This window comes from Uloborus diversus, chromosome 5, assembly GCF_026930045.1.
Source record: "Uloborus diversus isolate 005 chromosome 5, Udiv.v.3.1, whole genome shotgun sequence".
NCBI classification, from domain to species: Eukaryota; Metazoa; Arthropoda; class Arachnida; order Araneae; family Uloboridae; genus Uloborus; species Uloborus diversus.
In genome coordinates this window covers 67037233-67245500 of record NC_072735.1, presented here as the reverse complement: position 1 = coordinate 67245500, position 208268 = coordinate 67037233, and the positions used below count along the sequence as shown (strand labels likewise).

Below are 208268 nucleotides of genomic sequence, written 5' to 3'. Positions count from 1 at the left end.
CAGTTTTGCAACGTGGTGCCCCCCCCCCAGGGGTGAATTGTCGATTGATTAAATTAAAAATAAATGATCACTTTCGTGGAGGGAATTTTACAGAGTATACATTTAATTGCAAAACAAAATATCTCCTCCCCAGCAATTATAAGTCTACTAGCTGCATTGCCAGGCGTTGCACGGTCTACCTCAAAAATGTACGTGTATTCGGCGTTCCAAGCATTTTATACAATTATATAAATTTTCTCGCTTTCATTACATTTCTTATTGCTGCTCCACTCCTATTAGTCAAAGCGCAATGTTATATAGCCTATAGCCTTCTCAATAAATGGACTATTCAACACAAAATGAATTTTTCAGTTCGAACCCGTCGTCCCTGTAGACCAAGAGCTGAGCCCCCAAAACACGGTTTATCTGTTTTATGGCGGGTGGCCGGTTAAAATAATAAAAAAATGTGATTAAAAATTTTGGCTCTAATCCCCTCCCCCCTCCGCCCACTATTTTCGGGTCACACGCTGCATGGGTGGATGAAAGGTCAAAATAAAAGAAAAATATTAACATAAGTGAAATGGCTAAAAATTATATGATAACATTAAATTAATTAAAAAAAACCACGTAGCAAATCTCCCCTCCAGCTATGTTGGGGCGAATGTGGGAACCCCCCCCCCCCCAGAAGTGAATATCGATTGTTAAAATTAAAAAAAAAATCACTTTCGTGGGGTTGGGGATGGGGAACTTTACAGGGTATTTGTTTCATTATTTTGATTTCCAAAAAATCTCCCCCCCCCCAGTAACTATGGGTAAAATTTGTCAAAAAAAAAAAAGTTTTTTGTTTCTCTTTATTTGGTCCGAGTCCTGTACTATTCGAACTTTCCCATGACCTCTTAAATTGTAAAAAACAATTGCAATTATTTATTCGGTAAAAAAACACGTAGAAACCCCCCCCCCCCCAGCTATGTTAGGGCGAACTTGTTGCCCCCAGGAGTGAATTATCGATTGATTAAATTAAAAAAAAAAGATTACTTTCGTAGAGAGAAGGGATTTTCTCAGAGTTTACATTTGATTGTAGCAGGAAAAAAAATCCCCCCCCCCCCAAAAAAAATGTTTTTAATTTAAATTAGAAATTTTGAAATATTTTTCAAAATGAAAGGAAGCAATACAGCGTCCGTACATCTGCTTCTACCATTGTGTGCTCAGCATGAAAAGAATGAAGGGGAAAGTATACGCCTGTGATGATTTCTTCTTGCTGTTTCGAGGGCAGTTTCGTCAGTGATCAACTGTAGCCAACACAGTGAAGTCGTTATAGGTGTTGGTTTTTCTTTTCGGAGCACACTGTACCGCATGCTTAAACTGAAAACGTAAAAAAATCCTTTTTTCAAAAATATATTTTGATGTTTTTATATTATGAGTGTTTTTAAAGGGTAATTTTTAAGTGTAGCCAGCCACCAGATAAAAGATAATTTAGTATATTATCTCTAGAGTATACATTTAATTGTTTTAATTGCAAAAAAAAAAAAAAAAAAATCTCCCCCTACCCCAGTAATTATGAGTTTATTTCACTAACAAAAGTGATTTTATGTTAAAATTGCAATAACGACTTTTTTACTTGTAAATGTTAATGCGTTAATCCGATGCGTTAAATGAATTTTTAAAATAATAATTTGAAAATTCATATAGATTTATTTACCTTCAGCTTATTGGTTGTGATAGTGTCTATCTAGTTTGATAAAAATGTTCCTGCAATCTCGATGATATAAATCTGCTTCTGTTAAGAACTCGGAAAAATCTAAATCACGGAATTTCAGTTTTCAGTGTTTTCGAATCTTTGAAACTTTTATTCCTTCAAATAAAGTTTCTGTCAAAACATTATCTTTTAACTGAATTGCTTCCTTTCATTTTGAAAAATATTTCGAAATTTCTAATTTAAATTAAAAACATTTTTTTTTGGGGGGGGGGGATTTTTTTTCCTGCTACAATCAAATGTAAACTCTGAGAAAATCCCTCCTCTCTACGAAAGTAATCTTTTTTTTTTATTTAATCAATCGATAATTCTCTCCTGGGGGGCAACAAGTTCGCCCTAACATAGCTGGGGGGGGGGGATTTTCTACGTGTTTTTTTTACCGAATAAATAATCGCAATTGTTTTTTACAATTTAAGAGGTCATGGGAAAGTTCGAATAGTACTGGACTCGGATCAAATAAAGAGAAACAAAAAACTTTTTTTTTTGACAAATTTACCCAGTTACTGGGGGGGGGGGGGGAGATTTTTTGGAAATCAAAATAATGAAACAAATACCCTGTAAAGTTCCCCATCCCCAACCCCACGAAAGTGATTTTTTTTTTTTAATTTTAACAATCGATATTCACTTCTCGGGGGGGGGGGCTCCCACATTCGGGGCCCCAACATAGCTGGAGGGGAGATTTGCTACGTGGTTTTTTTTAAATTAATTTAATGTTATTATATAATTTTTAGCCATTTCACTTATGTTAATATTTTTCTTTTATTTTGACCTTTCATCCACCCATGCAGCGAGTGACCCGAAAATAGTGGGCGGAGGGGGGGGGGGGGATTAGAGCCAAAATTTTTAATCACATTTTTTTATTATTTTAACTGGCCACCCGCCATAAAACAGATAAACCGTGTTTTGGGGGCTCAGCTCTTGGTCTACAGGGACGACGAGTTCGAACTGAAAAATTCATTTTGTGTTGAATAGTCCATTTATTGAGAAGGCTATAGGGCTATATAACATTGCGCTTTGACTAATAGGAGTGGAGCAGCAATAAGAAATGTAATGAAAGCGAGAAAATTGATATAATTGTATAAAATGCTTGGAACGCCGAATACACGTACATTTTTGAGGTAGACCGTGCAACGCCTGGCAATGCAGCTAGTAGACTTATAATTGCTGGGGAGGAGATATTTTGTTTTGCAATTAAATGTATACTCTGTAAAATTCCCTCCACGAAAGTGATCATTTATTTTTAATTTAATCAATTGACAATTCACCCCTGGGGGGGGGGGGTGGCACCACGTTGTAAAACTGCGCACCGCGTAGCAACCCCCTCCATAGGTGGGGGGGGGGGGATTGCTACGAGTTTTTTTTTTTAATGAAAAAACGTTCAAACTTTGGGTTTTTTTTTTTTTTTTTTTTTTTTTTTTTGCAACTTAAACAGTCATGCTTAAGTTCGAATAAAACTCGACTTGAACCAAATAAAGAGGAACAAAAAAAATTTTTTTTTGACAAATTGACCCATAGTTACTGGGGGGGGGGATTTTTTTTTTGGCAATCAAAATAATGAAACTAATACCCTGTAAAATTCCCCCCCACGAAAGTGATCATTTTTTTTTAAGTTTAATAATCGATACTTTACCCCTGGGGGGCACCACGTTCGCCCCAACATAGCTGGGGGGGAAATTCGCTACGGGTTTTTTCTTATTAATTTAATGCTATTATATGGTTTTTAGCCATTTAACTCATCACTTTGATATTTTTTCATTTTTTTGACCTTTCATCCACCCCCGCAGCCGTGTGACCCAAAATTAGTGGGGGGGATTCGAGCCAAAGTTTTAAATTGCATTTTTTTATTATTTTAACCGGCCACAAGCCATAAAAGAGATAAATCGCGTTTTCGGGGGGTCAGCTCTTGGTCTATTAGTCTTTACTAATAATAAAGCAGAAAGTCTCTCTGTCCGGAGGATGTCTGTAGGATGTCCGTAGGATGTCTGTGACGCGCATAGCGCTTAAACTGTTCGGCCGATTTTCATGAAATTTGGCACAAAGTTAGTATGTAGCATGGGGGTGTGCACCTCGAAGCGATTTTTCGAAAATTCGATGTGGTTCTTTTTCTATTCCAATTTTAAGAAAAAAAGTATCATAAATTACGAAATTATCGTAACGTGGAACCGTAACATGGGCACAAGCCAATTGGCGAGATACGAAATGATCATAACGTGGAACCGTAATGTCGGTACAAGCCAACTGGCGAGAAAATTCACTATACATTATTTGTAAATATACAGGCGAACCAAAAGACCTTTTGATTTTTCTATTGCGGGCAAAGCCGTGCGGGTAACACTAGTAAATTAATAAAAAGATTGAATTCTAATTATATATATATATATATATATATATATATATATATATTTAATTAATAACAGAATATTTACTTGAATATTGAAAAATGTCAACTTTTCCTCACTAAAGAAATAATGCATTTTTTTCTCACTTACTGGGAAAATGGATAGCCAAGAGAAGAATTTAAAAAGAAGAAAAAAAAAGCTGATCAATATGTGCATTCTATATTCACTCTAATTTTTGATAATACTAGCTCACTCTACAGAAAATGGCAAAGCCTTTTATCAAAATCTTTTCATGCTTTTACTGTTATGTAAAAGGAAAAAAACTGTCCATAAGTTATTAACACAAAATCTATTTTTGCCACTTTGGCAAAAACCTATTTTTGCCGGGCGGTAAAAACCGTGGTTTTTTCCATGGTTTTTTCCGCCCCCGGCGAAAACTTGCCAACCCTGCCCCTTCCCATAAAACTTGATGAATTCATGCGACTTCGATCCCGAGCCAGGCCCCCTCGGCGGTCGGGCCCTCAATTTCTGACTAGACTGACATGACCTATCGTTGGCCCTGAGACTTATTTTCGTGTGTCATGGTAAATTTGAAAAATCAAAGGAACATCAACTAAGCTCAAGCGAGGATAATAAGGGGACATTCATTAATTACGTAAGGGTCTTGAGGGGTAGGGGGATGGAAAATTCTCTACATACCCTTACTTTTTTTTGGGGGGAGGAGGCAACCAAATCCATTCTTAATATTTTCCAAGTCGACATTTTACACTAGAAATCGCGCGGTCAAGTGGTTTGACGTCGATCATATTTCATTTACATCTGGAATGTAAACGAGCTGATGTGTGCATCACATGACTTCCTTTTACTCCAATTTAGTGTCATTTTCCCATTATTTGCAATTTTAATGTGATTCAATAGTTATAGCCTATTTAATTGTTGATAATGATTGTTTTTGTTTTGAAATAACTTCTCTTGAAATACAAATTTAGTTTATTACTCTTTTACTGAAAAGGATTTTTTTTTTGCATTTAAAAGAAGTTTTGTTTATTTCATGTAACATAAAATAAAAGCAGTAATTGCTTTGATAAACTATCCGTAAGCCATATATTTTTACATCAGGTAATAGTAAGCCTTTGCTTTACTTATTTAATAGTCTCAATATAATCTATTTCTCTAGTTGATTTTAATTACATCCTTAAACTTCTGTAGGCTTAATTATTTGATTGAATTAGCTGTATTGGCACAGGAACCTTAATAACTGAATCTACACCAGGATTAATTAGCATATAAGGCTGGTTTAAGAAATGCCGACCCTACTAGTATACTTATGAATTATGTTTTTTGCATTTGCATATAATAGAATTTCAAGTTTAGAAAACTATCCATTTTTCTTGAGAAGTTAACTTTAAAAAAGATTTTATTTTGTACTATGTACTACGTATATATATATATATATATATATATATATATATATATATATATATAGTATATATATATATATATATATATATATATATCCAATCAATAAGTTGCACATTGAATAAACTTCAGAGAACCTTAAGTATGTTGATGCTCGCTTCAGAACATACAAATTACAAGTAAAGAAAAATACTTGGTTATTAACCCCCAGTGTAAAACAAAATATAGTACAGTAAAACCTGTGAAGTTGACCACCTGTCCAAGTTGACCGCTTTTTTCGGGCACGGGAATTAGCCCTTATCATATAAATCAATCTTTGTAAGTTGACCACCTGTTTAAGATGACCACTAAAGTAGTGCACCGCAAGTGGTCCACTTACACAGGTTTCACTGTATCGCTCTACTAATTCTGAAATATTCCTGTTGTTATTACGTTTTCATTTATTAAATTGATTTTTCAACGAATTTTTTATTAATTTAATAATGTATTATTTTCTTCAATGATTTATTTATTTTATTACTTAGCAATTTATTTTAGTATTTGTTTCTCTACTAACTATTTATTTTATAATCTTTCCATCGCTTAATTTATTGCTGCTCTTATCATTCACTTTGTCTTGAGTAAACAAAAAGTTGAAAAAGAAATGTAATTTTCATACACTCTGCTTTAAATTCTAAAAAAGAACTTAAATAAGTGTTTGAAAATAGGACCAGTGAGATAATGAGGCGGTATTTTTCGATTTCTGTGTATTAAACGCAAATGAGCATGAAACTCAGTCAATCTCTTGCAGACTAAACAAACATTTTTTTAAAGAAGATATTTTCATTTGGGGATACACACATAATTTGAATGAAAGAAGACAAAAAAAAATGGAGAATTGCCGTCTCAAACTTTTGCAAAACATGTAATTCTGTTTCTAGCAAATCGCAGTTATTTTAGATTTGAAGAAATTTATCGCTTTCGTAGTATGGTTTTTACTCTGGTAATTGGGCCGTTTTTGTAGACCTTGAGATCTTTATGTTAAATATAAAGCCAAGAGAGTAGTTTAAATAATTTTTGGCTCCAATTCTTGAAATGTTTACAGTTTTTGGAAAATACTCACTGAGTGAAAAGCTTTAGTGATTGTCGACGTCCATTAAATTTGTTTTTATTTATACTTGAAATCTCGAGGCGAAAAGTTATAACATTAACAATATCAGAATATATAATTTACTATCCTTTTTGAATGAGGAATTCAGATTATGGGATTGCAGGTTTTTTTTTCTTGTCTCAAATAAGGATTTTGTTTAATGAATTTGAAAAAGTTGAAACACTAACAAATTAAATCATCAGGTCACGAGTTACGCTTGTGGCAACTAAGAAGTTATAGAACTTCATTAATTAAGTTTTTGTGATTAAAATAGTTTTAAGATTGTTTCGTTTAATGTTTAATTAAAACAGAGCCGAGACATGATGCATCAAAATAATATTGAGGTGCAAGTTTTCTTTATGACAGGAAGAAATCAAAGAAGCGTTCAGATTGGATGATGAAGACTACAATATTTTCAGGGTCTTGCTGTTAATTGAAATGTATGTTCGTAATTACATTTGAGGAAATACCATAACCATCCATGGTAATGGCTTCTGAAATTTTAAATTCTAAAAATCCAGGCTTGGGGAAAATCCTTGTATTGTGGCGAATATATTAGTATGATATTATCAGATTTAAATTTTTGATAAAATTATTTTTTCATTCATTCTTGAATGAGGCTTTAATTGTGCTTGTGAATATTTGCAAAATGCTCCATTCACTTGGGATTTTTTCAGTAATAAATGATTATTTTTTGGCTTTCATTTTGTAATCACTTTCTTATTTTAGTGTTACCGTAACGCATGTAAAATTTCGTTTTAGTTTAAAAACTTCTTTGTGCGTCGAGGTTTTTTTTTTGTTATACAGGATGTATCTGTACAGCGTTTATATACTTTCAGGGTAGATAGAATACATCTAGAACAACGGTTCTCTACCGGTGGTTCGCGAGCCCCTGGGGGTTCGCGAGAGGTTTTCAGAGGGTTAGCGAAAAAAATATTATAATGGCGGTGTTTTAACATTCCTGTTTCTGATAAAGTCTCATGCTCAAGCGGTTTCAAGCAAATTTTGATCCTTTTTTATTTATTTGTCTCTCCCACATCCGATATTCTCATCATTAAAATATTTGCGTACTTCCTGACATATTTTACCTTTAAATAAGTTAGTCCGTGAAAAGCGCCGGTTTTACTGCTTCCATTGAGAATGATAGCCCTGAAGCCATGCGGAAACACCTCTACTTATGAATAATTTGAAAGCAAATATTGATGAAATAATTTGAAAGCGTTCGTTTCCTCAGAAGCTTTTGATCGGAAAGATTGATTTAACTTGATGAAAACATTACATCGAGCATGTGCGAAAGTCTAAAATATTTTTAACCGACTTCAAAAAGGAGGCGGTTATCAGTTCATACCGTATGTATGTTTTTTTTTTGTTTGTTTGTCCACTCACAGCGTCTCATCTAGTGAACTGATTTTGATGATTCTTCTTTTAATGGATAGGGGATGACTCAACTTAGATCCCATTACTTTGTTTGACCATATTTGTTCTTTAGAAAAAAAGTTATGGTCAAAAAACAGTAAATTTCATGCAATTTCCCTATGAAATGATTAAATTTAAAGCCCATTGTTTAAAAAATTTGGTGCCATACAACAATAATATTAATAGTAATTGTGGTGATAGTTTTGAATGAAGGCTTCTCTGAAGCAAGCATCAAGTTTCTTCAGTTTCATTGCTCTATAGTGGGAGTAAACCTAACGTGGAAGCGAGGTTTAGGCAGTGATTAGGATATGCTTAGCCTTCACAATGCTACTAAGTTAGGTTTGCTTCAACTATAGTAGTATTTTTATCGTTATCATGTATGCTAATAACAGATGATTTGGGCTAAGTAAGGAGATACAGGATTTTCATAAAAAGGAACTATGCTGTGAAATGTAAATTAGTTAGGGAAAACGTAATATTTAAATGGTTATAATTAAATTAACACACAAATGAATTCCAGGGAGGAACAAAGATAAATTTTTAGTTTCAATCGCTTAAAGTTTAAAGCGTGTTTTTAGTTTTTTTAAAATTTTTTTTTTATTTTATTTATAGCATGGAGCATTTTTTTTTAAATAATAAGGTAAAGTTTTGTTATAGTAACTTCTTAATATTTCAGAAATACATTTACACTAAAAAGAATAAAATAAAAAAAATTTGAAAAAAATAAAAAAATAGAACCGACTTCAAAACTGCTCTAAAAAGTGGAAAATAATTTTATTCTTTAAACACCATCGATAATACTTTTAAACATAACTTTTGAATTTGGCGCAAAAACGATCGATAAAATCATTCACAGCCATAACTCAACTACAAGTATAAATTTAACCAGGCCCAGTTTCTTCACTACCACATGCATTACGCATTGATGACAGCATATTTGAGTAACGATATAAATGTTTCGTTCCTAACTTTGGATGATTTTTTGATAAAAATATGAACGAAACATGGTTACAATGGATTTTACTTTTTGTTTTTGCGCCAACTTCAAAAACTATGTTTAAAATTATTATAAATGGTGTTTAAAGAATAAAATTATTTTTCACTTTTTAGAACAATTTTGAAGTCGGTTCTATTTTTTTTTCAAAATTTTTTTATGATGTTTAGTTTCTTGACCAATTGAGTCCGACGAAGAGCTATCGCTCTTCTCTTGTGTTGAGTCAAAAATGGATAGAAGTAAGATCACGATGTTGTTTGTTGCTGTAATTTTCACACTACATATTCTACAATTTATTTTGAGATTTATTGTCGAAAAAGGGAAATAATAGCTAGCAACCCAAACATACCACAGGAAGCATCAAAAATTAATTACTATAAAAAGTTTTCGTGGGTGAAAGTTTCGCAGTGTGAAATTTACGCTGTAAAAAAATAAATAAATTAAAAAAAAAATTAGAGTAAATGCGGATTTTGAACTTAGACGCTTCTATTATTTTCTTCCGAGTGACGTATTTCATACTTTAACGATCAAGTAATCGTTATTAGAATACCCAGTCAAATTGTATAATTGAATAATTTTATATACTGTCATTTAACGAGCTTGTCTAGTTATTTCATGTCATTTATAGTCATGTCATTCATAGTCATACTTTAACGATTACATACAATCCTTCAAATGTCAAATTTCAGAGAAAATTTGCTATTTAAAGATACAAGAGCTAATGTGGTGACTGGAGTTTTTTTAACATTATAAAATAATTCCAACCATCAAAAAATAAATGTGTAAAAACAATAGCAAGTCTAATCAAGGCCTGTACTGCCGTGGTACAGTAAAGTGCAGTTTCTTCAAATGTGAGGAGTACGTCATTTAATCTATTGTTTTTGCGCCGACATCAAAGCTTATGTTTAAAATTAGTCTGAATGGTGATCAAAAATTAAAATACTACAAGTCACGGAACTGTACTTAATGCAGTCTTTTTGCAAGATTTTTATATAACATACAATGCAGGAATTTCGTTGCTTATTATAGCTACCATAACCCAATTGCTACTTTCATAGGATTAAATAATGATAATAATTTAATCCTATGAAAGTTCTCACTTCTGCCGAGCGTCCCGAGACGTACATTTTTTCTTAATTTTTTGTTCTACTAAGGATAATAAACATGTTTTCTTCTCTTATTCGTGTCTTGTCTTTTTGGTGATTTGCGTCGTCACTACAGCGCCAGGAAAGCGTTTCCGACCATGCAGTGCTATGTGGTTTCCCATCGTTTAGGTGTACTCGATCTGCCCTGAAAGTCTGTAAACGCTATACTGATACACCCTGTAGAATTTATTATAAGAGACCTTGGGTGAGGATATCAACTCAAAATCGAATGGTTTTGGGTTCGGAACCCCACCCGCCCATCGAGTACATGCACAGCACGTGTTTGTCCAATCCATGGGTCTGAAAGTGCTGTGATCAGTTTCTAGTTGTTACTTTAGGTGCAAAATTTCTGAGTCTTTCTCTCCCCTTTATAACTATGCCTAAATTGTGGAGGTGATGTTGCCATTTATCGAGGCCAAACTCGGACTTCTCCCATGTGTGAGCCTCTATTTTTGAAAAATCGCTCCCTTCTACCTTAATTCCGTACTCGTTACGCGAATGTGACTTGGATGTCCAGGTCCACCCAAGGGGCATTAGTAAAAACAAAACTTCGCGTTTTTAGAAACTAGTCCGTTTTGAGCATAGCATCATCATTTGTATTTCTTCGACTTTGCATTATTTTCTTTATTTTTAGAATCAGTGCATTTTAATTTCAGCAGTCAAAAGTGAAACACCACTAATTAGTTAAAAAATCAAACTTCTTTCTTTTAAATAGTCTAAAAGTCGTACAATTTCAGAAAAGAATTCAACAAATCAAAATCGACAGTATTCGAAATTTCTGGGCAATTCACTACTGTGATAGGAACAGGGGACCCTCGGGAGTGAAGTCAGTATTCGAAATTGAAGCAATTTATTTTGTATGTTTTATTTTTATCTAAATACTTTTTTCATAATAATTGCTGCCTAACGTGGAAACAAATTCTATTCTCAATGAACGTATAATTTTAAATTAGATTCACGTGTCCTATTCCTGTTTGCGTGAAATACTTGAGAGGAGGAAATAGTCTTTAATTTCAGATCTCATCTACCGACACGTTTTATTCTTCATCCATGATTATTAACATAAAACTGTTTTCCATTCCTGGGAGTTCCGGGTATGAGTGAATTTTGATCATTAAGCTTACTATTAAAGCCTGGACAATCATTTCTCGGAGAAATCTTTTACCCGAATGCATCTTTCTGTCGTATAGAGTACGTTGAACTTAAAAAATTTTCTGTTTGCCTTATTCACCTGAGTGGTCAAAAGAAAAAGTATAAATTCATGAACGGAGTAATGTGACTGGACATTAAAATTAATCACCTTAAAGGCAAGGATGTATTACTGTATAGCAAAAATACTGTAAAAGCATTTTCCCCCTCGAAGCATGAGTTTTCGAAATTTTCAGGGGACCGTTGTAACTGCGAAAATTGGAAGCGCGCGAAATGTTTAAACTTTTTTTCATACAGTGTTAACAGAAAAGAATATCTGGGTTTTAAAGATTTTTATTTCATAAACTATTAAACTTACCACTATAAATCTTAATATATAAAAATCAATGTCCTGAGATAATATATATATATATATATATATATATATATCAACGCACAGCCAATACCGCTGAAGTCTCAGACTTGAAATTTGGCAGGCATGTCCACATGATTACGAAAGTATCCACTAAGAAAGGATTTTTAGAAATATCAATTAGTTCAGGAGAAATTAATTAAAACCCCTTAATTTCTGTGAAATTAAAACCTGTCATTGAAATTTAAATCCCTTATTTTCAGAGGCTTTCCACCATTCAAATCATTATTCAGTACTTCATCTCAACTTTTGCTCGAAAGCGAATTTTAAATTTGATATTGTTTTTGTTTCTCACGTGATTCTCGAGGCTTTTCTCAAGTCAAATTATAATGTTTCTGTCTTTTGCTTTCATTTTTTCAAAACTAGAAACGACGTTTTTAAGAACATCATCACAGGTGGACTATCCTTTTGAATTTATAAGAGTGCAGTTTCCTGTAAAAATTTGCTTTGCAATAACCGTTAATAAGTCACAAGGACAGACATTAAAAGTAGCAGGGATCGATTTAAGAGAAGACCTTTTTTCACACTGCCAATTTTATGTAGCTTGCTCCAAAGTCAGTCCCATCAAGCAGCTTAATAATTTTAGCACCAGAAAAAAAAAAAAAAAAAAAAAAAAAAACTAGAACTGTTGTATACAAAGAAGTTCTTGCTTAAACATAGATATAACAATAAAATGTGGATGGCCTGTGTTTGCAAAGAAAATCAATACTTTAAAAGAATCGTTAATAACAGTTAAAGATCGGTTAGGAGAAGGGCATTTATATAAGGAGTCCAGGAGCCCCGGGATCCTCCCAAAATTAGAAAAAAATAGGTTATAAGAAATTAAAGTCGAAACTAGGTGCACCAAGCACTGTTAACCCTGCTAATTCCATTACCCGAGCAATGCCAGGTACGGGAATGCTAGTAGTACATAAAAATAAAGATGAACTGTCAAAGTTTTATTGAACGTACGTACACTGTTAAAACTACAGGTTGCATTTGGCACTTTTCGAGGGTGAAAAGCTTGTTCACCAGCGGCACTCTTTACGGTGCCGAAATTGCACCCTTAACACGGGGGAAAAACCGGCACCCTTCACCCAGCGTGCACCGCGGTGAAAAACGGAACCCTATGGCAGAACATTGGCACCCTCTGTTTTCTGTTGCTGAGCACCCCCCCCCCCTCGGTTTTGTGTGCATTTCCGTAAACAATTGTATACATTATTATATATTGTTTTGAGTTATAAAAAGCTAAGTCTTGGTACATTTTCCACATTGAATAGTTCTGAAAATGATTAAAACTTGTACTTTAAGGCATTTGATCACATTTCAACTTTCGAACATAGTTTAGAAGTGTTCATGACTTAAATTTGTCTGCCGTGCACTAATTTTCGTACATCCACTTGGATTGCTCAGTAATTTTAATATGTTATTGACATTTACTGCAGCACGATCGTACCGAAAATGAAGAACGTAGGTACTATTTGTAAATCATTTACACGAACAATAAATATTCAATTATGTTGCAATCATGGAAAAATAAAACCTTTCATCACGTTCGAAATTTTAATCAAAGAGCACCATATTAGTACGTACGTATATATGATTCGACATTTGAATATCCGTAAAGAATATAAAAGAACAAAAGTCTTTCGATAAATTAAAAGCCAAAACAAATTCTAACGAGTTATTCATTCTTACTATTACTAGAGTGACGAAAAAAAGTTCTGTCATTCGCTTTAAGCAATAACGCCGAGGAAAGCTAGTTAACTTAGACACGAGATAATAAATAAAAAAAAAAAAAAAATCGAGACGGAGAAGAAATTTCTTTTTCTCAATCCGCTTTCCTTTTTTTTTCGTGCTTTTATGTTTTTGCTATCATCGTAATTAGAGTTTCGGTTCACTTGCTGAGTGCATCACATTGCTAACAATGAATCTCTTAGTTAAAAATCCACAAGATTGTTGATAATACAAGCAAGTAAAACGACATAGTCAAAATTAATAGTTGAAATAACTTTTCAAATATCATCTAATTCAAGCGTTTTGATAATTAAATGTTACTTATCCGGTGCTGATAGCTATTTTTAGGTAAAATTTATGCATGATAGGAATAGCAAATGTATATAACGGCCAACTGAAGAATCAACGTACCTTTGAAACAATTTTAAATATGTTCGAAAGCCTTAAAAGCTACACTATGATCAAATGCATGTACTTACGCGAAACTTTGAAGAGTAAATCACAGAAACTTATAAGTTTTAATCCAATTTCGTACTTCATTCAATGGGAAAGTGCATGTGCGTAGTTATTCTTGCGTCCGCCATTGATTGTGGTTGAATGATGTCAGAGCGGAGAGCGCATGCGCCAGCGTTTCACCCATGCATTTAGGAGGTCCGTTTTCACGTTTATTAGCGTCATTCACCTTGATCACACTTCCTAGCCTCTACTGCACCCTGAGGCCCGGTGTTTTCACCCCAGGGAGCCAAATAGTTAGTCAAAGGCACCCGTAGTTTTGACAGTGTAACAACTTAAATATACAGGTTAAGCACTAGCGCCGGCAGAAATTCCTTCCAGAAGGGTTTTTTCAAACACAACAGTCCTTACACGTGTACTAACTACTGTATTAGGATTGGCAACAATGTTAAAACCAACTTTGGGGGTATTTTTATCCCCCTCCCCTCGCTGCGCCGCGGAAGTTCCACAACGCAGAATTGTCTGTGCAGGTAATGATGACCTTTTATGCGTTGGCCAGCCAGATCCCCAAACCTAACCCCAAATGATTTTTTTTAATGATGTTTCGTCAAAGACAGTGTTAATACACCACCATTGCCTACAACATTGCAAGAACTGAATGATCGCATATGTGTATCATTACGAAACATTGACAGTGAAGCACTCCAAAATGCATGTTATAGATGTGTGTCACGTTACGAAAGGCGCCCACATCGAACTTTTGTAAGTGAAAAAAACTTTCACTGTTTCTCTTTATTTTTTTGTGTCATTTATAGTGCTAAATGTAATAGTTTATGAAATATAAATTTTTAAAACCGGGATATTCTTTCATGCTATCCCTGTATTACCAACTTCCGGTTCTATAGAGATAATATTCGAGAACTTTGCATCTTACGAAATCATGGATAATTTTAGTGAAAATTACGATTTGAGTTCAAATGGCAGTTGCATGCGTAAAAATTTACACAAAACTACTTTTTATAACTCCCACAGTTATTACAGAGCCCCTTTGTTAAGCTCACGTCATGGACCTACTTTCGGTTTTGCCAAACTTTGAAATAATATGTAGTAAAATATGTTTTAATTTCGCCCTTATTTGCACGGAGCCCATTGGTTTGGAGTCCATGGCCTCCTCCCTGTGGGGGCCATGTTATTTTTTATGGTGGAAAATCTAAGGAGTAAATCTATTTTGACAAATCCTATAAACGTTGGTTTATTTTTTCCATTATCTTTAATTATGATTGATGCCAAAATCGGACCTGATCATAAGTTATCAGGAAACCTTTGTGACATACCGACTTAAAAAAAAATCACGTCAAAATATTACAACGGAAAAATCACTCTAAAAAACGAAAACGTTGCCAAACAAAATGTTTTATAAAGTAAAATTGTCATATTTCTTAACTTTGTCTGGGACAAAGGCTAATTGAAACGTGGGAAGGATGGGAAAGGGAGCAATAAGCACACATTTTTGTGAACAAAGAGTTGGCAACAGCAGCACGATAAATACATGATGAGCGTTAATGCGCCAAATGTTGCACGCATTCGATGCTTCAGTGATTACAAGAAATAGAATTGTTAATGGTGGAATTTATGCTATTCAGTGAGCCCGTGATTTGTTTCATTAAGACGCACTAATAGCTAAAGTTTAATCAGCAATCAAAGTCTTCGACATTTCCACCAATCATGTAAGTCTGAAATTTTGGTATCAAAAGATCCCAACCCAACATGGAAAAGTTTTTCCAACCTTCTCTAGCTTTTGCGGAACTTTTATCATTAATATAGTTGACTCTATATAAAAAAAAAATAAAATAAAATCAAACGGAAAAGAAAATAGAAGGCTCAGTGCTGAACGCTGCTGGCAAGGTTATGAAATAAGTTTTCTAATCTGCATCTTAACGAAATAAATAAAAATAAATACATAAAATAAAATTTAATTTAAAAAGAATAGAAGGCACTGTGCTGTAGCCTACTGGCGAGGTTATGAAATATGTTTATGCTATTCATTTTACAAAATAAATAAATGAACGAAGTAATGAATCATTCAATAATTCTGAAACTACTTTTTAAAAGGTATTTTTGAAGTTGTTGTAAGTGCTCTTCCTACACTGTAATACTAAGTACAAATTTATAAATGATAGAAATCTTGTGATGTTCCGAAGTACAGGGTACTTTTATTAAAATAATTAATTTTACACTCCATTTCTGACGTGTTTCAGATTGACCCTAAATGGAAAATTAGCTTTGAGCCCCGATAGCAATTTATTTTAAATAGATTTAACAATTATTGTTTCTTAATTTCAGATAACCATTCAAAATTTTAGGAGCGTTGATTCTGTTTTACAAGTATATCAACAAATTCAATAACATAATTAGAAAATGAGTGGGACAGTTTAAAACAGAGATATTGTGATTCAAAGTTACGCCGAATAATTGTGCAATAGAACCTCGTTTATCCGACCCTCGTATATCTGGCTGTCCGGATAATCCGGATCAAATCTAATAATTCTAATAAAAATTTAGTAGACTCTAGTAATCATCTAATAAAAATTTTAAGTTCAGGTAAACATTTTTTTTTTTTTTTGCGCGACTGAGATACATTTAAATGCCACGCATGTTTAAAACAGAAGACAATGGAACAATTCTTTGTAAAAAAAAATAATGTGTTAAATTTGAGTACTTTTTCATGTCTTGTAAACAATCCTCATCTAAATGACAGCCGGTGATAGAGTAACCCGTGTGTTTCAACAGTGAAACTCGCGCCACGGCATGATAATTTGATAATATGTTTTGGTAATATTTGACATACAGGGAAAGGCTTTATTGTGACAAGGCTGAACTCGATCCGGCAGCTTTTTTACTGGTAAGACTGTCATTTCAGGGCAGTGAAGAAACGAAAAAATGATCAGCAATGAACGTTATCTACTGGAACTCAGGGTTAATCCACTGCAGTTAGGATTACAATTTCGATTACCAAAAAATCATCAAACAGGCAATGGCTTCGTTCAAATGTAGAAGCAATTTTCACCAGTCATACCTTGACGGGTGATTTTCTAGTTTTTCTAGATCTTTTAGATCTTTGAAAAACATGTTTTTTCTTTTTCTTTCTTTCTTTTTTTTGTTGTTGAAACAAACAGTTACCCTGGTTATTTAAGGATTTGTTTTACTTATTACCCAACTATCCGAATTATTCGGGTTTTCAATCATCCAGGATGTTTATGGTTGTAGTTAGTCCGGATAAACTAGGTTGTACTCTGCTTCTTTTCAATTATGTTTAAAGGATTTTTCTGACATAAAACAGTATTAAAAGTAATTTTTATGCGAGTAGTGAATAAGTGTTTTTATATAATTACCTTAAAGTTCGTTCTGTCTTAGTAAACATTTTGTAATCAATGACCAATCAAAGCAATTTTTCAAACATATAATGCTATCCTGAAAATGAGCATGTAATCGCCCACCATTTGAGACCTCTCTCCTTTTACTCTTGTTGTCACTTTCCTATATATATATATTAATAAGGTGATTTCCAAGGAACTTTCTTAAATCAAGTGGTAGCTTTCATCATATAACGAAAGGTTGTAAAATTTATTGTTTCCTCCGCAATAGTTGACCTTAATATTAAAAGAAAGAAAAACATGGTCCCTTGACTTAAAACTATCACCTCTCTCAGTCTGTCTTCAGACGAAGGAAGAGAAAATGCAAACAATAGGGCTGAGATGTCCGCAAGCAAAGCAAATGTTTTGCATTAGAGTAATTTTATTATCACAGTCGTACCAAAACCTTACAATTCTAACACGTTTTTTGAGCATTCACGATTGCTTATTGTTCTCATTTGACCGTTTTTGGTATCCGTGCCTTTTTCAACTTGGATCAGAAGCCTTTGCAGCACCACCACCCACCGTCCTCTGCTGGCGGCGCGGCACGGCTGCTCCGGTTTTGAGCTATCCGATCTCCTGGTCGGAGGCGTCCATGTCCTACACACACGCACGTTCACACACATACACACACACGACTTCACACACATACACTCACACACGCCTACGTGCATACACACAGGTCTACGCACACACACAACTATGCACACGTAACCGCCCAGGAGGAGAGGCAGGCTTGGGGGGGGGGGGGGCAGGAGCCGTTTCTAGAAACAATAACTCCAATGAGTAGGGTCCTGTCTCAGTTCGTGATTGCGAAAAACATAATCTGGATTCAAAATTTCAGAATTCAAATTAATTTTATTTATTTATTTATTTTTTCTTTTTTTCTTTTTTGCCTCCAGTAATAGATCAAAAACATGATTTCCTTATTGGGAAAAAGCGTTAATTTTTTTCGCATCATAAGTACGAAATTGCCGCCCCCCAAAAAGTGCTGCCCGAGGCAGACCGCCCCCTCCGCCCGTTCCCAGCTACGCCACTGCCTCTTGCGTTTTTAAACGTCATTAATATGATGTAATGCCAATGGTTAAAAAAGGTTTCACTTTGATTAATCGATGTTCACATGAAAAAAATGTTTAATTTTTTCCAATTCGTGGCGGAACCCTTACTTTCCTTTGGCGGAACCTTGGGGTTCCGCGGAGCACACTTTGGGAAACGCTGGTATATAGATACCCGAAATTTCCAAAATGTTTGTCAGTTCCAGGAATTACCCCGTTGCCCATCCTGTGTACCGCGTAAGAGATCGCTTCAGGGGAAGATTCATTAATAAGTCTATCATTAAAATCGGACCAACAACACCACGATTTAACCTCGTTTGACTTCTTTTAGTTGTAGCCTTAGAAATCATTTTTCGTTTCTTGAACTGCGGTCTGAATGTAATAGCAGCAGTCCTATTTGCCATCACATTTCTTATCCGTTATTAATCAAGGAACTTTTTTTCTAACATTCGTCTTACATAATGAATTCAGCAACTGCGTTTGGTTTTCAGCATTTTTTCCTTTGATTAATAAGTTTCGGAACACCGAGATATTTTATATGCATCATGTGGTTTTGTAACAATCAGACTTCCTAGTATATCAATTAAGGCAGCGAGAGTCTAGGGGATGTTAATCTCTCTTCTGAAGTGTTGAGTAAAACGCGTGCAAAGAATGTATGCATTGATCTTATGGTATACGTAGACCTTCTTTGAAAAATGTTTCTAAATCCTTTTGTTCATAAGAAATTTTACCACACAACAGATGAGGTTCTCCTACCATTATGTTGTACTAGTGATCTAAATGGTGATTTCTAGCACGTACACCCCTTTGCTTTTAGATGCTTAGAATTAAAACATTCATTCGAAGGAAAACTGGAGTTTTCACTAGGTTTTTTTATACACTAGTGGTACCCGCACGGCTTTGCCCGTAATCGAAAAATTAAAAGGTCTTTTGGTTTGAATGTATATTTACAAATAATGTATGGTGAATTTTCTCAAGAATTGGCTTGTATCCATGTTACGGTTCCACGTTATGATAATTTCGTAATTTACTCGTCCATCTTATGATAATTGTGTTCTTAAAATTGGAATAGAAAAAAAACCACATCGAATTTTCGAAAAATCGCTTCGAGGTGCACACCCCCATGCTACAAACTTTGTGCCAAATTTCATGAAAATCGGCCGAACGGTCTAGGCGCTATGCGCGTCACAGAGATCCAGACATTCAGACATCCTCCGGACATCCAGACAGAGAGACTTTATTACTAGTAAAGATAACTCATCAATATTAGGACTAAATATAAATATAGTGCCCCTGAATCGGAAGGAGGGGTAGGCAGTTATTTTATTTTTATTAGAAGCAATTATTAAGCGCTAAGTGTTCTACGCCAGCCGTTCTTGAGAACTAAAAATCAATTGACTAGAGCATGCATGTATCCTTTTTTAATTTTTTTTTTCTCTCTCATTTGCATCATTCTATAGTCTTTCAAATGTCAAAAATATACACTCCTCGCTGCACTAGACAGTTCGAATTCAATATTGCAAAATTGTTTAAATGCAAATATTTTTTTTAAATTAAAGGTATTTTATTAAAAATTATGTAGTTTGACTCAGATAACTTAAACTCCAATGGAGAACGGATTAAACGATCTCAGTTGTTCAAATAGGGGTGAGGATTTCCAGTTTGCTTTGACGATAACGATTGTTGGCATTGTCTTACGAAATGGGTTTGCTCTCTTTTCTACGCTCCCCAAACAGAAATAAATTCGTCCAAGAACAGAAATCTTGTTATCAGCGAACTATTTATAAACAGGCAGGTTGAGAAATCTGTAGTTCTGATTTTTTAGCTGAATTATCCGTCTCAAAATTTGAGCTGCTCTCTTCAGATGCAACATGAGCACAGGCTACACTTTTAAAAGAGCTCTAATAAAAAGCAATCTATCCTTAAGTAATACGAAGAATACAGAAATTTATAACTAACTTTGAACCATGACTTTGCATCACTTCATATTTTTCAGTACATTTGTCCTCAAAAGCATTTGTAGAGAAAGGTCTCATAGTGCACCCTGCTTGCAAGGTCATAATCTCTGTTTCTGCTTTTTCTTTTACAAATTAAGTTGGCATCACTGAATGCACTGAACTAAGTTTTCAACCCAAAGGGTCGGAGGTGACTGTTTAGAAGCTACTCTTGAATCTCTTGTCCTCTTCATTTTCATATTCTATGGCTGCAGTGTAATAAACCGTAGAAATATTGTGATGCAACGAAATAAAAACGAGAACTTTTAAACATTTAGAAATTCTATTCTTCTGGTTCAATTTTCACTACATGAATTGAAATAATTATTTTATATCTCACTTTCTGCGTTGCACGTTTTACCTCGAAAATAAAATTTGTGTCGAGTAAGGCAATGTTGAATGACGAGCATTTAATAATCAGCTTTAAATAAAAGAAAAAAAAAGTGTACAATTTCTCGTCAGCATGCAGGGAAAAAGCAATTTTATGACTCAACATTTAAATTTAGATCTCTTTGGATTTTTTTTAATTCTGTAAATTCAGTCATTTTGTTATTAATAAGGGTAAACATTCCGTTTCAAGGATTATTTTATGTTAATTCCTGGTCATAAAAAGAGTTCTATGCCAAATTTAGCAAAAATTTAGCACAAACTGGATTTGTATAAGGAACACACACACATCCACGTATAGCCATTTTTATATGTATCAGAATGTGGGGCGAAGTATAAGATAACATACTTTCTTTAGAATGAACATGTTAGAAATTTGTTCTGAAAATTTCGGTAGATAAAAAAGTAACAATATATTTCATAGTAAAACTTGTATTGAAACATTATTATTTATTTTTGGCAATAAACTTGTACCTCTAAAAAAAGGTTGAAAATTTGCACTTTTTTTTTCATGGGGCAAAATAAGATATTTTTTTGGATTATTAAAGATATTTTTGATCAAGTAAATTAGTAAATAAAAGAATGAATGAAGAAATGAAAAGTAAATTAAACAATAAACGAATATATAAATAAATAAACTAATAAGGGAGAAAAAAATCAGTTAATGAAATAGTGAATGAATAAGATAATAAGTGATTGAATGAACAAGAAAATAAGTGAATGAATAAATGAATAAGGGAATTATTAAATGAAGGAATGACGTAAGTGATTTTATAAAAGATTGAATTAGTAAATGAAATGAACTATTTCATATTGCCCCATCCGCTTTGCCCCAAATGCACTTGACTAACTGTAAAATGCGTTTAAAATGTATATAGGATTAATAAAGAAATAGTAAATACTACAATGAATATTAGTAGTTCTCAATTAATATTTAAAATGTTAATAACAATTACTTTACCTTTTAATAATAACAAAAATACTGTTCGACTTGCGACAAAATGTTACAATACGAATGTCAATTTTTGAAAATTGCTCGTATATTATCATATTCTTTGATTTTCAGAGGTAAGTTTTTCTTTACTGGAATCGGCTACATGTGTTACTACTTAGTTGAAATGGTACTAGACAGGTGGCGCTAAAAGCAGAGTAAATATTTCACCATTTCTTTTTGTCCCACATTCCCCCATATATTCCTCCCCGAGTTCAAACTTACTTTAAGTGGTAAAGATAAACATGAACCAGGTTAATGATTCATTTTCATGTTTTTAATTTTTTGTTAAAAAAAACACTATTTATGATTTAGATTTTTTTTTTTAATCCTTATCTCATCAAGTGCGCCCCCCTCCCCCTTTAGTACAGTATTAGCTAAAGGTATTGTAAGGGGCGCTAACATCGAAAACTGAGAATGGCATCTGTGAAAGAAAAAACGGTCGCGTTCTCCTGGAGTTTTGAGGACCCCCCAACCCCATCCCGCGGCGTTTTGAGGGTCATTCCATCCAAGAATCTTTGGTTTTACGCATAATATAGAAAATCTAAATATTCCATTAATAATTACTTTCATCGTAATTACCTTTAAGCACATTTCTGACACGGTTCAATGTTATACTATACTAAGTGGCTGGATAACTTTGAACAAGGTTAATAATTCATTTTACAAACAGTTTTTATAATTACTATTTATCAATTTATGGTAACCATAGCCTCCTTCAAGATATTTTTGTCATTATTATGATAATGCATTCTGTAATACTGTTAAATATTTGTGGGGCATTAAAAAAAAAAAAAGTAAAAAAAAAAAATAATAATAATAATTTAAAAAAAAACGGATCGAAATTGCCCCAACTCATAGTTTGATGAATATTTTTGGACAACAGTCAGTTATCAGAGCATTAAAAGTAAAAGAACTATACACCGAACCGAAGGAAAATTTTCTTTTGTTCCAAAAGCTTTATTCATACGTGTATAATTATGCAAAAAAGCTTCCGCAATAGAAAACTAATCAGTAAAAATATGTGCATAAATGTTAACAAAATTGATGCACTCCATCAGAAATACGAAAACTTAAACTAAATCATTTATTTTCTGGAAGCTGGGTTGTAAGATATACATGCTTATAAATAAAAGAGTCTTGTAAAGCATTTTTAATATGATGCATGATTTTCTTTTCGAAAACAAGCTGAAAATGATATTCCAAGCAAAAAGATGTCTTATCATTCATGGGATAAGGAGAGATTTTAGTAGTAATTTATATCAATTAATAATGCTGCTTTTCAAAAACATGTTGTCTATGGAAATTAAGTTATTTTTTTTTTGTTCTCATAACATTAATTATGCTATTCTAAATAAGTTCTTTCTCGATACGCGAAACTTTTCTTCCTAAATGTACACATACCAAGTAAAATATTGTGTTAAAAAAATTTTATACAAAAAGGAGTGGCATCAGGATTATAATATTAGGTACTTTACAATTTAAGAAAATGTTCACATTCGATCTTTTTAGCTTGAGCTATTTCTGTATGTATTTATGGTGTTTTCCAAATTAGAATTCCTTTCAAGTGTGTTTATACAGGCTTTCTCTGTGAGTGTTTATTTTCGCTAAACTGGTACATATTCATTAGGACGTACGAAACATGGACATGCTTCTTTGTTTACTAATATAACCCGATGTAAAAATGCTTTTATAATTCATTGCGATGATTTTTTTTCTGCTTAATGATCTGATTAAAACAATCTCAAATTTTTTTAGCTTATTTAGCATCTAAAGATATTATACTTCATATATACACTTTTGCTGAAATTGAATCTACGATAAAGTGCTTCAGTAATTTTGGATTTCAGATGCATAATGATCTCACTAGTCAGTTTCAACATTTTCAAAATTCCTAACAACAATTTCTCAAAAGTATTTTTTATTTTTTTTAAATGTCTTTTGAATTTTGTTCTTAATCTGTAACTTATACTAAAAACTTTCGACCAGCGAAGTTCATCAGTCAGGTTGGCCGCTAGTGTTAGAGAAATTTTATGAGATAGAAACTTCATGACTACTTAACTCCTTCAGTACCATACACGGTTAAAACTACAGATTGCACATGGCACCTTTTAGAGGGAAACATTGTAGCACCAACGGCAATTCCTTAAGGGTACCATTTGGCACTTTATTGCACCCCCAATAGCGCCCTTAAAGGTGCCATTTGGTTCCGTATAGCGCCCTATGGCACCTCTAAGGGTGCCATTTGGCTTCTTCTGGTACCCTTTAAGGTGGCAGTAGTGCTTTAGTGCTACAACGTTCCACCCTAAAAGGTGTAATGTCTTCTTTGTTACCTAGTGATCACTTTTAAATATTTTAGTTTCAAAAATTACCACAAGTTTGGTATTGTCCGTTTTTCACAAGAAGGCACTTGACTCCTCCTTCGTCACGTGGTATCCTATGATTCTATTTCGCTGTTTTCGGCAGAAGGTATATTCGGATCATAGCATTTTGTTGGAAATGCAGTAGTTTTTAAAATGTAAGAATAACTAAAATGACAACAGATCAGTGAAGCAAGTGATGTGAAGGACACTAAGACTTTTTTGCACTTTAAAATGTACGCACAAATTAAGGCTGTCTGGTTGTTCATTTAGAAGCTCGTGGATTGCTTACCGATCACCCCCGCGTAAAATGGAACTCCGCGTTCGAGGAAGCGGGGCGAAGTGCTTTCTCATGAAAAACTGACAATAATAGAGTTTGTTTTTACCCCATGTTTCCTTCACCCCAATCGACTCTACTTGTTGATAAGTATCAGTTCATTCTGACATTCTTTTTTCTTTCATTCCAGGCATCGCCGAATGTCGTGGTGGCCGTTATGCGCTCCCCATGGCCCAGCTCTACCCGGGTAAGGGCTCTGGCCGCAATGCTTCGGAGGACGGTCGCCTCAGCCCGGGCAGGGACCTCGGGTACCACACGCTGCTGACCAGCCCGGGCATTGCTGACGTCTCGGGGGAGGCAAAGTTGCGCGAAGCGAGGCTGGACTCGCCCCCGCCCGAAGACACTGAGAGGCTGGTGGCTACCTTTAAGGTGAGACCCCAAACCCAAGGATTTTGTCGCCTTTAAAGGACACCTGAGCACAATTTCATTTTCAGAATTTTATGACATTAAAAACTATAGTTGGAGCAAATCTAACCTGGCAGCTTTGTAATATTTCAATGCTTTGATTAGGATCTGCGTCGCCTTCATAATGCTTCCCCAGCTTAAGTTTGTCCCAACTATAGTATTTGATACATGACCTTAAAAACATTTTTATTGTTAAGTGTAACTATTGAGAAAAAATTGAGAAGACTTTCATGACTCTGCTTCGGGTTCTTTTAGAGTATTTAAAAGAAGTAAAGAGCTCCAAACCTGTAAATGACCAACCAAAAATCTGTGTACGACTCAACATTTTCTGGTTACATTTATGGACTAATAATAAGTAGGCCTAGCCTTGCTTTACTTGCTGACGAGAAAAATTGTTTCACATATTTATATCATGCGACTTGTGGGTGGTTTGGCAAAAACAACTGAAGCATGGCTGCTAGATGGCGGTTTTATTTATAGGTTTGGCCCTCGACATGTATTTTAAGACGGGATCGATTGTCATTGGTTTTTTTTCCCATACTTAAAAGTTTGAACTGTTTTTTCTTCAGTTATGTATTATTTTGACATTAGTCATTAGTTTTAGATAATTTTTTTCTGTTACTTTTATTTCATTTGAAACTAATCATTTCAACAAAACTTGGACATTCTTTTGAAATGAATGTGCTGAACGACCGTCCGTACAGAAAAATATATAACAAATGCACTGCTCAAAACAATTAGGGGAGCAAGCAAAAAAGTGAAGAAAACCGTGCGAGACAGCCACGTATTGGCATACAATGGATAGCACACACGTATCAATGCTGTATACAGAAAAAATGCGTAAAATTTTTTAATAAGGCTTTAATTCTTTGAAAATATTTAAAAAAAACATGAAAAGATGATTTAGAGCAACAATTTGGTTACATAAAAAAGTTCTGTTTAGGCATGATGTATGAGTTTTAATAGGGTGTGTGTTCACCTCGAACAACTAAGACTGCTGCACACCAGTTTGTCATAGATGCAAAGAGGTTATTGATCTGACTTTGGGGAATACTGTTCCACTTCTCAAGAAGTGCAATCTCCAAGTCTCAAACAGGCAGCCTTGGTCTCGCAGCAATGCGTCGTCCGAGCAAGTCCCAAACGCTGGCCACTCCATACGCTGTATTGTTTCAGCTTCAAGCATGTTCTCCACCAGACGGTCTGTATGCGGTCGGCCATTATCATCCCAGAAAACAAAGAAATCTCCAATGATTTCAACGCAAGGGATGGCATGAAGTCGCAGTATCTCGTTTGCATACCTTCGGCCTGTCAAAGTGCATTTCCGAACGGTATGCAGGCCCGTACGTCCGCCTATGCCAACCAGCTCGTCTGTATTGTGAACTTTCACGAACGAATGCGGGGTTATTTCGAGTGCCCCTGTTTCTCCACGCCAGAACACGTCGGGTGTCACACTCCAGACTGAATCAGGTTTCATCTGTAAACAGCACTTGGCTCCAATCATGTTGCTCCCAATCTCGATGTTCAACAGCCCATCTTCTTCGGGCGGCACGGTGGCTTAGGGTCAACGGAATGCAGACCATTGGCCTGCGTGCATAGAGCCCTCTCTCGTGAAGCCGATTACGTACTGTTTGGCTGGACACCCTTCGTCCTGTTGCCAAGAACAACTGTCTTTACAGCTACGAAGCATTCTCTGTTCTGTTTCGACGGGCTGTTAACCGTATATACCGGTCATCAAATTCTGTAGTAGCGAGTGGCCGATCTTGCCCTGGTCGACGTCTAACATTTCCTCCTTCTTTGAATTGATTCCACAGCCTTGCAACAACACTTCTTGCGACTCCAACGGCGTCCGCGACACTACGTTGCGTTGTTGTCCGGATTTCAGTCTGCCTATTCCACGCCATGCCATGAATTCCCGTAAATCATGTTTTGAGACATTCTCAAGTAACCTTGTCTCGAAAAAAAAAAAGAATACTGCGCAATCGAATTTTACAGTTACGGCAATAAGACAGACGTTTCTGCAACATCCCGATTTCTGCCCTTACCTTTCCTTTTGCTGGTTTTTGACATCATGAACTTTGATTTGCGTTTTAAGTTCTCTTCTTCCGTTTCCTGGTAGACTTTGAATTATGGATGATTAATTTTATGTTACTTATTGGTATACATCCCTGCGTAATTTGGTTAAAACCACGTGCTCCCCTAATTGTTTTGAGCAGTGTATATATGATGTTTTTTTTTTTTTTTTTTTAAATCTACAGTTGGCGTTTTTCGTGTTTTTTTCGTTAGGTTTGAATGTTACTAGAGCCTTTTTTTTCTTTATTCTCCATTGAACAAATTAAATTTCTTTTTTCAGTAGTTAATTATTTTGACGTTAATCTTTAGTTTTGTAAAAGGTTTTCAATTACTTTATTCAACATGTAGATAATTACTTTAACCAAAATGAAATGTTCAAGAGTCTTATTATTAGTTTATTAGTCTGTGATTACATTCTTCTTTTTAATTATACAGGAGAAAATTACTGTTGTCAATTCATCAAAAAAAAAAAAAAAAACTTTTGAGACCTTACCTTTTAAAACAATTTATGGTCTGTTCAATCACAGGGGAATATTAATTCATTGATAGGTCTACCTTACCTACTGCAATGACATTTGACTACACGTGTTGTGCTGTCATTTATGATGACTCTTAACCAGGGGTGTTAACTTTGCACCACACCATACTTTTTATAGTTGGGGCAAACCTAACCTGGCAGCATTGTGAAGGCTGCGCAAATAGTAATCACAGCATTACGATGCTGCCAGCTTAGGTTTCCCTAATCATATTTACTGCAAAAGAAACTGTAAGGATCAATGCTGTATTTTGCTGGCAAGATTATCATGCCAATTTTTATTTTGCAAAATAAGTTGGCAACATAATGGACAGCTCACTGTATCATTCAATAACTCTGAAGTAAATGTTTGGACGCTATTCTTGAATGCTTATGTATAGAGTTGTTGAATTTTCCTTTCGCTTACATTGCAATATTCTATGCAATTTAATAAGTTGCTTGCTGCGTCGCTCGGCTTTGCATGATGAGCTACCACAAAAATGAAAAAGATGTTGATTTGCAAAACACCAGGAAAACATATTTTTAGAAAAAAATCTCATCAATGTTAATAATAGTCGTCAATGATGCAAATTATGAATTCTTTCAATTAGCACAAACGATAAACGTATTTGCCATTAGAAAGAAATAAAAATTTCTCAGTAATTTATCGTTAATTGACGTTTTAATTTCTCTGCTTGTTAAAGTCGTACACTTTCGAGATAGGTCATATTATTTTCTTTGGAAAATTTCAAATCGATTGATACCTCGTTCCACTTTTCACTCACAGCGATTCTCGAGAACACCAAACTTCAGACAGACAGACAAATGCGCACAAATTTTAATAGTATAGATGTAGAAATTTCGTGATTTTATGAAAAAAAAAGAGGTATTTAAACATTTAGAATATTTAGTACATATTCCTGTTCAGAGTTTCACTACTTGTATGAAAATATTTTGTTCTACATCACCTATCTTGACTCAAACTACCCTAAAACAACTGTATAACTTTGAACCAGGTTCAAAGTCCGTTTCAAATAGTTTTTGCCAAAATGTAGTTTGCTCCAAGAAGAAATCTCTTGTCAGTAGATGCATAAAGTAAACAGTTTGTCAGAAAGGAGAATATCTTTAACCTTGCCCAACAATGTCCAGGAAAATCGGCTAATGCAACTTCCTATCCCTGTTCAATTGTTTGGAGCAAGTTTTTAATGGCAAAGTGAAGGAGAATCGTTATCTAAATAAATGATGTATTGTCTCAACAAAAATCTACAGATTTCACACAGGGCGCAATATTCGTGACTTTTCCGAAAGGTATTTCAAAAGCTCGGGTTTGATGGGTAAATTTTCATGTCCTTATAAATAACATATTGTTTCAAGTAAATTACTAGAATACAAATTGTTTTCCTTTTAATTTTCTTTTGTCTTTTAATTTTTAACGCATTGAGCTATAAGTAAATCACACAATCCTTACATCCGTGGTAAATCGGGGGGGGGGGGAATCTGAATGTATTTTAAGTATTATGCGATTTGTCCACAAACAGAAAAAGAAATTTATTAAACAGATAATCGTTTTCTCACGGTAAGTGAAACTCTGTGTAATACAATGAAATAAATACAAATTATGCGAGACAGCAATGTACAATGCCAAATTAATTTTGAAATTAACAAACAATAAAGTAAGGCAAAACCACTAGTAGTTGACATTTACAAACAAAGAAAAAAGGAGTGAACAAAAGAATCACGGGAACCAAAAGGTCAGCTATGGATAAGCTGAAAAGCATTGCAAATTCAGACACCATTTTTCATTTTTGTAATTATCAATTCTCTTTGCTAATTTATTTCTATTTGCAAGTGTCAACTATATCTGGTCTGTCCCATTGTACATTCATCAAAAATGACTCATAAAAAATTGAAAAAAAATCATTCCATGTGAAAGTTTAAGTTTCATTTATGTTTGTGAGCAGTTTAACAAAAAATAGTGAACTGGCCTTATTAGGAAAATGGGTCACGAAGATGGCAAACTGTGCCCCCCCTCCCCCCCAAAAAAAAGACTATCAAACTAAAACAAAGTGAAAAAATCTTTATTGTCATCCTTCTTATCAGCAACATATACCTGTTTTATTTTCTAATCCAGATTTTTAAAAATCAATAATTCTTTTATTTAACCCTCCAAAGTCACCTTTTATAAGTATCGTCCAATATTTCTGTGACCAATTGTTCGTATTACAATTACTTAATCAAAATCTAAAGTTTTAAGCATAATCTAAATGAGTTGAAAATTACGAGGCAATGTCAGTATATACAAAAACTATTGAAATAGAAGATTTCACTAGATAAAATAGTAAAATGAAAAATATGAACTGCAGCGTACCATCTTTCTTAGATTAAGAATAACTACTTGAAATAGTTTGAATAATTATTTTTAATTAGAGAAGAGCTTTGTTTATTCGGCAACCGTTTATCTGGTTCTCCGATTTATTCGGATAAAATTTGAATTTAAAAAATTCACTTAAATCATAATTTTAAATTACTGTAATAAGAACGGAACCAGAAGTACGCTGCATGTTTGCTCATTATTTTGATTAAATCTACAATTACTGCAAAAATCGTATTATAAATTATAGTAATTTAATAGACATCACAGCGTACTCAGGCCTACACCACTGCAGCTGAACTATTAATGATAAAGAGCTAGCGCGAAACAATCCTACGTGATTTTGTTAAAAAGATTGTTTCTGCTTTAATAAAAGATGCGTTGGTTTATTTAAGGATTTGTTTTTAGTATTACCCGCATTACCCGGATCATCTGGATTTTCGTTGATCCAGTTTGTATTTGGTCCCAACTAGTCCGGATGAACGAGGTTGTACTCAGGGACAGATACAGATTAACATTTTAGGGGGGGGGGGGTTCGGTTGCAAAACCGAGCCTACCAGAACCTACGGCTCTGATTGCAAAAAATTTCTGTAACTGCCTGGGTGTCAATAAAAAGCACCAAATCGGTCAGTAAAAATGCTCTTAATAGGACATAAACGTTACTAATTAATTTCATTAGCAATAAGAACAAGTAGTACATATGAGGTACTTGCTATTGAGTCCCTTATGGTCTTTCTGCAGTCCTGTCTTGAGTCACATAAAATCCTTCTTATGTATTTTGTCATATGAGGCAGTACGAAGCAAAGGGATGTAAGTGGTAAAATTAAAAATTCGGAGATAACCAGTACAAATGGTAGGTGAACACCTCCTCTGTCTTGGGGCAAGGGATAGTACTAGTAGCCCTAGTAGATGCTGCTGTACAGCATGATTTAGAAACAAAATTCAATGAAAGCATACCTAGGACGTAATATTTATACGCGTTTTACTCGAAACTTGAAAATGTCCACTTACATCCCTTTGCTTCTCACTGTCTCATATATCAAATGCTTACTTTCAATTTTTTTAAATGAATTAAAAAGATTACTGCAACAGTTTACATTTTATTCATAAATTGTTTGAACACAATGTGGATGCGTAATAGTGTCAGTGGTTTAGGAGATCATGACCCCCATGACCCTGTCCCTGTGTCCATCTCTGGTTTTATTGTACAAAAAAACTTTTTAGAAAGTTCATTCTACATATTGATGCTTAATGGTTCCTCATATATTCGAATACATCACAATTAAAAGCCACAGTTTGAAATTCCGTGAATAAACTGCAAATTTATGCGTAGAAATATTTAATTTCTGCTAATTGGGCAATGTACAACTTTTGGTTCTGTCAAGGTTAATCCATGGGCACCCCGATGGGAAGTCACTTGGATCTCCCAAAAAATTTCCTCTTCAAACTTTGCCTGACGATTCGGAAAAATTGGAGACTATGTGCACTATTGCAATTTTTAAAGGTCCGACTGTCCCTTTTCATTAGTTGTGTGCATACCCGTATTTTATCATTCGGCAAAATTTAGGGAATTTCCGCTTTTCCAAAAATGTAAGTTCGGGTCAGGGCCTGATTGCAGAAAAGGCTCAGGAAACTTGAGCTTCCCCACAGAATATTTAGGGGGTCCAAATATGACTGTAAAATTGATTAACAATTTGAGTTTCTCATTTTGACTGTTTTTTTTTTAAGAAAATGATTACAGAAAGTGAGGGCACATTTTGTAGAATGTAGCCACAAGCTAGATTTTTAAATGTGGGTTCTTATTCAACTCTGTTACAATGTACTTTCATGACATTTAATTTCCTTTATAAAGTGTAAAGTATGATTCAACATGTTAATACCCATATTGCTGAGAATTCAAGTGCAACAGATGTAATAAAAAAAAATTCTGTCTGTCGGTAAGGTGGAATAAACTTAAATCTGAATTCTGCTAAGCCGCTTACCATTAGTCAGTGTTGTATCAATGTGCATAGAATGTTTAGAAAAATTTCCTCAAGCAAAAGTGGGGGGCCCCAAAATGAGACCGAGCTTCTTCTAATATCAGAGGTAAATCGGGCTCTGGTTCGGGTTAATCACTCACTTAATCAAATGTTTCGCTTCCTGCTTACAATCGTGATCTCATTTCAGGGCAAAAAGATCCCCAAGAGGCCATCCCCTTTCGACAAACTTTCGGACAACCTCATCCTGAAGATCTTCTCGTTCCTGTCGAGCAACGAATTGTGCGTCAGCGCCCGCGTCTGCCGGCGCTGGTACTTCTTGGTCTGGGAGCCCGAACTCTGGACCTCGGTGACTCTCAGCGGGAGCCGGATCCAGGTGGACCGGGGCCTCAAGACCCTCTTCCGGCTCCTGTGCCGGGACTCTCCGACGCTGTGCCTGGCCGTGGAGAGGATTCACCTGAACGGTTGCGTCAAACTCACGGATAAAGGTCTCAATACGATCGCTGCCAAATGCCCGGAGTTGAAGGTTATAGAACTGAGAGGGTGTGTTAGCATTAGTAACCGAGGAGTTTCGGATATTGTGACTCGCTGTCTTGCTTTGGAAAGGCTTGATGTGACAGGTAAGGAGTCATTTTTGTTTCTGTTTTAGAAACTGGATTGTGGGAATGACAAACTGTGCAAATTAGAAACTAGATTTTGGGAGTATAGCATAACTGGAATTTACTGCAATCAACTCTGTGTTAACATAAGCGGCTGTTGCGCAAAAAGTAGGAGGTCAAAAGAGATGTTGGTGACGGGGGGCTTTTTTTTCTTTCTGTGTAAAATTGTGCTTTATTATTATACTTGAAAATTGTTGAAAAAATTTACCTCTAAAAAAGGTGAAACGTGGCTTTAAAAACCGGGACGAATGATCAACGCAGATTCCACCTCCTTTTCCAATTCGAATTTCTCTTTCAATTCTTATGAAATGATGACATTTAAAATTCCTATTTATTTGGAATTGCAAAAATTTAGTTTTTACTTTCGCGAAATAAATCAATCCACTATGTAAAAAACTATTTTTGGACCGATCGTTAATTTTTAACCTTTTATATGTGAGAGGAGCAGGCCCCTTACTTTTGGATATGAGGGTGCACTTGCCCCCGTGCCGCCACCTGCACTAGCCACCTATCTGTGTTAACATTAGAATCTGTTGGATTTTAGAAACTGGATTGTGGGAATAATATTGAACTGTGCAAATGAGAAACTGAAATGTAAGTTTGTTTCAGCTGAATAATGCCTAATTATATGTTTCCGAAATTTCAAAATCATGGCTTAGTGCTAATTTCTTGAAATTACTAGAGTGGCGGGCCAAAACACCCAAAAAGTTCAATGAAAACTATGAGGTATTCTGGCACATGAAGCATACAAAAATGGTATTCAATATCGGATAACTCATTTTCACCATCTAAAAGGCCAGGATAAAAAAATCAGAGAATGTTGCCCTAGACTGACGAAATTGATTGAGAAATAATGTTAGCACGTTTCAGGGGAAAAAATTCGATATCCTTGACTTTTTCCAGTTTTTAAAATGTCAATTTTCTACTAATTATGAAAAAATATTTATATTAAGAATTTTCAGTTACTCTGCATTTAATAGTGATTTCTGGCATAAAGAGAGCATTTAAGTGCATACGTTCTCTCAGAAAAATATGTGCAGTTTTCTGTTGTTCTTATAATTTTGACCACCTTTGTTTTTTTATTTTCATAGATATTTATGTTCGGTAGATCGATCACACATAACTCGTCACACATACAAATTTTATAAACCATTTCTTTGTAATGGAGAATTTGCATAAAATTATGTCTTCACTTTCGGAATAGAGCGCACACTAATTGAAAACAACGAAAACTACACTTTTTCTATGAATATAATTGAACTATATCATTCCTTCGGAAGTTAAATCCTAACATGAAAATTTAGCAATACAGCAATCCTTCGTTACATCCCGCCATATTAAATCGCTCATTCGGATTTATTGCGCTTTTCCCACGTCTCACTAAACATTAAAAGTGAATTAAATCTTGCTTTCTACTTGAGACCACCGTAGTAAAAATATTGCATTTCACAGGAAAAGTCGTTTTTTCCTTTTTTAAACAAATGAAAGAAACTGGTACTTTGTATTCATCTAAATTCGCTGCTGTTTAAACGCAATGTTAGATTCTTATTTCATCAAAATCCAAAAGACAACAGACAGACATCTTTTGTTTTAACTAAAAAACATTTTCTTTTAATTAAATTTATTACACATTTGCTATAATTTAAGTGGAGAAAAGTTACCCCTCTGTTAACACTCATTCAAAATTAAAAAAAAAATCTTTTTGAACCATACATATATATTAAACAGCAGTAGATACGTGATAATAAATCTCTCCTCCCCCCCAAAAAAAGGTTAAATTTATAAATTTCAATTACTGTGTACTGTTTCTGTAGCAAAAGAAATCTACTCTATTCTTTAACTATGGTACATAGTAGATCGAAGGGGTCCTGGTCAGTTTCCTCCCAAAATTAATTTTTGCTCACTCATTGTGAATAAAGATTTAATATTTAAAAACTTAAAATTGGAAATTTCTCATAATATTTGATTTGAGACCCTCCCGAAAATTTTCATATGCGCTTCTGTAGCCAGACAGGTAACAGAATGGATAAAAGCTCTTACCTTTGTATTTACCCATTCTGTTTATTCTATTTAGGTTTATGTATTTGTGGACTGCTGTCTAGGGACGTACCGAATAGCACTTTGGCCGAGTACTGAGTTACTCGGTCTTTCACTACTCGGCCGAGTACCGATTTACCGAGTAGCGAGTTCCAATTATGTTTTAAGAAATACCATCGACACACACGTGACGAATTATGAACTCATCGGAATAGTAGTATAGACCTCCATGTCCAAATAATAGTTTTAAAACAAAATTGCAGCTGAAATTTAATTACGCATTATATAAAAGATTTTGTTTATAAGTCAATAATTTTACAAATAAGTTATTTTTAAAGTAAAAATAAACAAATACATAAAAGGTAGGATTAATCAAGTTGGAATGAAAACAAATCATATCAATCTACACTTCTAGTCTGGCAAACTTAAATATTTTTTAAAAGCAAATAAAACAACGTTAAAAGCACAAATGTGCCAGAGCACTGCAGACAAGTGTTTCTGTATTACAAGGAACATCTTTTTCAGTGCATAAAATGTGAGCTAATGAAGGTAAAAAACTCAGATATTTATCGAATGTCTTTAAATCTGTAAGCTCACATTTTGTGCATTGAAAAAAGCATTCCTTGTAATGCCAAAACACGAGTCTGCAGTGTTCCTGCACATTTGTGCTTTTGACGTTGTTTTATTTTTTAAGAAAAGGTATTTTTATGCTTCTTATAAATAATTTTGGAAGTGGCAAAAATCCATTCAATAATACAAACATTTCATATTTTCTGTACTTAACTTTTTGTCCTATTTTTAATAAATAAGTTTCATCAACTTTGGAGCATTTAAATATAAGAATTACTCCATTAAAGCATAACAAACTTCAATATCCTTAAAATGTGAATATTACTTGTTAATGATTGCAGTATATTATATGCTTGCTCTTTTTTATTAATTGTAAAATCTGCTTTGAACAATATTCAATTTTTTACAACTACTCGGTATTGGCCGAGTACCTGATCAAAATTTGGCCGAGTACCTAGTACTCGGCAAATTGGCCGAGTAGGTCGAGTCTCTACTACTGTCATATCCTATAGGGCTTTAAATTGCTAACTGACTTTAGTCATGTTTAACAACATTCAAGTGTGCTAACTTTGTGTCACGTTTCGATGATTTTTAAACACAACTTCCATACTATTTAAGATAACGGGATGGGATTTTTATTCAATACCAGCTGCCGGTGTTGCTCGGTCTACTTCGAAAATAGAAGTAGCGTAAAGTAGCGTAAAAGTAACAGTGGACGCTTAACAATGAAAGAAAGTTAATAGTTTCGCTAGTCAAAAATATCTTCTAACTTTTTTTAGTGAATTTAGGTTATTGGACTTTCGGCGCTTCTAGAAAAACTTCGTTTGGTATATTTTTTTAAGTGCTCTCCAACTGTGTCAAACTCAAACGACCCATTTGCGTAGAAACAGCCAATTATGTGTCGAAAATGCGTTTTTTATTAATATCTCCATTAATTAACGTCTGTTCCCAAAAAAGAATTTTTTTTGATGACATTAAAACTTGGCAATAGCAACTGAACTGAAAAATATTGAAGAAAATCGGTTGTCAGACAGAGAGCTAAATTTCTGAACTACATTCATCATCTCATGAAAGATAGAAGTATCGAAAATCAATGTCAGCAATTCTCCTTCTTCCTTCACAATTTAAATCATTTTGAAGAATACAATGAAAAATGGGTACTTGAAACTAAATTACCGAACTAAAGTCATCATCTTATGAGATCTTGAAGTATCGAGAATCATTGTAATTCACCTTCATTCTTCAAAATTCAAAACATTGCGAAGAATACAATGAAAAATTAATAGTTGAATATAAACTCGCGAACTACGTTCATCATCACATGAGAGTTTGAAGTATCAAAAATCAATGCCAACAAATCATCCCTCTTTTTTCTCAATTCAAAACATTTTGAAAAGTATACAATGAAAAATGAATTGTTGAATCTAAATTCCCCAACTACGCTCATCCTCTCATGAGAGCTTGAAGTATCGAAAATCATTGTTCCAACAACAATTATCCTTCTTTTTTTCTCAATTCAAAACATTTTGAAATGCAATGTAAAATGAATACTTAAAACTAAATTTGTGAACTACGTTCATCATCTCTTGAGAGCTGGGTACGTGCAAAATTAATATCCATAATGTCCTCCTTTCTTCATAATTCAAAACAATTTGAAGTGTGCAATGAAAAATGAATACCAACTACGTTCATCATCTCATGAGAGCTTGAAGCATCGAAAACCAATGTCAAGGTCAATGGATCACTTACAGAGGTTCGTCTTTAAAAGCAATACCAAACAAACTGGACCCATTAATTGAGCTTAATAAGGAACAAGCTCTATCAATTGCTTGATCTAAACGAATCATTAATTATCAGATTAATTAGCTGATTGTTAAAGCACGATTTTCAAAATAATAGCAATTGGGTTATTTGAAACTTCCGATAAGAAACTAATAGACATAAAATAAGGAGGAAGAACCTACGGCATGAGCAATAGTTTCAAATAAAGCCATCCTGGGAAAAGTATCAAGAGGCATTTTTTTCAACTCTGTTCTAAAATTTTACTATTTTAATTTTCATCATCGATTGTGTTATCGTTAAAGGATATTTATAGATATAGTTTAATTCCTTAGTAGCAGAGATTAAAATAGTTTCCATCGACGTTAAACATACAAAGCAATCGAAGATCAATATGAAAATTAATTTTACTACATTAAAAAGAAATATAAATATAGGTGGATCATTAAATACAGAAATGAGCTTTAATACACTAAAATGAAAAAGATGGCTTAATATTTTAATACGCTGTAAAATGCACAAAGAAGAATATTATTGTGATCACGAAAATCATTTTCCGGATTTCTTCAAAGATACAATTACTTTAACATTGAAAGCATTATAGTAATTAAGACCTCTATTTTATTATAACGTAGTTTAATTTTACGTAAAATGCAGGAGCATTCGAAGCTAAATTTTTAGTTTTGATGAGAAAATTATGATTCTTCCAAACGTTTCTTCGTGATGGTCGTACTTTCATCTTCAAATTACATTGAGATGAGTTTTCCATTTAAACAGATTTGTAAAAATGTTCCTTCCAGGATTTTTAAAAAAAAATCTTAGAGTTTATCTGACGCAATACGTTTATATCATTTCTAACACTCAGTAGATTTACGACGACAAGCTTAGCGAGGCTCTTTTTTGTCTAAATGCGGCGATGCCATTTAAAGCTTTGGATATACTTTTCGAAACAGTGTTTAGAAGCTTCTCTCTCACTGAATCGAAAAGAAATTTTCTTGTAGTAAATAGTATCAACGGAAGCCCTTATCTGACTGATTGATCTATTTCGCAATGCTTTTCAAAGTAATTTAAGTGCTTCAAAGTTAACCTTAATCCTATTCCTATTCCAATACGTTTTATTTGTTAAAACTTCGAATAATTGAATTTATTTGCAACACTAACATGAGCTTACTCCTAAATGTTACTGAAGTAAAACGGGATTAACAATTATTTCATTTAACTCTTTTACTGCTACTCTTAAGTGCTATGTTTTTATGTTCGTCAAAGTCGTCTTCTGACCAAGTGATTAGACACATTTTATAGTGGTTATTAGCATATTGCTCACCAAAAATAAAAGTAGCGTATCACGAAAATTTGAAAATAATATTGAATTAAGTTTCGATTTATAGATATAGGGTAACACCCCCAGTAATTTGCAGGTCACCAGTGATTGGCACTTCCAACTAAAATGTCTCAAAATAAGATTCGTATCCAATCTTCTAAAAGTAGTAGGCTTATATACCAACTGAATGCACATTTACTTTAAAGATTATAACTTCAATTCATGTTATTAAATGGTAGCAGTGCATATGAAAGAGAAACAATTGTGGCTTGTGTCAAATCAGCCATTTTTGTTGCAAAAGCTTCTTCTCTGGCTTAAGGGAAGCATGCGCACATCAATCTATTAAAATCTGACTTTAATATATTTTAAATTTTCGTTGTCGATTTTAGTCCCTTTTTGGATTTTTGAAATAATAAATGGGTGCCATTTAGTGGTGCTTCAGTTTTGCTGATTGGCACATGTGCCTATAAACACTAATGTGTTGTGCAATATGTCACTAGTTTGATTTCTGATACTTTTGCAGCAACTCTATTATATGGGTTCTGCTATTGATTTGAATACTACAGAATATACTGTTAAAATTTTAAGAGAAACAATAAAATAAAAAACAAATATGTTTGCCCGTCAGTAAGATATTGCGGCTGTAGAGAATCGGTTCATTTTTTATGGTTCCTTAGATTGATCGAGTCAATGTTCCTTTTTCTGAGGAAATAGCTATAATTCGTAAAATTGAAACTGCATACCAAATAATGAAACAGCAATAGTCTCGATATTTTTTTCCATCAAACACTCCAAAGTTATTTTTATGATTCTTCCTTCTCTAAATTTTTCTAATTGATTTCTCTGAATACTTTTTCAACGTGAAGGTGTGCGATTTAACATTAATTTATGTAAAATTACCTAGTTTAAGTTAACATTAATTATGTTTCTTATGATGATAAAATTTGTATGTAATCTAAAAGTGAAAAATAAAGTGATTTTCCAGTTCTGTGAACATATGCCAATTACTGGATCACAAGGTGTCATACACTGGGATATCAGGTGCCATTAATGGTGATTTTGGTAACTTCTATATATATATATATATATATATATATATATATATATATATATATATATATATATATATATATATATATATATCAATTCAAATGTTTTTGCTTTTAGTGAACTAAATAGATGCACAGATGTGCATTTTTCATACAAAAATAGTTGCAAATGAATATTTTTTCCTTAGTAATGAAAACAGAGATAAGTTTATGGACAAACTCTTAAAGTGCCAATTACTGGGGGGGGGGGGTTGTTATTCTAGTAAACGCCGGTTAATTAAATTAGTGCTTAATTGAATGAACCGCTCTAATGAATCAAATTACCAAAAACAGAACAAAATCCAGCTTTATTAAATTAGCCGCTTTATTGAATCAGCCGCTTTATGGAATCAAAACTGTTTAGAACAAAAGTGATTCATTTTAACGGTGACCACTGTATAAAATTAGATTTATTTTTGATTTCTTTTTAATTTATTTTTTGATTAAAGTTTTCTGTTGCATATCAATCTAGTTGCATCCAAGTTCTATCGAACATTTTTTTTTTCTATAAAATTTAAGATAGTTTTACTAATACCAAATTGTCTTTTTAAATAAACCTTCTGTGGTAAATCCACATGATCTGAATCAATTATTAAATCGATCATTCTTTTAAAATAAATATTGAAGTATTTCTACTAAAATTATTTTTTAATTAACTTTCTATTACATTTTTATTAAGATTTTTAAAAATATTGCGTAAAGTTGATATGTTTTTACCTAATGAATTTCGATATGACTTATTGTAGAAATTCCCAAAGAACATTTTAACGTAAACTCCAAAAGAATTGAAACTTCTGGCTTTTTTCTTTTGCGAAGTTGAATGTTGCAAAAGTCACGCAGTCTCGGCGTGGATTGATACCACTGGACAGATGGTCCTTGAATACGTGGACTATTACACTCCATTACCAAGAAAGAAACACTCAAACCTTCCATTATCTGCAATATACCTTCTTTAAATTGCCATCTTTATAAATCTTACGTGGGAACGGTTAAAAATATTACGTAATATAAAAAGAGGCCCAGAAGGTTTTTAATGGTTTGGAGATGGAGTAATGATAAGGTCGTTAAGGTCTGGGTGGTATTTTTAGGATGTTCGTCACTTAGTAACATCCGTACCTTGTTAATAAGGACTTGATTATGGTCATAAATACATATTTCATGGCTGGAAGCTAGCTGGGGAATTTGTTAGTAATTTTGGCTTTACTGATAAGACACATTTGTATTGATTCAGAGTAAACTTAACCTGTCACACTAACGAAATGCTTTGAGTGAAGTCTTCATTTGATAGAACAGATGGTCATTGTTGGAGTATCGTTAACCAGATTTTTATTGCCTTAAACTAAAAATCTGTGTCATGCGGACATCTAGCTAGTCTTTTTTTTCCCCAAGGTGCGAAAGTACTCCCTGATTTTTTTTCTTTCCATTTTTTTTTGGGGGGGGGGGGTGAAACCTGTGTAAAATTCGGAACCAGCGAAGACAGAATGGGGTAAAACAGATATAATAGTGATGACCTGTATTGATTCAGGATAAACTTAACCTGTCACATTAACGAAATGCTTTGAGTGAAGTCTGCAGTTGAAAAAACAGATGGTCATTGTTGGAATATCGTTAACCGGATTTTTATTGCCTTATACTAAAAATTTTTGTCGTGCAGATATATGGCTAGGCTTTTCTTAAATGTTTATTCAAGATGTGAAAGTACTTTTTGACTTTTTTTATGGGAGTGAAACTCATTTTGCAGAAGTGATGTATTCGGAAGACAGAATAGAGATAACACAGATATACTAGTGATCAATTCCATAAAACAGATAACTTTCTAAGGATGAAATGGAAGTCGGCTAGAGAAGGGAAGATGTGTACTGTTTTGATTTTTAACACTTTAAACTCTCGATAGTTCGTATATTAAAAAACAAAATATTAACATTTAATGTTTCAAAACCTTCAATTGCGTTATTTCCGCGTTTTCCTTGATGCAAAATTTTCATCTGAAATCGAAAGCGTGAAAATACGCTCATTAGATGATCTAGGCCTATTTCAGGCACAATTCTCAGGCATAGATTCTTTCAAGGGGGATTCAAACTAAAAAAGACTACCGTAAAACCTGTAAAGTTGACCACCTTTGTAAGTTGACCACCTGTCTAAGTTGACTTCTTTTGTCAGGAACGGAATTAGTCCTATCTTATATAATAAAGAATAACCTCTGTAACTTGACCACCTCTCTATCTTGACCACTAATATACACCAGCTTTGGTTTGGAGTATTGTAAAAAAAAACCACTAGGCAAAAGCATTAGATTGTACTAAAAGTTTCATCAGTTATGCCTCAAATAAGTAACCAGACATTTTAGAAAAACCTATGAATATTTATGTTTCCATCGAAAAACATTGGGCTAATGTTAAGTCCCAGAAAATGAGTCAAACTACAATAAGGAGTTATTTTGTTGAAAAGTAGATTACCAAGGTTACAAATTTACAAGAAAAAATCAAATGAAGAATTTGAGTCACTTTTGACTTGTTATGAATTTTTAGGAATTGTTAATATCAAGTAAGTAGTTTTTTTTATAAGCAATGAAACTTTTTTTTTTGATCGATTCACAGAAATTTTCAATTTGTATGATACTTTACGAGAAATTCTGGTAAATAATCTCTAAAAATATTTAAACAACATTTTTTCTTATTGTTTTAAAGTAATGTTAAGCAATGAAAGTGAGTTTAAAGTATTCCAACCAGTTAAAAAATGAATGCATGGGGCAAGAAATGAAGAAAAAAAAAGAAAAAAAAAGATCATTACTACCCTCTATAAGTTGACCACCTGTCTAAGTTGACCACCAAAGTACTGCACCGCAAGTGGTCAACTTACACAGGTTTCACTGTATCCCACAAATTTGTCGTTCGTTTTCATAAAGGGAGACTCAAGATGCTCTGTCATCTAAAACAATTTGCCTTAATTATCGAGTTTCTCATTGTAAGAAATGAAAGACAGCATAAACTTTCGGCTGTCGGGAAACTTGCAACGCTTGACTCTATCCCAGCAGTTCCACAAAGCACCTCAAATACTCCGAATTCCAGTTTGCTTGATAAACAAACCCGAGAGCGGCCGTGAAATATGTGATTAACATCAATCAATTTTTTATCGGTGTTGGAGGTGCCTCGGGCCACGAGAGAGAGCTTTCAAGTGTGTGAATTCCTGTTCGGTTAATTCAAATTGATTGCTATCTATTGACGCGGCTTTTCTGGTTTAGTTCTCTTAATTCGCATGTACCGGCCTAAGCACCGAATTGATTAGGTATTTCTTTCGAGAGATATGCTTTGTGAGTTGTCATGTTATGCAATTCATGAATGGAATTGATATAATGCTATAGGTGTGGGAATACCGGATAATTCATAGACGAGTGTAACCCATTAATAATACAATGAATCGCATTATCAGCGTCCAAACTTAACGATATTATATTTCAGTATTGCTTTGATGAAATATTAGCATTATATTACAATACATATATGCGTGCATCAAATTGTAATTTTAACCATTCGGAGAATTAATGAAGAAAGGTACCAACTAAAGCCAATTTTTTGCTATTTGCACGCATTTGAAACGGTTTTTTCTAGATCATAGAGCCAGGAAACTGTGACATGGCAAGTTTTTCAAAACAATAAATTATCATCTGGCAAATGAAAGTTTCGTTTCTACAAAAAGTGTCACTTTTAGAGAATCGATAAATGGAAAGTATTTTTGTTTTTGGCGTGACAATAATCCGCTTAACTCACTAAAAAATGCTGTGAAAAGGCAGTTTTTTATGTCTAAAATCACAACGCGTATCTGTAAGGCTGGAAGTAGACATGAACGCTTGTCTTCATGATAGAAGGAAGTCGTTCAAATGTATAATGAGGGACGAAAGAGACTTCTTCAAATATTGCAAATGCAAATTCTTCTATTGGAGAAAAACCCCTACAAGTCAAAGGTTTTCTATTAAATCGCTTTTCTTTTTTACTTCGAGGATTGACTTGCGCTCACCATTTCCAAATTACTTTTGATATAAAGCACAAACTGTCTAGTGTTTAAAATTCACTGTCTCTCCAGAAAAACTAGAAGATAGTAAGGAATGTCTTTTTCAACAATCCGGTGGAAATATTTCCAAAGAGAATCATGTCCATCTACAAATCTGAAGTTGGTTGTAAAAACCCATCAGTGGATCCCGGAACAGATCGATTGGAACAGATTTGCTTAGAAAATTTTGCCAGATTTTACCCATGCACCCATCTTTTTGAGTTTTCCTATGTTGTTTCGCGTTGATCTTTCAGTAAAATGAAAAAGCTTGGCTGTAACCTAAATCAATAAGATGTTGTGGAAGGCTTCAACTATCCGAATATGCTCAATCTCATTACTAGGAAATCACAATTGCTTGGAATCCACTGGAAGAGACCAGTTTTCATAAATTAGTTAATACGCTTTCTTTACTTTTGCCGAATTCAAGTTGTTGAAAGAGCAGATAATTGCTAAGAGTAGATCAACAAGAAAACAGCGTGCCTGTGAGGAGAAGTTAAGTAAAATGAACAAGAGGTTATTTTATTGATGTCTTTAATTTCGACCTGAAAGCTTGTAGCATTAAGCACATAAAACTTCAAAAAGCCATCTTTTGGCTATTTGGTTGCAATGGTTTCCAAAACATAAGGATTTCAAATAGCAAGAAGGGCATCACTGTTTTAATTAATGGTTGGATGGTGGAAAACTAAAAAGAGATGAAGAAATCATGAAAACACAAGAAATATTTTGTAAATCGTTTTTAATATTGCGTTGAATCAATAAGCCCTTGGATTTAGAAACGAAATATTGATCTCTTTTTAGCGGGGATCAATTTTCATGAGTGGTTGAGGAGGAAATCTGTTACAAATTGTTTGAGGAGTTTTTTCTTTCTTCGGACTTACATAGTATTCAAACCAGTCTAGAAGTAATTAAATAAAACGAGTACCACTGAATGTGTGAATACGATTTCATCTTTAAGATGATATCACCTGCATTTTGAGGAATAATGTTTTTTTTTTCCTGGAAAAAAATAAATCAATTGCTAAATAATATTGTTAAAATTTCTAAGAGAATTTTGAAAAATATTTAATGTTTAATAATGTAACCTTCAATGGGTATGTTTACTGTAGTTGAGAGAGAAAGCTATCCTCGCAGCATTGCAGTGATGTGATTAGGATCTGCCTAACCTTCACATTGCTGCCAGTTTCGGTTTGTTCCAACTATACTTATTTTCAAGAAGTTTGCGAGAAAAAAACCGTCTCAAAAGTCTTAGTTTCTAGATCAGCGTTTCTTAATTTTTTGATCAGTGGAATCCTTTTAAATGTTCACTTTTTTCGTGTTTTTTTTTTTGTCAATATGCAGAAGCGTAGCCAAGGTTCTGTTTGAGAGGGAGCCCGGGTTCTTATCTCAAAGAGAATATTACATTAACTATTTGTCATTAAATTGATAATTAAATAGACTTCATTATAGAGCATGGTAATTATTGCTAACTGCTAGTTATTATTATCATAAAGCACCAAAATACTCCTAGTTGCATAGGCGGCTGGTGCGCCGAAAAGGGAGGGGGGTCTAAGGAGGTGCGAGGGGGACACACACCCCTTAAGCTAATTTTTTTCTTCAAATATTGGGCAATTGAATTTTTACGTCATTATTAATGAATTGACCTTCTTCCAAAAATTTGAAAAACGGACTCAAAAAGCGAGACTACATGGCCACAGAAGATTCCCTCCAAACAAAATCAAAGTTCCATTTTAATTTTTAAGGAATGATAGCATAAAAAAGCATAAAACAAGCACTTAATTAAGTCAGTTCTTTTTTTTAAACGCGTGAATAGATCATCACTTTACTTTTCCATTCGACCCTTAGTTTTGAACTTAGAAAAGTGGAGTGGCATAGTAACTTTACTGTTGAAAGTGAGACGGCAATTGCCCCCCTTTCCCCCTCGAACGAGCCACCTATACCTATTTGTGATTCCGAGTATTTTTAAAAGGGATGTATAACCTCAGAATTTATGCATGATTTATATGATTGAAATGTTTTCTTAGTTAGGAAAAGAAATACTGATGTGTTTTACCTACAATAGTGTTAATAATTCACTAAAATTTACAAAGATAAAGTTTTTCGAACTTAAAAACTATGTCTTTTATTTTACAACAATTTTAAAAGTTATTTATAAATCAGAGACTTTGATGTCACAGTGTGTTATGTTGACTTAAATTGGTCCTCACTCGTTAAATGTTAAAATTGTGCTTTTAGCTCTGCTGCCATAGATACTGGAAGAGTGGATAGTATTAATACAAGTAAAATATTTGAAATTTAAGTCAAAAATCGTAATTTTAAGCATTATTTGGTATTGACACAGGAAAAGGAATTTGAGGTGTCCTTACATCAGTTTTTCAACATTGAAGTCACTTTTTAACTATCTTTGGTGATATTATGGGATCAGTAGCTTCTTCCGGATTTTTTTCGAAATTGAAGTTTTTAAAAGCGAGAAAGAGGTGCTTAATGACTGATCTTGGAAACATTTCGAAGTTGAATCTTAAAGCTCAGATTAGTTTACGAAAGTACAAGTAAATTTATTTTTAATTTTGGGAAAGCGTTTTTATCGATTTTTTTAATTGACAAATTTGAAAGATGTGGAATGAAAACTTGCAAGTCTCATGGAACCCATGAGAGAGCTTCGTGGAACCCTGGGGTTCCGCGGATTACAGTTTAAGAAACGCTGTTCTAGATTACGATAAAAAGAAGAAAGAAACTAAAAAACATTTGCTTCCGTCTCTTAGAAAAGTCCTTTAATGTAAATAAAGATATCAATTCCCTCAAAACTATTTTCGAAAAGAAATTTTTAACTTATACAGTTTTATTTGAAAACTAGGTAAATAATGCAATTCAAAACGAAATTTTCATAGTCAACGTAGGATACCATCAAAATATTTGAGAATTTGATAATGAAGCGAATACCAATGATTGGAATGTTCACATTTTTCTTATGAAAGCTCAAGAATGTGGCGTCGAATAAACTTTTAAAAATCAAAAGACTTTTGCAGAAAATAGCAATCAAGATTAAAAAAAAAAATGCTTAGCAATACAAATAGCTGTTTAACTAAACGTAGAAAGCGAGAGAGGGAGAGAACCTCTTAACGTTTACATACGGAGGCTACTGTATTTCCTAAAGTCATTGTCCTTTTTCCTCAACTAAGATTCTATGGAAGAGTTTTTTCCTTATTTCAAGTGAGGCAGTTGAATTTTCATTGAGAAAATTTTAAAATAACATTTTCATCAACTCGGTAAATTATGGCTTCATTGTTGACATCGAATGACTAATGATCGTTGAAATGGAAGGACTGCTTCGGCGAAGGAGTAAAGATCCGGTTTACCACCTGTGTCTGTTGATATTCTCTAGGTTCTTTTCAAATCCGAAGAGGCAAATTTCCAACTACATTTTCACAGATTCACATTGAGCATCGGAGGTCATTGACGTAGTTTTTAGCGTTGCGTAAGTCAAATATGAGACTGAATGTTCTGTTTGATGTGCATTTTGTTTAAACTTGCTCGCATGTGAAATTTTAATATATTTCTCTAGATTCTTGATTTTCTCTTGGTTTTTTTTATCAGATCCAAACAGGCAAATTTCCAATAAAAGTTCAGACTCATATTTAGTATCGAAGGTGATTGACGTAGTTTTTGGTGTTGCGTTAGTCAAATATGAGACTGAATTTTTTATTTGATGAGTATTTCATTAAACTTGCTCAAATGTGAAATTTTAATATTCTCTAGATTCTTAACTTTCTCTCGACTTTTATTCAAATTCAAACAAGCAAATTTCAAACTAAGTGTTTAGATTCATATTGAGCATAGGAGGTCATTACCGTAGTTTTTAGTGTTACGTGAATCAAATATGATACTGAATGTTCTGTTTGATGTGCATTTTGTTTAGACTTGCTTACATGTGAAATTTTAAATATCTTCTCGAGATTCCCGATTTTCTCTAGATTTTTTTCAAATCCAAACAAGCGAATTTCTAACTAAATTTTTAGATTCACAATGAGCATTTGAAGTTATTGGCATCGGTTTTTCAGTGATGTGTAGGTCAAATATGGGCCGGAATGTGCTATCCAATATGTAGAATGCTTACGTGATACATTGATGTTCTCTGTTCTTGATTTTCTCTAGATTTTTACTCTAAAATATTGATTTTCTCTAATTTTTTTTCGAATACAAGGAAGCTGACTTTTAACTAAATTTTCAGATTTACTTGGAGCATCGGAGGTCATTGACGTTGTTTCTACTGTTGCGTAAGTCAAATATGAGACTGAATTCTCTATTTGATGCACATTTTGTTTAAACTTGCTCACATGAAATTTTAATATACAGTGAAACCTGTGTAAGTTGACCACATGCGGTTCACTAATTTGGTGGTCAACTTAAACAGGTAGTCAACTTATAGAGGTTGAATTATATGATAGGGATCTAATTCTGTGCCTGAGAATAGCGGTTAACTTAGACAGGAAGTCAACTTACAAGGGTGGTCAACTTTACAGGTTTTACTGTATTCTCAAGAATTATGATTTTGTTGAGATTATTTTCAAATGTAAACTGGCAAACTTTCAGCAAAATTTTTAGATTTACATTGAGCATCGGAGGTCACTGTCGTAATTTATTTTACAATGCGTGGGTCAAATATGGGCCCGAATGCGCTATCCAATGTGTCGAATTCTTACATGAAACTTATATTTTTTAGACTCTTGATTTTTCTTTAGATTTACTATAAAATCAAATTTCAAACTATATTTAGAAACACACATTCGGCGTCGGAGGTCAATGACGTAGTTTTTAGTGATGTATAAGTCAAATGTGAGGTTACATCTGCTACATAAAGCAGATAGCACTTAAACTTGCTTAGAATATGTTTTGATATTATCCAGATTCTAAATTTTCTTCCAATTTTTCTCTAAAATGTTGATATTCTGTAGATTCTTGATATTACGCATAGACTTGACGCGTTATTTCCTTTGAAATCCTTTGAAATCCAAAAAGGAAAATTTTAAACTATTTTTCACAGATTCATACTGAGCATTGGAGGTAATTGACGCAGTTTTTAGTGCTGCATAGGTCGAATATGAAACTGAATGTTCTGTTTGATGTGCATTTTGTTTGAACTTCTTGTTCATATGTGAAATTTTAATCTTTTCTCTAGATTTTTTTTCAAATTCAAACAAGCGAATTTCCAACTAAATTTTAAGATTCACATTGAATATCGGTGGTCGTTGACGTAGTTCTTTTTAGTGATGTGTGGGTCAAATATGAGCCTCAACGTGCTTCAATGCGTGGGATACTTGTATGAAATTTTGATATTCTTTAGACATAATTTTCTTTAAATTTTATTATAAAGTCTGATTTTTTACATACTTGATAATCTGAAGATTATTTTCAAATCTAGAGAGAAAAGTTTCCAACTATATTTTTATACATTTACATCAAGCATAGAAGGTCACTGACGTAGATCTTTGAGTTCGGTTGAGTTAAATATGAAGCTGAAGGGTTTAATGTGCATTGTGCTTTAAATCGCTCATTTGTGAAATTTTGAATAATATTCTTTATTGTCAGTTTTCTTTATTTTTCTTTAAATATATTGATTTTCTCTAGTGTTTGTGTCAAATACAAAAAAGCACATTTCTAACTATATTTTTAAACACACATTTATCATTGGAGGTCATTGACGTAGCTTTTAGTGTTACATAAGTCAAATGTGAAGCTAAATCCGCTATTAATACGGAGAGTGTTGAAACATAAATAAAATTTTAGTATTATCCAAATTATAAATTTTTTTAGTTTTTTCCTTTAAATTTTGGTTTTCTCTAGGTTTTTGATATTGCGTATAGACTCCAAATAATTTTTTGTTCGTGTCCAAAAAAGGGAAATTTCCAACTACATTTTCATTGGTTCATACTCAGCACCGGAGGTCATTTACGTAGTTTTTAGTGTTACATAAGTGAAATGTGAAGCTAATAAATCCTCTTTTTATACGGAGAATGTTTTAACTTAGATAATTTTAATATTTTCCAGATTATAAATTTTTTTTAGTTTTTTCCTTAAACTTTTGGTATTCTCTAGGATCTTGATATTTCGTATAGACTTCAAATTTCTTTTTTTCTTTTTTTTTTTGAGGACGAAAAAGAGAAACTTCCAACTGCATTTTCATTGATTCACACTGAGCATCGGAGGTCCGTGACGTATTTTCTAGTGTTACATAAGTCAAAGGGAAGCTAAATCCGCTTTTTATACGGAGAATGTTTAAACTTTAATGAAATTTTAGCATATTTTCCAGATTATAAACTGGTTAGTTTTTTCTCTAAAATTTTGGCATTCCCTAGGTTCTTGATATTGCGTATAGACTTCACATTATTTCTTTTCGAGTCCAAAAAAAGGGAAACTTCCAACTACATTTTCATTGATTCACTTTGAACACTGGAGGTCATTTACGTAGTTTTTAGTGTTACATAAGTCAAATGTGAAGATAAATCCTCTTTCTATACGAAGATTGTTTAAACTTAGATGAAATTTTAATATTTTCCAGATTATCAAGTCTGTTTAGTCTTTTCTCTAAAATTTTGATATCCTCTAGGTTCTTGATATTACTTATAGATTTCAAATTATTTCTTTTCAAGTCCGAAAAAGGGAAACTTCCAATTACATTTTCATTGATTCACACTGAGCATCGGAGGTCATTGGCATAGTCTTTAGTGTTACATAAGTCAAATGTAAAGCTAATTCCGCTTTTTATGCGGAGAGTGTTTAAACTTAAATAAAATTTTAGTATATTTTCCAGATTATAAACTCGTTAGTTTTTTCTCTAAAATTTTGATAGTCTCTAGGTTCTTGATATTGCGTATAGACTTCAAATTATTTCTTTTCAAGTACGAAAAAGGAAAACTTTCTATTACATTTTCATTGATTCTCACTGAGCATCGGAGGTTCTTGACGTAGTTTTTAGTGTTGTGTACGTCAAAAATGCGACTGAATGTTTCATTTAAAGGGAATTATTTTTAAAGTTGCTCACACATGAAATTTTAATATTTTATAGAGTCTTGATTTTCCCTAACATTTTTGATTTTCTCTAGATATTTCTTAAACCAAAGAGAAAAATGTCTACCTACATTTTCAGATTCATATTGAACATTGGAGGTCATTGATATAGTTTTTAGTGTGACATAATGTCAAATATGAGGATAAATGTGCTACAAAATGTGTAGAGTACTTAAACTTGCTTGCATGAAATTTCGATATTTTCTATTCGTAATTTTTTCGACATTTTGCTCCCTTGAATTCTAGTATAAAGTATTTGATCAGGATTGAACTGGGCTTCTACTTGAAAGTTAAGGTTAATAGGATTGGATATTTTAGGATCGGAGTTCGATTTGCTCTGACACTTTTATCTGAAAATCTTCAAAAAATTATTAATAACAGTAGTTTTTGATGCTTGCGCATATTTGTTGACATTGCTTCATTTTTAATCTCTCTCAAAAATCAGTTTAGTTTAGAAAATTTGGCTTAAAATAATCAAAAACAATTATAATTAAGACTTCGCGTATTCACCCCGTGTGTATTGTTGCATCATCGAAAATGCCGTCCTTGATAGATAAACGGTAATAAAATACCGTTTATTACCGTTTATCTAATGAAAGTATGAAACACTTAACGATCAATTCATTCGTGTAAAGTCACTGATCACCGCAAATCGCATTATAATTTTCCGCATTATAAATTAATAATATAGCATTGTAATTAATAGTGCCCCATTGAAATTAATGATACAGCACATTATAATTAATACTATGGCTTTATAATTAATAATAGTGCTTTTATGTGTGTTATAAGGGATTGTGTGTGGTGCTCAGTTTTTAGGTCATGTGAATGTAAGACTCGGTAATGATCTTGTTCCGGTATGACTTTCTGTGAATGTATGACGCAAATTAGGCTGAATAAGGCAATATTGAATATTCAAGTATTTTTCGATTGAATATAAAGTTATCCTTCCTCCTATTATGTTAAAAGATCTTTTTTTCGCTTAAATGGTGGATCTGATATTTTATCAGACTATATTGACATGTCCGAAAATCTACCTTCTGGGATTAAAGAGCTAGATCCTGGGATACTTGAAGTTCGGATAGAATTTGCCATCAAACAGATACTTTTTTATGTTAGAAAAGTTTTAATGGTAACTGATAACGATGGAGACTTTTACAATTTTTTTTTTGTGCAAAAGTAAAACCATTTTGACTGTTTTTATTTGAACATCTGTATACCAGATATTGCATCCGTTCCGGATAAAAATTTTAAATTGTTTGTAAAAGCTCCTACGAAAAGAAATGATACAAAGCGAAATCAATCTTTTCTGTGGTCTGACAATTAAATTTTTATTTAAATGTGCAATGAAACTTGATTTTTTTTCCATTAGAATTTAATTTTGATTTTGAACGTTGAAAATATTATGTTTTACTCAGCACGATATGCTGTCTCTCTGTGCTTTGTGTGCTGTCACACTGTGCCCCATAAGTGAGGTACAGTGGGACAAAATTTTACGTTTTATTTTTTTTATATATTCTCCAAAACTTTAATTATCAATGATATTGCTTGCGTATCAAAAGTTTGTATACTAAAGCAACATTACGAATACATCTTAAAATTTTTCTTATAAAATCCAAGTTTCGAAATTTCTTGAACTTTAAATTTTTCGTCTCCCTGTACTTCACCCTCCCCTACTATACAGGTGACGCTAAAAACAGAGTAAATATTTCACCATTTCACTTTGCTCCACATTTCCCTACCATTATCTTTTCCAAATAATCAATGAACCAGAAAATCATTCACGCATTTTATAAATGGGATCTGAAATGCGGAGATGATTTATTGAAAATATGTTTCGCGTCATCTTATAAGCAATACTTTGCATTTCAATCATCCCCGTATTTAGTTTTTATGCTTAATAATAACTGCAGCACAACATATCACGGCAAAGTTGCAGGGACGTCACTGAGAGCCACAATAGTCATAGTCACTAAGTGATAAAAGTTGCAAGGATGTCACCGAGAGTGCCGAAATGTATATCGGATATGTTGACTCACTTTTGATTGATACTACAGATGTTTTGCTTCATGTAAACACTTTTTTTGATACAATCTTTCAAGTTAGTCTCACTAGTATGTATCTCCTTTAATGTATCTCCTAAAAAACACGTTCTCTAAATTCATCGAAGCTAATTTATCCAATTGAAAAAACTAGTGCAAATATCCTGACATTTTTTCAGACTAGGTAATTAATTTGTCCTTTAAATGAGATAGACTAGAATTAACTAATGTGAGAAATATAGAAAAATCTTCTTGTTCATACATCTAATTTTCAGTAAATTTTCATCATTTCATAATAAAGCCTTTACCTGCATGTTAAACATTACCAGAACACATTATCAAATTATCATGCCGTGGCGCGAGTTTCATTGCTGAAACTCGCGGGGTACTCGATCATTGGCTATTTTTATTGGCTATTATATATTTTATATGAGGATATAAGTCAAGATAAGTAGTAATAAGTAGGGCTGTGCTTGAAGGTTTATTCGAGCTGAGCACTTCAAACATAATGTCAAAACATAGATAATAAAATGTTTCTTCTATTTGTATTTCATTGGTTTTGAATCAACACAAATAATGTTAATGATAACAATAATAATAATAATAAAAAAATGCCTAAAAACAAAACTATCAAAAATTAGAAGTTTGTGTAACTTAGCTGAAAAGTTTCTTCAGGAAACGGACTTCATTATAAGCGAAAAAAAAAAAAAAGATTTTTGTTAACTTCTTATTTTTTGCTAAATATCTTCCAAGCCCTATCAAGTTGAAGGCTGGAAACAAATCGTCCTTTTTTAAACAACATTTATACTGTGCTGATATAATCAATTTAGACAATCAAATTAGGAATCATAAGTAATGCCGATCGATCTTATACCTATTTCCTAGATGCCATAGCGTGTTCCAAACTACAGTTCTCCGTGTACGTGTACCACTTCCTAAAGCACCATTCATGAAACCGTCCACATTCTTTACGAGTGATATAATTAAAACTAAATCCAAGCCCAGTTTAGCTTTTATCTGGTGAAATACCTCATTTTTATTTGAACAACAGTATCGTCAACCAGCGCAGCTTTACCAAGTGGGACATCTTTGCCAGTTTTTGAAAACGATAGTGTTCGGTGCTATACTAAGTTCTAATATTAGCTAATAGATGTAATAGTTCTTTTTTGCAATGAAAATACTACCGTATGTTTTTAAGCTGTTTTTTGGAATTTACCAGCAGACGGTAAAAACTTGATTTTTGCAGACCAATATTTGAAAAATGGTCTTTATGTATATTGAGGGTGCTGAATCCGATGACGTGGAGTCAATTTTTCACAACTTTCCCGTTTTTGAAACACAGGGGCGGTTGAAATGTAGCATATATAAAGTATAATGCTATATTTCAATCGAACAGGATCCGTAAAATTTCAATGCACCCTTCAAATATTAGAAGTAAATTGGGACTAATTCATACATCATGAACACCAAACTTGATAAACTAATAGAAAACTTATAAGGTATTTAGGAGAGTGACTAATTCTACCGGAAAGTTTCATCAGCATTGCATAGCTAACTACTGAGACGTACGCCATTGAAATATAGCATTCTATGAAATATTTCAGTCGAGTATTCCTCACCTGAAAAGCGGGATAGTTGCAAAAAATTAAACTTCACCATCGGAACCAGCATCTTCGAAATGTATAAGAACTGTGCTTCATTTTTTTTTAAAGAAAAAATAAGTTGATTCTGTCCCCTCGTTTATTGAAGGTAAATTACCATCGTTTTCAAAAACTGGCAAAGATGTCCCACTTGCCAAAGTTCTCCCAGTTAACGTTTCATCTTTCATCTTAGTTTAACATCAACTCCGCGTTAGTAACATTTTTTAGGCTCAAATCACCCGTACCTTCATTTACTTATTTCAGCTCTTGATTTTAATACAAATATCTTTATGTTTGCGAATTTCTTTAATTATAATTACAAGACTCTAATTTTATTTATCACAAGCGTACCCGCACGGATTTGCCCGTAGTAGAAAATTAAAAGGTCATTTGGTTCCCTTGTATATTTACAAATAATGGATGATGAATTTCTCGCCAATATGCTATGTTAATTTGCTCGTCCATGTTATGGTAATTTGCTCGTCCTTGTTATGGTAATTTGATCACCCATGTTATGGTAATTTACTCATCCATGTTATGGTAATTCGCTCGGTATTGCTGCAGAGGAATTAAATCCACAAATGGTGGCTTAAAATTGGAATAGAAAAAGAACAAAATTGAATTTTCGAAAAAATCGCTTCAAGGTACTCACCCCTATGCTACGAACTAAATCTGCCAAATTTCATGAAAATCGGCAGAACGGTCTAGGAGTTATGCGCGTAACAGACATCCAGACACCCAGAGACACAGGCTTTCAGCTTTATTATCAGTAAAGATAATCATTTGATCTATCGTAATAACTAATGACCCAGGAGCGGATCCAGACAGAATTCTCGGAGGAGGCCATTTGGAAAAATATGATGTTTCGGAAAATTTTGAATATTACAAGTATCAATATAGCCCACCATTTATTATAGCCCACCCAACCAGAGCATTTTTTAAGGAATTTTCACTAGGTGACAATCGTCACCTCCAAGTGGTATTCCTGTAAATCAGTTTATTCTGAGGCGACTGTATATAGGACTTATGATTTAAGAGGAAGCCGATATGAACCAACCGTAAATATTAACTCCGAAGTAAAGGGGGTCCGGGGGAGAAATTTCAAAATTTTCTCCCCCTGCAAATTTTGGAATGTGTAGTCTTAAAAACGCATTTTTAACCATCTTTTCAAATGTTAAGGGATATGAGATTTGGTGGCGCTCCCCTGTCTATTTTTCGAAATTGTAGCTCTAATAATGCAGTTTTAGACGACCTTTGATGATGTTAGAGGGAGGAGAGATTTGAGTGCCTTTTGTAACATTAAGGACCCGGGTACGACTCCATCCCCCTGTCCATTTTTCGAAATTGAAGCTTTAAAAATGCAAACTTTATTTCCAATAACGTTAAGAAGAGGGAGGGGGGTCACAAAGAAATGTGAGCTTCTGGATGAAAAGTCATCCGAGAAAAGCAACACGGTGGAACAGGAGATAGTATAAATATCAAAAAATAGAAATTAAACAAAACAAAAAAAGATAAAATGACACCTGGAGGCAAAATTTATTATATGATTCCATCAGGAAAAAACCGTTAAGTAATAAATTTTCCAAGAAAACCATAAACAATGCAAAAAGTCCAAAAATGAAACCAATCTGAATAAATTAGCAATAAATTTACCAGCGGGAAAAACTATGTATGGAAGCAATGTATCAAATGGATAAGTGCAGGAAAAAACAGAGTGAAGGATAAACATATTGGAATTAGTTAATCAGCAAAACGAAATAAGAAAGCAAAAAATGAAAAAAATAAAAGTAAGACATGTACGACGTTTACATAAAAATAATAAAAAATTAAAAAAAAAAAAAACCTAAAACAATTTTAACAAAGGAGTCCACACAGAAGAAAAATAGGGAATTGGAGTAAGATCGTTAACTAAATTAGAACGGTTCCTCAGGATGTGGAAAGATTCCCAAAAATCAAGATCCAACGAATTGGGGCATTTTTGGATAATTTGATAAGAGTTACATCGGACAGACCCGCCGTTCTTTGAAATTTCGGTTAAAAGAACATCAAAGCTATGTGAGACTTCAATTTCGTCAACTTATCAACTTTCAACTTATCAAATTATCCAAAAATGCCCCAATTCGTTGGATCTTGATTTTTAGGAATCTTTCCACATCCTGAGGAACCGTTCTAATTTAGTTAACAATCTTACTGTAATTCCCTATTTTTCTTCTGTGTGGACTCATTTGTTAAAATTGTTTTAGTTTTTTTTTTTTAATTTTTTATTATTTTTATGTAAACGTCGTACATGTCTTACTTTTATTTTTTCATTTTTTGCTTTCTTATTTCGTTTTGTTGATTAACTAATTCCAATATGTTTATCCTTCACTCTGTTTTTTCCTGCACTTCTCCATTTGATACATTGCTTCCATACATAGTTTTTCCCGCTGGTAAATTTATTGCTATTTATTCAGATTGGTTTCATTTTTGGACTTTTTGCATTGTTTATGGTTTTCTTGGAAAATTTATTATTTAACGGTTTTTTCCTGATGGAATCATATAATAAATTTTGCCTCCAGGTGTCATTTTATCTTTTTGTTTTGTTTAATTTCTATTTTTTGATATTTATACTATGTCCTGTTCCACCGTGTTGCTTTTCTCGGATGACTTTTCATCCAGAAGCTCACATTTCTTTGCATTGAAAAAGGTGTTCCTTGTAACACCGAAACACGTGTCTGCAATAATTTGCAATTTTTGTGCTACTTAAGGGAACAAGGGACTTTTGAATTTTACTTTTCAATTTTATAATTTTACACCATGTATTTGAAGTAATAGAACAAAAATAATATTTTCATATCAATATTAGACATTTTAAATGTTAATTTAAAAATTTTAGGGTTAAAAAAGGTGTTTTGTGAGGCATATGGAACGCAACATGGACAGAATTGAAAACACTCCAGGCGCAATTCATGTAAACGAAAACCAACAATATTTTTTTCCCAGATGTAGTTTATCCGTATGAACATAAATGGGCATTGAATTCAATCTATGTGCGTATATAAACTAGAAAAAAAAAAAAAGCAAATTATGAATAGAATTTTACGTTTTTTTAATACGTATGCTACTTTGCTAACAGCGGATAAATAGTAAATTTTTGTATTTGGGTAAAGTAATGCCCAGTTTTATGAAGTATAAGACTGTTAATGTGCTCAAAAAATTTTGAAGCGATACAGTGAAAAATAATGCGGTGGGAGCATTTCGAGCCAAAAATGATGATTAAAAACGTGTAAACAAAAATCAGCTGATACTTTTATCCCTTTAAATACCACGCCCCCTTTTTTAAAAATGTAAATAAAATGCGTAAAAATCATAATATCGCAAAAATGAAAATGGATTATCAAAGCTGGTACTAAGCTCTATTTTTTTGGCCCAAAAACAATTTTTGTGAAATTTGGTTGATTTTCCGAATGTATAAGGTCCCTTGTCCCCTTTTAACGTTGGATTACTGATTATTTCAAAAGATTGAATGTTATTTCACCAAAGTTCGTTTTAATTTCAAATTTTCGTTGAAAATGATGATATGGGCGTTGTATTGGGATTTGACCTTTCTACCACTCGCAACTGAAGATATTACAACTTGAGATATCAGTCTTAAGAGCTTAATAGCTGATCCTGAAATATAACAATCGGATAATCATGAATATTAATTAAGCATCAACACAGCTTTGCGTTTTACTTGTCAACAATTACCTTTTCTCAAGGACGAATTTCATTTGAAAAGGGTTCTGCAGCGATTCCAAGTAGTGTTCTATGTTAAAAGCAGTATTTTTGCAATTCTCACGTGCGAGAAAAAGCAAAAACGTGGCTTTTTGCACCAAAGAGGTTGGATGAGGTTAAACGAGGGTAATTTCATTCGTTCTTTTGTATCATCATCATCTGCACGAGAAGCAAAACAGGCAGGCGTCTCGGAATGTGGGTCAGTTTTTTGGTGACTAAAAAACCGGTTGCCAATTTTAACTTTGTCATTTGCTGGCCATTCCCTGCAGGCATTTTTTTTTTGTCGTTCATAAAACTCTCAAAGTGCGTTGACAGTCGTCGCGGTTCAACAATATCACAGCATGTCGCAATGAAGGAGACTCGTAATATTTCCCAGCCCAGTTGGACAACTGAGATACTTTGCATCCAAAAAGGAGGAACAAGATTGGAATAGAAATGACCAGTTTTGTTTTTAACTTAGTGTGATGTCATGGGATTTTCTGAATAATGTTTCCTTTGAGAATAAGTTCCTGTGACCTCGAGACAATTAACTCGTTAAATTTACTGCAATTAAAGAAAGATCTTGTTAAGATGCTCTTCTTTCAGTTCTAAGTTCACCACGATGGAGAACCTGCATTGTATTGCATCGAATGAAACACTGGATTTGGGACATCTGAGCACCAACATTCAAGAAAAATTTTTTTTCGAAATTAGAAGCGTTCTGAACTTTCATGATGGAACAAGAAATTTCTGAATTTTATCCAAGCTCTCTTATAAGGCTGCATTTTGATGTTCCAACATTATCAGACATCGCAGGTCTTTTTTAGCTCCTTACTTAAAGGCTTTGATAAAAATAAGGTTATTGGCTCAAGAGCTTTAAAGACACCGTGCCAAACTTATTTATTTCATGAAGCTTTTCGTTGTAGAGAGTACCTTATAAAAATATCTGCCTTCTTGAGGAGGTTCTAACAGTTACAACGGTTGTATGGAAGAAAACCATAAAAGCTTTCTCGAGAACTGCATAAGGTGCAATCGATTTCGATCGACAGCATGTCATAGAAATCATTTCACCCCCCTCGTACCTAAAAAAAGAAGAAAAAAAAAATTCTATGTTCGATTCCAGTGAAATTTCTTGTGTTGGTTTAAATTAAAGACGAAGTATACCACGCCAATAAAATCGATGACGAATACCCACTTTTCAGCCCATTCCACCAAAAAGCAGGCATTTGTTCAGCAAGTGGCAGCTCCATATTTCATTTTAAAACGTGTAATTTACAGGGGGGGGGGGATTACGAAATAAATTTTGCACACATGTATATGTAATTTCCTTGATCAAAAATTATGGTTCATTACATTTTGAATATTTATTTTGTAATAAATGTAGAGCTGTTTCGTTCAAGAAAAAATGTCTCAGTTTCTGTGCAAGAGCCCACTTTTTGTTTGTTACGCTAAAAAATTATTAATAGAAAAGCAAATGTATATTAAATCTTATTTTTTCACAATTCGGTCACTAGAGGGTTAGACTTATAAAAAGTCTTTCTACATTGTTAGATGGTTTCAGTTAGCCATTCTCAAAAATTACCGCATGTTGTCAACCAGCTTTTATAAGTCTTTAGCTTTTAATTGCTTGGAGACACTTGTCCGGTCCCCAACTTTTATGGGTTCCCGGTCTGAGTCGCTAAAAACTATCAAAAATATGAATAAGTTGCAACATACGAATATAAATCTAATTTTTGCCCAAGTGCTCTTTAGAAAAACATATTTTTAGAAAATAATTTCCTATTCGATTTGCCCTGAACGAATCGTTTGTTATACGAATTCAGCGACACTTTTAAAAGACAAGTAGCTCATAGCATAAATTAACTCATTAACTTATGACCATGTGAAATAATTGTCACATTTATGTTGCCCCCTCAAAAAAAAAAAAAAAAAAGAGGTTCTCTACTGGTAGTTTAGATTTCTTTCTTTATTATGTGTTCGGTTTGACATTTGAGGCACTGAAAAGCAAAGGGATGTAAGTGGACATTTTCAATTTTTGAGTAAAATGTGTTTCAAGATAACTTCCTCTAGGTAGGCTTTCAATGATTTTTTTTTTCTAAATTATGCTGCACAGTCGCAGCTACCAGAACTACAAGTACTATCTCTTGCCCCAAGACGCAAATGAAATTCCTCTATCACTTGTACTGGTTATCTCCAAATTTTTAATTTCGCCAATTACATCCCTTTGCTTCTCACTGCCTCATTTAGAAACTTTTAGCGGCATGTGGTTCCTTTGGCTCTTCACGGAAGAACTGTAGCTCCCTTTTTGGCCGCTTTTCTCCAGGAACATCATGCAAAATCAGCTGTAACGTTACCACCAGCTAAAAAAAAAGGCTAAGGACAGTAAGAGGCTAAACAAAAGTGGCTAAGCTCGTCAAAAAATAGTTTTCATAAACAAAAGTGGCTAAGCTCGTCAAAAAATAGTTTTCATAAACAAAAGTGGCTAAGCTCGTCGAAAAATAGTTTTCATTTAATCGTAAAGTACCTGACCATGAAATATTACAAAAAGGAGCAAATTTGTGAGCCGTTTAACTGAAGTGAATTCTTTAAAATATAACGCAAACAAAAACACTGAGAATTCCCGAAAAAACTTTTGCTAAGCCCTGAAGAAGACGGCGCGAGAGTAAAATTTTTAATGTTCACCTGGAGGGCCGATTTTTGTCATTAACTGCTTAAATGTAAGATGTCAATTTCGTACTGTAAATTAAAAGTAACCGAATTTAAAAAAGAACACCCAAAATAAATGATACGCTGAACATAAATAGGGCCATTCCACCGTCACGTGCGTGACCAAAATACGTTAGAATTTCATTAACATTTCGTTATATCTCTTAATATTTTAATGAAACAGGGCTAAGCAATTTTTTTAATCTTTACATTTGATACAAAAATACTCCTGAAATAATTATATTTTTATTAAACTTTTTTTTTATTTAAAATAAAATTTATTTATATGCGTCACGTGCGGGACATCCAAAGTCAACCTCTGGTAACCCCTGGTCTTATGAATAAGCTAATATTTTTGCTTTATTAATACAACAATGACGAAACAAATTGTAGATTTTGAAAGCTATGGTTCCAACGTAAAGGAAACATATCTCATTAGTTTAGAAATAATTATTTAAACCATTGAAAAAAAATACGTATTTGCCTATTTCATTGAAAATGGTCATTTTGTCCCGCACGTTACGGTTCCTATATTTCAAAAAAAGAAATAATTTTTGAAGAAAGTTTTTGCTTAAGAAGTCACACATGCGTTTGTGATTACTTAAGCAACAAAATTTTGTTCATCATTCTTTTAAATTATTATTTTTTATGAAATATATGAAGCGCCACGTGCGGGACAAAATTACCGTTTTCCGTGGTTGGCCCAATAAATACAAGCAATCAATAATAAAGATCAATTTCGTATATTGGCTATGCTTTCTTTGGTGTCTGATCCAATAGCTCAGTATTCTTATTCACATTTTTTTCGAGCTTAGAGATTAAATGGCTGATAAATGTAACATTTTCCGATTAATGATAAAGATTGATAGAACGAGATAAGTATCTTTAAAAATTGCAGTAAATGGAACATCATTTAGTTCGAAATTATAGACAGAACGCAAAGTCGCCTGCTGTCTGGGATGCACGTTAAGACTCTGTGTAACAAGTGGACGAAATACTCTTTCGATCCAATTCCGAAAACTCATCAATAATTTCGGTAAAGTGTTCTTGGAAGTCATTACGTAAGACACTGGAATTTATGTTATGCAGTGCACGTCCTGTGACACAACCGCGCGGAAAACGTAGTGAACTCTTCCGAAGAGTATCCCCTGGTGCAAGAAGTGTTCGAAATTCGCATACCTTTGATTGATTTGTACTGCCTCTGGCAAAGTGAAATACTGAGATCTGCTAGGCATAATTTCATGGAACATCATGTACTACATGTTATTACGGAGAAAGAACGTAAGTTATCGTTAGTCCCATTTGCGACATCTAATGTTGAGAACAAAATCAGACAGCGTCGTTTAGTGGATTCAATCACTGTTACCAACAGTTATCACAATCGCTGACGTAAAAGGTATAGTGTAGACTATAGGGAATTAGGGATGCCCGAAGTTTTGGGAAGAATGTCACTATCTTTAGAAAAAAATGTCCACGTGGCACTTTTAATTTTTCGAACATACTGAACTAGTGTGCTGCGGCTGTCACGAAACTTTCTCTATATCTTTATCATAAATGCTTACACAAATCGTAGAATCGTAACGCTAGGATTTGGCATTTTCAGGACATCTGAAGTTTACATTTTACCGATTTACTTTGCCAGAATTTCTAATTTAAATATTAATACCAGTTAGAACGAAGTTAACATAAGTCCCCATTAATTTTCAAAATTAAATCTTGCCTTTATCATTATCATTTCTTCTGCTGCATAAAATAAGTATTTAGTCACGAAAAAATCGAAAGGGAAAATTGCAAATGCGTTGCAGCCGGAAAATATACCGAATGTATGAGGTAGTGAGAAGAAAAAGGGGGAAGCACAGTGGCTCAGCGGTAGCGCTCTGCGCTTCCACGCCGCAGGCCCGGGTTCGATTCCAGGGTTGGGCACGGTCGACTCTGCCTATCATTCCTTCATTGGGTCGATAAAATGAGAAGCAAGCATGCTTGGATCTTAAACCTGGGGGGTTCCGCGTCCAGCTGATCATCTAACCAGAGCATGTGCCTTGCACACCATAGCCCTTGATCATAAAACTGAAGTGGGCACAGTAGGCCTTGGTCCTCATCGGCTGTCGTGCCACTGAGTTTAGTTAGAGAAGCAAAGGGAAGCAAGTGCAAAAATTAAAAATTTGAAGAAAACCAGTAAAACTTTTAAGTGAACCTCTAATATTTCTCGGGGGATGGAGATAGTATTGGAGCTCTCTGGTATGTGGATACAATGGACACAACAACGCTATTATAGTAGAAACATCAAAGAAATATTTCGCACACTTGTGTCGTCAATCAACGCATTAAATCAGTATCGTTATCTCGAGACGTTGACTGTAGCCAGTCTGTCTTGAACTGTTCAAGAGCTTGAACTACAGAAAAATTTAAGTTTAAAAATAGACATCCTTGTGGGGAAAATTAAGGAGAATTGAAAATTTAGAAGCTTGTTTGCTCAAAAAGTAAAAGATAAAATTGCGCTTCTGACACTCCCTAGTTTATTTATGTTCCACGGATCCTTTTCGAGTTTTTAAACGTGCTTTAAAATCAAACAAAATTTAACTCAACTTCATTTAGAAAAACAGGGGAAAACAAAGTTAATCGTAGTCTGAAATCGCAGGTGATTTTTCATTACAGTCAAATCCTGGCACTTCAGTCGTGTAAAATTTAAATTGTAAGTAATCAATGATCCAGTGCGTGATTTAGGAATTTGCTGCCCCATGTAGCATGATTTATTCAGTAGCAAACAATGATAGATCTATTTTACTTTTCACAAAGATTATATCATTATGCTGTAGTTTTTCTTGAAACACTGAGGCTGTTTTTCAGCTGTATTTATAACTAGGACCGTTTTCATAACAGTGGCTCTGATAATCGAGTCTTAACCTTGTTCCCCTTAATTATCATAGCCTTGACAATGTTTATGGCTTTTTGGGGTAACAGAGAAGGTTATAGTTCTGTTTCGGTAAGTTAAACTATGACCTCAGTATTATTTACTGCTTTTTGGGGTAATATTAGAGAAGTGTTGCTCTGGTAAGTTAAGCAATCACATTAACAATGTTTACCTCTTTTTTGGGAGTTCAGGGAAAACGGGATGTGTTATTAGCGCGGATTTGAACTGAAAACTACTGCAAAAGTAAACCAACCATTATCCTTCTCTAATGCCTAAAATAGAGGTTAACATTTTCAAGGTCATAGCTCAACTTATCAGAGCCACACTATAATTTGGGTCGAATTGAGTTGGGATACTTTCGTAGTTGATTCTCAAAAATATTCAGACTCAAATCCACGCCAATTACTTTCTCTTTTCACTGAACTCACTAAAAAGAAGTAAATATTATCAAAGTCGAAGCTTAAGTTATCAGGGCCATACTATAATACGTAAGGTAAGTTTGCTGTTTGCAGCGGTAGAATCTTGAAAGCGACGAAAAAGCTAAAAAATGCATTCATAATACAAATGATAAAAATCTTTAGAAGTGCAGTCACATGTAATTGAAAATGTTACAAGCATGGATGAAGTACTGTAACGTTTGATGCCTGTCGACGCGAATTCCTTTCTTGGTACCCCCTGCAATTATGTAGGGTTGGAGTAACCCGTTGCCGGCAAAGGGGAAGACACGGGAAGGGCACTCACACCAACGGAACTCTCTTCACTTAATATTTGTCAAAATTCATTCAACATGAACTTTAGAAGCAGCTGAGCTTTTGAATGATTTTCTTCAAATTTACCCCTTGCTGAAGGGCAATTCCACTTGCAGATTTGCCTTTGCAGATTCAAAAATAGCTGGGTAGTAGTAACTTCCATGCATTCCCAAAATGAACACGACTGAAAAATGTCTTAGATTCTTTGCTGCATTGCGTGAACTTTATGAAAGATAGAGCATAGACAATGAAATTACGTTTTGAAGGTTTCCAGAAATATTATTTGTGTAATATTTACTGGCACAGTAATGGACGTATTTTGAGGTACGTCCGTTACTGAGCAGAATAAATTGTTTATTTATTGTTTATGGAATGACATGTTCTTTATAAAGTTTATGCAATGAAACAATTATAGGGTAAGTCCAGTAGCAGCGTCAAGCTGGCCGGTCTGCTCATCGGCCAGTTTAGCCGGCATCACGCCTGTGCACCCTTGAACCTGTGCGCCTTCGTTTTCTTCCTTTTTTAAATTTTTTTGCGCCCTCGAGCCTGTGCAACTTCATTCCCTCCCCCCTTTTTTGTGCAATCTTTTTTTTTTTTTTTTTTGCAAATTTTCGGATGCAATTGTTGGTTTTGACCTTATGCTGTGGAAAGAGAGAGAGAGTGAGAGGGGGTGGGGTATTCGGGGGTTTGAAACTTTAAATTTTCGAAATTAAAATTTCAAAAACGCAGTTCTAGACGCTCTTTGTAATGTTAGGGAAAAGAGAGATTCGGGACCCCGGGAATTTTTTGAAATTGAAATCTTCAAAACACGATTTTAAGACCATCTTTGGTAACTTTAGGGGACCAGCTATCTTTCCCAATTAAAGCGTAGAAAACGTAATTTTGGTTGAATTTCAATGATGTTATTAGGGTAAGATTTTTCGGAAGCTCTTAGAAAAATTTCGAAATTCAAGCCCTGAAAACTAAATTTAAGACAATCTTTAATGATGTTGACGCAAGAGAGGGAGGGAAGGGGGGAGGTGGAGAGACATTTCCCTGGAAAAAAATATTGAGTTAGCTTTTAACTTGCAGGTCTTAGAAGATTTTTGGTAATCTCAGTCTGAGGAGAGGTTTAGGGTCCTTTGTCGGTAATTTTCGGTGGCGTTCCAACGGAATTTTTTTTCGAAATTGAAGCCCTAAAATTGAAAGTGAAGGCAATCTTTGGTGATATTTGGGGGGGGGGACACCTTGAATCTTTCCAAGTTGCAGTCCGAAAAGCGAAACTTTGACGGCTTTTAAATAGCATGTAAACCTTTAAAATTTTCGCGGGGGGGGGGGGTCTGACCCCTTCAGGGGCACATTAGTGAAATCGTTCATTTGTCGTTTGGTTTGCATTGGTGAACCATTCCTTTTACTAATGCACTGATAAAGGGGCTTTCATTTGATAGCAGCGAAACAGCTCTTTGCTGAATCTTTAACTCTTTTTCAAATGCTTTTATTTGTACTTTATACACGTTGTGTCATTTTACTTATTATAAATGATGTTTCCGTTTGAAGGATCTCTTTATAAAGCTTAACCTCTCCGTGGTCAAGCTTTACAAAGGAATAGATAATTTGATAGGTAGCTTGATAGATATGTATGTTTATATAGATAGGATTTATCCCGCGTTCGCCTTTTCCGTGTTCGCCCTCTGAGAGCCTGAACTACTCATACGTGAAATGCGATTAAGCACTGAGGTGGAAAAGCCAAGCTCCGCCATTAGTGGTCCAATTTCTTATGCCTCCATTTGTACCCACCTTCTTATTCAGCCATTTGTGGTCACACATTCGCCTTTATACAAGGGTGAAGCAGAAATCCATTTTAGTTAGCTTGAATGATTTTATACCTCAATAAAATTGCAACTTTTTTTTCCTTTCTTTCTTTTTTTTTTTTTGACTCCTTTGCAAACATTTCTTCCTTTATATTTTAGCATTGAATAACTTTTTGTTGTTCTACATTTAAGAAAAACAGATCAAAAACGACAAATTTGTACTCATCCGTAGGATAAAAAATTAAGTATATTTCATGAACAAAATTTTCTACAGAAAAAATAAAACCGTTTGGGAGCACAGAATATTGATAGAGATTGCCGCCTACCGTACTTGATTAAAATCAAAAATAGTACGACACGAAAATTTGTTGATTTTATATGGAATGACTCAGTAGCAAATTTCACATTTACTCTGCTCAAAATAGCTCTACAGTTTGGATCAATGGGAAATAGTTCATTTTTTTACTTATTCATTTATTAAATATTACGTATTTCTTCATTTATAAATTCATTAACATTCTTTTACTTATTAATCAATTTATTTAATCATATATTCACTTATTTTCTTGCTCATTCCCATGGATGCAAGACCTTCCGTCTCAGGACGGATTTCCGTCTTGGACCGAATTTCCGAGACGGAGGTCGGGACGGAAAGAAATTCGATGGCTTTCCTCCAGTTTTTACTAAAAAAAGAAAAGTTGCCAGCCCCCCCCCCCTTGCCACCTTTTTCTATAATATTTTCGAAGATCGCCCAATATTGTGATTTTGGGACTATCAGTTTGAAAAAATTGATGTAATAGTCCGAACTCCTCCTTTCCCTGAACTTTACAAAAATGGTCTATCAATGTGTTTTTTAAACTTCAATTTAAAAAAAAAATCTCGAGGAGAGCCCCCCCCCCCTCCATTATTGGTGGTTTTCAGGTTTTTCAAGCTACGATATCATAACGCTTAAAAACTAGGTCCAAGTTGTTAGAAAAGTCAAAAGCAAAAAATTCAAAGTAAACACAGATTCAAAAACTGCCATAGTCAAAATCTACAAGATTTATGTTCATACATTTTTCGTCAAGCACGTGTAATATTTTCCATCTTGAACACATCACCAAACTTGCACCCATGCTCATTTCCTCACTCATTTTTTTCATATATTAATTAATTAGTTTATTTATTCGTTTTTTTTCATTTATTCGTTTATTTTTTCAATTATTCGTTTATTTAAAAAAACACGATAAATTACTGCTAATCATCAACATGAAAATTTTTCATTTAAAATACCTAATTTTTCACTTTTCCCCTTGGTTTTTTGAGGTGAAAAATTTTCACCTTTTTTTTTTTTTTTTTTTTTTTTGACGGTACAAAATAATTGCTAAACATATAAATAATTTTTCAATGCAGGATGTTTCACGAAGTACTTAGTTCTTCTTTATGTACAGTAAATTTCAGAGTAACTTTCCAGTTAGTTCTTTTTTAAACAGGTAAGTCATAGTAACTACCTTACTTTGCCTCATATTTCCTTGGAACACTGGAACCTTTTTTTTGGGGGGGGGGGAGGGATGGGGGGATTTTTAACTTGATGCAAAAAGAAAAAAAAAAACAGAGCTTTCTGTACCAATTTAATTATAATTTTAGCAAACATTTTCCCCGCCCTCATATTAAAGGATTTATGACGACATTTTGATTAAAATTGGAAAGAGCAAATAATTAATTATTAATTAGTTCATTTGAATATAGATAAAATATTTCATTGTCATCGAATCTGAAGTCGCATTCTAAATTTTTGACTGAGATTACCAAGATTTGGATAAAACTTCAGTTTCAAGATTTGAGCAAGACAAATAAATATTTGAATAAACATTTAGACGTTGTTAGGTACTAGTAGGAATTGAAAAATATAAAAACAGTTCTGACATATTTTTCTCAATTTTACTTAATGAACTCAAATTGAAAGAGAAAAAATGCTTATTATTGTAAGCAGAAATTTGAATTGCATTTTAAATTTTATTTTTATTTCATTAAATAATTATTTTTCATATTACAATTGAAGACAGAAATGCACGAGAAAGACTTCATTAAAAACACGTCAAGACTTAAACTTAAAATATGATAGAATGCACAGCTAGGCAGCAAGTAAAAAGTACCTTATTAAGAAAGGGTGGGAGGAAAATATTGATTGATATAAAATGCATTTTACAAAAGACGATGTGCTAAATCGGGAATTCTCAATCGATGCTCCTTCGGAAAAAATATGATCTGTCTTCCATGATTTTTACCTGTCAGCGTTAGTTAAAATTATTTATGCAATGACAGTAATAATAATAATAGTCATTATAGCAATTTACAAGATCCATTTAATATGCAGCTAATGATATGCAGTAAAATAATTTTAAAAATTCTCCATTTTTTTTTTATCAGAAGCGAAGTCTATTTTACAGTATATAAAAGGTAATGAAAGTTGTTAGGCAACACTTAATACGTGTTTTACTCACATAAAATCTGAGGTGAATTTTCAAATTTCTCTCATTCTTGCACTTGGTGTGTATTAGAGAAATAAAGGATTTACATAAAATGCAAAAATCATAGAAAGAGGGAAAAAATGCTTTATTAAAATTTTATAAATGCATATGATACATTCTTCAAATATTTATCTAGGGTTATTTTTTTTCTAAGTAGTTGCTTTTTTAATTTTCTTAATCTTCTATTTAGTAGTCTGTACTTTTTCTTCTGACGCGTTGCTACCTCTTGTCCCCCGTCCAGTTGGAAAACTACGGCTCGATTTGCTGCTTCTTCCTCTTGTAACAATTTTGTCATTGAAAACAAATCTAAGTGTCTTATTGATGCTTTGTTGTTTAAGCTGCTGTGCCAGCCTTCGACTACGTTGTTAGTTCGAGCACCATCTGTGATGAGGAACTCCCGATTACCATCTCGAGTACTTGTCCATTCTCCGCTCAACGAAATGTCCTGGATGGTTTTAGGCAAACTAGGTCTTGTCGAGTTTCTGACTTTATATAATTCAGTTTTAATTTGTTGGAATGGTGGAATAGCACTAGCTGTTTCAATATCAACGGCAATTTCTGACAAACATTTCCTAAAAATAGAATAATATGAATTCATTAGACAACTTCCACCTGATAATTTCATTTTTATTTGTGCGTAAAACATACAATATTTTTGAGAAATTGTAATTAATAGTTAGCTTAAAAAATATTACGTACTAAAAAAAGAAGTGTATTTTTTAGCTAGGTTCTGATGAGAGAGGGCAATTAGATAAAATTTCATGAAGTCCAGAACTAATTTAATGCCAAGAGTTATTTGAAGTTTTTTTTTTTTTTTTTAAAGATGGGAAAAGAGGTTTTGCTTGATTTACAAGGTTTGTTTTTACTATGTCAAATATATTTATGTAAGACGTATAAAAACATTATGATTGTTGTGTAGCTATGAAATTATTGGTTATATATATAACCAATAATGTTGTAATATTATAATAGAAAATATCGGATAATATCACAATATCAGGAATTTTTTATCTTTTTGAACCCTGTTTATGAGGAAAGCCTATGCGACCTTCTTTTCATTATGAATTAAAATTCAATTTTAAATATTTCAAACTTTCTGTGAACAAGAATTGCCCCTGATTCTGAGTATTTCTTGATCACTTCTGAGGGCCCATAATGGTCACCTTTTCTTTCATTCTTCGTTTTTTTTTCTTCAGATAATGTATTTTTAAAATGATAATACAGCAATAATTTATAAATACAGAGTTGGTCAAAATTAGAAGGACAAAGGCTACATTTTTCGCTCTATTTGTTCGGAACATAGTAAACATTTTATGTATTTAAGATAATATGAATGAACGTCTTTATCAAATTAGTTTTATTGGAAATGTACTGGAATTTCGTATTAATAGAGTGAAGCTTGAATTCAGACATGTATGTAATATCATCCAGTTTTCATAATGGTATTTTTTAATTGATTATGGGCAATCTTTTATAATTTAAATTTCTCAAATGTTAAAAAAACATTAATTGCTTACATTTCACTGCATTATTTGAGAAACAATTTTTTCCTGTTTATTTTTCTGTTTTCCTAACAATGCTGAGCACCACCATAATAGTAGATGAAATAACTGAATCTGCAAGTATTAATTAAGCATCAGACAAGATGTTTTTTTTTTTTTCAAGAGAGGAAAAACTTAATGCTTCAAAGTCTTTAAAATCTTTGAATCATGTTCATTAACTTAATGTTTATTTTTCCCATTATTTAAAATATTTTTAGTATCTTTATATTGTTTGCAGTTAATTAAATATGAACAGTCATCTAATATAGTACTAAAATTGTATAAGCATCATCTTTTTCAGATCATATTTACTACCAGAAACGTACATTATCAACAATTTTCCCGTTAGTAAAAAATTGTTCCTTCTATGAGGGGCAACATTTAATATACCTTAAAATGTATACATCAATAACATATTTTAATATTTACAATGCGTGTAAAAACACTTATCACACATCCAAAGCTAACACTGTGTTTAGTTCATTTTTTCTTTAAAGTAGATAATAATTCAATTCTAAAAATGGGATAATGATATATGTAAATAATACTTAGCGAATGCTCAACACATATAAAATACTTCTCAATAAATTCAAAAGCGATTTTTCGTAATTTCGATAGTGCAAAAATTTTCAAATATTATTGTCAGAGATGTGAATACGAAAATGTTATTTCTTCACCACATTTATACAAATTTCTAATCTGTTGCTTGTAGTGATAATCAATCTATTTCAAAAATATCAGATTAATGAATTTTGCGCATAATGGGGCCCCAATTTCGGAATACTCATTCATATCCAGGATATTCGAAATCTAGGATTTCTTCTGTAAGTTCAAAAAAAAAAAATCTCCTTCATTTAAACGTTTAAAACCATTAACTTTCAGTTATTATTTTTTGAAAACACAATTTCTGAAAGCCTATTTTTACGCTTCTGCGGTCACACGTGTCGTGCACAATTTGAACCTTATGCTATAGTTGTTTAGCTATCTTTTAGCATCTACTTTTAGTTTTACGATACTTCTATCTGTTTTCCTATTAGTATACACTACAAAGCATATTGAGTCAAAATCTAATGTTATTTTAGTGAAAACTATTTATTAATGCATGAAAATTAAAAGTAACGTTCGCGAATAATATAACGTTACACGTTATAAGCACAATTTTTATTTTTTAAAGATTGATCAATAGAAAAGGAGAAGAAAAAAATAAAAGAAATCAGGCACAAATATTAATAAAATTGTGAGAACATATGAACTGTCGCACAACGCAATAATGTTCGCATTTTTTAAATTCTAAAATTTGGAAAGGTAGCGGTACAGAGAATTCCGAATACAGGATCACATATACAATATGCTAGTCCGAAAAAGTAAAACTTAAATAAAGCGCTTCAGTTCTCACATAAAATATACGTGCAGGCAAATTGTTACAAAAATTATAAGCATGACCAAAAAATGCAAAATGATTTTATTCCCAAAAAACTATACTGCAAAATTATTGTATCGATAATAAAATAGTAATTAAAACTTACTTGAATATCCTTGGCACCGGTTCAGTTGCATTTGCTCGTATTTCATCCTTTATCTGCATTAAAAAGCTCTCTTTTTCAGCTTTCTTCACATCTGGCTCATGATTGTGAAAACCGTTTGAGCTATAAAATTCATTCTCCTGTAAGCATAATCTCGCTTTGCAATGTGGTTTTCGAACGCATGTCCAGTAACTTTTATTTTGTTTGCAATAGCTTAAATGATAATAATATTTTTTGTGGTTAAGAAGTTTTCCACCTCTTTTTGTTGACGAAAACGAAATGTCGGACATTTTTCAAGCGTAGAAATCCTGGTGTTTAGTACTGCAGAGCAGAAATTGAAGTGCTATATTGAAAGTTAAAAGTTTGTGAAACTGGTTTGACCTTTCAGTCCCTGGTTTCTTGCCCTTGGAAGCCCTGTCGGGGGTGTATCTGACACCTGCGTCTCCATTGTAAACGGGCAGGTGTGCTCCATTGTATATTTTAGAGGGCGAAGAAGGAAAAGAGAAAATGGAAGCCACCATAGAGAGGAAGGTAAAATCAGGTAGATATGTATGTATAAATAGTTAAATAGATATAGACTGACTGGTAGATGTAGATATTTAGGTAGATATGTATGTAGATAGAGACATAAAAGTAGCGTCGGGGAGGGGGGGGGCACGAGGGGCAAGTGCCCCCCCCCAACTTGCTGGACACTTCACCTTTGGTCCCCAGAACTATAAAGAAATTAGCACAAAAGTCAAGAAGAGTATTTCTTTTTTTTCTAATTTGTATGGCCTTAAAAATGCATTTAGACGATCTTTACTAAGGTTAGGATGGAAAAGCGGTCAGGGGGCGTTTCCTTGGCCATTTTTTGAGATTGAAACTTGAAAAACACAATTGTTATATTTTTTTTCTCTAAATACATTAAGGAGTGGGGGATTTTCGGTTTCTCTCCCGAAATTTTTTCAAAATTATAGTTTAAAAACAGTTTTCGACGATCTTAGAAGATGTTCAGGGGAGAAAAGATCTGGGGGCCCACTCCCAGAAAATTTTCAGAAATAAATAATCCAAAATATGCAATTGTTGGCCATCTTTGATATCGTCATGAGGACCGACGATAATTCGAAATTGGAAATCCAGAAACAATTTTATTTGGCTTTCAATGATGTTAGCGGGAGTTTTCGGAAGCTTTACCCTTGTAATTATCCGAAATTCAAGCCCTTAAACGAAATTTAAGGCTACTTTAAATGATGTTGGCAAGAAGGAGGAGGGGTGAATGCTCCCCCGTAAAATTTTCGAAGTCAGTTGTTAAAACGCAGTTTTAGACCATCGTTGGTAATGTTTGTTTGAGCAGAGGTTCGAGGACTGTCTTCGGCAATTTTCCGATATTGAAATTCTAGAAACGCAATTTTAGATGACTGGCTGACCCACGAGAAGCATTTTCACTGAAAGAAAGAATTTTCTGATTTCAATGCAACGACCAGATGCTATGGACTAAACCCCCATCCCCCCCCCCCCAGCGTTTCTTAATTTTTTTTATTTGTGGAATCCTTTTTAATGCTCACCTTTTTCGTGGAACCCCTGGTTTTTTGTAACCAATTTGCGATTGCGTAGCCAGGATTCTGTTTTAGAGGGCATCCAGGTTCTTACCTGAAACAGACGATCACATTATCTAGTTATATTTAAATCGTTAATTAGATTGATTTCATTGATTATTGATAACTTCTATATTATTATTTGTAAAATATATCAGTGCACTCCTCTTTGTAACTCTGAGTATTTTTAAATGGGCAAATAACCTCAGAATTTGTGAATGTGTTTTAAGATTAAAATTTTCTTTCAATTAGTAAAAGAAATACTTACCTATACAATAGTACTAATAATTCACTTAAATTTACACAGAAAATGTTTTTAAACCCTAAAAATTAAAATGTCTTTAACTTTTCGACAATTTTTTAGTTATTTATAAATTATGGACTTAGATGTTACTACTATATGTTGACGTCAGATAGAGTTAGGATATTCAGACACCCTTGACCAGTACTGCTCCTTAAATTGGTCCTCACTAGTTAAATGATTAAATTGTCTTTTCTACTGCTGCCATAGATACAGGGAAGGCTAGGGAGTGGCTAGGAACTGGAGCAAAATATATGAAATTGATGTCAAAAATCGTAATTTTAGTCAATATTTGGTAATGTTGTGGAAAAGGGGTTTGGTTTGCACTGCCAAAATTTGTTTTAACTATCGAAATCACTTTTAATCTTTGGTGATATAAGGGGATGAAAAGATTCTTCTGAAAATGTTTCGAAATAGAAGTTTTTAAAACGCAATTTTAGGCTATCTTTGGAGACATTAGGTGAGAAGGAGGTGTTTTGGGATTGATTCTTGAAAGCTTAATCTCAGGCTATTTCTGAGAGTGGGTAATACCGCTGAGATTAGTATCGTAAATGCGGGCTACTTCGGCCCAGATTTCGGAACTTTTTTCACACAAAATAGTTTTGTAACTCTTCATATTTCCAAGCTGTGGAAACTTGTTTTAAACATCTAGAGATTTCTTAGTTTAATTCTTGGATAGTGACCAGTTTATTTCCAAGTATTTTGGCCCTTTATTATTGTTTTTTATTTGGACCAATGTTACCCTTGCGTTTGGATTACTTTGGCCCAAAGTGGTTTCCCCATTTAAAGTCATTGTAGAACTAACTAGAGTTAACGAAAGAAGTGTGCTCATAGAGAAAAATATTCAATTGATAGAAAAATACATTTTACAAGAAGTTTGAACCACACATAGTTATTTTAAGGAAAATTAACTTTTTTTTGAATGTGTGCGCATACCTAGTTATTGTCTCAGAAACTACTGATAGAGAACAGTCTTATTTTCATCAGTTTTGGAGGTTAAATAATTTTATTAAAATAACATCATTCTTAAAACAAAGGAACACTTTTTTGGTCACTCCCAAAACTTTTTGGGGCTTTCAACATTTGCTCTTTCTTTTCTCACATGAACAGCTATTTTTGGAGACATGAGCTCATTCCGTTCTGCAATAATAAAATTTCGTAAACTTTCGAACAAATTTAAAAAATATTTGTAAGAAGTGGATGTAGCTAGGTAAACCTTTTTCTAAACCTCCTGCATCTTTTAATTCCTCTTCATCTTCCACAATGAAATCCACGCAACTGAGCCCTGATGAATTGAGCCTACAATCTCTTTCTCTCTCTCTCTATGCGTTGCCGAGAATTCCAGGTTTTTTCTTGTGTTTTTCCTGTTTAGAGCCTTCGTTTTAGCTATTCTTTACTTTTCCAAACCTCTCTGCGGATTTTTTTACGTTTTTATGCCGCGCTAAAGTAGTTCGTAATTTTTAGGTTGAGATATGTTGTCATTGTCAATTTTTTTTTAAAACTTAACTAGAAATATTACGGTATAGAGTATTAAATAGAGTTCATAAATAGGTACTTAAAAAACTCTTAGCTGATGTAGAACTGCTTCTACATGGAGAAGTTTGAGAGGTTATGAAGGCACATGTTAGCACAAAGAACTTAAAACCGCTAGTGTTGCTTCTTGAGCTCAGGTATAGAACTGCTTGGTATGCATAATTGAGTGCTTGGGGATGCTCTCTAGTGAAATCTTTCAAAATGTTTGAAAAAATTGCGCCCTGAAGGTTAACAGAGGACGTTACATCTTTTTCTTCATTTAGGCCAAAGAAGGACCCTAGGGCCAAAATCCAAAGTAGCCCGCGTTTACGGTATACGAAAGTAAAAGTTAAATTTATTTTTAATTTTGAAGAAGTGTCAGTTTTATCGATTTTTTAAAGAAAAAAATTGAGAGGTGTGAAAAGAAAACATGCAAGTCTCGTGGAACCCTTCAGAGAGCTTTGTGGAACCCTGGTGTTCCACGGAACACATAATAAAATAATTTGAAATTTACGCTTCTACTTTGTTAAAATATTTTAAAAGTTACGTTGCGATTGACAGTGTTAAAATCAATGTTTTGTTTCCTGATTTTAACAACAACAGAACTGCTGCTAAGAATTCTGCTATGAGTATAATTTTGCATATCAATGGAAACTAGAATCTCCTCTCTTTTTGTCAATGTCTCTATCTTTTTTATTCGATTAAATTTTTGATAAAAATGTTCAGAGAAAATCTCCGCCAGTTTTTCTTTTCTGAAATTATTTAACTGCCTTGGTTTTTCCATAATGAAATGTTTTCAGTTTCCAGTCTTATATATTTTTATTAGTTTGAAATACAAGCGCTTGCTGCCCCCGTCATAAAAACTTTCAACATTTAAATCTGATATGGTCCTTTTCAGCGATACCTTTTCAATTTCTTTTGTTTTAAATGTCATGCCTCCTGAATATCGCTGTAAAATTCTTGTTTTAATTTCGCTTTTTATATTTAAACTCTTAGAACTACTGGTGTGACTAGTCCTGACATTTTAAAAATCTCTCTTACTCTGTTTCAACTTTTTCCCTATTTAAAACGTATTTTGGAGGCACATATATTTTTCTCGACTTAACTGTGATTTCCACAATATTTTTATAGAAAAAAGGCAAAAGAAAAAATAAGGTAGAAATGTTATCATGTCAGCGGTCCCTATGAAGTTATGTTTATTCACCAATTCATTTTTCATATGACTGAAGCCCTGTTTGAATCTGTTATTCTATTTGTTCACTTATTATTTGTATGCCTGATTTCTAAAAAACTGGGGGGGGGGGGGGGGGGCTGGGAGCAACATCGTTCTTTCTTGGCGAAAGCCCTGGTGACCCCCCCCCCCCCTCCAAATATTTGAACACGCTACGCCTCTAAATAGAGAGACATGCTAATAGAGAGCGATAGGTAAAAAACGATAGGTTGATATAGATCTATAGATTAATAGATATATAGGAGGTGAAGCAGTAGACAGGTATGGAAATTGTATCCTTTTGAAGAGAAATTTTTTGAATGGCTCATAACTGTTATAAAGTTTGTTTCTTCATGGGAGGAGTCATAACCCCCCAAACTCAGCAACATCCCAGCCCATCCAACTCCTCCACGTCAGTGCCCGGTTCCATAATCCGTGGTGCAATATTTCCCTTGTTTCGGGATCAGATTGGTGGCGGAATGAATGGATTTCGTGATGTACGGCGCCACATAAGTGCAACAGGTGTTCTGCCACAATCCGGGCGAGTAGCAAATCCTGTTATGAAAATGTGGCAGCAGCATTACATCGTTTCTTTCCGTCGCCGTTTCCCTAAGGACATTCGCATTGTGGTCATCATTCCTTTCACACCGGACCAAAATGTCTGCCTCGAGGCTGTTGCCAGTCGGAAGGGAAAAATAAAATAATAACAATAAGAAAAAGAGGAGGGGAAAAAAGATTGCGGAGGTGCGGCCCAACTATTAGTAGATTCCTCAGAGATAGAGCCACAGTGAATTATGGAGGCCCAGCGTATGGTCATAATTAAGCATCTGCGCTTTAATCCGTCATCGGCAATCATGCCCTTTGCTGTTTTTCCTCCTCTTATGCACGAATGTGAGCTGTGATGAATGTCTGTCCAGAATTCTCGGCATGGACGCGAAAAACGCAACTGAAGATCTCCTGCACTTTGTTCCGAATGGACGCTGATCGAATGATAGCGAGGTGGATGGTGTTTATTCGATTTTTATCTTTTAACTTCCAGCTCTATGAAGAAATGCTTCTCAGATTATATATATACCTCGTTTTATTAACATCTCCCCAATCTTCCAAAAGATAGATGAGTAACACAGTTCTGGAAGTTTGTAGAAAATTACAAAGTTGGGAGGAAAACTGTATAGGCATAAATAAGTAGATATTTATGTGCCTGAAATGTACCCGAAGAGTGCTTTTTATGGTTCAAATCCAGACCGAAATTTAATAATATGCATTTTTTTAATTCGCTTTTATTAGCTTCACCTATATGTATGAATGTATCTATGAAACGGAATCTTGCAATTGAATGTTCACCCATTTCCGGTGATCGGATTCATTTTAAATTTATTATGCTACCTCAGACCCGATGACAATGTTTTATTCTATAATCAAATTAATTAGCCAACTGTTAACTAATAGTGTATTCTTATTGTAATCAACATTTTTCCATGACTTCTTTAATATGAGGATGAAAAATTGCTTGTACAAATTAGAATTAAATATCGATAGAAAGCGCTGGTTCTTCTTCATCAGATGAAATCTGTTCTAATGTTCCTAGGTAATTAGAACATGAATTTTAACTGTTTTTAACTAATTTTATGCTAAAATGTATGATTGCCTTCAATTGGAAATTCACTGTTACCCCCCCCCCCCCCCTCTTGACATCGTAATTGCTGAATCTTTGGCAAGCTGTTAGTGAGCAGTGCTGTAACAGTCATTCTTTCCTTTGCTAGAAGATCTCCTACACTGAAATGTTTGCTCCGAATGAACGCTGATCAAATGATAGCCAGGTGTGATGTATTCCATCACTTAAAACACTTTCTAAGCAAGAATACAGTATTTGACAATTATTTACGTGATAAACATGAAAGGGTGTTCAAATTATCCCGTTTTTACTCTAATTTTCGTAATGTTTAAAAAATGAATAGTGACATGAAGAAAGGATTTATCATCACAAAAAAAAAAAAAAAAAAATCGAAAGATCTCAGCCAGGAGATCTTATTCTCATACTTCGCTTTTTAATTCGAGAAATTTTTTGGTTAATTTTGAACTGTACAAAAACTTAGCACTAGCTCCGGCGAGGAAATACAGAACACAAAACCTGAATCAAGGAGCATATGAGGCAGTAAGAAGCAAAGGGATGTAAGTGGACATTTTCAAGTTTTGAGTAACACGCGTATAAAGTTCCGGTCCTAGTAGGTTTTCATTGAAAAATTTTCTAAATCATGCTGTATAACAGCACCTACCAGGGCTACTAGTACTATCTTTTGCACCAAAAGAGAGGAGAGGTTCTTGACATTAGCGTTTATGGGAGAAATTCAAATATCATTATCTAAAAAACAGCAGCGTTAAAAATATTTTTTAGTTACAAAAAATTGAGTAAATTGTGTCGATTCGAAATATATTCTTAATTTTCTATTTCAAGAAATACGGAAAAGTTATTCGTGTAATCGAAATACAATTCCTCCTATACTTAACATTGATGAAAGTTAGAGAATGATTTACTGAATCGACATGAAGTGAAGTCAAACCACAAATAATTTTACTGTGTAATTGTTGAGATGATCCTTTTTTGTTTTCTAAAGCTTTAATTTAATCCTTTTATTTTTGGAAAGGAAATAGCATGGAAATCCGAGGAGTACCCGAAGAAAGAGATGCAATCATTTTTATTTTTGATCAATATTATATTTTTATTTAATGTATAATAATTTTTTTCATTCTGAATTTTTTTTATTAATTGCCAATGAAAAATAAATGAAAAAAAATTAAATAGCTTTATGTTTTTACCCAAACGAGAAATCTGCAAAAGCTTTAACTTTTGAAAAAGAAAAAAAAAGCGATTGCATGTCCTTTCAATGATGAACAACTACCAATCAACAGATACAAAATGTATCTTTTTTCTTTAAATCCAGTGTACGTTATTGCACTACAACTGACACTTTAAAAAGTGGTGGATCCTGGCGTACAAATTAGAGGAAAAAGAAAGAATGAAAATAAAGAAAATTATCCGTACATTACTTTTTTTCATGGAATAGGATGTTGGCGGGACTTACAGATCAAATCTTCTTCGTGCATCGCCTGTGACTATTAATTAGTTAGTTATTAAACTTTTCTACAGAAAAAAAATTAGCTGAACAATTCTGAGCAAAAGTTCTTAGTGAGGATTAACTAATAATGAACAGCATTATTCCTTATCAAAATGGCATATGAAAGATGTCAATGAGAAATAATAAATAGTGCAATTAAATTTAATGAGTTTCATGGAAGGGAAATAATCATGTGCGTAGTTAAATTTACATGAAAGGTTGTTGGTGATATTTTTCAGTGAATAATAACAACCTACACACCACGTTAAACTGAGGCTGATTAAAACCGCAATTAATTTTGCACAAAAAGTGTAATCTGTAATGAGAAATAAGTCGAAATAATTTGAAATTAACTTGGAAAATTCAGCTAGCAGCGTGGGTAAATTATTGAGCAATATTTTAATTATAATCATTGGTTCCCAGCTTACGGCCCGCGACGTTGACCCGTGTGGCCCGCAGTTTTGTTCAGCGTCACAAATCGAAAAACAGGATTATCCGGGTCACAAATTTGGAGCCAAACATTCAGAAGCTGGGTTCTGTAAAGCAGATGAAGACTTCGTATTCATAGAAAAAACATCAAGTAATGATAAAATTTACTCGCAGTTTGTATTTGTTTTTCTCCCGTGCTTTCCCATGTTATTCAGAAAATATGAATAATGGGGTCGTTTCCGAAATTTTAAAAGTATTTTTTTTTCTGAAAGAGCATGCTTAAAAACATAAGATATGACCATTTTTTAAACAATTTGGCAAAATTTAATATTTCTAAAAATTATTTTAATCGATGCGCTTTTATATTTTATGCTTCTGTATATGACATCACAAATGATGAAGTGCCATAAACGCAGAGCGTAATATTTAATTTGCTTGTTTACTCACATGTATTCGCAACGATATCGTTGACAGAAAGCGTAGAGCGCAATATTTAATTCGCTTCTTGATTATCATAGCGTGGAAACGCGGTAGACAGCAAGCCTAAACATTCAGGACTACTGAAATAACACTTTCTGGAATAAAATTTGTATTACCAGCTATATTGTTACAATTTAACTGTACCATGTGATTTCATTATAAGATTTGTAGGACCATAAGTGATGTTTGTTGGTCATTAAAAAGAAATAATAGTATTAAAATAATTGAGACCGGTCCAATGTGCCCTATCTCCCCCTAACGCCTGTTTAATTCAGTATGTCACTCCTCTTTCCTAAGCACCCATATGATTTCTCTTCTTTTGTTAGATTAATCCAAATATTATGAGCATCCACGATTTAACAGTTCCCTTTCCGAACTAAATCAAGGGCTATAGCATAGGATTTTATTTTTTTAAATGTTGAAATGAAATTCAATTTTTTTATTTACTTAAACGAATATTATTTAGTAATTACTTGAGTTATTTAAGACGTTTTTAAGTTTTTGCCAGTTTCTGCCACTGGCACGGCAGCCAACTCCGATAAGAACCACTGAGTTATATAAAAGAAGTATTTTGAATATCGCTATTAAATATCGGTAAAAAAGTTTTTCGTTGATAGGCAATACACAATCCATATAAATAAAGCGAAGAATATTTTTATGTATTTATGTTCCGTATGCAAATCTTCAGTTTACGTCGGATCTGGACCAAATTTGAGAGAGAAGTACTTTTGAAGCATTAAAATTTTATTTGAGACTTAAAAATGGCATGAAATGGTAGGCTCTTTTTGTGGTAGAGAGATATTTTTTGCGAATAAAAAAAGTCCAACTTCTTGTCAGAGTCAAGATTACATGTGGAATTCAAACACCCTGTCGTTTGTAATCTGACGAAACGAGCTATTAACCTTACAAATTGAATTAAAGTTGAAAAATGCCGTAAAGTCTCTAAATATGAAATATTTCTGTCAAAGTTTCGACGAGCAGATTGTTTTACGCTGCATACACATTTAGAACTGAGGAGTAATCAATTATATAGCATTGTAATTTGAAAAGAAGAAAGAATAGCGTTTTCAATAAATAAATAAAAATGAAACAGTGTTTCAAAACCTGGAAGCCATCCTTAATTGCAGAAGCTTTAATTTAGAATCAAATTCACTTTTCTTTTCATCTATGTTTTTCTGTTTTTTTTTTTTTTTTTGTGTGTGTGTGTGTGTGTGTGTGTGTGTGTGGCGTGAAAGGAAATTTTTGAGAAATAATAAAAATCGCTTCCTGTTATGTGTTATTGAAAACCCACTTAATGCAAGATAAATGCAGCTTGGAAAAACATTCTGAAATCAGTTAGCGAAAACTCACATAGAAGCGAACGAATAACCCTTAAGTGTAAGAAATTAATTTTGGAAGTGCCACAAACTCACTAAATATGAAAAAAAGTTGCACAGACGGAAAATTTCTTATGTTTCACTCCAAATTCTGACGAGCGCTACACACTCAAAGGATGATTGATTTCATTTGTGACTAAATGCATTGTTAAAGTCTTGGAATCACTGAAGTAATTAATGACTAGATTCATCAAAATTAATGAAGGATCACGGAGAATATAATCGTTGAACTCTAAGTAATTAATGAATTCACAAAAATAATTAATGAGTGAAAAATAAGCTTCTATTTTTATACATAGGGGCATGTCTGTGCTAATCATGGTTGCGTGAAATTATTTAACAAAAGATCTTCGTACAACACCTCAGGGCAAAACTGTTCCATTAGGGAACCGGAACGACTGAGTAACGATTTGAGTAACGAATATTTTTACTAAAATGATTGATTTTATTCATGGCTACTGCAAAAACGCATTGCCAAATTATTAAAATTTTAATATTTGGAATACGATCTTCTATTGAAAGGCTACTGTTTTACAACTGTAATTTTTCAGAAATTTCTTCATGGTTGAGTAGTGACTACACATTCGCATGAAAAAATATTTATCTAACAGTCTCTGACCGTTTTGTAGATTATTATGCAGATCTCGTGACCCGAAAATATTGTTTTAAGAGATGACAAGAATTTCATTCAGAACTTAATGAATCTACGTTTTCCATGCACCAACACCATTTGTGTAACTTTAGCTAATCTCTTATTTTTTAAATTAAATTGGACAAAAAATTTCTCAAATAATCTTTTTAACTGTTAAAATTACATATATGAAAACAAAAAAAAAAACTTTTTAATTTAAAAATTATATAAAGTATTATTATATAAACGTTATTCTTTACCGTCTAAAAGTGTCTAAAATTGTCCAAAAGTGTCGTAAAACATGCATAAATGTAGGAAAATTTGGTTATAATTATCAAAAAATTAAATAAACTCATGCATAAAATTTGAAAATTTTAATCCAGAATTCAACTTTAATGTAACTATAGATTAAAATCAGCTGCATAAATAAGTTGAATGTTCACCATTGAAATTTTCAATGTAAAACAATACTATTTATACATTTTATTCTGTTTTCGACGTTTTCTCAAAAAATACAATTTCTCTAAAAATATAGTTTTGGATACTTTTGGAAAGTTTTGGACAGGGCAGTAAAAACCATGGTTTTTACCGTAGTGTCCAAATCCTAGCCAACTCTTGACGTGTGTGCGTGGCGTATGATAGTATATAACGAAATTAAAAGTTGTGGTCAAATATTTTTGGTTTCGGTAAAACGCAAATATCAAAATTAGATTTTTAAATATATGGTGTGTGACGTAGGGACGGGGGTGGCACCAATTGTTCGTGCCAAGTGTCCTCAAAAGTTCTAGTCCAGTCCTGATCAATAGCACAAACACCAGCTTACTTCCAGCCAGGATTACTTACACTTTCTATGTTTATTGTAATTTAAATGTTTCACATCATATCATCAGCGTTCACAACGTTACATTTGCAGCTATTTGTTAAGTGTACATATATATCTGTTACAGGTTGCAATATCGTAACTTCGATCCATTCAAGACCTTTGACACTGGATCCGACAGTGTTGTCGACAAATCCCTTCCGTCTACGCCACTTGGATCTGACGGACTGCCAAAGATTGGACGACAACAGCCTTGAAAAGATAGTCAGGTATTTGTAGTAACAAATGAAAATTTGAGATTTGTCGTCGAACCTGTTGTATCTCGAACCGGCATATCACAAATACCTTACAATGACGAAATTTTTGAATTTCCCTGCGTTTGTGGTATAAGTTTCTTATGTCTATCTCGAATGAAATTTTCTCGAAAACCTCTATATCTCGAATTTCAACTGTTTTTTCACATTTGATCCCCTGCGATCTTTATCAACAATATGACTTGAGAGCAAAATACATTTTTTCTATTATCAGCAGCCATATATTCTTTCAAATCTTGTGAGACATGTGGACTGGGGGGGGGGGGGGGAACTATGAGTACAATCAGCATTTTTTTCAGTGATTCCATTCACTCAGAAACTTTCGACATTAGGAGACAAAAAAAAAGAAAAGAAAAAAAATCAATTACTATTGAAAAGTTTTTACAGTATGAACTTGTTTGGATTACGTAACACCTGACAATGATCCACCACTCTTAGAGTTATCATGAAGCACAACTCTAGATTTCTCTGAAGTAACAATTTTTGCTGATTGAAGAATATTTTAAAATCTCTTAGAAACTTATTTAAAAATTGATAAAAATTCTGATTTTCTCATCTTTTGATACAAAGGAAATGTGTTCGATGTTTCTTCTTTTTAAAGAGATGACACAGAAGATATTGATGGATATTTTGTAAGTTGTTCTGCAATAAAGAAAAACGAGCTGATGTGTGCATCACATGACTTCCTTTTCCGCCAATTTAGTGATAAGAGTGCGTTGGAGTAAGCAAAGAAACTTTTTAAACATTTTTTCCCCAAGTTTGTTGCGAACTGAAGCAAAAAAACGTTTTATACAGATTAATTTTCCCAATGTTTGACGTTTTAATGTGATTCAATGGTTAACTGTTTAAATATCGCCAATAATGGCCAGAATGAAACCATATTTAAAAAAAAAAAAAAAAAAAAAACGCCAAATTTGTCGCAAGTGGGCCGCAGAAATTGGCGACCAAAATCTTGGCGATATGTCGCCAAGTGTTTGCCAAATTATAAAACCACTTAAGTTTACATTGAAATTAACAATGATTTCCCCCCAAAAAGGTGTAAAAGACCCCCTTTGGAACATCGGAATGCTACCAAAAAAAGGGGGAGGTGCACAACTAAACCCCACCAGGAGTCTACGTAACAAATTTCAACTTTCTAGGACATAATGTTTTTGAGTTATGCGAGACACGTACGCACATACATACGTACATACAGACGTCACGAGATAACTCGTTGTAATTAATTGGGGGATCGTCAAAATGAATATTTCGGGTTTTTATACGTTCTTAAGCATAGATCCACGTGTGGTCGGGTTGAAAAAAAAAATCAATATTCATTCGAGAGCGAGAAAAATGGAAATTAACGCCGATTTTTGGGTGAAAATTTTTTCGCGAATACAATACTCCCTTTACTTCGTAAAAGGAATTAAAATGTTGAGATAACTCTTAATTGAATTAAGAAATGGAGTAAATTTTTACAATAAATGCAGTCCTCACAAGCATGATTTTCATTTCACATTTTATAATCGACGAAAGCTATGTGTCGATTCACTTTCAAAGAGCAAGAAGAATGATGTGTACAATGCTTGTATAATGTGTGTACAACAGTATTCTTTGCATTATAAACATAATGTACACAATTGCTTGTACTCGTACCAAGTACGAAAATTACGTACTTCTTACCGAAAACATTTTTTTTTTTCAATTTTCCCTCAAAGTAGTCATAATAAAGGCAGTGAGTATGAATCAGGTCATTTAGGTAACAACGAAGCCATTGTAAAACTAAATGAAACCTCTGAATTAATAAAGATTTTGCCACTATAGTTAAAAATGACCAGGTTTGTTGCCTGGTAGTACAAGCAGTGTTTTGGATTCCTTTCATAATGCAAGCAACACAGTTTTGTAGGTCATATTGCACATCACTCTTCTAATGCTTTGAAAGTGAATTGACACATAGCTTTATTCGATTATAAAATGTTAAATGAAAGGGAATCTTATGCACACGCATTTAAAATAAAAAAAAAAAAAAATTTGAATTTTGACATCTTGAATTCAAATTATGTTTTTCGCAGTCACGAGTGTGTGTGTGTGTTGTGTGTGGGGGGGGGGGGAGTATGTGCGTTTGTGTGTAGGCATATGTGTTTGTGTGCAGGCATATGTGTGTATGTGTGTAGGTGTGTGTACGTATGCGTGTGTGTGTGTAGTATATGGATGCAACCTGGAGACGGTTTTCGCTATAGGAGCAGCACCATGAGGATCCGGTCGACGGTGATACTGCAGAGGGTGGCGATGGCGATGGGAAAATTAAAATCAGCGTAACGCCGAAAACAGTCAAGTGAGAACAATAAGCAATCGTGATTGCTCAAAAAAAAAAAAAAAAAAAAGACTATATTCGTTAACAACTTACAAAATTTCCTTTAATAACTTCTGTTTGATCTCTGTAAAAGATGACAGATGGAACACATATCCTTCGTATCAGGAGATGAGAAAATCAGAATTTCTATCAATAAGTTTCAAAGAGATTTTAAAATATACTTCAATCAGCAAAAATAATCTTCTTCAGAGAAATCTAGAATTGCGTGCATGAGTATTGAAAGAATGGAGGAAATATGCCGGATGTTACGTAATCCAAACAAGTTATGCTATAAAAACTTGTCAATAGTAGGTTTTTTTTTTTTAGCTTTTAATATCGAAAAAAAATTCAAAATAATGCAATTAGAAGTATTTTTTTACACTATTCTTCAAATTATTATTCTTAATATGTAGTACAATGCTGGTAAAAAAAAAAAATGCATCACCCTCGCATTTTCACAACAATGGGATTATGTGAGAAGTTTTAGTCGATCGATTAACGATAAATGTATGTGATATTTTGCAAAACTTATGAAATAAACATTTAACAGCAGGAATCCGATAATTGTTTACGTAGATCGGGGCTGTTTCTGAGCCAAGGCAAACTGCTGGCCCCATGCTCATTTTTCCATTTCTGAATCTGCGTGTGAGTTTAGAGGAAAAAAAAATTACTTAACCCCATGTCAATTTAAGTCTAATGGCAGGATAAAGGTTTTTAAATTGTTATTTACCAGTTTTGCCCTATGGCACAGAGCAGAATCATCCTTGAAAATGATTTTTGGAACTGAAGTAAAGTGATTCCGGATAGTAGAAAGCAATTTCACCTCCAAAATGCCAATATACAACTGAGCGTTTACTGTTCCTTGCACAAAGTGAAGCCCACCAACTCCTTGATCAGAAATACATCCCCAAATCTTCTGGGATACGGGATGCTTGACTGTGCGTTGAATGCAGTCGGGACGAGATTCCTCTCCTTTACGGGGCGGGTGATGCATTTTTTTTTTACCACCACTGTATACCTTCAACCAAAAGTTTTTCTTCTTTTTTTGTTAAATCTGAAACGAAGGTTTTTGCTCAATACTTTTCCAAAGTGAACAACGTTTTAGCGATTAACTATTGATACAAATCAATTTTTATCTTTGATAGTCCAGTAATAATTGTCCTGAAAAGTGTCTCTGCTTTTTTAAGGTTTTAAGCTTAAAAGGGTTTTAAAGTAACAGTAAACTTGTATTTTCTGCGAAGCAAACTTTACTTTTTTATTTCAAAACAACAAAAAACACCTTTATAATTTTTTCAACATAAAAAGAGAATAATTTAAATATGCTACAGAAAAAAAATTGATGCAGATCATAGTTGGTGCTCTGCAGATATGACTTATATTTAACTAGCTGCGTTGCCCGGCTTTGCCCGGTCTACTTTGAAAATAAAAATTGTGTCAAGTGACGTATATTCAACAATCAGGTTTAAATAAAAGAAAAAGAAAAAAACATCATGCAAAATTTTCCCTTCAAATAATGATGACAGATATTAAAATACTTTTAAGAAATTTAAATGAGAAAGATGGATTTAAAAAGCGTAACCATGGAAACACAAAGTAAAATAAGTTTAAGAATTGAAAATGAGAAAGATAGAAATAAACAATGGATTCAAAAAGCGTTACCGTGGAAACGGAAAATAAAATGGTTAAAAACTTGTACAGAGATCAGATTTTTAAACTTCAATTAATTCGCTTGTAACTTTTTTTCTGATGGAGATCGAGGGTTAAACTTGCGACCATAGGTCGAGTTAGATCTGGAGTAAAAAAAAGCCGCTCTTTTCAGTTTTGTGAAAAAGAAAACTGTGGGACAATCCCTTCACTTTTTATTGATTGATTTAATGAAGAAAATAGTGCCTAAATTTCAGCTAAGCCTAAACAAATTCGATCTAAAAACGCAAATAACTCACTCGACGTTAAATCCCGGTTATCACAAATTTGCCATTTCAACTGCGCTTGCGCACGGACTTAGCTTTTTGGGTTTTCTGTTTTAAGATTTCGTGTTGCTTGTGTATATTTTTTGGGCTTTCTGTTTTAAGATTTCGTGTTGCTTGTGTATATTTAGGCTGAGCGAGAGTCCCACCAAATTAATGAATGCGATTAGAACATTTTCACGGCGATTTCGTGATATATTATATGAAACTACGGATATGACTAACTGATAATCTTAAGAGAAAAATGACACTTGAATATTTATTGGTTTGGAAATATTTATTTAACATAAATGTAAAACACGTTGTGTACTTCAAAAATGATTGGAATACTAGTACAGAAATTCGTCTTTTGCGGATATTTTACGTTAGGCGTAAACAACTTAGTATTATACATTTTTATTTAGGTTTAGGGTACGGCTTTGTATTAGAAGTGATGCTGCAATTCTAGTACACTCTTCTGAGGTTAAAAATTTGGTCCTGAAAAGCGACAGAAAAATCAGACACCGAATCCATTAATAATTAAGAAGCAAAATTCAATCTTTACCGAGGTCTAAAAACTAAATCAAAGAAAATTTTGTGATTTCTAATTTTAATCTGTTGCTATCTCATATTTAAAACCAAATTTAAAATGTTTGTTATTAATTTTAGCAAGATTTTTGAAATCAGCTAAGTCCGCGCGCAAGCGCAGTTGAAAGGGCAAATTTGTGATAACCGGGATTTAACGTCGAGTAAATAACTCCCGTCGTAGTTAAGTTAGATCATTGAAACAAATTGAGTGGAACACGGAAAGTTCTACTCTTTCCAACGATATATAATATTAATATGTGTAATAAATTTTCACCCCCATAATCGGGAATTTATGAGAAAATTGGGCCTAAATTTGAGTAAAAAAAGAACTATTCATCGAATTATTTTCGAGCTAGTTCATCAAATTATTTTCCAACTAGTCTGCAAACCTTTTCAGGACTTAAAGGAACGATCTGTGAAAATTTCACCGAAATCGGCCGGATAGTTCTCGAGTTTTGCGAGTTCAAACACACAGACACTTTTTGGAGACTTCATTTTATACTATGTAGAGATCTGCAAATTAAATAGCGAAAAAACTGATTTTAGTTCAGGAGTGGCAACACCTTTCTATTTACAGAATACTTTCTGTTCGAACTGAAAGAGAAAAATATTAGCTTGAAATTGATATCAAATACAGCTTAATTGGTTGAAATATTAACGAAATTAGAGAGATTTTTCTAAATTCATGCCTAAACAGTGACTCCGAAATAATGGACGAAATAGGAGACATGACGGCACATGGCATAGGCGATTTGACGTGAAATGACCCACCTACGTATTATTACAGTGACAAATATTATACCATTTCAAAGAACTATTTCTGTATGTTTTAATAATAAAAATGTAATCGAATTTTCTTGTCTCACTGTACACACTCTTTCCCTACCATTAAACTTTTTCTGAACATATAATATTTAAATGCTAATATTGCAACTGAATAAAATAAGATCTCATGGCTAACGATTGATACAGCTGTTTCATTTTGCTTAGGTATTGTTCCCAACTGACACATTTGTACCTGAGACGTTGTACACTGATCACAGACGTTGGCCTGAAGAGTGTGGCAAGTTACTGCATTGCTTTGCGTGAGCTAAGCGTCAGTGACTGTATACTGCTCACAGACTTTGGCCTCTACGAATTGGCCAAGCTCGGTGCGAACATGAGGTACCTCAGTGTTGCCAAGTGCGACAGGATATCTGACGCGGGCGTCAAACAGATTGCGAGGCACTGTTACAAATTGAGGTAAGTAGTTTTAAAGTGACTTATTAATTTGTTTTGTGCTAAATGGGTGAGGAAAAATAAGATGTCTTTTTCTTTTAAAACAATTTGTCTTTTAAACTGGTATGCGAAAGGGAAAAAAAGGTTTGATTGTGTGTCTGTGAATGTGCCTAATTTTGCTTTAAAATGCTTCGTACGATGTCCTTGCCGCATACACTGGCTCAAAATCGCATCTTCTAGTCTTAAAAAACGTAGCACTGTTTGTCTTTCATGACTTGTTGATTAATTAATGCACGTTTTTAACTCACCTTTATTCATATCATATGTTTTGAAAGTGAAAGTGTTTTACATGTAAATGTCTTTGGGCTGGCCCGTCATTCGGGGGGGGGGGGGGGGGGGTTAATTGAACCCCCTCCCCCTCAGCTTGGAGAAATGAATGTAATGGGCGTGGTTTTGGTTGTTTTTCGGCATAGTTTGCATTAAGTATACATCTTTTGACTCCTCTTGGAAGACGTCGAAATGAAGGGCTTGTCCTTAAGCAAAAATCATGAGAATTCGATGAAATTTTAACAGTACTAGTGACTATGCATAGAAATAAATCGAATGGTGCTTAAGCCTTATCAAACATCCAATCTCATTTTCAGTTCATATTTCACCCCTCATGGGGGGGGGGGGGGTCGCGAGATGTAGAAGAAAAGTTAAAAGAAAATTATTATTTTTTTTTTAATTAAAAAAAAAAATAGTACTCATTAAGCTTTTAATACACATGCAAGTTGGTTTTTGTGTTCTATTAGTTAGTTGGATAAATGAGCTTGGTTGGAATTAACCAATTTTTTTAATGTCTGGAATGAGCTTTTTAACACACAAAACAATGTCCTTTTCCAGTGTCAAACGTTTTCTTGATTTTGTTTTACTAGTAGTTACTTGTATTTCTAAAGATAAAACTTATTGTGTAGTTTTCAGTTATTGTTTTAGGGGGTATGGACAGAGTTAAAATTTTGGGGATCGCCAAAATACTTAGTCTAGGGGTTCGCAATGTCTAAAAGTTTAAGAACCCCTGCTGTAGAGAATCTGCTTACAAGAGAGACGATCAGTTTCGCATCCTAATTCCCTTGGGGCGTAGTTGGAGCTTTTAGTGCTGCTACCTATTGGTAGAAATTGAAACAAAATACCTGAGGTAGAAATCTACACATTTCACTCTCTTCTCGCCATTTGAAGGGGTAGAATCCAGAGGCAAGGGCGACCACATAGGCGGATTTAGGACTGAGTTCCTGGGGGGGGGGGGGCAGGATTTTTTTTTTGGAGCAACATTTTTAATTCTCTCCCCCCCCCCCCCCCATGTTTAGTCTGTTTTCTGTGATGCGTAAAGCCATTCTTAACTTTTTTATGTGTCGTTTTCATTAGTGTGTAAGCATGCTGTCCTTTTTAAATTGACATTAAAAGAGAGGGGGCTGGTATTAAGAGAGTAACGCAGTGCTCCCTTTTAAGTGGGATATAGAATATCTCCAGTTTTAGGGGGTCCGAGGGTTACACCCCCGGAGGAAATTATCTAAAATTTGATATAAAATTCTGCATTTTGAAGTCTTATAAGAGTTAATTGGAAATAATAGGCAAATAATTTTTTTTTAAGTTTTACGCTTTAAAAGTGCTTTGTGATGCAAGTTAATACTTTAAAAAGAAATGGTGCACACCGATTTAGAGAATAGGTATCAAGAGAGTAACATACTACCCATTTGAACAATTCTTAATTTATACACTTGATAAGAAATAAAAATTGAAGCACACTTTGCTTAGGAGTTTCAAAGACTTGTCTAATTATTTTTCAAGGTTTTCGTTGGTTAGATTGGGTTTTTGGTTCAAGAGCCCTTGTAGGCTATCTACGCCCAATTTCTTTTCAGGGATTTTAGAACCTATTAATAACTTGCACTTTCTAGTCTCTGAAATTGAGTAGTAGATTATACACTTGTACAGTATTGTTCAGACTTTGTAAGAAACGGTTATTTTAAGTTTAAAAGAAAAAATAAACTTGAATTTTCCTATTCAAAAAAGAAAAAAAATCATGATTTTTTTTGTTAAGATTTTGGAAGATAAGTTGTTACTATATAAACTCCTCCCCAAAACTGGGGGGCATTGTCCCCTCCCCCCCCCCTATAAATCCACCCATGCTCTTCTGAACTATTCAAAAACAAAAAAAATAATGATTTTTTTTTTTTAATTTTTGGAAGATGTGTGTCACTACATAAAGTCCTTCCAAAACTGGGGGGGCATTGCCCCCCTCTGACCCCCCATAAATCCGCCCATGGGCGACCATACAGGGGGGCAAGGAGGGGCTCAAGCCCCCCTTTAGAAATTAGAACTTTATTGCTTTTAGTACTTTTTTCTTAGCAAAAATGAAAAAAAAAATTTCTTCTCCAGCCATTAATGAATGAGTTATTGAAAAAATCAAATTTTAATAACTGTAATCTGTATTGAACTCAGTTTCTATGAGGAAAATATCCTGCTAAACCACGGGGAAGATATCTGAGCCCCCCCCTTAAAATTTTGCATATGGGCGCCCATGTCCAGAGGGGCCTATGACCTCCTTTGCCTAAAAAATAAAGAGTACAAGTTTGTGTTTGTATTTCCTTTTTTTTTTTCAATTAATGCCTTTATTTTTTCTTTTTTAGTATTTTATTTTGACTTACGGCCTGTCTTTTTTAGGAGCTGTCCATGAATAATATCACACTTTTTTTCCATCATATTTGACTCCCTTGACTGCTTCATCACAAATTGTCTCATTTCACCCCTTACCCCTTCTTCCCTTCTCCTCCTCTTGTCACAAGACACGTCACATTGCATCAGCATGGGTCATTCCATGTCAAGTGATCCAAAATTTGAGAAATTTTTTCACTCACTTTTTTGTATTTCTTTGAAATTTGGCCCTTTAAGGTCATCAAAAGTCCAAATTTTTAGATTTTTATCTCTTCTGTTTTTTTTTATTTATAAGACTTGGATTTTTAGAAAAACCCTGTTTTTTTCATGGCTGTTTGAACATAAAATGGACAGTAACTCAGCACCAAATATAGATAGAAAGATTTGGTAAAAAGCATTTTAAAGTACATTTGTTGCTGTTTAATATGACTAATTTTATAAAAAAATCTTTTTTTAAATTTAAATTTAAATTTAAAATTTAAATTTTTCAGAAAACATATTTTAAACTAAAAAAAAATCTCAAACAATTTTGTGTGTTTTATTTTCATTTGTGCAAAACTTCAAGTTGGGATCTCAATGGGATCATACTTTTATGAATTTTTGAATAAAATTTGACTTAAGAAATAATAATATTTTTCATATTCTATTTAGTTAAATATGAGATTCTCTTATTGGTGATAGTCAAATGAGTAGTAAGTAAACATGACTATGCTTGAAATGAACTGGCATGAGCTTGTAGATTGGTAAGCTCCCCTCCCCCCGGCACTACCACTTTTAATCTTTTTTTCTTCTTTTTAAGTTTTCGAAATGTAAAAAAATAAAATTAAACAAAACAAAACAAAACAGATAACAATTTAACAGTAAACTTATTAAAAGGTGGTTAATGTTATTCTTTAAAACAAGACGAAGTGTATCCCGCCCCCCTCCTTACCACCCTCCCAAACATGCGATTAACATTATACTAGTATCACGCCTCGATTGAATTGAGAATTATTTTTACTCCGTATGTTTTCTTCTTTTCTCAGACCAAGTCTTTCTTTTTAAATCATAACTTCACATGTGATTAACACTAAACACTATACTAGTATCGCGCCTTACTTGGGGATTGAATTGAGAATTATTTTTAACCCATATGTTTTAATTTTTTTCAGCCGAAGTGTTTCTTTTTAGATCATAACTTCACAAAGTGTACTTGATTAATTCAATGTCTGATAAGGAAAGTTATGATTCATTTCATCCCCCACCCCAGCACCTTCCGTCAATTTCGGAAGGAGGAAAATAGTTTGCCCCAAGATCATAGCAAAACAGTGCTTTCCCCCTGTTGTTTTAATGTTTTTCCATTTTTTTCATAATTTCACACAAAACTACAAATAAATCAAAGTATCAGATCATATGTCTGTCCACACATAACTTTCTTTCTACAACATCTGGAATGTAGCTGTTTTTTTTCTTTTCTTTATTGCTTGCTTTCTTTTTAATTTCTGTTGTAAAGGAGAGTAATGCAACGAGATCTAACCATACATATATCAAAAGAGTTATAATCAAACTAACTTTGCTCTTTTGAGCATAACCTTCCATGTTGTTAAGCTTCATTCCAGATTGCTCTCCCCCCTCACCCTACCATCCCACTTTCTGAAAAAAAAAAAAAAAAAGAAAAACTGCAAATGAGTATGGTTCTATCCAGTGATGTTCCCATCAATTTTTCTCAGGCTATTCTCTCAGTAATCCATTATGCACAACATGTGTATGCATCATATACATAATATGCCTTTAAAATGTTTGAGAGTACACGGCGTATATGGAGTATACCCTCGGTTCTATTTGTCTGTTAAAGTTTTCCCGACTTTTCGTGTTTGTGATTCCCCCCCCCCTCTCTTTTTAAGCCTCAGCCACTACTTATGTTTAGCAGCTTTTGTTATGCTTATTACTCTTACGTACCAGCTTTTTTTTTTTTTCCTTTTTAATTTTAAAAACATGTTTTCGAAAAAAAGATTAAAAGTCATGGTGCAGGAGGGGGGGGGGCTTACCAACATAGATCTTTAAAAGGGATAGATAGGCCTTTCCCTCCTACAACGCAGCGTATTTCGCCCGGAGAAAGTGGGGTCATCATGATTCTTCCGAGAATCACGCGATCAAGGGACATCGTGTCTCCCTCTTCTCGGTCAGCAGTGATATAACGATATAACAATGCGAAGCGTCGTTAAAAGTCCAGGATTGTCTGAAGATTTTCATTATACTTATGTGAGAAATCTCTATATGTGTGAATGTAGATGCCGAGCATTATATTAAATCACTAAAAACAAACGATGGAAAATTAGTTATAGTATGTCCGCGAAAAACTGGAATTTTAGGTTTTTCTAATTTCTATGAAAAGTGTGCTGGGAACATATGAAAAGTATATAGGTGCCCGAATTCCAGTTCTAAACTGCGTAATGACTTATAAGCTTACTCAGGATCACCTTGAAACTTTTTTCAGTGCAATCAGGTTATGAGGAGATTCAACAATAATCGTCGGACAATTGCGAAAATTTGCGTCGAAGTGCGAAAAAAAGATTATTCATTCATACGGAAATTTAAAGAGTCCAGTTCTTCAAAGTGCCTGATTTTGACAACCTTCAGATGCTAGAATTAAATTTGAAGCGTAACAAAAATGCTTTGAAAGAAAGCCTTTTCTTCCGATTCCTTTGACGACGATTTAGAAAATTCGGAAATCATCTCAATTAACATGACGCAGTTAATTAATGATGTTTCTGACTACGCTGGATTTTTTGTCCGGCAAGTGCACTCTGTTGTGAACTGCGACGACTGCAACGCAGTCTTAACTACAACAAATCAAAAAATAGACCTAATAAAATTTAAGAATTTTGAGACACATTCATGTATGATAACTTATTGCAAGATTGCAGACATTGAAATATGTACATTTGTGAAGAACAACTGAGTGAGAGTGTGAAAAAGTTTTGGGAGTAAAACACAAAAATATAATGTTACTCATGAGACCACAAGAGTTATGAGAAAAATTTCGAATTCAGTTTTTCTAAGTTTAAATAAGCATATGTTGGAAACAGAAGCAGCAGATTTTTTCGTTAAAAAGTTTATAAAATTAATCGTTACTAAATATTTAAGCGTCAGAATGTATCGCGCAGTCAATTCAAACAATGAAAATAATTCACAAAGACCAATAAGTAGGAAAGTAACAAAATTAATATTGTTAAGGGACAATAATCACTAGTTTTCTTCACCCTCGAGTTTAAATTGTCAAAATTATCATATTCTGTGGACGAAAAAAAAGAAAAATTGGGGAGGCATTTATAATTTCAAATGAATTTATTTTCTGAGTACTTAAAAAAAAAAGAAAACACTGAAGTTGTTTAAAAATTAGGAACAAACCAACGTTATTGGTTTGGCTAATATAGTGTTGGTGCGAAACGCATACGAATATTAGAATATTATTTAATTGAGTTGATATTCGATACTATTTACATTTGTATTTCTAATTGGTTTATGGTTTTAGATAGGGTTTTATGTTAAATTGTTGCACTGGCTTCAAAAGTTGTGGGAAAAAGTACGCATTGAAACTACTTATTTGTATTTCAAAAATTTGATTGAAATAAAAGAAAATTTATAAGGTCAATTTTTGTTTAAGATTTTTGAAGACGTCTATTTCTACTCAGTATTTAAAGCACTTGAAAAACTGCTTAAATAGCTTGTACGCCTGCTTCAAAAGTTATGATGGGAAAATATCTAATGAACCATTCCATGAAAAAGCTGTCATTTTGTCCCGCATTTCATTAAAAAGTAATAACTTAAAAGGGTAACAAAGAACATTTTTTGCAAAAGTACAACAAATACATTTGCGATATGTTAATGGAAAAAAAAATAGTTACCTTTTTTAATTATTACTTTTAGTGAATAAGCATTCAACCCATGGGTTAAATGCTTTAATTTCCCTTAATTGTGCAAATGATCGCGGCGCAAAGTAATTCTCTTCGAGAAGGGAAACAGTTTCTTGTGAGGGGTGTCCCTTGATCACGTGATGTCCAACCGGGGATGTTGACGCGCGCTCTGAGGAGAAAAGTGGGGAGAAGGCACATCTATTCTATTTTAAGATCTATGCTTACCAATCTGCAAGTTCATGTCAGCTCATTTCAAGCATAGTCATGCTTACTTACTACTCGTCAAATATCATTATTTCTTTTAGAAAATTTTATTCAAAAATTCATAAAAATATGATCCTATTGAGATCCCAATTTGAAATTTTGCACAAATAAAGAGAAAATGCATGAACATTTTTAAGAATTTTTTTAAAGAAATTCATTATATGTCTTTTGAGAAATTTAAATTTTAGACTTAAATTTAAATTTTTAAAAATGAAGTTCTTTTTAAAATTAGTCATATTGTATATCACATTAAATACCAATTAATGTACTTTAAAATGCGTTTTACCAAATCTTTCTATCTATATTTGGTGCTGAGTTATTGTCCATTTTATGTTCAAGCATCCAAGAAAAAAAGAAGGTTTTTCTAGAAATCGAAGTCTTATAGATAAAAAAATAAAAGAGATAAAAATCTAAAAATTTCGACTTTGGATGACCTTGAATGGTACAATCGATGATCCAAAATTTCAAAGAAATACAAAAATGTGATGAAAAAACTTTAGATCACTTGACATGGAATGACCCATACTGCTTCAGAAAAAAATGCGCAACATCGCACTTTTTGTTAGCCTCTTCCAGTGCCAGATCTCCACTTTTTTCCTAACTGGGGCAAAAACTTTTGACTTCTACCCTTACCCATCTTCTTTAAAGTTTTTAAGTCGAGTTCAAAAATAAATAAACAAACAAACAAATTAGCTGAAATTGCTGCCCGGAGGTAAGCGATAGCATGCTCTCCGTAGATCCGGCCTTGCTCCTCCCTCCTCTCTCTTATAAAAAAAAACTGTCCCAATTTCGTAACACTCTCTCCTCTTTCAAAGCCTGACATCATTTTTGGACGACCCCTTAGTTTTATTTATTTTTTTCTTTCTTAGTACTGGTGTCAGGTATTATTATTTTTTGAATCATGTTGAACTACAGCACATTCCAGAGCTACCATTACCGTCGCTTGACCCTGAACGGAAGAGAGTGTCTCCTACTGTTTGTACTAGTATCTCCTAACTTTTAATTTTTGCCACTTACACGGTTTTGCTTCTAAGTGCTTCAAAAAATTTTCCGCAAGTAATCTTCAAGTGCAAAACTTTTATTTTTCAGAAAACGCTTTCAACACTTTTTGTAGAGTGGGCGGGGGGGGGATAATTCTGCCCTGAGCATGTAAGCGGCAGTATCTGCAGATATGAGGTTTCGAGATGTTTGAAGAAACGCGTTTTGGATTTAGTACTAACAATAGGGAAGTGTTGGGACTAGACTTTGTTTCGTGCTTATTTTTCAGCGGAAACCAAATAATCAAGCTTGTACAATAAAACTATAACGTACCATAAATGACGAAAATGCAAAAAAAAAAAAAAAAAACTACTGCCTTTTACTTGCTCACGGCAGTATTGTACTGAGTCAGGGGGGAAATGGTGAGTTGAGTCAAAACATTTAATTCTTAAAGGTTTTAGACAGCTTGATCTGGGTTAACTTCTGTGACTTTTTATCCTGAGTCGATTATCTGTGCGTGACATACCAGAGGGATGTAAGGGGTTTTCTAAGCACACCATTTGTTTTAGGTGCTACAAACTTTCTATGTTTGATTTTCGTTGACAAAAAGTTCGATTTTCCATGAAGCATATACATATACTGATGGAAAGTAATCTAAAAGGGGACAATGAAATGTCCCTTCAGTAAATCCTTTCTTGCATATGCATATCAATTATCTGTAAATAAAATTGATTTCTCAGTTTTACATATATATATATATATATATATATATATATATATATATATATATATATATATATATATATATATATATATATGTATATATATATATATATCGAATGATCGAGTAACACTCCTGACGTCACCAACGATGAAACTCGCACCACGGCAGGATAATTTGGTAATATTTTTTTCGTAATGTTTGACATGCAGGGAAATGCTTTATTTTGACAAGGCAGAACGGGTTCCGGTAACTTAACTGTTTTACTGGTAAGACTTATTTTAGGAGAATGAAGGAACGAAAAAGTGGTCAGAAATGAACGCTATCTACTGGAGTTTAGGGTTAAAATTTCAAGCATAAAAATGCTATTAAACAAGCGATTGATTCGTTTAAATGTGCAAGCTATTTTCACCCGTCTCACCTTGACGGGCGATTTTCTCGCTTTTCAATAAAGCACAATGTAGTTATATTTTGAAAAGTGTAAGAGATAAATCAACAACTTTTAAATATTTTTCAGGTATCTAAACGTACGAGGGTGCGAAGCTGTTTCAGATGATGCTTTAGAAGTCATTGCAAGAAGTTGCCCGAGACTGCGAGCTCTGGACATTGGCAAGTGTGACATCACAGACAGAGGACTGAAAATTATTTCTCAGCACTGTCCCAACTTGAGGAAATTGAGTGTCAAATCGTGCGAAATGATCACTGACGATGGCATTCAGATAATTGCGTACTATTGCCGAGGACTGCAGCAACTCAATATCCAAGACTGCCCAATAACGCTTGACGGATATCGGACAGTTAAAAAGTTCTGCAAGCGTTGCATCATTGAACACACGAATCCTGGCTTTAATTGACGTCAGTGTGATCACGACCTGCTGAGATAAGGACAAAAGAATGATTTAAAAATCATTCGTACTGGAGTCCCGGTAATCCAAACTAAATAGAAATTATCATTGTTTGAATTACCGAAAATTTGAATTAACCGGAAAATTGTTATCTTACGGTGCCACCATATAGTCAATCAGAATTATTCTCATCCCCAATTTCTGTATTTTGAGAGTGTTGATGTTTCATTTTAATAGTCTACTAGTATGAAATCGCACAAAAACTCGTATAGTATTGGAGTTTTCCAAAATTAAAAAATGATAATTTAAGCACCATTTAAAACGAAATAGTAACCTGGTTGAAAGTTATATTTCTATCTAGGATAGTTTTCAACAGTATAGGAGAAATGGGATGTAGATTATTTTATTAAAAGTAGTGCTAGAACGAGAAATTAAAAAAAATTTCGATGTTCAAAAACTTTTTATTTTTGTTTTGTAAACACTACAAGATTTTATAACTTATTGTACTGCAGAGAATATTACAATGTCCCCCCCCCCCAAACGAGAAACTTCAACAATATTAAATCACCATTAAGAGTAGCTGTTCAAGTATAAATCCTGTTCGAATTTACCGAATTTTTCGGATTACCGGAGCTCGGATTGCCGATACTCTAGTGTACTTGTTTCTGAAATTGTGAAATGACTTAGGTGCATTTTTAAATTCAAGTAGGATGATTCTAGTTGATAATTTCTACAAAAAGTGCATTGGAATTCAAGATAACTTGAACTTTGTCAGCCATCATTGTAGTAATGATGATCAGTTTCTGTAGTCAAGAATTTTTATTTGGCACTTTATTTATGTTTGTGATTCCCCAACTATGGTACTGGTATTGTTTCATCTTTAGAAGCTGTACTTTGGCGACTTCGAGGGCAATGCCAAATGTTTGACGAACATGTGATAATATTAACTTAATTTATTTGAAGACTTGCTTTGGGTGCAATACAAAATGTTTCACAGATTTTTAATTTAGTTTTAAAATAGCTTTCAGAGCTAAAAATAATACTCTTAAATGGGTTTTCCATTTTACCTAGTAAGCAATACAGCTAATTCCTCACAAAAATAGTAACAATGTCTTAATATACCAAATACATTTCTATCAATTTTGTGTTAGTTATTTTCGGGTATTATTTATTTGAATTCCATTTTTTTTTGTTCGAAAATTTAATAGTCGAGTTCAAAAACAATAAAACCTAATGAAACAATTGTAGATAAATATTCTACGATTGGATTCATGACTTTCTTGAATAGCATTTATCCATTACAGCTGTATCTAAGTAGCATTTTGTGGCTTTTTCTGTTCGAAAACTCAATTGTTGAACCTCTAAACAATGAAGGCTACTGATGTGATAGTAGATACAATTTGTAGAGTAGGATTGATGATTCATTTGAGTGGCGCTTTTTTACTAGAGCTGCAATATTTTGAACTTTTGCAAATTGACATTTATTTCTCACTGAGTAAAAAAAAATTTTTGAATATCGATCTGAAGATTATCAAAAAATTATCTTCACCAAAGTTATGTAGTTCTTGTCGGGTCCTTAAGCATTCGAAACTTTTTAGTGGAAACCCAGTTTTCCGTTTGGAATAAAATAACTGCTTCTTCATCTATGAACGAATCTACGGCAATGTGTCTTCAAACTCGTCTTAACGGCAATATTTTTTGCACACGCCTCCCACCCTCATAAACATGTCTTTTAAAATAGAAATTATGAACTCATGCAACAGGTATACTATAGATTCCGCATGTAAAGACAACAAGAGAAAGTGAATTTTTTTTTTTTTTTTGAAAATGTTAGCAAAATTAATGAGAAATAAAATTAGCGCTTGCTCCGGGCGTTATTTACTCCACTTGGTGATTGAAGTGTGTTTGTACCTTTTCTGTACAATCTACAGTACTCAAGCCTATAATTTTATGTTGTCTGCTAGATACTTTTCCATTATAAACACGGCAAAATTTTAACCAAAAAAGTAGTATGAATTTAATAATGTAGATGATTTGATTTAAAATGGTCTTTATAGTATCATTTATGGAATTTCCGAAAAAACACATGTGTTTCGCCCACTATCGCAGCCAGAAATACCTTCTGGAGGGAGTTTTTTGATAAAAAATACTTTCTGGAGAGTTTTTTTTTTTTTTTTTGATCAAAAATACCTTCTGAAGAGGGTTTTTGATCAAAACAACCCTTTCATATGTATAAAAAACTGTATTAGAATTTGTATTTACGTTAAAACCAATTGCTCTGGGGAGGGGTGACCCCCCCCCCCCTTTGCCGCCGCTGCGCCACTAGTTTCTAAATTAAATTTAACCATGAACAATCAAAGTTTTTTTTCCGTAGTATAAAATATTAATTGATAATATCAAAATGTATGACCAAGAGATAACTGTCGAACTGAATGCTATACTATTGCTTATGATATCAAAATACTTAATTGTTAGTTCATAGGTGAACTATTTTGAAATGTAAATGTGTTATTAATTGTAAAGTGTTACTAAAATTATAGTTACTTCTTCAATGCATGTTGTATTTGGATTCAAAAATAAAGGAATTGTTCCAAAGTCGAGTAAACCAGAAATGAATTGAACCCAATAATAAGTTCTTACTCGGAATAAAAATGTAAAAAAGTACATATTAGTAAAGTACTACGGTATGTTACGCTCATAAAAGAGTCTTGTAAATAAATGTACAAATTTTGGGATTGTGAAATTCATTCTGCTTTAGAAAAGTTATAACCGATTTTTGAAGGTGCTGAATAAAATGTGAAAATCCTAGCTTTGCAATATTTTCTTAAGAAACCCTATTTATGCAGTTGACAGAAAACCTTATTCACAGTCAAGTCTTAAAGTTGAATTGAATACATTAGCCAGAGTCAAATTCCAACACTGAATTGAACACAGTAGATGGAGTCAACTAATCATCTACACTTCCACGATGATTCTACCAAATTCTAACACTGAATTGAACACATTAGACAGAGTCAACTAATCATCTACACTCTCTGAAAAAATCACTTATTTTCTAGTATTCTTCATTCCTTAGACGTTCTCGATGATTCTTCCCATCATTTACGACGATTCTTTCCACGCTGGGTCAAAAACTCATACTCATATCCCACGAATTGTTCGTCAATTTGATGCAAGCTTTAATCGTATCCTCTTTCGCGAAGCTATTTTGACTATTTATTTATTTAGAAGCTAACCAGCTTCACATACATAAAGGACTGCGTGCCTTGCCCCAACACACACAGTAAAGATTTACAACACAAGAGCAGGAAATAACACATGGGGCACCGGCGGGAATCGAACCCACGACCTCCGCTATTTTGACTAATACCACGAGAGTTGAGGATGCATTTCTGAGAGGGTAGTTTTGAGAATAAAAAATGTGCATAAACTCTTCATTTCTTTGTATTGCGAGCATTTACTTATTTATGGAAGCGGAATTTTTATATGCTATTTATCAGGGCCGTTCGAAAAGAGGTGCGAGCGGGGCGAACGACCGCGTGCCAAGATATGAAATGACGCTGTAATCTGAGCGTTTGCTTCATTATAATTTGATTTTTCTTCATTTCTATTAAGTATTTTTCTTAAATAGTTTTTAAAATGCTAGCACATTAGTTTTAAATGCTTCATTTTTAGGACACAAAAATATCATGTTCAATCATGTACCGTAAAATGGTACAAATTTGTGCCTAGGTTGCAACAATGGACCACTGTTGCCATGGTAATGGTTTCGATTTCCAGTGGCGTCTTTTTCAAATTTACGAGTTCCAAAAAAATTCACCAGGTAATCTAACCATTTAAGTAACTTAAAACGCTTTATCAGAAATTGCTTGTTGTTGTATAGATATCTCAGTCGTTCTTAGTGCGTGATTCGATTCACTCGTGCAAGTGCCTACTGCCTAACGTCTCCTTTGGGCAGACGACTTATACTGTTTTCCAAGATCTCGTAAGTTTAGATTTGCTTTACTATTTTGTTAGTTAAGAATTAAGCAGCTTGTTGACTTAAAATGTTTCACAATTCACATAATCTTTCAACATTTATCGAAAATGGGACTGTTGGTCCAACTATTTTTCACGGTTTTTAGTGGCTTGGAGCTTCGTTTTATTTTAGGGATTCTTTCGTCATAATTTGGGTTATTTGTTGTAGATAAGGGCAAGAAAAGACAGAAGAAAGCATGGGAGGTCGTCCCTATCGCACGTATTCAGAGGAATTTTTGTAGAAGTTGCTGACTGTAGTTCGGACAAAATATAAAATGTGATAATTTTTCAAAATAATTAATTTTGATGAGCCTTGGAATGTGAAATGTGATTTCACATTTCATTTTACGAAATTTTTGTTGATCTCGTTTAAGACTTGTCGGACCTACGTATTTCCTGAGACCGATGTATAGGTACCTAGCCTTTAGTTGGTGATATTTTTCTAGTTTTCAAATGTTGCTATGTCAAAACCTAGGCAGATAATAAAGAACGTCACCTACATTTATAATGCTGAACTTTATTAATCACTCAAGAGGACAAGAAATGGTAAAAACTTGAAAAAATGAAAAAAAAAAAGTAAAAGATGGAGTAAAACAATTCTTTATGCAGCTTCAGGCAAAGGGCAACTTGTAGCCCCAAACGACAATAGGCCAGATCAAGTTTTCATTGTGTTTTAAACGTTAAAATGGGTTGGCCCATAGATGTAACCCGTAGGGGTACAACTATGGGTCACGGGGAAAAAATTCCACATCCTCTTCTATCCAACTTAATTTTTTTCAAACATTTCATTTGAAAGACGAGATGTATAGCTACCATTGCTATAGTACTCTCTTAAAAAATTCCAGCGATTTTAACTCAGACTGAGTAAATTTTCACTCCTTTACAGTTTCGAAAACGCTCCATTTGGATAAGCTAATTTCACTCCCTTTTGATAAGTGTTTTCCACTCTTTTTTAAGACTTAAATTAATATCCTAAATGAGTGACTGCTTTCCCTTTTGGAAAGCCGCTATTTCACTCTTTTTTAGAATAAAATAGGTAAAATCATTTCACTCTCATTTGGTGAAATTGTTTTTTAAATGTGTTTTCATGTGCTTATGCTGTGTATTTAAATTTAAAACTGTTTTTAAAATTGTTATTTCATTTGAAAAAAAAAATTAGGTTAAAAAAGTGTGAAAAAAAAACTGTTTTTAGTGTTTCCGAAGAGGTTGCACAAAAACTGTATGGTAAGTACGAAGACTTTTCTAATTTATTAAAACTTTAACTGGTAATATTTCTTGAACTACTCGTATATCGTTACAAATCACCCACGTGCAATATTACGTACATTTCCGAATTTAAAGATTAAAATAAAATTAAACAAACCCACACAGTTCCAAATAAATAGATTTAAAATTTTGAAACTATATTGGTATTCTCGGTGGGCCTTTTAACATTAATAATGTTTTAAAAGTTACCTCAGGTCAAATTAATTTAAAAAGTCACTCATAAATTATGACAAGATACGTTTGAATTCAATTTTGTTTCTTCGAGGCCATTCATTAATTACGTAAGGACAATTTTGACAATATTTTTGACCTTCCCTTCCCCCTATGTAAGGGTATTTAAGATTTCCTCCCCCCCCCATCTTACGTAAGATTCTTTTTTTTCTTCACAATAATAAAATAACAAATATTACATCACTGGGATCGTTCATAAATTAACTATCATTATTATTTTTTTAAAACCTTTTTGAGTAAAGAAATGTTTACTGTAAGGAATCTAGACCGAATGTTTTTTCGACAAATAATTTTTGTATATGATGCGATACTAATTAAAAATAAGGCATGCAAAACACAGAGCGATTCTTTTATTATATTTTACATGTTTCATTCTTTGAAACACAAAACAGCTCATCCTATAATACATACTTTTACCTTCCTGAAGCAAATGAAATATAATATTTGCCAAACCACTTGACCGCGGATTTCTAATATAAAATATCGGCTTGGAAAATATTAGTAAGAATGGATCTAACTCCCCCCCCCCTCTCCAAGCAAGGGTATGTAGAGAATTTTCCACCCCCTCCCCCTCAGGACACTTACTTAATTAATGAATTGGATGTTACACATATGAAAGAGTGTATTGTACAAAGTTTATGATACTCTTTAAAGTTTATTATACACACAAACAATATTTGATTAATTTAAAATATACGTAGTGGTTGGAGCTCCGACCATCGGGAGCGGATTCGGTATCCGACCTATAGATTTGCGCATGGTCGGGTCTGTAACACCTGCCTAAAATATATATACAGTACACACACACACACCAAAGATGGTAACGACTGTTTCAAATGTCCTATTTTTGATTCGATGACCGAAACAAAATTGTTGATGAAAGTTTCATTCATTTGGAAGAAAAAGTTACAAAAAGTTCGCCGTAACATTGCACGTGGGTGATTTGTAATGATATACGAGCAGTTCAAGAAATATTAACAGTTACAAGTTTTAATAAAAAAGAAAATTCTTCGCACTTACCATGCAGTTTTTGTGCACTTTCTTCAGAAACCTCATTCGGCAACAAATATTGCTTAAATTCATTAAATGAAGACATTTAGATAGCGACATCCACTTGGTACTCGCGACCAACGTTAGGTAAGCCTAACGTGGAGGTATAGAAGATTCTCCCTAAACAAAATCACGTGACAGAATCGAACCAATGAAAATGTTTTTGAGTCCTTCTTTTAAAGAATGTTTTCATATTTCGCTCATCAAACGGAGTGTTTCCGAATTTCACGCGAATAATAAAGAAAGGTTTTAGTCTTGGTTTTTTCGTAAAGCGTCTTTTTTCGATAAAGCTCGCACTCAGAAAGAATGAATGCACCTGCAATAGATTTCACTCTTTTTAAGAGTTATTTTTTCCCTCTTTTGAATTAAGAGTGTAGTACTCAAATTTCGAAAACAAAGATGTACACGGCATTTTCATTGAAAACATCGAAAAGTGGCCCATAGTTGGATCGTTTTACGGCAGTAATTAAAATCTGTTAATATTAACTAGTAAGATACTATGAAAATATTCGGTAATTTCCGTTAAACGCCTAGCTGTTGGCGTGAGTTTGGAGGCTTTAAAAGAAGGAATTCGTAACTTCTGTGCACGAGGAATACAACTTACAGTGCTAAATTTTCTACACTGCTGTTCCATGTTCATTTCACTGTGCACTGAAGGATTTTATAACCAGCTTCATTTATGGTATGTTTGTGTGCGTGAGGGGGGAGGAGCCCGAAGGTATTCAGCCCGGACGCCGTCATCTTTTAGGACGACCTGTCAATATCTCTGTTGAGTGCAAAAATTACTATTTTGCAAAAAAGACAGGAAAAGTATGTGGTTGCAAAAACTTCAAGATATTCCGTAACTTGTGTTTTAGTGAAAAGGATAAAATGAAAATAAATTGCTGTATGTGTGTATTTTATGAATTTCAGTTCATTGCACTGTTTCAACAAAAGTTACAACCCTCTAAACATGAAACGCGTATCGGCAAAAATATTTCGAAATGCAAATAACTGTTGTTTTAAATTACTATCGGGATCATTGTGCGCATAGGTTTTAAAAATTGTACAATTTCGAGTGTTGAAACTTTTTATTTCAAATTTAAGGAACTTTTTACAGTATACTTTTTCCAAAATAGGAAAAATACTAATATAGAAACGTTGTTAACAAGAACTGAAGAAATTAACTTCATAAAAAATACATTTGCAAACACACAATTTTGTTTCATCATATAACACTTGACGATTTCCAAGTCCATTTCTTCTGGAAAGCTCCATCTCCAACCTACAACAAAAGAAGTATTGTCATTTGTATTTATGCAACACACATTATAGTATTGATATGAAAATCGTTTTATTTACTTAAATGAAATATATTTTTGCTAAAAGTATTCCCGGCTGATCTTTTTCCAACAACAATTCATATAACCTACAAAACTGTTGAAATAAGGACAACAGCTCCTTTAAAATGTCAATTTCGAAAAAGGCTAACAGCTCATAATCAGTGTGCTAACTGTTCATATAATAATTTAAAAAAAGAGGCAACAGTTCCTATATGGCAGGGGCGGCATTTCGGCACTTCATTTGGGGGGGGGGGGAGGAGGTCAAGTTTCTTAAATATATATTACCACAGTGCGGTTCCAAAGACACATTAGCTAACAGGAAGTGGTCATAAAATCGGTTTAATATGAATAAAAATTAGTATTTATAAACAATTAAAATTTTGATCATTTTCTAATAAGTTATCATACAAAACATCTCGATACTAAAGTTTTTATACCTTTTGGAAAAGTTTTAATGCATGATTTTTGGAATTCGAAAGAGCAGGGAATCGTGTTACTAATGTATCAGTGCCCAGTGTAGTGATGTTTTGCCAGTACAGCTAAATAGAAAAGATGGTGAAAAAGCTCGTGCCCTTTAGCATGTATGACTTCGTCTGAATGTTTTGGCCATTGTGCTTCGAAAATAATTATCTAACCTCCTGAGACATAAAAAAAATCCTTCTTAACTAGCTGAGCTGATTGGAATAGTTAAAAAATAATTGAAATAACAAAGTTATGTATGAATACACTTTTTATATCTTGCTTTTCAAAATCACCCAAGCAACTTCAAAAATTGTAAGGAGCTTAAATTTTCATTATTGAATAATCTAGTCTCGTCGGAGCTCTCAGCTTCAATGAGATGTCATCTGCCTCCAGCTCTGCCGTTAACTATTCCAGACTGATGAGTCCATAACAAGGACGAAACTGCAGTTTCTGGATGTGATAACTGGTCTGTCGGTACATAGCTTGTCATTTTTCGTGCCTCATGCTAAACATTTTACTCACAATTGAAGCATTTTATTTTTCGTTTTCAAAATCCAATCCAGATAATATACAGCCAACCACACAGAAAATAATTATCATCAAATCTTGTGTTAATTTCATTCGAAACTGAATCTATTACTTCTTACAAAAATATTTTAAAAAATCAATCTTTGACTTCTCATCATCATGTGGATTTTGTCATTTTTTTTTCCGCCTCCTTAAAATTGGCTCGGAGGAAGAATTTTTTCGAAAAGTTTCAGGTTTGATTGAAATATACATCTATGTAAAATCTATTTTCAGTTTCAATTGTACATAATGGTATTATGGTAGTATGGTGCACAGATCAATTGTAGATTGAACTGTGACTTGAACAATCCGAAAATTAAGGATAGCGGGTTGAAGATGTTTTAATAGATTAAAGCATTTTTCAGAAACTTTCCTCAATACAAAAAAATTGAATAAAAATTCAAACGAAGTCATAGATGCTAAAGGGCATGACCTTTTTCACCATTGAAAGAATCGTTTTGCAATAATTCTTTCGGTCGTCAAATCACTGCTTTGAAGTTATAGAAAAATGTTTTTATGGTTTTAACTCTCTTGAAGACCCTCTTGTGTCACTTCGAGATTGCATAATTATAGAGCCCCATAAAAGGTATTTTGTTGATATGTTTTTTTTTTAAATTCAATAATCACATGCATTTTTAAGAAGTTTCTATGAAAGCATATAATACATTGAGCAGCTGAAACGTGTTTCTAGCAAAAGAAAGCAATGAACACTCATTAATTAAATATGCATTTTAAAAATGAGCGTAAAAGTGAATGTAAAATATCAAGGAATTTTCTTTTGAAAACCATGCAGCCACACCACTTTACACGAGCCTCTCATATTGGACATACTATCGTTACACTAGACACAAAAGTATGAAATATTTAGCCTATATGAGGAAATGTCTTCTTTAGTTAAAATTAACCATGGTTGTCTATCAGTTTTCTATGTACTGAAAAGGGCGGAAAATACTTCAGGAATTTCTAAGTCATCATCCAAATAATGAAAAACACTTTTTCTAGTCTGGGAATGTGCCGAGTTTCATCAAATAGTTACTGAGAACTAGCGAGATTTTTTAAAATGAACATTGATTTCAGACTTACATAAATTGAATTCAGCCATTTTCTATCATTCTGCTCAAAACATTTGGGGGTGCATCTGCCCCCTGTTGACCCCCCTATTTGCCGCCCCTCTATATAGAAAAACAAGCAATTAAAGCTTCCTTCAAAACTCTCTGGAGGTGGAAGAGCTTAAAAGCAGTTGGTAGTGAATATCTTTAAAAAAAGGGGCGGGGGGTTCAACAACAACAAAAATAAATAAATAAATAAGGAAATGGAAAAAATCAAAAAGAATTCGCTTGTGAAGATATTACTTCGGAATAAAAAAATCAACGAATAAGAAATGAAATCCCATGTGTTTTACTTAACTAAAAGAAGCCAGAAAAAAAGATCCTCCACAGCGCTGCATGTGACAAAAATCTCATGTGTCTTAAAGCAAACACTCACAAACAAAAACGCACTTGATTTACTAAACTAAAAACGTCCGTGCCCGTGTACATTTTTATAGCGTTCTCTCTCGTAGAAAAAATACAATACTTGGTGACAAGTGAGATTCACAGATTTTATTTGCATAAAATGCGCACAAATGATTTTAAGCAAACTTCAATACGCAACCAAACACAGAATGTATTCTTTCCACTGAGTTGTCTATTATAGTTAAAAAAAAAAGTTATATTTTTTGCGCCATGAAGCACTAGTTGTGTAAACTTAGTAGTTAGTTTGTGTAAGCACACAAACAAATGCACACACATGCACACCACTACCCACACATACACATGCCCCCCACACAAACACACATACACACAACTACCCACACACACACACACACATACACCTACCCCCAACACAGAAACAAACATGCCCCCGCACACAACACACACGCACATACACCTACACACACAAACACATACACACACGCATACATACGCACAGACACCTACACACACAAACACATACACACATGCATACATACACACAAACACATACACACAACTACCCACACACACACACACATACACCTACCCCCAACACAGAAACAAACATGCCCCCGCACACAACACACACGCACATACACCTACACACACAAACACATACACACACGCATACATACGCACATACACCTACACACACAAACACATACACACATGCATACATACACACAAACACATACACACAACTACCCACAATACACATACCTCCCCCCCGCACAAACACACACATACACACAACTACCCACACATACACATACCCCCCCCCACACACAAACACACACACACTCGTGATTGTGAAAAACATAATTTTAATTCAAGATGTCAAAGTTCAATTTTTTTTTTTTTTTTAAATTTTATCAGATCTCGGTCGATACTTTTCAGCCTCTAAACGATTTGAAAGGAACTGAAAATCCGGTAGATCAAAGCTTTCATAGAAGGCCACTCTAAAGAGCTCTCTGCACCAAAACCTTAATTTAAAAGAATTTGGAACGAAAAGTGAGAAAGAGAAGATCGATTCACTTCAAAGTCAATCCAAATTATTTTTATCTGTAAATAATTAAACAATACTGCTAATTTAGAAACGAAAACAACAATAAAGTCGAGCACTGAATGTTTTACAACAAGGGGAAAAAAATCTTTTCGAAAAATTAAAAGGCTAAAACAGGAAACACTTTTTTTTTTTGTTTCTTTTCTAAAGTTAGTAAAAATGGACTGAGCTTATTTTAATACTAATCGCTTCAAACGATATTTAAGACTCATAAATTTATAAAATTTTACAAAAATTGAGTATGAAAAATACATTAAATTTTAAAGCACTAAGAAGCATAATATTTTTTAAAGCCGATTAGCAAATGAATAATAAAGCTCCTTTCTTTTCCAATTCTGCACACTCCGTTATTATTTCTGAATAGTCCACGTGAAAGCGTTTACTGATATAACCTATTATTATTTACACAGAGAATCTCGCTTATGTACACAAGAACAGCTGTATAAGCTCTCATGTGCGAAAATGGTGTTTTTGAGCTTTGTACGTAATAGCGTTTTCGTTTTTTTCGGGAAGATTCACCACATCGAAACTAAAATTAATGAATTTACGATGAGTATTAATTTACAAACTGGTTTTAGAGTGAAGTACTTCCAGCCAAAATTATAGCAAATACACATTTTTGAAATTGCAGCTCTTTATAAATTTCATATCAGTTTTGTACTGATTTTTTGAGAAAAAAAAATTAATGCTCATTGCTTTCAATTTTAGTTATATTTTTAAAACTCGCTAATACATTCCCACATAACATGCAAAGGGATTTCTCACGTAAACGGCCATCTATACAATTTCACGTTCTTTTTAGGACGAAAAGGGAACTTCATTTAAAAAATGTTAAATGAAGTTCAATAACCTGAGCAAACGAAATTCAAGGGATGGCGATTTTCAAGAAAAAGAATGAAATTCAGATATATTATTCTAACAATAAGACTCAAATTCTATAGTTGTTGCAAACCTAACTTGGCAGTATTGTGAAGGCTACGCAGATCCTAATCACAGCATTACGAAGCTCAGGGTTGCTCTAGGGTCAGGTTTGCTCTAGGGTCTGAGTTCTTATTAACTTTTTTTTTCTTTTAACGAAGCTGTCAAGTGACTAATGGACTTTCTGAAATCTTTCTTATCTATGTATAAATAATCAACGAAAATTCTAGTATAAGATACGATTCCAAACTTGAAATGAATTCCAACCTTTTTATTAACCACTTGATCTTCCCATGTGATAAACTGGTTAAGAGGTTAAATAAGGATTTGATATCACGTTATTATATCTCCTATTTCATTTAAATTTTTAGAATAAAATTTTATTCAACGGAACTTTTTTGCACCACATTCTAAAGAGCAACTAACTTAAATAATAAATTTCGAAAATTGAAAGTAAGTGCTCAGAAAACGATTTCAGCAAGGAAATATTTATTTTAGTGACATATCAGTGACATCATTTATTTAAGTGACTACAATCAGTTTAAGATGGCATATTGACGTCATTATATCACAGAAATTATTTTATTTTTCATTTAGATTATTACTCTAAACTTAAGTCACATGAGATCAACGATGTGCCTCAATAAAGCAAGAAAAAAAACGTATAAAAGCACAAATTGCAGATTGCTACAGACACGTGTTTCGGAGTTATAAGGAGCCTTTTTTTTTCAATGCAAAGTAAGTGAGCTTATAGATGAAAAGACATCATCCATTAGCTTACTTATTTTGCAATGAAAAAGGGGTTCTTTGTAACATCGAAGCACGTTATTTCTTATTTTATTTTTCATGCACAAAGATATTTATTTAGCTTTAATGATGTGCCACGTTATCAGGATTTTGAATTCTTTTTAAAACGCGATTTTTAATTTCTAAACATAAAATATATTGCAAATGTTGTTCTTCGGTTGTGTTAACTACAAATATATTAGTCCAAGGTATATAGCATTGAAATTTAAATGCTAGGGGAGACCTTGACTCACCTTAGGACATTGCACACTTCAGGACACAGCTTCATCCCCCCCCCCCGCCACTCACACTTCAGGACACAGCTTCATTCCCCCCGCCACCCCCAGGCTTTAGATTAACTCTTAGTTCTTGCAGATGTACTAGTTACCTACAACACGATCTGATTTTCAGAAAAAATGTTTTCTATCGATGAAAAGGGGAAGCATTTTTTAAGTTTTTCATTTTGCAAACGTGTTTTGTAATTTTCATGTAAAAATGTGATAACTTGTAATGGAATTTCAATGAAAATAGTTTGAAATAAAAGGTAATATGAATTGAAAAGTAATATCGAAATTTAAATATTTCGCTATAAAACTGGTGCATACAGTTTTAGTGCTAATTTTAAGTGCGTGGTATTCTAAAAATTCATTGTTAGTATCACTTTGGGAAATATTATGGTGATGCTCCTTGGGACACATGATATTTCAGGCGAACTTTTAAAAAATTTAAAATATTTGTATTTGATCTACGAAACCTGTATTGTATTTCTTTTTTTTTATTCTGAAAATCCAAATAGTTGATCATTGCCATTGTAAATATTTATGTGTTAATTGAAAAACTTTGGAAAACGTGCCAAAGTATCCATCTTTTCTTTAACAAACAATTACAGGTGGGATTTAATTCCTTCACTGAACTTTTCACTGTCCATTTTTAACTGTCTCAAGCATAGATGGCTTGAACGACTACATCTGAGCAACGAGGGCAACTGCCCCTGACTTTCAAAAACAAAGGCCTTGCCCCTAGACTTTTCCAAGTTCAAAATTATCAATCGATCAAAAAATACCAGTATCGATGAATACACGTGTTTAAACAAGGACAAAATGACTTAATAAGCGAGTGTTACATATTTTTCATAAAAATTATCATTATTTTTATAAAAAAATAAAATAGTACTTTTAATTGGAAGCGAAGAGTCTACTGTGGCCATCTGTCTCGATTTTTGACGCCATGTCCCGAATTTTTTGAGAAGATTATATAATGACGTAAAAATCCAATAATATAGCCCAATTTTTCAACCAAAAAAGAAAAAAAAAGTCAGCTAGTGAAGCACCGACAACCTAGACTAAGCACCCCCCCCCCCCCACCCCGCTTTTACTCTTGTTTCCCTACTTTTTTTTGACGCACCAGCCGCCTATCATCCCAAGACGCCCAAAAAGCACCAGGTAGAACATCTAAAATCAAAGTGAAAGTTAACTAAATATATTTTTTCTACAATAGATAAAATAATACCTGTTTAATTAATGAAGGCAATATTGAAAGAATACCTGGTAAAATTTTTAATGATTTATGAATATCAAAAAAATTAGGAAAAAAGAAGAAAGTAAAACAAAAAAAAAAAAATAACATTAAGTTACACTAATTGCAGATAACTGCTGACATTTCGGGGTTACAAGGAATCCGTTTCCCAATGCAAAATAAGTGAGCTTTTTTCAACCATGTTACGTGTCTGCAATAATCTACAATTTGTGCTATTTAATGTTTTTTTTTTTTACTTTTGAAGCACAAAGGTTTTTTTTTTCAACTTCAATTTTAAGAAGAAAGTGTTCCAAAGTTAATCACTCTCGCCTACTATTAGTTTGGTCTTGCAGAGATTTTTACTTCCTTTTACAAAACGAGCTGATATGTGCATCACATGACTTCCTTTTACTCCAATTTAATGTCATTTCCCCATCATTGGCAATTTTAATGTGATTCAATAGTTTACTCTCTAAATATCACCAACAGTGGCCAAACTGATACCAAATTAAAAAAAATAATTTTAAAAAATCTCCAAATTTGTTGCCAAGTTGGCGACAAAACGTGGCAACCAAAAGACTAGAGATATATCGTCAAGTGTCCGACAAATTGTAACACAGCTTGAGTATACATCGAAATTAACAATGATTTCCCCCCCAAAAAGGTGCAAAAAAACCCCCATAAGAACATTCGAATGAAACCAAAATTTAAGGTGCACAACTAAACCCCACTAGGTGTTCACGTACCAAATTTCAACGTTCTAGGACATACCGTTTTTGAGTTATGCGAGATAAATACACACATACATACGTACATACGGACGTCACGAGAAACTTCGTTGTAATTAACTCGGGGATCGTCAAAATGGATATTTCTGGTGTCTGTACGTTCCTAGGCATATATCCACGTGTGGTCGGGTCGAAAAAAAAACTCAACATTCATTCGGGGGTGAGAAAAAGGGAAATTAAGGCCGATTTTTGAGTGAAAATATTTTCGCGAATACAATACTTCCTTTTTTGTAAAAGGAAGTAAAAAGGAAGTATTGTATTCGCAAAAAAATTTTCATTCAAAAATCGACCTTAATTTTTAATTTTCTCACCACCGAATGAATGTTGAGTTTTATTTTCGACCCGACCACACGTGCATATATACCTAAGAACGTATAGACACCCGAAATATCCATTTAGATGATTCTCAAGTTAATTACAACGAAGTTTCTCGTGACATTTGTATGTACGTATGTATGTGCGTATGTATGTCGCGTAACTCAAGAACGGTATGTCCTAAAAAGTTGAAATTTGGTACGTAGACTTCTAGTGGGGTCTAGTTGTGCAGCTCCTCTTTTTGTTGCTTTCGGGTGTTTCTAAAGGGGTCTTTTGCACCTTTTAGGGGGGGGGGTAATCGTTGTTAATTTCGATGCAACTCAAATGTTATAATTTAGCGGACACTTGGCAATATATCGCCAATCTTTTGGTCGCCAAGTTTTGTCGCTCACTTGGCGACAAATTTGGTGGTTTGTTTTTATATTTTTTTTATTTTTAAATCTGGTTTCAATTTGGCCACTGTTGGTGATATTTAGAGAATTAATAATTGAATCACATTAAAATTGCCAATAATGGCGAAATAACATTAAATTGGTGTAAAAAGGAAGTCATGTGATGCACACATCAGCTCGTTACTTCAAAGATTTGACCAATTTACCGTAGAGACCTATTTTGGATGGAACAATAGGTAGTTCATTTTAACTAATGAAACTTTATATCTTAAACTTACCTTTTTCGATTCTTTAATGTATATATCTTTGCCGTATGGTGTTTCTGTCACTGTTTGCTCCCTTTCGTTGGATTGTGGATTTTCAGGATCAATAGCTTCCGTGGTGGTCATGGTTCGTTCTCCTTCCATCTTGATTACAGGGTTAAAGCCAGACGATTGAAAAGAGATTGACTGACGTATTGCGCCTCCGATGGAAGGCACCCTTGGCTTCAGTTTGCGTTCCAGTCTCTTAAGACCTAAAACAGACTTGAGAAAGCAAATATTGTTAAGGATAGTTTAGGATATTTTCTACAGAAAAATAAACGTGAAAATGATATTGAGAATCATAAAGACGAAAACTCATTTTATTATAAATCAAGTTAACCTCCTTATGCCAAAGTCAAAAACTGCCCAAGGCAGAATCTCCCTGCTCCGGACTGATGAGTCTATAACAAAGACATAACTGCAGGTTCTAGATGTGCTAACAGAGCTGCTGGTACATTGTATCTAATATAGCCTGGAGCAAAGGAGGATCCTAGGGGACATGATTCAGTTGTTTAAATTCATCAAAATGAATGATGTTCATAGATTAAATTTTTGCTCGGAAAGCAGGACGAGGTGTCATTGTTTTAAGCTATTCAAATCTCAGGCTAACCTGGAAATAAGGAAAATCTACTACTTTAGCAGGGTTGTGGGCACTTGGAACAGCTTACCGGAAGAGGTGGTAATGAGCAAGAATGTGGATAGCTTTAAGAGGGCCATTGATCTTCATTGAGGACTAATAAATTGACTAGGACCAGCCTAGCTGGGCCAAGGGCCTATTGCTGGTCGTCACATTTGTATTTGTATTTCTATTTATAATATTTTACTGTTTTACAGTCGCTTTCTGGAAAGTTGAAAGTCCTTACCGGATAATTAAAGGATTCTAAAAAGTCTTTTTTTAAAAACAAGGATTCAACTGAGTGAACGAATGATTTTCTGCAGAAACTTGCCATAGCAGATCTGATTATGGAGAATCCCACATATTATCTACAGAGGAAAACGCAAGCACAAAAAATAAAAATCATAAATAAGAAAATAAAACTAGCTCAACAGAGAGAACCTAAGTTTCACAATATATTACTCGTGTGCCAGTAAAAATAAAAACTTGCACCAGAAACACAAAATAGTAATGAAGATTTCAGAGAAGTTTTTTGAGAGTTTACAAGTAAATCCTTGTTCAAAACAAAAAGAAATCAGTTTTTGGATAGACGAAGACTCAGGTAAAAAAGGTCAATTGAGAAGAAAATTCTCTTAATATGAGGTTTGAAAATTTATTATTTTTGAAAATGCAATTCTATTTATACGGTTTACAAAAAGTAATAAGTTTGTTGAAAAAAAAATGTTTCTGATGCAGAAAATGCTCTTGCATTTTAAAAACTCATATCATTGCTACATTATAAAGGACTTAGAGCAGGGATTCTGAGCACTATGCCCGCGGGCACCATTGCGCACGTCGACCGTTTTACTTGGGCCCGCTGCTCCGTAACGGTATTTAAAAAATAAATAAATAAAATTCCATTTTTTAAGAAAAGGCTATGTGAGAGTTTGCTCCTTTTTACTATTAGCTAAAAAAGGTAGAAAAGAAGTCTAACACTAATAAAATCATAAAGCAAAATGCAACCGATCTCTTTTAAAAAGCGTTGTTATCTGTTTAATATTATCGAGTCAATTGACCTTTTTTTTGGACCCCTTTTTTTGAAGGTTTTTGGCTCATAACACGCAAAGTTTTTCATAAAAGCTTACGAATTGCATACAAGAGAAGCATAATACTAAAATTTGAAACAAAAATATTGAAAATTTGATAAAATATGGACATTTAAAACAATTAACTTATCACTGCGCATGTGCAAAAGATATCAATTTATAACTTTCACCATCTAATACCCAAATAAATTCCTTAACTCATAAAAAATTCCAGTTCAATATTTCAAAAGTTTATAAAGTTATCAGCAAACTAATAAGCCGAATTTGAATAACTCTTGGATAGGCTACGAATCGCGAGGGATCGTTCGCAAATAAGCTGTTTTTATCATGAATTACAATGAACGATTGCAAGCAAATGTTACAAACTTGCGAACGACCCCTCACGGTACCGTCGCCTATACCTAAGAATTATTGAAATTCAGCTCATTAGATCGCTGATAACTTTCTGAATTTTTAAGATATTGAACTGGAATTTTTTTATGAGCTGAAGAAGTTAGTTGGGTTTTAGATTATGAAAGTTTTAAATTGCTATCTTTCGCGCATGAGCAGTGAAAAATTGATTGCTTTAAATGTCCATATTTTATCAAATTTTCAACATTTTTATTTCAAATTTTAGTATTATGCTTCTTTTGTATGCTGTCAAGTTTTTTGAAAGTTTCGTAAGTTTTGATAAAAAACTTTGCATGTTATGAGTCAAAAACGTTCAAATAAAATTTGTAGTTTTCGAAGAAATGCATATATTTTCGTGAATATCAATGATACCTTCTCAAAAGTATGAAAAATAAATGTACATAATAAGTTAACTAATTTCTGAAATTTACAGCTTATTCTCAGTTATTTACGATGAATGATGACCAAAAAACATTTTTGCTTTCCTCAATTTGTTATTGACCCCCCAAACGCAAGGGTGATATAATTTTTATTACAAAATGACAGCTGGAGAGTGTTTTGTATGTGACAAAAGTTTCAAAGCATTTGGTCTTTTATTTCTTGAGAAATCCTTAAAAGTGCGAATTTTTGAAAGTGTCTCAATACTTTATATCATATAGTGTATCATATAGGGGGTCATATAGTGTAATTTCTATTCTTGAAAAGTGCCACATAAAATAAAGTCGTGTTACGGTTGCACATACTTATATGAATTATTGTTTCCGACTGATCACACATTGTGACTTACGGTTGAACCCATTTACGAGCAGAAATATCATTATATCTTCTAACAGCAAGGTCAAGCACTCAATGAAATGCAACGACAAAAATCGTTGACTTCGAGATTCATATTTGTATCAAGAAATTTCATACTTTCTAGATTTTGTGTGCATTGTTAATTACACTATGAATATTAACAATGCAAAAAGGTTGGGGACCCCTGACTTAGAGCATAATATTGTGATTTGTTTATGAAATTTAATCTTCTAGCTATGATACGACTTGTGAACTACGTTTTCAGACATTTCAAGTAATTTTTTTGTAAATACTATGGCCAATGCTTCAGTATTATGTGGTCTAGCTGATAGTTACAGATATTTTTTGACTGCCGGTGAATTCCAGGAAAAAGGAGACATGACACTTGAGTTTTAAAAATTTATCTTCTGCCAATTCCCATATACCATTCTATTCAGAAATAAATGAATTTGTTGAATCTTAGCCTGTTTTTCCAAAATAGTTTGATGACTTTCAGAAAATCAAGTGCAAAATTAAGTTTTCTCTTTATGTTTTTGCAGAACAAAAAATCTTTGTTTTGTTACATACTGTTTTGTATAAACTTATAATCAGCGAATAATATTTAGGTTAACTTATCTTTTGAATGTTTAGTTGAACTTTTTTGGTAAGTAATTTCAAATTTATTTTATTTCAACCATGAAATAGGTCAATTTCTGAGGTGACAATTTGATGTCCTTCCGTTGCCGAAATACTACATCTCAATTAGTTCACCAAGAACCTATGGGGTATAGAAACTAATGTTTTTTTATGCAAAGCAGAATTTTATCCCTTGTCAAGGAGGCATAGATAAAATTTTAATAGATATATATTTTACACGGTTTTTAATGGTAACGGAAGGACATTTATCTAAAACTGATACAGGGTAATATTTAAGAATGCTAGTAGAAAACAAACTATTGTTTAAAGTTAGTAGTCCCATTTAAAACATATATAAGTAATATTTGAACAAAAATTATAAGTGCTTTTATTTAAAAAATAAGCTTTTATTTATTTTTTTTAAAAATGTTTTGTGATTTTATTTCTCCTATTTTATGTGATGAAAATCATGAAAACTACTTAAAAATTCGTTAGCATGTGAAAATCATTTTGGTATGACATGTTTGTGATATGACAAGCCAATTCAAGCAGAAACATTTGCTTACAAACTTGAAATTTGTATTGGAACAATACAATGTTGAAACTGCATTCAAATTTGTTGCCACAAGTCACAGGAAAGGATTGTTGAGAGCACTGGTTTAACTGTTAAACGTACTACGAAGAGATCACTAAATTCAAAGATCAACTTTCACTAAGATGGAGTAATATCCATTCTCATCTTGACACACAAAATATGCACTATTTGAACCTTGTAACAAGTTATGTTATTGAATATAGTTGAATATAGTAAGTACTTCAACAAATCGAAGAAGATTTCACTTCAAAGTCAACTGATAAATAACGTTAAAAATGAAGATACAGCTGAGTCAAAAACATCAAATCATCAAGAATATGCCAAATGATTCATTAACGTTTGGGGAAGTTTTGTTAGTTGGATGGAAGGGAAAGAAATAACAAAGAGCAATATCGGACAGGTACTGCTGGCTTCATACAGAAGATCAAGGAATAGAAATAGCTTGTTTGAGAACGCATAATAATGTGGGAATGATCTTTATATTTCCTGAGAAAAAAGATAAATGTTTTATGAATTCTGATAAAATTATTCAGTATTTAAAGAATTCAGAATTGTAACAGATGGCTTATTCATTAGATATCATTGTTTCAGACTGATGTATCAGCTAAATAAATGTGTTTTAGTTTAAATTTGCCAAGTTTCTTTGAACTTCTTGTCCTTCCGTTACCCTTAACAAATGCATAATTTATGTGCTTAACATAATATTTTTTTTTTTAAACTAAAGGTGAAATTGTAATGATTGAACACTCCCGTATGTGCTCTAATTTTTATAGAATTTTCCCTTTTATAGTTTAGCTAAGCTTTTGGGGAGAACATGATAGCGTGAAAATCATGTCGCAAAAATGTCCTTCCGTTAACGTTTCTTAAATTTGATTTTTAAAAAAGTTACTAACGAAAAATTCTTGGCTTTGGCTTTTTTAGCAACTTACTATGATGTGTATAAAAGTCTATGCATCAGTTTTGAAAAAATATGTATTTTGATATGCTCACAGACATAAATTCATTGATTTTTTTGTGAACACCGTCCTTCCGTTACCGCTTTCCGTTCCGTTCCTACCGCTGGAATTCACCTACTACTTGATACAATTTTTCAAATTAATAACGACTTGAAAGCATTTTAGGCATACATTTTGGATTGAACACATTGATGTTTTGAAGACTCACCTAAAGTAGCTTTTACTTCGCGAAGAAGAAAAATATTATAAAATTAAAACATTTGCATTTATGATAAATCAACACATTTGCGTTACATTTACTTTAAAACAAAATAAATATGATTGTTTGTTCATTTTCCATATTTTATGGATCAAGTAGGACATTAGAAGGTTGTAATAAGGTCTTAAAAATGATTTCAAAAACGTCACATAACCTTCTACATTGACAGTGATTGCACAAAGGTGTTTGTTTCAGATATTACTACAGCAGAAATCTTCGGAATATTGCAAAACGTAACTAAAAACGTCATGACGGAATGATAAAATAAAGTAAACAATTGCGGATCTTTTCTCTGTTTACAACATTTTTATAACTTATTTGAGATATTTTTGGTTAAGCTAATATGCCGATACGATAGTAAATTTTATGAGAGATTAGCTTTTTCGAGGCATTGTTTCGTGATTCGTGGATTCTCGCTTAGTTACTGGCGTAGGAGGGGGGGGGGGGGCAAACCACCGCCGAAATTGTGACTTTGATTTTGGAGGGCTTAAAGGTACTCCACCCCCTCCTCCTACCAGAATGTTTCTTACCATCCTAAAAATATTTTTTAAATAATTAGTAAAAGATAAAATAATATCCTAGCTATTACTTTCATCCCTACAGTTTCCACGAAAAACGAGCCCTCATTTTACATTTCAAATCTTGTATACTAAATATCAAGATATCAATAAAATACATTTTGCCTTTACTTATTTACTTATTTAGTTTTCTTTCCTTTCTTTCTACCTCCCCCCCTCTCTCTCCCCCCCTTTTTTAATTTGCGAATAATAGGTCTGAAATGGTTTTGTAATTCTCAAATATAAATTTTTTCCTGGAAAGTTCCTAACTTGTCGCGTATGAAGCATCGTAACAGATTGCTTTGTTTACTGATGATTTGAAAAAATACGTTTCGGTGTTTAAAGGTCGATTGTTATTTTATCTCATTTGTCTGTTGAAGAGTTCACTCTCAACTTAAAGCAGGTCACACAATTTTTTTTTAATGATGTACAGGAACTAATTTCTTTTGTTAAAAAAAGCATAAACCCTACTTTTTATAACTTATATTCATGCGTTAATAATCTGAAAATTTGTCTAATCTCTATTTCTGCTCAATACATTTGTACGGGTGCGACATTTTCGCGTATACATTTCCAGGAATTTTAAACTTTCGGTTTTAATTATCCTATATTTGAAAAAAAAAGGGAACTATTATGCATGATATTATAAAGTATCAATTAAAAAAAAAAATTGTACTTAAAATGTAATGATTGATACAATGTAGTCGTTGCGAGTGTGACTAATATGGTCACACCTGCAACACGTAAAAATCATTAGTTTTTGCACAATTTATTTTTATAAAGTTGATACTTTATATAATAATGCATAATGGTTCTTTTTTTTACAAATATATGAAAATTAAAAACCAAAGTTCAAACTACCAGAATAAAATGCAAACATATACTAAAATATCACGTTCGACAAATGAATTGAGCAATGTATAAAAATTACTTTGAGAAAAACTACGGGAGCTGAGCAACAATGATCTCCCATGCAAAATTAGTTCTGCTTTATACATTACCATTGGAAATATTTATTTTTAGAAAGCTGATATTTCATATAATCATACATGACGGTTCTTTACATATATACGAAATATACAAATATATGAAAATTAAAAACCAAAGTTCAAACTACCAGAATTAAATGCAAACAAATACTAAAATATCACGTTCGACCAAATGAATTGAGCAATGTATGAAAATTACTGGAAGAAAAACTATACTGGAGCTGAGCAACGATAATCTCCCATGCAAATTTAGCTCTGCTTTATATATTACCATTGGAAATATTTATTTTTAGGAAATTGATACTTTATATAATCATACATAACAGTTCTTTACATACAAATATATGAAAATTAAAAATCAAAGTTCAAACTACCAGAACAAAATGCAAACAAATACCAAAATATAACGTTCGACCAAATGAATTGAACAATGTATAAAAAATGCTGGAGGAAAAAGTATAGGAGCTGAGCTACGGTGAGCTCCCATGCAAATTTAGCTCTGCTTTGTATATTACCGTTGGAAATATTTAAGACAGAATTAGTATTAAAATTTCATCCAAAAGTGAAAGATTAAAATATTTTTAATACAAAATAATCAACGATTTTTAATGTCACTGATCATTAATAAACTTTTAGTCTTGATTGTATTACTAGTAGAGAAATTCTTCTTACTAAGATTTTTTTTCTTTTGTATGCGTGTTGATATATTTATAATTGAATTTTTCAAAGAAAATTTTGCTGCGAGAAAAATGTTTAATACTTTTAATCGAATGTTAGGGAAACAACGGTTCAATGTATCTGTGAAAAACATGACCATCTTATGCATTTCGCTAAGTAAGCCGAGTACAAAAAGGCTTAGACAGATCGCTGTAATTACAGCAGCAAAATGAGGAACATCTTTGCCCTGGCTGGGTTTCGTACCCGGATCCTACGCACTGGAACCTTGTGCTCTATCGTCTGTATCACTGCTCTAACAACTATACCGTACTTTCCGCTTACTAGATTAATGTTGAATGCAGAGAATATTATCCACGGGAACTCACGGAAGTCAGCTCCTATATATCTTTTCAATTCTATGACCATGTTTACATATAGAATGAGATTTGATTATTTATATATAAAAGTAAAGTTTCAACACAATAGGGCTCCCGTACTTCTTTTGTGATGAAATAAGCTCTGGTTGAAAGGTATTTAGAATTTATGAAAAAAAAAGGACAGATTTCTGTCTATCTCTTTGTGGTTTAGTAAGGGGCTACTCATAAATGATGTCACACTTTTATAAACATATTAGACTCCCCCCCCCCTTTTCCACCCTTTTGTCACAAAGTGTCGCACTTGACTAATTCACCCATATTACGAAGAAAAATATTTTGATTTCAACCAAAATGTGTGATGTCACACATCTTGGTTTCTCCTCTCTCCCCATTGTCACCAATTGTCTTAATTTCACGTTCCACTCCTCCTTCAAAGCAGGACATCATTTGTGACAGTGAGAAGCAAAAGGATGTTAGTGGATTATTTTAAGTTTTGAGAAAAACGCATGCCATTTGTACAGGTTATCGAAATTTTTATTGGCACTTACCCCCCTTTGCTTTTCATTTTCTCATTTGTGGACGTTGTGGATTATTTATAATGTTCTTTGAGACGAGAGAAAGAAGAAAAATGAAGATTCTTATTCGATGCTTAAACTTACTTTGTTTACATCTGTGAGTATATGTGTGCTTCCTTTTTCAAGCTTAGTTCGAGCAGTATGTAAAACATCAATAATTTCTTCCAGACTTTTCTGCACTTCTGCTAATTGCTCATAGTATGACACATCCTCTTCACTGAAGGAAAAAAAAACTTTTGAAATGCAGTTTAATAAATAAATTTGTTATAAAGTTGTGCTGCAAGAAGTAATTTGAACTATGCCTTAAAAGAAATGTAACTAAGCTCCCCATTGTAAATTTATCTTATCCTATTCACTCCCGAGGTACACACCACGTGGACCTCTCTTCCTTGCCACAAAATCGGAACCGTTCTCACTTCCAGATAGCTGAAAATGTAGCTTTGAAATGATAACAATAGGATGGATCAAACTGTATTCATAACCGAAATGCTGCTGCCGAAATGTTGTTTTGATATATTTTAGTAAACATTACAGTAGATACATTACCTACAGACACGTAATTCCTTTCTCATTAGACTTTCAAAATTCGCCCTTTTTTCAGAACTCTGCATATTATATTGTTGTTGTTACTATCATTGTTTCTTAATTAATAATAATAATAATAATAAATTATTACTATTGTTATTATTATTGTGATAATTATAATTACAATTGTTATTGTTGTTATTGTAGTTGTTATTGTTGTTTTTGTAATTATTATTGTTATTATGATTGTGTATCGATTTGTTTATTTGTATATTATTATTTGCTATAATAAAGAAAATAATATTATTACTACAATTATTTAGTAAAATTATTATTATTATTATTATTAGTTTTTCGCGAGAAAGTAAGCCAAAAAGTTCTACTTTTTTGAGAAAAATGAAAACTAAAATTCTAAAGACAAAAATTTAAACAATCTCTCAAACTATATAAATATACTTCAACTTCAACATTTAAAAATATTAACTTAATTTAAGGCTACAAAATATGTTATTGCAAAATAAATTTAAGTGAGATTGCATTTGTATTGACTTTAAATTACATCATCAATGTCATTTCACTTTCCAAGCAAATTGTCTCATTAATTTTATTAGTATTTCATATTAATTGGGCATTTCCCTCCTTGTCAAAAATGTAACACTCGACAAATCATTTCCCGGAAATAATTCGCCTATAATTGCAACTCAATCATTAGGGAACAAATCGAATGTCTGCGGGTTTCACACAATCCATTCTATTGAAAACGTGTCAGACATCATCGTGAACCGTATTTTGTCCAAAGTAGGTGCAGTAAGAAACAGCTTTTTTGAAACGTAATGAGAACTTATATTTCGTGTATGACCTAAGAGATAAAGATCAACTATTCTTTCTAGACTTCTATTTAATTTCGGTCAGGAGCAGTTTTTCTGCACGTAACTCAGTTTTCATATACGTACTTTTTCTCTGCGAAACTGAAACTGAGAAATCACTCTTGCTTCAAAAGAGATTTCCGAAAGTTTAGGCGAACAGTTGTTTATAAATAAAATTGTATGCCATCTCTGTTTTTTTTTTTTTTTTTTTCCATGAAGATTAAGCGAATTTTTTCTACAAATGTCAGCAACTGTTTTGTTTGCATTTAATATTCATGCTGAATTTCTCACGATGTGGTTGGTATCAGTACCCAACTTAAGATTCAAATTTGCCTGTTAAAAATAGGCTAAAGTGAATGAATAGTTACGTACAATTTCATTTTTAAGAATTCATAACATCGTTGAAAACTGTAGCATTTAAAACATGGCAGAAAAAACACTTTAGTTTATAGATGTGAACATTTGTTTTTCTTCAAAAATTATTAAATTTTTTAATTTGGTGTTTTTTTTTGAGGGGGGGTGGGGAGAATGGGTAGGTAGAACAAAGTGCAGTAACTAAGTTACTGAAAACCTAGCGGAGGGTGGCCCAAAGCGGGTAGGTTTTCGAAGAACGCTCGAAAATTTAAGTTTTTGGATTTTTATCGCAACTATTTCGGTTTTATTTCCTAGCAGGGTTCTTGAACTTCAAAATAAAAAGTGATTTTTGCATTATTTCTCAAACCCAATATTTATTTATTATCAAATTTTACAAACTTTGAAAAACCCTCTTTACCCTACCAGGGAGCCCAAAGCTGGTGAGCTTAACTAATTGTCATTTGGCACAGTTGCTAATCAAATATGAAGTTATAAATGATTAAAATAGTTGACTTGTTACCTGCCATTAATAAAAAAAAAAGAAAAAATAAACAAGCTGTACTTATCCAATTTAAACTCAGCACATTTGTTTATAAAACATAAAGAAATAACTCATTAAATTAATAGACTAATTAATTGCCATCCTAAAAATTAACTTTCAAAGTTACGTATACTTATCCTATCGAAATAGAAAATCTAAGTCAGCACACGATTCAAGAAATTATAAATAAATACATGATTAAATCCTATACCCGCTTTACCAGAAGGCACGTTTTTTATTTCAATAACTAGTGGTACCCGTACGACTTTGCCCGTAGTTGAAAATTCAAAGGTCATTTGGTTCGCCTGTATATTTACAAATAATGGATGACGAATTTCTCGCCAAATTGCTATGTTTATTTGCTCGCCAATGTTACGATTCCACGTTATGATAATTTCTTAATTTACTCTTCCACGTTGTGATAATTTGCTCGGTAAAATTTTCTTAAAATTGGAATAGAAAAAGAACAAAATCGAATTTTCGAAAAATCGCTTTGAGGTGCACACCCCCAATGCTACAAATTAACTTTGTGCCAAATTTTATGAAAATCGGCCGAATGGTCTAGGCGCTCTGCGTGTCACAGAGATCCAGACATCCAGACATACAGAGATCCAGTTATCCAGACAGACTTTCAGTTTTATTATTAATAAAGATTATAACTTTAAATTTAAAAAAACTTCATTTTTTTTAGAAATGTATCCTTTTTTTTTTTTTTGAAAGCCTGGTTGCGCCATGCCGCTTCACTGTTGCTTCGCTGGGACTGATTAAAACTTGCGGGTGTTCATGTATACCCCCATGTACCCCCCCCCCCCATGTCATGGAGGGGAAGGCGTACGAAGGTCTACCCGCTTTGGGCCACCCTCCCCTATAACCACCAGTAGACGAACTTAATACTTTCAAGTCGCTTCCTTTGTGGAATTATATAAATGAAAATTACTTCTGCCAGTTCACTTGAACAAACAAAAAAAAAGGACTTTTGAAACCTTGAAACCTTATTTTTAAAACGAACCGAGCTGTTAACTTAGTCCAAGTTTAATGGTGATGCTTTTTATTCATTAGGAGGATGTTCATATGCAAGCAAAGTTAAACAATACGATTTAAGTGACAAATTCGGGCCAAATTTTGAAAAACAGCACATAATTGGTTTCCTCTTCCTTGACATTAAATTTTTTAAAATAGTTTTTTGCTTCGATCTTATACGAGTAACATTAAAACAACTAGCTTGCGCGTAAAAGTCCTTAATTTGTCACTAATGTGTTATGTGTCGGTACTTTTCTATCAACTTAATTCCATATCTTCGTAATTCCATAACAACGTAATTTCATCACGTAATGTGCAAATCAAATTTTTATAATCACTTTTGAAACGTCAGCGTTTGATTTCGATTAAATACGCCAAAAGGAATCCGGGTGGTAGGGTCACCATTCCTTGGTAAGGATTCCATTTTTTCTTTTAAATTTGCAAATAGAACGAATTTGTATTTTTTCCGAAAATTTATTCGGAAAAGTACCTATGTTAACTGATTCATACCTTTGTTTCTACAGTTGCCAGAAATGTAATTCCCAGTTCATTTATGGCATGTAACATAAAATCAGCCTCTTTTTAATCAAATTGTTAACTTATTTTAAAATTTGCATCGTATTATATAGTTTTAGCGTAATAAGTTATGAAATTAAGAATTAAACAATGTTTTTCGAAAGAAACATTTTAAAGAATACTCGTAGAATGGGCTCATAGATACGGAAGGATGAAACAAATACATTTTTATTTGAAAGAATTTCTTAGAAATACATCAATAGTTTCAAAAGTACGATGCACACCAGGGCATATTTTAAGGAAATTTGACTATGTGGGCAACTCCAACCAAGGGGGGGGGGATTGTAAATGTGCAGTTTATGTTAGTTGAATAATCGTCAAAAAGAGTTGGGATGTGAAAATTATAATTAGGGAAATTATTGCTAATGGTCGTTTTGTTCGATAGGAAAAGAGTGTAAAGAACATAAACGCTGTGACTCAGCATTTAAAATAGTTCAAACAGTCACTGAGTTTTTGAATTTTTTTAATTTCATTTTTTATTAGTTTTATTTATTTAGTTATATCGTTGTTTAATAGTTTTCTTTATTTAGTTATATTGTTGTTTAATAGTTTTATTTATTTATAAAACGTTAGGAGTCACGCTTTCATTTTTTTACAGAAAAATAAAAAATATATAGAAACACGTAACCGATGAAAAAATTTATTAAAATGTAGGTGGGAAATTTTATTTGACTGTGGAGACAATTTTATTTGACTGTGTGGGCAATTGCCCAAAAATCCCCATTAAAATATGCCCTAATGCACACAAACTCAAAGAAAGATCTAGAGAACCTAGCATCATGTACATCATGTTTTACTAATTGATTAGTTAATTTATCTTGAATAATTAAACATCCGAAAATCTTTGGTAATGATTAGCACTTTAAGTAAATAATAATTTATTGTATTTATAAATGCATCGTTTGATATATATATATATATATATATATATATATATATATATATATATATATATATATATATATATATATATATATATATATATATATATATATATATATATATATATATATCAGTTTCCTTTCCTTTTTTATATTTTACTTAAAGAATAGTAGGAGAATGGTGAGCAAAGTTAGATAATTAAGATGACGTAGATTTTTCAAATTTTAAAATGCAAATTTTAAAATTTGTTTTGAAAATTTCAGTACATCAAGATGGAACAATGTATATTGTAACAAAACTTGCATTGAAACATTATAATTATTATTATTATTATTCGACAGTAAATTTTTGCGTTATAAAAAAAGTGGAAAATGTTCACTTTTTTTTCAGGGAGCAAAGTGAAAAATTAAATATTTTCTATGAAATATTTTGTATTCGAGCGTAAAAAATATTTTTATCAAATGAATGAGCAAATAAAAGGATGAAAAAACAAATGAAAAGATAATAGAACAATAAGTTAATTATTTGATTAATTAATTAATTAATATATAAGAAGACTATTATATTAAGAAAAATATATGAGTGAATAAAATAGTAAATGAATAAGTGAATGAATGAATAAATACGTGAATCATTAAATGAAGGAATGTAAATGAATAAATTAATAAATGAATACACATGTGATTTAAAATGACTGAATAAGTTAACAAAATCACTTCCTTCACTTTACCCCATCCACTTTGCCCCTCATACACTTGACTAATTGTACAAAATATTTAAAATACAAGTAGGCTTATTATTAACTAAATTAATACAGCGCTGAATATTAGAAAGATCTCAATAATTAACAATTAAAATGTTAAAAACAAGAATTTTTCCATTTGATAATAATAAAAATAATTTTTGACATACTACAAAATATTACAATTTGAGTATCAATTTTTGAAAATTGCTTGTATTATCATATGCTTGGATCTTCACAGTTTTTTTTTTTTTTTCTTTGACTGGAATAGACTACATGTGTTACTACATTGTTATATTACCAGATAGGAAGCGCTAAAAGCAGAATAAATTTTCCCCATTTCACTTTGCCCCACATTTCCCTATTATTTCAATAATATTAAAGAAAATAACTTTTCGAACGATAATACTGAGAAGATTCTTTCAAGGACTAATAGTCTAAAAAATATTCGGAATTAAAGGCAATAGGAAACGACATTTTAAATTTGAAGCTTAGAAGAGGCAGCATCAAAACAAAAAATTACAGCTGTGTATGCTTATTTTGAGGGTATTTTCCCTATTATTATTTTATACTTACTTCTCCATGATTGTTAACTTTCTAAGAGGTCTAGTTTTAGCTTTGTAATACAAGACAGCAGCAATATACTAACAATTTCAGTACACTAAGGTAAAATTAGTGAACCAACGTTTACAGGACAACCATGATCCTTTTTTACTTCTACTAAATCATGCGCATTTTCTGAACAAAGTCTAGTTTTGACGCAATACAGTTGCAACAAGAAGAAACACATCAAATACAAATAAAATCCCATTGGCTGGTGATTCAGCAATAAATTTCATTATTTCAGATTCAATATTTACCTTGAGTTTTCCGGACCTTGATTTGAAATCTCTAGAAGCGTCAAAACTGGCCTGACTCCCATAGCTTCTAGCTGGTTCATAACTACTTCCGGTTCATCATATTCAGGAGATTCATAGAATACACCATCTACACCATCTGCAGCTACTTTGAACAAACATTAACTTTTTTTTTCTAGAGTAAAGTCGTAAAAATATACATAGTTCTTTGGAAAAACAGAAGGCAAGGAAATTGCATAAGAATACTTTTTGAACTACAAGCAAAACTGGGGAATCGGTAAAACAGAAGGAATGTCATTCTGAAAAAATATACATATTGATACAGAATCCAAATTTGGCTAGCGAATTTGGCTGCGAACCAGTTTTTGACTGTATCCTTGTAATACTTTTTGAAATATACCAGTCATTATTTGCGGAAGAAAAACGATCGATTGCTCTACCCAATCAGAGCAATTAGAGCCAGAAACCTAATCAGCCCCAGTTCACATGAGGGTACATTTGTACTAGTGATGGGCATAATCGAGTTCTCATAATCGAATCACTCGATTATTCAAGATCATTCGAGAACTCGATTACGACGAGTTCTCGATTATCGTATCTCGAGTTCTCGATTACCACTTTTCGAGTTCTCGAGCGTTGAACTTCTCGAGTTCTCGATTATCATTTTCCGAATTCTCGAGCGATGGACTGCTCGAGTTCTCGAATATCACTTTCCGAGTAATCGAGCGATCAACTGCTCGAGTTCTCGATTGCCACTTTCCGAGTACTCGAGCGATCAACTGCTCGAGTTCTCACTTTGAACTTCTCGAGATCTTGAGTTCTCGAGATGTTGAGTTTTCGAGATGTTGAGTTCTCGAGATGTCAATCACTCGAGCAATGTATTTTTCGACCGATTTGATAATCGAATGAACCTCTAAATATAGTTGACTTCTGATAGAGGTGCCCACCTAGAAAGGGAGGGGGGGGGGGGAGGTCATGGCGTAGCCTGTGCCATTGACATTTTTAGGGGCGGTGTTTTAAGGGGTATTTTTCATTTTTTGGGGGACTCTGCGATATTGAGGGGGGCGCGTCTTTGACCTCAGGGAGGTACCCCTGCTTCTGAAGTGATTCAGTTGCAGGGGCGGATCCGTCATTTAGGGGGTCAGAGGGCTGGCTTTGAAAAGTTAATGATTTTACTTATGAATGAGCATGGTTTTTGTTGGCTTCCGAAAAAATTTGCATTGTACCCTTCACCCAGAAAAATTTGGAGTGACTGACGGACTGCGCTGAGGTGCCCACAGGGAAGGTGGTTCATAGCGCTGACTGCGCCACTGAAATTCTTAATGGATGTTAGCCTTTTTTAGGGAGTGTCCTTCTTGAGGGGGGGGCCTGATTTTAAAAGGTGTGCCAGCACACTTGAGGAATAGATACCCTTGCGATCTAAATGGTGTTATTATCAAATAATTGTCTCTCGAATGTTTCATTCGAATATTGTTATAATTGAATGTATGCTGTCGAATGCTTGTTTATTAAAAGATCCTTTGGGATGCTTTGGTAGTCTAATGATATGTTTGGTGGAAGTGAAGGTTGGAAGCGCTAATAAGGTTCTAACATTAAAATTATAGTTCAGGTAAAAAGCGGAATACTTAAGTTGAAAACCTGAGGGGACGTCTTCCCCCTTACGTCCACCTTCGACTATACCATTGGGTAATGATACAAGTGTAACAGGTGTTAACAAACGTTTTACAGTCCAACTATACACATTACTGCAGACACGTGTTTCGGAGTTCCAAGGAACCCTTTTTTTTCAACGCAAAATGAGATTGTGGATGTAGGGACATTACTGGATGTCTTTAGGGACCATTCATTAATTACGTAAGGGTCTTGAGGGGGAGGGGATTGGAAAAATGTCTATATTTGGGGGGGGGGGCGGTTCAAACCCATTCTTTTGCAATATTTTCCAAGTCGATGTTTTACATTTGAAATTGCGCGGTCAAGTGATTTGACAGGGATTATATATTTCATTTGCGTCTGGAAAATAAATAACGTATTAGGATAAGCTGTTTTTAATTTGTTTTACAAAGAATGAATAATGTTAAACATAATAAAAGAATCGCACTATTGCATGGCATGTTTTATTTTTAATTAGTATCGCATCATATACAAAAAAATGTCGAAAAAACATTCAGTCTAAATTCCTACTTTCTAGTAAATATTTAATTACACAAAAAAGTTTAATTTAATAATAGTAAATTTAATTTCGATTCCAGTGATGTTAGATTCGTTATTTTATTATTTTGAAAAATGAAATGGAATCTTACGTAAGAATAGGGGGAGGGGTTTGAAAAATCTTCCGCACCCTTACATGGGGGGAGGAGGGTCAAAATTTGCCAAAAATGCCAAAAAATCATCCTTACGTAACTAATGAATGGCCCCTTACATGCAAAAGCTTATTATTTTGTTGAAAAAAGAGCACCTTAAAACTCCAAAACAATGTTTCTGCAGTACTCTGTATGTTTGGGATACAAAACGTTTGTTATTTCATGTTACTTCTCGGCACAAAGGTATTTATTTATTTCTTAATAAAACAAGTTTTACTTCTGTAGTTTCTAACTGTAATTCCTTCTTATGGGTGCAAATAAGTTTTGACACAAACAGTGGGATTGTAATTTTTAGGAGATATTGTCTCTTTTGGGGGGTATTGCTCTTGGGGAAGAGCTTCATAGGTGTCGCGCCTTCGCTCTTGGGATGGATAGATTTGGAATGATTTTAAAATCGAATGATTGCTTTTCGCTTGCTTTATTCGAATGGGGTTATAGTTGAATGTTTGGCGTCGAATTTTCGATAATTGAGAGATTTCATAATAATCGAACGATATTTTTCGAACGAAAATTGTTAATTATCATATGAGCAGATTAATGGAGGGGCATGCGTTGTATGGGTGGCGGATACAACGGGAGGGTCATGGGGGTCATGACCCCCCTCCCTCCTACCCTAAACCTACAGTATCCATACGCATTGTGTTCAAACACTTCATGCATAAAATGCAAACGATGACAGTATCTTTTCATTTCATTAATTATTTTTTAAAGTACATATTTGAACTACTACTTCGTTTCATTGCTCATGAAATTAATTTGCAACGTTTATCTCCAATTAGGTGCCTTATTCCTAATCAATTTGATGCTTTTTATTGACTCCCAAACACGTTCAGACATTTTTCGTATCAAAAACGGGAATTTCGTTCATGGGGGTGGGGGGGGGCTTTCTTCAACACGACCCCCCACCCATAATGGTTTTCTGTATCTGCCCCTGGTGTGATTCGGCGGTGAAATCTTGAAACAGAGGGTAGAGAAACGCTTTCCATACTGTTTTGAACTTGACAGTTATAAAGATTAAATATGTACAATTTTTATTAAAAAGTGAGTGATAATGATAATATGGGCGGGTCTTTGGGCGAAACTAGCAGGTTTAAACTTGAGAGTTGTTAAACTTAAAAATATATTGAGCTAGTATTGCACAAACTGTGTAATTGAGAATTTAAGGTGGTCTTAGCTCGTTTTCGGATCATTGTTTCTTAGGGGGAGGGAGAGGTGGAATTTTCATAAGAGGCGCGCCATTGCTCACAGGAACAGACGAACACCTCTGTCATTCTATAAGGTTTCAGAATCAAATAATTGCTTCTGAAGTGCTTTTTTTTTCGGATGGGGTTACTCAGAGAGCACACTTCGTTGAGATAAAGGTTTTAAAACGGTTGTTAACGCTGTGACAACCATGTCAAAATGTTTGTGAAACGTTTTAACGCAATGTGTTTATAATGCAGTGATGCCCATCCCCCCTCCCCCCACCTGGCGATGACAATCATCCCTCAAATGCGACGAAGAACCCCCAGAACGAGAGCCCCCTAAAATAAGACGAAAAGCCCTCTTATAAGTTACCCTCTCTCTTCAAAACTTCAATGGCGCGGTCTGCGCCATGGTTCTTCCCCACCCCCGCCCTCTCTCTCGTGGGAACCCTTGCATAATATATTGCCTGTTGTCGAATGTTCGGTTATCGAGCGTCTCGGATAATTTGAAAATCCAATACGTAATCTGCTTTTCAGAGAAACTTGGTAATCAGTTTGTCCTTTTTGAGGACCAGCGCACGGAAAATGAAGCGCAGCTACGAAACCTTAAATTCCAAAAATGGACCGTCGCGAACCAAAGCATTTTCAGCAGTTTTGCCTCAACACACTTTACAAAAAAAAAAAAAAACTCATAAAATCAGCACATCAATTGACTCCAAATTTTTAAGTTGAGTAAATAATATACTAATCAACATTTATGAAAATATAAGGAATATGACATTAAAAATATAAGGAATATGACATAACCAGAAGCGAGTAAAAAAAGAAAAACATTTAAATTCAACTACGCACGCAAAAATAAATGCTACGCACACAAGAAGTCACAAATATCTTGCGCATAGGAATTAAAAAAAAAAAAAAAAAAAACAATAATCTGTATAAAATATAATTTTTATTAAAAAAAAGGGTCAAAGAGTGGAAGCTAAAACTAATCCCACACGACAATCTTCAATATTTCTTTTTAATGCATTCAGAAACATTTCAACTTCACTCCCTGCGCTTTTAATTACATATTTAAGTCAGCGAATGAAAAAGAAAAATAAAAAAGAGCGAATCAAGAAAGAAAAAAAAAAATCATGAACTTCAATGCACTTCAAGTCACACTTGTAACTTTCAATGCGCCGGGAATCCCAATCTTCTGGAAAAACGCAGCCAGAAATATTTTACCCTCCCATCTCATGTATCAGTTTCCCCAGATTAATATAATTCTACTAACAAGAACACAGTCACACGCAAAAAAAAAAAAAAAAAAAAAAAAGCAAAAGCAATAAACAAGAATAAATGAGTCCTTTTGCGCAGAGCAACGATTCCCCTACTTGTTTACATAATTAACTTCATGTTTGAGAGATCGAAACCGTTCGAAGTAATCACGTGATATCTGAGAATCATTACTTTAAATGCATAGCCGTTCGAATAAATCACTCAAAATGATTGTAAAAAAATAAAAATCGAGAAATCAACCCGTTACACAAATTGAGATCGAAGGGAGAGGGGGGTGATAGCGTATCATTTCAATCATTCCGGGGAATCCCCCTGAGGGCCACCAAGAGTCAAGGGACCGTTGCCAGGTTTTTAGCCGCCACCCATAAACTTATAAAAGTTTATACTACTCCAAGCCGGGTCGTCCAAATGCCGGGCTCCTAGTTTCTGATAAGCTAACAGTTGTGTTGACAAGCAATGAATACAATAACTTCTAAAAGCCAGGAGGGTTCGCCCCTTATTATACCCCTAAATGATAGGCTTAATGGCACATTCCTATTTTGAGCGTACCCCTGCCAAAACAACTCGGGAATTCAACTGTTCCAAAAGTTAAGGGTATCCCCCCACCCCCTTTCGCTGGGCGATATGGCGCACCCTATCAAATGTTACGGGGCATCCGTCTAGAAAGAGCTCCCCCCAACTCCCGAAATGAGATTTAAAAATCTCTCAAAAAATCACTTCTAAAAATTTCAGTTTCGCAGGCTGCGCTATGGACCCCTCCCCCCTCCCCGAAAATGAGATTTAAAGAACCCTCTCAAAAAACTGGACCTCAAAATTTTAGTGGCACCGGCTGCGCCATGCCCCCACCCCTTCCGAAAATGAAATAAAAAACACTCTGAAAAAGCCGGCCAATGGCGCAAGTTGCACCATGCCCCCTCCCCCTTTTTAGTAAGCACCCCTGTAGCAGTAAACTCAATTCTGGAAAAGCTCAGAAAATGAACTACTTGAGTACTCGATTCAAACGTCTCGAGATCTCGATTTGAAACATCTCGAGATCTCGATTAAAAACATCTCGACATCTCGATTCAAAAGATCTCGAGAAGTCAATCGCTCGAGTACTCGATTATAAAGATCTCGAGAAGTCAATCGCTCGAGTACTCGATTATAAAGATCTCGAGAAGTCAATTGCTCGAGTACTCGATTATAAAGATCTCGAGAAGTCAATCGCTCGAGTACTCGATTCCAAAGATCTCGAGAAGTCAATCGCTCGAGAACTCGATTCCAAAGATCTCGAGAAGCAAATCGCTCGAGTTCTCGATTTCAAAAGATATCGATTATCAATCACTCGAGTGATCGACTTGAAAAGTTCTCGATTATCAATCACTCGATTATCAGAAGTACTCGATTCCCGAGATCTCGATTATCAAAAGATCTCGATTATGCCCATCACTAATTTGTACAATCAAATTTCGTTCGATTCCTTTAGTTACTTTTTAAGTTAGAGAGGTCATCCAAGTAATTAAATAAAGAAATAAATAAACTTTACACACACACACAGATTTCCCAAAAGTTGTCAAGAAAATAGGGGAGGGAGGATGAGCTAAACAAGCGTCCCTTAAAATAAGTTAATCCATCGAAACCCAAAAACTGAAAATTCCTATTTCAATTATTTTTTCTGTATATTGAATGTAGAAGAAATGAAAAATGATACAAACTTCAGAAAATAAAAGCATTGGCGTAAACTAGGAGGGGCATAGGGGGGCAAGTGCCCCCCTACTTTTTTTAGCCATGAGCAGAGTTATTATTTTGACCCCCTAGTTTTTAAGCAAAGGTTTGTTTTTCATTTGCTTGTCAAATTGACCTTATTTTCAAACGATAACAAAATGTAATCGTATGTTACAAATGCAATTGTTATAAATTATATGCAAAAGTTGTATCCTTGTCTTCAGCAACCACCAATCAATATTTTCAACCTATAGTTTATCTGCTTTTAAACTGCACCACAGCATTTCTTCTCTTTTTTCCTAGCTCATCTGAAAAAAAGAACGTGTTCAAAATGCTGCTCCTCCGAAGCCCCCGCCACGCCCACACACACACACGTGCGCACATCGGAAGCATTATGGAGCATCTGAAATTTCATTTTCAGGTCTTCAATTTTGAGAATTTTCCGGCGGAAAGCCTAAAATTACCGAACAACATCGAAAATCGCTCAAAACTGCGTTTTAGAGCTTTAATTTTGAAAATTTCCTGGCCCAAATATTACATAATAGAGCCTTACAATCGCGTTAGCTTTTAGCACCATCATTCTGAAAATTTTATCAGGTAAGAGCTCTAAAACATCTTTCCATTAAAATCTTTAACGTTTGTCTAAAATTGCGTTTTTGAAACTTCAATGTCGAACGGAGGGGGGGGGGGGAGGTATGATTTCGACCTATAAAAAAATCGATCGGGAACAGTCCTTGAGCTTCATCCGTTACCCTAACGTCGATAAATATGGCCTATAATCGCGTTTTTAAAGCTTCAATTTCTAGGAATTCCGTTGAGAACCCTGTACCTTTTGTCCCACTAGTCTCAGCGAAGGAAGTCTAAAAATTGAGTTTTTTAGAGCTCAAATTTCAAAAATTTTCCCGGGGGAGAACCCCCGGACCCCCCTTTCCAATCAGATTTACATTTTTCTTCTCGTTTTCGATGTACTCCTCCTCCCCCCCTTCCCTACAAACTTTGTGTCACTGAAAAAGAACATCACTTTGGTTCAGGACATAGATCACAAATAACAGGTTATGTATTACTGTTCAGATTCCTCATTCCTGGGATCCTTGAAAACAACTTCGGAAGAAAAAAAAACTTCATTTCCAAAGTACTTAGAACTCCCTGAACTTTCTAATTAGTCCACGAAGTTATTCGCGAATAAAAACCAACGCAACTTGGAAAAAGAAATCCGTACTTAAAGACTACAAAACATAAGCACAACTGTTTTGCATTATTTTAGTTGGATGGCAGAATATGAATCAAATAAATATCCCTTGAAAAAAAAGTTTTCCCCCCCCACTTCATGTGGCCAAGTTACGCCTCTGAATAAAAGTATTCCATATTGCAACACAATGAACTTGACTAATAAAATATTTAAAAAAAAATGTTTTTTAATTCTAAAGACTATTTCTATAAGCTTGGTTTGCGCTAAAAAGCAGGAAATAAAAAGAGTACATGGTTTCTTCATTAAAGCGTTCAAAATTTGCAGTTGACCTTATTATCTTTATATATAGAGTAATTCTAAAGCAACCAATAAAATTTAAGTTAAAAATTGAGAGAAAAAGAAATACGCGGTATATAGCTTTTTACGAATAGCTTTTACTATACCGCCACTATTTATTCTCTCAATTTTTGGTTTAAATGTTATTGGTTGCTTTGTATATAACTAAATATTTGTTGTATATAATATAACTAAATATTTGTTGAGAATTTGTTGCAAATTTCTGAATTAAAATACTTATTTTTTTATGAACTCTAAAGTAAACTTGGGGTGTCACCACACAGATGGGTGTCAACCGGGGGTTTTGCAAGAAAGTTACAGCATTTAAAAATTGAATTCACACGATTTGATCAACAATAATTTGCTAAACATTAAAGGGAGAGCAAATTAATGCTCATTTAAAAAACGATGGGGTTTCTGAGTGTAATCTCACTTTAAAAATCGCACCTATTGAAAATGATTTTCAAAGTGAATTTCCAATGTTGTATGCATCTTAAGTTTGCAATAAAACACGACGCGAGCATTTCAAAAAAAGGAACTAATATTCCAATCACTATTCGGGGTTCTTTCCCTTCTTTCCAAGAAAAGGAAAAATTGACAAAAAAAAAAAAAAAAAAAGGCCGGAGTCGGACATTTCAAACATGTGTTTGGAGCTTATGTTTCGGAATATTAGACCCAGACCTACCATTTTTTTTCGATCATTGCACTCCCCTCACCTTTCTGATGATGAACCCCCCCCCCCCTCTTAAACCAGAAGTTGGATCCGCCCCTGTTTTGACCTCAGTTAGCTCAGATAAGAGAGGTTGTGCTGTAAAGAAAAGTAAAAAACCATTGAGGTTTTTTTAACGGCACCATACTTTTTGAAAGCGTTCATATGATAGTTTTGCAATCAATGTTTATAATTAACTTACATTCAATTTATTCGTTTACATTTCATTACATTTAACATAAAAATACTTACCAAATATATGAGGAGCCAGTTCAAAAGCTGCTTCCGTCGTTGGAAGTAAAATTGGGAGGATAAACAGTATAATCATACCTGAAAAATTAATTTAAATTATTAAGCTCGTAAGGGCTCACCATAAATGATGCCCCCCATTTTTTCCATACTATTGTCACCTTTCCTCAGTTTGCCACAAAGTTTCGCACTTCAACCAACCTCCCTCATCACATATCACGCTAAAATTACCGAAACAAGTACTCGCAGTTCAGAAACAAAGCATTATGTTACAGGTAATACTGAAAATTTTATTTTAAAGTTTCAACAATTATAGTTGAAAATCAAAAGCATCATTATGTGTTTTATGTCGCATTAGTGAGCGTAACAACTATAATTACGCTCTCAACATTTCTGCGTAGAGCACGTCAACTTCATCAAAATGGGGGTGAGTGAAATAATTCAGATGTTTACTTTTGTTTCAGCTGTTTCGTTTTTCTTTTTTTGGTCTTTGTTTTTTTCTCTTTTGATATTGTTTGGTTTTTGCGAAAATTTTTAATTACTTCTTTTAATAATTATAAAAGAAAGATAAGTTTTTATCTCTTTCGAGCATAAGAAGTCTTGCAGTATAATATAAATATGAAGAATCTCCAGGAAGTGAGAGCGTTTTGAAGAAAAGAGAGTTATACCGACATCTCGGAGCACAAAGCAATTCCAGAGGTACTCGCTATATATGTCGACCCCAGCACCACTCAAAATAAGGATACGGCTAGGAGAGCACACAAGTCCAGAACGATGAAAATGTGATTTTGAAAATGATAGCGACATTTTATCTTAAAAGCGTAAAAGAAGAATATTTCCTGTTGACTAGGATTAAATTAACCTTAACCATCATCGATGTTTTCGAAACAAAACAAAATCAATGAGAACAAAATCATAAGAAGTAAACAGCCTGTTCATTTTTTTAAAAACGAACGCAAAATAAAAAAGAATATAAAAGAAATTTTGAAAAAAAAATTTAATCTGCTGATTTTAACTAGTTAAAATCAGCAGTTTAAAAAATTTTTTTTTAAATAAAATGTGTGATGACACACTTCTTGTTAATCCCTCGCCTCTGTTGTCACGCATTTTCGGATTGTAAAATAATCAGTAAAATTGAGTTTTGTAACAAAAGTTGTTGCATATGTCTGAAAAGTGCTTAAAATATGAGATCGTGCTGCGTTTAATAAATATTTATTCGAAAAATATTTCACAATGTAGCATATTAGATTTAAGTTCTAATAATATTTCCCAACAAATGAGTTCAACAACCAGCCTTCACCTGCTATGATAAATTTTAAGAAGTGTCGAAGTATAATTTATTAAATGAAAAATACTACATTTTTATTTATTTTTTATTTTTTCTTCAAATGAACGATGAAAACGAAGTAAAGTATAATTTAAGTTTATGACCAAGAGTACATCATTTTGAAGAACTTTTAAAAACCAGCTTCATTCAAAAAGATTTCTTCATTTTCTTGTTGCCAAGGTGCTCCATTTGAAGAATATCAATGTCTGAGTGAGTCAATGAAATGAATTTTATATATCGTCATCTCAGAACAACACTAAGACATCTAATCCCTGGAATAACACTAAGATATCCTACTGTTGCTCTGGAGCGACGATACAGCGTGGCGTTAAATTTAAAATCATTGTGGTTTGTTTCCCTAATGATTACGTTGTATCACCAACAAGTTATGAGAGACCAAGAAAATTAAAAGGCTAAATTTTGCGAAATTGCGCATTCAAAGACTCTTCAAAGTATTTTCTGATAATTTTCCTGAAGTTCTATTGATAATGATCGACGAAGGTGGATCAAAATTAATAAGATGATGTTATATATATATATATATATATATATATATATATATATATATATATATATATATATATATATATATATATATATATATATATATATATATATATATATATATATATATATATATATATATAAAATTATCCATCGTGACGTCATTGTCAAGAAACTTTACAAACGATTGTAGGGCTGTTGTTCCAGTTGAGAAACACTGCTTTAAACTCGTTTCGTTTTAATACCGTTTAACCATCAAGATAGCGCACCTGAGTAGAAATAAAACGTAGCTCATCTCAAATACAAGCATTGCAAAAGAAACGTAATAATCTTTTTTTTTTTTTTTTTTTCAATCTGAATTTAACTCTCTTTCTTGGTACGATCCTGGCACAAATTAACTTACATAACTGGTACAAGGAGGCGTATAATAAAAGTTGCAATCGATTTAGATGAAAATCCTTGAAATATTAATCACACCATAAATATGAGCTCTGAAAACCAATCAGTGACCATAACTATCATTATTTCTTTAATGAAATGTAATATTTGAGTGCAAATCAATTATGAAGTTAGAGAGACGACTTTAATCTCCTCAAACACACTGTGTTTGCCCTCCAACCTCTTTCTTTTGAGATGCTATTGTCTTTTATCCCCAGAGGTCATTGTTGTTTAAGATTCAAAAGAAGCTTTCTTGTGTTTTTTATTAATTTGAATGTAAAAATTTAATTTTTCCTCAATCTCACGTTTTTCCCCAAACTTACTTAGAAACTTAAAATATTGGTCCTAATAATTTCTGCAAGTATTACAAAGAAAACAAAAAAGGTTTTTACAATTTTTGCAAATATTTTAAGTAATTTTGTTTAAAAATTCTACGAATAAAACTATTAGTACAAAACCTTTTGTGCTGAAAACGAGACCATGATCGTTTTTAGCACAATAAAAGAGAAATTAAGAGCTCAGAAGTCATCCTCGAACAATGACTAAAAACCGCACAAAGACAATTCTCTTTTCTGCGGCTTTGAATATTATTGATTTTTCAGCATTATACGGACATGGTAAGTGTTTTCCAATGAGCAGGAATATTTTTTGAATGAAAATACAATCATCGATTGAAAAACTTCAGCAGTCATCGTGCTGTGCCAGAGCTTTAAAAATTGCATTCTGTTTCGCAATTTCGTTTTTGAATTTTTTTTTCTTCCTTTTAAAGTAATGTTAATTAAAACTTTGATCTGCGAGATATTTCGTTTGTTCCGCATATTAACATGACTGCCTTTTGTAAGTATGAAGAAAGTTCCCAAGCATCTTGTATAGATGGACATTTTTGATCAAGCTTTGAATCTCCTTTGAATTTTTGCGCATAAAAGTGCTTAAAAAAATTATTAAATAAAAACAAAAAAACGGACTGCGTAAAAACCAAAAAAACTAAAAAGAAAAATGTATAAGCCCAGTAGTTTAAAATGTAATAAGTACTACTGAATAACTACACCGTTGAAATAGTTTTATAACCGTACACAGATAAGACAAATCATAAATTCAAAAGCAGAATAGAAGGATCAACAGTCGGGGCCCATTCCGTTCTGATTCAAGGAAACCCGTTAAATTTGAATGGGCAACGACTGTTGGTCCTTCTATTCTGCTTTTGAATTTATGATTTGTCTTATCTGTGTACGGTTATAAAACTATTTCAACGGTGTAGTTATTCAGTAGTACTTATTACATTTTAAACTACTGGGCTTATACATTTTTCTTTTTAGTTTTTTTGGTTTTCACGCAGTCGGGTTTTTTGTTTTTATTTGATAATTTTTTATTTTCCACTTTTTAGTTAATTTTCATTGGCTTAGTTATTATGATTATAAGACGGTAGATTTCGTTGTCATTTCATTGAGAGAGTTTGTATCGTGAGATTTATTAAGTAATTTGCGGTGGTCTAAACTACTGATAATTAGTCCCTCTGGGGACATAACTAGGCTTAAAACTAAATGTGCTTGACCTTCGGCAAAAATGCGTGAACTTAAGTCAACCACAGCACAGCTATATAAACAGTCTGTATAACTTTTGATGACTCGAAATCGGAAGCGTCCCCCCCCCCCCCCCCGTCAATCTAATCTTTCTCGCAAAACTAAAAAAGCCTCTCAAGAAAGTACACGTCGCGAAACTCAATCCTTTGAATCAAGGCAAAAACAAATGCAACACATGTTAGCGATGAAAATCGAATTAGTAGGCTTTCTGTTTTTTGGTACTTGTTGCATGGGGGGTTTATTTTGATGAAGACTACAAATTTGAGTGTCTTGCCTTCGTTACGCATAATATATTTTTTATTACAGTACAGAATACATATAAAGAACACATGAATGAATTTACATCACATAGAGGGGAAAGTACATTCGGAGCGAGGGTGTCTTAACCCACCGCCTCAAGTGGGAGAAGCAATCGCTCAGACCACTCGGCCACTGAGCCCCCAATTAATAGACTTAGTAAACAAAAAATTCAGGCAGCGAAAACTACCTACATTTGTCGCACGCAGGTAGCGTGCGACACAGTGTGCAACACCCAACGTGCGCCGATCCCGAACTGACAAAATGGCAACTGGTTTTTCAAATGGTACGCTTGATTACTGGCATGTGTTTAGTGACACTCCCAAGGTTAAGACAAATCGATTGACGTAAGAATTACCAAAATTGGTCAAGGCGTTTAGCCTGTAGAACACCACATAGAAACAGACATACATACTGAAACTATATACATAGACTGATAAACACATTACCCACCTTTTACGTCGCGCACGCACAGTCGGGTAAATAAAAATGGCAATGAAAAGTTTGTTTAGTAATCTTTTTTTTTTCTTTTTCCATTTTTAAATGGAAATAATTTACGTTGTGTTTACATCGTCCCTTCGAACTTTCGTGTACGTCACATTCCAGAACTTCTTCAGCGAACAAGGACAAAGTTCCCCAGCTTTGTGAGCAATCAGTATTAATACGTTGATATAGTTATTACGCCCTAAATCTCCATTGGTTTTTCCCGTTAAAGCGATAGAAAATGTGATAAGTTCAATGATGCAAACAAAAATTTAATCTTGTTCTTTTTTAGCAGAATTTATAGAAATTGTATTTACAACTTCCGAACTTCTGTTTACATGACATAACAAAACTTCTTTAGTGAACAAGGAGAAAATTCCCAAGCTTTGTTTACATTCAGCTACTGTAGAGATAGTTGATCCACCTACTTAAGATCTCTTTTGACTTTTGGCATAACAGCGATAAGAAATATAATAAATACAATAATGCAAAAAAAAAAAAAAGAAAGAAAGAAAGAGGTAATCTATCTTTTTTCATAGAATGAATTTAAATTGAATGTACATCTTCTCTTGCGGATTTTTGTTTACACCACACTGCCAAACACTATGAAAAAAAATCCCATGCTCAATCTAAGTTCAAAATCAATAAGTTCATAAAATCCTAAATTTCCCTTGATTTAATGCACAAAAAGCATGCGGTAAATGCAAATAAAAAGGCTTTTTTTTTCTTTTGGAAGAACTAGTTAAAATTGTGTTTGCATCTTCCTTTGTGAATATGTTTACAGGTTTACACCACATGAGATGACTTTCATTAGAGAGCACGAAGAAAGTTCCCAACCTTCGTAGGCACTCGATATTAATACATGGAGATAGTTTATCAATCCCTAAATCTCTCTTCATTTTTTTTCTTGCATAAAAGCATTAGAAAGTGCAATAAATGCAAATAAAAGGGTAAAGTTTTTTTTTAGTAAAATTACTTTAATTTGTGTTTACGTTTACATCTTCCTCTCCAAAACTTTGTTTACACCTCATAATACATGTGAATTTCTTTTGTGACATGGAGAAAGTTTCTAAGCTTCGTGTACATTCAATATCAATACATTGATAGATTTGTTCAATCCGTGAATCTACTTAGATTTTTTTGCATAAAAGTGATAGAAAATGTGATAAACGCAAGTAAAAAACTTGCAAGGATATATTTACTTAAAACGCATTGTTAGAAACTTACCGGTACGGTTGGCAAATCAGAAATAAACTGGTAAGAATGAATCACACTCAATTGAAGTAAAGTCACACCTAGAACTGAGGAAAAAGCGATTTACTTCTCCATTTCTTGTTTAGTTTTCTCCAGGTGTGGGACACTTCAGGCTCCTTCTATCATGCGCGCGATTGCGTTTTGTTTGTGCTAGTCTCAAATTTATTATTCAAACATATTTATTTTTATACATCATGCTAAAAACATGCTGTAGCAGATGAGTAAAAGTTCGTAAGCAAATGAAAGTCAAATGCATGCTGCTCAAATAATAGATGTTCCGAGAGGAATTTTCCTTTTTCATAAATTGGCAAAAGTATTTGGCACGGATAATTGGCTAACAGAGTTTTTTGTCAAGCTTTTAGCAGGGGTGCCCGCACTGATTTTTTTTTTGGGGGGGGGAGGGGTTAAGGGCATTTTTGTCATTTTTATTGGAGGCTCTTGCATTTGGGAGGTGAAGGTCTTCGCGATATTTAGGGAGGTGAGCCCTTGCCCTTAGGGGGGTGCACCCCTGCTTTTAGCAAACTTTCATGAAGCTTGCCTGTAAGACGACTTGAAAAAAAATATTCAAAATTTGGTAAACTGTGATGATAACATTTAAAGTAGTTTATTTTTCACTGCGAATGCGCGAAAGATGGACAAGATGAGAAACTGCCTTTATTCAACTTTCAATCATCAAAAATAGGCCTGCCCCTCCTCTCCTCCCCATTGCTTTTCAAAGTTCCAAATGAACGATCAATCGAAAAATGATAATTTTTTTTTTAGAGATGGTTATTTTATCAATCAGCTTCGTGTGGTGCCTTCTCTCTGAACACATCTCTTTCGACCCCCCCCCCCTTTCACTGTTGGTGCAAACACGGCCTTCATAATTTCTTAGCGACTTATACAAAGACAAATACAAATGTGACGACCAGCAACAGGCTCTGGGCCCAGCAAGGCTGGTCCTAGTCAATTAATTAGTCCCCAATGAAGATCAATGGCCCTCTTAAAGCTATCCACTCCCTTGCTCATTACCGCCTCTTCCGGTAAGCTATTCCAAGTGCCCACGACCCTGCTAAAGTAGTAGTTTTTCCTGATTTCCAAGTTAGCCTGAGATTTAAATAGCTTAAAACAATGACCCCTTGTCCTGCTTTCCCCGCAAAAATTTAATCCATTTACATCTTTCATTTTGATAAATTTAAATAACTGAATCATGTTCCCTCTGACTCTCCTTTGCTCCAGGCTATACATGTTAAGCCTATTAAATCTGGTATCATAATCTAAATCTGAGAGTCCCCTTACTAATTTAGTTACCCTTCTTTGAACCCTTTCCAATACGAAAATATCTTTCTTCAGATAAGGCGACCAAAACTGAACAGCATACTCCAAATGAGGTCTTACTAAACTCCTATATAAAGGCAGAAGAACTTTCTTAGATTTGTTTGAAATAGATCTCTTGATGAACCCAAGCATTTTGTTGGCTTTGTTACTAGCAATACTGCACTGTTGACTAAACTTGAAGTCCTGATTTATAAAGACACCCAGATCCATAACATTTTCTGCCTGATTTATGACTGAACCCTGTAAATGGTATCTCATACGCATATTTCCATGACCTAAGTGTAGCACTTGACATTTCCCTACATTAACTGCCATACCCCATTTATCTGCCCACTTAGTAATATGATCTAAATCCTCTTGCAGCTGTTTTACTTGTTCTTCATTTTCGACAATCCCCATAACTTTTACATCGTCAGCAAAACAATTCATGCTTCCAGAAATATTTTCATTGATGTCATTCATAAATATAATAAACAAAAGAGGCCCTAAAACTGATCCCTGAGAAACCCCACTTAAAACATCACTCCAATTAGAATGATTTCCTCTCACAACTACTCTTTGCTTCCTACCAGTAAGCCAATTTCTAACCCAAAGTAAAGTTTTTCCTCCTATTCCAATGTCAGCTAACTTGCTGAGAAGAGCAACATGCGGTACCTTGTCAAAAGCTTTTTGAAAGTCAATATAAACAACATCCACACATTTTTTGTTATCTAAAGCTGAGGTAACCTTGTCGTAGAAATGCAATAAATTAGTAGTACAGGATTTACCTTTCCTGAAACCATACTGCAAACTAGTCAACAGACTATTAGTCTCTAAGAAAATCATGATCTTAATTTTGATCAAAGTTTCGAAAATCTTACAAATCACCGAAGTCAAACTTACAGGTCTATAATTCCCGGCAAGACCTTTAGACCCCTTCTTGAAGAGTGGCGTTATGTTAGCCAGCTTCCAGTCCTCTGGCACCGTCCCCGAGTTATAAGAAGTATTGAAAATATTCAAAATAACATCCACTAATTCCTCTGCACATTCAACTAAAATTTTTGGATAAATATTATCTGGTCCCGGAGCTTTAGTTGCTTTAATCTTTTTCAAATGAAATAAAACCTCCTCCCTGGAAAATACAAAATCCTCAAGCTGTATAATAGCTTGTGTCTTGTTAGTGTCAACTGTTGAGATACAGTTATCGTTAAACACACTGGAAAAAAAAGTTATTCAGAACATTTGCAATATCCCTATCGTTTTGGATTAAATTTCCATACTCATCAACCAAAGGCCCAATTTGACTGTTTCGAGTTTTCCCAGAATTAGCGTAAGCAAAAAACCTCTTAGGGTTCCCATCAATATCATCTGCCAGCCTTTGCTCCAATTCCCTTTTCTGAATCCGTACCAAATACTTAAAATTTCGCCTTGCCTTACCATACTGGAGCCTCTCCGCACTCTGACCAGTTTCTTTAAACTTACGAAAAGTGGCTTGCTTATAATTAAGAGCTTCTTTAGTCTCCCTGGAGAACCACATGGGCCAAATTTTGGTAGTAACACCTTTTATCCTAAATGGAACATAGTCGCCAACGGATTTAGCAAGTTTATCCTTAAATTCCGTCCACTGCTGATCTACGTCGCTATTTTCCAACCCTGACGAAAAAACCTCTTTCAAGCTCTGCCTAAGTGCAACAAAATCAGTGTTTCTGAAATTGGGCACAAACCTAAAATTATCATCTTTGCACACTTCAAATTTAACCCGGAACCTAATGCTGTTATGATCACTATCTCCAATATGCTCCCCTACACTCAACCCCTGAACAAAACTACCTATGTCACAAAAAACTAGATCCAAAATTGCCTCCTCTCGAGTTCCTTGAGTTACAACTTGATCTAAGAAACAGTCACCAATTACTTTTAAAAATTCCTCTTCTTTGCCATTACCAGGATAAAAATTATTTCAATCAATACCCGGAAAATTGAAATCCCCCATTATGATAACGGATCCCTTACTGGACATGTCACTAATAATACGGTACATCTGTTCATCTTGTCCCTGGTTTGAATTAGGTGGCCTATAAATGTTTCCAAAGCGTAGCTTTTTGCCCTTACTGCTCTTCAACTCCAGCCAAACCATATCAATATCAGTAGAGGCTTATCATTTATGACCAATTCATTGCAAATAAAATTGTCTCTAACATAAAATAAAACCCCACCACCTCTTTTACCTACTCTATCCTGTCTGAACAAATTATACCCAGCAATATGTAATAACTCTGCATCAGATTCGCTAGCCCATGTCTCTGTAATTCCAATAACATCCAACTTCTCATCCATAACTATGCTTTTCAATTCATCCATCTTGTTCCTAATACTGCCCCCCCATACTATTATGTAATACAAATACCCAGTTGAATCTTAGAGAATGTTCGAGTGATATGTGGATGCCTCAATTACCAAATCGATTAACTCCACTTCTTAAAACAATCCTCATTTCTGCTTTAATAGTGCTTTATCAATGCTTAGCATGTGAATTTATGTTAAAGTCTTGGTTCAGTACATTTCTGACCAGATGGCAGAAAATGTAACACGAGGGCCTATTTACTCCTATGGATAACACAGGGGTGTCCACCCCCCTTAAAAGCAAAGGCGCTCCCCTAAATATCGCTAAGACCCCCCCCTCCCCAAAAGCAAAAGCCCCTGCTAAAAATTGAGAAAAATATCCCTTTGGAAAACACGTCCCTAAAAATTTCAACGGCACAGTCTGCGTCATGAACCCCTCCCCCCCCCCCAGGCGTGCATTAATAATTCTTGGATAGACCATCTACTCTCTGAGAATAACAATATAGAATACGAAAGTCTCCAGTTTAGTCGTAAGTTACAATTGAAAAACTTGTTGAGTGGATGGCTCATCGAAAAGTTCAATGAAAATCAAATTTTATATATAAACTACGTTTTCATATAGGGACTCTATTTATCCCTTTTCTCCTTGAAAAAGATTTAAAATCATTCTCAAGTTGTCATTATTGTTCGAAAAGTGATAGTTATTTTAAATGAAATGCTCTTCTTTACGCTCAAACGTAATTAATGATGTAAATATTCGCAGACGAAAATTTAAATGGACCGTTGCCATACCGTGGCTACATAGCCTAAGGAAACTTTAAAACTGACACTGTATTTGTAACTGTGCATCATATGTTTTGGTCTTTGGCAATGTCGTAATTTCATTTTTGCGTATTATTATTTGTTGATCTACATTAGTAAATTTAACATGATGGACTTTGCAAGTGGGAATGCATTTTATTCTGCGATGCTAAGTCTCTAGTTTGTTTCCGGTTTACTTTTTTTAGTTTTAAAAATGAATGACTCTTATAACGACGGTGAGTATCTGCACTTCTGTATTTTTTTTAAAGTTTATTGCTCCGATTTCAATTTAAACCTCCTTATTATATTTTATTTTAACTGTGCAAGAAATTATTTGCCTCATTGAATAATTTTGCGGATAATTAGCTTTCAGAATGCAGTGATCGGATTAATCTTTGTATTGCTTTATTACACGTAATCTCATTTTCAATGTTTGTGTATTTTAGAGCAAATAGTTATGACTCCTACCAAAAGGAGTAGGGACCATACTACAGTTACTATGGAAAGATTAAGATTATCAGATATGGACCAGAAGAATATAATACACATTGGTGGAGGAGACCATAAAGGGATCGTCATATACCGGGAACCATGCTATGGTAAATCATCATTTATTTTTTTAAATTGAAAGTGAGAGCTTTTTGTTTATGCTAGGAAAATTAAGCAAGTTGAAAGTTCGGGAAACTTCAACATGATTACAAATGTACCTTTTTAATAAAAGAATTGATTCAAGATAAATAAATAATAATAATTAAAAAAAAACTTCGAAGGGGAAACAACGCGGACAAACTTTTACCAACAATTTAGATATTTATATGAAGCTCCAATTTTATGTGATAAAACATTTCAATTTAGCATTAATACTGACATTTTTCTCCCTTTTGTTTATTAGCCTATGAACTTATTTTTTAAAAATTATATAGGCAGGCCTATAAGATGCTAGTTAAGGTTTACTATACATATGTAGATTGAATGATGAAAGAAATATTTGTTTTAAGTTTGATTTAGCAGCTAACAGATTATTTTGGTACTTTTCTGTTATAGTTAGTTACATCTTTTGACTTTAAGATTTGTTTATGCTCTGGCAAAAGTTGAAAAATTATATTCACTTCGTTGCCACATTTGCTACTCGTTTCTTAATTTCATTTTTTTTCAGGGTGTTTCATTTTAGTGGAACTTTTAATGTTTATTTATGACTCAATACCTCTGAATAGATTGCTTTTGGGGCATTGAATGTTGATTTAGCGGCATTGAATGTTGATTTAGCGAACAGTTTTAGTGATATTTTTCATGTGATTTAAAAACTTTTTTTTTTCTGCAAGGTTGCACCTGGAAAGTCACAAATTCCTGCCATAATCAAAATTTGTAGTGATTTTCCCCAGAAGTGCTCAAAAGTTACAGAAATGTGCAATTGTTAATGGATTTTAAATTCTATGGATAAGTTATAGAATATATAAATTTTGCGTGCCAGCCCTGATTTTTATTCATTTCAAAATCCGATTGAATCCATTTCTATAATAACTCGCTCATTTTTGTTTACTATGTGAATGCTGTTTTATATGAATAATTTTGTGTTTACCATTTTTTTAAAACTCTTAACGCTTCTTATATTTCATATTGTGCAGTTAAAGGCTTGCACATTTGTCATTTTGGTACCTGTGCTAATGAATTTCTGTCTAGTTATCAGTTAATTCCAATACAAGTCATAAAAATTATTTGTTTCCACCTGGGTTAATCTTAAGTTTTGCATATTAGTTGCTTGAATGTAAGTTCAATCTTTAGTTTTAATGACCTCGATTGTATCTTTTTCAGATATATCAGGCTTTTTTTGTTGTATCCCGACAAGCGAGATATAACGAGGGGTTACTGTATTTTATTTATTTAAAAAATCAATTTAGTCATTTATAAATTATCGGTAGTTTTGTATTTTCTCAAATGAAGAAGAACTTAATTGTTTAAATCTCTTTTTTTTTAAATTAAAATATTTATAAAAATATCTTACAGTTAAAAGAAAATCTTTAATTCTGTTAGTTGGATTAACAGTTTGTTATATGGCAGTAGTTTTACCAGGAGTAAAAGTATGTAACCGGAAATTTTTGTAAAATTTATTCGCCTGTTTAAAAATGATAAATGCTTTATTCAAAATATGTTATACATTTCCAATATTTTTCAAGCAAATGATAATTAGAAAGAGCCATATAAGATAGAACTTCCTAGCTGAGTGTGTTCAGCTTATCGTGAATCTATTTTGCCATATGCGATGGAGCATTGAGCAGGGAGTAAAATGACTTTCTGCAGCTTCTTTCAGTGTTCTGGCCTGTTTTCACTCTGTGGACAGTTCAAATTGCTCTATTGCTGTTGGTAATGTTTAGTATTAATAGTTTCCCCAGATTTTAACACTTCATCACAGACCACGCTCCTCTTTTCCCACCAAACACATAGATCTGTCTGCCAAATTCACCACATTTGGGAAGACAAAACCATTGTTTACACTTACCTTGCAATGGAGCATGTTTGCTGTAAGTTTCAAACAGCGTTAAATGTGATTTTGCCGCAGCTTTCTTCAAATGATAACAGCAAACCAATGCTGTCTGCAAAACGTTGATCGTAGGCACAATATATATGTTTAAGTGCAGCAGTGTATGGAACTTGGGTTGTTGTGTGTTGAAAATCTTCATCAGCAGTTAGAGGGAGATTATAGTAATGCAAAAAGTCTTACAGTCTCTAAGCTGATGGCATGGCTAGCATCCAAGATAGGGAAATTCCGGTTTCATATTTCTACACCTGGTACATCATTATTGATGGTGTTGAAGATTCTTTTATTTTAGGAAATAATTTTTAACTTCAAACTTTTAGCGATTGAATGAATATTATGTGTATTGTATCAGAGATTTTTGGGAAAGGAAAAAAAACCTAAATTCTTAACTAGAATTTTTTTTGATGATTTTTTGTAATCAGGAAAAAGGGTTGTAAATACATGTCTGTAGAAACAGATACTAAATTTAAAACTCTGTAACTGTTTCTATTTTGTATATATCACTAGTCATTGCAGTTGCATTCATTTTTTTCAGTTATAAAAGTAAGAAACTCGTTAAATTTTTGGTTAATTTGAATTTTAGATATATGTGCAAATAGCTCAGATGCTCTCAAGTTGGTTTTTTTCTAAACCAATTGTACCCTTTGAGTCATGAATTAGAAAACTCTAAGTATAGCAGACAATCTGTATTCGCTAAATACATTTTAATGGCTTAATTAAACTACACTGCAGATTATTGTGTATTTTAATCGAACTCTTAGTCTTATTTCAAGATATTTTTTGTTCGAAAATTCTTGAAAAAATATATAATAATAATAATAATAAAAATGTTTGTTATTGGCAAATAAGTAGTTTTTATGTAGCTTTGAGCAAGAATAACAATGGTAAATAAGCATAAAATGTAAAAAGAAGCATAATAGCTAAAACTGTAACTGCGCCATGACATACCTATAGCAAAAGTATAACCTTTTTTTTTGTACTTTTGTTTGTACAATGCAGAATTTCTTTAATAAACTTCAGCAGGAGCACTCCTACTACAAAACGTTTTGCTGTGTTGTGCAGCTGATCTTCAGTAATTAAAAGTGTTCTCAAAATCAATATAGACATAATGTGAATTCAAAAATAATTTTCAAAATTTGTTTTTCATTTTATACAATATATATTAATATACTGCTTCATGTTCAAAAGTCTGAAATAATGAAAGAGTGAGACAAAATTATTTTTTTATCTTTTAAAAGAATACAAGCTCAAAATTACAATTTTCGATTATTGCAGTTGAATATAATCGATTTTTTTTATTTATCCTTACTTTTGTTTTTTTAGCCTTGGAGTTTTTTCAATATATATACATTATACAATAATTTTGAATTCTTTAATCTGTATTTATTGTGTTTCATTGAAACTTTTATTAGGAAAAGGATCCTCTAAACCACCTGAACTTGTTCTGGGATTTAAAGTTTTACTGAAAAGTTCTTCCAGTGCAAAATATGTACAGGTAGTATATGTTAACCTATATTTTGGTTCTAGATATTTCTGCTAAGTTCAAGTGATAAATTTGAATCCTTTCAGGAAAACTGGCAACTGAAATTTTGGTTCAAAAAAGTTCAAGATCATCAAAAAATTGAAAGTGCTGAAGCATTTTTGAATGAGCTCGTGTCTTCAGGAAACTGCCCAAAAGGTATTAAAAAAAAAAGATGCATGCCAAACAACTATTGTGACACCTTTGCAGGCCTGCAATACTCAACTCCACTGAGCATTTGTATTATGCCTGCAAATATACACTGCTGGCCTACAGATGTTTTTGCTGGGGCTCAAAATATATAGATCCGGGTTTGCCCATAAATGCAGTCAAAAGACTTGAACTGTTCTGATGGATGCGAACTCATTTTTGCCCAGGTGAAACACAGTTCTGTGTAGCCCTGTAAAGGACTATTAATTACATGAATTAAGTAACGCCTAGCAAAGAAACTCATTTTAATTTTCATTCATTTTAATGTAGCCTTCCTTTTGAAATACTTATCTTCTGTATGTGGCAAGTACTGTTGTTAATGTTATTATTATCATTATTATTATGATTTTTTTTTTGGGGGGGGGGAGTCACAACACATCTTGTTATAAGGTAGATTTTATGGTTGACAAGTTTTGTTAGGCTGATAAAGGTCAGTTTAGATTAAAAATTGATTCAAGACATAGACATTTATTTTGTTTTAAAAAGTGGTTTAGTACAAATTTGCATTATAATTACAATGATAAACAAAATGTTCAAGGAACTGCATCCTCTAGTACAGCACTGCATGGGCCCTAGAGAGTCAAAAGTTAAGTACTGCTTGTGTAAGTAGTAAAAATATGAACATAAGCTTAAACATTCATATGAATGAGTCTCTACTTAAGTTCTTTCATATAATCCAGGGGTTTAAGCAAGGTTGAGATTTTGGGGTCAATCCCCCTGGAGCACTCAGTTTTAAGCCATGTACTGTCAATTGTTCCTAGTATAACATTTTATAAACATGAAAGGATTGGTATGACTTCATTTTGCTCTGTTGCACTCCATGTGTTACAGGTCAGAATGTTTTGAAAACCTTCTTAAATTACTTATACACAAACCATTGATATTTTATAATTTACAAACAAATGGAGATTTGGTTAAAAAATATGATTAATTAATAGTAATTATTAAAAATGATAAAGATTCAAAAGTGTCGAACATAATTTCTACTATTTTTGCAAAAATTACAAACATGATCTGATATTCTAGTATTTCTTTCATTAGATGTAATCTGTGTAAAAGTTTTCTAATCATCAAACTCTATTGAAATTATTTCAATGCTCATTAACCTTCTACTAATTAACAAGTTTCTTCCATGTTTTTCTCAATATTTTCAATATCTAGATTATGTTGGTTTCATTACTAAGACGATGAAATTGATGCAGCTCAAGTATAAATACATTAAAAAAGTTGAAGTTGAAATGAAGAAGCAAGAGGAGGTCAAAGAATATCCTACATCTCCTGGTATGATGCACATATTTTTATTTTGTGGCAATTACTACGTATCTATTAATGCACAATTTTACTGCTATTTGATTATGCTTATTAAAGTTGTTACCAAGAGCATTTGTTAATTTGTACCATTAGTTTCTTTTATATTTTTTGTGCCTTCTGATTATCTATAGTTGTTTAAACTTATGTTAAAATTATAAGAAATAGAAAACAAATGATAAATTTTCTTGGTAACGTGCATTTCCTCTTATAAGTTTTGTGAATTCAATTGGGAATCTACTTGAAATACACAGCCAGCTCAGTCATTCCAACTGAGGGCTGCAGTTTCGTGCTTATTGGCACTCGTCAGCGCGGCATAGGAAGTGACTGAGCTGGAGGTGGAAAACCTCTTAAGGAAGCCAAGAGAGCCAAACAAACTGGTAGCTAATATAGAACTACCACTGACCAGACAAGTGACCAAAGCAATGGTTCCATTCAACTTGAAGATTGAAGGCAAGGCAAGAGCGGTAACTGACTGAAAATACCATGCCTTGCCTTCAATCTTAGAGTTGAACCAAACCATTGCTTTGGTCACTCCTCTGGTCAGTGCTAGTTCTATATTAGCTACCACTTAGTTTGGCTCTCTTGGCTTCCTTAAGAGGTTTTCTGCCTTCAGCTCAGTCACTTCCTATGCGGGGCTGATGAGTGCTAATAAGCATGAAACTGCAGTCCTCAGCTGGAATGACTGAGCCGGGGGTGTATTTCATGTATTTCTGCCTTAGCTCTGGCTATAGGGTGGTAACTTACTGGTAATCTACTGTTTAAATGTCTGAAAACACTGTTTGCAGTGCTCAGAGCCATTCTATATTTTTTATAATCTGTATATTTTGCAAAAAACTAAAACATTTTGTACATAGTCCTGTATTTCCAAAACCGACCTACATTTTCTACCTTTGTATGTTCCCTCTAAATTTTGTAGTCCAGTCACATACTTCATGTTTTCAGACTTAGATAAAATCAAAAGCTTTCTGCAAACACAAATCCTAATAGGAATATTTTCTGCAAATATTTATTTTGCCACCCTTAATTTATATTAAAATATAACAAAGGCAAGCACACACACACACACAAAAAAAAAAAAAAAAAAAATGCTGTAAAATCATTATTTTTTTTGCAATGACATTTAGTCTACGCTTACTTTTCACCAACTGAAGAAAACTGCCTTAACCATTATTTTTTGCCCAGTATCAATCACATGATCATTATTAATATTTTCATTTTATAGTGAAAAAGTTCATGTAGATCTATAAAGCATAAGCTACCTTCTTTATTGAAAATTTTATGAAGATACTTGATTTTGTAAACAAATCAGCAAAAACTACTTATTTGTTTAAAATCCAGTAATTCTGCAAAAATAAATACCATATTTTCCTGCATATTATCTATTAAAAAAGTTAAAAATTATTGTGTTGCAGATTATACTCTGCTGCGGATTATCTGTGCTTTTTTTCTCGTCTCTCTCTGAACACCAACACATTGAAAATCAATTTACAACAGGATTTACCTATAGAGTGTTCTGTAGTCTGGAAAATTGTTTATTTTACATAGCTTTAGTTTTCCTCTTATGCAATTCTTGCTGTGTAAAATAAAAAACCATTTAGTCAGAGTAGAAGCTGTCTCTATTTGCAACCGTCGACACCCTTTATCTTTAATAATTAACCTGCTATGATCACAATTTCAAGAAAAAATCATTTTTTAGATTAATTTTGTACAAGATTCGGAAGAAACAGAAATAAAATATGGAATTTAAAAAAAATTCTTTTTTTCTTTTTTTTAAAACTAGCATTGTAGTAAAAAAAAAAAAAAAATCTGCAAAGCCAAAAATTTTCTGCGAATTCCCATTTCAAGTAAAGCTTAAAGTTTGGACATGAAAGTTAAGCATCATTAGTACCTAAATTTTTTGTTTTAGCTGTCAAATTTTCTGCTTAGGCATAATTTAAAAATAATTTATAAGCAAAACAACAAACTTCTAAATACTGCAATAATTATGTTTGCTGCAATGTATTGCAAAACAATACAGCTTTCCTGACAAAATCAGCTGTTAATATGGGAGCAAATATTGACATACAGTATCTATTATTTTTTTTCTGAAACTGACTATTTTATTTAGCTGTATACATGCATACAAATGCCTATTTACTTTGGCATTCAGGGAAGTAAAATACTGGACAAACAGCTTAATGGTCAAAAATACAGTTGTTGGCTAAATATTTTAATGAAATGTTTGGTGACAAAATGATGGCTGAATGCCAAATTGTGGTTGTCCAAAAGAAATATTAGGCGCAAAATATGACTGAGGACTGCTGATTTTGAACACTGGTTTCAACTATCTTAAACTGTTGTTAAACCCTTAAAGTTCACATTTGCATTAAATTCTGTTATTGTTGGTTCTCTGAGCTACACACCAAATGATCTCGGCTTTTTTCCTGATTGAAGGCTGTTCTTGCTAGCTGATCATGCAAAGTAAAAAAAAAAAAGTAAGATATTCAATTTTCTGATTTCATTTTCATTGAATTTCAACCATTAACAAAGGCAATTTGAGTTGATTAAAAAATCTATTTTATTGTGTTTTCAACTACTATATAGGGATCAGGAAATTAACAGCACATGTTTTAGAAACACTCAGCTGTCATAATATGTGTTCTGAAATATAGTTATTGTTAATTATTTGTCTTTCTGTATTTTACCATTTCAAAGATTAGTTTTAATGGGAGGAGATGAGGGAAAATCAGTCTTCAGTGGTAAGGTAGGGACTGATTGCCACAGCAACATGCTTTTAAGAATCAAATTTACATATCCCGTGGAAGTTTATGTAAATGTATGAATTTGTGGACTTCAATTTTGTATGCCATTTTTTTCAGTGTTGGGATTTTTGAAATGTGCCATCAGCAATCACAAGTACTATTTGGTCCATCCCCCCCCCAATTTTTAACACTTTTGTTTTAATTTAAGAAGTAAAAAAAATCAATGTTGAACATTAATATAATATTGTTTCAGTTATATATATATATATATATATATATATATATATATATATATATATATATATATATATATATATCTGAATGATATACAGTTGGGACCCCAGACATCCATATATATATATATATATATATATATATATATATATATATATATATATATATTGTGTAAACTTCTATGTTTGAATTTAAAACTTGTGTTTTGAAAAAGTTTCAGCATCATCAACAGTAGAAAAAGTCAATGACACTAAACTTACTGCAAGTCAAGAAAAGCTATTGGACATCATTGAAGCTGTGTACCCCAATTCTCTGTCTGTTATTAATATTGCAAAGTGAGTAAATCTTAAATGATGGACATTTTTATCTATTGTTCTTATTTAATGCCTAATGGTAATACTAAATAGTTTCTAAATTTTTAGAAAATTCAGCATTGTATTCAACTGTCTTGAAATATTCCTTTCTTTTCAAGGCTTTATTTTGTAACCTAACCCCTATTATTCAGTTATTAGACTGTATTTAACTTGAAAAAATCTAATATTTTAAAAAGCAAAAAAAAAAAAAAAAAAAGCAAATACTGGCATGAGGGAACAATTCGTTATAAGGTTTTCCAAAAGAAAGGAGCTGGCCAATTTTTAACATTTCGAATTGGAGCTAAAATATTTATAACCCCGCTTCTACTTGTTTTATATGCCCCAAACAAATTCTATCCTTTCCAAAAAAAAAAAAAAAAATGTGCTCTTTTGATTGATATCAAAACAGTAAAAGTTTTCTAAAGAGTTAATTGTATCTTTAATTGCTGTAGAAAACTGGTATAATGCACACTTTGGGAGCAGAGGTTTTATGTTATAATAGATTTAGCCTTATATAAATTGTTTCACATATTTATAAAATAATCTTCTGTAAATATCAGTATATTTGCACATCAGAATAAGTTATGACTTAACCAAGTATTAAAAGTCAAATTATGCCGTTTAATTATCATTCACAAATAAAAAAACATTTTCCTACACTAGCAGGGTTGCCACGCACCGGGAAAATCGGAAAAACCTGGAATTGTCAGGGAAAATGAAAATGGCCGAAAATCAGGGAAATGTCAGGGAAAATGAAAAATTGTATAATTTTCTGGTAAGGTCTGGGGAATTTCTTTTATTTTCCGATAGTTCTGATAGTTCTTGATCGTTCTTAGCGCAGCTCGCGGTCTATGACTTCAAAAAAAAAAACTTTTATCCTTGTTTTTTTGCAGCCATTCCCATTCGTTATTTTGTCATTCCCCTCTTTCTTCTTCCCCCTGCTGTTCTTTTTATCAACTCTCTGCCACTCGGGAGCGCGCCAGCCATAGCAGTCGTGATGGACATGCACAGAAGGTACTTCTTTTCTTCCTAGTTTGAGCGGGCTCTGTTTAAACAATGCTGCTTGTTTACGTCAGCAATTCTGAAGTTGTTATGATACACAGCACATTGTTTTGTCTGCAAGTGCCACTGAAGTTTCTTAATGAGCTGCAATAATCTTTTCATATTTTGTATTATTTCTTTAAATTATTTTCTGAAATCGTAATTCTTATAAACAATTTTGTTCTGTAAATTTAGTTCATCAGACAATTTTAAACTTAGAAACTTTTTTGTTTACAGAAGTATTGCTAATCTTTTAGTATTTTGGTAGTGATCTTTGAAGACTTTCAATGCACTTCTTTCTTTCAAAATAAAAGTAATCTGATTAAAAAAATAATCTGCACATCAGAGAAGTTTCTGATCATTGGCTCAAAATTTAACTTTATGACAGGGTGCCCACAGGAGCAAAGGCGCCCATATAGGGGGCAAGGGGGGCTTGAGCCCCCTCCCCTTTGAAATTAGAACTTCCTTGCTTTTAGTACTTTTTTCTTTGCAAAAATGTAAAAACATTTCTTCTCCAGTCATTAATGAATAAGTTATTGAAAATGTCAAATTTTACTGACTCTAATCTGTCCTGAAATCGGTTTCCACGGGGAAAATATCCTGCTAAATCATGGTTAAAATATCAGTCCCCCCCCCCCTTACAATTTTGCATATGGGCGCGCCCATGCACAGAGGGATTATGGCGCAAGTTGCGCCAATTTTTTTTTTTTTGGGGGGGGGGGGGATTTTTTAATTATTTATTTTACTTTATTTTTTATTAAAATTATTTATTTTACTTTATTAGTTTCATCTGTGTGTGTGTGTATTTTATTGCGGAGAGCGAGCACACTTTTCTTTCAAAACAATAATTAAAAATAAAATAAATAGGTAAAAAAATAATTAAAAAAAGATTGTTAAAAATAAAAAAAGTGCTAAGGCGTTCAGAAATATAGGGAGGGGGGGAGCACCCCTGATTTATGAGCAACAAACAGGGGAAATATGTGGAGCTAAAAGATGCACGATTTTTTTCCAGGCCAAAGTCTAAAAGCGCTGTGAATTCAATGGATTGGAGGGGTGAAAGGGCAATATTGAAAAAGTTTAGGTTTCACAAGTTTTTAGTTCAGATTATTTTAGAAATTAACTTCATTTTTGTGATACAGATGTCACAATTGTTAATTTTGCAGTTCTTTCACTTGATGTAATGCAGTGGCTCCTCGCTATTGAAAATTAGATATGCTACATTTATATTAATTCTTTATTACAGTGATTTGCTTCACTTGTGTTTAGTACATTAGGGTAGTTTAAAAATACACTTAAAAAAAAAGTTTCTCCTAGAAAACAGGACACCACTCAATGTTTTTAGACTTGGTGATAGTAAAAATACTGGAAGAATTTTAACTTCCTATTCCAACTGAAAGAGGGTGCTTGACCCCCCTCCCCGAACTTCATAAGTATGGGGAGGGGGCTAAAAAAATACATTGAACTGAAAAAACAATGCAACATACTATAATATACACGTTTATATGCATATACATTGCAATAAAATAATTACTTACATTTAAAAAAAAAAAAAACAGCTGGGGAAATTAAATGTTTCTTAATTTGTGATTTTTTCTATTCTAGGGCTAATGTTAAATTAAGGGGTCATTGAGCAACCTGTTAAAATTTGAGTAAGAAGCTAAAACTTTTACAGCACAATACTATTAGTAAGTTTAAAAAAGATAACGGGTGTCTTGGACTCGAGCTGAGGGGGGAAAAAAAATGAACAAAAATTGGTAACCATTGTTTGTTTGAAAATAAGTTTTATTAAAATTTGAGATGTATATATTAATGTTGTAAAATGAAGGTGGAGATCGATAACCTGGAATTTTTCTCAAAACCACCTGGAAATGTCAGGGAATTTCATTCTTGAACTTCCGTGGCAACCCTGACTAGAAAGGTTTGCATAGCAGCTGCATTTTCCAAGGACAATATGGTACTATTTTTTACTGCAGTGAATACTATTTTTCTTTTATAAGCTTTGAACTAAGTTGTTAAGATAAAAAACTTCTGAAAATCAACACATGTTTAGTGTTGTTTATTTTTGTAATGTAAAAAGCAAACATAAAGTTCATTATGTGCTAAAAATACTTTTACTCATAATCTGTAAGCTGATGAATATATATGTAGTTAAAGGTAACATTATTTTGAAAAAGAAAGGGAAAAGGTGGGGGTAGGCAGTCTTCTGCCCAGACTTTTTAAAGGACCTGAAAAGTTTTGGTATGATTTTCCCTCTGAATATATGTATATATTTCCCCTGTGTCCTTTAAAAACCAATATATTTTTTTTTCAGGTCTTCCAACATCTGTGAAGAGGAAGTCCAAGAACAACTCATAACATTACAATCTAGAGGTCTTGTAAAGTGTTTGACAAGTGGGAATTATATGAGAACAACAAAAAATGATACAGGTAAAAAACTTACCTCTTTCATGTTGGTCAAAAATTTTGAGTTAAGTTGTTTTTAAATTCCTTTATTCTCATTTGTGCATGAATAAAAGTGCTAAAGATTACTCAATTAGTAAAATTGGAATATATTTTTGTTGTAGGATAGTTTAAAAAAAAAAAAACTATATTTTATGCAATAGCATAAAATTCTGTTACTCTTTTTGGATAGAAATAAAAAAACTTTTGTGATATATTTACCTTCCCTAAAAAAATATTTATGCATTGAAAATCAGAAATACATGTCAAAAATTTAATCAAGTGTATTTTCCCGTTAATGATATTTGCCATTTTTTCTTATAAATTGTTTAGACAATTGTCATAACTTTCAATTAGTAAATTTAAACAATGATTAACATTCTTTTAGTATTGTTTTCCCCAAAGCAGAATACTTGACGATGTTCTGCAACGTAAAATCATTTGACCAAAATTGTTCTGCAAGTACGTCAAGCATTGTAGGCACAAGCGACCATTGTGAACTTTTCCACAAATTGGGAGCCCTGAATCAAAATCGTTTCATACAAGAGTTTTTTTTTCCAGTTTTTAAAACTTTTCTGTTGCTATGCATTTCTGTGGCACCTTAACCGATTGAGATTCTCGAAAATTTTTTAAATGCTTTCTAAAATGCATGAAAAGAGCAAAAATACAAAATTTTACCAAAATACGTTCCTAGGTATCAAACTACGTTTTTTTTCCTGTTAATTTTACATGGCATGAAGGAGGAATTTAAGGGTGTTTGTGATCCGAAATTTCCAAAAATTTTGGGTTGCAGTTGATGAAAATTTTGTGCTAACAACACATTCAAAAACTTAAAAATTATTTTTTAAAATAAAAATAACTTTGCACTTTTTGTTCAATGATTTTTGTATGCATAATTGAAGCGTTTTTACAAGTGGAAAAGGGAAGGGGTCGAGCTTCTCCTCATAGTCTCTGAAAATTTCACACTGTTAGCACTGCAATTTCAAAAATTTTACTTGCTGCACCCCTGGAGGAATTAAAATAATGTTAATAAATAAATAAATTACTAAAATAATAAATAAAATGAGTCGAGTTAGGGTAGCATATAACAAAACACTTCAAAACTTTCTAAACAATTGAAATATTTTCAGGATGCAAAAGGATTGAAATCTCAAACAAGATACGCAATTTTCGGTGATGGACGTGTTTCAATGTTGGCATGTTTCCAAAACATAGGATTTTTTCCAATCGATCTTCATCCACAGTGGATGAAGATCGATTGGAAAAAATAAGGAACAGGGGAACCAAAAATGCTAGAAAAATTAGAATCTGTTCAGATTTAAAATATGAAATTTCTGCAAAAATTTGCAAAAACTGCAGATTTTATACAAATCTCATTCAACTCAAATTAGAAGTTTGCACAAATTTTGCAGGTTTTTTTAAGTTTAGAGTAAATCTAAAGTGCCTGCAGATGACTTAAATTCTGACACTCAACATTTTTCGCGAGCTTTTCGCAGAATTATTGTAACTTGCGAGAATTTTAGATTTTCTTGTAATTTAAAGAAATCTGCAGGATTTGTTAAAAGTTCTATCTTGAGTTAGAAGATATTTGTAGAACATCTGTAGAATCTGTAGTTTTTGCAGAAAATTCACAGAAAATTGTAGAATTTCTGTAGAAAATTTGTCTGAGTTTTCCTCCCACATTTGAACAGAATTGTTCTGCACCACAGGCATCTGTACTGCGACGTATGTCGCAAATTTAGTAGTATTCTGCTTAGGAGATTGTTTTCTATTGTACTACAGTGTTTCTAACATCATTATTTCAACTGAAGTCTTTTCGCCAAACTAAATGCAAAAGAAACCAATGCATTTTTTAAATAAATCTTGTGGAATTTGAAGCTTAAGAACGGTTTTCTCACTTGCTTATTTCTTTAGGAGGTGAATTCCCTGAATTGTTAAGAAATATCAGGGAACAGTTACGAGATATTACTAAAACTGAGAGAATGCCAGGTAAAATTGGATCTGTAAAATACACTAAGTGTAAACAGCATGGAATCTTTTTTGAAGATACTAACAGAACTAGTAGTGGACTAATTATAACAATAAGTAAAGTTTACGCATCATAGTATCTTAGAGCAGAATGGCATGAATGAAATTTGTGTGTAAGCATGAACAGAACTGATTTAAATTGTACATTAATAAACTAGTACAATAAAATCCTTGCTTAAACATCTATCAATGCTTCTTTCTAAAAGTCTGATGTTGTCATGGTGCAGAATGCACTATTAAAATTTTTAGGGGGGGGGGGGATGTTTTAAGTGATACTTTTCTTATTTGGAGGGGGAGGGCTCTTGCTTCTGGGGGTCTTTGCAATATTTAAAATGGTGCATCCTTGCTTTAAAGGTGGGAGGGGGGGGGGCAACCCCTGCAAAAGTTAGTCATTTGGGCGATACCAATGATGTAGCTGTTGATTGAAGGGACTGAACATGACGTCCTTTAATCTTTCAATCATTTTTTTTTATAGTCTTCTGTGAAACTAAACATTGTTCATAGTCAAGTAAAAAACCCTGTGATCATGATGTTCATTTTAAAAGGTGTTTTTCATTCATTTGAATGAAAAAGTAGTCATTCGGCCATGTTCTGCTTCTGGCTGTTAAATTAGCATTATTTAGCTGTTAAATTAGCATTATTAGCATAGGTTAATTAGCATTATGTCTTTTGACAAACTTGTTATCAGATTGAGCAGTGTGCTGTAAGTTTATTATAATCATAGTCAACTTGATTTTAATACCATAAAGCAAAAATCTGCATTATGGATTGGGATAACAGAAAGGGAATTCCTTTTAAAGAATATTGCACGATGAAAAAACAGAAAAAATAAGTCTTTTGTATGCATCACGTAACAAAAGTAATGGTATGGAAACATAGCACTAAATAATCAGTAAAAGTAACTAAAGCTTGTTTTGCAATCTAACTTGTGTTTCATTTTTAAACTTTAAATTGCACAAATTTAAACTACCTTTGCTAACAGAGAAACATTTGAATAAATTTGACCTTTTAATGTTTTTGTATAGTGATGATGTGAAAATTAACATTTGTTTGCCATCATATCTATTTCTTCAGTGTTAATGTGTGCCCAGTTTAATATTGAATTCAAGTTTTAATTATAGGAATTTAGAATCTAATTTTTGTCTGAATCTTATTGGTAGAAAGTAGATGTTTGTTTGAAACTTGAAAAATTAGCAATATGTTCAAAATTACTGATGAAATATTTAACTTTGTTGAGTAAGTTAAAATCATGGTAACAGCATTAAAATTGTACCAAAAGCAATGAGAATTGTTGACATGTTTCAAGGTTTTTAAAACTCCCCTTTTCAGTGCAAAAAAAAAAAAAGCTTATGGATGAAAAAGGTTTCATGTCTTTTGTCAGATCATGTTTTATCCATGAACTTATTTTTCTGCTTTTGAAAAAGTGGTAGTTTGTTACCCCATAACATTTTTATAAAATTTTGATAGCTATTAGTACAATTTTCATATTGTTGTAATGTTTTAGTGTCTACAATTTCCTCACTTTTGGAATAAAATTATATTTTAAATATACTTATTGATTATTTTTTTTTTAAATTTAAACATTTACATTCTGACTGCAGCCAAGCAAAATCTAAACCTTTTCACGCATTTTTTTCGATAAATATTGTTTTTATTTCTCTTTTAGTATTTACTGTAGAATTCGGATTTTCATTCCTTTTAAGCATTTTTTTTAACACTAAAAATTTTGTTTTTTATGTGAAAAACACTTTTAAATAAGTAAATTTGTTGGTTTTTTGCATTCTTGCATTTGTTTACTTACTGATATTTCTTCTTGGATGAAATTAAGATCAAGGCTTTGTAAAAAAGAAAATGAAAATAGTAATTTCAGATCTGAAAAAATCAGAAATTGAGAACTTTGGAATTGTTGAGTTACAGTTGACGAACACACTACTTTTCAACCAGTCTTTGTAAAATGTTTTTTTTTTTAAAGCAAAACTTTAGTGTTGAATGTTAAAAAAAATAATCTGATATATAACAATTCAGAGTTTTAATACACATTACCAATGGAATAATTTTGGAACTTTCATCAAGAACAACTGCTATAGTTTTTAACTTTAAAAAAAAAATGTTTTTTGTACTACATTGGCACTGAAGAGGGAAAAAAAATATATATTTAAAGAAAATTTTATAGTTCCATGTTTTGTTCTTCAAATTTAAAAGAAATATTGAAATTGTAAGTACCTATGTAGACAAATATCCTCTTGACTTTACATTTGTTGACAGTTAGTGATATAAATTTTGAACATGTTCAAGTTTTAATTTTTAAGAATAAATTTTCATTATTACAGATGTAAAAATGGTTAAACAGATGCCCATGGTTGCTCATAACAAACAACCTGTAATTTGCTATAATTACTGCTCAGTATTGTGAAAAATTAGCTGTAGATGCTATGATTGACAACAAAGAAACATTTGTGAAATTCAAAACTGAAGGTATGTTTATTTCATTGACATTTTATTTTGTTATTTATGCTCATTCATGTAGATGAAAATCCCATAGTTTAAAGTTACAAGATGGAAATCGAGAGTTATTAAATTGAATACAATGCAGCAGAGGGGTGCAAGTATGTTGGCATATCTCCCAATAATAAGGAAATTCTCACTCCGTATTCCTTATGTGTTTTTAGCTAATATTTTTAGGTTAATCCATAAGTATAAGGGTCATTCTCGAGAAAACATAACTTTTGAACGCAAATATTTTTCAATTTCGAAACCTTTTGTTTTCTTTTTTTTTTCGATCATACATGAAAGTGTTACTTACTAAAGGTAACCATAAACAATGGCCCAGCTAAGTTCCAATTATTTTACTCATAAATAAAAAAAAAAAAAAATAAATAAATAAAAAAATGCCTTTGTTCATAGAAATAAAAAAAAAAGATAAAACTTTTAATACTTAAAAATCAAGGTCAAATTTATTATCAAAGTAGTAATTTTGTTAAATGTGCAAACAATCAGCTATTTTAATGATTAGTGGGAATATAATATTAAGCTCTCTTAATAAAGTACATGTTGGTTAGTAGTTTTAAATGTATGTTAAAAAAATAGTACAGTGAAACCTCCAAATAGCGGACACTCAAGGGACCAGAAGTTTTGTCCATTATTGGGAGGGGGTCCGCTATTAGGAGGAACTACTTAATTTACCTTTTTCAAAATGGACTGTTGTTCCTTTTGTAGAACACAATCGAGACAATTGCGAAAGGTTTACTACATTTTACGTCAAGTGTAATTAATCTGTTTTTTCTTAATAAAGGTATACTGACAGCACACACTTGTCTTAAAAAGCATTTAATCAATTAAAGTAATCAGTTAAAACAGTTTGATCATCTCTTTTTTGCATTACAAGCCTGTTTCTCAATATAAATATTTAAATCATTTACCTTAGCAAGTCCTTCAGTGTCCCCTTTGCTCAGGAAAAAGTTTTTCAATTCTTTACTGTATTTCAGTGCTTCCGAAAATTCTCTACTTTTTATGGTTAATTTATTTATTTTATTTCGAGTTTCACTATTGCATGGTTGACAGTTGGCAATATAACCTTGAATATGGGCAAATCTTTTACGTGTCTAAAAATTAAACAATCCAACGAAACCACGGTGCCATACAGCTGACTACTACTGACGCCGGTACGCTCAGTTGCATCTCCCGAGAGCCCCAGTTAGAAAAAGCACCCAGTTTCCTCTTTTTTATCTTAACTTTTAAATAGTTTATTGTGTAAAAAAATCATTGAAATCTTAAGAAAAACGTACGTTAATTGTTAGACTGACATCAATTGTCATTTATCTGCTTTATTACTCTCAAAACTAGCCGTAAACAAAATTATGACTTTTTATTTTCTTTTTCATTTTTTGCTGCTCACAAAAAGTACCATATCTTTTAGTTCTTTTTTTTCTGCCCCCAACTTTTAAGCCCCAATCGCTTGCCTCTGCCCATTACCACCCCGTTTAATTCCAAGAAACAGTGATAAGGAAATGACGGTGAGGGGGGGGATATCAGTTGTGGAGGATGAAAAGCCTTTGTAAGGCAAGCAGTTACTAAAATATTCTGTGAAAAGAAAAAAAAAAACCGGAAGTGCTACGATCGCAAGGGAACTGTTTTGTGAAATAACTGTCCATTATTCGGAGTGTCCGTTATTCAGAGTGAATTACATGGAATGGCCTATATTGAGGGACTGGGACTTGCAAAAATGTCCGTTAATTAGAGGTGTCCGTTATTCGGGAGTGTACGTTGAGGGAGGTTTCACTGTATTTAGGAAATTTGAGGATTATACTGGCAATTTATAATTTTGTTAGAATGCCTATTATTGATGTATTTCACCTCCATCATTTATTTTCACCTCAGAAATAATGACATTGATAAGATCTGTCATGGAGGTGAGGAATTTCCTATTAATATAGGCCTATTAGATACATTTTTTCAAGGAAAAATTTTTTTTTTCTTTGTTGCTACAATCTGCACATGATAAGCATACGAAAACAAGTTCACTTTTTTTTAAACATTAATTTACATCCCTGAAATTCAAGATCACGGAGGTGAGAAGGCAGAATAACCATACTAAGTTTTTTGAAGCAAAATCAATTTTTTTTTTTGTTTTTCGACAAAAATCTTACAACTTCAACTACGGCTGAAAAATAAACAAGGGGGGCTCACTTGTATTATGGAAAATAAGAGTTGATGTCATTACTGTGACCAGTGTTGGGCATCAACTAAAAAAATCAACTAAATTTGTAATTGATTGATTAGTTGACTAAAGTAATCTGACTCCTATTTAGTTCAGACTAATATTTTAAAAATTTAATTCAATTGCAGACAGAAGATTAACGTTAGTTTAAACTAACTCGTTAGTTGATTAAAAAAACTAATTTAGTTCAGATTGATTTAGTTCAGATTAAATTAATCAGATTGAATTTAGTCAGATTAAAAGTAATCAGATTAAAAGTAATCAAATTGATTTGATTAAATATTTAATTCAGATTAAATTCGTAAAATATAAATATCACATGAACAGAGGCGCATTTGTATTTCTACGTGTATATATATATTTATGCAAGCATACACAAGTTAATGCGTGTACATACGACTACGTGCGGGTATATACGTATATAAACGTGTTATCCCGCGTATGTTCGTGTACGGAGGTATATTTGAAATTTTAAGTAAATATACATATTTATGTGTGCATACACGAGTAAATACGTGTATATACGAGTATGTACGTATATACAAGAGAATATGCATATGGATACGTGTAACCCCGAGTATACTCGTGTACAGAGGTAAATTTGCTTTTAATTGTGTATACACATACTTATGCGTGCACACGAGCGAAAATACGTTTATATACGTGTATACATGAGAATATGCGCATAGATACGTGTTACCCCGAGTATAATCGTGTAAAGAGGTACATTTGTATTTCGACGTTTATATACATATTCGAACATGCATATATGAGAAAGTACGTGTACATACAAGTATGTTCGTGTACACACGAGAATATGCGTATAGATATGTGTTACCCCGAGTATACTCGTGTAAAAAGCTACATTTGTATTTGTACGTGTATATAGATATTTATGCGTGCATAAACAAGAAGGTACGTGTATATAAAAGTATGTTCATGTACACACGAGAATATACGTAAACATACGTGTTACCCCGAGTATACTCGTGCACAGAGGTAAATTTCTATTTAAACGTGTATATACACATTGATGCATGCATATACGAGAAAATACGTGTATATACGAGTAAGTACGTGTACACATGACAATAGGTATATAGATACTTGTTTAACCCGAGTATACTCGTGTACGATGGAACATTTGTATTTCTACATTTATATGCATATTTATGCGTTTATAAACGAGTAAATACGTGTATATACGAGTATGTACGTGTACACATGAGAATATGCGTATAGATAGGTGTTACCCCGAGTATACTCGTGTAAAGAGGTACATTTCCATTTCGACGTGTATATACATTTTCAAGCATGCATATACGAGAAAGCACGCGTACATACAAGTATGTTCGTGTACACACGAGAATATGCGTATCGATATGTGTTACCCGAGTATACTCGTGTAAAAAGCTACATTTGTATTTGTACGTGTATATAGATATTTATGCGTGCATAAACAAGAAGGTACGTGTATATAAAAGTATGTTCATGTACACACGAGAATATACGTAAACATACGTGTTACCCCGAATATACTCGTGCACAGAGGTAAATTTCTATTTAAACGTGTATACGCACATTGATGCATGCATATACGAGAAAATACGTGTATATACGAGTAAGTGCGTGTACACACGACAATAGGTATATAGATACTTGTTTAACCCGAGTATACTCGTGTACGATGGCACATTTGTATTTCTACGTGTATATGCATATTTATGCGTTTATAAACGACTAAATACGTGTATATACGAGTATGTACGTGTACACATGAAAATATGCGTATAGATACGTGTTACCCCGAGTATACTCGTGTAAAGAGGTACATTTGTATTTCTACGTGTTCATGCATATTTAAGCTTGCATATACGAGAAAGTATTTGTATATACAAGTATGTTCGTGTACACACGAGAATATGCATATAGATGCGTGTTAACCCGAGTATACTCGTGCAGAGAGGATAATTTGTATTTAAGATTGTACATACACTTTTATGCCAGCATATACGAGAAAAGACAAGTATGTACGAGTATGTTCGTGTACACAAGAGAATATGCGAATAGATACGTGTAACCCGAGTATACTCGTGTACAGAGGTACATTTGTATTTGTACGTTAATACGTTAAAAAACATATTTATGCTCGCATACACTTGTATATACGAGTAAAAACATGTATTAACGAGTAGTTTTGTGCATATCCGTATATATACCCGTTATCCCGAATATTCGTGTATACTGGAAATTTTGTATTTCTACGTGTATATACCTATAAGTACGTGTAAACACAAGTAAATACGTGTATATACGAGTAGGTAAGTGTAAACCCATTTTTTTTTTTTTTTTTGCATTTCTACCTGTTATCCCGATTATATTCGTGGACGGAGGTATGTGTAATTTCTAAGTGTATGTACAAATTTATTTGTGCATACACGAATAAATACGTGATCACACGGGTATGTACGTGTACACAAAAAATATGCGTATGGATACGTGTTAATCCGAGTATACTCGTGCACAGAGGTATATATATATATATACATATTTATTTATATTATATATATATATATATATATATATATATATATATATATATATATATATATGCATGCATATACGAGAAAATACGTGTATATTCGAGTAAGTTCATGTACACACGAGAATAGACGTATATATTCCTTTTTAGCCCGAGTATACTAGTGTACAATGGTACATTTGAATTTCTATGTGTATATGCATATTTATGCGCTTATACATAGGTAACTGCATGTATATACGATTATGTATGTGAACACACGAGAGAATATGCGTAAAGATACTTGTTACGCCGAGTATACTTGTGCACAGAGAAATTTGCTTTTAAACGTGTATATACATATTTATGTGTGCATATAAGAGAATACGAGTATGTACGTGTTCACACGAGAATATGCGTGTAGATAAATGTTACACCGAGTATACTCGTGTGTAGAGGTACATTTGTATTTAAGATTGTACATACATTTTTATGCGTGCATACATGAGAAAATACAAGTACATAAGGTGTAGATTTATTTCAATCTCTGTAGATTTAGTATAAAGTTTAATCTGACGAAGTTTAATCTGCTTACTTTAGTTGACTAAATCAATCTGATTAAATTAGTTTGACTAAATCAATCTGATTAAATTAGTTTGACTAAATCAATCTGATTAAATTAGTCTGAACTAAATCAATCTGAACTAAATTAGTTTTTTTTTCCCCACAACTAACCAAGTTAGTTTAAACTAACGTTAATCGTCGTCTGCAATTGAAAAAATCAGATTAAATATAATCAGAACTAAATGTGAGTCAGATTACTTTAGTCGATTGAGGATTTAGTTGATTATGCACAACACTGGTTTAAACGCATATTCTCGTGCGTACACGTACATACTCGTATATACTTGTTTTTTCTCTTACATTCACGCATAAAAGTGTATGTACAATCATAAATACAAATTTTCCTCTGTGCACGAGTATACTCGGGTTAACATGCATCTATACGCATATTCTCATGTGTACATGAACATACTTGTATATACACGTACTTTCTCGTGTATGCACGCTTAAATATGCATGAACACGTAGAAATACAAATGTACCTCTTTACACAAGTATACTCGGGGTAAAACGTATCTATACGCATATTCTCATGTGTACACGTACATACACGTATTTTCGCTTGTGTGCACGCATAAGTATGTATATACACGATTAAAAGCAAATTTACCTCTGTACACGAGTATACTCGGGGTATTACGTATCTATACGCATACTATCGTGTGTACTCGTACATAATCGTATATATATGTATTTACTCGTTTATAAACGCATAGATATGCATACACACGTAGAAATACAAATGTGCCTTCGTACACGAGTATACTCGGGTTAAACACTTATTTGTCGTGTGTACACGTACTTACTGGTATATACACGTATTTTCTCTTGTACGCATGCATCTATATATATATATACACGTTAAATAGAAATTTACCTCTGTGCACGAGTATACTCGGGGTAACACGTATGTTTACATATATTCTCGTGTGTACATGAACGTACTTGTATATACACGTACCTTCTCCTATATACACGCACAAATATGTATATACAAGTACAAATACAAATGTAATTCTTTACACGAATATACTCGGGGTAACAAATATCTATACGCATATTCTAAAGTGTACACGAACATACTTGTATATACACGTACTTTCTCGAACATGCACGCTTCAATATGAATATGCACGTCGAAATACAAATGTTCCTCTTTACACGATTAGACTCGGGATAAAACGTATCTATACGCATATTCCCATGTGTACACGTATATGCACGTATTTCCGCTTGTGTGCACGCATAAGTATGTGTTTTCACAATTAAAAGCAAATTTACCTCTTTACACGAGTATACTCGGGGTAACACATATCCATATGCATATTCTCTTGTGTACACGTACATACTCGTATATACACATATTTACTCGTGTATGCACACATAAATATGTATATTCACTTAAAAATTCAAATATACCTCCGTACACGAACATACGCGGTATAACACGTTTATATACATATATTTACGCACATAGTCGTATATACACGTATTAACTCGTGTATGCTTGCGTAAATATGTACATACACGTAGAAACACAAATGTGTCTCTGTTCATGTGACATTTATATTTTACGAATTTAATCTGAATTAAAAATTTAATCAAATTAATTTGATTACTTTTAATCTGATTACTTTTAATCTGACTAAATTCAATTTGATTAATTTAATCTGAACTAAATCAATCTGAACTAAATTAGTTTTTTTAATCAACTAACACGTTAGTTTAAACTAACGTTAATCTTCGTCTGCAATTGAATTAAATTTTTAAAATATTAGTCGGAACTAAATGAGAGTCAGATTACTTTAGTCGATTGAGGATTTAGTTGATTAATGCCCAACACTGACTGTGACATGTTAACCAAGAATGGCCTTTTGTGTTTAAGAAAGGAAATGAGAATTTATTGTGTGATATGACTTCTTGTCCTACTAAAACACAATACTAAAAAATTAAAAATGATTAAACAATTAGTATTTAAGGCACTTGTGAAAGGAATAGTCAATAAATAAGTATATACTTTTAATTAAACAAGTTATTAAGCAATATAAACAACCACACAAGGTGTGTGACATGCCACAGAGGTGAGAATTCACATGTTGTGAACCAAAAATATACTAAAATAAAAATTATTATTCTAAAATTGGTGGCAGGTTTAAATTGATATATTTTTGATGAAATTAAAAATCATTGTTAAATGAATTGTTCCTTAAAGTTTTTACTGTAAAAGGCGTGTGACAATAAAGTTTCACTTTATGAAGAATGACCCATAAACAATTTAATATTTTTTGGTATAAGTTACATGTGTAAAGAAACTGACTGGAATTTAATACCAAGGCATTGTAGCTATTGGACTTACATGTTTGCATTTACTCATTGGCTGTTACTGATCTTTGAAACAGCTGAACCATGCAAATGAAGACTGGATGTGACCCTCTTCAGTTACGATGCTTTCCTTCAAGAGCTCTAAAGTGCCAAGTTGACAAAACATACTAAGCCCACATAGTAAGAGCAGATAATATTTAATATTATATGTATATCATCAGAGTTCATTTGCTCTTTTGATAACTTACTCCATTTGCTAGCCTGATTAGCTGATTGGTCCTCAAGGCAAAAGTTGTTGGCAGATAGCTACGGTGTTTTGTACTTATATGTGATGAAATTCTTAGAATGTATAAGAGCTTTATTTGTTAGTTAATTCTCTTCTTTGATCCCAGCCATACAGATTGCTTGCTTGCAGAGAAGTGGGCTGTGGTGGAGAAAAGTCCAATTTCTCTTATGGTGGCAATATCAGCTAGAATTTTGTTTCCTTTAACGCTATTGTGGTTTTATGTATTTATTTTTTTATATTTTAAACTTTATTTAGATGCAACGTGTTTATAGCATTAAAAAAAAAAAAAAAAAACTCCTAAAATGTAAAATTTCAAGTATGCAAGAGTTTGAATATTCAATTTGAGTTTTCAGTGCAAGCACGTTATTGGTTTTTGTACACGAAGGTTTAAAATTTCTCTGATAGACAGGAGTGTTAAATATTTCTCTGTTCAAAACAATAATTTATATAAGATTCAACGCTAACCTTACTTGTATTTTTGTTGCAACTTTTTGTCTTTTCTCTGTCTTGTTACCTTAGTTTATTATGGTTATTGCCTATTAAACTAATAGAACCAACCACAATTCGAATTTCTGTTACTGCTACACTTTTCTTTTTCTTTTTTTGAACTGTTCAAAATTTACAAAACATCGTTCAATGAACTAATTGTGGATCCCTACAAAGCTATAAAGTGAACAGATGCACACATTTTGCCTAATTGGTTAGCCAACTGTTATTTTTTTCATTTAAAAAGATTTATTTTTCTCAATTTATCTGTATTTTTAGCAGTGTTTTTACAGGATATTAATATTTCATGCTCTCTATCTGTTTTTCACTGGTTGTGGATTGGAAATGTTTTGTGTGAGAAAAGCACTGAACAATTCAATATAAGTTAAATTTGAAATTTCCAATAAAATGGACTTTAAGCATCCTGCCCCACCAGTCTGAACAATTCTGTTTTTCTTCACCAAGGATATCCCTGTAAAACCAATACAGAGGAATCTGTCCCAGTAAAATAATGCACAAACTAACTTTCATATGTTCAAGAATTTCATACTACCCTTAAAAAAAATCTTTTGCTAGGAAGTATGCTAAAAAGGAGTCTGCTTAAGCAAGTACTTAAAACTAAAATCAATGTGCAAGTCATTTGCCGAATTTAACAGCATCTAGTGTTGAAGATTATGTCTAGATTTATTGTCTTCTGATTAAGTAGTTTTTTCCCTTGAAAAATGTATCTAATAGGCCTATATTAATAGGAAATTCCTCACCTCCATGACAGATCTTATCAATGTCATTATTTCTGAGGTGAAAATAAATGATGGAGGTGAAATACATCAATAATAGGCATTCTAACAAAATTATAAATTGCCAGTATATCCTCAAATTTCCTAAATACAGTGAAACCTCCCTCAACGTACACTCCCGAATAACGGACACCTCTAATTAACGGACATTTTTGCAAGTCCCAGTCCCTCAATATATGCCATTCCATGTAATTCACTCTGAATAACGGACACTCCGAATAATGGACAGTTATTTCACAAAAAAGTTCCCTTGCGATCGTAGCACTTCCGGTTTTTTTTTCTTTTCACAGAATATCTTAGTAACTGCTTGCCTTACAAAGCTTTTCATCCTCCACAACTGATATCCCCCCCTCACCGTCATTTCCTTATCACTGTTTCTTGGAATTAAAAGGGTGGTAATGGACAGAGGCAGCGATTGGGGCTTAAAAGTTGGGGGCAGAAAAAAAAAGAACTAAAAGATATGGTACTTTTTGTGAGCAGCAAAAAATGAAAAAGAAAATAAAAAGTCATAATTTTGTTTCGGCTAGTTTTGAGAGTAATAAAGCATCTTCAGATTAAGATGCATACTGTAAAGTATTAGTTTAGAAAGAAATCAAGTAAATAGAAATGTATTCTATTAGGTGAATCAAATGTTTACACACTTGGTACTGTGGGCCCGCACAGAGTTGTTTCTACGAAACTTCCTGCAACTGGCATGGCGAGAGGTGCAATAATTGCAGCTGGCAGCACTACTACTAGGTTACTTGGTGAGTTTTTGATTTTATATTACATCTAATCTGTTTTTTGTTTTTCTACTATTTATTTTAAAGTATGTTTTAAAATTGTACGTTCAATTTTTTTTTCCTCTGCACAAAGCAATATATGTGTTAAAACAATTACAAATGTTTTCCAGATACAGGTAAACTCCAATACAACTGGATCTGATTCAAGGTTGTCTTTATATTGAGTTAGACAGTGCATTAAATTATAAAACGTAAAATTACACATATGGTATAGTAACATTCAGAATTATGATTAGATTGAGAGACTGACAACGGTATAACAGGCAAATACTGTTCAACAAACATGCAGACTCTAAAAAAAAAATGCAATAAAGTAAATGCTAATTGAGTTCAAGGAAGAAAAAAATGCAAGATTTTGGAAAGGTATTTTTCTGGACATCACTAAGCATTCTATCTTGCTGATGTCTTATTGAATGGATTAAATTAAAGTTCTTGTATGGTAAATTTATTCAGATATAAATATACGAAGGTTGAACATTATTATATATTTTAGAATATTTCAGAATTTTGTAGATTTTTTTGCCCACTTATTTGTTCAGCCATTTTGAACCGACTTCAAAAAAGGAGGTTATGTATTTGTCTTGCGACTTTTTATGTGTGTTTTCATATTATTCCAAGACTATTGGACCGATTTAAAAAATTCTTTTTTTGTTTGGAAGCGTATACTTTGCAGATGGTCCCATGGTAATTTGGTCTGGATCGAATAAGGGGTCCCGGAGAAATCGAAGAAACTTTGAATTTCACACTTTGTGGATAAGTAATCAAGCTTACGGCAGCGGGTGGAACACGTCACAGGTCACGTGGTTTTCCCGTGACCGATGTATTTTCACAGCAAAGGTTTTGCCTTCGTCTTGAAAATAATTCTTGCTGCATATGGATGACTAATTTTCGCCGTCTGTTAATTTTTACTTCTAGATGCTACTAATGTTTTACTACGAAGCAAAGCAGTAAATTAAATATATTTTGCTACTTTAATAGCTGAATCAATTACCTTTATTATTTTTAACTAAAATAACTTTATTCACTAAAATGTTTTTTTTTTCTTTTTAAATATTTTAGTTTTTAAACATATTTTTTGTTCAATCCAAGGGGAATTGAATACAGAACACACCTCCCCCGATGATTTAATTTGTATTCTTTAACTAGTGGCACCCGCACGGCTTTGCCCGTAGTAGAAAATTAAAAGGTCATTTGGTTTCCCTGTATATTAACAAATAATGCATGATGAATTTCTCGCCAATTGGCTATTTTAAATAGCTCGCCCATATTACGGTTCCACGTTATGATGGTTTCGTAATTTACTATTCCACATTGTGATAATTTGCTTGGAAAAACTTTCTTAAAATTGGTATAAAAAAAGAACAAAATCGAATTTTCAAAAAATCGCTTCAAGGTGCACACCCCCATGCTACAAACTAACTTTGTACCAAATTTCATGAAAATCGGCCGAGCGGTCTAGGCGCTATGCGCGTCACAGACATCCAGACAGATAGACTTTAAGCTTTATTATTAGTAAAGATAATATGTTGTAACTAATGTCAGATTTTTCAAGTTTGACCAGTATTCTAGATTTACTATTTCACAATGCCGCCAGTTTAATTTGACATTAGGTTATAATAATATTCAGGCTTCAAAAAATGAAATTTATTTTACAATTCCAGTACAAAAATCAACTAAACTAAACACCGAATTATAAAATAAACACTGATTTAAATTACTATACGATGAATTATTTTAAATACCTAACTAATTATATGCGATCTCTTAATTTTTAATAACCTTTTGAAGTCGGGGACTCCTATAAACAACTACATAACCTAACTGACAACCCACCGAATCCTGAATTAAACACTAATTTAACTATACACGAAATTAGTCTTTAAAATTAAACCTACTCAGTTACGTTAGGTAGTAGTTTATAGGAGGCCCTGGCTTCAAAAGGTTATTAAAAATTAAGAGAGCGTATATAATTAGTTAGGTATTTAAAATAATTCATCATATAGTAATTTAAATCAGTGTTTATTTTATAATTCGGTGTTTAGTTTAGTTACTGGAATTGTAAAATAAATTTCATTTCTATGTTTGGGTAGGAAATAGAATGTAAGTTAATCAGTTATTTTTTTGCTATTTAGTTCCTGGGTATTTTTTGAAGGCGTTTTTTTTTTTTTAATTTAAAAGTAATTTATGTAGCATTGCATTGCAAAACTATCACCCTTATTTTCAAAAGGAAAAAAGACAGAGTGTTGCTTATAATAAGAAATATATATGTTATGGTAACGCATAAAATTAGTCTGAAATCCCAGTTTTGAAAATGTACTTTCACTCATGCCTTTTGTTTATTCTTGAGCAATCGAGATTGCCTATTGATCTCACTTGCTCAGTAAATGTCCATTTATCTACTACTTTTGTGATTGGTTGATGCAAGTCACATGATCTTTCTTCAAAAATAATCACATGAGCTAGATGTATATGTTGAAGTTCCTCAGAGAAACCCTTGCCCTATTTTTTGATATTAAAAAAAAAGGATCAAGAACCATCTTCCAAACTTCAAAATAAGAAAATAATCTGTAAAGCTATTATGGCAAAGGTAAAACTTGGCATATAATATTTTTTCACCATAAAAGTGCCTAAGAACGTATGACAGCTCAAAATATTTGTTAAATTTTGATTTATTGATACTTTCTGGTTTTAAGAAACAACAGACTAATTCAGATAACATTGTACATAAAAGCAATAATCATCAAAATACCTTTTCATGATAATACATTGCCATTTAATTTTTGTTTTACATTTTCAAATTCATTTCTTATTACAATTACAGGTTCATGTTAGTAAAATTCAACTGTTAAAAGTTTGCAATATCGCTATCAGTTTATAATTGGCAAACAAGCTGATCACCATAGGTGGCTAGTATAAAATGTTTTACATAGCATGTACTCATACTGCATATCGTCGCCCCAGACCAACAGTAAGACCCAAAAATAACCACAAGATGTCCTACTGTTGGTTTGAGGTGATGATATGTACATAACATACAGGGTGATTACAATTAAAGTTCCACTTTCAAAACGCTGTAAAAATAAAACCACTGGTCAGAATAACCTCAAATTTGAACGGAATATTATCGAAGAAGGGGGAAAACGTGTGGCAGAAGAAAAATAAATAGTTGGAATTTTTAGCAATAGATGGCGCTGCAAGTGTCAGAATGTAGAAATCAAAACACCTGCTGTGCGCACGAGTCGTTGAAGTTGTTATAAAAATGCCAAATACGTTTTTTTCCCTCATTTCGCATCTGAGAAGTTCACTATGACTGTCTCAGTGAAAGACCTGGCCATCCCGATCACCTGATCTTAACCTGTGTGACTTCTGGATATGGGGTTATCTAAAGGCTGTTGTGTTCAGTGCTTCGATTGCAAACTTTGCTGAGCTGAAGGCATGCATTGTGCAACACATTCTAAACGTGACCCGGAAACACTTCAATCAGTCGTAGAACATGCTGTTTCTTGATTTCAACTTGTTACAGAAAAAGGGGGTACATCATACGGAACATCTTTTGCGCCATTCTCACGAAAATTAAAGACCAATTTGATTTTTACTGATGCTTTTTATGCGGTTTTCGGCCTCAGGACAATTAAAAACTGATTTTTCCCATCCGATGTGATATGACCTTGCCGTGTTGGATGGGCTTACTTAACTAAGTATCACACCTGTACTCTCGTGCACGCTAAGTAGTACAATGTTTTAACGTATATTTTGCACCTTAGGTAATATTTTATGATTTATTTGTCATTTGTAGTCGACCACTATTAAATTATGATGCTTACAGCGCCATCTGTTGCTAAAAATTTTAACTATTTATTTTTATTCCGCCATCAAGTTCCCCCCTTCTTCGATAATATTCTGTTGAAGTTTGACGTCATTCTGACCAGTGGTTTTGTTTTTACAGCGTTTTGGAAATGGAACTTTAATTATAATCACCCTGTATATTAATACTATAATATACACACACACTGCACGTATATTATAGTATTAATATATATTATGCACATATCATAAGTGCACTATAAATGCTTTTAATACGTTTTTCTTTTATTATTATTTTTTGGCATCAAGTGTTCCTAATTTTGACACCACGATTGATAGGTATGCGAAAACAGAACATGGACAATCAGCGAGATGGATGAGACATAAGTGCAGAAATCTATTTTCCATGCAATACTCATTCTTATGAATTTTCTGTTTTTATTTAAATCTAATAGATGGGGATTTCTGATTGTTAATCTTGTTTACATTAATTTTTGTTTGGTTGTTTAATCTAGTTTATTTGCAAAAAGGATTTTTTAGATAAAACTGTCTATTTTAAACCCATTTGTATACAGAAAAACATAGAATTAACCAATTAGCTTTATTACTTTATGAATGCATCTTGACTCTACTTTTGTTTTAACTTTAGGGTCATTTCCTCGAGTGGATTATGTATTTCTTGTTGGGGTTGGAGGTGGTGTTCCTCATTACACAGACTATGCGAAGCATGTGAGGCTGGGTGATGTTGTCGTATCATCTCCACCAGATAGTCAACACTCATATGTTTACCTTTACTGTGAGGGCACAAAAAATGCATTTGAAGAAAATGACTATTTATCACCAGACCATTTTTCCATCAAGACTTGGTGTCCTCCAAGTCTCAAGCTGCAAAATATTGGGTACAACTTGTGGAGAAAGGGAATGTCAAGCATGGATGACAGATCGTGGGAGCACTATATTGAACAGAGTCTTAAACAGCTAAAAGACAAAGAATCATCTTTTTGTCGTCCTTCATCAGACACAGACAAGCTTTACATGTCCATAGGCGGAGAGGATTTGATGGAAGTGGGGCATCCCCAACCGATGGAGGGTGCATATGACCCTCGTAAGCCTGGAATGCCGGTTTTGCATTTCGGAGCTGTGGGCTCAGGTAAAGTTTTGATGCAAGATGACACAACACGTCTAGAATTTGCTGATCATCACGGCATCATGTCTTTTGATACAGGTTTTGGCTCTGTTGTTGAATCTATATTTGGAAACAGAAAAGATGATTACGTGTTTATTAGAGGGATAGCCGATTATAAAGATGGTACAAAGAAAAAAGAGTGGCAACCATATGCTGCTCTAGCTGCAGCTGCTGTTATGAAAGCTATAATTTGCAATTTAGATCCTGAATAAAATGTGTTCATTTTGCACCTCATTTTAAAGACACATAGGGGTTGTATCCAAAATTGATCCATCAGAAATTCAAATGTAAACTATATACTGACACTTTTAATGCAAAATATTGCTGCAAATGTCTTGTTAAATGATTGAAATTTTAAACATGTTTGATCATAAGTTACGGATTTCATTTTGAAATCCTGATCTTTTCAAGTATTTAAAATATCGTTGAAATATTGCTATGAAATTATGAAAAGTTGCATTTAATCTTAAAGGCGTAAGATTTATGAATTCAGGACACTTTCAATTTCAATTCGTAATGGTTAATCTTTTTATACCGAAACTGCCTCATGGTTTGCTACTTACTTATGTGTGGTAAAATGAATATTAGCATTTTTTTCTCAAGACTTCGAAAGTTGTATGCAATTATTCATGCATTATGCTTTACATTTTATTTAAATGTTTTATGTCTTTATTCTTTTTCAATAGTAATAGTTTCTTTGCCTTTAATTTGTTTTTTAACCTTGTTATTTAATTTCTTAGTAAAGCAATCATAATTGTCCTAAATATTCCACAATAATTTCTTAAGATCTCAGTGTTTTCTAGTCAAAAATGATTTTTATTTTTTAATACTATGAGATTAACTTCTAATGTTTGTTTTAAAAAATCCTTTTTGTGTGTAGAATTTAATAGAACTGCAATTTGTCCATTGCATTTTATTTCAACTTTTCACTGCATCTTACAGATAAGTGTTTAAGTCATTTCTTTTGCTAATACTCTCTGTAAAGGTGCAAATTTTACTGTACTTGGAAAACCCAGCGCTGGTTTGAAATAGTTTTTTTTTGTTTAGTCTATTAATCCATCTGTGATATTGCTATTCTCCTCAAAATGTGATTCACTAGTACTTAATTTAACTAGTGCCATGTTAGAAAAAGATCTTGCCAAAAATCATGATCAAATTGTTTATTACGAACAATAAATTGTGCTTTTTGATATAAAAAGCATATTTTTAAACTATTATTTATATTTAAAAAAAAGTTATTATCAACATCTAAAAGTAGTTAGCCAATTATGGAAAGATTTTCTTTTCTTTTCCAATTAGACTTTAGGAAAATTGTTTTACAATACTCCTATTTATTTTCTTAAATTTTTAAATAGTTTCACAATGAGAATTCTATTTATATATTTTATCCTTACCAACGTGATTGTATATTTGGATTATTCAAAGCACTTTATTTATTTGATGAAGCTCTTTTCGTAAGAAATTTATATTTGACTATCTGCTTTTAAATGAGCTTTTGTGCTTTATAACGTTGGATTACTGAATTTTTTGAATTTTCAGCACAAAGATATTTATTCGTTAATAAATCTGTTGTTTTGCTGAGTTTTTAAAATAATTTCAAACATTGTTTTTACTTAATTCTTTCTATTTACATTTTAACTTCCTGTGTATTTCAAGGTAATTTACTGTATAATTCCATTTCAAATGAGAATTTCAAGTAAAAAAAAAGTTTTTCTTATTTAATAGCAATTTTTCCTCTTCATAAAAAAGGTTTTAAAATGCTACACAAGTACCTATATAAAACAATATCTAAAAACATTATTTCATAACTTGCATTTTTTCCTCATTTAAAGAGCAATTTTTTGAAAAGTTTTTCATATTTTAATACTATCCATCAGCAAATTTTGAGCACTATTTAAAACATGTTGTACTACAGTACACATCTTTTTTACTATATTTAATCTTTCGGAGGAAAAAAATTGCTTTCACAATTTTTACAGTCAAACATGGGTTTTGTTCCAAGTCTTCTAAGGATCCAGTTTTCAGTTGAAGAAAAATTTTATTTAGTACTTCAGCTATTTGAGGTATGCAAACCATATCTTTGATTGCAATTTTTTTTGCTGTAAACTACCACTAGAAATTCAGATAACTCTTATTTATTTAAGTGCAAAGTAATTGTAAGAAATTCATCTTATCGCATAACAAGATTGCTTGTAACAAATTTACCATGTATTCTTCTTTAGTTTTTTGGTTAACTGAGTTACCATTAGTTCCATTCAGGCCTGATAAAAGGGCTCTGTATTTATAAATTTTAATGAGAGAGAAATATTTAAGAGTTTGATGTATTGGATACATCTATTGGTGCGTGCATGTTTCATGCTTTATTTCTTTATAATTATCTTGATTTCTTTATATTATTATCTTGATTGCTACTTTTTGTGTAAACTTTTAATTACTTTACTAGTTTCCCCCCTAAGGATCACAGTGCTTTTTAACCCTTATTTTCTGGCATGCTTTTTCTTTTAGAAGAATAAATATAAATTTGGGATAATATGACTCAACTTCAGTAATTAAGCTTTAAGAAGTAATTTCGTGATAGTTTTTAAAATTTTGCATTTGTGTGAAATGTATTCAAAAAAGTATATTGCAGAAATATGCAAAAAATATTTTACAAAGTGATCAAGCGTATAATAGAAGATTTGAATACAAGTAATATGCCATTATATTTTTGTATTTATTTAAAAAAAAGTAAATTAGCATTTAATGCATTGTTACAAATTTTGTACAAAATTCGTACATTCACTGCAAATGTTTTTCTAGCCTGAAAACATTTCCTGAGTGGAATAATAATTATTTATTTTTTTACTATATCTGAGAATTAATATGATACGATAAATGTTACTAAGATATTTGTTTAAATTCAAAATTATAAATATTTTGCAAGTTACATATGATTTATTATTTCAATTCAATATGTATATGGAATCAAAAATGTTTTTAAGAACTTACTTCTTCATTGTGGATTTTTTCCCTAAATCAAATGTATACTACAAATTATTTTACTATGTTTTTTTACTATGCTAAATTTTCTGTGGTTTGTGCTAGAAATGTTTTTTATTTACATTAAGGTGTAGTGTGCAATACCTTACATAAAATGTCAATTTTAGATTTATCTGCTGTAATGCAATTCCTTTCATTTTTTCCTATTTTTATTAATTTGTTGTTTTTACTAGTCTTTTTTCTTGCACTTGTTTAGAAATTACACTTAATTAGAGAAATTATTTACTATTGCTGTTGCAATTAAGCTTTTCTTAGAGCATAGGCAAACCTAGGCATTTCTGATTGGATTTGCCAGAAGAAACGTTGAGAGTTAAAGAAGGTTGTTCAGCAGATCTGCTTTTGTGGGGTGGATATGCAGCTAATGCCGATACACAGGTGGCAAAATTTAGGGCAGCCATATTTAGCCTGTATCCTGCAAAACAGAAGTTACTTGTTCAAGGAAAAAAATTATCTCATGAGTTTATTGTGCAATAGAGCAAATCAAAATAGACCGGTGTTGTATTTGCCAGGGGGTTGATATATTCAACACCCCCAAATGCCGTTTATTTTTAACCGAGGTAAATAATCAAAAGAAAAAAAAACCTCTGGTTAAAAATGAGAAAATAATTTCACGGATATGCTTTGTATTTTAGGTGTTATTCTTATCAGAAATAATGTATAATATTTCTGTTTAAAAATATTTTATTGTGACCAGTATTTAATACTGGGTTCATAACGCCTCTGAGTATGATTAAACTATGAGAAATCTAGTGCTAATAAAAGAATTCGATTCTGTTTCTTGCGAAAATATTTGGAATCAAGAAGAGATTTTGCATGGAGAAGCATCATTTATATATTTTTTGCTGCATATGTGGAGGGGAATCGTTTATCAACAAATAGTATGCAAAGTCATATTCTTTTTTTAAAAAAAAAAAAAAAAACTGATTGATGAAATTTGTAATAGAAATTTAATATAAAACTAGCAAATAAAATGATTCAAAGCTTTTCACAACAGGATATGTATATTTGTTGGAACTTCTACAATGTTAATTTTCATATTTCTGTTTTTGTATTTATTTTTTGTTTTATTATGCAACTCTAGTGTACTGCTATACAACTGTAGATGTATAGCAGTTGATTTCCCCTATCATCAATTAATAAACTTAGTGTGTTTTATGTATTTTAAAATTATGTATGGGTCCACAAAACCCCCTCCATGTTGGTAGTTGACCACCCTAGAAAAGCTGTTAATTAACATCTTAAAGACTTCAAAACAAAACCAATACTAGTAGCAGCTTGGGACAGAGGTAGCTATCACTAACCTTGCAATCCTACTCTCCCGGCTTGACTTATGCCTTAATGTGTAATGTCTTAAGAGTCAAAAAGAGAACATATCCGTGGAAAAGAAATCGTTTCTAATGCAATAAAATGTTTTTGTGTGCTAAATATAACTATTGTTTGTTGCCAAATATGTCCATAGTTATTGTTATGATGCTGTAGATATTTACGTGCAATTCTTTTAGTACTGTTACTTTCATTTAATCATTTCATTTTTTTGTTTTATTTCTTACTTTTGTGTTTATTCTATTGACTGACACATAGTTTCAAAGGACTTAAAAAGTTTATCCTTATTCATGCATTTACATAAAATATATGTAACGATTTTTCATTTTACCTATTGGATGCATTGCTACACTTTTGTTATGGAATAGTATCTATTGCTATGTGGGTCTTTTCTGTATAAAGTAAGATTGTGTATAAAGTATGCTTTCAAAGATTAATTATGACGAGTTATAAATATGGTTGAAAAATGAATTGAAAAAAGTTTTAAATTTATTGTTAAGTGGTGAATATTGCTACTGAAGTGCTCTTAAAAAAGCTCATTATTAATATGGAAACTGTTTATCATAATAAGTGTATTGTTCTGGAAGATGTAAACAATATTTGAGTTTTTTGTGCATATGGAAAAATTGATTTAGTGCACATTAGTTGTATATTTAGTATCCTCATCCTCTTAAGACCTTGTATTGCAAAAAGAGGAAATTTGTATATTTGCTGAGGTTCAAGTCTAACTTGTTAGCTTAAATGTCAACACCGCCATACCCGTTTCGGCAAATAAATTTAATCATAGAGGGTTTTGGCAGCAGATTAGGCTATTTAGAGACAGATTGATTGATATAGAAATTGAGGCTCTGCTTGGAATGTTATGTTTCTTTTTTTTTTCTCATTTGAAAAAGAAAAAAATCTATCAACTGTCAAAATCTTGCTGAATTATTTTAATCTTACCTGCGTTATAAAGTATTTTTCAGTCATATCTATCATAAATATGAAAAAATATATTTTCTAAACTTTGTCTCCAGGAACACCACATGATGGGGCAGGGGCACCTTGGGGCGATTAAAAATTTAGTGAAAAGTTTAATAATTGAGCTACATTATGCTTTACTGTTTGTTCAGAAAAAGATGAATTTTTCCATGCATTTCAGAAAGTATTTGAAATAATGTATTTGAATTTAAGTTAGCTTGTTATGCTGTTAGATTTGGCACTAGAAAGATCACTGTACACCAATTTTGTTCAGAAGCCTTCAAATTTAACAATATTACCTTTTAAAAGTTATATTTTCATTAAAAGTTCCTCTGTACAACTTATCAAACTTTTTGTAGAAGGTTTCTTTAGAGGATTCTAGGCTTCTCTATATATGAAGGTTTCTTTCAAATGAAGATATGGAATCTTCACACAATTTTCCATCTCTCTATGTTTCAAAAATAAAGACCTTAATAAATTCTTCTAGGCTATTCTAGACTAGGCATTTTAGGCGTTCCTTTATATGAATGTTTCTTTCATATGAAGACAGTATTTCAAAATATTATTTCGAAACATTGTTCACTATTTTCAAACACTTCCCTCCATGTCTGAAAAGAAATGATCATAATAAATTCTTACTTACTTTACCAATGGAATCAAAATACATCTAATTGTTAGATTGTGCTGCTATTTATCTATGCGTACAAAAGCTTCAAGTTATTTTAAAATCTAGGTCAAAAAAAAGAACTGTTCTGAGGTATACCGTCTTCAAGGTGAACCACTACTCTTTAATCAGAAAGGGGGAAATCCTAGTCACAATTGTTTTTTAAAAGCCTCCTAAAAATATTAAAGTATAATTCAGTAGAAATATACTTTAGGTATCAAAACAGTAAAATTAACTTCAAGTATATGTATAGTGGCATAGAAAAGAAACTTCTAAAAGAGGAAACTTTCCACAAAAAGTTTCACATTAAATTATAGTTACAGCTAGTTTCAAGAACACTCTTTGTTAAAATATGTAAACATATGCAAAAAGTCTGTGTTGACAATTCTAAGCAATTCAACAGCTTTTTGAGAAAAAGTGACTAGTTTAACTTTGACAAGATGCAAGTGTCCATACCCTTTTAAATGGTATGTTCTCTTGTGGGACACTTTCTCTTTCACCTGTTTAGCCAAATAGAAGTTCGCAAGATGGTTTTGACAGCCAGAGAACCATTATAAACTGTTGCTGTGTATTTTTCACCCCCTCCCCCCCTTTAAAAAATTTTTAGTTGAAAAATATGCAGTTTTGTTCATAGAATGTAGAATTTTTCTTATTCTATGCTTAGCCATATATGCATCTTAATTGTAATTAAATTTTATTCTTTGTGTGATACAAGTTTATAAGCTCTGATCTCTCCTCTTCGCAAAATGCAAAATACTTTTTGCCTACATATTTTGTTTAAAAGGATTAAATTCAAAAGAAACAGCTCACCCGCCACCAGTGAAGAGATGACATCTGCTGTTAGTTTACTTGAAGCTTTGAATATACAAGAGCTTAATTTTACAAAACCTTTTTTGTTTGAACTTGGAAAAACCCTTATTTCTATGTATGTAGCAAAAATGTTAAAAATACTATAAACAAAAGAAGTATTGTTTGTATACGTACGAAAATCAAAGTCTTGCATCAGTTAAGCAGTTAATATTTAAATTAATTTCTATTCTAATTTAACAGTACTTTAGAACTTTATGTATGAGCTCATGATTCACAAGCACTGTTCCAATATATTTGTCTATATAATCCATTGATGACAGTTAGAATAGCATTAATTTAAAACTAGTACTATGTGTTATCATGTAACAAATTATTTGTTCTTCACAAGTTATATATATATAATAGTGCAAGTCATATTAATATTTTTTTGTGTGATAGACGTTTCCATTTTAAATATTTTTTTCATTTTTGTAAATATGACTATTTTGTTAGTCATGCTCAACACGCAGTTTTCTTTTTAGGGATTTTCTTTCATAAATTTAATTGAGTTCTAAGTTTTCAAGTTTTTTCTCTCTCTCTTATTTATATGAAAGGTTATTTGTTTTTTGTACAGATCATAGCTACACTGATTTACTTGCTGTGCAGTAGCTGTGTACGCTGATCTACCTACTATTTAAGCTGTGTACCTGAATTCAAATTACTGACAAGATTCATGAATACATTTGGAATATTGCAGTTTCCAAATAACTAACTAATTTAATGTAAGTTACAATTTCAGATTGTTTATCTCCATGTCATTTATAATTAGATTGTGTAAGTTACTTTAAAAAAAATGAAGAAATATTCTTGTCTAACCTATGGCAACTATATTTAATCATTATTATTATTTTTGAACTAGCTATTAATTTTTGCACCATGGCAACTTTATCAATTAATTATGCATATAGCTTTATCTCACAGTGGTAAAATTTAATTTAATCTAGGTATAAATCCTAATTCAATATTATGTTGTTTATTTATACACTTTTAGCTTTTGAACTTCAATATAAGCTTATGAAATTTTGAATATTTACTTTTATATTATGACAATCAATGTCTGTAGGGGTTTTTTCTTTCTTAAAATTATAGTAGGATGCAGCACAAGGCAATTTATTTAGTGCTATTTGTAAAGTAAAATTAAAAAAAAAAAATACTATGAGAGTTAAGAAGAAAACTTTTTTACTACACGTTAAAATGAAAATGTGTGATTAAATATTTGCATAATTATATCTCATGTTACATAGTCAAACCTCCTAACTCAAAAAACTCAAGGGAAAATGTTCATGTTATATCCCACGCTCACATTACCAATACACATGCAATAAATGTATTCTAATTTATTGGATGAAAGTCATAATTTGATCATAGTTCAAGTTAATGAGGTTACATAGTATATGAAATTTTATCCTGAGTTATTTTAGAATTATAGAATGTTTATATATCCTATTTACACAACACTCATGTGTGCTATATTAAATTTGTTATTTCAGTTTTGTATTTTATTAATATACACATAATTGTTTTTATTATCATCACTCTCTTGTCCATGCTTCATAACCTCAATTTTCAGCCTGCAGTTTGTTATTTATTGTACAGATTGTTTTAACATTGCTAAGTTTCTAAGATGTTGTTTTGCTATTACAATAAAAATATTCAAATTTTCAATTGCAACAAATGTTGCTTTTTAATACACAAAATTGTCATAAATTGCAAGCCACCTTAGATTTTAGTTTGTTGCCAAACACCTAAGAAAATATTTAACATTTAATGCTCTGAAATTTCAGGGAAAAAAAGAATATGCAAGTCCTGAAATATTTCAACAAAGGTTTTGTCTAAATGGGGGACTAGAATAAAGATAATGTTTAGTATGACCCTGTACAAAGTAATGTTTGAAATGTGTTTTATCTGTCATATGAGACAGTGAGAAGCAAAATGATGCATTTTCAAGTTTTGAGTAAAATGCATTTGAAGATAATGTTCTAGGTAGGCTTTCGTAGATTTTTTTTTATAAATCATGCTATACAGCAGCACCTACCAGGGCTACTACTTCTATTTCTTGCCCCAAGAAAGAGGAGAGATTCTCCTACTCCTAGTTATCTCCAAATTTTTAATTTTGCCACTTACATCCCTTTGCTTCTAATTGCCTCATATGTTTATGAAAGTTTAATTATCTATTCATTTATTTGGAAAAAAAGATGTATATTTATGGAGACACACACACACATGAAGGCTCTTTAAACGCTCGAAAATATTGTTTAAGTTTTTTTTGATTACAACACTCTGAATTTTTCAGCCAATGCTATTTTGCGGGAACTTAGCTCTATTGTAGAAACAAAATCTTAAAATTGGACAACATGGTCATTAAATTATGTTAAACTGTACATTAGCTTGCATTACCAAAGTTTGTATAAGTACAACAAACCTGTAGAACTGATCTGGTGAAAATCACACGCAGAATTCCTAAAAATTAACATAGATATAATAGATGGAAAGATTTTAATTTCTGATGTTTTCACGCAAAAAAAGGTTTTCTCAATATTATAATTATTTTGTATCAGCATACACCACATTGCCATTTACAAACTATTGCTTGAATAATATTGCTTCAACTGTAATTTGTCTAGTTTCTTGAAAGCAGTTTTGAATCTGGTTAAAATCCCCAAATTCTTTGGAAAAAAAAAACCACTGACTTAAACATTCTATGTTTTTTAATAGAAACCTTTTATTTCTTCATGAATATGCAGTTTTTCTCTTACAAACTAACACAGAAAGTTAGAGTAGGTACCATAATCATATGCTACAGTTAAAGTGCATTTCAAGCATTCTTTTTCAGTTTGATCCAAAACGTTTCTTTAAATTCAATGTGTTGCTGGATCACTATTTACCTCCAGGAGGAAGCCTTGATTGAAATACAGGCGTCCCTGGTATAACACGGTACTTGTACAACATGGTTTCGATATTACACGGTACCAAATTTATGATTATTATTACAGTTTCGATACTATGCAATACCAAATTTGCGAATATTATTACATAGTTTCGATATTACACGTACAAAACTAGAATTCAATACTTCATGGTTTTGATGTAACACAAAAATTATTTTTAAAACAGATGGACTTTTGTTTTTGTTTGATACATTCTGTTAATGTTTGATAACAACTCTAATAAGTTTTTACTTTGTTTTTATGAAACTTGGTTTCAATATAACACGGTACACATCCCTTTATTCACATTATTTCCAAGTCTCGTATAACACGGTTTCGATGTAACACAAAAAACAGTTTTGATACAAAACGATACATATTGGCATGATGAATTAGTGTAAAAAATAAGTTAAAAGTTATTTTTAAAAAAGTATCATATAACAGGGTTTAGATACTACATGAAACAAAGTAACCGTGTTACACGAGGGATGCCAGGGAAGTCATTCCAAGCTCGTCAGCTTGCGAGATCGAGATTCTCGCTCAGGTGATTGGTTGTGACGCAGAAATGTCACAACGATCATGTGAGCGAAAATCTCGATCTCGCAAGCTGACGAGTTTGGAATGACCACCCTGTATATCCCTCTTACACATCCTTTAATCCTCTGAAGCTTCAGAATAAGTGATCAATAATTTTTCAACCCATTCAACAAAATGTCTTAGAACTAAAGTGGCCGGTTATTTATGACATGTAGTGCAGACTGTTGTTGAAGAGGGATTTTGTTTGACTCTTCAATTCCAAACGAACAAAATTTGTTCATTTGTTGCAAACTGTATTGGATGCTTTTATCTTTGTACTTGAATATACATGACATTTTTCTAATCTTTATCATCAAGATTGTCTTAAAATATGGGAAATTCAGTATCATATGGCTTTAAAAGCTTTAGTGGAGAATTTTAATATGATTCATAACGCACACTTGAAATTTTCTTACAATGAAAAAAAATTGCAGTTATAGTGCAGTGCATCAAGATATTTTCATGCTAATTGTTATACAATATTTATAAGAATAGATTATAAGTATATTTCTTCGTTTTGTATATGTTAGAGAGATGCTTAGTGGTTTTTAGCACTTAGGGTATCATCTTACAGTTACATCTGAAATTGTGATATGCATTTAATGTTTCACTGTTTTTGCCTTCCTAATTCTTGTCGAATTTGTTTACAAGAGTACCTAGTGAAATAAGTGTCTGATAAATAGCGAAAATTTGTTAATGCTGAGAAATATTGAAACTATTGAACTCAAATGAGAATGTCTATCATCAAAAATGTTGCATTTTCATGTTTGAAAGAAGATTTATTGTATATTTGTTCAAACCAAATAAAATCATCTATGTAGACCTTTAATGATATTGATTCTTTTTGTTGCTTTTTTTTTGACATAAGTGGCAAATGCATTTAAACCACTTAAACTGTGTTTTAATTCTGTAAATAATTAGTTTTGAACCTCTAATAAACATATAATTTACCAACTTTTCAGCAGATTTAAAACGTCACACCTTAAAAAACTTTTAATTAACCTTCATAGAAACTAAAGTATTCGATATAGGCCTTGCATTGCAAAAGTTATTAGATGTGCTAAATATATTCACTGCCTGCTTTTAGTAAAAAACTTAAGCATTACCCACACTTTTGCAAACGATGTTCTTTTGTGAATTCTTGTAATTAAATGCTATTGTTTCCTTCAAGACCTAAATTTTACCAAACTGCTTAAAAGTATTTAATGTTCGAACTTTTTAAAAAGGAAGTGTTAAGACAGTCATAGCTCTTATAAACTAGACATTTTGGAAACTAAATTATTGAAAGAAAATCATTGTCCTTCTCTTTAAATCAACAACTTCATAACCAGAAGTCTGTTTGCATTAAATTTTATTACTAAGAATCTCAAATAATCTAAACTATTAAAATATGTGTGTGTGTGTCTGTAACCCTATTTCCTCCGGCTGTCAATATCTACCAGGTCAAACTTGGTACCGTTGGATACTGTATATCTTAGAGAAGCCATTCCGCCCTGTGAATGAATTGATAGATGGGAATTGATAAAACAATTCCTCTTCCCTCATGCTATAAATTTCACCATTAGTGTAACACCCTTTTTTTTCATATCTGACGTATATAATAGATCAGAGCTTCCCAAACTTCAGACCTCCGCGGACCCCCTCCGGAAAAATTACGAACTTCGCATCAATGTTTGCATTTTACTTAATATAGTTTTGTAACAATATGAATTTCGTCATGTAAACCAAATTAATTAATGTGTAGTGTTTTGTAGTAAGTTACCGCCCTAAGCCAGGGCTAAGGCAGAAATACACCACCAGATCAGTTATTCCATCCGAGGACTGCAGTTTCGTGCTTTTTAGCACTCATCATCCCGGAATAGGAATTACATGAGCTGGTGGCGAAAATCCTCTTAAGGGAGCCAAGAGAGCCAAACAAACTGGTAGCTAATGTAGAATTAGCACACCAGATGAGTGACCGCAGCAATGGTGCGGTTCAACTCAAAGATTGATGGCAAGGCATGGTATTTTGTAGTAAGTTACCGCCCTAAGCCAGGGCTCAGGCAGAAATACACCACCAGCTCAGTTATTCCATCCAAGGACTGCAGTTTCGTGCTTTTTAGCACTCATCAGCCCGGAATAGGAATTACATGAGCTGGTGGCGAAAATCCTCTTAAGGGAGCCAAGAGATCCAAACAAACTGGTAGATCTCGTCTCAATTTCTTGAAAAACTGAATTAATCACTTAAATTTTTTTTATTGAGTTAATGTTTTGACTATATCTTCATGTGGGTTTTGTCACCTCTTCTATAACTGCCGTGCAGGAAAAATTGTTATGGAAAGCTCTGTCACAAAGTTCCACACTTGGTTCAAGTATGCATTAGGGCGAAAGTTATCAGTTCCAATGACCGATCCAAAAATTAAGGTTAACGTATTAAATTTTTTTTTTTGTTAGAGTGTAATATTGTTAGAGTGTAATATTGTTCAAAAACTCTCCGCAATGCAAATCAAGTAATCAGAAATGCAAACAAAGTTATACGTGTTAAAAGGGTAACAGATTTTCCATCGTTTCAATGATTTCTTCCAGGATTGAAATCACTGTTTGAAAATTATCAAGAAGGACTTTTATGGCTTCAACTTTTGAAGACCATCTTATGTCACTCAGAAATAGTCAAGTTAAAGAGCTTCAAGATAAAAGTATTTGTTGATAGGTGATGCTTGTCAGAAATAGCATATCTTTACCAGAAGTTTCTATGAAAGCATTTTATGCATCGAGTTGCTGAAATGTGTTTTTAGCATAAAGTATTGATCAACACACTAGCTAAACATTAAGTTACAATATACGTGTAACAGTATATTGTAAAATGACAACGAATTCACGCTTAAAAATCAGGCAGTTACACAACTGTACCGGCATTTCACACGGAATGCACCATCATAAGAATACCGGCGGTTTTGCACGTCTTATCACGCAGTAGCAAGATCACGTCGCTAGCGTTTTACACGTATTTTTCTGACACTAAATTTTCGTTGTCAAACGGTCCAAGGCGTAGAATCCTGCGTTTCCTTTCCCCTCTCCTGAGAGCGGCACCCCGGGGCGCAGGTGCCCACCTTCTGTATTCACACATGCAAACAATACCCTTTCATCAGGTTGGGGTTTCAAGGTTCAGTGCATCCTCCTTATCAACGCAAAGATTTCTAAGCAAACCTCCTTGCTATTTATTGTAAGCATCTGCTAAAAGCAAAACTTGATTCCAAGAATGAAATATCCACTTCTCTTTCTTCTAAGCTTAAAATTTACATTTAATTAATGATTGTGCTGTAAATGGATGCAACATAATTTAATCGACGACAATGACATTCAATTACATTTCAAATAAATTAATAAATAAAAGCCCTGAGATTTCAAATTGAACGAAAACAAACTAAGTATCCTTTTGGAAATAAATTTATAGCTACGGCTTTATTCGCTACTAACATATAATTTAGGAACTTTAAGTGTTATAAAATCACATCTGTAAAGAAAACCAAAGAGTATACGTAAAAGATCAGTTTTCAACTTTTATGTGCACTTACGTCGCGTTTTACGCACATTTAGGCAGATGTTGTACTCAAAACACATTATAAAAAATATAAAAAAAAGGGATATTTTTTCAAATTTATTTACTCTAACTGATTGGCCTTGGGTTTTGGTCGCAAATTTCAATCACTAATATCAGAAACATTTTAAATTCACCGATTCTGTCTAATACTTCAGCTTATAATTATTTTAGTCACAAAGAAAAACAAACATTTATCTCTTAGCATACAATTTCAATTCTGTATAAGTAAAAAATAAACTAAATAAACAATATATATTAAGAGCAAAAATTTTGCACAACACCAGGCAGCTATTGTGTTAACATTTATACATAAAAAAAAAAAACTTCAGTTGTTAGCAAAGAACAATAATAATATTTTTTTTTATTGTTATTAAAAATGGAAAAGTATGAAAATGAATAGTTTTCAAAAAAAAAAAAAAAAATCAAAAATTGAATCGTTTGTAGCTTTTTCAATAAAAAATAAAGAGCCTCGGAATTTTTTTCATTGAGAGGGGGAAGAAATTCAGAAGAATGGGACCTGACTCTTAGTAAAGGAAATTTCTATGGAGTTGCTTAAGATCTACAGTATTTTGTAGGAAGATGGAAATAGGGAAATGGTTAAGTGAGAATTTATAACTATTCTTTTATGTAAAAAAAGGAATAATAATAAATAGAGAAAAATAAATAAAAGTTTAAACCGTTTTATAATTAAAATAAAACTTCAGTAGAGCTTAACTATTTGTACTTTATTAAGCAACAAATCCAGAATTTTCATTGATCTCAATTTGCCCAAAGCCTGATATTTATCTCAAATCACTATTTAATCTGTGCGATTGCTTGATACAAGTCATATGATCTTTCAATTCCTTGGAACAACTTAAGCAAAAATAATTATAAAACCTTGATTTTTATAGAAAAATCTTCATAATTCATGCCTCATACTAATTAATAAACCTTTTACCGGGATGAAAATTCGTAAAATTATTTTAGCAACTTTTTTGCTGCGACTTTTTTTTTACCACTATAATTTAAAAGTATTTCGTTGTTTACTATTTTTTGCTTTAATTGTGTTTTCATAACTTTGATTTGATACCTAGCTCGGTCACTTAGGTCTTAACTACTAGCAGGGGCACTCCGAAATAAAATGAGAGAGGGGGGGGGGGAGAGGTAGATTCTCAAATTTTCGAATGAAGTTCTACTTTTTCCAAATGATAAACATGAGCATGCACATTATATCATACTTACATAACATCTCATGAGAAGCAACATTATGCATCATTAAAAACAATTTTTAAAATTTGAAAGAAGAATCTCAATGTTGTAATAGTGTTTCCACATTTTTCAAATGAGAATTTTTTGGGGAGGTTACACTGTCCTTCTGAGACCTCTCATCGAGGCGCCCCATACTAGATCCCATGTGATTGTCAGTGTTTCTTTAATAATAGCTTTGTTAAATACGCCATAATTCAGTGAATGTTGGATATAGTATTTGTTTTCCGATTTTCAAACGGGATCCTAGACAGTCCCGATTTTCATTCAAAAATCCAGTGTCCCGACCAGTTTACTTCACGTCTCGGTAAAATATAAGTTTCATTACAGATGACCAAAAAAATATAAAAATAATTAACCGCGAAGGATTATTTAAAAAAATAAATTTTTCATTTCTGTACCTCGTAGCCAGACTGACGTAAGTCCAAAAATTTGAATTTTCTGTTTATTACTGCGAGGGTTCGCCGATATATATCCGATATTTGTTCTGAAAATATCATGATATTTTGATATTTTCGATATTTATTTTTCCAACTACGGTATTTTCAGTATAAAAATTATGTTAATCATAGTAATATAGCTCATTTATTATTAAAAATACCCAAAAAGTTATGCACTATAGTTTTATGATGTATTATTACACATTAATATAACAAAATAATGTATTTTTTTATTCATAAAATTATTAGTAATGTAACAATTTTAATGCATATTAAAAGTACCTAATTAAATGTTAACCATTGGTTGGAACAAAAGAAAATGTCTTATGACTGTGCCCCTGACTGTTGCATATTGTTTTTTTCTGAATCATATAACTGTGTAAAAGTAGCTAACAGAAGACAAATGAGTAGAACAGCTAACGCTATATTAACTCTATTAAAATTGACTAAAATGTAAAATGGAATATTAGATATGAATAATTAAAGAAACCTTAATTTTAAGTCTGCATATTATAATAATAAATAAAGAGTGATTTGAGGATGCATTTACTATTTTGAAGACATTAGTTTGCGTTGATTGAAAATATCGGATATTTTACATATTTTCGAAAATTGCACTCACATGACATATTTTTTTCTCTCCTGTAAAGTAGCGTATGTGAATCACGTTAGTTTAGCTCTGAGGTACAGATTTGTAATTTATGACCTGTAAAATTAGTATCGGATTAGCTTGTAAGGAATTTTACAAAAAGATTTAAAACAAAAAAACTTTCTAAAAAAGTCCTAGCCAATGCAATAAACAAGTAAATATTGTTCAAAATTCAATTCCTCATTTCTTGCTGAAGTAACTTCAAAAGATTAACGTTTACAAAATAAATTGTTTAAATGTATCTGCTTGCGTCATGTATCATTTATTATTCCTGGTTTAGGCTGATAATTAGTAATCCTTTATCCATAGCATTGAGAATAAACTACCTTCTAAAACACTCTGAAAATCAGCCGGGGTGTGTACCTTTTGAAATACCCACGGTGGGGGGGGGGGGGGTCCTGGTTGAACATTTCGGAAATAAGGCAAGCCTAGGTATACCGCTATTACGATCACTTAGTCTCAAATATGGCGAGATTCGAAACATAAAAATGCACAAATAAAGAAAAAAATATACATATACAAACATAGTATGTAAAAAGTATGCATAGATGTATAAATTTGCAATGCTTTTTTCCCCCAGCGTTAAAAGAGAAACAACGAATTGCTGTTGCGCGGAAGGGGGGAGGGAATTCCTTTATTGCTTTTTATTATTACGTATCATTTCAGGTTATGCAAAACATTACAGTCATAACTAAATGCATTTAGCTATTTCATATTGAAATAACTTGTTCCAAATATTGTTTTATAAATGTTGAATATGAGTAGTTAAATTCAATAATAAAATATGTGAATAGTAATTTAGAGCAGTAGTAGGAGATAGCAATTCCAGAGATTTAAAATCTAGATTATTACTTCATAAATATTACAGAAAGTTGTGATTAGTAAAACACGACTGGCTGAAAGGAATTCAACTCGTTTGCTACACGTGTTGAGGGGAGAAATGAGCGGGACGGACCTTGGCAGCATGTCTGGAGGAGTTCCACTCTTCCCTGCGACACACGTTGAAAAGAAAGGGGTTGAGCTTTGACAGCACGTCCTGGTCAAAAGGGATTAAGTGCTTTTTATCTCCTTCCGAAAGGGGGAGGAAATTTAAGATAAAAAGTATTGACCATTTCGAGCAGATAGCCATGTTCCCAAGGTAACCTTTTCCAGGTGAAATTCCGCTCGTATGTCAAACCGCCAGTGAGATAAGAATAGAGCACACAATTTTGAAATATTTAGCCCATCTGAAGAGATTACTTTCTAGTTAAGGCAAACAATTACTCTTCATTTTTTTTTCTGTTCTTAGGCAGGCCAGTTCTCTAATTATTTACAATCGTAAATAGACAGCCGGTTTTTTTTTCTGGAAACAACTAAGAAGAGTTAATTGAAGTAATTATTTTACCTTCAACTTCAGTTCTAGCTCTTTTAACAAAAGAGAGGCCTAGTAGGAATTCGGGGAATCGAATGTAAGATAGCAGCGTCAGAAAAAACGGAAATTTTTTTAAGTCCAGTCAGTAAATACATTGTACATTGCAAAAAAATGAGGCAGGAGATTTTTTTTCTTAATTTGTACATTTTGCTGCAAACACAGAAAAACCAAGTTATTCGACACGAAAGACCCCAGGAATAGTTTTGAGGACCAAACACCAAGAAAATGTACGACATATTTTGGTTTTTTTTCTTCAAATATCTCGGAAATACTTAAACTTAGCGAAAAACCTCTATTGTACAGTTTAAAGAACATCAAATTTCTTACAACTTTCATTATTGCAACTTTTTTGTAGTATAAATAGTAAGCTGCGACCAATTTCTCAGTTGTCGGAAGAGGCTGCAGAAGCAAAAACAGGCATTTTCGCTAGTAAAAAGGAAGACTCTACGGAAAAATTGTTAAGAAGATTTTTTTTTAATGTACTGTTGTTAACTTCTGACCCGTTTTTGGATAGCATTAGCTCATGTAACATGAAAAAAAAGGGGGAGGGGAAATATATATCAAAGATAGCCTTAAATTTAAAACCTTTTGTTTTGATGATATTGATAATGATGACGAAAGATTGTAGATTTTTTTCACCATCATCACACCTATGTTTAAAAATGTAAATTTTCCATTAATATGGTCTGTTTTAGTTGCTTGAGTATTTTATTTTATCCAAAACATATACTAAATATGCATTTTGATATTATTAAGCTCGGTTGTTTTCCTTTTGTACACCGTATATCCAAGCCAGTTAGTAGTCGGTATAAATACTATAAGCTGCGTTTGAGTAAGCAGAATTAAGAGTATAAATATAACTAGAGTGAGTTTATTATTAGCACTCTTTCTTAAGTCAAAAATGAGTATAATAATCATTATATTTAACAATTTTGATTTATGGCCAGCTTTTGGGCTCAAATATCCGTCCGCGCAACGCTTAGAGAGTTAAAGGGGGACTACGACAAAGATAATCGGACTTAAGAGGCACAAACCCATCGAATAAAAAGATATTTCCTGTGTCTGTTACTGGAAAATCGAACGTTTGACAACTTCTCTTCTTATCAATAAGGGAAGTCTCCGCTGCAGTCTCGAACAATGAATATCAATATCAACAGGCTATAATGCTATAAATACCTCATACGACGTTGAATAGTTCGACGTCTAAAATGCTAGTTGGAACTGATCCTATTTTGGAGTTTTTCTTTTCTCCTTCATATTTTCCCTTTCTTTGAAGAAGAAATGGTTCAGTTACAATGCTTTTCTACAGACGTCCGGAGAAGCTCTATTTTCTAATATCAATCATAGAAGTAGTATTTTAAAGCAAAATTTAATTTCCTTTTCTTATAGAAACAATAATTCGTCAATATTCATAATTTCTTATCTAAACTAGTTTTACTGACATTCAGCTCGCATTAAGACAGGACAGCTTAGTGGGACCTGCTGGATCTAGCTGGCAATTAACTTGAAAATCCGCAAAATAATATAGCTTTGTCCTAATTAATTCGAACACTACTGTACATGAAAGCAGTAAAATTAATCTAAAATAAATGCCCAAGTTTATGCAACTTAAAATTATAACGATAACACGTAACATTGCAATTGCTTTATGAAGAACATTTCTAACAACTTTGGGTTTGTGAGTGGACGTTTGTTCAGTTATTTAGCTAAAGAATTGAGTAAAAAGAAATTGAGCTAAAATATCAATTATTGAAAGAAGTGAGAATCAATTATTTACAATTAAAAAAAATTCTGTGGCTTAAGGGCAGATTTTGTAGTGAAGGTCACGGTGTAAATTGCAATCGGAATAATCAAAAAGCATTATTATTTATGTTATTTTATGATATTTTTTTTATAACGGGAAGAAGGGGGGGGGTTGATGAAAATTTAAATTGAAAACTAGGTCACGAGTACTAACAGGCTGAGAACGACTGCTGTAACTAATATATTAATGATAAGAGCTGACTTGTTTTATACGTTGAAGAATATTGGCAAACGGCACTTTGAAGTATAAACAAAATGATAACCATTAGCTCTGTTTTTATTCTTCCACTTCTTCATTCACTGCCTGCATCAAGAAGCATAAAATATTTAAACTGTACTTTGCGTCAGAAGAGATAAAAAAAAAAGTTCTGTAATCTAAGATTCGTAGAAGAAACTGAGTTGTCAAAAATAAAACGTGTAAGCAAGCGACATCCATTTTTTATCATTCTGCTTCCGAGTCTCAAGACATCTTTACGTATTTAGAACATGTTCATGTTTTCAGCGACTTTCTTTCCTTCATAAAAGCTGTTATGCGGTAGTTTAATATTTGAAATCTTGAGTAGCTTTTCAAGTTTTCTAGGTAAATAACGTATGTTTTTTATTATACATTAAGATGAATTCATTTGACTGAAAACTGATTCTGGCAGTTAAAAAAAAAAAAAAAACATTGGCTTAAATGATATTTTACTAAAATGATTGAAAGTTATTAAATTTCTAAGTTGTATTTTATGTAACACTATCTGTTCAGAATGTGTCAAAAATTGTGGCTTTAAATAAAAATAATAACTGCGACCTAGGGCAGGGGTGCTCAAACTGAATGCCGCGGCAGCATAGGGTGTCGTAGGAAGAGGTTAGGAGTGCCGCAAAGTGTCAATATATATATATGTAAGGTGAGTACGCCAAATAATGCCTATTAAGTATTGTTTAATTCTTTCCTGTCTTTAGTTAAGCGTTGTTTATTTATTTAAACAGGTTATGGGCCCAGGAACGCATCCATGTCGCTATCTGCGTTAAGAGTAGAACGTTTGCTAGCATTAGTTGCTATTTGAAGTTTTGCCGGTTCGTTAAGCCTATTTGTATAATCGTATTGAAAGAAACCGATTATGGCTGGACTAGACATTTCTTCAATGAACAAATTTGACGGAAATAACTACTCCCAATGGAGATTTCAAATAAGTTGTGCACAAAAAGCCAAAGGTGTGTACAATGTGGCAAGTGGAGAAAAATTGAAACCCGAAGCTGTCCGTGATATCGAAAAGTGGGAGAAACCCAAGTAACACTGAAACGTTACGTCATCGTTACATCACGTTGCAATTAGTTGAAACATCGTTACCGTCTCCCACGCAACGTGATATCACGTTGCTTTATCGATTCGTTACAAAAAGTGTAATTTTGAAACGTTACATCACGTTGCAAATTTCTTAAATTTGTAACGTTGACAAACAGTTGCAAAAGAAACGTTACTTATCGTTACTTTTCGTTGCACCTTGCCTCGTCTTCGGCAACCTCCGAACCCTAGTGGCCATTTTCAGTAAACAACTTCTGGCTTGCTATGAAGCCATTGTTTTGCTGCTTCGCAATCGTGATCTCTCATCACTTTTAGCGGTAAGTACTTTGTATTATTGTTAGTGTATTATTGTTGATATACTTATTTAATTTAAAAAAAAAAGTGTTATCACATATTTTTGTGAAGTTAATGAACCGCCGTTGGTCGGAGTTTGAGTATTTTTCCCACCGTTACTTTATTTATAATATTGTTTGAAAGAATAATGTTAGATGCTTTTATTAGAGTATTTATTCATTGATTTCTTAAAAAGATGCTGAAGCTTGGGGATATGTTCCATTAATAAGCTATAAAAGCGATAAATGATACCATTTTTTACTCATTTAATCGGCTTTTTGCAGAATGATATTGACGAAATAATTGTAACAATTTTTTGAGGAAACTTTTGTCATGTAACTGAAATTATCTTTAGTAATAATACTGCAAATTTTTGTTTCTAGTACTGATGTAAGAGGATTTTTTTAAAACTTTCATACCTTTCGAAAAATATTTCTGGAGTTCTTTAGTAATAATAATAGTTATTTTTTCAAGGATTTATTTATGAAAGAAGTTTTTATTTAATTTGTAGTAATATCGTTAATTTTGACTATTAATAGAACTCCACTTGATGTAAATTCGGCTATGCTATGTTATGCTCTGTTTATTTTTAAATATCAGGACTGCTTTTACAAAATATTGTAAATGAAGCAACAGCGTGAGAATACTCGAACGCCTTTAACGGCATAAGACATTCTATAAATAAAAAATAAAAAAAATTTTTTTTTGAAGATTTTATAAAAGTATATTAACAATCATTGCATTAACAAAAAATGCAGAATACTTACTGTATCAAAAATTAAGGGTTCAACGAACCCACCTCCATTCTCACCAAGAAAAAAAAAACATTTTTTTTTTTTCAAAGCTTAAATAAAATTTTAATACAACGTTTAAAAGCAACGTGATGTAACGTGATAAATAAAGATTAATGTAACGTTTCAAAAATCGTTGATGTAACGTTACTGAAACCGTTGATGTAACGTTACTAAAAACCGTTGCTTTTGCGCTTTGCAACGAGACATATTTTCGCTCTATCAACGTTATCAGTAACGTGATATCAACGCTTCAGAGCAACGTGATGTAACGTGATTTATGTTACTTGGGAAAATGACGCCATTGCAATGTTCACAATTACTGCCGCAATGGAAATTAAGCCAATCACGCTCATCGAAAGCTGCACGTCATCTCTCGCTATGCTGAGAAAATTAGATGCAATTTATCAGCAGGCATCTGACTTTAACAAAATGCATTTGTTAGACAAGTTTCATCAACTTAAGATGGACACAAATGAAACTGTTGTTGAATATATCGCCCGAGTGGAAAATTTAGCGCATCAAATTAAGAACTCTAGTGAAAACATCACTGATGTTACCTTGATAACCAAAGTCCTTGGCACCTTGCTAGCAAAGTATCGAAATTTCCGCCAAGCTTGGCTGTCGATGGATGAAACTAAACAAACGTTATCAAACTTAACAACGAGACTAATTGATGAATAATCAAACTTAGCTGAAAGCGAGCGAAAAGAATCAGCATTTATAGTAGCGAAACATAAAAATTTAGAAGCTTCAGCTAACAAGTCGAAAGAAAATAATGCAAAAGTAAAATTTAATAAATCGAAAATTATTTGCTATTCCTGTCGAATTATTTGCTATTCCTGTCGAAAGAAAGGACATTTTGCCAAAGAATGTCGTTTCAAGCAACCAATAAAAAGTGGTGGAGATTCTTTTGAACATGGAAACTCTGTAAGCTACGACGCCTTCAGTGCCGAAACAAAGAAATTCACTGTTTGTCACAGTGAATGGATCCTTGACAGTGGATCGTCTGCCCTCATGACATATGACTTGCAATCTTTATGTGAATTTAGGAAATTAAATGGAAGTGATAAAATTCGTCTAGGTGACAATACAGAGCTTCCAGTAGAAGCAAAGGAAATGTTAGAATTTTGAAATTAGTAAACAACTCATGGATTGAGGGTGTTATTACAAATGTATTGTATGTACCAGGTTTGAAGAGAAACTTATTTTCCGAAGGAACTGTAACCAGTAAGGGTATGAAAATCGTTAAAACTAACGATAATGCCAAAATATTCAATCGGGATAACGACGTTATCGCCTTAGCAGTTCGCACATCCAACAATCTGTATAAAATGATGTTTAAAACATTAAAAGCTGTTGAAGCGAATGTGGCTTCTGCTACAGATAGCGTAAAGGTTTGGCATGAAAGATTGGATCATATTAACATCAAAGCTCTTAAAGAATTAAGTGAAAGAGGACTGATAGATAATATTGACTTTTCAGCTGCTGACAAGTTTCTGTGTGAAGGCTGTCAGTATGGGAAACAACATCGACTCTCTTTCAGTATCAGGAAGAACAAATCTACCAGATGTGGTGGATTAATATACAGTGACTTGTGTGGTCGAATGTCAACTACATCATTGAGTGGAGCTAAGTATTTTGTAATTTTCAAAGATGACTTTAGTGGTTAAGTTTGCGTTTCATTTTTGAAACATATTCAAGAACTTTGTTTCGCTATGTGAGAACAAGTTTTCCACTAGTGTAAAATCCCTCAGAGTGGATAACGGTACGGAATACATAAATGGTGATTTCAAGAATTTTCTGCAGAAAAAGGGGATAGAGCTTAAACCTACAGCCCCTTATACTTCCGAGCAAAATGGGAGGGCCGAAAGGAACATGAGAATAATTATGGAAAGTGCTCGATCAATGTTGTACAGCAAGTGTTTACCGTTGTTTTTGTGGGCCGAAGCAGTAAACACAGCTGTATACATTCAGAACCCACCAGAGTCTACTCCATATGAACTATAGACAGGGAAGCAGTTGTCCCTCAAGCACTTAAGGACCTTTGGTTCAGAAGTTTTTATGCATGTTCCTGATCCATTACGTAAGAAACTGTCACTTAAAAGTATTAAAACAATTTTTGTTGGGTATGCTGGGAACTCATCAAACTATAGACTTTTTGAGACTACGTCTAACACCATAAAAATTTTAAGAAACGTCACATTTGATGAAAATTGTAGTAAGTCAGGAAATGATGCTCAGAAGATTGTTCACGTTAGTGGTCCTGTGAACGAAGACACTACAAGTGACTTAGAAATAGACCACCAAATAAACGAAAATGATGCATTGGAAACACCAAGTAATTCAGATGAAGTTATCTCTTACAATCTCAGACCGAGGCAAAACTTGAAAGCTCCAAAGCATTGTGATTCAAATGTTGCTGAAATCCCAACCACATATGAAGAAGCTATTAACTCACCTCAATCAAATGAGTGGAGTGAAGCAATAAAAGAACTTGATTCTCTGCAGAAGAATAATACCTGGCAATTGGTGGAACATCCTAAATATAAAAATGTGATTGGATCAAAATGGGTGTTCAACATCAAGTATTTTCCAAATGGAAAGATACAGCGTTTCAAGACTCGACTGTGTGCAAAGGGGTTCCTGCAAAAGGAGAGAGTTGATTTTGGAGAGACGTTCTCGTCTATATCAAGATATGACACTATACGAACCATTATAGCAATAGCTGCTCAGAAGAAATTAAAAATATTACAGTGTGATATAAAGACGGCATTCTTACATGGTGATAATGAGGAGGAGATATACATGAAGCCTCCCCCAGGATTACCCATTGAGCCAGGCTTAGTATGTAAATTAAAAAAAATCGTTATATGGCCTCAAACAGTCATCAAGATGTTGGAACCAGAAATTTACAGATTTCCTGCTGAATTTAGGATTTAAGCAGAGTTTAGCTGATACTTGTTTATTCCATGGCATTTTCAAAAACAAGAAAGTTTTCCTTATTCTCTACGTGGATGATGTACTTCTTTTTTGTGAAGATGAAAGTGTACCAAATGAAATCATTGAAAACATGAACTTGAACTTTGAAGTTACAATTTGTAAAACCGGTTATTTTGTTGGAATTGAAATTGACCAAAACAAAGATGGTTCAATTTTTATTCATTCTCAGGCCTATATAAAGAAAATCTTAAAACGGTTCAACCTTGAGGACTCCAGCCCAGTAAATGTTCCGGCTGATCCTAACATTATTCTGTCATCTGAACCTGATATGCTATTAGAGGAAGCGTGTGTACCATATCGTGAAGCCGTTGGATCATTAATGTTTCTTTCCGCCACTACACGTCCTGATATTACGTATGCAACAAACCTTGTTAGTAGGTTTCAAAACAAACACAGCCAAATATATTGGAATGCTGTATAAAGAATAATGAAGTATTTAAAAGGAACTCAGCAGTATGGCATCCTATACAAGTCAGAAACGGAAAGTCCCAACCTTGTTGCTTACTCTGATGCAGATTTTACTGGTGACTTAGATACCAGAAAATCAACCACAGGATATGTTTTCATTTTGTCAGTTGGTGCAATTACATGGTGCACTAGTAGGCAATCTTCTGTGTCCACCTCAACAACAGTATCAGAATACATTGCAGCATCCACAGATGTCAAAGAAGTGATATGGCTTCGCCAGCTACTAAGTGACATAGATGAGCAGGCATTCTGTGGAAGAAGTGTTAGCTTACACATTGATAACCCAAGTGCGATTAAGTTGATCAAAAATCCAGTGTATCATAGACGCAACAAACATATCGATGTGAGGTACCACTTTATCCGTGAGAAGTCGAGAGTAAAATCGTGGACATTGAATATGTCAATAGTAATGAGCAATTGGCGGACATTTTTACAAAAGCACTGCCAAGTGATAAGTTTGAAAAACTTAGAACTTTGATAAACTGTGTTGCTAAGTTTTAAAGTGCTATAATTTTGTTGACCATTTTAATTAGTTTTCAGCTTTGTTTATTATTATTTTTTTTTGACAAGTAAGAATTGGAGGGAGTGTTAAGTATTGTTTAATTCTTTCTTGTCTTTAGTTAAACCTTGTTTATTTATTTCATGCGCTTTAATTTCTTTCATCTGTTTCGGCGATGAAGATGGCAACTACATAGGGTTCGGAAGATTTTTAGTGGTACTGTGTGTACGAGTTAAATTTGTTGTTGCTCAGCTCTTACTTTATTATTTAAATAAATACAACTTTATTAATTAATCTGTGTGATTAATGAACAATGCCCGGTTTACCAGGAAGGAAATCCTCCATTTTTTGATACAGTATAATATAAAAATCACTAGATCGTCTTTCATCGTCATCAAAAAACCTAATTGATGATAAAGCGTTATCAACATGTCATTTTTAACTACCAGGCAACAGTGCAACAGTTTAGTAAACGTTGCTGCAAAAGAATAATGTCAAAATCAACTGATCTTATTTAACAGTAAATTTTGTTTCTACGTGGTTTCCTGAAGTTTAACTAGATTAAAAAATATTCATACTGATCTCGAAACCTAAATTATGTAATTGACGAATTCAAAAAGAAAAATGTCGTTGTGTGCCGCCATTTTTCTCTAGATTTGATAATCTAGAAAAGTAGATTGTACGATAGGACCATGGTTCGCCTTATAACAACACTCCGGTGTCCTTATGAGTATTTGGGAGGAGGATATGATCATGTGCTGCACATATGTGCACGAATTGCACGCAGGTGTAGCCCCCCCCCCCCGAAAATTGTGACTTATTAGTTGCTTACATAATAGAGATGGACTAGGGTGCCGTGAGAAACATTTAAATTTTCAAATGGTGTCATGAATCGAAAAAGTTTGAGAACCCCTGACGTAGGGTTGTAAACCATGATGGTGGTGATAAAGATTTTGTCGTTGTCGAAGTCAGGACGAAATAAGCTTTACATTTCAAAACTACGATTCCACGCTGTGATTGTCTGCGTCTTGGCTGTCAAAAGAAAAAAAAAGGAAAACACGAACAATAGTTTAATAAGC

At 33.0% G+C, this 208268-nt stretch overlaps 3 protein-coding genes across 5 annotated transcripts; 2 read left to right on the top strand and 1 right to left on the bottom strand.

Moving 5' to 3' along the window:
* Positions 1-9258: 9258 nt before the first annotated feature.
* LOC129222955 (F-box/LRR-repeat protein 7-like) lies at positions 9259-98738 on the top strand. Its single transcript, XM_054857517.1, has 6 exons — positions 9259-9268; positions 24572-24810; positions 31968-32397; positions 83064-83205; positions 89107-89358; positions 98402-98738. The coding sequence occupies exons 1-6, from the start codon at positions 9259-9261 to the stop codon at positions 98736-98738; spliced, it is 1410 nt and encodes a 469-aa protein (XP_054713492.1).
* A 7606-nt stretch (positions 98739-106344) lies between these two features.
* On the bottom strand, positions 106345-145081 carry LOC129222175 (uncharacterized). Of its 3 annotated transcripts, none has more exons than XM_054856637.1 (6): positions 144935-145081; positions 139082-139159; positions 130070-130214; positions 123788-123920; positions 115214-115459; positions 106345-106557 (listed from the first exon to the last, which is right to left on the bottom strand). In XM_054856637.1, the coding sequence occupies exons 2-6, from the start codon at positions 139155-139157 to the stop codon at positions 106501-106503; spliced, it is 657 nt and encodes a 218-aa protein (XP_054712612.1). In that variant the 5' UTR covers positions 139158-139159; positions 144935-145081; the 3' UTR covers positions 106345-106500. The 3 variants fall into 3 exon arrangements, with proteins under 3 accessions (XP_054712612.1, XP_054712613.1, XP_054712614.1); XM_054856638.1 differs by having other exon boundaries at positions 130070-130211; positions 144935-145080; XM_054856639.1 differs by lacking the exons at positions 130070-130214; positions 139082-139159; positions 144935-145081 and adding an exon at positions 129786-129940.
* A 4534-nt stretch (positions 145082-149615) lies between these two features.
* Positions 149616-181550, top strand: LOC129222954 (uncharacterized). Its single transcript, XM_054857516.1, is given in 11 exon segments — positions 149616-149637; positions 149848-150000; positions 153350-153432; positions 153507-153615; positions 154828-154947; positions 158167-158287; positions 161658-161773; positions 166144-166199; positions 166201-166288; positions 176187-176312; positions 180802-181550. Coding segments are annotated over 11 exon segments (1743 nt in total).
* The last annotated feature ends 26718 nt before the right edge of the window (positions 181551-208268 follow it).

Excerpts from the sequence above, each read along its gene's own strand:
- LOC129222175 (XM_054856637.1), bottom strand. The coding sequence starts at position 139,157 with ATGATTATACTGTTTATCCTCCCAATTTTACTTCCAACGACGGAAGCA. Across the intron at positions 130,215-139,081 it reads ACTGGCTCCTCATATATTTG|TAGCTGCAGATGGTGTAGAT; the intron begins GTAAGTATTTTT and ends GTTTGTTCAAAG. Across the intron at positions 123,921-130,069 it reads CAAGGTCCGGAAAACTCAAG|TGAAGAGGATGTGTCATACT; the intron begins GTAAATATTGAA and ends TTTTTCCTTCAG.
- LOC129222955 (XM_054857517.1), top strand. Across the intron at positions 24,811-31,967 it reads GGCTGGTGGCTACCTTTAAG|GGCAAAAAGATCCCCAAGAG; the intron begins GTGAGACCCCAA and ends ATCTCATTTCAG. Across the intron at positions 83,206-89,106 it reads AGCCTTGAAAAGATAGTCAG|GTATTGTTCCCAACTGACAC; the intron begins GTATTTGTAGTA and ends CATTTTGCTTAG.